The sequence below is a fragment of the Rana temporaria genome, chromosome 1 (genome assembly GCF_905171775.1).
Source record: "Rana temporaria chromosome 1, aRanTem1.1, whole genome shotgun sequence".
Classification (NCBI taxonomy): Eukaryota; Metazoa; Chordata; class Amphibia; order Anura; family Ranidae; genus Rana; species Rana temporaria.
The window spans coordinates 391838916-392127273 of record NC_053489.1 but is presented as its reverse complement, the minus strand read 5'-3'; the positions used below and the strand labels follow the sequence as shown (position 1 = coordinate 392127273).

General features: G+C 44.4%; 1 protein-coding gene across 6 annotated transcripts; it reads left to right on the top strand.

The window, feature by feature from the left end:
- Positions 1 to 140239: 140239 nt before the first annotated feature.
- On the top strand, positions 140240 to 277862 carry TCF3 (transcription factor 3). Of its 6 annotated transcripts, none has more exons than XM_040322629.1 (20): positions 140240 to 140488; positions 165396 to 165496; positions 193344 to 193413; positions 206143 to 206216; positions 206676 to 206772; positions 208507 to 208571; positions 209565 to 209694; positions 210693 to 210742; positions 220344 to 220446; positions 224050 to 224186; positions 224465 to 224579; positions 224984 to 225042; positions 225368 to 225446; positions 226228 to 226301; positions 226955 to 227137; positions 228371 to 228482; positions 239411 to 239567; positions 240206 to 240447; positions 254026 to 254163; positions 272195 to 277862. In XM_040322629.1, exons 2-19 carry the CDS (start codon positions 165419 to 165421, stop codon positions 254160 to 254162), a joined length of 1962 nt encoding a protein of 653 aa, XP_040178563.1. In that variant the 5' UTR covers positions 140240 to 140488; positions 165396 to 165418; the 3' UTR covers position 254163; positions 272195 to 277862. The 6 variants fall into 6 exon arrangements, with proteins under 6 accessions (XP_040178563.1, XP_040178564.1, XP_040178565.1 ...); XM_040322630.1 differs by lacking the exon at positions 140240 to 140488 and adding an exon at positions 140507 to 140964; XM_040322628.1 differs by lacking the exon at positions 140240 to 140488 and adding an exon at positions 140508 to 140937.
- The last annotated feature ends 10496 nt before the right edge of the window (positions 277863 to 288358 follow it).

Genomic DNA, 288358 nt, shown 5'->3' with positions numbered 1-288358 from the left:
CTGCACTGTGAGCCTCTGCCCATCACACCATCTAGCCTTGTACACACGAGCCGAATGCCGGGCAGCATTGGTCGGTTCAATAAAAACTGCCTGCCATTCGGCCCGTGTGTATGGCAGCCGGTCTGACAGAAGCCAGCCATTCGGCATGCTGGGGAAAAAAACTGGCTCCTAACTTTTTTAGCTGGCTCCTATATTCCAAGCAAATTTGTCAAGCACTGCACTAACGATTTTAAGTTTATTTTGCACCAACTTACAATAATGAATTTAGGTTTATTTTATGCCCACTGACATCAGTGGTTTTAGGTTTATTTTACACCCTCTGAACTGAGTTTTAAACACTTATTTCCTTGCACTGACTCTGAAAATCGGGCTTATTTTATGCCATTAAAACCAACAATTGGCAAATTTTTTAATACTGACACCAATAATTTGCAGTTTATTTTGCCACCACTGACACCAATGATACAGGCATTACTTTATCCCTCTGAAACAAATCAATATTACAGGGCCAAATTGATATCACTGAACCCAAGGATTGCACCTGCACTTGTACCAATGTGGGGCTTGTTTTACTCTGAGCTGAGGGATTCTGGGTACATACTCAGCAGAGGACATCAGGGAATGAATGCCCCTTGATGTCCACCCACTCGCCATCCTGACAATGTTTATGCCCCGTACACAGGATCGGAAATTCCGACAAGAAAACCGTGGATTTTTTCTGACGTAATGTTTTGCTCAAACTTGTCTTGCATACACACGGTCACACAAATCTTGTCTGAAATTCCGACCGTCAAGAACACAGTGATGTACAAGACGTACGACGAGCCGAGATCAATGAAGTTCAATAGGCAGTTCGGCTTTTCTGCTTGATTCTGAGCATGCATGTTTTTTTGCGTGTCGGAATTGCATACAGACGATAGGAATTCTTTACGTCAGAAAAATAGAGAACCAGCTCTCAATCTTTTGTTGGCGGAAATTCCAACAGCAAATGTCCGATGGAGCATACACACGGTCGGAATTTCCAACCAAAAGCTCACAGACTTTTCTTGTCGGAATTTCCGGTCGTGTGTATCATTGTAGTTCCAGGCTTCCAGGAGGAATGGGAAAGCCCAGAAATCACAGAGGATGGGGGGATTTGGCAAGGAGCACCCTGCAAGTCTTGCAAGATCACTTTAAAGAAAATAACACAGCCTGCTGAAAAAATATGAACTAGCTTGTTTTAACCTATTGAAAGCCAATATGATCCACATCTTGTTTAACAAAGTGGTTAACAACACACAGTTCTAACTTTGAGATAAGTGCTCCCCCTAGTGGTAATTTGTCTATATTCACACTAACATAAAATCTTATGTTAAAGGGTCTCTGGAGACACCAAACTATATTGTTAAGTAAAGCACACATGTTTAAGAAAGATACAAGATTATTCATATACGCTTATATGAACATAATGCATTTTTTTAAACTAAAATATATTATTTTATTTAAATAAAAAAGAAAACTGTGCTAAAGTGCTTCAACATCAAGATTAATATAAGACAACTGCTCTCAATATTATCTGGATACCAACAATAATAAAGATATGTAAACAAAAAACGTGTCATGCTGTCTTTTAAAATTTTCAGTACAAACCTGGTATAGCTATTAAATTCAGCGACTATGTGATCACCTTCTTTTTAATATATGTATACATGATATAGGGTCTGGGATTAACCCTTTCGATGCCAGAGCCATTTTTGCGGTTTTTTTGCATACGTGTTTAAAAAATCATTTTAGGGCTGGAGATTACACAAAACCCACCAATATAATACATTTTCTAAAAGCATACACCCTAGAGAATAAAATTGTGGTAGTTCCAGCAAGAAACTGAAACTACCACAATTTTATTCTCTCTGTACCCACACAAATTTTTTTTTTTTGTATTTTTGTATTTATGTATTATGTAATATGTATATGTCAATGTTTTATGTATGAAGAACTTATGAATTTTATAACAGTTGTTGATTTTAAAAAAACTTTAAGACAGTTTTTAAAGTTTTTTCTATGTGAAAAGAATAAAAATAATTCAAACATAAAAAGAAGGTGATCACATAGTCGCTGAATTTAATAGCTATACCACGTTTGTACTGAAAATTTTAAAAGACAGCATGACACGTTTTTTGGTTACATATCTTTATTATTGTTGGTATCCAGATAATATTGAGTGCAGTTGTCTTATATTAATCTTGATGTTGAAGCACTTTAGCACAGTTTTCTTTTTTATTTAAATAAAATAATATATTTCACACAATATTACCGCAAAGGTCTAGGAAAAGTAAAATTTATTTTAAAAACACACTAACATGAATTGTAGAGCAAACGCAATAAATTACCCATATATTTGGTAAAATATAAAAGACGATGTTGCACCAAGTAAATATATACCCAAACCTTAAGTTTTTGTGTGCCCGTGAAATGGCGTCAAACTTCAGTACCCTATATTTTCTATACTCGATTCTTCAAAAGCCCCCTATGGGTATCAGTTTAGTGTTACAGAGGAGGTCTTGTGTTAGAAATATTGTTCTCACTCCAGCGTTCACGTCGCCTAAGCATTGAGTGGGCGTAATTTACTTTGAAAATTCGACGTGATACTGAGCATGCGCGCGCATGCGCCGTTCGTTAAGAGCGTCATTTACGTGGGGTCACGAAACATTTACATACAACACGCCCCCTACCAGCCTAGTTTGAATTAGGTGGGCTTACGCCGGCCCATTTACACTACGCCGTCGTAACTTAGAGCGCAAGTTGTTTCTGAATACCGGACCTGCCGCTTTAAGTTACGGCGGCGTAGTGTATCTGAGATATGCTACGCCCGCCTAAAGATAGGCACATCTTTCTGAATCTGGCCCATTGAATGCATTGAATGAAGAATCACAGCAGAAGCAGCCTGCTGGTGGTGCGTGCGTGCCTCCTGCAGGCGGAAATGCAGAATCACTTATATATATATATATGTGATCCTGTGCACAGCCGCCACCCTGTAGCAGCAAAACTGCTATATGGTTGTCAGCAAGTGTTTAACTGGGCAACTATGTGGCAAATTAAGTTTAACCACTTGACCACTGGGCACTTAAATCCCCTTAATAACCAGACCAATTTTCAACTTTCGGTGCTCTCACATTTTGAATGACAATTACTCATACAACATTGTACCCTAATGAAATTTGTGTCCTTTTTCCCCACAAATGGAGCTTTATTTTGGTGGTATTTAATCACCGTTGGGTTTTTTATTTTTTGCGCTTTAAAAGAAAAAAGACTGTAAATTCTGTAAAAAAAAAAAAATTTTCTTTGTTTCTGTTATAAAATTTAGCAAATTTGTCATTTTTCTTCATAAAATTTGGCCAAAATGTATACTGCTACATATCTTTGGTAAAAATAAGTACAAATTGGTGAATATTATTTGGTCTTTGTGAAAGTTATAGCGTCCACAAGCTATGGTGCCAATATCTGAAAATTGTTCGGGGGTTTTGCAGAGTATTGTGCAGTGGGTATTGCAGAGTATTGTGCGGGGGTATTGCAGAGTATTGTGCAGGGGGTATTGCAGAGTATTGTGCGGTGGTATGGCAGAGTATTGTGCGGGGGTATTGCAGAGTATTGTGCAGGGGGTATTGCAGAGTATTGGCGCAGGGGGTATTGCAGAGTATTGCGCAGGGGGTATTGCAGAGTATTGTGTAGAGGGTATTGCAGAGTATTGCGCAGGGGGTATTGCAGAGTATTGTGCAGGGGGTATTGCAGAGTATTGTGCAGGGGGTATTGCAGAGTATTGTGCAGGGGGTATTGCAGAGTATTGTGCGGGGGTATTGCAGAGTATTGTGCGGGGGTATCGCAGAGTATTGCGCAGGGGGTATTGCAGAGTATTGCGCAGGGGGTATTGCAGAGTATTGTGCAGGGGGTATTGCAGAGTATTGTGCGGGGGTATTGCAGAGTATTGCGCAGGGGGTATTGCAGAGTATTGCGCAGGGGGTATTGCAGAGTATTGTGCGGGGGTATTGCAGAGTATTGTGCAGGGGGTATTGCAGAGTATTGTGCGGTGGTATGGCAGAGTATTGTGCAGGGGGTATTGCAGAGTATTGTGCAGGGGGTATTGCAGAGTATTGGCGCAGGGGGTATTGCAGAGTATTGCGCAGGGGGTATTGCAGAGTATTGTGTAGAGGGTATTGCAGAGTATTGCGCAGGGGGTATTGCAGAGTATTGTGCAGGGGGTATTGCAGAGTATTGTGCAGGGGGTATTGCAGAGTATTGTGCAGGGGGTATTGCAGAGTATTGTGCGGGGGTATTGCAGAGTATTGTGCGGGGGTATCGCAGAGTATTGCGCAGGGGGTATTGCAGAGTATTGCGCAGGGGGTATTGCAGAGTATTGTGCAGGGGGTATTGCAGAGTATTGTGCGGGGGTATTGCAGAGTATTGCGCAGGGGGTATTGCAGAGTATTGCGCAGGGGGTATTGCAGAGTATTGCGCAGGGGGTATTGCAGAGTATTGCAGGGGGTATTGCAGAGTATTGCGCAGGGTATTGCAGGGATGGCTGAGCAGGGATGGCTGGATTTGTGACTGCAATAGTCACAGATCCAGCCCACAGCGCTGCTGACACCCGCTCTCCTCTCACACTGTACCGATCGGGATCAGAGAGAGTAGGGAGGAACCGGCGTCATCAAATGACGCCGGTTTGTTTACATGTGATCGCTCCGTCATTGGACGGAGCCATCACGTGGTAAACAGCCGCTATCAGCGGCAATTTACCGCGATCCGTGATGTGCCGGGTCCTCTGGGCCCGGCGGTCACAGACATTCCTGTGTGCGCGCCCCAGGGGGCACGCGGGAGCGCGATTCTGGGAGGACGTCCATGGACGTCCTCCCAGAGTAAAGGAACCGCCTTGTAGACGTATTTTGTCTATGAGGCGGTGATTAACTGGTTAATGTTAATAAACGTAAAATTATGCATTTGGGGGCTAAGAATATGCATGCATCATACATACTAGGGGAGTAAAACTGGGGGAATCAATGGTGGAGAAGGATCTGGGTGTTTTGGTAGATCATAAATAATGGCATGCAATGCCAAGCTTCAGCTTCACAAGCGAGCAAAGTCTTTTCTTGTATTAAGAGAGGTATGGACTGCAGATATAATTTTGCCCCTGTACAAATCATTAGTAAGACCTCATCTGGAATATGCAGTTCGGTTTTGGGCCCCAGTTCTCAAAAAGGATATCGGGGAACTGAAGGAGATTAAAGTGATTGTAAAGTCTCAGTTTTTTAAAAATAGCAAAGCTCTCCTGGCCCCTCCCTCCTGTTGAGTACCTCCACAGCAAGCAGCTTGCTTCATTCTGTCTAGTTCAGTAGTTTGTTTTAAAACTGGCCTAGATATACGTAATATGGGCCAGATTCACAAAGACTTACGCCGACGTATCTCGAGATGCGCGGCGTAAGTGTAAATGTGCGCCGTCGTATCTATGCGCCGTACCCACAGAAGCAGATACGCCAGAAAATAGGCTTCATCCGACCAACTTTCCTATGCCGGCGTAACTTAGGCACATATTTAGGCTGGGCGCATCTTTCGTTCCCATTGATTTCCTATTCAAATATGCAAATGAGGGAGATATGCCGATTCTCAAAAGTACGTTTGCCTGGCGCAGGCTACGCGCGGTGCGCGTAAGCTGTACGCCCGGCCTAAAGTTACCCCTCATAAAAGCAGGGGTAACTTTGCAACAGACTTGCACAGGTCAGCTGGAGAGCAGCTACAGCAGCAGCGTTACAGACGAGCTGAGCAACCACACTTGCAGGACAACACATCTGTGTGCCAACATGCCAGGGGCAGCCGTGGTTATAGCACTACTGCGTCTACGGGCACGCAGGAGGGCACGGGAGAGGATATACCGAACGCGCATGAACATCTTTGGCATGGGGGATTCGGAGGTGTATCGCATCTTCAGATTCAACAGTGATGCCATCCTGGAAATAGCCAGAACCCTGCAGGATGACATCACCAGCCAGACACACCGCTCACATGCAGTGCAGCCACTGGTCAAGGTACTGGCAACACTGAATTTTCTCGCCAGTGGATCTTTTCAGCGTACAAGTGGAGCTGTGGCTGGTTTGTCACAATCCACCATTAGCAGATGCGGGCACCAGGTTGTCCCCGGAATCCTCAGACGCATGTCCCACCACATCATCAAACCCACCCATGAGCATCAGCGGAATAAGGCAATGGCAGATTTCTACAGAATTGCCAGATTTCCACGCACCGTGGGGGCCATTGATTGCACACATGTGGCACTACAGCCCCCCCCCGTGACACAGAGCACATATACCGTAATCGGAAGCACTGGCATTCCTTCAACGTACAGGTGATAGCCGATGCCCAATGCCTCATATGGCACGTCCGTGCCAAACACCCAGGATCCAGCTACATATTCCGTCAAAGCACCATCCCAACACAATTTGAACAGAACGTGTATGGGAACAGCTGGCTGGTTGGTGAGTGACATGGGTGTCAGGCATGACTGTCCGCCCCCATGATGCAGACATCACGAGGGGCACATGCACGACTAACATTCTCGTGTCTTTTCCCTTCCAGGTGACGCGGCATATGCACTTGGACCCCATCTCATGACTCCATTCCGGAATCCCCAAACTAGAGGAGAGAGAAGATACAATGAAGCACATGCACATACCCGTGGAGTGGTGGAACGCACCTTTGGCCTTCTGAAGTCCCGTTTCCGATTCCTGGATAAGTCTGGGGGTACCCTGTTGTATTCCCCAAACTGTGTGTGCCAGATCATCGGTGCATGTTGCATTCTGCACAACTTCACAGTGAGAAGGGGCCTGGAGATTGACATATGTGATGACCTGACCCCCAAACCACACAGTCCCCCCCTAACCGAGGGTACCCGGTCTGCTGAGGGAACAGCAGTCAGGAGATGCCTCACAGTAGGCATCTTTGCACGTTAAACAAACACATTCATCATGGCACAAGGAGAATGCACGCATGCCCACCACTGTGGTCCCTAGCACACACCCCACATCCTCATGAAATTGGATTAGCCCAAGTACACCGCACGGGACTTGGGAGCAGCAACGCCACGTCAAGGCTCCAATTATGTTGCTGTTTATTATTTCTACATAAAAAAAATAAGACTCCTAACATGAGTATCATAATAAAATAATAAGACTCATAACATGAGTATAATAAGCAAATAATATAACTGGCACTCATTTGCCCTGACGTGGGCTACGCCTAGAGCCAAGGCTCCTGATCCTCTGTTGCCTGGGGGCAGCCGCGGGGGGGGGGGGTGGTTCATCGGGAGGAGGATCATCCCCCGGTCTCTCCCTGGCTGACTGGCTTCCCTCCAAAGCCAGGGCTATGCGTGTGAGGACCAGTGGCGTCACTAGGGTTGGTGTCACCCGGTGCAGTAAAACATGGTGTCACCCCCCCCTCTGTCTAGGCTGCCCAGCACCAAGCAGGCAGTGCACGGGCACGGGGCGCACCCGAAACCAGTCCCTGTAAATGATAGTATAGGGCAGTATAGTGTCAGGTTAGGGTAGTATAGAGTGGTATAGTGGCAGGTTGGTGTAGTGGGGTGGTATAGGACAGGTTAAGGTGGTATAGGGCATGTTGGGGTGATATAGGGTAGTTTGGGGTGGTATAGGGCAAGTTAGGGTTGCATAGGGCAGGTTGGGGTGGTATAGGGCAAGTTAGGGTGGTACAGGGCAGGTTGGGGTGGTATAGTGCAAGTTAGGGTGGCATAGGGCAAGTTGGGATGGCATGGGAAAGGTTGGGGTGGTACAGGGCAAGTTAGGGTGGCATTGGGCAGGTTGGGGTGGTATAGGGCAAGTTATGGTGGCATAGGGCAGATTGGGGTGGTACAGGGTAAGTTAGGGTGGCACAGGCAAGTTGGGGTGGCATGGGAAAGTTTGGGGTGGTACAGGGCAGGCTGGGGTGGTACATGGCAGGCTGTGGTGGCACAGGGCAGGCTGGGTGGTACAGGGCAGGCTGGGGTGGTACAGGGCAGGCTGGGGTGGTACAGGGCTGTTTGGGGGGTACAGGGCAGGCTGGGGTGGTATAGGGTTGTTTGGGGTGGTACAGGGCAGGTTGGGGTGGTACAGGGCAGGCTGGGTGATACAGGGCAGGCTGGGGTGGTACAGGGCAGGCTGGGGTGGCACAGAGCAGGCTGGGGTGGTACAGGGCAGGCTGGGATTGCACAGGGCAGGCTGGGCATGTCAGCTAAAAAAACGGGATGGTGTCACCCCTCTAGTGGGTGTCACCCGGTGCGGACCGCACCCCCCGCACCCCCCTAGCAACGCCTCTGGTGAGTACCGCATTTGTTTGATTCCCCACCGCCTCAATGGCAGCTGTATTGGCCTGTATGGCCACTGCCAGGCTCCTGACCTCTGCCACAAGGCCGGAAGTTGTGGTATCCAGGTCCCCCAGGCAGGTCACTATTGCTGTGCTGTTTACACTAACCTCCTGCACACTTTCTGTGATGGCGGTAGTGTAAGCAGCCTGCTGGGAAAGGGCCTGCTGGACTGCCAGTGTGCAGGCAGCCTGGGTCTGGCCCAAGGAGGCCAGGCTGTCTGCCACCCGGCGCATGTCAGACGCAACAGAATCAACATGGTGGGTCTGCCTGGCCTGGTCCCTCGACAAAGTGGTTTCTAAGGCCTCTGGATCACCCCTCGTCTTCCTCGTAGCCATCCTGGGTGCAGGTGAGGCTTGGGGCCTTCTGTATGGGGATGCCCTTGAGGGTACTTCCCTTATGGAGGAGGAGGAGGGGCTTCCCATAATGGTGGAGGCCCTTAGGGGGCTTCCCATAATGGTGGAGGCCCTTGGGGGGCTATCCCCTATGGAGGTGGAGGTATGGGAGGGTCCTGGGATGGTGGTCTCGTCCCCAAGGTATATTCCTTCCTCCAGGTCAACGTGCTCCTCCTCTACTTCCTCTAAAGGAGATGTGTGGACACTGTCCTCATGGGATGGGGTAGGTTGCCCAGCAGCCGAGGATGGGCCCGCTTCCTCCTGGACATCTGTGGATGACACAAAACATTCACATGTTGGTGGACCCACACACTTGTCACATGTTCCCTTCCACCCCCTCACATGCTACACACCAGATAAGAGATAAAACACACTTACCTGTCCTCAAGGGCTGATCAACAGACTCGAAGCCCTCCAGGCCCTCCACCTGCTCCCTCTCCAGGCACCTGGCTATGACCTGCTCATCAGGAGTCAGCGAGATATTCAGGGCTGGCCCACCTCCGGTGCCCCTGCTGTGCCTCCTCATCTTGGCCACCTTCTCCTTCACGAGACGCCGTAGGTCGTTTATTTTCTTGCCAATCTTGTCTGGGGTCCGTTCCTCATGGCCAAGGGCATTGACCTGTGTTGCAATCTCAGCCAATATCTCATCCTTACGGACCTTGCTGGTCGTGCCACTCTCCGAACCATGGAGGTACTTGTTGTGCCTTGACATGGCATCAATTATTATAGCCTTCTCCTCTCTTGTAAAAATTTTCATCCTCCTGTACTTAGGCCTAGGCACTGGTTCAGACATGGCTCTGAAATAAGAACACAAAAGTAGCAACACCAAACCAACCAACGCTGCTGGTGTACTTTTGCACTCGACGGGCGCATGTCTGGGCGTATTTATGCCCTGGGCGTAAACGGTGGGCCAGCTTATCTCGGGGGATACGACAGGCGTAGTTGTGCGCATGCGCAGAGGGACGCGGGACATGCAATCACGTGACGGCGCATGCGTCGTTCGTTCGGCCCTTCATTTGCATGGGGTCACGCTTCATTTAAATGGATCACGCCCACTTCCTTCCCACTTTGAATTACGTTGGCTTACGCCGACTAATTTAAGTTACGCCGGCGCAACGCTGAGCGCATTTGCTCTCAGAATATGCTGCTTGCCTCTCGAAGTTTCGTCGATGTGCCACGCCGGCATAAAGATGCGCCGAGGTACGTGAATCTGGCTCTATAACTGGATACTCTAATCTATAGGTAAAGTTGATCCAGGGAATATCCAATTGTGTTTTGAAGGATCAAGAAGGATATTTTCCCCTGCTGGCTCCTTCCTCTGCATCAACTGTGGGTATAGGATTGTGTATATATGGTGGTATAATTCCCCCCCCCCCCTTCCATTGGTTAAACAGGGTGGACTTTTGTTAACCAGACTAACTATGTAAATAAAACAATATTTTTTTATAAAATACACTAAAACCATTATTAAATCATTTTTAAAGGCAAACATTTTCTTAATTAAAATATTAAACATGCTATACTCACCTGCTCTGTGCAATGGTTTTGCACATAGTGGCCCCAAACCTTCTCTTCTATGATCCCCTGCTGGCGCTCTGGGCTAATCCTCTTCTTAGTGCAGGGAGAAGACCTGTAGCTGAGTACAGTGCTGGATTCATTTAGGACTCATGGAGGAGAACAGCAAGTGGAAAAACATTTTTTACCTTTACCTTCATGCAGGGAATGCATTAGGGTAAAAAAAACAGGGTAGCTTTAGAACCACTATAATGCATACAAAAAACTCAAAATTAGAAATTCCTACCTAAAATATAAAATATTTGGACCACATTTATTTAATAAATAACAAGTACCATTAAATGTAAACAGTGAAAATGAAAGATATGCAATATTGTAAATAAATATCTTACACTATTTATTTATTTATTTACTTATTTATTTTGAATTATAATTTGTTTTAAAACTACAGGCAAAAAGCTAAAAGCACAGATTGAATACATCAAAGGGACCTGTTTTACCTGCCAATGGATTTGTATTTCTATGGCCCCGTACACACGACCAAACATGTATGCTGAAACTGGTCCGCGGGCCAGTTTCAGCATACATGTTCGGTCGTGTGTAGGCGCGAGCGGGCCGAATTCCAGCAAACATTTGCCCGCCGGGCCTTTTCCCAGCGGGCAAATATTCCTGGACGTGTTTTAAAACCGTCCGCTGGAATCCTGCCCGCTCGGACATGTACGGTCGTCAGTACAGACCTACCGTACATGTCCGAGCGCCCGCCGTCCCTCGCATGCGTCGAATGACTTTGACGCATGCGTGGAAGCCTTTAAATGGCAGGCCCGCCCACGTCGCCGCGTCATCGTCGCGGCGACGACGCGGACACACCCCGCGTAGTGTTTACGCGCGGACTTCTGTACGATGGTTAGTACAACCATCGTACAGAAGCCCTCTGGCAGGCATGTACGGTGAAAACGGTTCGACGGACCGGTTTCACCGTACATGTTTGCTCGTGAGTACCCGGCCTATCCAGTCATTTCTGAGATTCACACAACAAAGCCCTGTCTGGCAAGGCAGGAGACCTGATTTTTCTCTGCTGCAGATAAGTATACAGGTCCAAGTATAAGTATGTGACTATCAGGGCTGGTCTTAGGTGTTCAGGCGCCCTGTGCGAGCTAATCCTGTGCCCCCCCCTATCTTCACCCCTCGCCCCCTGGTCACCTAAACATACACAAAGAGGAAAAAATTTGTAACAAATAATTTGTTTTAATTTAACTTTACATTACACAGCACCCTGCATCTCTGGACCTCTTTACATTACACAGCACCCTGCGCCTCTGGACTCCTTTACATTGCACAGCACCCTGCACCTCTGGACCCCTTTACATTACACAGCACCCTGCGCCTCTGGACTCCTTTACATTGCACAGCACCCTGCACCTCTGGACCCCTTTACATTACACAGCACCCTGCATCTCTGGACCTCTTTACATTACACAGCACCCTGCGCCTCTGGACTCCTTTACATTGCACAGCACCCTGCACCTCTGGACCCCTTTACATTACACAGCACCCTGCATCTCTGGACCTCTTTACATTACACAGCACCCTGCATCTCTGGACCCCTTTACATTACACAGCACCCTGCATCTCTGGACCTCTTTACATTACACAGCACCCTGCGCCTCTGGACTCCTTTACATTGCACAGCACCCTGCACCTCTGGACCCCTTTACATTACACAGCACCCTGCATCTCTGGACCCCTTTACATTACACAGCACCCTGCATTTCTGGACCCCTTTACATTACACAGCACCCTGCACCTCTGGACCCCTTTACATTACACAGCACCCTGCATCTCTGGACCTCTTTACATTACACAGCACCCTGCACCTCTGGGCCCCTTTACATTACACAGCACCCTGCACCTCTGGACCCCTTTACATTACACAGCACCCTGCATCTCTGGACCCCTTTACATTACACAGCACCCTGCACCTCTGGACCCCTTTACATTACACAGCACCCTGCATCTCTGGACCTCTTTACATTACACAGCACCCTGCACCTCTGGGCCCCTTTACATTACACAGCACGCTGCACCTCTGGGCCCCTTTACATTACACATAACCCTGCATCACTGGACCCCTTTACATTACACAGCACCCTGCATCACTGGACCCCTTTACATTACACAGCACCCTGCAGCTCTGGACCCCCTGCATGTTACACAGACCCCCCTTCAGTGCAGACCCCCCTTCAGGGTATCCACCCCTTCAATGCAGACCCCCCGTTCAGTGCAGACCCCCCTTCAGTGTAGTCCCCCCTTCAGAGTAGCCCCCCCCCCCGTTCAGTGTCGCCTCCCCCCGTTCAGTGTAGCCCCCCTCATTCAGTGTAGCCCCCCTCATTCAGTGTAGCCCCCCTCATTCAGTGCAGCCACCCCCCGTTCAGTGCAGCCTCCCTCGTTCAGTGCAGCCCCCCTCGTTCAGTGCAGCCACCCCCCGTTCAGTGCAGCCACCCCCCCCTCATCGCAGCCTCCCCATTCAGTGTAGCCCCCCTCGTTCAGTGCAGCCCCCCTCGTTCAGTGCAGCCCCCCTTGTTCAGTGCAGCCCCCCTTGTTCAGTGCAACCCCCCTCGTTCAGTGCAGCCCCCCTCGTTCAGTGCAGCCCCCCTCAGTGTAGCCACCTTGTTCAGTGTAGCCCCCCCTTCAGTACCTCAGATCAGCACGGCGGCACATGCACAGCAGGTCCCCTCCCCCTGTTTACACATAAACAGAGATGAGGGGAGGCGGCTTTATCCGGAATCGCACAGGCAGCCCCTGGCCGCAAGAGGAGAGGATGGTAGGTGCAGCGGTGTCAACCTGCACCCCCCCGCACACACCCTCGCCACTGTAGCTAGCTCGCCTCTCCCTGTGCCAGTGTGCCGCTGCCTAAACCCGCGGCGCTGCCACTGCGGGTGTAATACAATCGCGGAGGGAGGTGCCGGTCTGACACCCCCCAGTGTGTGGTACCCGGGGGCAGCTCACCCCCCCCCCCTTAGTACGCCCCTCTCACGGTCTTTTTTGAAAAAAAAATGTAATGCAGAGCTGCATTAATACTGTATGCATACCCCCCCAATTGTCCCAGATTCCGGAGATTTCAAGTAAATCCCAGTGTCCCGTGAATCTGAGCTGAATCCCGTGGCAGAGCCCAGTCCTGGAACAAGTTCCAGCACTTGACTTTACTAAACCACATGTCAGGTGCACGCCACGCTGCAACTGGCAAGGCTGAGATTGACACGCTCAGTAAACACAGCAAACACAGTTTCCCCACCACACCACCCGCTCATCCACCCAATTTACATCCAATATGATGGGAAGAGGAGTGAGGCTAGGGCCCCGTACACACGAGAGGATCGATCCGCTGAAATTGATCCGCGGATCGGTTTCAGCGGATAGATCCGCTGGTGTGTACGATCCAGCGGATATATTTCGGGCCGACCGATTTCCAGCGGATAAAAATTTCTAATGCTAAGAAATCTAATGCTAAGAAATCTATCCGCTGGAATCGGCTCCATCGGATCGATCCGGTTGGTCTGTACTCACCGGATCGATCCGTCCAAACCCATCCCTCGCATGCGTCGTAATGATTCGACGCATGCGTGGAATTCCTTATATGACAGCATCGCGCACGTCGCCGCGTCATCATCGCGGCGACGGCGTGACACGTCATCGCGATGGGAATTCGGCGCGGATTTCGATCCGATGGTGTGTACACTCCATCGGATCAAATTCCTCAGAGGATTTATCCGCGGAAACGGTCCGGAGGACCGTATCCGCGGATAAATCCTATCGTGTGTACTAGGCATAGGTCTGCTCCACCTCCTTCCCATGTCCCCCTGTGTCCGCCCACAACCTCCAGTGTGCAACTAATGCTGTGCCTGTAAAGGGGTTGTGTAGGTGGGAATTTTAAAGCAGTGCTCCTCATGTGACAGAACTCACCCCTCTCTCTCTCTCTCTCTCTCTCTCTCTCTCTCTCTCTCTCTCTCTCTCTCTCTCTCTCTCTCTTCCTGTCATCTAATCCTTCCTTCCACATGATATAGAGATCCTTCCTGCCTTCCATGTAACATAGTGATCCTTTCTGCCTTCCATTTACCATAGTGATCCTTCCTTCCTGCCTTTCATGTGCCATGGTAAACCTGCCTTCCATGCGCCATAGTGATCCTTCCTGCCTTCCATATACCATAGTGATCATTTCTGCCTTCCATTTACCATAGTGATCCTTGCTTCCTGCCTTTCCTGTGCCATGATGAACCTGCCTTCCATGCGCCATAGTGATCCTTCCTGCCTTCCATGTACCATAGTGATCCTTTCTGCCTTCCATTTACCATAGTAAACCTTCCTTCCTGCCTTTCATGTGCCATGGTAAACCTGCCTTCCATGCGCCATAGTGATCCTTCCTGCCTTCCATGTACCATAGTAATCCATCCTGCCTCCCATTTACCAGAGTTATCCTTCCTGGCTTCCACATGCCATAGGGATCCTTCCTGCCTTCCATGTGTCATAGTGATCCTTTCTGCCTTCCATTCACCATAGTGCCCCTTCCTGCCTTCCATATACTATAGTGACCCTCCCTGCCTTCCATATGTGAGAGTGGTCCTTCCTGTCTTCCATTTGCCACAGTGATCCTTCCTGCCTTCCATATACCATAGTGATCATTCCTGCCTTCCATGTGCCATAGTGATCCTTCCTGCCTTCCATTTACCATAGTGATCCTTCCTGCCTTCCATATACCATAGTGATCATCCCTGCCTTCCATGTCCCATAGTGATCCTTCCTGCCTTCCATGTCCCATAGTGATCCCTTCTGTCTTACATTTACCATAGTGATCATTCCTGCCTTCCATATACCATAGTGATCATTCCTGCCTTCCATGTGCCATAGTGATCCTTCCTGCCTTCCATTTACCATAGTGATCCTTCCTGCCTTCCATATACCATAGTGATCATTCCTGCCTTCCATGTGCCATAGTGATCCTTCCTGCCTTCCATTTACCATAGTGATCCTTCCTGCCTTCCATATACCATAGTGATCATTCCTGCCTTCCATGTGCCATAGTGATCCTTCCTGCCTTCCATTTACCATAGTGATCCTTCCTGCCTTCCATATACCATAGTGATCATCCCTGCCTTCCATGTCCCATAGTGACCCTTCCTGGCTCCCACATGCCATAGTGATGCTTCCTGCCTTCCATGTGTCATAGTGATCCTTTCTGCCTTCCATTTACCTTAGTGACCCTTCCTGCCTTCCATATACCATAGTGATCCTTCCTGTCTTCCATGTACCACAGTGATTTTTCCTGCCATCCATTAACCAAAATCTAACCAATGGACCGCTGACCGATAGGTCCAAACCGATGGTTAGTACACAAAAGCATCGGTTCAAAACCTGCGCATTCTTAGAATCAAGTCGACGCATGCTTGGAAGCATTGAACTTTGTTTTTTTCAGCACGTCGTGTGTTTTACGTCACCGCGTTCTGACTCGATCGGATTTTGAACTGATGGTGTGTACGCACATCAGACCATCAGTCTGCTTCAGCGGTGAACCGATGAAAACGGTCCGTCGGACCATTCGCATCGGATAGATCGACCGTGTGTACAGGGCCTTACAGTTACTTACAGTTTTCTAAAATTCCTTCCTCCTAATACACTACTAGTCCTTGTTGACACCAACAAACAATTTCTACAGGTTAAAGGGGTTATAAAGGTACAATTTTTTTCCCCTAATTAGCTTTCTTTACCTTAGTGCAGTCCTCCTTCACTTACCTCATCCTTCGATTTTGCTTTTAAATGTCCTTATTTCTTCTGAGAAATCCTCACTTCCTGTTCTTCTGTCTGTAACTACACACAGTAATACGAGGCTTTCTCCCTGGTGTGGAGTGTTGTTCTCTCCCAGCTCCTTTATCTATCTACAACGTAGAGAGCATCCTGACTCTCCTGTAGTCCAAGGGAGGGAGCGAGCATGACACTCCATGCCTGGCATTACTGTGCGGAGTAACAGGCAGAAGAACAGGAAGTGAGGATTTCTCAGAAGAAATAAGGACATTTGAAAGCAAAATCAAAGGATGAGGTAAGTGAAAGAGGACTGCACTAAGGTAAAGGAAGCTATTTAGGGGAAAAAATGTACCTTTACAACCCCTTTAAGAACCTGTCAGAAACTGCCCCCAATATCTCCCCAAATCTTGGAGACTGGGGGCTAGATTCAGGTAGGGGCGCGCATACTTACGGTGGCGCAGCGTATCATATTTACGCTATTCCGCCGTAAGTTAGAGAGGCAAGTGCTGTATTCACAAAGCACTTGCCTCCTAGGTTACGGCGGCGTAGCGTAAATGGGGCCGGCGTAAGCGCGCGTAATTTAAATGAGGATGAGGGGGCATGTTTTATGTTAATTCTTGGTGACCCGACGTGATTGACGTTTTTCCCGAGCGGCGCATGCGCCGTCCGTGGAATTTCCCAGTGTGCATTGCTCCAAAGTACGCCGCAAGGACGTCATTGCTTTTGCCGTGAATGTAAATTACGTCCAGCTACATTCACGGACGAGTTACGCAAACAACGTAAATTTTTCAAATTTCGACGCGGGAACGACGGCCATACTTAACATTGCGTGCGCTTCCTAATAGCAGGAGTAACCTTACGCCGAAAAAGCCTAACGTAAACGACGTAAAAAATAGCGCCGGGCGTACGCAAATTTGTGAATCGGCGTATCTAGGTCATTTGCATATTCTACGCTGAAACTGACGGAAGCGCCACCTAGCGGCCAGCGTAAATATGCACCCTAAGATACGACGGCGTAGGAGACTTACGCCAGTCGCATCTTAGGCTAATGTCGGCGTATCTTGCTTTCTGAATACAGAAAGAAGATACGCCGGCGCAGATTTGAATTTACGCAGCGTATCTATAGATACGCCGGCGTAAATTCTCTCTGAATCTAGCCCTAAATGAACAAAAAACTGATGATATGTTGCAAAACATTTTGCACAAACTTATGAAGGATTCATTTCAAACTTGCTAGCTAGAAATGCGCTCCTTTGCCTTCACAATTTAAACAAACGTAATTCCACTATAAAGTTAAAACAAAATGCATACTACTTCTAAAGAAATATATTGACCCCTTTTTTAACAATAATTAACATTACAATTGAATCGTATGTAGATAAGTAGGAGTGTTTCACAGGCCACCTAACCAACAAATCTAAACAAAAAGCACTGATTGCTATTTCCAGCATTACAAAGGCAAATAAACAGGATAATGACAAGTACACACATGTGCAGTTCTATGTAAATTAGTCTGAGTGTTGCAAACCATGGAAACTCACACACATGCTTCACACTGCCATTACCTATGCTGCCAGGGTGATGAATGGTGGGATCCTTTGATCAGCTCCTACACACAGATGGCAGGAGAAGTGTCACTTTTCTCACCACAAACTGCAGCAGTGAAAAATAAATAACAGAGCAACAACGTACTAGTATTTCCCACAAGGCTCAAACTATACCATAAACATGAAACATTTCATTTTTTTACCTTGTTACTCCTACAGCAAATTCACCAATGTCAATTTTTTAATCTGTGAATATATACTTGTAAGTAATTTCTATGTTATATTTCATATAATGTAAGCATAAATCAAGGCAGAGGCTAGCATTTTTTTATTCTTTAATTCTGCACAGCAATTTGCTTTGTGCCTTGTATTATCAGGCAAAGAGGACCAAACACACCCTGGAGAAGTATCTGTATTGCATTGTAAAATGATTTCAGGATGCCTGCATGGACTATTGCACCAAAAGTGGAATTTGCCTGTTCCAATCCTAAACTGAGGTCTACTTTACAAAACCCTATTTTACATTGACACCCGCTTTCATCCCAATTTTCAATATTCCTACTACTATTCCTGCTGAACCTGACAAATTAGCAGCCTTTGCCTAGGTTCACACTGCTGCGAATTCAAAATCGCGGTAAAATGCGCGATTTTACCGCGATTTCGCGGCCGCGATTTTGCCGCGATTTTGCCGCGATTTGCCGCGATTTTGGCCGCAATTTTATGTAAATCGCGGCCCGAAATCGCAAAAAGTAGTACAGGAACTACTTTTTGAAATCGTAGATGCGGCGTCGCACTGATTAGGACAGTGCCATTGCCGACAATTGCCGCCGATTTGAGATGCGATTTGACATGTCAAATCGCATCTCAAATCGTTCCAAATCGTACCCAGTGTGAACCAGGGCTTACAGAATATTCAGGATATATTAATTGAGACCTCCAAAGAAGTTCAAGAAAATTAAAAGAACTGTGCTGATTGATATCACAGAACATTCTCTACCATTTATATACTGTATAGTAGATGGCATACAGTACTCTATCTGTGTACTTACAATCTTGCAGCCCAACCCCAGGCAAATATATACATATCGGGCCAGATTCACAGATATCTGCGGCGGCGTAACGCATTGTCTTTACGTTACACCGCCGCAAGTTTTCAGCGCAAGTGCCTGATTCACCAAGCACTTGCGTGTAAACTTACGGCGGTGTAACGTAAAGCCGTCCGGCGCAAGCCCGCCTAATTCAAATGGGGCGTGTACCATTTAAATTAGGCACGTTCCCGCGCCAAACGTTCTGCGCATGCTCCGTGTGAAAATTTCCCGACGTGCTTTGCGCGAAATTACGGCGCCCCGATGTATTTTTTGAACGGCGACGTGCGTTACGTCGTTTCGTATTCCCGGACGTCTTACGCAAAAAAAAAAAATTGAAATTCGACGCGGGAACGACGGCCATACTTTAACATGGCTGTTCTAAATGTAAGCCATGAAAAAGCAGGCTTATGTTTGCGACGGGAAAAAACGACTAGCGACGACGTAAGAGATTGCAACGAACGCGCGTATCTTCGTGGATCGCCGTAATCAGCTAATTTGCATACCCGACGCTGGAAAAAGAACGCGAACTCCACCCAGCGGCCGCCGGAGAATTACACCTATGATCCGAAGGCGTACGAAGCCGTACGCCTGTCGGATCTTAGCCAAAAGCTGTCGTATCTTTGTTTGTGAATTACAAATAAAGATACGACGCGGCAAATTTGAAAGTACGCCGGAGTATCAGCAGATACTCCGGCATACTTTTTCTGTGAATCTGGCCCATCTTTTTTTAACTAGGACCCTCCCTATCCTTCCCGGAAGAAAACAGGGTGGAAGGATTGGCTGGGTTTACACTTATGGAAATTGGATGCGCACAGAAGGGTCCTGTTGCGTCTTTGTCAGTTTCAGGTCTGAATTCCTGGAAAAAATTTTGACCTGATTTGCCCCTGAAAAGGTGAACAGGGATGCACCGGACCTCTGCTGCGAGCCACTCCACATATAGTGTGAACCCAGCCTGAAAGTCATGTGACAGCATGTTTAGGTTTATTAGGAGTTTGTTTTTTTTGCATTGCAACTATAATTGCCCCGTACACACGATCAGGCTTTTGCCCGGCCAAACTCACATCAGAATTCCGACGGAATTCCATCGGCGTAAAAGAGAACATGTTCTATATCTAAACTCCGATGGAATTCCTCGGAAAAAAGTCAGATGGGGCATACACACGGTCGGAATTTCTGATGGAAAAAGTCCATCTGATTTTTTTCCATCGAAAATTCCGATCGTGTGCACGGGGCTTTATAGGGTAGGTCCAGGGAGGCATAGAAGGGGATTGTTTGCTGCCTGGAGTTGGGCATTAAGGCTCCATGCACACTGGCTTAAAAATCACTACTTCTACAGGAGTTTTGCCTGTAGAAGAAGCTCAGTACTATCCTATGTGTTTATGCACATTAGGACGATTAGAAGCAATCCTTTTAGCGTAACGTTTAAAAAAAAAACTTCTGGTTTGCATTTCTGATTGGAGCTTTCTGGTAGACAAAAACGAAAAACTCTCTAAACTTTGTACAAAAAAATGCTCTATATTTTCTGCCACGGGAACTGCCAATTTTTAAGCCCAGTGTGTAGACATGTGAATGACGAAAAAAAGTTTCATTTCGTTTTGATTCGTTAATCTAGATATTTAGTTTTGTTAAATTGTGGTTGATTTGTTTATTTGTATTCAGGATTCGTATTCAGAAATTGTATTCAGAATTTTTTTTTTTTTTTAAACGTTCAAATCAATAAATTTTGAATCGGTCTAATCAAAAAACATTTGCATGGTGACTATGGAGACTATTAGCCAGATTCAGATAGACTGGCTTACTTTTGAGGCGGCATAGCGTATCGCATATACGCTACGCCGCCGTAAGTCAAGAGGCAAGTGCTGTATTCACAAAGCACTTGCCTCCTAAGTTACGGTGGCGTAGCGTGAATGGGCCGGCGTAAGCGCGCCTAATTCAAATGAGGATGAGGGGGGCATGTTTTATGTAAATTACTCGTGACCCAACGTGATTGACGTTTTTTACGAACGGCACATGCGCCGTCCGTGGACATATCCCAGTGTGCATTGCTCCAAAGTACACCACAAGGACGTATTGGTTTTGACATGAACGTAAATGATGTCCAGCCCCATTCACGGACGACTTACGCAAACAACGTACATTTTTCAAATTTTGACGCGGGAACGACGGCCATACTTAACATTGACTAGGCCAGCTATTTGTTCAACTAACTTTACGCCGGGAATCGCCTTACGTAAACGGCGTATCTTTACTGCGACGGGCAAGCGTACGTTCGTGAATCGGCGTATCTCGTTGATTTACGCTTTCTAGGCGTAAATCAGCGTTCACGCCCCTAGCGGCCGGCGGAACTAGACAGCTAAGATACGACGGCGCAGGCCGTCGTATCTTAGCTAGGTTTAAGTGTATCTCAGTTTGAGAATACACTTAAACATACGACGGCTTAGATTCCGAGTTACGACGGCGTATCTACTGATACGCCGGCGTAACTCTTTGTGAATCTGGCTATATAAGCGTTTTTTTTTTCTGCCAAGGGAACTGCCATTTTTTTAAGCCCAGTCTGGAGCCTAAGGCTGAAATTTAGGTACAGCGATTTCTTGCACAAGTAAACGGCCCATTCCCTTTCACTTAATAATGTGGATATGCCTATTCTTATATTTATCGCCATTCAGAAAAAAAAATCTAAAACATTTTAGCCTACTAAATTAAAATGGTTTTTAAGTACAAATAGCAAGGTAGTGTGATATTACGTGAAATTCAGCTGCATCTTGCCATGTAAATAACCAGCAGGTGGCAGCATCTAGTTAAAAACACTGAGCACATATTTTAGCTAAGACTAACTTGTGCAAAATATGAAATGGCAGGGGGCACATCAGGACTCCCGGTGACTACTACTCTGCAATTAATACAGCTTAATCATGCTATTCTGACAAATAACATTAGTCCTGCCAACTGATAACTAAGGGTTGCCATACACAGCAAGGCATTTTAATGTGACACAATGTAATTGTACTTTGGTTGTAATCAATGAGCCATTTTTGCATTAAAGCGGGATTCCACCGTGATTTTTTTTTTTAAAGTCAGCAGCTACTAACACTGTAGCTGCTGACTTTTAATAAGGACACTTACCTGTCCTAGTCATCTGCGATGTCGGTCCCCCGACGGCGATCGCTCAGTCCTGGCGCCTCCATCCTCACTTACGGCTTTGCTGCCCATTTCCTACTGCGAATGCGCGACTCGCGCAGCACTTTGTGAATGGGGGGCTGCCTCCCGGGATACACACAGTTCCCAGAAGGCAGCGCACCCCATTCACCAGAAGACACCGCAACAGAGGACGAGGCAGAAGATCCACTGCGGTGGAGCAAGAGGTAGAAGAGCTAGTTCCGCATAGCAACCGCCCTTTCTGGTGAGTATAAAAAAAATATCTTTTTTTGGGGGGGGTAAAAAAACAGGGTGGAATGTGGTCCACTTTAATCTCTGTGTAGAGATTCAGAATATGAGCGGAGCTTTTTTTTTTCATTACATGTGGATATTACCTGAAAATTTATGATACCCGGTACTTAAAGAACATTACTTTTACTACTGGTCAGATTTTACTACTGGAATTAACTTGTTTCTGGTCGGATAGTTTTCAAGAAGAATTGCCGCTGAAATTACAAAATAAATGATTAAAAAGGTACTTATTTATGAAATACCACAGTTTTTGCCTACCATTATAGAATTGTATTCAGATAATACTCAGCATACAAGATAAGACTTTTTTTTTTACACCAAAGCACCATTGCTCAGCCACCATCTTTGTGTTTCTCTAAAGAACATCTGTAGTACCTTTCTCATAGCTCCCAACTGTCCCTGATTTCGAGCGTCTGTCCCTGATTTGGAGCAATGTCCCTCTGTCCCTCATTCCTTCTCATTTGTCCCTTTTTTTTGGTCTGATCTATATATATATACTTTTTATCTATCAAAGAGTGTTTTCCAGCGCTAAACCTTTCATCTGATTTCAAAATTGCTGCATTTGTAAATTCCAAAAGCCAATATAAGGCCCCGTACACACGACCAAACATGTCCGCTGAAACTGGTCCGCGGACCAGTTTCAGCGGACATGTTCGATCGTGTGTACGGCCTATCGGACAGGTTTTCAGCGGACATTTGTCCAGCCGACCGTTTTCCAACGGACAAAAATTTCTGCTGGAAGCCTGTCCGTCGGACATGTTCGGTCGTCTGTATAGACTCACCGTACATGTCCGCTCGGCCAAAAGCCCTCGCATGCGTCAAAGTGATTTGACGCATGCGTGGAAGCATTGACCTTCCAGGGCCACGCACGTCGCCGCGTCATCCTCGCGGCGACGGCGCGGCCACGTCACCGTGTATCGTGTCCGCGCGGATTTCTGTCTGATGGTGTGTACAACCATCAGACGGAAATCTCCGAGCGGACATGTCCGCTGAAAACGGTCCGGCGGACCGTTTTCAGAGGACAGTCCGTCCGTGTGTACGAGGCCTTAAGGAATAGTAGTGGTAAAAAAGCACTTGTGGGTTTAACCAATCTTATTTTTTTGTACAATTATCCTTTAAGGGGACGTGGCAAGGGGTGTGTCCTATGCCTGCATACTTTTGCTGATAGGTGTCCCTCATTTTCATCTCAAAGAGTTGGGCGGTATGCCTTTCTAGAGATACTAGTTACAAATAGAGTTGAGCGATCTGCCTAGGTTGGTTTCATGGGGCATAGGGATGAGGATGGTTGGTGAATCCTGTCATAACTTCTTGACATTTTCAAGGCTAATAGGCAAGCTATTGTAAAGAAAGGGCGTGTGGAGTTGGGGGAAATTTCACAAAGCAAGAAAATGTTTTTAAAATACTGGAAATAACACATCCTTTAGGTTACAAGATGTCTTTATGCTGCACGTGGTGTTAAAGAAGAGTACAATTTTCACAGACAGCATCAGCAACACAAATTTTGTCATTTTGGATGTGTAATTTATTTTTTAACTTTTAATTTAGCTTGGCTTAAATACAACAGCAGCACCCCAATCTGATTCATGCCAACTTGAAATAAAAGAGTTTTTCTGCAGAACCCGATTTTTTGTTTTTTAATCAGTCTTTACCCGGCCTGATTGACTTTGTCTTGATATACAAGCGATGGCTTGATATAAGAGTAGCGTCATGTCACAACGGAGTATAAAAAAAGAAGAGAGGAGCCTCTAAGTAGGGGTGCAATGGATCGTGACCGATCCGTGATCCGAACGGGCCGACCTGTTCGGATCGGCACAGAAAACGATCCGCGGAGCGCACCGCCGCCTTAGGAAAGGCCGCGGCTTCGGCCTAGCTCCGGAGCGGTGGGCCATCTTGGTACACCCGGTGGCGGTGCGCGCTGACGTCATCACCCCTCCCTCTGCTTCTATAATGCATCTGCAAGAGCGCGTACTGTCTGCAAGGAGTGTGTGTGCGCGACACTTCACCCAAAGTGAAAAATAAATTACTGACACTCATTTGCTCTACTATTTAAAAAAATGTGAAAGTCAAAATTGCCATTCAAACAATTTTAGCTGCCAACACATATACCATACTATCTCATAAATGTGTCAAAACTTTAGAATCCAAAATGAAAGTCTAGTACTATTATCCTTGTGCCACAACATCACGCCACTTGTGTCAAAATTATAATCTTTCAAGATAAAGTGTCCAAATGCAATACATAGCCTCTCATATAATCTGCAATGCTTTAAATGCAGTGCACACTCCTATCCACCTCCTGTGCAGACACCCTCCACCAGTATTTCTCTGCCACTGACCACCAAAGTCAATAATACTGACACCAATGCTGGGGGAAAAGGGGGGGTTAACAATTGTGTCCACTGACACCGATGTTGGAGGATAATATTGCACCCACTGATACCAATACAGAGGGTTATTTTTGTGCCCACTGATATCAATGCTGGGGGTTATTTTTGCGTCCACTGGTACCAATGCTGGAAGTTAGTATTTCCTCCACTGATACTAATGCTGGGGGTTATTTTTGCATCCCCTGATGACGAGGGGGGGCAATGGTGGACATTACCATATAAAGCCATTGGCCCATAAAATCTTTTTCATAAATCTTTTTTTTTTTTTTTTTGCTGATCCGAAAATGATTCGATCAGTGACTCCTGATCCGAGGATCGATCCGATCCGTGAGTTTTTTGATCCGTTGCACCCCTACCTCTAAGTGTAGCAACATGGTTACATTTAATGAAGGTACAACATTTAGCAACTTATTGCTACACTTAGGGGTGCCTCTCTTCTCTTTTATACCCTGTAAAAAAATGATTTGATATACAAGTGCTTTGGATTACAAGCATGTTTCTGGAACTAATTATGCTCCCAAACCAAGGTTTTACTGTATAGTTTAGGTATGTATTTGGAAGATATTGGCTAACATCAGGACAGTACGAAATCACTTGAATAGGCTGCAAATAGAAAGAGACAAGGCAAGTTTGATCCTGCAATAAAAATAGAGATATTATCTGACAGACAATAGCCAAAAATATTGTACTGTGGCTGGAAAGTGTAGTTCCAGGTGGCAGCGTGCAAAATCTGGAGCAGTAAAAAAAAAAAAAATAGCCACACTATTATCACTTTCCAGTCAAGTAGTCTGAATTGTACTTTGTCTAAGCCTTTCTATATAATCTAGTTGCCTGAGCTGCCCCAGAGTGGCAAAATCCCACCCACACTTTTTTTTGTTTTTACTTATGTTATGCTATAATTATGTTTTTTTTTTGTTTTTTTCATATTTTTTTTTAAAAATCTGTATTTTTTTCTGTGTTTTTTTGTTGTTGATGTGGTGATTGGGTAGTACATTCAGCATCATCTTTCTTCCCCCAGGCACTTAGAAGCCAGATGCAATTTTTTATGTATTTAATTATTCAATTATAGTTAGGACCCTGGAGATCTAGCTGCAGGGAGAAAATCTATGGCCATAGGCTTCCAATTCTTTCACAAAGTGGGCGAAAGAAGGTAGCACCAAAGACAGGGGGCATGTTCACTCAATGGACAGAGGGAAAGGCAGACAGCAGGAACAAAATTAACATATAATTGTAGAATCATAATAGGCTGTCCGTCCTTCCCCAAATAAGGGCCATCAAAATAAATATTACAGGTAAGCCTAAAAGGAGAGTTGCCATATGGGGGTAGTAGAGCATTGCTAATCATCCCTGGTAAAAAAATACCAGCCATTTGGGTACCACATGCATGAGGAAACACATAGCTCTGCACCACAGAGTTTGATGGGAGCAGCATCTCAATAAGACAATTCTTCAGAAAAACACTTCTCGTCACCCTAATTTCTCATTTTATGCAACATCTGCGGCCTATGATGTCAGAGAGGGAAAGTCTCACAGGGGGTTTCAGAGGCACAAGATTTGCCAAGTCAAGAAGGGAAGAGGCTCATGGGCCATGCTGAGGAGAGTCAAGCAAAAGCTTGAATCTCTGTAAAATTCCGCTACACCCACCCCATCTTCTCCAGCAACATCCTTCCCAAGGCAGATGTCTCTTCCACAGCTGTTAGAACAGAAGAAAAAAATGTCCCCAAATAACCCCCCATGACCAGTGTCTTAATGCCAGCTTAACAAAACTGGTGGGTTTACAGCTGCTTCCAGTCCAACTACTGGAATCACCCCTTTTCATAAGTTTATGGTCTGTGCTACACCACAGTGATAAATACTCAGATCGAAGGCTGATACGGACACTCGTAGAAGTAAGGACCCTATGAACTATTGGTTGTTCAGGTTTGATCACGGACTCTAAGGGATTACTTGCTGCCTTTTGTGAATTTACTGCCTAAATAGACTCTTCCCGTAAAATGACTGCTTTGTATCTGCCTAAAGTACAGTCAATTTATGGGGCACTTAGAGAACTCTGTACATAAATGTGGATAAAGATGTCATTTGAGAACTGTTCCTGTGTTATCCTTTAATCTGCCTGGTTGGAAGTTTCTCTAAAGGGGTGCATGCATGGCAAATCAAAAGAAGAGGGCTAAGTTACAACAAGGAAACTGAAATTACAGAGAAGACACAGTATAGAGGTCTAAGGCTAATTTCACACTGAGGCGCTGGGTGCACTGGCGGTAGTGGCGTTTTACCGTTGTGTTTGCCACTATTTTCAGGGGCTGGCATTGCGGTTTTAACCCCCGCTAGCGGCCGAAAAAGGGTTAAAAACACTCGCAAAATTACCACTTTGCGGCGTTTTGCGGGCGGGTTGGAGGCGCGACCCTATTGTTTTCAATGGGCAGGGGCGCTATAGGAGTGGTATTTTTTCCACTCCTACCGCGCCTCAAAGACGCGGCTGGCAGGATTTTTTAGCTTCCCGCCAGCACAATGCTCCAGTATGAAAGCCCTCAGGCTTTCACACTGGATAGATAGGAGCGGCTCTTTCAGGGCGCATTGCAGGCGTTCTTTTTAGTGCAATAGCGCCTGCAAAGCGCCTCAGTGTGAAAACAGCCTAATGAGCAGAATGCTTTCCAGAGAAAGCTAGAGTGCCATTACTAATAACCACTGTATTTGTGTCACTTGGTAAAACAGCCAGAACCTCTTTTCACAGCATCGCTTCTTCCCTGCAGTGGACCGGAGGGTGTTCCAGGTCAACAAGGGATGCCTGCACTTCAGATCCCAGTGGCCTGCAACGTGGTGCGGCGGGCACCATTTCCCAGAGCCAGGATACAGGGAGAATTCCTGTTAGAATCTTCTCATCATCTGCATCGTTGCCAACTGTATCTGAGTTCCAGAGTGGTGAGCGGGCATAGCCCATTTTATTGTTAAAGACACTGCTTTCAGGCATCGTTCACACAGTTCAGCTGGTGGTACTTGTAGTTCTACTGAAGTCAGTTCTTATTTTGTAACGAACATTGAAAGCAGACATCTATGCCCAGTTCACATTATTGATTCTAGTAGCTATATTGGATAACACCATTAGAATCATATCAAAGGAAATTACAATACATGGATAACATAAAGTTCGGCCAAATTTGCTATAGCCTGTTATCAAGGATTACTTTAGTTACAACACAACAAGGCTAGCTGAAGACATCTGGATCTCAAGGAATACCTTTTTACTTTCATTATCATTTTCCCTCATCTGCTTTAATTGCATTGGACTTCATCTAAAATTCATCTAAATTTGAATATAATAGTCTGTATATTGTTTCTTTATACTGTGCAAGATTTAATGGCCTGTGAGTTGAGGAGGCAGAAGGGAGAAGCCTGACAAAGAAGATATAGTGCCAGTTCTCTACCCTTCTGTTAACCTGTTCACATAGGTTTCTGTGATTGGGTTAATATCTGTGTTCGTTTACAGTTAAAGGAACTTGTCACCATTATATTGCCTTTTTGATAAGTATAGATAAAATATCTTTTTGTAAGGGTGTTTTTTACTTTCTGACAGTGTTGAGATATACCTATTTTTGTGTTCTCACTAATACAATAAACATACTTGAACTGTTTATTTAATACTGTGTGAGTCTCTATTTACTAATACAGTTGGTAATATGTCTGAACCCAGGGTGCCAGAGGTAATGGAGGATTTGCAGAGCTGAGGTAATCAGTGGAGTACAGAGTCTATTAGCAGCCCTCACAGTGGTACTGCCAAACCCTGTATCCTGGCCTAGTCCAATAAGGCCCAGACCTAGGGCAGCACTTTGCAGGGGGGCAGCACGGAAAGAGTCCCTTATGGGGCAGACTGGGCTGAGAGGCAAATTAGTTTAGCGCCCCCACAAAGCGGCCATGACTGTGGGGGGGGAGCCGCTTCTAATTTTGACTGTCCTATCATTCTGGACCACAAACCTTCCTCACTGTGCTATGTGTTTTCTGCAGCACCACTGGCATAGTTATATCTTATTAGTCCGCTCCATAAAATTATCAGAAATTTGTAAAGTAGAACTATAGGCAACACTTTTTTTTAATTTTGGATAGAGTAAGGGAGGGTTATAGCCCCTATCAGTTTATTTTTTTCCATCCCTGTCCCATTGCAGAGATTTCCCTTCACATGGGCAGCCATAGCCAAACAGGAAATGAGAGGAAATCTATGCAAATTAAGGGAATCCATTGCCCCCCTCGGAACTAGTGTCCCCACTCGAAAATATCAGGGTGGGTCTTAAACAGAAAGAGGTGTGGCCTTGACAGGAAGGGGAGAATCATATTTAAATTAGGGGGTGCACGAGTTTAGTGAGGCCTAGGGCAGAAAAAAAACCTAAATACACTACTGGGTACTGCTACATACCTATTGATGTATCTGTCTCTGTTGGGAAGATATTCTCCAACTTCACTGGGGTGTCAGGATGATCTGGGTTGCAGTAGGAACACCTATGCATGTGCATGTATATGCAGACACAAAGCACATCCATGCTTTACAACATGTACATGGCCATGCATACATGCTCATTCTGAATAGTGTTGCCAAGTTAACTATAAGACCTATAATGCCTAGAACACACGATCATTTTTCCCGTTGGGAAAACTGCCATGTTTTCCTTTGGCCGGGAAAACCGGACGAGTGTATGCTCCTTAGCAGTTTTCCTGACAGGAGAACAGCGGTTTAAAAAATGAGAACATGTTCTCTTTTTTCTCGCTGCGAATCGCAACGTTTTTTTCCCCGCAGTTTTCCTATGGGAAACACTGTGAGTGAGCATACACATGGCTGGTTTTCCCGACCAAAATTCTCCTGGCAGTTTTCCTGCCTGTCCCTGACTACTTTCCTGACACATTGTTACTGTCTCATCTGGTCGCTGCTGACCCTAACTTGTTCTGCTTCTCCTCTCTTTGGTGACCTGCATCTTCTGTCACCTCCAGTTTCAAGATGAAAGCGCTCATGAGTTCCAGTGATATCATTGTATCACCATTCATCGGTAGGGATGAGCTTTGAGTTTGAGTCAAACTCATGTTCGCCTCGAACATTGCCTGTTCGCCGTTCGCCGAACAGCGAACAATTTGGGGTGTTCGTGGCAAAAAAAAAACACTTCCTTCCAAGAGGAAGGTTACTCTGGACCTGAAGGGTCTGGTATGGATATTTGTGGGGAACCCCCCGTCATTTTTTTTAAAAATTTGACGCAGGGTTCCCCTTAAAATCCATACCAGACCTGAAGGGCCTGGTAATTGAATTTTGGGGGACCCCCACACATTTTTTTTTTATCAATGACTTTCAATTACTTTTCTCTGTATTGCCGGGAGCAGACAATTCATTATAGCCGCGAGTACTTTTAAATGAATTTTTTTCCTTCAGAAATTACACTTTGTGCAGGGACAGTTCTAAGCACGGAAACATGCGCTACTTTACAGGCATAATACACACCCCCAGGTACGAAATTTAAAGGAATATTTCATTTTTGTCAAATAACTTTTTATTGAAAAGATAAGATTGCATACAGCATACAGGAACATAGGACACAGCATGATGAGAGACAAGAAAATAAGGCACACATCTGCCTGTGTTACAGGTATTCAAGTAGTAAGTAATGTGGGCCATCTGCATCAGAGGCGTGCGCACAGGGTGTGCCAGGTGTGCCCAGGCACACCTTAATCACCCTGTGCAGCATAGATTCCCCCTACTACCCTAGCCCCCCCTTCCTGCTGCACCCGCTGCTGGCTTCCCTCCTCTCCCAGCGGCTGATGCTGCGGGATGTTTTAGCATGAATTGGGGAAGGGGCCGCTAAATATGTAATTTACTGACCCCTTCCCTTTCTGAATAAACATAGTGAACAGTCGGTAGTGTGCGTTTGAGCTTTGGGGTGCACACCCTAATGCAATAGGCTGCGCACACCTATGATCTGCATGTTTCTAGGCAATAGCTGGCACGAAGCTGGTGTCAAGGATGCCATATCATATCAATACATATAAGTGCGCTTCAAGACGTTTAAACATAGGGGGAGTCACAAGGGTACTCACAATAGGAGGAAGAAGGAAAGAGGGGACAGAAAATAAATAAGATGAGGGGCAGAGAGGGAAGAAGAGGGAAGGGTCATCGAGTTGGCTCGTTTACCTGATCACGGCGGGTCCTCCCGAAGGCGCCAGGGCCCCCAGACCATGTCGTGGGCTTCTAGTCTGTCCTGTATGGAATATTTCATTGTTATTGTTTCACTTTAAGCATTATTAAAATCACTGCTCCTGAAAAAACTTCAGTTTTAAAAAAAAAAAATTGTCCCCCGGAGCAGGACCCAGGTCCCCAAACACTTTTTATGACAATAACTTGCATATAAGCCTTTAAAATTAGCACTGTAGATTTTTCATGTTCGTGTCCCATAGACTTTAACGGTGTTCGGATGTTCAAACAAATTTATTGCCTGTTCGCATGTTCTGATGCAAACCGAAATGGGGGGTGTTCGGCTCATCCCTATTCATCAGCAGTTGTACCTTTCCTGTGTCTCTTCAAGAACTGTCCAACAACATAGGGGTGTTTTAATTAAACCTCATCAGGCTGTTGTTGCTGCCAAGAGTTGTTGTTTTTTTTGTTCTAGCACCTGACTGCATTCTATAAAGGCCCTCTCCCAAAAAATGCAAAGACACTGTGCACTTAAAACACACTCTCACCCCAGGTTATTAAAATGCAGCTTCTCACCCACAAATTCACCCCTCCACAGTGAAGACCCTCTTTGATATGACACGTGCCGCAGGGAAGGCTAGTACTTCAAGCATATATTGGCCACCTCCAGCAAGTTCTGTCTTGGTCAATAGTTACAGTACCACATATATAATTCATACAGCACACAAAACTGTGCGTCATCAGTGTCTTGTTTCACCCATATTGATAAGCTGTATATGTTCACATGCTCAACAGAAGCCTGGATTGTTCGTGATAAAATCAGCAGCCACCATTTTGGTCGATTTTAAGCTACAGCTAAATTAGACTGACCATTAAAAACCTTACTTTATGTGGAAAAGGGGTATGGTGTTACATAGTTACATAGTCAGGTTGAAAACAAACACAAGTCCATTCAGTTCAACCATAAAAAAAAAAAAAAAATGAATAATATCATACAATCCCATATACCCAATCTACACACACAGTTGATCCAGAGGAAGGTGAAAAACCCCAGCAGAGAATGATCCAATTTGCTACAGCAGGGGAAAAAATATCTGCCTGATCCACGAGAGGCAATTCCTCAGTAGGAATCTACTGAGCTGGCCAGAACCACCTCTGCAGTGAGTCTATTCCACATGTTCACAGCTCTTACTGTGAAGAAACCTTTCCGTTTTTGGAGATGAAATCTCTTCCTCTGGATGTAAAAAGTGCCCCCTTGTCCTCAGTGTTGAAGTGAATAACTCAACACCAAGTTCACTATATGGACCCCTTATATATTTTTACATGTTGATCATATCCCCCCTTAATCTCCTCTTCCCTCATAGCTGAGCTCCTCCATGCCTCTTATCAGTTTGGTTGCCCTTCTCTGCACTTTCTCCAGTTCCCAAATATCCTTTTTGAGAACTGGTGCCAAAATGGAACTGGGGTACTCTGGTAGCAATTCAGGGGGGACTCCCCACAGTAGCAAGAGGGAATCAGAGGAACGTATCTTCTCTGAGAATGCCCAGGAACCCAGGGAGGTTTGGGAGATAGAGCATGTGCCTGCTTCTGAAAATGGTGAATAAATGGTCACTTTGCTAAACTCCATCCATTTGAGCTTGCTGTTCTTGGCAAGTGTGCAGAGCATTCATATTCATTTTGTACAAAGTGTACAGGGGCTCTCCTGAAGTTAGGCCTCTGGGAACACCTCAGTGATTTTGTTTCGGTTCCATCCTTCTAGATAACAGACAACAGATCAGGTGTGTCAGTAGATGATGGTTCAAAAGCCTCCACAGTGGGAGTATGGACCTGAGCTGGATGACAATTGGGCTTTGTAATATTGTCAGGATCCATGGCTTATCCTGGAAGTCTTTGAGATAATGCTGTCCATGTGGCCTCCTTCTGGACTATAGACTGTACAGTGAGAAAACTGACTTTTTAGGCACCAAGTATTAAAATAACAATTTTATTTAGATGAAATAAATCACATTGAAAACCATCTAAAAAAACATAGATAACAATTAGTAATCAGAACAAGCTACTATTATGGTCAAGTGGCCCAGACAAATCTCATGGAGGTATCTCTACACCAGCCGGAAGGCTTGAAGGCTGCTAGAATCCATACAGTCTGATATATGGAATTGTAAGACCTCTTTTTCAGTCTATATATAAATTATTGCAGTAGTTTGTCTTTCGCTGACTTGACCTTCTTTAATTTATAATACCTAACATTCACACTTCTTCTCTTTTGTTGGCATGTTATACTGGCCTTTCACATATGAGTGCTATATACGTATATGTCCCCACATTCACTAGATTACCTCCATTATCTCCATCTGCCCTGGTGTCCTGATCTCTGTGTACAGCCTAGAAAAGTAGGTTATGAATGTAATATTCTTACTATTATAATTAGTGTTATGATGAATATGAATTTATAATCTATTGCTGGAGATCTTTACTGTGTATTCTTATTTATTCAGAATATTTACTTGTGAAACATATTGAACTTTAACAAGCTACGCTGACCTATACCAATCCCCTTTGGATTCTAGCAGCCTTCAAGCCTACTGTCTGGTGTAAGGATCCCGCCATGGGATTGACCATATTAGTAGCTTGTCCTGATTACTCATTTTTATCTATGTTTTTTTTAGATGGTTTTCTATGTGATTTATATAATCTAAATACAATTGTTATTTTATTACTTGGTGTATAGTAAGGTGTGCAATCAGTGCAAAAATATCAAATAATACCCCCCTAAATGATGCAAGCTGAACACTGAAGATTATCACAAAAATCCAAACAAAATATTAAAAACAAAGAAGTGCAGTGCAAAATTAATAAATCAAAGTCCACAGAAACAGCGAACTAAAGTCCCAAAAGATGAATATCAAATCCACCGGTGAAGATTTACAGCAGCAGGTAATGTGGTGACAGATCCTCCACCTCAAATCTCTATCTACGCTCACCTCCCCAAATAGACTACTGAATTAACAGATAGTCATAAGAGTGAATCCCGCACAGCAGGTAAATCACTAAGGCAGCTTGTCCTCCAAAATGACTCTGTCAGTGGGAACAATAAACCGTGTGTGAAAAAAAGGGGAGGAGATCTTAGTGCTCTGCTCACTGTATGTTCAAGTTTCAGTTTATTAAAATCTAATTAAGAACTACTCACATATAGGTGTCCGTTTATGAAGCAGTCAGCAGCGGTGATCCCAAGGATCGTTGCTGATCAGTCCATAAACAATTTATGAAAGAGAGATAATCAGGGGGAGAAGTGTTTGAACTTGTTCTCCCACCGATTATCTCCACACACAGATAGCCAGATTCAGAGAGAGTTAGGCCGGCGTACCAGTAGATACGCCCACCTAACTCGGAATCTGCGCCGCCCTAAGTTTAAGTGTATGCTCAAACTGAGATACACTTAAACCTAGCTAAGATACGACGGCCTACGCCGTCGTATCTTAGGGTGCAATTTTTTCTTTGGCCGCTAGGTGGCGCTTCTGTTGAGTTCGGTTTAGAATATGTAAATGCCTAGATACGCCGATTCACGAACGTACGTGCGCCTGTCGCAGTAAAGATACGCCGTTTACATAAAATGGGATTTTCCGGCGTAAAGTTATTCCATCAAAAAGCTGGCCTAGTCAATGTTAAATATGGCCGTCGTTCCCGCGTCGAAATTTGAACATTTTTCATCATTTGCGTAAGTCGTTCGTGAATAGGGTTGGACGTAATTTACGTTCACGTCAAAACCAATACGTCCTTGCGGTGTACTTTGGAGCAATGCACACTGGGATATGTACACGGACGGCGCATGCGCCGTTCGTAAAAAACATCAATCACGTCGGGTCACAAGTAATATACATTAAACACGCCCCCCACATCCTCATTTGAATTGGGAGCGCTTACGCCGGCCAATTCACGCTACGCCGCCGTAACTTAGGAGGCAAGTGCTTTGTGAATACAGCACTTGCCTCTCTAACTTACGGCGGCGTAGTGTAAATGCCATACGCTACGCCGCCTTAAAGATGCACGCCCCTACCTAAATCCAGCTAAGAGAATCCTCATAGACTGACACAGTAACGGCCAGTTTATGAAGCTGTGATCTGAGCACTTCACTGGCGATCTGTGTCAGAGCTGGTGAATCGGGGAGTGAGGAGGAAATCCAGGGGGATCTGAGGAGGAAGGAGGAAGATTTTTAACTTCCTTCTACCTCGTTCAGACCCCCCAACACTGTAACTATGTCCCTCTGTAATATTTATGTGTATACATATATATATATATATATACACATACACATATTGTGACAGGAAGTCAGGTAAATCTGTGGGTGTTGTCACAGACGGGAGATACATTTCTGCCTTGTTTAGACAATATACCAATTGCAGAAGCAGCCAGAACGATTTAAGGGCGCTGGAAAACTTCAGCTGTTCAGAATGAGGCAATTAAGGCCTCTATAAGTAATCCAGAGGATTACTACTGATTGCTGCATCCTGAGGCTTTCTGAGTGAAGGAAAGCAGTGAACAGAAGAGGTGAGATGCTGTTGATTTTTCTGTGTGATAAAAATCAAAAAGAGACTATTGTTTTCTGCTGTAGGTCTGCCCAGCACTAGGCTGTGCAAGACTCCATAGATAGGTTCCTGTGTGGTGAAGGTAGACGCCCCAAGTGGCCAGGGTTTATTTTATGTTTGATTTTGTTTATGCTGTTTGGATGCTTGCACTTGTTTCCAGCAAGATGGAAGAATAAACCAAAATCTTTTCTTTCAACCGTCTTCGGCTGTTTCTCTGTATAAATCAGTGTGTAGTGAACCCATCCAGGGGGTCACACACCCCGCTACCAAGCTAATCCCTTACAATATATATATATATATATAATGTGTACATGTATATATATATATATATATATATATATATATATATATATATATATAATGTATGTGTGTATATACATGTATATATAATGTGTGTGTGTATGTGTGTATACATATATATATTATGAATGGGGACTCGTTATTTTAATTGCATTAACCACGCCGTCTGTCAGTGTACTGAGCGGTGATAATTTATCACTACTCAATAAACTGACATCTCTGTATTTCTGTGAATTTCTGGTACTGTAATCTCGTAAAATCTCACGAGATTCCAGTATCAGGGGCAAGTTCTACACTGTTTGAGGCGTTGGTAGCTCACTTCACTCCTCCAAAGGTGAAACGATCTTCTCGGCTTCATAAACTGGCACCCAGAGGAGAAAAATCTCCTCCGTAAATGCCGGAGAACGAAGCAGTGAATAGATTTCACTGCTTCATAAAAGGACACCATAACCAGATAAACAAGGCTCATATGATAACACTTGTGCAGTCGCTGTAGATCTGAGGGGGACATGCAAGGGGAAAAAACAGCATTTTTTGCTTGTACATGATTGGATGATAAAATCAGCAGAGCTTCCCCTAATTTCAGAGCTTCCCCTCAGATCTACAGCGATCTACAGCGACTGCACTTACAAGTGCACTTGCAGTACACTTGTAGTACAGAGTGGATTTCCCTTTAGTAAATCCACCCCATGGTCTACACATCCACTGTACCACCCCTTCTGGACAATGCCTTATAGGAGATTTTGAATGATGGAAAAGTGATGAACATAGTGGTAAAATGATAAAATCCAGCTGACCAATCCATTCTAGGAGCTCGATCTAATGTTTAAATGGATCACTTCTAGGGCTTACGCTTCAGCCCTTACTGGTGCAGCCAGGCCAATCACAGCATTTAAATGCAAGATAGTCCCAAAATGTGTCAGAAAACACAACTACATTGTCTAAGTAGATCAGAATGTTACGGAACCATGAACCAGACGTACAACAAGAGATACGTGAAAATAAGAAGGCTTTATTGAAAATCAAGCTGTAAAGCAAAAGTCCAAACGGATGGTAAAACCGAAGCAGAGTCTTGCGAAGCCAGAGGTCAGGAACCAGAAGGGTAGTCAGACGAAGCCAGGATCAGGAACCAGCAGGGAAGTCAGACGAAGCCAGGAACGGAACCAGAAGCAGCAGCAGTCTTAGAAGCATGTGAACACAGGAGGACCAAGCAAGGAACTGAAGCCACAGACCTCCTATATATATGAGCCAGGCATCCAGCTCCTCCCAGTGGGAAGGAGGAGCCGCAGGGTGGGAGGCTACAAGAGACCCAGAAACCAAGATGGCCGCCAGCACATGTCAAACGAAGGAGACAGGAGAGAGGTAAGACCATGACAGTACCTCCCCCTCAAGGGCCCCTCCTCCGCGGTGCAAAAAACGGTTTCTGAGGGAAGCGTGCGTGGAAGGCTCGGAGCAAGGCAGGAGCATGGACATCTGCGGAGGGAACCCAGGAACGCTCCTCTGGACCATAACCACGCCAGTGGACCAAAAACTGCACCCGACCGCGGACCAGGCGTGAGTCCAGGATATTGCTCACCTCATACTCCTCATGATTGCCCACTTGGACCGGACGAGGCAGAGGAACCGAGGAAGTGAAGCGATTGCACACCAGTGGTTTCAACAGGGAGACATGAAACACGTTGGAGATCCGCATGCAAGGAGGAAGCGCAAGGGCATAGGCTACCGGGTTTACCCTGCGAAGCACTCGGAAGGGACCAACAAAGCGAGGAGCCAGCTTGGGAGTGGGCACTCGAAGGTTGAGGTTGCGAGTGGACAACCATACACGGTCTCCGACCTGGTAGGAAGGAGCAGGCGCTCGTCTGCAATCAGCCTGGAGTCTCTGGCGCTGCGCAGAGACCTCAAGGGACTTCTGGATCTGTACCCAAGAGGCGCGTAGGACGGAAAGGTGATCCTCCACAGCCGGAATATTCTGGGGAGAGAATGCCTCCGGTAACACGGCAGGTTGGAACCCATAATTGGCCATGAAGGGAGACGTCCCAGAGGAAGAGTTCACCGCCGTGTTCCTGGCAAACTCAGCCCAAGGCAGGAGGTCAACCCAATTGTCCTGGTGATCGGAGACATAGCAACGAAGGAATTGCTCCAAGGCCTGATTGGATCGTTCTGCGGCCCCATTGGACTGAGGGTGGTAGGCCGAGGAGAAGGAGAGATGAATCCCCAACTGGGAGCAAAAGGCACGCCAGAACCTGGACACAAACTGACTCCCCCGATCCGACACTATCTCCTTGGGCAAACCGTGCAACCGGAAGACCTCCCAGGCAAAAATCGTGGCCAACTCTTGTGCAGAGGGTAACTTCTTGAGAGGAACACAGTGGCACATTTTGGAAAACCGATCCACAATCATGAGAATGACCGTATGGCCTCGGGATGCAGGGAGGTCCACAATGAAATCCATCCCCAGGTGTGACCATGGGCGCTCCCCGGTGGCTATGGGTTGCAGCAGGCCCAACGGAAGGTGCCGAGGGGACTTACTTTGGGCACAAACGGAGCATGCCGCTACATATGCGGCGATGTCGGAACGTAGGGAAGGCCACCAGAACAGACGTGAAACAGCCCAGGACAGCTGATTCTTACCAGGATGCCCCGCGGTCTTGGAGTTATGGTAGGTTCGCAACAACCGAGTGCGCAACTCCTCAGGCACAAAACATCTGCCGTTGGGTCTCCCAGAGGGAGCACCAGATTGAGCCGCCAAAATCTGCTCACCAAGGGGAGAGGTCAGGCTGGTGCGAATGGCGGCCAGGATCTGATTCAGAGGTATGACCGAAGTCGGTATAGATTCCTCCCTGGACAGCTCGGAGTACTGCCGTGATAAGGCATCCGCCCTGATGTTCTTGGAACCGGGTAGGTAGGAGACCACGTAATTAAAACGTGACAAGAACAGAGCCCATCTGGCCTGACGTGGTGTCAATCTCTTGGCCTCAGAAAGGTAGGTCAGATTCTTGTGGTCCGTCAGGATGAGAACCGGAACCACGGAGCCCTCGAGCAAGTGCCTCCACTCTTTGAGAGCCTGCACTATGGCCAATAACTCCCTGTCACCAATCTGATAGTTGCACTCCGCGGGTGACAGTTTCCGGGAGTAAAACCCACAAGGAAGCAGCGGACCCTCTGGTGTTCTACGCTGAGACAGAAGGGCGCCTACTCCCGTCTCAGATGCGTCCACCTCGAGGACAAAGGGCAACCCAGGGTTGGGATGAGACAGAATCGGAGCCGACACAAAGGCGGATTTTAGGGCCTCAAAAGCCCGGATGGCCTCGAGCGGCCAGACCTGGGAATTACTGCCCTTCCTGGTCAGATCCGTGAGAGGCTTGGCCAGCATGGAGAAGTCCCTGATGAACTTCCGATAATAATTGGCGAAGCCCAAAAAGCGCTGCAAGGAACGAAGACCACTGGGCTGAGGCCACTGTAAGACAGCCGAAACCTTCTCAGGGTCCATGGAGAACCCCTCAGCGGAAATGATGTAACCTAAGAAGGTTACCTGGGATCGGTGAAATTCGCATTTCTCAAGCTTACCGAACAGCTTGTTCTCTCGTAACCGTTGCAACACTCGCTTGACATCCAGAATGTGGGCCTCCATGGATTCAGAGTATACCAAGATGTCATCCAAATAGACCACCACACACTGCTGCAACAGGTCACGGAAAACATCGTTGATGAATTCCTGAAAGACTGCGGGCGCATTGCACAACCCAAAGGGCATAACCAAGGATTCATAATGACCAGTCCTGGTGTTAAACGCGGTCTTCCATTCATCGCCCGCCTTGATCCTTACCAGGTTATATGCCGCCCTCAGGTCGAGTTTGGTAAAGACCGTGGCCCCCTTAAGGCGATCGAACAGCTCGGAAATCAAGGGTATCGGGTAAGCGTTCTTGATCGTGATGCGATTAAGGCCCCTGTAATCGATGCAAGGCCTCAACTCACCGCCCCTCTTTTTCACAAAGAAAAATCCAGCCCCTGCCGGGGACGAGGATTTGCGAATGTGACCACGGGACAGCGCCTCCATCACGTACTCCTCCATGGCCTCATTCTCCGCAACCGACAGTGGATAGACCCTGCCGCGAGGAGGAACGGCACCAGGTTGTAACTCTATGGCACAATCGTATGGGCGGTGCGGAGGTAGGGCAACTGCGCGCACCTTATCGAATACATCCCGGTACTCCTCGTATTCAGGAGGCAACAGAGAGACCGAGGAAGTACACAGCAACTTGACAGGCCCATGGATGCAACTAGCCCCACACTGTGGTGACCATGAGAGGATCTCGGCCGATCTCCAGTCGAAAGTCGGATTATGCTTCTGGAGCCAGGTACCCCAAGACCACCGAGTAGTGTGGAGACGAAATAACCTGGAAGCAGACCGACTCTCTGTGAACGGCACCAATGGCTATCCCCACTGGAAGGGTCTCATGAGTCACGTGTGACGGCTGGAGGGGTCTGCCGTCTATCGCCTCTAGAGCCAGCGGGGAACCTCGAGCCTGCAGAGGAATGGAATTGGCGGCAGCAAACTCACTATCAATGAAAAAACCACCAGCACCAGAGTCCACCAACGCCTGGGTCGTCACCGAACCCCCGACCCAGGAGAGGACAACAGTGATCAGTGGTTTATCAACACGGGAAACCGGGGACGAGGAGACTCCACCCAAGATCTGCCCCGACAGGATCTTCTCACGTGCGAGCGTTTCCCGGACGGTTCGGACATGCCACCAACGCCTGGGTCGTCACCGAACCCCTGACCCAGGAGAGGACAACAGTGATCAGTGGTTTATCAACACGGGAAACCGGGGACGAGGAGACTCCACCCAAGATCTGCCCCCGACAGGATCTTCTCACGTGCGAGCGTTTCCCGGACGGTTCGGACACGCCAACCGAAAATGCCCACCGAGACCACAGTACATGCATCGGCCCTCGCGTCTCCGGAGTACCCTCTCCCCCTCGGGCAGGCGAGCAAACCCCAGCTGCATGGGTTCACCCCCAGACAAGTCAACCCCAGGAGGCGTGGGAGGAGAGGGAGGCACGGGTGGGACAGCAAACGTAGGCGCCAAACTGTTAGGAGGCCTCCGCAGGCTCTCCTTAAAGGAAGGTCTCTCCCTGAGTCTGGTGTCAATCAAAATCAGGAAAGAAATAAGAGCCTCGAGCTCCACTGGTAGGTCCTTAGCTGCAACCTCATCCTTCAAGGCATCCGAGAGACCATGAGAGAAAGCAGCGACCAGAGCCTCATTATTCCAGCCCACCTCTGCTGCCAGGGTACGAAACTCAATGGCGTATTCGGCTACGGATCGTGAACCCTGTCTGACGGACATAAGGAGCTTCGCAGCAGAGGCTGCGCGAGCCGGCACATCGAATACCTTCCGAAGAGAAGCAACAAAACCGGAAAACTCGGCAACCACCGGATTGTTGTTCTCCCATAAAGGGCTGGCGCAGGCCAAGGCCTTGTCCGAGAGCAGCGAGATCAAGAAGCCCACCTTTGATCTCTCAGTGGGAAAGGCATGTGGCAGCAACTCGAAATAAATGCCCACTTGGTTAAGGAAACCTCGGCACTGAGTTGGCTCTCCCCCAAATCGCTGTGGAAGGGGGGCAGAACCGGTCATACCCTGAAACACCGCAGGCGCAACAACAGGTGTCGGGGTAGACTCTGGCGCAACAACCGGAGCGGCAGTAGGAGCGGGCCCAGGAGCGACAACCGACCCATCGGCAACGGGAGCGAAATGAGCCGTGCGTTCAAGCAGGGTTTGCAACGCCACGGCGAACTGACCCAACAGGTAATCCTGCTGATCAAGTCTGGCAACCAGCGTGGGTAGCGAGGATGGCCCTGTACCGTCAAAATTCATGGCTTGGTCCTAATGTTACGGAACCATGAACCAGACGTACAACAAGAGATAAGTGAAAATAAGAAGGCTTTATTGAAAATCAAGCTGTAAAGCAAAAGTCCAAACGGATGGTGAAATCGAAGCAGAGTCTTGCGAAGCCAGAGGTCAGGAACCAGCAGGGAAGTCAGACGAAGCCAGGAACGGAACCAGAAGCAGCAGCAGTCTTAGAAGCATGTGAACACAGGAGGACCAAGCAAGGAACTGAAGCCACAGACCTCCTATATATATGAGCCAGGCATCCAGCTCCTCCCAGTGGGAAGGAGGAGCCGCAGGGTGGGAGGCTACAAGAGACCCAGAAACCAAGATGGCCGCCAGCACATGTCAAACGAAGGAGACAGGAGAGAGGTAAGACCATGACACAGAAAACTATCTATGTTCTTGTCTCCAAGGCCAGTTCTACTGTTCTCTGGAATGTGTTAGGTGCATTGTTCAGCCCAAAGGGACTGACACAACCCCACGGGAGTTAGTCTTTGACTGGTCTTTCTTGGCAGTGAGAATCTTCCAATACCCACTGGGTCCCCCGGTTGTGGTCCCCCTCTGAGAACATCTCTGAACACACTTTACATTGAGTGACGATGTATGAGAGCCCTACCATGTGCCGGGATTCCCTTTGGCTCTTGTAAATTAAAGCAGTTGAGCAGGTTAACATTTTTACTTTCCCCTCTAGGGCATTAGTGGCCAGTTCTTCCCCCTGAGGAGGCAGGATAACATATGGTCTGATCAGACCTGCAATTTCTAGACTCAATCACTCAAGTCCTGACATGGCCCTGTGTACTTGGGTAATTGTTGTAGCAGGAATTCTGCCAGGAATAAGCATGCCTTTATAGATTGCTTGCTTCCGTCTTTAGTAGTACTACCAGGAGCCACTGTTGTTCTGCTCCCATTATTATTGTCTAACATGGCTATTCCTGTTCTTAGACACCAAGTTTAATAGAATAAGTAATCAAACAAATAATAGGAATAGGGGTTACCAAAACATGCAGTTTAATAAACATGTGGGTGGGGACGACTTACCCGGTGCACATTGGGCCCTTTTTTCTCTCTCTCACCCTTTTCTCTGCACTCTTGATTCTTTGCACTCGCTAATGCCCAGTACCAGGTGGGGCATCAATGTTATAGCAGAATGTGACATTTTGAAGAAGACACCACATTGCATTGCTGTTTCACCAGTCCAGCTAGACTCCCCCACCCATCTCCAGTGACAAAGTGGGTCCTACGAGGAACCAGCGTGGACATCATGCGCGTGTATAATAAACTCCTTCATATCATACAGCTAAGCAATCTGTCATTTAAAGTGCGACAGCACTGAAAGTAGAAAATTGCAGAAAGTGTCCAGTAGGCAAGTGGTTAAGTAACTTCAGACCAGGCGTGACAACTTTTCAAAAGCTTTACTGAATTAGTGCAGCATGATGAGAAACACAACATAACAGTTCAAACTAAGTGCAGTCTTTTCCTAACATCCCTAGTCCCTAACTACAGGCTTGTGTCTTCCCCCCAGCATAACTGCCTAGGAAGGAGTCCACTCCTGAGTCCTGACATCTTTTGCAAGGACTGCAAGTCCCAGCAATCCCCCAGCATTCTGTGCATTGTGCCACTACAGGTCTCAGCAGCCCCGGGCATGTTGGTAAGCTCCTCAGGCAGGCAATCTCCAATGAGGACATATGAAAGAGAAGATAGCTGAAGCAGGGGTGAACAGAGCCCTCCTGGGCTGGTGGTGTTCTGGTGTTCCGGTTACATAGCAGCTGTCAGCCTGTCTTTGCTCCCGCTTGCTTGGAACTCCTCTGAGCACAGTTTCTTCCTGATTCATATGCACAGGGAAGGGAGGGCAGAGCCCTGCAGAAGCCCATGTAAAAAGACCAGGAAATATGTTGACCCTTGACTATGGTATAACAGATGACCCTCCTTTTACCAACCAACCACCTTATCCCCCAACCACACTCCAACCCTGTAACTTATTATTAACTGAGACCACACCGGAAGTTGGGGAAAACATAGGCCATAGCAGCCTTATTAAACAAAATTTTAAATCAACATAAATAATAAAACATCTGTTACTAGCTCCACCTAGTGTTGGTCTCTGCAGGAAAACCTCATATAAAATAATTATCAACTATAACTATCTATTGCCCTGCGGTCTCTCACTCAAACTGACAGGCCTCAAGCCGACCAGCTGGCTCAGAGATAACTCGTGACCGCAGGGCCCCGAAACCAATATTTTCCTTTAACCTCCTTTTCACTGAAATCCCAAAATCCGGACCCATACCACCGACAGGTCCTAAATTGTGTTTTCCAAGATACCATTCCTTACTCGCAGAGATCAAACACCCGCCACAGCGCCCAAGGGGAAAACCTTAACCTTGGGAGCCCCTCCACACCCCGAGAGCCCTCTGGATGCCACCCTGCAGCCCCAATGCCCACATGTCGATCCCCACCGCATTGAGGTGTACCCATCCCCCCTAAGGTAACGCCAAGTATCCACCTCCAAATCTAAGTGGCGCACCACCAGCCCACCATTACTTACCATAAACCTGGCCACATCCCTGTTAACCTTCCTCCTTGCCCGATTAATTCCCTCTAATGACCTAGCCAGTCGCCATGAGGTCCGAGCTATCATGTCGGACCACACGATGACTGTGTCCGGGAATGCCATCCGGAGCCGAAGGACATCAAACTTGATATCCTTCATAATGTCCAACATGGATCTAACCCCCAGGTCGTTACTGCCTACGTGTAGGACTAAAACGTCAGGCGGCCGGTCCAACCGCACAAATCTATGTACTTCAGGAACCACTTTGCTCCATAGCATCCCTGGCACCCCCAGCCAGCGAATGCAAGCCCCCTCCCTGGTAAAACCCAATTGCCGCCCCTCTGGCCTAACTTCCGCCCTTTTTGCCCCCCAGAACACATATGAGGGGCCCAGGATCCACACCAGGGCCTGCGTCGCATCTGAAAGAAAGAAAAAACAAGCACACCACCGTAACCACAGTAACCCCCAACACACCTTCAGACTACAAACACTCACCTCCCACTTATTCCAGACTCACCAACAAATGAGGATGGACATAACTGAGAAACCTCCTGGACTCCCACCGCCCGATGCGTTTTACCACCTCCGAATCCAACCTACACCGAGCGGCCTCTGTTGCCGCACCTATCCTGAAGGAATGGGAAGAAAAACTCATCTCATCCATCCCCAAAGAATGCAAACACTTCCGAAAAATCGCAACAAACTGGAACTTGGACAGTGGTGACCCGTCCTGATGGACCAGGAAAGACCCCCCAGCCGCGGGACGCCTCTCCAAGAAACCCATCACCGCACCTACTGGACACACAGGTAAAGCAAAAACCTGAACCTCCCTGCCCTTGCCGGCTTGATCTGTCTTCGACCTCCTGAGCCATACCGACACCCTGTCCCCCGGCAAGCAACCTCCTGACTCCCGAGGCCCCCGTGTACCCTCTTTGAAGGACTGACCAGCTCACTGATCCTGAAGGCCCCAAAAAAGGCCAACGCAAAAGCTGCCGCAAACAGCGACACCTCAAACTCTGAGGAACAAATCTCCAGCAACTTTGTCAAAAGACCCCCTAGAACCTCGAAGGACACCGGACGCCTAGCGTCCTTAGTCGGCCTAGCCTTCCTATAGCCCCTCAGCGCTTGACGCACCCAGAAGTCTTTAGTGAAGTCTGAACCACCCTGCAATTTAAACCAGAACGCCAGCACCGCCATTTTTTTATTCAAACCAGAAACCGACACCCCCATTTCCATGTTTCTGGACACAAAATACACCACAATCCATCCTACCTCTGAGCCAAACGAATCCTCCCCTACCAGCCGCACTAAAGACTCCCACTCCTGCCATACCTTGTTGTACGCCGCCCAGGTTGCCTCACTCACGACCTCCTGATCCAACCGGAGATCACGTCAACGCAATCCTCCACAGCCAGTCTGGACAGGTAACCCCCCGTTGCTCCGCTTCCGGCGCCAACATTCGGAACCTGTCCCACTGTAAGCGAGACAACGCATCAGCAATGACGTTTTCCACACCTGGCAGATGCACCGCATAAATAAATACATTCAGCTGTAAACATCTCAACACCAGGTGTTGCAGCAACCTAACCACCGGAGGAGATGAGGCCGATACCCTGTTAATTACCTGAACCACTCCCAGATTATCCCAGTGAAAACGCACCTTCCGATCCCGAAAGGCCTCCCCCCATAGTTCCACGGCCAGCACCACCGGAAACAACTCCAGCAGTACCAGATTTTTTGTGAAACCTGCTTCCACCCAACACTGAGGCCATGGACCTGCACTCCACTTGCCTTGGAAGAACGCACCAAAACCTGTGGAGCCGGCCGCATCCGTATAGAGTTCCATATCGAAGTTGCTGACCGGGCCTGACATCCATAGCGCCCTGCCATTGAATGACCCGAGAAAGAATGCCATACCCGCAAATCCTCCCTGTGCACCTTGCCCAGGTTGACAAAGTGCTTGGGCGACTGCACGCCTGCCGTACTTGCCAACAGCCGTCGGCAAAAAACCCGTCCCATCGGGCATAATGCGGCATGCAAAGTTCAGCTAGCCGAGCAAAGATTGCAGGGCCCGCAGCTGGACCTTGCGCATGCCCACCATACCCCTGATTTCCTCTTTCAGAGCCGCCAGCTTGTCCTCCGGCAGCCTACATTCCATAGCCTCCGAATCCAGCACGATACCCAGAAACGTAATGACCGTGCGCGGTCCCTCCGTCTTCTCCGGGGCCAACGGAACCCCAAAGCGTTCCGCGACATGCTCCAGCATAGCCAGAAGCACCACACAGGTCCTGGCTGACGCCGGACCCACGCAAAGAAAGTCGTCCAAGTAGTGGATGACCGAATTCACGCCCGATACATCCCGCACCACCCACTCCAGGAACAAGCTAAACTGCTCAAAGAGTGCGCACGATATGGAGCACCCCATCGGCAAACACTGGTCCACATAGAACACCCCCTGCCAATGACATCCCAAAAAACGGAAGCTATCCGGGTGTACGGGCAACAGCCGAAAGGCAGACTCAATGCCATCAAAGCCCCACGCCCATACCGTCTAACCCAGCACACTGCTGCGTCGAACGAGGTATAGCTCACCGCACAAGCCTCCGGATCGATGGCGTCATTCACTGACCCCCCCTTTGGAAAGAAGAGGAGGTGAATGAGCCCGAATTTGTTGGGCTCCTTTTTCGGGACCACCCCCAGCGGAGAGACCACCAGATCCTCCCAAGGCGCAGTCGGAAAAGGCCCACCCATACGGCCCAGCGACACCTCTTTTAGCAATTTCTCCGAAACCACGTCAGAGTGCAGTAGTGCTGATCGCAAGTTGCGCGACACCGGGGGGACCTCCTTCAAATTGCACAGAGTGTGAAAACCCACTGAAAAACCCCTCTCCAGAACCTGCGCCGACCCCCTGTCCGGATACCTACCGAGAAACGGCAACATCCTTTCCACCATCACCGGCGTCCTCCCTCCTACTAGCAAACTCGCCGGAACGACCCTTGGCTTGTTTGAAGCACCTAGACAGGGCATGTGAACCCCCACACCCGGAGCACTCGTGCTTGAAACGACAGGAGTTACCAAACTTGCATGTCCCTGAATTGTACTGCCAACAGACCCCTTTTGCCCTACAGGCCGGTTGTCCCTGGGAAGATGGTCTACCGGCCCCGCCCTTTAAAAAAATGACCCGTAGCCCTTGCAGCCGTCATCAAACGCTGCCAAAGATTCGTGTCTTTGTGATTCCATCGCAAATCCTGCCTAACCGCCATCCGCTGCCTGAACTGCTCGTCATATCGCGGCCACGCAGAACCCCCATATACCCTATGCGCCTCCCCTATCGCATTCTGGTAACCAAAAAGACCCGAGCAATATTCGGGCTTCTTCTCCCCCACCACACTCGCCAAAATCTCAAAGGCCTGAAGCCAATTCGCAAATGTCCGTGGGATAAGCCGATACGTTTCTCCTCCTCCTCCTTCTTGGATTCATCCGACTTGACCATGTCCAGGTTAAACTTTTCCAACGGGAGCAGCGAAAATATCTCCACATACTCACCCTTTACAATCTTCTCCCTGACGTCCGCCTTCAAATGCGCCCCAAGCGGCCCCTCAAAGCGAATGTACACCTCGCATTTTGTAGAGTCCGCTAAACGCACCACATCCTGTTTGACCGCCGCATCAGCCATGCCTGTCGCCTTATGCTGCACCCCCTGAACCGGAGCCGCGGCAATTGCAGCCACCGGCTGGGCTGCTACCGGCGGGGGGGCGGTGGCCGAGGCCACTGACAATGCCCCCCACAGGAGGGACCCACGCAGCCGCCGGGCTGGAAGACTCGCCACCAGACTTCTCAAACCTACCCACCAATTCCTTAATGCCCGCCAGAAAACCCGCGAAACCCCCATCACCAACCACTGACGGCACCACCCCTGCGCCACCACCGGACGAAGCGTCCCGTGACCCTCCCGGCCCCACAGTTATCCCATTTCTCACATCCATACCACTCCCACCAACATCCGCAACCAAACCCCCCACATGGGAAATAGAAGGTAAAGTGTAAATGGACTTACCGGGCTGCCTAGGCAAAGACCCACGAGCCGACCGTCCCGTCTCCACCGCTGCCGATCTCCTCCGCGTAACCTGCTCCTTCTCCGACAGCTCTCCCTCCGATCGCACCTCCACACGCTCTTCTTCCACTGATGAGTGCCCACCAGGGGAGGGATCCCTGGCTGCCAAGAGTCTGGCATCCGACCGCCCCCTGCACCGCTTGCCAGACCCTCTCACCGATTTCTGCGACGATTTGCAAGGTCCAGTTGCACTGTCCCCAGCCATGCTGGCACTCTAGCCAAACCCGAACATTTTAGCGGCCTGGGAAACCTTTGGGTGACCCAAGGAGGGTAGTAATGCAGTCCATATCGCCTGCCACAGCAAAACTTGGGTGTGTTCATATTGCTCTTGCTGACATCATCACCCCCCCCCAGTGATACCGAACCTGTCGCCCACAGCTCCTGGATGGCAACAGATTTATGTGTGACTATCTTGGTTACTTGGGGAGTCACAGCCCAGTCTGAATATTGTGTCCGGGGTTTCAGTCCGCCTGACACATGATTTAAAACCTGGACTGTCCGGGTGAATCCTGGACAGGTGGCAACCCTATGGCACTCTCCTCACCGCCCCTCCTCCTTCCTGCAGTACCCTCTAGTCTAGCAAGGTCCCCGGCAGCGGCAGTAGAAGGCCCGGTCACCGAATTCCCGGATCTCCCACGCTGAGGCACCGACCCCCCTGTAACCACCGTGTTATTACATTGCTCTGGGCTTTTCTTTCCCTTTCCTGCCGGACAGCAACTAACTAGAACTTTCCAGCCCTCTTATAAACAGGTGTAATGTTGGCAGCAAAAATGCCAAATAGGTTCAGGATGGCAGAGTAGTATGCATATACTGCAGAATAATATAAAACAGATGATGAAAGCTGTAAAAACATGGACTGTTCACAGCAACATCTCTGTGGTTCAGTCAGGGTAACATGTGACTGCATATCATAGTTGCTATAGGAACCACATAACAAAAGAGAGTCTATCTTAGATTCATTACTTCAGTAAAACAGTTCAGAATACAAACAGCTACTTACGCTTATCCTCATAAACAGCATTTCTCTTGATGAAGTCAAAGGTAGCCCTGGTAACACAAGTGCATAGCAGGAGGGGTGCAAGGCCCAAAGACAAAAGACAACTCCACTGGAATTGCAGTACTAAGGTAGAAATTGGAGTCGTGCTCCCCACAGTAGCTGGGTCTTCAAAAGATGCTGTGTGCTATTAGGCCCTGTACACACGACCGAACATGTCCGATGAAACTGGTCCGCGGACCAGTTTCATCGGACATGTTCGATCGTGTGTACGGCCTAGCGGACCGGTTTCCTGGCCTAGCGGACAGGTTTCCAGCGGACAAAAGTTTCTTAGCATGCTTAGAAACTTGTCCGCTGGAAACCTGTCCATCGGACATATCCGCTGGTTAGTACATCTAACCAGCGGACCGAAATCCTGTGCATGCGTCGAATTGATTCGACGCATGCGTGGAAGCATTGAACTTCCGTGTTTGAGAACGTCGGTGTCTTCTACGTCACCGCATTCTCTGTCCGCGGGGATTTTGGTCTGATGGTGTGTACACACATCAGACCAAAAGCTCCCAGGAGACATGTCCGATGAAAACAGTCCGCGGACCGTTTTCATCGGACATGTCTCCTCGTGTGTACAGGGCCTTAGGCTCATGTCTGGCTGTCCACACACCAGTTCTGATAATAGGGAGCTGCGCACTTGGCTGCAGATCACCTTCCCAGCTACATCTACCTTATCATACATAGCCTCTTTGAACTATTTAGGACTGAGGAAAGCAGAGGAACCTGGGCATGTCCAGAAACCGAGGGAGTTGTGAAAAATTAAGTTAAATGGGTCTGCAGCTGCATCTGGGCATGATAAATAACTGGACACTCTGCTACAGGCTTATTACAACTGTAAGTACCCCACCTATATCTGGAGTGTCCCTACTCTAATTCCTGGTACACAGGAGCCGAATATTGGCTGGTATCAGCCAGTCCAACAGAAACCGTCAGACATTTGTACAGAAGACAGCCAGCTTCTGTTGAACGGGCATGCTGGAAAACCAGCATCTGATCCGCATTTGACTGGTGTGTTCTGGCGAGGGGGCATTTATGTCCATGAGAGCTTAGGAGATGTTGCTGTCAGGTGTATATATCAAAGACACAGCAATACTCAGGCCTTTAAAGGAGAAGTATGGCCAAAGCTTTTTTTTTACTTATCATATGGATCTAACTGCATGCCTGTGACCCATTCTCAGATGACAGTGAGATAAAGCCCGCTGTTGGCTGATGTTACTCAGCTGGTCCAGGCTTGGGAAAAATCCCAACTATGTGGTTGGTATTCACCCATGTAGCGCTGGTCTCCCAACGAGTTGGGCGCTATTGTAAATTTAGGGGTGTCTGAGCTAACAGTTTGGCTCAGACTGTTAATTCTATTTAAATTAGCCTCTGTTCTTGCTATGGTTGTGCTCAGTAGAAGTTTTCCCTTGTTGCCTGTAGGTGGCGTTACCACTTCAGGCCCATGTTGTAACTCAGGCAAACCATAGAGTGTTGAGTGACCCTTCTCGGCAGCAGCCCAGTGGGAGTGGTGCCCCACTGTGCATGCTGGGAGGGGGTACTTAAGAGGCAGACAACGTTTTCTGGGGTCCTTCGCCTCGTGGCCCTCCTGGCGCGAGGTGGGTGTGCGTGATTTAAGTCTCGGGACCACGTTGGTCTGAGGCTGTGTTCCTATTAAGTAGGCCCGGCTATGCTGGCTAGGGCCTATGGTTCTACAAGGGATCCCAAGCTGTCCATCCAAGTGGAGGAAGCTCCTTAGCGAAGGAAACCGGGAGAGGACCTGCCCGGGAGGAGACAAGCAAGGCAAGCTGATGTCTCGGGATAGGCCTGGTAACCTTGTTAAGTAAAAGGGATCCACTACACAAATTGTCTTACAGTCCGCCGGATTGACTTAAAGGCTTTTTTGCTGTAAAGGCAGGAAGATCGGGACTTTTAATCCTGTGGCAGAGGATTCCTGACTATCCATTCTGTGTTCTCAGCTGTGGCAGAGACTGTTTCTATACTGTCCGTGCATCATTCTGGCTGCTAGGCCATGTGAGAGGGGTCTATCCGGGTGAGCAATACCCACTCAGGAGTGAGTGGTGAATACTGTAACTTTGAATACTTTTGTGCATTCTGTACCGCGTACCTGAACCTTCCCCTTCTCTCTATACTCTCTACTTCCTTCACAAGTTTATGCAGCAAAAATAAAGCCTACAGTTGAAGGTTTTACATCTTGTGTGGACATTGCAATTTCTACAGACTTCCTTCCTTAGACAACGTACTTAGAGGTACCCTGAAAAACCCAATCTAAACCAGCAGCTCCTTCTGGGTAGTGCTACACCCAGAAGCCTGGATTGGCACCTGACTCAGCTCCTCAGTAATCTGCTGAGAGCCTGAGCCAGCCCCCCCCGCTCCCTCAACAGTAGGGCTGCCAACTGTCAGTAAATTTACAGGGCTTTGCAAACTGTCATTGAATTTCATGATGGTTGGCAACCCTGCTCCACAGCCCAGTGCTTGTCCAATGCCGCTGTCTCCTATAGAGAGATCTGATGAAAACGGACAGCATGTCCGTTTTCATCAGATCTCACCCGATCCATGTCATGTCACTGCTGAGAGAAGAATGGAGCAGTCGTTTAGGTCCGCCGACAAAACTGACAGGCGGACCTGAACGGCCCATCCGTGTGAAAGGGTCCTTAAAGCGGGAGTTCACCCGAAAAACAATTTTTAACATTAGATTGAGGCTCATTTTGTGAAGGGGAATCAGGTGTTTTTTTTAAATCGAAGCAGTACTTACCGTTTTAGAGATAGATCTTCTCCGCCGCTTCCGGGTATGGTCTTCGGGACTGGGCGTTCCTATTTGATTGACAGGCTTCCGACGGTCGCATACATCGCGTCATGAGTAGCCGAAAGAAGCCGAATGTCGGTGCGGCTCTATATGGCGCCTGCGCACCGACGTTCGGCTACTTTCGGAAAATCGCGACGCGCTGTATGCGACCGTCGGAAGCCTGTCAATCAAATAGTCCCGCAGCCCATACCCGGAAGCAGCGGAGAAGATCTATCTCTAAAACGGTAAGTACTGCTTCGATTTAAAAAAAAACACTGATTCCCCTTCACAAAACGAGCCTCAATCTAATGTTAAAAATTGAGTTTTTGGGTGAACCTCCAATTTAAGGTATCTATGAAAACCTGTTTCCACTGGAAGGCTACAACTACAGTATCTAAGGCCCCCAATCACATTTTTTAAAGAATAATTTATTTGTCATTGGGAGGCTGCTATTGAATAATCTAAGGCCACCAAGCAGTTTCTCTTAAAGGGGTTGTAAAGGAAGAAAATGTTTTCCCTAAATAGCTTCCTTTACCTTAGTGCAGTCCTCCTTCACTTACCTCATCCTTCGATTTTGCTTTTAAATGTCCGTATTTCTTCTGAGAAACCCTCACTTCCTGTTCTTCTGTCTGTAACTCCACACAGTAATGCAAGGCTTTCTCCCTGGTGTGGAGAAAGCCTCTTGAGGGGGGAGGGGTCGAGCAGGCAAGTCAGGACACTCTCTACTTTGCAGATAGAGAAAGGAGCTGTGTGTTATTGGGCGTCCTGACACTCCTGCTCGCCCCCTTCCCCCCTCAAGAGGCTTTCTCCACACCACGGAGGAAGCCTTGCATTACGGTGGTGAGTTACAGACAGAAGAACAGGAAGTGAGCATTTAAAATCAAAATCGAAGGATTAGGTAAGTGAAGGAGGACTGCACTAAGGTAAAGGAAGCTATTTAGGGGAAACAAATTCCTTTACAACCCCTTTAAGGGATGCATTTGTAACTGGGAGGCTGTCACTGAATCATTAAATCTGCCAACATGTTTTGGGTGTTCAATTTAAATTGACTAGAAAGGAACTTGACATTCAATGGGATTTTTCTAGTGTTATTATCTGCACAGGTCAGCAGTTGGTTTAGCAACCATTAAAGGTCCAGTTCACTTTTTTTAATGCCCTGACCCTGACAAAGGGGTCAGTTTTATACCATGTTGCCTATTGTTTTTAATTGTCCCACTGACCTTTATTTGAATAAAGTCATATCTGGACCTATTTAGCAGTGGTGTGTCTCTTTGATTGATATTTTGATATAATACAGCTGGGGTATTCTGTACAGCTGGGGTATTCTGTACACCTAACCCTCTCTCTCTAGACAATTGTGCCAATAAAAATTCTAAAAGAAGTCTGCAAGCCTTGAAGCCTGTCTGATTGTTGTTACTGGAGGGTCTGTGAGAGTCTGTGCGGAGCCACAGAGCAGGTTAATAGTAGGGAAACAAATTAATTTTACTTTATATAGGGCATGATTTACCAAGTCTCCCCTTTAAGGACTGTACCGATATCCTGAAAATTAGATAAATCAGAAAGAGAGAACTTCTTCTGAAGGGAAATAGAGTTTTGAACACCAAATCTAAATAGCAATAAACTCGTAAATTGTTTTAAAGGGTATTCAAGTCGGCCACTGCAACTCTATCCACCAATTTATAGACCAAAGAGAGGGGGCAAGGACAAAAAATAGTCCCCTGAGGGAATAGGTATGTTAATATTTCTACTCCTGGATGTTATCTTTGTGTACATATCAGTCAAAGGGATTTGTGATGGTGAAAAAATTAACAAGGCTGTCCAATTAATTTAAATCCTAGAAGCCATATGGCACTGGTGTGCTCTTCTTTCTAAGTGATCCCGTTCTTGTCCCCTCTCCCCACCCCTTTATGCATTGGTGGATAGAGGAGCAGTAGCCAACTCAAATGCCATTTTAAAGATTTTAAGAGGTTGTTACTATTTCACTTTTGCTGCTCAAAACACCGTTGTGTCTCTCCAGAATAAGTGGGCTTGTTGCCTGAGAAATGCGTTGAGAGAAGTTTTTCATCAACCAAGTGAAAGGGTTGATATAATGTGCACTATGTTTTGCTATTGCTATTAGCAAACCTAGGTTGATGAATAAAGAACTACAGTATGTATCAGAGTATATGAGATATATAGAGCAAGAGTGCATATCTTATTTAAGAAGAAGCTTTTTTATGTGAAAGGCATCAACATATATAGAAAGTATATACGGTAGAACCTAAGGCTGGGTTCACGCTAGTGCAAAATGGATGTGGTTTTCCCCGCATCCAATTCGCATGTCAGGAGATTGTGACCGGCTCTTTATGGAGCCAGTTCACACATCTCCAGAGTGGCTCTGGTGCGATTTGCACAGGAGTACTGTACGTCTTCTGGTCCGTTTCAGGTCCAAATTCAACCAAAAATTCAGGCTGAAATCGGACCTGAAACTGTGAATAGAAAGGGCACCGGATCCCTGCTGTAAGATGCTCTGTGCTGCGATGTGAACCCAGCCTAAAAAAAGTTCCATGATCTTTTAGATAATTTTGTTTATGCCAATAAATATATATTTTGTATGTAAATGGAAGTAGCAGTCTCATTCCCTGTTTCGTTCTATATATGTATTTACAAGGATGTTTGTTGATCGCTAATCTGGTGATATTTTTCAGAATTGTCAGTATGTATACCAAAGGCTCTGAGTCTGAACCATCATATTGATTTTTGTATTTTTGGAAGTTATCTAAAAAAAGATCCCAATCTGGTGGGTGTTGTTCTCTTTTTCTGGCTCATTAGTATGATTTTTTGATATTTTTGCATTGTGTAATATTTCTATATTTTTGTAATAAATTGATATATTTTTTATAAATTTTGAAGTTCTATGTGTGTCCTATATAATCCCATTCCTTGAGGTTTTTTCGAATGCTTTCATTAGTATGGAAAGCAGGAGTACAATTTAAAAATTAGGCAGTTCTTTTGGGAGTCATTAGTAAACAATATATATATTTTTTTCAAATAACGCAGTCATCCTTTAATATGATAGGAGCATGTTTTTACTTACATGTGGACTAAACTGTTTATGTCATTCTCTACAAGCTCTTTCCTCTTGTGCATCCTCTAATATTTAATTTTTATTGACTTTACCCATTAATCCCCAGTTGCTTCAGTTGTTCCCCAAAAGTGTAACCATTCATTCCTTATGTCAAAGGACTGTAAATTATAGTTAATAAACCAGAAGGTGGAACTAGAGCACGATCGAAAAAAACAAAACAGCTTTAGTCTTTAATATGCAAATATGCAAATGAGTTAGTAATTAAGCTCCAGTTCCCAGGAGGATGCTCGCAGCATAACAAGTTCTATTATCAGAAAAACAGATGTAAAAAAAAAGCAAGAGAGTGAAATAGGGTGAGGACTAAATAAACACAGGGTAAGGAGGATGAAATAAAAAATAAACAGAGAAAAAATGTTTTAATGTTGGAAAAGACAAGTAGTAAACTGACTATTAACATTCTCAGTTGTTTAGGCAACATACGGTAAGTGAAAATATAGGTATTCTTATAGTTTTATGTGATTGCAATTGCCCTCGGGTGGCAATCACTCACCCACTAATAAACATGTGCCACATCCTTGAATGTATGGGATATAGAAAAAAAAACATATACAAAATGTATTTTCCAAAAAAAGATGGACTTTATAGGCACGTACAGATAAAATTTATAATTTTAATCATGCATGAATAGATACATGAATACATAACACAAAATAATTCATAATATACAAAAAAGGAACCAATATGGGTCACTCCAAGATATAGACTCGATAGCCTCAAAGCTTGTTGTACAGATATAGGTATTCTGTCATGTTCAGAAGAGCAAAAAAAAATTCATATGAAGATAATATGCAGAATAAGCATAATTAGGAAAGAAATTGAAGAAAATGCACCCAAACAGATAGATGTGTTCACTTAAGCCCTGTACACGATCGGATTTCTGATGGAATAAAATCCGATGGATTTTTTAGTCGGAATTCCGATGAAGCTGACTTTCATCAGTCTTGCATACACACTATCAGACTAAATTCCGAGCGTGCCAAAAACGCGATGATGTAAAACACTACGACGAGCCAAAAAAAAATTAAGTTCAATGCTTCCGAGCATGCGTCAACTTGATCCTTAGCATGCGTGGATTTTTCTCCGATGGAGTTCCACACAGACGATCGAATTTCCTATCGGTTTTTTAATCCATCGAAAAAATTGAAAACATGTTCTATTTTTTTTACACCGATGAAAAAAAGACCGATGGGGCCCACATACGATCGGCTTGTCCAATGAAAAAAGTCCATCGGACTGTTTTGATCGGAAAAAACAATCGTGTACACGACATTACAGCCATGTTATGTTTTCATTGTTTCCAAAGGAAACCTTCAAGTTGCAAGATTTAAGAGTTCTCTGTGTTACATTATCTGCCGGACTGTTGAGTGGACTAAAGAGTGCTGGGACAGAGGCATGATGTAAAAAAGCTCTGCATGTTTTGATGGTCGGCAAATCCTTGATAAGTTTGGTATCAATGGATGGACCATGTAAATAAGTGATAGTGACTGCGCTGTGTGGCTAAGGGGTGAAAAAGAGGGGCCCACCGGGTGGGTGGAATAGCCACTAGGGGCAATGGCCGTTATGGACAAAATAAAGCTATACAGTGTACCCAAAAAAATGTGACGGTGTGAATAAAATTGCAAAAAACAGAAAACTTATGACAGGGTAATATATATATAAAAGTGACACAAATATTAAACAAAAAAATCATTAAATAATAAACGTCCAGTAGGCCAACATCCGAATGAAGATATGACATGCAAATGAACAATAAAGTCTTTGTGAACAGTGATTAAGTAGAAAGCCAGACTCCAGTGTTGGGGGGACAAACTTCGGTGCAGACACCTCTAGTGGCTCAAAATGCTCACCTCAAGGCCATAGCACGGACAGCCTAGAACACCTTGGATGTATCCTAAAATAACAGCGAGGCTTATCTGTAGCTGGAGGGGGGCTCCACATCAAATGAACGTGATATACAAATAAATAAAAAAGCAAATGACATAATACTGTGGGAGTAATCTGGGAAATGATGGATCACATGCACATGCACTCACATGGAGGCCGTGGACAGTGGGCCTATCTCCAACGAACAGCGAGTTCGCAAGGTCCTGTCTGTAATCCTGGATTTCTGGATTTCCCTCTACTCAAACACTGGCAAATAAATCGCTCAGAGGGTGTGGATGGAAGAAAGGAGAAGGAGACACATAGTACAGTTCCGCATGGAAAACATTTAATGTAATAAAAGCATAAAACACTCACATTTGCAATGCACGGACAGTTCCAAACAAAAACGAGCAGCGGGCTCGTATCCCTGCCGTCAGAGCGTGTAGGATATAGTGCTTCCTGTCCCTACGCGTGTCGTCACACCACGTGACTTCATCAGGGGATGGCACTAGATAGGTACTATGTTCTTTAAATAGGCCGCTGGAATGTCTGCTGTGCTGGGCGTCCGTCAGCCATTTTGCCGGAGCCCGCTTTAGCTAATGCAACCGCCGCCATATTGCCTGTGTCTCCAATCTTGTATTAGATCCACTATAGGCATGGAAGAGAGCAAGGCTGGCGTGCGGACATACAGGGTGTACTTAGCCTGGACGAAAAAATGCAACAGCAGGGGCCAGCGTAATATGCTACGTCCAGCAACGGGGATAAGGGGACAACATACAAAATAAAATATAATAAAAAAAGGTTGCGGGGTAAACAATATAAATGCAAGTGGCACCTATGTCAGAGGCTGGGTGGCTAACCGGCCGGGACATATGCAGCCCTTTGCAATATATATACGGCCCTATGCAAATTATGAAGCCAAACAATATTTGATGATCAGAACATATAAAGGGACATCAGTAGACGTCTCATAGGTATCTTGAAATAAATATAATATATACCTTATTATATAAAAAATCCATATATGAACAGGGCAATACATATAAAATCGATAAAAATAGGTTAAAAATACTTGAACCAAGAACTCTGCAATGTAGAGGAGCTCTAGAGCAAACACTCCTGACATATATATAATACAAACATATGAGGTCTTAACAGCATGCTAGAGACATATAGAATCCTAATGGTAAGATACTGAGCATAAGGGCATGGTGGGGCATGGCCAGAAGGGCTTATAACCGAAGGAGAGAGCTGGTTTGTCCGCATATAGAGGCATGCTAAGAAAGGAAGAGTATTATTTATATAAAGTTAAAAATCATTAAGGAAACAGTTCAAATCAAAATCTATATTGAGACCCCTAGGAACAAAAGTGTCCATATTGATAATGTATTTGGATTCTAAGGCCCCGTACACACGAGAGGATCCATCCGCTGGAATTGATCCGCGGACCGGCTCCAGCGGATAGATCCCCTGGTGTGTACAATCCAGCGGATCTGTTTCCGCGGATTTTTATCCCCTGGGATGGATTTCAAGCGGATAAAAATTTGAAGACATGCTTTAAAATCTATCCGCTTGAATCCATCCCATGCGTCGTAATGATTCGACGCATGCGTGGAATTCCTTATATGACAGCGTCGCGCACGTCGCTGCGTCATCATCGCGGCGACGGCGCGACACGTCATCGCGATGGGATTTCGGCGCGGATTTTGATCCGATCCGATGGTGAGTACACTCCATCGGATCAAAATCCGCGGAAATCCTCGAGAGGATTTATCCGCGGATACGGTCCGGTGGACCGTATCCGCGGATAAATCCTCTCGTGTGTACTAGGCCTTACTGACTCAAAGACCTCACTTTGTGTCCACCTCTCCATAACCTATTGTAAGGGGCAATGCCCCAAAATTTCAAACGGGATGGGTCTCTATTGTGGACTGCATCGAAGTGTCTCGATACACTGTGCTTGTCAAATCCATTTTGAATATTTACTTCATGTTCTTTAATTCGTACTCTGAGGGGCCGTTTGGTGCGGCCCACATATTGTAGGCCGCAACTACATTCTAGAGCATATACGGCACGGGTAGGAACCTTTCCCCGTAAAGAAGGTAAATTGTTTTTTGGGTGGATCTATAACACTTTTGACTATAGTTGGTCTCGGAATGTGGGGGCTCGGTTGTAGATAAACTTTGGCTTCTCTGGCAGGACGTCTTTCAGTTTGCTATCTGCTTTCAGGATATGCCAGTGGCGAGTAATGATTTTTTCAATTTTCTTGTAATGGATGTTGTAGTCTAATATCATAGGGACTAGATCTGATCTGCTAGTTGCTTTCTGTTTTTCCCCAAGGAGATTGCTCCTAGGTATCTTGGTGGCCTCCTCTATTTTCTTTTGAATACATTTCTCCTTGTATCCCTTCTGTGAGACCACCAATAATTTTAGCTTGTGTCCGAAAGTCTTCTATGTTCGTGCAATTACGCCTGAGTGCCCCCTAGAGTTGTAGCACTGATAGCGCGAGAGCCTTTCTATTTCAATGGATGGACCATGCTTCTACAAAATAAATGAACACACTTCTGGAAAGCTTGTTTAGTCCTTCCTCTGGGTTGGAGCTCAAAGCCTAGAGGGCTTGGTCCTCAAGCAGACTGTGTGACTAGAATCCTGGGAAGTAAATTAACTCTTATATGCTGTGTGCCTGCAGAAACTATATCTGAAGCTGCATGTCACGTACCTGGTACAGAGCAGAGCCTGGCGTGCAGGGAATGGCAACTCTTGCTCCTCTGACTCCGGAACCCCTGGTAGAGCAGACAGGGAGCGCTAGAGTTCAGAGTCGCACAAGCGCCAGGTATGGTGCTGTGCAGGTCTGCGGTGGTCTCCTGAAGACTCCGAAGATGCTGTGCAGGAACTGCAGAGATGCTGGAGGGTAAGACAGCAGACAACAGGAGCTTGGTGCAGATGGCTGGAGCAGGCAGCAGGTGGGAGGTGTACTGTAGTTCAGATGCTGGCAGAGTCAGGCAGGCCGGGTCAAATACAGGCGGGCGGATCAGGTACAGAGGGGAAGCCAAAGCAGAGTCGTAGTTCAAGCCTGATCGGTAACAGGCGGGCCGCAGACCGTTTGGAAGGAGGAGACGGAAGCGAAGTCAGACAAGCCGGAGGTCAGGGCAGGCGGAGAACAGCAGGGTCAATGGTAAGCCAAGGTCACAGGAAACAGGAGCCAATCAGGTAACAGGCATCAGGTAGGGTAAACAGGAACGCTGTTGCCTGAGCAGCAAGAGGCTATGGGATGAGCCCCATTAAATAGCCTAAGTGGCGCCAAAATGGCGTCAGCACGTGCCCGCGCGCCGCTACCGCTATTGCGTGTGCCCGTGCGCGCCGCTGATGCTATTGCGCGCACCCGTGCGCGCCGCGAACGCGCGCTCCCGTGCGCGCTAATGCGCTATTGCCGCTATTGCGCGCCGGTGCGCGATTAGCGCCACCTAGTGGCCTACCAAGTCCATGACACTGCAGGTAAAGAAAGGAAATTAAAAGAATTTCATGTTTTCGTAATGAGTTACTCCAGTGGTAGCTGTGTGCTCTTGGAGTATTTTTGGGAATTCCACCTTCTAGATAGATAGATCGATAGATCGATAGATAGATAGATAGATAGATAGATAGATAGATAGATAGATAGATAGATAGATAGATAGAATGATAGATAGATAGATAGATAGATAGATAGATAGATAGATAGATAGATAGATAGATAGATAGATCTCGAGATACGCCGCGTAAGTGCACATATGCGCCATCGTATCTATGCGCCTGACTTTGAAAGCAAGATACGCCTGTAAAAAGGCTTCATCCGACCGACGTAAGTTTCCTACGCCATCGTATCGTGATTCGAATATGAAAATGAGTGAGATACGCCGATTCACGAACGTACTTGCGCCCGGCGCATTAATATACGTGGTTTACGTAAGTCGTACGTCCGGCGTAAAGTTATTCCCCATCTATGAGGCACAACTCATGCAAAGGTATGGACCAGGGAACAGCCGTCGTATTTCACGTAGTTTATGTAGTAGTACGTGAATAGGGCTGGGCGTAGGCAGTGATTCGACGTAGCTTAGGGAGTATTTTCGACGTGATTCTGAGCATGCGCACTGTGATGCGTCCACGGGATGGCGCATGCGCCGTTCGTTCGGTCCATCATTTGCATGGGGTCACGCTTCATTTAAATGGATCACGCCCACTTCCACCTACTTTGAATTAGGCTGGCTTACGCCTACGAATTTACGTTGCGCCGGCGCAAAGTTGGGAGCATTTGCTTTGTGAATTCCATGCTTGCCTCTCTGCGTTGCTTCGGCATAGCGTAAAAGAGATACGCTACGGCGGCATATATATGCGCCGATGTATGTGAATCCGGGCCTGTATACATACAATATTAAAAAAAGATAAAAATATTTATTTTTACATAGTCTAGTTGGAAAAAGTTACGAGTTCATCTAGTTTAACCAATAGAAAATAAATAAATTGTGTACATAAATAGAAGACCACCATATACAGATTCCTATACCCACTGTTGATCCAGAGAAAGGCAAAAAACCTTAAAGGCATGGTCCAATTTGCTTCAGTAGAGGAAAAATACATTCTTTCCTGATCTCCTGGAAGGCAATAGAATATGTCCTAGATCAACAATCCCTGGTGTTATTACCTATAAATGTTAGTATCTGGTTATGTTTTGTCCATTTTGGAATACATCCATCTCTCTTTCTAAAACAATCTACTCAGGTGGCCAGAACCCGTTCTTGAGCCTAGTTCTCATTTTCACAGCTCTTACTGTGAAGAAGCCTTTCCAAATATGGCGGTTTAATCTCTTTTCCTCCAGACGTAAAGAGTGCCCCCTTATTCTTTGTCATGTGTGACCCTAAAGTGAATAACTACACCAAAGTTGCTAAATGGACCACTCATGTATTCTTGATAGTTCCTCAATATCCTGTTTGTGTATTAGTGCCCAAACCTGTACTGCATATTTTAGATGCTTTGCAATGCTTTGTACAGGGGCAAAACGGTGTCTCTCTGTCTCTCTCTCTCTCTGGAGTATATACCTCTGTTATTAGATGAAAGTATTTAATTTGATTTAGAAACTGCAGCTTGGTACTGCGTGTTTTTAAAATAAACTATGCCCTCCTCTTCTGTACATCCAAAGATGCTACCATCTTGATCTCTGCTTGAGTTGCAGTTGCAATGTTGTCTGCACATGTCATCAGTTATGACACCAGCCATTTCATGGCTTGACAGTTTTGTTGAGAGCATAAGTAACTACAACAGTCTTAAATGTACCTGTTTTAGGGAGATGTTCCTTCTCTACCACTGACTTTCCTAGCTTTACATCTGATAGAATGTATGATGCATGCATGTTTTTAGCCCCCAAGGGCCAAATCCACAAAAGAGATACGCAGGCGGAACTGCTGTTCCGCCTGCGTATCTCTGTGCCTAACTTTGGGAGCGATCCTCAAAAGGATTTTTCCCAAGTTAGGCAGAAGATCCGACATCCGTAATTTAGTTACGCTGTTGAATCTTCGGATGCAGTACCGCATCCGCCGCTGGGGGCATTTCGAGTCGAAATCCCTCCTTGCGTATGCAAATTAGTAGTTACGGAGATCCACAAAGCTTTAGGCATTGTGTGATTTGCGTAAGTTACGAATTTGCTTGCGCAAAACTAAGGTTGGTTTTATATGGACTAACTTTAGTAGACCATGCAAAACCATACCTTTTTTTCAATCGCCGCGTTTTTTTTTTAAATTTGATTTTTTTTTTTCGTCGCGTAACTTTTTTTTTCCCGTCGCAACTTTACGAACCCGTCGCTATCCACAAAGCCCGACGTAAACTACGTATGCGCGATGCACGTCGGGAAAAATGACGTCACACGCATGCGCAGTCCGTCCGGCGCGGGAGCGCGCCCTAATTTAAATGGGAATCGCCCATTTTAATTAGGGATCGCTTAAGATGCAAGGAGATCAGCTACACTGGCGCAATTTTAGAGGTAAGTGCTCTGTGGATCGCTACCTAAAATACTAAAATTGCGCCAGTGTAACTTTTCTGCCTAAAACTAAGATCCGCAATTTCTTTGTGGATTTGGCCCCAAGTGTCTAACTTTACATTTATCAACACTAACCCTCATTTACCACATAGTTATCCAATTAAATAGTGCATTGAGGTCGGCTTGTAAATTGGAAACATCCTGTAAGAATGTTATTCCACTACACAGCTTGGTGTCATCTGCAAACACAGAAATTAAACATTTAATCTCAAACTCTATATAGTTTAGAAATAGGTTACAACAAGGTAAGGTTCTAACACTGTCCCTTGTGGTACATCACTAACAACCTTAGACCAATCAGAGTGTAAACCATAAACATGACTATTATCTGGAGATTGTATTTAAAGTGGTAGTAAACCCTCTGCTTTTATTCTTACCTACAGGTAAGCTTTTAATAAAGTTTTTTTCAACTACATCTTTAAAACGGCCTTGCCTACACACGATCGAGAAAAAAAATGCTCTAGCAAAGCGCGGTGACGTACAACACGTACGACGGCACTATAAAGGGGAAGTTCCATTCGGATGACATCACCCTTTAGCTGATTTCGTGTTAGTAAAAGACGATTCACGCTTTTTTGTCTGTTACAGCGTGATGAATGTGCTTACTCCATTACGAACGGTAGTTTTACCAGAACGAGCACTCTCGTCTCATAACTTGCTTCTGAGCATGCGTGGATTTTTCACGTTGTTAAAGCCCACACACGGCCATTTTTTACAATCCGAAAAACGACGGAAAAAAAATTGCCCGTTTTTCAGAACCCGAAAAATGCTTTGAAGCCCACACACGATCGTTTTAAATTACATTTTTAAAAAACGTAGTTTTTTACAACCCCGAAAAATGATCGTGTGTACGCGGCATAACTTACACATTAGCCGTGTGTGGGGAACTGTCATACACTTTTGTCCAAGTATATTATACAAAGTCTAAGTATACTACACCCACAGTCACTCCTTTATTCACGTTTTTGCTTACTTTCTCATAAACAGAATGCAGATTTGTTTGACAATTTTGGTCTTTTGTGAATCCATGCTGTCTATTGCTTAAAATATTGTTCTATAGCAAAAACTCTTCGATGTAGTCTTTTATCAAACTGTCAAGTATCTTTCCAACTACCAAAGTAAAACAAACTGATCTATAGTTACTTGGTAACGTCTATGATCCCTTTTTAAATATAGGCACCAGGTTGGCCTTGCACCAATCTAGTGGAACCAAGTCAGTCAATAAAAGGTCACTAAAAATTTAAATACGTGGCTCTGAAATAACATAGCTCAACTCATTAAAGGACACGCGGGTGTAAGCCATCTGGGCCAGGTGCTTTATTCACCTTTATTTTGTCCAAATACTTCTGAACCATATCAATTTTGAGCCACTGTTGATCATTTGGGGCTATCTAAATAATACCATTTTTCTTTGTATACATTGAGACGAAGAAGGTATTTAACAAATTTGTCTTCTTTTTGTTCCTATTCACCAACTTTAAATTATCTTGTAAAAGGCCTATATGTTCAGACCTGACCTTTTCACTATTAATATTAGGGTTGTCCCGATACCACTTTTTTAGGACCGAGTACAAGTACCGATACTTTTTTTCAAGTAGTCGCCGATACCGAATACCGATACTTTTTTTAAATGTGTCCCCAAATGCAGCCATGTCCCCCACATATGCAGCCATGTCCCTCTAGCCATGTCCCTCACATATGCAGCCATGTCCCTCTAGCCATGTCCCTCACATATGCAGCCATGTCCCTCACATATGCAGCTATGTCCCTCTAGCCATGTCCCTCACATATGCAGCCATGTCCCTCTAGCCATGTCCCTCACATATGCAGCAATGTCCCTCTAGCCATGTCCCTCACATATGCAGCAATGTCCCTCTAGCCATGTCCCTCACATATGCAGCAATGTCCCTCTAGCCATGTCCCTCACATATGCAGCCATGTCCCTCTAGCCATGTCCCTCACATATGCAGCCATGTCCCTCACATATGCAGCAATGTCCCTCTAGCCATGTCCCTCACATATGCAGCAATGTCCCTCTAGCCATGTCCCTCGATGCGGCGGCAGCGGCGGGGGGGGAAAGGGGGGGGGAAAGTATTCTATTTAGGTATCGGGGGTATTTGCGCGAGTACGAGTACTCCCGCAAATACTCGGTATCGGTCCCGATACCGATACTGGTATCGGTATCTGGACAACCCTAATTAATATATTTTAAGATTTTTAGGGAGTTTGTCCTACCTTGTTTTGCAAGCCAACATTTGATTTGAATTTTTTCAGCATTGATTTCCTTTTTACATATTCAGTTTTTTTTTTACATATATATATATATATATATATATATATATATATATATATATATATATATATATATATATATATATATATATATATGTACTGTTCTTCACTAATTGTTATATATGGACCAATTGGGCTAAAATGTGGAAAACAACAAACCAATTCATGAATGTATACAAAACAGCATCTTAAGCAATTAGTGATTTCCTGGATTGTGTCATCTCCTGCTGCAGCAAGATGATTGTTTCCTGATGATACCACAGTTGAATATTTGAATACCTCACAACTTTCTGCCATGGGAAAGAGATAGATTTAGCACACAGGTACACACCCCTACTTCAAAATAATAAATGCATCAATTTCACTGTAACTTTTTGTGCACCGAACTGAAATCTCAAACCTTGCTACCTTTTGTGAACTAAAGGGCACTGTGATCCCTTTTCCCTTCTACAGTATGTAATAGTTGAGGAGGAGGGGAAGTGTTTGTAGTGCAAATCAGAGCAGCAGTCTAGAATAAGAACACTGTTCCTTCATTGATACAGTACTACGAGTGAGCATTGTTACCCTAGGACAGGAAATTAGTTAATCAAGAGATGAAAATAGAGAAAAACAAATGATGAAAAAAGGAAACTAGTGTAACAGTCTAAGAACTGGTAAGCTGCAATATATATATATATATATATATATATATATATATATATATATATATATACATACATACACACACACATACATACACACACTGTGCTCAGCATAAATGATTACATCCCTTTTGAAAAGTAAGATTTTAAACAAAACTGAGTTATATGGAACATTTATAATCTTAAATAAATACAATAAATATAACAATAGTGTCCAACTATAACAAACAGTAGATAACCCCCAACTCATGAGGTTAAAAATAGTGAATCAACAGAAAAAATTAATAAATATTGTGCAAAAAGTCTATTAATAAAGTGCTGTTGCTTAGTGAAGCTTGTGCTAAGATTATATAGTTATTTATCATCTGCAGCGCCCCCTATCTTTCACTTTATCCAATATTGTTTCAGTTTACTGCAATTTGGGGTGCAGCTCAGTAATATTATTAATATTCACATTATTAATTACCTTTTTAGTTGGCGCAAGATTTTAACTCTCATATATGGAACATTTGTTTAGCTCCATTACCTGAAATTAAGGTTAATAATATAACTTTGATTTCAAAATCTTCAGTTTTTCTCAAATAAGTTCATGCAAAAATGAATACACCCCACAAAAAAAAAACTACTACATCTAGTATTTTGTATGGCCTCCATGAGTATTAAGGACAGGACCAAGTCTTCCAGACATGGCAAGTGGGCTCCATACTGCAACATCTATCTTTTTTCATTCTTCAAGAACGACCTCTTTTAGAACCTGGATGCTGTATTTAAATTTCTTTTTTTTTAGAAATTTGCTCTTATGGTACACACTGTGCTTTCAATCATATACAAAAATATACATTAAAAAACATTTAATTACATTTCCATAAAACATTTTTATTATCAACCGTGTAGCCTTTTGTGTATTATTTCTTTTTTTCTTTTTCCTTCTTCCCTTCCCTCCCCCCCCTCACTCCTTCTCCACCCCTCCCCCCCTCCTACCCACCCCCCTCCACCATCACCTTATTTGTACCCTATTGTGTCTAAGTTTCAGAACCTGGATGCTGGAAGGAGAGTGATGCTCAACTTTTTTCTTCAGAATTTCCGATTCCCGAATTGGTCGATTGGGTTCAGATCAAGAGACATACTAGGCTTCTGATTCACTTTCACCCTGTTCTTCTTCAGAAATGCAACAGTGGTCTTAGATGTGTGTCTGTCAGGGACGTGCTGCCCTCATTAGAAGACATGTGCATGTGCGAATCACAGGCATTGCGTGAATGTGCTCATGCGCGCACATTAGCCGCGCTTTGGCTCCTAGTGGCCTATAAATATGCTCCAGGGGCAGTAGGTCCTTGTGGTTTGATCTACATCTGTCCCCTGAAACCTGACGTTTTGCTTGTATCCTCCTCTAGTTTTTAACTTGGCTTTCTGACCATGCTACTATCCAGGCGTGTACTGGCCATCGGAACTACCGGGTGGGTCGATGGCTCAGTGGGCCGGTTTCAGGGGGCCACCTATTGCATCTGCGGTGCGGTCAATTCCCCCCCCCCCTGAGGTTGGCAGCGATTTACCTGTTAATCGTCGACAGCTGGCGCCTGACGGGTAGATCGAGATGCATGCAGAGTAGCACGGGAAGCATCTGTAATAAGTTCTCTCTCATGTCACACAGCGCTGCTCCCCGGGCGGCCCCTCCTCTCTTCTCTTCTATGCCTATTTGCTTGTGATATTATCTGGGATGGACGAGAAAAGAGGAGGGGCTGCTCGGGAGCAGCGCTGCGTGACATGAGAGAGAACTAATTACAGACGATTCCTGCACTAATCTGCATTTGAAGAAAAAGACAAGTAAACACTGTGCCCTGAATGTGCCCTGATGTGCCCTGAATGTGCCCTAATGTGCCCCATGTGCCTTAAGGTGCCCTGATTGTGCCCTGATGTGCCCCATGTGCTCTGATGTACAAAAAAAGAGGAAAGGACTGGTGTCCCCAGTGACACACTTCTATCCCTGTTACATGTAGTCAAAACAAAAGGATTCGCCCCGGGACTTTAAATGAAGTGGGTAACGTTTCCGCCAGTAAAGATAACATTAATTGTATATTATATAATTTATTCAAGTAAAATTGTTTAGATGCGTAAAGTAAAATTGTTACATACATATATAACACCAACAATTGCCAATTGAAACGATACATAAATAATAAATATTAGTACACAAGTATAATAGTGGACAGAGTACACGGGCATCGTACTACCCGACTAGCCTAGTTTCGCAAGATCCAGCTCGCTCTTCAGGGGTGTGTAACACTGTACCACTGAGCTTGACCATGGCTACAAGTGTGCGACCCCAAGACGGCAGCAGCAGGTGCCTCACACGGGAGCTGAGGGGGGCGGAGTCAGAAAGGGACCCCTCCAGGGGCCAAACGGAGAGCAGGCATGGCATAGGTATAGTGATGTATCCATAGAGACCTCATAGTTCATAAAAAGTATAGGCTGAGTATGGTGAATATCCCAAGTATAAAAGTAAGACACAGCAGGCAATCTCCACAGCTGTGTGTGTCCTCAGTGAAGAGTGAACATGTGCCCTGATGTGCCCCATGTAACCCGAGGTGCCCTGATGTACCCTAAAGTTCCCCACGTACACTGATGTGCCCCATGTGCTCCGATGTGTCCCATGTACCCCATGTGCTTTGATGTGCCCCATGTACCCTGATGTGCCCCCTGTGCTTTGATGTGCCCCATGGGCTTTGATGTGCCCCATGTACCCTCATGTGCCCCAATGTGCCCTGATGTGCCATGTACCCTTATGTGCCCCCATGTACCCTGATGTGCTGGGCTCTGTAAACTGATGTGCTGTTTCCTGATGTGCACTGTACCCTGATGTGCTGGGCTCTGTACCCTGATGTGCCCAGTACCCCGATGTGCTGTGCCCTGTACCCTAATGTACTGTACCCTGTGCCCTGTACCCTGATGTGCCATGTGCCCTGTCCTGATGTGCTGTGCTCTGATGTGCTGTGCTCTGATGTGCCATGTCCTGTACCCTGATGTGCCATGTGCCCTGTCCTGATATGCCCTGTCCTGATGTGCCCTGTCCTGATGTGCCCTGTCCTGATGTGCCGTGCCGTGCCGTGCCCTGTACCCTGATGTGGCCTTTTGTGCTGTACCCTGATGTGCTGTGCTCTGATGTGCTCCCATGTACCCTGATGTGCTGTGCTCTGATGTGATGTACTCTGATGTGCTGTGCCCTGTACCCTGATGAGATGTGCCCTGATGTGCTGTGCCCTGTACCCTGATGTGCGCTGTGCCCTGATGTGCTGTGCCCTGATGTGCTGTGTCCTGATGTGCTGTGCCCTGATGTGCTGGGCTCTGTACCCTGATGTGCTGTGCCCTGTTGTTCTGTACCCTGATGTGCTGGGCTCTGACTGTACCCTGATGTGCTGTGCTCTGATGTGCTGTACCCTGATGTGCTGGGCTCTGTACCCTGATCTGCTGTGCCCTGATGTGCACTGAACCCTGATGTGCTGTGCCCTGATGTTCTATAACCTGATGTGCTGTACCCTGATGTGCAGTGCCCTGTACCCTGATGTGCAGTGCCCTGATGTGCACTGTACCCTGATGTCCTGTGCCGTGGGTGGGTCTGGATAAAGTCCAGGACCACATTTTTGTCCCAGTTTAGCCCCGCTACTATCTCTAGTCCTGACCTTTGGCTTGTTTGACCATGCTTTCTCCTGTCTGCCAGCCTGATTACCTGTTGCCAAATCCAGCCTGGGTTCTGACTACTCTCTGCCTGCATCTACTGACCTGCATCCGCTGCCCTGCTCCAGCTTGTGGTCCTGCATCTGCTGCTCTGCATCCCCAGCATACCTGCATCTGCTGACCTGCTTCTGTTGCTCTGCATCCGCAGCATACCTGCATCTGCAGCATACCTGCATCTACTGACCTGAAACCGCTGCCCTGCATCTGCAGCATACCTGCACCTGCTGATCTGCATCCGCTGCCCTGCATCCGCAGCACTCCTGCACCAGCTGTTCTGGCTTCTCATCTGGCACCACCACTTCTAGCTAAGAGAACCCTGCAGGTACTCTTACTCCATCGTGCTCTTACTACCACTGTCTCAACTCCAGTGGCCTCCGAGCCGGGGTTGTACGAGAGGTCTCCCTCTACACGTCAGGCTCACACGTAAGGTACGCGACTGTGAGTACGTGAGTGTATTTTGGATCATTGTCATGTTGAAAAAGTGCACAGAGTGATGGCAGCATCTTCTCTTTCAATATAGAGCAGTACATCTGTGAATCCATGATACCATCAATGAAATGCAGCTCCCTGACACCAGCAGCACTCATGCAGCCCCACAGAAGGTCACTGCCACCACGTTTAACTGTAGGCACCATGCATTTTTCTTTTTACTCCTCATCTTTGCGACTCTATACAGTTTTGAAGCCATCAGTTCCAAAAACATTTTTCATCTTGGTTTCTTCACTCCAGAGAACATAGTCCCAGTAGTTTTCTTTTTCAGCATGGGTCCTGGCAAATTCCTTCTTAGACGACACCCATGCATGCCATTCCTCTGCGGTGTAGAAGAAACTCCTGTTGAGGTGGTAACTTCCGTGGATGGCCTGGACGTCTCTGTGAGACGTTGCAGTTCCATCTTTGTTACATTTTTATATCACTTTTGCTACAGTATTCTGACTGATAAGCAAAGCTTTGCTGATCTTCTTGTAGTCTTCACCTTTCTTGTGTAAAGAAATTATTTTCTTTCTCAGGCCTTGTGACATTTCTCTATGTGGTGCCATTGCTGACAGTATGAAATGGGAAGGGGGTTTCTTTAATAAAGGGGTTGTAAAGGTACATGTTTTTTCACCTTAATGCATTTAAAAAAAAAAAAACAGATGATTAGCGCCCCCCCCCGTTTACCTACCTGAGCCCTCGAAAGTCCTGCGTCGTGAACGCACTGGCTTCTCGGCTCTTCTCGGCTCATTTATTGGATGATTGATAGCAGCCATTGGCTCCCGCTGCTGTCAATCAAATCAATGATGCGGCGTGCTGGGGGGCTATGGCCGCCGACTGTATCACGGGAGCGCGCCTGCAAGCTAACCCCCTCGGGAGCGTGCTTCCCAGAAGGGGGTTAGCTCTTGCGGGGAGGAGACGAGAGAGCCGCCGAGGGACCCCAGATGATGAGATTTGGTGCCACTCTGTGCAAAACAAGCTGCACAGTAGAGGTAAGTATGATATGTTTGTTTACAACCCCTTTAAGTAACACCCTTTTATAATCAACCTACTGGACACCTGCTTAATGAATAATTTGACTCGCCTGTAGTTGAATTCTTGTTAATTGGGATTTTGTTGTCCAAATGTAGTTTTTCTTCTAAAACTTTCATTGTGGTGTATTAATTTTTGCAACATCGTCTTGAATGAATTTGTTAGAAAAAATACGTTTGTTGTGTGTGTAAATTAACTAATTTTGGTTGCACACAATGGCCCGCATTTGTGGGAGTATTTTTTAGTACAGTGTCCCATAGAAAATGTTGATTCCAAAAGGAAAGTAAAGGTTTTCTGAGAAATCTGTTGGGGTGTACTTATTTATGCTGAGCACTGTGTGTATGTATATATATATATATATATATATATATATATATATATATATATATATATATATATATATATATATAAAAATTAAAGGAACACTTTTGAATCAGAACTCCTTGGATATTGATCTGGTCAGTTAAGTAGCAGAAGGGGAGGCGTGTATACAGAGGGGGTTGTAAATCAGTTTCAGCTGCTTTGCTGTTAATTGAAATTAACAATAGGTGCACTAGATGGGCAACAATGAAACGACCTCCAAAACTGGAATGGTTTTTCAGGTGGAGGTGTCTGCCATTTTTTTCCCTACTCATCTTTCCTGACTGTTTTTCACTAGTTTTGCATTTGGCTAAGGTTAATGTCACTATTGGTAGCACAAGGCGATACTTGGACCCTATAAAGGTTGCACAGGCAGTCCAACTCCTCCAGGATGGCACATCAATATGTGTCATTGCCAGAAGGTTTGCTGTGTCTCCCAGCACAGTCTCAAGAGCATGGAGGAGATTCCAGGAGACAGGCAGTTACTCCAGAAGAGCTGTACAGAGCCGTAGAAGGTCCTTAACCTATCGGCTCCTTTGTGCAAGGAGGAACAGGATAAGCACTGCCAGAACCCTACAAAATGACCTCCAGCAGGCCACTGGTGTGAATGTTTCTGACCAAACAATCAGAAACAGACTTCATGGGGGTGGCCTGAGGGCCGGACGTCCTCTAGTGTGCTCTGTGCTCACTGCCGGACACTGTGGAGCTCGATTGGCATTTTCTATTGAACATCAAAATTGGCAGGTCCGCCACTGGTGCCCCATGCTTTTCACAGATGAGAGCAGGTTCACCCTGAGCATATGTGACTGACGTTAAAGGGTCTGGAGAAGCCGCAGAGAACTTTATGCTGCCTGTAACATCATTCAGCATGACCGGTTTGGTGGTGTGTCAGTGATGGTCTGGGGAGGCATATCCATGGAGGGACGCACAGATCTCTACAGCCTACACAATGGTACCCTGACTGCCATTAGGTATCGGGATGAAATCCTTGGACCCATTGTCAGACTCTACACTGGTGCAGTGGGTTTCTCCTGGTGCACGACAATGCCCGGCCTCATGTGGCGGGAGCATGCAACCAGTTCCTGGAGGATGAAGAAATTGATACCATTGAATGGCACCCACACTCACCTGACCTAAATCCAAAAGAACACCTCTGGGACATTTTTTTTCGGGCCAGGTTGCACCTCAGTCTGTTCAGGAGCTCAGTGATACCCTGGTCCAGATCTGGGAGGAAATACCCCAGGACACCATCCGTCGTCTCATTAGGAGCATGCCTTGATGTTGTCAGGCATACATACAATAACTTGGGGGCCATACAAACTACTGAGGGCCATTTTAAATTGTTACAATGAAGTTTCAGCAAAATGGACTAGCTTGCTGCTTAATTTTTTCACTTTGATTTTCGGGGTGTCATTGAATTCAGCCCTCTGTAGGTAGATAATTTTTCATTTCCATCAAATGATGCTTTCATTCCCAACACATTACCCAGTCCATATCAGTATAGATATGCAGCATGAGATTTTTGCCCGTTAAGATCTGATATGTTTTCAAAGTGTTCCTTTAATTTTTTTGAGCAGTGTATACATATATATACAGGGCCAGATTCTCAAAGGACTTACGACGGCGCAGCGCCATGTACGCCGTCGTAAGTCCTAATCTGACCCGTCGTATCTATGCGACTGATTCTTAGAATCAGTTACAAATAGATATCCATTACATCCGACAGACGTATTTTCTCTTACGCCGTCGGATCTAAACTGCAATTTTTTTTTTGCCCGCTAGGTGGCGCTTCCGTCGATTTCCGCGTTGAGTATGCAAATTAGCTAGATACGCGAATTCCCGAACGTACGCGCGGCCGACACAGTAAAGTTACGACGTTTACATTAGGCTTTTCCCGGCATAATGTTGCCCCTGCTATATGGTGGCATAAGTGCGGCGCAACCATTTTAAGTATGGCCGTCGTTCCCGCATCGAAATTTTAAAAAGTTACGTCGTTTGCGCAAGTCGTCCGTGAATGGGGCTGGACGTCATTTACGTTCACGTCGAAACCAATGACGTCCTTGCGACATCATTTAGAGCAATGCACACTGGGATATTTTACGGACGGCGCATGCGCAGTTTGTTCAGCGCGGGGACGCGCTTGATTTAAATTATACACGCCCCCTACCCGCCGAATTTGAATCCTGCCGGGTGATTTACGCTACGCCGCGGCAACTTACGGAGCAAGTGCTTTGAGAATACAGCACTTGCCCGTGTAAGTTGCAGAGGCGTAACCTAAATCAGATACGTTACGCCCGCACAATTTTGCGCGGCTGTACGTTAATCTGCCCCATACATTTTTGTTTTGGGGTTTAGCTATGCCTTAAAGCAGAGGTCCACCTAAAAAAATAAATATTAAAAGCCAGCAGCTACAAATACTGCAGCTGCTGACTTTTAATAAATGGACACTTACCTGTCATTGGTGCCCGCGATGTCGGCAGCCGAAAGCCGAGCAATCGCTCGTCTTTTGGCTGCCCCCACCACCATCCTCAGTGAAGGAATCAGGAAGTGAAGCATTGCGGCTTCACTGCCCGGTTCCCTACTGCGCATGCACGAGTCGCGTGGCACGTCCTCACTGGTCCCGCTGTGACCTGGGACCTGTGTGTTTCCCAGAACACAGCGGGGGGGGGGGGGGGTGACTCCCGTGGGAGTCTATTCCCGGAAGTGGGTGCAAATACCTGTATTATACAGGCATCTGCACCCCCCCCTCCCCCCTGAAAGGTGCCAAACGTATGTGACACCGGAGGGGGGAGGGTTCCGAAAAGCGGAGGTTCACTTTTTGTGTGGACCTCTGCTTTAAGACAGGACTGCTAATGTACTACAGTGCATTTATTATTAAGTACTATGCAATATATTTTACAAGACAGCTTACCACAGCATGAATGACACCATAACACACCACAGTTACTGTGAGCTGCAGTAATGCACAGTTTTTTGCAATGCACCAATCTCAATGAGCCCTCAAATTGAGCACAGATGCAAATTTATGCACCTCTGTGGATCAGTGATGCTCTGTATTGTTCAACAATAGACAGCTGAATTAAAGGGGTGTTCCAGCCTTTTTTTAAGTTTATTAAAAGTCAGCAGCTACAAAAAGTGTAGCTGCTGGCTTTTAATAAACAGACACTTACCTGCTCCACGGTTCCAGTGACGCGCAGGCCGGAGCTCCGCTCCCCCACCCCCCCCTCACCGGCCGGCGTCTTCATCCCTAGTGTGGGCACCCGGCAGTGACAGCTTTCGGCTTCACAGCCGGGCACCCACTGCGCATGCGCTAACGGCACTGCGCATGCGCGAGCGGCGCGGTGCCGTCCGATTGGACAGGCGCTCGTATACAGGGAGGGGCTGCAATAAGGCGATTAAGCTATTCACCTTACCAGCCCCTGGCGGAAGAAGTGGGACAAGAAGTCCCACTCCTCCTGACCCCCCCAAAAAAAATTACATGCCAAATGTGGCATGTAAGGGGGGAAGGAGTGGATTAAGCGGAAGTTCCATTTTTAGGTGGAACTCCGCTTTAAAGTAGGAAATAGGTGTCCCTTAGCAAAGTTGCATCTTTTAAAGCTTGAAATAAACAGACACTTTAGTGATTATCTACATAGCATGTATAAAATAAGGCCACTATAAAAAATATAATACATTTTGAGGCTAAAACGCCACCAAATGTATAAGGTGTAAAGTGAGCAAATATTTTTTTATAGTAAGAGTAGTTAAGCTGTGGAAAGCTCTATTACATGAGGTACTAATGGCATAATCAATATAGTAATTTCATTTAAAATTGATTGATTCTTATAACTAATGGTAGCTACAATTATAATTAATAAAGGATTATAAATTATTTTTTATTCAGGTAATTGACCTTACTGTAATTTGTTGGGGTCGGGAAAACATTTCCCTTATGAGGCGTTTTTTGCCCACAGTGGGGGCAATTAATAATTAAACAAGTAAATGCCCATGTTTTAATCAAACTTTGTTAAAATGTATGATTCAATCTGAAATGAAACCCTCCATTTCTTCTTTTTGAGTCATTCCTTAGTGAATTTGCTAGAGTGCTTCAGATAATTAAAAGATCAATTTCTGGAAAAAGGGCCTCACATACTCATTAAAGCTGAACTCGTGGATAAGCAAATATTGTCTAAACACTAGATGCATGTGTATTTTCACTTGACTCTTGGTGTGCTCTGTGCATTTCATCCAGATTTGCACAAGACTAATCTGAAACTTTTCCTATGTGCAGAAACTTTCTGTAATAAAGACCAGTCACTGCTGTGTCTGTGGTTTTTAACACTATAGAACAGCTATAGAAACCTTCATACATAACTACATATCTGTAGAGAATGCTGAGCAACGTCATCAGTGATGGTCAACCTTGGCACCCCAGATGTTTTGGAACTACATTTCCCATGATGCTCATGCACTCTGCAGTGTAGTAGAGCATCATGGAAAATGTTGTTCCAAAACATCTGGGGTGCCAAGGTTCACCATCACTGGCCTAGGCTGTCCTATTTAGCCCCAAAGAACCTTTTTCGTCATATGAATACATACTGTACAGTTGTGCTCAAAGGTTTGCATAACCTGGCAGGAATTGTGACATTTTGGCATTGATATTGCAAATATGACTGATCATGCAAAAAAATAAATAAAGAAACTGTGATCATATGAAGCAATTTATTATCACATCATGGTTTGGTTCTTTTTACATACCCTGGAATGTTTGGCCTTGATACAGACACACAAGGTGAAACACACAGGTTAAAATGGCAATTAAAGGTTAAGCTCCCACATCTGTGGCTTTTTAAATTGCAATTAGTGTCTGTGTATAAATAAACAATCTGGGCCAGATTCTCGTCCAGCGGCGTATCTTTGCGGCGGCGTAACGTATCCGATTTACGTTACGCCTCCGCAACTTAGACGGGCAAGTGCTGTATTCATAAAGCACTTGATCCGTAAGTTGCGGCGGCATAGCGTAAATCGGCCGGCGTAAGCCCGCCCAATTAAAATTTGGAACAGGGGGGCGTGTTTTATGTAACCCGACGTAATTGACGCTTTTCACGAACGGCGCATGCGCCGTCCGTGGAAATCTCCCAGTGTGCTTTGCTCCTAATAAGTTGCAAGGACGTATTTGTTTTGACGTGAACGTAAATTACGTCCAGCCCCATTTATGGACGAGTTACGCAAACAAAGTAAAATTTTCAAATTTCGTCGCGGGAACGACGGCCATACTTAACATTGGTACGCTGCACTTACGCCACCATATAGCAGGGGTAACTATACGCCGGGAAAAGCCTAACGTAAACGGCGTAACTTTACTGCGTCGGCCGGGCGAACGTTCGTGAATTCGCGTATCTAGCAGATTTACATATTTCGACGCGTAAATCAGCGTACACGCCCCTAGCGGCCAGCGTAAATATGCAGTTACGATCTGACGGCGTAAGAGACTTACGACTGTCGGATCTAATAGATATCTATGCGTAACTGATTTTAAGAATCAGGCGCATAGATACGACGGCACAACGCAGAGATACGACGGCGTATCTGGAGATACGCCGTCGTATCTCCACTGAGAATCTGGGCCTGAGTTTGTAAGCTCTCACTGGATGCACTGAGTAGGCTAGATACTGAGCCAAGTGGAGCAGAAAAGAACTACCAAAATACCTGCGTAACAAGGCAATGGAACTTTGTTCGGCTTGTGTATTACTATCAAGAAAATCTGTGGACTTTATATCACTTTAAAGAGGAAGTAAACCCTCTCTTAAAAAAAAAAAACTGCAAGACAAAGGCATAATGAGCTAGTATGCTATGCATTATGAATTACTTACCTGAGAACGAAGCTCCTGCAGCGGTGCCTGGACACCTCCTCCATCGCCGCCATGATACCCGGAGTGACTTCTGGGTATCACTGCTCCGGTGCTGTGACTGGCCGGACTAGCGATGATGTCACTCCCGCATGACGTAACGGCATGATGCCGTTAATAGCGACACGCTCAGTGAGCCTGCGCGCCGTTGTCTATGGCGCATGCGTCATAGACATCGGTGCTGTCTTTCTTGAAAATATCTTCTTAAAGTGGAGGTTCACCCTAAAAAAAAATTCTAACATTACATCCAGCATACTAACGACATGTAAAGTATGCTGGTATTTTTTTTTCTCCGTACATACCGTTTAATTGTTATTTTCTCCCAGGCTTCCGGGTTCTGATTCCCGCGGGACTGGGTGTTTCTATTGAAAGCTTAGCTGATTGACGTCTGGTGAAAATATTCCCATGGCGCATAAAGGGCGTCACCAGTTTTCTGTAAATAGCCGACCTGCGAGTCGGCGCTATACGGCGCCTGCGCCCGCCATGTAGAGCTGACTGCGCAGGCGCCATATAGCGCCGACTCGCAGGTCGGCTATTTACGGAAAACTGGTGACACGCTTTGTGCGCCATGGGAAGATTTTCACCAGAGGTCAATCAGCTAAGCTTTCAATAGGAACGCCCAGTCCCGCAGGAATCAGAACCCGGAAGCCTGGGCGAAAATAACAATTAAACGGTATGTACGGAGAAAAAAAAAATACCAGCATACTTTACATGTCATGTCACTGAGATGCCGATGCGCATGCCTGGCGGCCGCGATGTCTGCCAGGCACCCACGATTGCCGGTTACAGAGACAAGGACGTGGATCTGTGTGTGTAAACACACAGATCCACATCCTGTCAGGGAGAGAGGAGACCGATTTGTGTCCCTTGTACATAGGGACACAGATCGGTCATCTTCCCCAGTCAGTCCCCTTCCCCCACAGTTAGAAACACTATGCAGGGTACACATTTAACCCCTCCCTCGCCCCCTAGTGTTAACCCCTTCAATGCCAGTCACATTTATACAGTAATTAGTGCATATTTATAGCACTGATCGCAGTATAAATGTAAATGGTGCCAAAAATGTGTCAAAAGTGGGAGAGAGGGTTAAGGCCAGGACACCCTTAGGTAGTTGCAAGATTAATTGGCAGTCTCCAAGACTTCAACAGGACAGACATGCAGGAAAAAGGCATCTAGCAAGACACCACATCTGCATGTATAGGAATGCTGTCTCCTATGGCAACAGTTTTTTAATAGTTCCTAACACAAATTATAACAGTTCCTTCGCTTCCACTACAATCACTTCTTGTAGTTCTTCAGCCCGCTGAGCTCCCAGTCTCTCTCACTAGACTAGATGATTAATTGCCACTGAATCCCTTGAGCTCCTCCAATCTTCCTCAAGCGTCACCCCCGCCTCTCTGCTGGGTCCCTAGCTTGGCACTCAAGATATTTCTCAAGCTTAACCCCACTGGCCTACTGGGTCCCTGGCTTGAAACACAAGGCTGCTCTGCAAGCGTCACCTCTGTTGGCTGGGTCACTGGCTTGATACCCATTGAAGTTACCAGATTCCTCAACGTCCCCAGTTGGTGAGAATATTTCTCCGGTACTTGCTTCAGCTACTTACTGTGGTTCCTGGTAATAAGGTCCCTTAGTGGCGACAGCTTCCCCTCTACCTCACTTCTGGTTGGACTGCAAGCCGCAATCCCAACCCTGCACTGCTCTCTTCTGGATAGGCCCTCAGACAGCCTAGCAGCCAGATGTGCCCAGGATAGGCCCAAACTCTGGCCTAGCAGCCCGCGTCCACCCAGACAGCTGTCCAGGTGGCACAGAACACTGATCACCTGACTCCACCCAAATATATAGGTTCTCCCAGCAGGCCAAGGGAATAAAAAAAAAAAAACCTGCCTATTGGCTTGGATACCCAATATACCCATAATCTGACCTTGCATTACCTATCTCCTATCTAATGCCACCAAGTACCCAACCACCTAGCGGCAAAAGAGAGAAGTGCAGCAATTACAGACTACAGGCAATTAGCAAAGGCAGCTATACCTGGCAGGTAAATTTAGGAGAAACCCTGCCTAAAAACCAGGGTGCTACACACATTTGATTGGGTTGTTTTTGCCAGCAGGACTGCACTCTGAACACAACATAGTGTATAATTTTTGCTGCAGCCATGGAACAGAACGTTGCAGCTGTGAAATGTGTAGGACCTAGAGCAGCTGCATGTTATCTTTTAGGTGGGTGTTCAGGGGAGGTAAAACTGCAGCTCAACCGCTTGTTTTTACCATATCCTCACTGCACACGTGAACAATGCCTTAATAAATAAACTAACTGGAATCACTGAGCAGTAAAGACATTTTTGTGCTATAAGACAATCCAACTAGGCCTTCCTTTGGCTCACAGTTATGGGGTCTGTCTCTAGAGTCTAGACCTACCTCAGTCATAGCAAAAGGTACCCCCACCTGTTCCTTCTCAACTGTTAATATGTAATATGCACTACTTCACCATGGTCTTGGGTGCTTTCACTCAGGCTGCAGAGTGATGCCGCGTACACACCATGATTCTTCGGCATGAAAAAAAACGTTGTTCGTGTGTGGGCTGCACATCATTTTTCAGTTTCTGAAAAACGACAAAAAAAATAGAACTTCCCCTTTAGAGTGCCGTTGTACGTCACCGCGCTTTGTTCATCATTTTTTAAAAACGATGGTGTGTGGGCAATGTCGTTTTTAATGATGAAGTTGGAAAAACATCGTTTTTTGGACATGCTGAAAAACAAAGTTTTCTTTCATGCCGAAAAATGATCGTGTGTACGCGGCATTAGAGTTGCCTGCTGTGCCAGTGCAAGCTGTAAAACCTGGCCAGTTTAAAATACATTGTTGTACAGGAGAAATGTGTATAGTTGCATAGCTGTGAACCCACCTGGAAATCTCAGCAGATACCTGGTTAGAGGCTCCTTTCATTGGTATCCTGGCAATTAAAGCAAATCTAAAGGGTTTCAGGAAATGCTTTGCATCCTAAGAGACCCAGGACACTTGCATGTCAGGCTCCACTAGGTCTTATGCCGCGTACACACGATCGGACATTCCGACAACACAACCGTGGATTTTTTTCGATGAAATGTTGTCAAAAATTCCGAACGTCAAGAACGCGGTCACGTACAACACTACGACGAGCCAAGAAAAATTAAGTTCAATGAGCACCATTGAAAGGCTGGCGATCCAAAAGGGCCTCGACAAACCAAGATAGCCGGACACTGAAGGATTGATCCCCTGTCATGTCGGTACCTGGGCGACAAGTTGAAGGAGATCCAGGCGTAATTCATCTGAGGAGGATTACCTTCGTAAATATAATCCAGAAGAGGCCTGTGGCAGAGATGTCTTTCTGAGGCTCACCAAGGAGATTCTGTGTTAGAGACTCTTCCTCAAATTCAAGTTCACTAAGGAGGGTCTGTGGCAGAGTCTTTATCCTACAATTGTTCGAGTGATACTCCGGCTGCCATGTCAGTGAGAGAGGCCTGTCCGGGTACGCTAACCCACTCAGGCAGGAGCGGCGCAGAGAAGTGTTACGCTTGGGAGCAGGACTGTTTCCCTATCATCACGGCTGAATCTGCTGTTCTCTCTTCTTCCTCAACTTTACTCTCCTCACCACAAGTTTATTGTTTTTACCCGGCTGGGTAATAAAGAGCACAGCTAAGAACACCTGTTGCGGACATTCCTTTACTTCTACCAAATGCAATATGCATCATTCACCCCTAGGAATTCGGGGGAGCCATGAGGTAAATGTGCCACCCAAAACAACCAGCAGCTCCTCCAGGGGTAGTGCTACATACATTAAGGTGACCAGATTTTTTAAATGAAATCCGGGGACATATTTTTTTTTTTACTAGTAATGGCAACAACACTAGTCGCCGCTCGCCTCACAGCCTCTCAAGTCTTACTCTCCGGGCCCCGGCTCCTACTGGATGGGAAGTGGAGAAAAATCACTCCACCAGGGAAGGCAAGGAGATAGGCAGGTGGCTGGCCAGGATTTGAGCCAAGGCAGAAGAACATACGAGCGAAGATGAATGGGCATGCACCCGAAACTGAAGAAATATTCCCTCCGCTCCGACCAGCATATGATTATCAGAAAGGGGCACAGATAATGAAAAAAATACAACCCCTCTATGCTAGTAGGCACGGCAGAGCGGGGGTGTTTAATTCTATTTTTTTTATTTTAATTTTGCACTGACTGTCTTTGAAATTGCCCCTGCCCCCTATTAAATCCAATCTGGGGACAAAACCAGGGACAGACTTGGTCTGGGGACAGTGTCCTCAATCAGGGGACTGTCCCCTGAAACTGGGGATGTCTGGTCAATCTAACATACATATATACAATATTTATTTTTATACCTTAAAGGGGTTGTAAAAGTTTGTGTTTTTTTTAAAAATAAATACTGTTATAATTACCTCCTCTGTGCAATGGTTTTGCACAGAGTAGCCTCGATCCTCCTCTTCTGGGGTCCCCCAGTGTTGCATCTGACTCCTCCTCTTCTCGAGTGCCCCCACGGAGAGCCGCATTCCATGGGGGCACCCATGCATGCGGACTCCCAGTCCCGAGTCCTGCTGATGTGTCCATTGACACAGACATCAGGACTCGGCCCCACCCCCCAGCTCCCATGTCACGGATTTGATTGACAGCAGCGGTGGCCAATGGCTCCTGCTGCTATCAATCTATCCAATGAGGACTCTGGAGCTGCTGTGCTTGTCCCCATCACTGGAACGATCAGGATTAGGTAAGTAAAAGGGGGGCTCTAGGGGGCTGCTGCACTACAGAAGGTTTTTCACCTTAATGCATTGAGTGCTTAATGCTAGCAAAGGGCACACAGTTTGGAGACCCCTGAACTAGAGGAAAGAAAATTATTATTACTATTATTTATGTACTTATATAGTGCCGTCATTTTACGCAGCGCTTTACATATACAATGTACATTCACATCAGTCCCTACCCTCAAGGAGCTTAAAATCTAAGGTAGAAAATCAAAATAAGCATAAAGGAACAGACACTATTTTGTTGTAATGTGCTGCCATTTAAATGATATCAATGACACGGGGTACTTGCTTTTTGCAGCTATTTTGTTCAGCCTCCTGTAATCATTGCAAGGGCAGAGAGAGAGCCATCTTACTTGCCTTATGAAACAGTAAAATCAGTGTGTTCAGTTCCATTTTGATATTTTTGAACTGCACTGCTGCCCTTGTGTGGACTGTGGAGGGATCTTCCCAAAATGGCAGGCAGTATTTGTATGTTTTAGGAAACTTCAGTCTTATTAAATCTGATCTGGTATATTAAATGTTTGAAGTCTTAGCAAATATATTTTAAAGCAGTTCACAATTCAATAAATTAGTTGATATTGTTAAAAGAATCACCATGCAATATACAGTAAGTAAAACATACATATATAATTGCTTTATGAGTGATTTTAAATTAACTTTAAATTCAGCTTATTCAAATCTGAAGTGCCTTATTACAATGTAAAGTCTGAAATATGATTCAGTTACAATTCAATTGGAATTATGATTAAAAAAAGCACATTATTGGTGTTTTAGACTAGGTTCACATCTATGCGAATTCAGTTGATGCGGTTTTTAGCGCGTTTTGCGATGCGTTTTGTGTTTTTGAACACGTTGTTTTCATGCACCTTTACATAGGGTGACCAGACATCCCCGGTTTACATAGGGTGACCAAGTCTGTCCCCGGTTTTGTCCCCGGATTGGATTTGAACATGGGCTCGGGCAATTTCAAAGACAGTCAGTGCAGAATAAAAAAATTAAAAAATTCTGAATTACACAACCCTGCTCCGCCGCTCCTACTAGCTTAGGGGGTGTATTTTTTGTCCATTATCTGTGCCCCTTTCTGATGATCATGTGCTGGTTGGAGCGGAGGGAATATTTCTTCTCTTTCGGGTGCATGGCCATTCAGCTCTGCCTTGGCTCAAGTCCCGGCCAGCCGCCTGCCTGCTTATCTCCTTGCCTTCCCTGGCGGAGTGGCAGACCGATGGACTGTTTTCATCGGACAAACCGATCGTGTGTGGGCCCCATCAGTCTTTTTTCCATTGGTGTTAAAAAATAGAACATGTTTTTAATGTTTTAAATGTTTTCTATGGATAAAAAAACGATAGCTCAAGCTCTGTCTGATTGGATGGAGAGGATTTGTGAACAGCAATTTCTTGCCACAGATTCTCAATTGGATTTAGGTCTGAACTTTGACTGGGCCATTCTAACACATGAATATGCCTTGATCTAAATTATTCCATTGTAGCTTTGGCTATATCTTTAGGGTCGTTGTCCTGCTGAAAGATGAACCTCCACGCCAATCTCAAGTCTTTTGCAGACTCTACCACGTACACACGATCGGAATTTCCGATGAAAAAAGTCCTATGGAAAATTCCGATCGTGTGTGGGCCCCATCAGACTTTTTTCCGTGTTTAGAAATAGAACATGTTTTATTTTTTTCCGATGGAAAAAAAAAACGATAGTAAATTCCTATCGTCTGTGTGCAACTCCAACAGAGAAAAAACCCACGCATGCTCAGAATCAAGTCGACGCATGCTCGGAAGCATTGAACTTCATTTTTCTCAGCTCGTCGTAGTGTTTTACGTTACCGCGTTTTGGACGGTCGGAATTTAGTCTGACAGTGTGTATGCAAGACTGATGGAAGTCAGCTTCATTGGAATTCCGACAGATTTTATTCCATCGGAAATTCCGATCGTGTGTACGCGGCATTACAGGTTTATTTTTAAGATTGCCCTGTATTTGGCTCCATCCATCTTCCCATCAACTCTGACCAGCTTCCCTGTCCTTGCTGAAGAAAAGCATCTCCACAACATGATCCTGCCACCACCATGTCTTATGCCGCGTACAGACGGTCGTTTTTTGTGATGAAATAAAACGACGTTTTAAATCATGAAATAAAACGACGTTTTTGAAACCTCATTTTAAAAAACGACGTTGCCTACACACCATAGTTTTTTCAAAATGCTCTAGCAAAGCGCGGTTACGTTCAGCACTCTTTTCCATTGAAGCTAGCTTCATAACTTGCTTCTGAGCATGCGCGGGTTTAAAAATGTCGTTTTAAACGTCGTTTTGCCCACACACTATCATTTTAATTGACACAAAAAACGACGTTTTAAAAAATGACACAAAAAGTTCAAGCATGTTCGAATTTTTTTTTTGTCGTTTTTCAGAAGACATAAAACAACGTTTTCCCCACACACGATCATTTTAAATGACGTTTTTAAAAACTACGTTTTTTTTCATCACAAAAAACGACCGTCTGTACGCGGCATTACAGTGGGGATGGTGTGTTCAGGGTGACGTGCAGTATTAGTTTTTCACCACACATAGCTTCTCATCTGACCAGAGCACCTTCTTCCCCGTTTGCTGTGTCCCCCACATGGCTTCTCGCAAACTGTAATGGGACTTCTTCAATAATGGCTTTTTTCTTGCCACATTTCCATGAAGGCTAGTTATGTGGAGCGCACGACTAAATATTGTGCTGCGGACAGATTCTCCCACCTGAGCTGTGGATCTCTAAAGCTCCTTCAGAGTTACCATTGGCCTCTTGGCTGCTTCTCTGATTAAAGGGGTTGTAAAGGTTAGTTTTTTATTTTCTAAATAGGTTCCTTTAACTACTTGCCGACCAGCCGCCGCAGTTATATGGCGGCAGGCCGGCTCCCCTGCGCGAGGTCACATAGATCTACGTCACCTCGCGAAGCGGGTCTTAGGGGCGCGTGCGCGCCGCCGGAGGCGGGCGTGCGCGCCCCCCGTTCGCCCCTGATCCCGACGCGCGTACCCGCGATCGCTCGTTGTCAAAAGTGTCCGAAGTGTCCGCCACAATGTCGCAGTACCGATAAAAATCGATGATCGCCGCCATTACTAGTAAAAAAAAAATATTAATAAAAATGCCATAAAACTATCCCCTATTTTGTAAACGCTATAACTTTTGCGCAAACTAATCAATAAACGTTTATTGCGATTTTTTTTACGAAAAAAATGTAGAATACGTATCGGCCTAAACTGAGGAAAGACATTTTTTTTATATATATTTTTGGGGGATATTTATTATAGCAAAAAGTAAAAAATATTATTTTTTTTCAAAATTTATGCTCTATTTTTGTTTATAGCGCAAAAACTAAAAACCACAGAGGTGATCAAGTACCACCAAAAGAAAGCTCTATTTATGGGGAAAAAAAGGATGCCAATTTTGTTTGGGAGCCACGTCGCATGACCGCGCAATTGTCATTTAAAGCGACGCAGTGCCGAATCGCAAAAAGTGGCCCGGTCTTTGACCAGCAATATGGTCCGGGGCTGAAGTGGTTAAAGTGGATGTAAACCCGGGGAAAAAAAAATTAATGGCTGTCACAATGTACAGTATAAGATTTCCTATCATCCCTGCCCAGTCTTGCCACACAGAGTTAATCCAGCTCTGAGCAATCCTCGTTTATTGTTCAGTGAAATAAAACTGACTTACAGAAAAAAACCTTAGTCCGTTCCGCCCCCTTGCTGTGAGTGACAGGTTATTTACATAGCTTCAGACAGGCATTCTTTTTTAAATTCCCACCCCCACTCCTTTTCTGAAGTCATGTGGTTACTTTTCTGGATTTTGACTGTATGTTAGTGATCATAGCAGAATTTAGTGTAAGGCCCCATACACACGAGAGGATTTATCCGCAGATACGGTCCAGCGGACCGTATCCGCGGATAAATCCTCTCGAGGATTTCAGAAGATTTCTATGCGATGGCGTGTACACACCATCGCATTGAAATCCGCGCTGAAATCCTCTGCCGATGACGTGTCGCGCCGTCGCCGCTATTATGACGCGGCGACGGGCGCGACGCTGTCATATAAGGAATTCCACGCATGCGTCAAATCATTACGACGCGTGCGGGGAATCCCTTTGGACGGATGGATCCGGTAAGTCTGTACAGACGAGCGGATCCATCCGTTGGAATGGATTCCAGCAGATGGATTTGTTGAACATGTCAGCAAATATCCATCTGCTGGAAATCCATCCCAGGGGAGATTTATCCGCGGATAAATATCCGACGGAGTGTACACACCATAGGATCTATCCGCAGAAACCCATTTGATGGGATTTATCTGCGGATAGATTCTATGGTGTGTATGGGGCCTAAGGGGAGTGTAGAGGTGGGCGGGGAGTCTACTGACATCACGACTTCACCCACCAAAGTCCAGACAACAGATCCACCCACAGAATCTGGAGTTTTTCAGTTCTTATAACAGACAGAGGGGAGACATTTGACAGGTAAGGATACATGCAGGAGACATGTATATCCTTATAGATCAGCACTATGGCAGTAGTTTAGAAAGGATGACAGTGGGTTTACATTCACTTTAAGCTAGTGCATTGTTGGTTCACTTACCTTTTCCTTCTAAATGTTTTTTTTTTTGTCTGAATTTCTCACTTCCTGTTTCTCCTCAGCAGGGCCGCCATCAGGGGGGTACAGGCAGCACACCTGTAAGGGGCCCGGAGGTCCCCAGGGGCCCGGATGGTAACCCCCCCTTTTTTTTAGGGATCCGGAGGTTCCCAGGGGCCCGAATGGCAACCCCCTTTTTTTTTTAGGGGTCCGGAGGCCCACAGGGCCCCAGATGGCAACCCCCCTTTTTTTATTTATTTCTTATAAAACAAATATATATATTTTTTTTATATATTTTTATTTTATTTTTTATTAAAAGGGACAATTTTTTTTTTTAGGGGTCCGGAGGTTCCCAGGGGCCCGGATGGCAACCCCCCCTTGTTTTATTTATTTTTTATAAAAAAATATATACTTTTTTTTAATATATTTTATTTTATTTTTTATTAAAGGGCCAATTTTTTTTTTTAGGGGTCCAGAGGTCCCCAGGGGCCAGGAGATCCCCAGGGCCCCGGAGATCCCCAGAGCCTCGGATGACAACCCCCCTTTTTTTTATAAAAAAAATATCTTTTTTTTAATCTTTTTTTATTTCTTTTATTTTTTATTTTTATATATATTTATTTTTATAAATGTTTATTTTTTTCATATATATTTTTTATCAAAGGGCCCAGACGTTTCTTTCTTTATTAAAGGGCCCAGAGGTCCCCAGGGCCCCAGATGGCAACCCCCCTTTTAAAAATATATATATATATTTTTTTTTTATTTCTTTTTTTCTTTTTATTAAAGGGCCAGAGATCCCCAGGGCCCCGGATGGCTACCCCCCTTTTTTATATATATTTTTCTTTATTTCTTCTATTTTTCTTAAAAGTTCCCCCCCCCCCTTGGTTCTCTGCTTCAGGAGGGCCCATGCCTGAAGCTGTGTAAGGGGCCCCATAATTCCTGATGGCGGCTCCTCAGCAGTAAACATGACACCATCATCCGAGCAGTCAGAACAGCTTACTGAGGAACAGGAAGTGAGAAATTCAGACAAAGAAAACAAAGAAAAAAAACATTTAGAAGGAAAAGGTAAGTGAACCAACAATGCACTAGCCTAAAGGAACCTATTTAGAAAATACAAAACAAACCTTTAATGCTCTCCTGGCCTGTTAGTTTGGGTGGACGGCCATGTCTTGGTATGTTTGCAGTTGTGCCATACTCCTATTCCATTTTCTGATGATTGATTGCGCAGTGCTCCGTGTAATGTTCAATGCTTTTTATATTTGTTTTATAACTTACCCTGTTTTAAAATTCTCCACAACTTCCCTGACCTCTCTGGTTTGTTCCTTGGCCTTCATGGTGCTGTTTTTTTTACTAAGGTTCTCTAACAAACCTCTGGGGGCTTCAAAGAACAGTTGTATTTCTACTAAGATTAAATTACGCACAGGTGGACTCTATTTATTAATTAGGTGACATCTGAAGGCAATTGGTTCCACTAGATTTTAGTTAGGGGTATCAGAGTAAAGGGGGCTAAATACATTTGGAAAACCATTTATCATTTTCCTTCCACTTCACAATTATGTGCCACTTTGTGTTGGTCTATCACATAAAATTCCAATAAAATATATTTACGTTTTTGGTTGTAACATGACAAAATGTGCAAAATGTCAAGGGGTATGAATACTTTTTCAAGGCATGAATATCTGTTTATACTGACACATAACTGTATATATAGAAACCATATGGACTTGTGTACACTGCAGATCAAAGAAGCTGTTCCTACAGCAGTTGGAGCTCTTTTAAAGGGTCACTAAAGGAAAACATTTTTTTAGCTAAATAGCTTCCTTTACCATACTGCAGTCCTGGTTTCATGTCCTCATTGTTCATTTTTGCTCTGATGTGGCTGTAATTCCTCTCTGTTCTGGACACTTCCTGGTTGTCTGTTTCCTGATCACCATAGTACTGGGAGATTTCTCACTGTGGTGACTAATCAAGGAGGTGTGATTACTGTGTGTCAGCACCAATCCAGTTTCGTTTTACAAAGCATCACTGCCCTCTATTGGCTCTTTGTCTCTGTACATCAGAGAACCAGGAAACAACAGCAAATACGAAAAACTAAACTGTAGGTACATTATATGATTGTTTTTTTATCTATTTTTAATCATTTTTAAAAGGAATCAGATCCACGTAGATAGGCATATCTTTAAATGGGCGTAGCGTATCGTAGGAACGCTACGCCGCCGCAACTTTGAGAGGCAAGTGCTGTATTCACAAAGCACTTGCCTCTAAAGTTACAGCGGCGAATCGTAAATCTGCCGGCGTAAGCTCGCCTAAATCAAATGAGGAACAGGGGGGCGTGTTTTATGTGAAATAAGCATGACCCCACGTAAATGACGCTTTTTTCGTATGGCGCATGCGCGCGCATGCTCAGTATCACGTCGAATTTTCAAATTAAATTACCCCCCTCAATGCTTAGAAGACGTGAACGTAATTTACGCAAAGCCCTATTCGCGAACGTTTTACGCAAACGACGTAAACGCCGGAAAATTTGACGCTGGCCCGACGTCCATACTTAACATTGCGTACGCCTCATAGAGCAGGGGTAACTATATGCCGGAAAAAGCCTTACGCAAACGACATAAAAAAATGCGCCGGGCAGACGTACGTTCTGAGAATCGGCGTATTTAGCTAATTTGCATATTCTACACGGAAATCAACGGAAGCGCCACCTAGCGGCCAGCGTAAATATACACCTAAGATCCGACGTCGTACTAAGACGTACGCCAGTCCGATCTAGCCCCCATTCTGGCGTATCTTGTTTTGTGGATACAAAACAAAGATACGCCGGAGCATCCTAGAGGTTACGAGGCGTATCAATCGATACGCCGACGTAACTTCTTCGTGGATCTGGCCCTTTGTCTCTATACCCTGTAAACAGTCATTTCAGCAAAAAAAAAAAAAAAAATCCTTTAGTGACCCTTTAAGCTTTTACTTTTTTCTGCCTGTTAACTCCCCTCCATGTTAAACAAAAAGCGATAATGGGTCAAATTGAATAAAACCACCCCCTTACCAGTTATATGTTTGTTGATGTATGAGGGATGTGGCATTAGGGGTTACTAGGCTGATTATGGTTTGCTATATGACCAGTGTTTTTTTTGGGGAATGGTACCCCAAAATATTTTGTAATGAAAATTATATATTTTTTTTAAAAATGTTTCTTTGAGTTTATTCTGAGGGAGGTTTTCAGCAACGTTTAAAATCCCATTTACTCTTCCTTATGCTTGTTCCACTCCATGTCAGCCTACTGTATATGTCTGAGCACACTAAGGCCACTTTCACACCGAGGCGCTTTTCAGGTGTTTTAGTGCTAAAAATAGCGCCTGTAGAGCGCCTAAAAAGCGCCTCTCAAGTCACCCCAGTGTTAAAGCCCGGGCGCGTTTGCAGGATGGGAAAAAACTCCTGCAAGCAGCATCTTTGGAGCGGTGCGGTAGTGGTGTATACAGCACTCCTAAACCGCTCCTGCCATTGAAATCAATGGGCAGCGCTGCTGAAGCGCCTGCAAAGTGCTTCAGCAGCAGCTACGCTTTTAACCCCTTGGTAACCCCTTCTTTGGGGTTAAAAGTGTCCCTTTACCACCCGCACAGTGCCGGTAAAGCGCCCACAAAACCGATTTGCCGATAGCGCGGGGCAATGTGCATTGTGAAAGTGGACTATAGGTATTTTCAGGAGTTTAGACCCCATTCACAACTGAGCGTTTTGTAGCTTGAAGCCTGAAGCTACAAAACGCTGGAGGGGAAAAAATCTATTATTCTCTATGGAGATGGTTCACATCTCCACTACAAAACGCCTGAAGCCAGAAGTTCAAAAACGCCTGAAGCTCAAACAAGTTCTGGGACTTTTTTTTAGGCAGATTTGGGCGTTTTTAACATTGGTGACCCTAGACCTGTCCAAATTCGTGACAAAACGCAGTAAAAAACCCCGCAAAAATCGCGGCAAATCGCGGTAAAAAACACTGCAAATATCGCGGCAAAAAACGCCGCAAAATGCTACTCTCAGGTGTGAATGCAAATAGGCTGCATTCACACCTAGGCGTATTTACGCCCGACGCCCGACGCTCATGCTGCTGGAGGGGCGAATTTACATTGATGTCTATGAGATGGTTCACATCTCACGCCGAACACCGAAACGCCGTACGCCTGCCGCCTGAAAACAAGTCCTGGACCCTTTTTTCAGGCGGCTTTCGGCGTTCGGCATAGACATCAATGTAAATGTTTTGTAAAAAAAAGTTTACAAATCGTGGCAAAATACGCTGCGTACGCCGCGTTATAGTGTGAATGCAGCCTTAGTGGCAGGGGGATTTACAGGCACCAAAAAATAAAACACTTTTTTTTAACTCGCCCACTGTCAGAATCCACAGATCAGCGCTGCAGCTGCTGAACGTGCCCTTTTATCCGTCAATGTGGTTGATAGGGTTGCCACCTCATCCCTTTGAAGCCAAACACATATTAATTCCACAGGTTCTGTGACTGAATAAGGTGGTAATTAAACTTACTTGGTGCCTTATCTGCATTAAATTTGCCTCAGAACCTGTGTAATTAATATGTGTTCGGGTTTAAAGGGATGAGGTTGCATCCCTAGTGGTTGAACAGAAGTTGATCGGTAGATTAAAGGGGTTGTAAAGGCTCGCGTTTTTTCACCTTAATGCATCCTATGCATTAAGAAAACACCTGGCAGTGACCGGCCCCCCAGACCCCCTGTTTTACATACCTGAGCCCCTTCATCTCCTCGCCGGGGGCGAACCGTCCTTCTCTTCACAGGGTCCCCGCTCTTGATTGATAGACCGATAGCAGTGCAGCCATTGGTTCCCGCTGCTGTCAATCAAATCCAATGACGCGTGCGCCAGGGGCAGTGCCGAACCCTGCATTCGTGTCTATGGACGCGAATGCTGGACTCGGGAGCGCGCCCGTAAGGTAACCCCCCCTCAAGAGAACGCTTCTCCTATGGGGTTAACTAATGTGGGAAGGAGACACGAGAGCCGCTGAGGGACCCCACAACAGGATGTTGGGGGTCACTGTGCAAAACGAGCTGCACAGTGGAGGTAAGTATGACATGTTTGTTATTTAAAAAAAAAATTAAAAGCGATCCTTTACAATCACTTTAACTTCCGTTCAAATACAGTGACTACACATCGATCAGTCCCTGCTGAACCAGATGAATTTTGATCCATCTGTGCCACCTTAAGTGTCTCTGTATGCAAGCATCTCTATACTTTGAAGTTTCTGTAGAGATGTTTATCTTAAAGTCTTTGTAGCTCAGCATTCTTATTCCTAGGTGCTGATGAATCAACAGGCACTGGGACTGGAGCTGGGAATGTAAGGCCCTAAGCTATAACATTTCCCAAGGTCTTGTTGCTTTGGTTCAACTCTTTTAAGGTGGTATTGTGTTTTCCTACAGCTTGTTATGTGAAACAATATCACATTGTTAGAATGTTGTTGGCTGGAAACAAACGAGTTAATGGTGGGTGTTAAACTATCATCCCCCCTCTAATAGTATCCCCTGCTCACACATGTTTCAGTGACTCAGGTTTGGTGTCACTGGCTCTGTGACAGAATGGGACAGGTGCTGAGCTCTGTGTCAGGGTGGCTGGAAGGGGGGAAGGGGTGAATTTACCCACAAAGGAAGAACTGTTTCCAGCCTTCCTCAGAGTTTACTTGTAAAAGTGCTACTTGAGGTAAAGCATTTTTTCAAAGAAATATGCAATTACCAATGTTAATCTTCAACACCAATAAACAGTATAGACTGGGGCCCAGATTCTCGTACGAGTTACGCCGGCGTATCTCCAGATACGCCGTCGTAACTCTGAGTTTGAGGCGTCGTATCTATGCGCCTGATTCTTAGAATCAGTTACGCATAGATTTGTATTAGATCCAACCGGCGTAAGTCTCTTACGCAGTCGTATCTAAGTTGCATATTTACGCTGGCTGCTAGGGGCGTGTACGCTGATTTACGCCTAGAAATATGTAAATCAGCTAGATACGCCAATTTACGATCGTACGCCCGGCCGACGCAGTACAGATACGCCGTTTACGTTAGGCTTTTCCTGGTGTAAAGTTACCCCTGCTATATAAGGCGTAGATGAGGCGTACCAATGTTAAGTATGGACGTCGGAACAGCGTAGAATTTTTCACGTTTTACGTCGTTTGCGTAAGTCGTTCGCGAATAGGGCTGTGCGTCATTTACGTTCATGTCGAAAGCATTGGCTTCTTGCGGGTTAATTTGGAGCATGCGCACTGGAATACTTTCACGGACGGCGCATGCGCCGTTCGTAAAAAGCGTCATTTACGTGGGGTCACATTAAATTTACATAACACACGCCCACATCTTCCACATTTGAATTAAGCGGGCTTACGCCGGCCTATTTACGCTACGCTGCCGCAACTTTGGTTCGAGAATACTGCACTTGCCTGTCAAAGTTGCGGAGGCGTAACGTAAATAGGATATGTTACGTCCGCACAAAGATGCGCGCTTCTACGTGAATCCGGGCCTGGGAGTGTATTACTAATTGGTTCATATTTCTATTTGTAACAAAAGTTTGTGTCCCACTAGAGTAATACATTTTTTTTTTTTTTATTAGGTCGATTGATAATGAAGGCCAAGCTAGTACAGCTTGTAGTGTTTATTTTATTGTTTATTTATATTGTGCAAACATAACACCTAGAGCTTTGTGGCTGTACGCGGTTATGCGCCAGGGTTATGTAAGGCACATACACAGACTTATGTCCTGAGTACACACTATCTGCCTTTGGGGCATACGTCAGTGCATGTGTACCTTACAGAACCCCCAGTACAGAACTGCATACAGATGTATCTATAGGTGGCTATACAAAGCAGATGTGTATCCCCACAGAGTGTTTGCGCAGGCTCTGGATGCTGTACAGACATATGCGTGATCCCTTATATGCTGAGGTCATATGGTGGAAAGTCAGCTATACACATGTACTGAAAGTCGTCTGGTTCCTGCTAAACCTGTGGATTTTTGGCCTATGTGTACCAGGCTTAAAGTAGAACTATAGGCAAAACTTTTTATTTACATTTTGGATAGAGTAATGGAGGGTTATAACCCCTGTCAGATTTTCTTTGACCCTCTGTGTTCCATTGCAGAGATTTCCCTTCACTTCCTGTCCCATAGCCAAACAGCCAATCCCTGAAAATTAAGGACATTTCTCAGGGACCTCCAGGTCACCAGAACTAGTGTCCCCATTGGAAGATTTCCCCTCTATTACTCTTCTGGGGACAACCCAAAATTTTGGAGTTTTTTTTACTTTTTTTTTTTTCTCAAACAAAGGTTTTTATTGAACCGAAATGTAAAAAACAAGCAAAGAGCTCCAGAGCACAAGCATTTCACTCAGACAGTGTGGCGCAGCACACCAATAAAAAAAAAAAGTTTTTACATTTTCCCAAAACATGTCACCGCCCCCAAACCATGGTATAGTTCAGCTTACACTAGCCATTATGCAATTTATTAAAACCTAGAAATGCACCCTCTCCGTTCCACCTTAAAATAGACGATCATACACCCGATCTATCGGGGCCAGACCCGAAACATTCAGCCAAGGGGCCCATAATTTTTCAGATTTAGAGCTGGACCCTCTATGTTGATATACAACTTTTTCCAATCTAAGTGTAACTCCCATCTGTTTGATCCATTCCTGCACCGTGGGTGGTTCCGTGTCTTTCCAGTGCCTCAATATCATGAATCGGGCCTGAAATAGGGCTCTACCAATGGCCTGCCTAGAAATACCCTCTATCGGCAAGCTGTCACCTATCCCCAGCAAACAGGTTTTGGGGTCCAGAGGTATCTGAACCTGAAAAGCCCCATTAAGAGCATCAATGACCTTTGTCCAGTATAGGTGTAGTTTCGGGCACCGCCACACCATGATCTCTACAGCACCTAGCACAGGTCGGATCAACCCCCAGCCCCATTCGTGTTAGTCTGGCCGGGGTATAATGCACCCCTAGAAGGATATAGATGCAAAAATATGAAGGAAACTTGGACAGCCGCACTCCAAAAATGTTCTTTTAATTAAAATCGATCACAAAATAAACATGCCACAGCAAAAAAATTGGAACAAAAGCTAACGTTTCGCACTGTAGCTTCAGTGCTTAGTCATAGCTATGACCAGGAGTGCGGCTGTCCAAGTTTCCTTCGTATTTTTGCATCACTATTGCATTTCCGGCACCCATGGTTTGGTTCCAGTGAGGAGGTTCTTTGAAGACTACTGAGCGGTTATTTTCTCTCTCTAGAAGGATATAGAGCTGTGAAAGTCTGTGCGACACGTTCAGGGAGCACATGGGGACCGACTGCAAGGCTTCCTCCCACTGCCCATCCTCAAATGCTCCCACATCTTGTTCCCACCAGGACACTGCCCTCAAAGGGGCACCCGGTATGAAGAGATTCAGAAGCATGGCATAACAACATGATATAAAGCCCTTATATGTGTTCACCTCAAATAGGTAGTTGAAGACCGACGCCGAGTCCAAGGACCAAACATCTGCCTCACTCTGTGCGTCCACAGCATGTTTAAGTTGTAGGTAGTAAAAATGCATAGAATCCGGCAATCGGAAGTCTGCACTGAGCTCCTGGAAGGATCTAAGTCTGCCCGCCCTAATCACATGATTCATAAGGGAGATACCATATTGTTTCCACTTTAGGCCATAAGTTAATTTAGCCAGTTCCCGGTAGTATTGATTATCCCAGATAGGACTGTGTTTAGTGAACCCTGTCACCCCCCTGGAGCATCCTGACCTTATTCCAAATCTTCTGCATGAGCGCGTACGTGGGGAAGAGTTTATTGGACTTAGTGTACCTTAGGGCCTCCAATCCCTCTGCCACCTCCCCCCCAGTGGTGAAGCTGAGTTGCCGGACCGAAGAGTCCCGCAGATTCAGTTCCCGGTCCTGTCCAGGGCCTACAACTCTTGCAATATGTTGAATTTGGGAAGCCAGGTAGTACAGCCAAGGATTGGGCAATGCCAACCCACCAGCATCCTTCGACCGTTGTAGTTGTTTAAGCTTGACTCTAGGGAGCTTCGTGAGCCATATGAGTGAGCGAAAGATTGAATTAATAATTCTAAACTTTTTAAGGGGGGTGACCATCGGGGAGTTATGAAGTACATACAGCAGCTGTGGCATGAGGATCATCTTTATCAAGTTTACTCTACCCACCGGGGACAGCCTCAACCTACTCCACACCTTGACCCGATCGCGGCAGCGATTAATCAGGGGGGTGAGGTTGAGATTGACGTAATCCAACAAACATGCAGTAACCTGGATACCAAGATACCGAAATGACTTGGAGACAGGGATGTCCTGCATGGTCACTGGGGACATGGAAGGGTCACGGTCAAGTAATAGGAGGGAGGACTTGGTCCAGTTGATAACTAAACCAGAGTATTCTCCAAATCGCCGGACAACATTCATGGCCTCCGACAGTGAAGCAGAAGTATCACCGAGGAGCAGCATGGTGTCGTTGGCATACAACATGATCTTCTCATGAAGATCTCCGTGTTCGGATTATGGCAGCCAAGGGCTCTATGGCTAGGGCAAACAGGAGAGGGGACAGGGGGCATCCCTGTCGTGTACCCATCTGTAGGTTAAAAGTGTGTGAAATCCCCCCCCCCTCCCGTATAGCTGCCACCGGGGACGAGTACAAGAGCTGCACCCATGCAATAAATCCACTCCCAAATCCAAATCTGTGCATCACCGCCCAAAGAAACTCCCACTCGACACTATCAAACGCCTTATGGGCATCCAAGGATAGCAATGCTCTGTCTCCCACGTTGTCTGCCTGGGACTGGATATTTAAAAAAAGTCTCCGCAGGTTTATTGCTGTCGACTTTTGGGGCATGAACCCGGATTGGTCAGAGTGAATTATGGTGGAAATGGCACTATTCAATCCTACAGGTAGGACTTTGGCAAGGATCTTAACGTCATTTTGTAGTAGCAAAATTGGTCTGTAGGAACTAGTCCTTATCTGGCTTCAAGATTAAAACTATATTGGCTCTGGACATAGATTGTGGTAGGGTGCCGGCCTCTTTTGCGTCATTAAACACCCTCAGAAGGTGCGGGAGTATTGTTTCCCCATACTGCTTGTATACCTCCACTGGGAGTCCATCATCCCCGGGGGCCTTCAAATTAGGAAACAAACCGGTCGCCGCCTGCAACTCTTTGAGGGTCAGGGGGGCGTCAAGCATCTCCCTATTGGAGGCTGACAGGACTGGTAGTTGGACCGGGTCCAAGTATTCAGCCAGAGACTCAAGCGAATATGTTTGGTTGGATTCGTAGAGTGAGAAGTAATAACTCACAAGCTCAGACAGAATATGGTCTGGAGAGCTAGTCACCCCGCCAGCGCGAGTGCGCAGTGCCCCAATGGAAGGGGACATCTGTTGGGAGTGGGCAATAGTTGCCAGCATGCAACCAGTGTGTTCACCCTCCTCATAAAATGCCCCCCTCTGAAAAAAAGTTTCCTCTCCGCCCCCGAGGCCGTCACTCGATACAGTGCATCCTGCGCCGAGAGCCACGCCTCCCCGTTAGTCTCGGACGGGTCTGCAATAAAAGTGTCTTCTAACTTCACGGCCGTCAGTTTCATTCCCTCCCTCTGAGCATTTGTCTGCCTTTTAATGGCTTGGATCTCTGTGATAAATAGGCCTCGCAGGACAGCCTTAAAGGCCTCCCAAGTCACAGCTATGTTTTCGGAGGCAGCATGAATACGCCAAAAGTCTGAAATGCAGGATTCTATATGCTCATGGGAAGGGAAGAGATTCAGCCAAAAGGCGTTCATCTTCCACGGGGCCCTGGCCACCGCAGAAGGGGGACGCACCTCCAAGGAGGCAACCAGCGGAGAGTGATCCGACACACTTCTCGGAGCATACGCCACGCCCGAGACGTATCGCTCAGCCGCATACTAGCAGAGACATAAATCAATCCTAGACAAAGAGGAGTAACTCTTGTAGAAACAGGAAAATTGCTTCACACCTGGGTTCCTAGCTCTCCACGGGTCCCTCCACCCCACCTCTTCCATAAATTTCCTTAGGGCAGTGCGGCATACCCCCCTCCCCCTGGTGGGTGCTTGTCCAACAAAGGGTCCGTGTAACAGTTGAATTCCCCGAAGGCGTACAATGGCACCTCCGGGAACCGCACCTGGAACTCCACCAAAGCCCTCAGTACCTGGTTATTATATGGGGGTGGTACATACACAAAAGCAAGAATACATTTGAAAGCAAACAGCCTACACAACAGAAACACATATCTTCCATCAGCATCAATCTCAGAACTAAGCTCCTCGTAATCTATGGATCTATGTATCAGCACACTCACACCCCTGGAATATGAAGTGTGAGTGGAGTGATACCCCCTGCCCACCCACCGATAGTTCAAACAGTACTCAGAGTCAGCAGTGAGATGGGTGTCCTGTAGGGCACAAATGGCCGGCAGACGTTTCCTCAGTAGGGATGACACCATAGTGCTTTTCAGAGGGTCTTGCAGCCCCCTAACATTCCACGACAATATCGTAACCGATGCCATCAGGGGGGGTCAAACTCATATCCAACATGGGGAAAAACCACCACCCTCATACCCACCCTCCTCCCTCCATGTGGTAGAGCATGCATTGGCAAACTGGGGTGTGGACAGGCATAGTTCGGTCAACTGGGTAGTACAGAGAACTGAGTCCCCAAACATCAGGTAAGAAGAAGTAACCACTCTGGAACAAACTGTCACATAATAGCAACTCAGATCGCACAACAGTGCGTCGAATGAACATGCAGATCTCATCCGTTGTGGGATAACTGCCTGTTTAGGCTGGGCACCCATCTGCATATAAACCTTTTGTCGCTCCAAACTCTGGGGAGCCAACGGGCATTCCCAACATGCCTGGGACAAGCGGTCCCTCAAGCCATCAACAGGGCCATCTGGTGTGGCAACATAGTCACCGGTCAACTTCATTAGAAGCATTGGCAGAAATAGTTACATTTCCGAACTCGCATTTTGTGTAGAGAGTCATTGTATGTTTCCGGCAGCTTCCTCAGCCAAGGAAGACTCAAGGCAGCACAGCTAGTAGTCATCAGATATTTCAATCTTCAACCTCAGGAGGTCTCTGAGCCTGGCGCAGCGTGCACACATTGGCATCCAGCCAGTCCGAGGCTTCAGCAGGGTGTTCAAAAAAGTGGGCCTGGCCCCTCAATATGACTATGAGTCTCGCCGTGTACAGCATTGCATACGGCGCCTGTAGTTCCTGCAGGCATTTTTTAATTTCAGTAAATCGTGCCCGGCTCTTCTGAACCGCAGCAGAGAAGTCAGGGTAAAACGAGACCCGCGTGCCATTAAACTGCATATTCCTCTTCTCCCTAGCCAGCCTCAGTATGATTTCTCTGTCCCTGTAGTTTAACAGTCGGGCCAGCATCGGACGGGGGGCATTACCTGTGGGGAGAGGCCTAGATGGTACTCTGTGAGCCCTCTCAACTGCATATAGGTGTGTAAAAGCGTCTTTGCCAAACAAGTCAGCAATCCATTGTTCCACAAACTGCGTGGGGTCACGGCCCTCCACCTTTTCTGGCAACCCCACTATACGCACATTATTGCGCCTGAGGCGATTCTCAAAATCTTCCGCCCTCATATCCACGGCCCTAGCCAGCCGTGCAGATGACTGTGTATCTCTGATCAGCGGGGGGAGCTCATCTTCTATGTCACCTATCCTGCTTTCCGCTGCAGTGGTTCTCTCCCTTATTTTCTGAATGTCTTGCCTGATCAAACAGACCTCTTCTTCCAGGCTCCCAAAACGTGCCTGCAGGCTGTTCACAGAGGCTGTACATTTATTTACTGCTCTCAGTATGGCAGCAAGCGTAGGTTGCTCTCCCCCCTCAACTCCAGGGTCCTCATCCTCCCCCGGCAGGTCAGAGCTGCCTTCATTCTGCTCAATCATGGCCCCCGCTCCCTGCACATTCTCCCCTTCCTCCATGTCTTTGTCACTGGGGGCAGCACAGTCATCCAGGGGCTGCGTGTCTGCCATGCCCGTTTACCCTGCCATTTTCAGGGCATAGTACCTCATATCCTTAGGGGAGAGTCAGGACGCCCACTAACACACAGCTCTTTTCTCTAGCTGCAATGTAGAGAGCGTCCTGACTCTCCTGTAGTCCAGGGGAGGAGGCGAGCACGACACTCCACACCAGGGAGAAAGCCTTGCATTTTTGTGCGGAGTTACAGACAGAAGAACAGGAAGTGAGGATTTCTCAGAAGAAATAAGGACATTTAAAAGTAAAATCGAAGGATGAGGTAAGTAAAGGAGGACTGCACTAAGGTAAAGGAAGCTATTTAAGAAAACAAAATTGTACCTTTACAACCCCTTTAATTTTCAATGATAATGGTAAACAGGACAAATAGAGAGGGTGACTCTCCTTAACAGGGGCACAGACTTCAATAAAAACTATCAGGGGTTCTAATTCATCTCCACTCTATCCAAAATAAAAATAAAAAGTTTTGCCTTTAGTTCTACTTTAACTTAGATTTATACATTTATTGGATACTCCGCGAAACAGGTAACTTGCATTTTTAAGACCACAGCAAAATCAGCCTTCATGTTACAGGTTTTTTCTTTAAAGCGGTGGTTCACCCTAAAAAAAAAAACAATTTTTTGTCTACCATGCCATCCAGCATACTAGCGTGAGCTACAGTATGCCTTTATTTTTATTTTTTTAACTGTACTCACAGTTTAATCCGTTAGTTACTTTTCAGACTCCCCGCTGGCAGTAGGCGTTCCTATAAAGAGGGGAACATGATTGACGGCCGGCTATGGCGCGTCACGCTTCCCGAAAATAGCCGAAATAGGACTTGGCTCTTCACGGCGCCTGCGCAGTCAGCTCCTAGTCTGTGCGCAGGCGCCGTATAGCACCGTGAAGAGCCGAGTCCTACTCCGGCTATTTTCGGGAAGCGTGACGCGCCATAGCCGGCCGTCAATCATGTTCCCCTCTTCATAGGAACGCCTACTCCCCGCGCGGAGTCTGAAATGAAACTAATGGATTAAACTGTGAGTACAGCGCAAAAAAAATAAATAAAGGCATACTGTAGCTCACGCTAGTATGCTGAATGGCATGGTACAAAGTTGTATTTTAGGGTGAACCCCCGCTTTAATCACTCTCATGAATTGCTAGGAAAGGTCAGAAAAGGTTGCACAAAAACTAGGAAAAGGCTATGGACAAATAAGGACAGCGATATGCCTAAATGAACAGGCTACATGAATAAATCCAGACATATTTAAGATATTTCCAAGTTAAAACATGGTAAGTCATCCAAATATGGAGACAATCCCATGCTATCTGTATTATTCTTCTACAGTGAATACCTATTACATATATATAAACATAAAGCTAATGATGAGTAACTATAAACAAATATTTTGTTTTCCCACAATGTATAAAAGTGAATAAATCAAGAAATTCTTGTTGCATCTACCTCAAAAAAAATCCCTTTAAAGCGTTCATCATAATAAACCACAGTGATAAATCATCTAAATACATTGCAGTCAATACATAAAATACACAAAACAGTATTACAACTAATGTGAAAAAGTAAGAATGTGAAAATAACCAATACAGTAAAGGTGACCAACTCAGTGTCTGCAATTATTCTGTTTTATAATTATATTGTGACTCCCAATTCATCACTTCCAATCATCTTCTTCTAATAAATGGTGCTGTTTTTTCCCACCACCAACACACTCATGTGCTCACCTCCAGATATAGACTCGTTAATAACTAGGTCAGGCTCTCGGGGTGAAGTAAAGTGTGTCTACTTTACCTCACCCCGATGTGTGAGGTAAAGTCAGGTGTATGGCCCTCACAGTTCTCCATGCAACCAAATCGGCTGTTCTGCGGCTCTTCCAATCAGCACCAAAAGCTCCAAACCTGACTCAGCACACAGCTACCAAGTTTTACTATAAAGTCACCCAAAGTGGCGGTGCAATTGATCAGCTGTCTGTCCCAAAAGTCTTTGAGTAAATTTATGATCCACATACATACACTGCGCCCGGCGCAGATGTAATATGCGCTACGCCGCTGTAACCTACCTGGCTTTGGTTTGAATCCTCAACAAATTTGCGCCGTAAGTTACAGCGGCGTAGTGTATCTCTCGCGGCAGAATTCAAATTGGGCGGGTAGGGGGCATGTTTCATTTAAATGAAGCGCGTCCCCGCGCCGAACGAACTGCGCATCCGTAAAAACTCCCAGGGTTCATTGCTCCAAATGACGTCGCAAGGACGTGATTGTTTTCAACGTGAACAGAAATGCGTCCAGCCCCATTCACGGACGACGTACGCAAACGACGTTAATTTTTTAAAATTAGACGCGGGAACGACGGCCATACTTAACATTGAGTACGCCACCATATAGCAGCTTTAATTATACGCCGGAAAAAGCAGAACGGAAACGACATAAAAAATGCGACGGCCGGTCATACGTTTGGGGATCGTCGGAAATAGCTAATTTGCATACTCGACGCGGATTACGACGTAAACGCCACCTAGCGGACGCCGAAAAATTGCATCTAAGATCCAACGGCATACGAAGACGTACGCCTGTCGGATCTAACACAGATGCTGTCGTATCTTGTTTTGTGGATACCAAAACAAAGATACGACGCGCAAAATTCGAAATTACGCGGCGTATCAAGAGATACGTTGCATAATTTCTTTGAGGATCTGACCCAATGTGTCTTCTGCAATAAAATAAACCTATCTCAAAGGGATTTTATCCTTACTCTACAAACCCTTACTTGGGAGTGACATTTCTGAATGCCCAGTTTACATTCAACAATGGGAAACCGATTCATGACTTCTCACATTTCTCTGGTCTTTGCCTTCCAGGAAGCAAATTATAAACTTCTCCTCTGTTTTCTGGCCTACCTGGCACTTTGATACATGTGTGTTTTTGGACAAGAGTATACCAAGTAGTTTATACGGTCTTGGGTAGCAGAATCCACAAAAAACCCTATGAGGCCTTGTTGATCCTCAAGCCTTTTTCATGTATCTCTAATCAATTCAAACCTTGTTTCCTTTACCTTCACTGCTGCAAGACAGACCACGGCAAAGGCATGGAATTTTGAAGTTCCAAACATTGCCCAGGTAAAGCAAAAAAGTTTTTAACATTTGTTTAATGAAAATGCTATCCTGCATGATAAATTCAAAAGGTTTAAAGACATTTGGAAACCATTGGAAAACTATTTGTGGAGAGATTTTGAGGACTCCTTTTGGTCACTGATGTTTGTCTATTCAAGGTTTGGTCTATACACGGGATCCTATTCTGGCTCAGTTCTAATCTTTCACCTTCTCTCTTTATTTCACAGGTGATACTTTATATTAGATGTGCTTCCATACCATAACACAACAAACTACAAACTTCATTCTCACACTGGACATGGGGGTGTCGACCTCCCTAATTTTGCAAATTTGTTACTACTATGCTTTGTTATGGGTTAGTTCATTCTTTAAAACAGCTTAGTCAATGGAATTACTATTCTACAGTGTTTGCTGTATTATCACTCACGCTGTATTGTTCCAGCCTTCCATCATATTGCTTGTATACCTAATTTCTATGTTAACTTAGATGCATACTTTTGTCAATTTTGAACACGTAGGGGTAGATTCATAAAGAAGTTACGCTGGCCTATCTATTGATACGCCGTGTAACTTCTAGGTTGCTTCGGCGTATCTTTTTTTCTGTATTCAGAAAACAAGATACGCCGGAATTTGGATAAGGTCCGACTGGCGTAAGTCTCTTACGCCGTTGTATCTTAGTTGCATATTTACGCTGGCCGCTAGGTGGCGCTTCCGTCGATTTACACAAGGAATATGCAAATTAGGTAGATACGCCGATTCAGAAACGTACGTCCGCCCGGCGCATTTTTTTACGTTGTTTACGCTAGGCTTTTTCCGGCGTAAAGTTACCCCTGCTATATGAGGCGTATCCTATGTTAAATATGGACGTCGCTCCTGCATTGAATTTTGAAAATTTTACGTCGTTTGCGTAAGGCCTCGTACACACGAGGGGACATGTCCGATGAAAACGGTCCGCGGACCGTTTTCATCAGACATGTCCCCACGTAGATTTTGGTAGATTTTGGTCTGATGGTTGTACGACGTGAAGGCGTTGTGATGGCGAAGATGACGCGGCGACGTGCGCGAACCCGGAAGTTAAATGCTTCCACGCATGCGTCGAATCACTTCGACGTCATGCGCGGGTTCTCGGGCCAGCGGACATGTCCGATCGGTCATACTGACCATCGGACATGTCCGGCGGACATCGTTCCATGCTAAGAAATTTTTGTCCGCCGGGAAATGGTCGGCTGGACAAATGTCAGCTGGAAAACAGTCCGGTCGGCCGTACAGACGACCGAACATGTCCGCGGAAACTGGTCAGCGGACATGTTCGGTCGTGTGTACGAAGCCTTAGTCGTCCGTGAATGGGGCTGTGCGTAATTTACATTCACGTCAAAAGCATTGGCTTTTTGCGGGTTAATTTGGAGCATGCGCACTGGGTTACTTTCACGGACGGCGCATGCACCGTTAGTCAAAAACATCATTTACGTGGGGTCATGTTTTATTTGCATAAAACACGCCCACCTCTTCACAATTTGAATTAGGTGCGCTTACGCCGGCAGATTTACGCTACGCCGCCGTAACTTAGGGCGCAGGTTCTTGGTGAATACAGAACCTGCCTCACTAAGTTACGGCGGCGTAGCGTATCTGATATACGCTACGTCCGCAGAAATTTACGCCATTCTACCTGAATCTACCCCGTAATGTTTTTTGTGATTTTGCTTTCTCTTATGATTCCTCAATAAATTATTGAAACTGAAAACAGGCACAGAGCTTGATCAAGAGAGAGATAAGTATTTTGGGGGGGGGGATAAACTTACTGGAACATTTTTTACCTTAATGCAGGGATTGCATTTTTGACTTTAGAACTACTTTTATTTACAATGATACATTCTGAATTCATATTTTCTCTATGATGTTCTCTTATTTTATCACAACTAATGTGAGGCCTTTCCAAAATGATTAATTTAACTTATTACCTACATAAACTTTGGTATATTTAAAGGGGACTATACAATCAGACTGCAACATATCTGACCATCTTGATGTAACTAATCCCGGGGTACCCAGTGATAAGCAGAAATCTGCCTACTTGGGCAACAGGAAGCTGGATAGAGATGGGCAAAGATCTCTAAAATATCTCTCTAATGCCGCATACACACAACCATTTTTAATGGTCTAGAAAAAACGATGTTTTTTCAACACAATTATTGTTAAACCGGCCTTCCCTATACACGATCGTGGAAAAAAAATGCTCTAGCAAAGCGCGGTGACCTACAACACGTACGACGGCACTATAAAGGGGGAACTTCCATTCGGATGGCGCCACCCTTTGGGCTGCTTTTGCTGATTTCATGTTAGTAAAAGACGATTTGCGCTTTTCAGTCTTACAGCGTGATGAATGTGCTTACTCCATTACGAACGCTAGTTTTACCAGAACGAGCGCTCCTGTCTCATAACTTGCTTCTGAGCATGCGCGTTTTTTTGATGCCCATTTTTTCGAAATTTTTAATGCCCATTTTTTACGTCGTGAAAAATGCTCTGGAGCCCACACACAATAGACAATTAATGACATAAAAAAAAAACATTTTTTACATCCCAAAAAACGGTCGTGTACGCGGCATAAGAACAACAGAAAAGGAGATATTTGCCTGTTCTCATACCATTTAAATCAAGGTTGAAACTTAACATGACTCTCGTCTGACACGAGTGATACTTAAAGTGTATCCAAAAGGAGAAAACATTTTATATCTAGCTTCAGGTAGAGTGAGAAATGGACTGAACCATTGTTTTTTTTTATTTATTTTTTATGCATGTGACCCTACTAGAGAGATTCTCCCTCTCTATTTGCTCTGGTTACCCCAGTTCTAAAACTGTAAGTGAAGAAAAAAATTAAAATTTTGAGCTCACCAGAACAGCAACAAAGCAAATCTTCCAATAAGGACATTTTTAAAATGTATTTGATGAAAAATAAAACATGCATCATAAATAGAAACAAATTAGTCAAAGAGGAGTTCCAGTCTGTAAAAAGAAAAATGTATTCTACAGAAAAACAAATACTGTAGCTGCTGACTTTTAATATACAGTGCCTTGAAAAAGTATTCATACTCCTTGACATTTTGCACATTTTGTCATGTTACAACCAAACACGTAAATGTATTTTATTGGGATTTTATGCGATAGACCAACACAAAGAAGTGGCACATAATTGTGAAATGGAATGAAAATGATAAATGGTTTTCCAAACTTTTTAAAAATACTTTGTAGAGCAGGGATCCTCAAACTACGGCCCTCCAGCTGGAACTACACATCCCATGAGGCATTGTAAAACTCTGACATTTACAGACATGACTAGGCATTATGGGAATTGTAGTTCCTGAACAACTGGAGGGCCATAGTTTGAAGACCCATGTTGTAGAGCCACCTTTTGCTGCAATTACAGCTGCAAGTCTTTTTGGGTATGTCCCTATCAGCTTTGCTTTGAAATTTGTGTCCATTTTCTCTTGCTCTGGCAGAGTTCTATATAGGTCCAAGGCAGCGAGACTCTATACAGAGAGGACCCAGTCCTTGAAGGTCTGTCATGACACGGCCCGCAGTGATGGGTGAAGATTGAGTCTGTCTGTGGTATTCCAACAGCCCTGCGGCAGGGACTGGTAAGTGTAAGAAGATCCTAAAATTTACTTATGGACTTCTTGTATGAGTAAGAATGTTGGCATGTCTGTTTTTTACCACTAGAGGGTGCAATCCTAGTATCAACATACCATGCTTCTCCAGGCTCAGTGTCAGCATTGCTTGTGGACAGCTTTGCTTAGCTCCACTCCTCTCAGTCCTTCAATAAGGGATTCGGGGGACCCCTGCCTGCTGAGCACCGGGCGTACTCCTGGTGTGGGCTCTCTCCCCCCTGATCCCCCCCTACCCGGTCCCATCCTGGGGATCGCCGCACGCGTGTAGGAAAGGCTCTTTTAAAAAGAAAAGAAAGAAAGAGGGGTGGCGTGCTACGTCACAGGAGGCGTGGCTTAGCACGGCCAATGCGCACGATATACACGGCGCATGCGTGAGGCGGCTGCCTTTAAAACACTCACTCTGTAGTGAGTCGGACTGAGGGAGAGACACAACAGCATATCTGGGCACGAAAGCAGTATATGGGTGTTGTATACAGGCATTATCAAGGTACATCTACTCAGCATCAGCCTGGGCACTGATAGCAGCATATAAAACATTGCTTGACTAAAGCTCAGCAGCAGATGCATCTTGTTAGTACCTCTGCTTTGTGCTTAGGAGTATGTATTCCCAAAGAAGGAATGTAAAAACAATAAGGAGGAGCGCAGAGGCGCTGCGGTCAGGGTCTGAGGATCCTAGTCTCCCTTCCACAGTATCATCCTCCCCTGAAAGACCTGAAATGGCTGATCAGGCTGAGCCATTGTTTACGTCAGGCATTGTAGCTACTTCCAACACTCCAGCCTCTGCATACGTCACTAAGGACGATTTGGCTGCAGCATTTGCTGGTTTGCAGGGGAAGATAGCTGGTATGTTTGCTTTCTCCCAGGCTGGAAGAAAGCGTGATAGGTCCCCCTCTCCTGCCCCAGGTCCCTCAGGGGAGCAGGAATGGGCAGAAGATGTTGAGTCATTTTTGGGGGACCAGGTAGAGAGGGAAGAAGGCTCCTCTTTTGGAGGTTCAGCCTCAGAAGAACCCTCCTCAGTCTTGCAATCCCAAAGAATGCTAATTCAATCCCTTATGGAGTCGGTCCATTTGGGATACAAGATGTCCCTAGCAGAGACGGCTGAAGTTCCCTTTTTGGGTTCTGTAAATCCTCCTCAGGGTTCACATGATTTCCATATGCACCCATTACTGGAGCAACGTATATATGAGGACTAGGATCACCCAGACAGGCATTTTATTCCTCCTAATATGGATGAGCCGAACGACCCCCCCCCCCCCTCGTTCGGCTCGCAGCAGAACCTTCCAACGGACCGATCGTTCACGCGAACATTAGAACCCCATTGAAGTCTATGGGACTCAAACGTTCGACATCAAAAGAGTTCATTTTAAAGGCTAATATGCAAGTTATTGTCATAAAACGGATTTGGGGACCCGGGTCTTGCCCCAGGGAACATGTATCAATGGAAAAAAAGGTTTTAAAAACTGACGTTTTTTCGGGACCAGTGATTTTAATGATGCTTAAAGTGAACAAAAAAATAAAAATTCCTTTAAATATCGTACCTGCTGGGTGTCTATAGTATGCCTGTGAAGTGGCACATGTTTAGAACTGTCCCTGCACAAAATGACATTACTATAAGAAAAAAGTCATTTAAAGGAGTTGTAAAGAAAAAAAATGTTTCAACCTAATGCAATCTATGCATTAAGGTGAAAAAACATCTGATGATGCCGCCCCCCCCCCCCCCCAAACCCCTGTTTTACTTACCTGACCCCTCGAAAGTCCCGCGCTCGGTCCCGAGATCCTCTTCGCCGCTCAGATTGGCTAGAGCGGATGGATTGAGAGCAGCGCAGCCATTGGCTGGCGCTGCTGTCAATCACATCCAGTGACGCGGCGCGTCTAGGGGCGGGGCCAAGTGATACAGTGAGCGGCTATGGCCACTCGCTGTATCACAGGAGCGCGCCCGCAAGGACTCACCACCATGCAAGCTCTCTCGCATGACTGTGGTGAGTTCTTGCGGGGAAGACCAGAGACAGCCGACGAGGGACCCCAGAAGACCAGGATTGGGGCCACTCTGTGCAAAACGAACTGCACAGTGGAGGTAAGTATAACATGTTTGTTATTTTAAAGATTTTTTTTTTCCTATAGTAACCCTTTAAAACTGCTTGCGGCTTTAATGTAATGTCTGGTCCCTGCAATATGGATGAAAATCATTGAGAAAAATAGCATAAGTTTCCCCCCCTCCCCCCAGGTCGTTACCAGCCCCTTTGGCCCTATATACTTTGAACAGCAGTATACAGGCGGTGCAAACAAGACAGGGACTGTAGGTTTGTTGTAAAGTAGAATCTGTTTGTAATTTTGAACTGGTACTTTTTTAACCTCCCTGGCGGTATGATTATGTCTGGAATTTTGTACCAAAAGCGGTACAATTATTTTGCATGGAAATTTGGCGTTTTATACTGTAGGCCTGCAATTCTTAGGAATAACTCACTTAAATCTGTCCAAACAAGAGTCTAGTAGACATCCCGGGTATGAAAAAGTTTGAAACACAAAATCATAAATTATAATATAATAAATAACTATAGGTAATTATAACAAATGATAATGTAATTATAATAAAAATTATTCAATAACGTAATCAAATCAAAAACACTGAAATTTGCTCAGTTGCAGAATTGTCGCTATCATTACTTTTATTTTTTTATGACGAATTTCCCCACAAATCGCTATCGCTCAATTCTGCAAGTGATTCTAATCTATTATCAATGTTTTCTAGCTGCTCTAAAATCACTTTTGACATAAAGGGACACTTTTTGGTTGCTATTGACAATCTACAGTTTGCAGGCAGAAAGAACAGTTTTTATTTTATAAAAGTACATGTAGGGCACTGGGCAGACCACTAGGGACAAAGGATGTGTGTATTTTTTACATACAGTACTGTAATCTATAAGATACTGTATGTAATGTGTTTGTTTACTTTTTTGAATTTGGCGCCGTTCTCGGCCCCCGCGCGTCATATGGAATGGAGATCGGCAGCACACAGGCACTGTGTGAATTGAGCGAGCACCTGCTCGCTCACACCATGGGGATACATCGCTGGATCCAGGGACAAGGTAAGTAACTTACCAGGAGAAGGTAAGCCGTGCCGCTGCAGGCTCTGCACATCTACCCTGAGCGTGACTCGGGGTTGCCGATAATAGCATGGAAAAACCCCCCCGAGTCACGCTCAGGAACACCGCTAAGCAGGTTAAAGTGTAGCTCCAGCCAAAAAATCAATTTTTAAGCTTTTTGGAAAACATAGAGAAGGGTTATCACCCCTGTAACATTTGTTTTGCTGTCTGTGCGCATCTGTTCAGAAGACCACACCCCACTTTCTGTCCCAATGACAAATGTTTTTTTGAAAATTTGGGTTTTTTAGTGAAACAAGGATTGGTGATAAAGCATCAGTGGACAGGAGACACCTCTTACAGAAGAGAACTTCCCTTCCTAGTGGTAGATTTCCTCTCACTTGCTGTTGTCTCCTTCCCTTTGCAAGTAGGAGTCGTTTGTAAGTTGGATGTTTGAAAGTAGGGGCCTGCCGTATATACTCTGCAGAAATTTGGGCCCTAGGTGTTGCCACAACACTGTAAGACCTCACAGTTAGTCTTGATGGGCGCTGGAACGCCCTGCTGTGAACTATTATATTAAGAAATGTAATTACATGCCATTGTTGAACAGTGGTAGAAAAATTGGGCCTTTGGTGCTGGTGCTGGTGCCACAACACTGTAAGTCCTCACAGTTACTCTTGGTGGGCGCAGGAATGGGCCCTGCTGTTAAATATTAGATCAAGAATTGTAATTACATGCCCCTGTTAAACAGGGGCAGAAAAATTGGGCCTTAGACACTGGTGTTGGTGCCACAACACTGCAACCCCTCACAGGTACTCTAGTTGGAGCGCAGAAATAAGCCCCCTGCTGCAAAGTATTGCATCAAAAATTGTAATTACATGCCCCTGTTAAACAGGGGCAGGAAAATTGGGCCTTAACCACTGGTGGCGGTGCCCAGAACCAAAAATGTTCTTACAAGCTATCAGCATGATCATTGAGGAGGAAAAATGTAGTCACTCAGCATAACGGGATAGTCACTCAGTGTCAGCATAGGCAGTCTTGAAGGGATCTGACATTTAAACAAAAAAATATTCAGTTACATCAGCATCAGGTGCTTGGTAGCTGGTGGTGATCCAAGCCTGATTCATTTTTATGAAGGTCAGTCGATCGACCGAGTCGGTGGAGAGGCGCACCCTGTGATCAGTTACAAAGCCTTCAGAAGCACTGTTGCCTACATTAGAAGCACTTTCCCCAATATTGCTTCAGTTCACTTAATTTTGGGGAGCAGCTCATTAACATTTGTATTCAATAAATTAATTGTTATTCACTTTAATAATATTAATTTACTTTATTCACATATATCTAGTTGGCGCGAGATTCTCACCTCTCATTTGATCACCTCTGCGGTTTTTTTTTGCGCTATTAACAAAAAATTAAAAAAAATAATATTTTTAACTTTTTGCTGTAATAAATATCCCCCAAAAATATATAAAAAAACATTTTTTTTCCTCAGTTTAGGCCGATACGTATTCTTCTACATATTTTTCGTAAAAAAAAATCGCAATAAGCGTTTATTGATTGGTTTGCGCAAAAGTTATAGTGTCTACAAAATAGGGGATAGTTTTATGGCATTTTTATTAATATTTTTTTTTTACTAGTAATGGCGGCGATCAGCGATTTTTATCGGTACTGCGACCTTATGGCGGACACTTTGGACACTTTTGACACATTTTTATAGCGATCAGTGCTATAAAAATGCATTGATTACTGCTGAAATGTCACTGGCAGGGAAGGGGTTAACACTAGGGGGCATGGAAGGGGTTAATTATGTTCCCTAGGTGTGTTTTAACTGAAGGGGGGTGGGACTGACTAGGGGAAATGACAGATCGCTGTTCATACATTGTATGAACAGACGAACAGTCATTTCTCCCCCTGACAGGACCGTGAGCTGTGTGTTTATACACACAGCTCCCGGTTCTCGCTCTGTAATGAGCGATCTCGGGTGCCCGGCAGTGATCTCGCCCGCCGGGCACGCGCATCGGCACCAGGGGCGAGCAGGGGGCACGCGCGCATCGGCACCAGGGGCGAGCCGGGGGCACGCGCACCTCCGGTGCTGCGTGCACGCCCCTAGTGGCTGAAATGCAAAATTATTTATACCTACGTGTTTTCGTGCAGCTGGTCGGCTAGTGGTTAAGGATTCTTTTCACCACGCGTCACATCTCATTGTTGGTGCAAATGCGTAGAATTCTAAGAGCATTGGTCAGAGTTACCATGCAAAAAGCTATTGGCCGGTTTCTCCTTTCATGGGGAACGGTTGTTCGGTGGTGATTTGGATAAATATGTCCAAAAGATTTCAGGTGGTAAGAGTACCCTTCTGCCAGTTAAGAAAATGAGTAGACGTCCTTCATTCAAAACGTTCTGCCTCTCCAACGTCAGGGCCAACAGCCTCTAGGCAGTCGTGATGGCCTCTGCCATCAGGCTCAAGAGCTAAGCCTCAAGGTCAAACCCAGGTCCTGAAGGCAGAAGTCTACAAAGCAGAATCCCAAGGCCTCCCTGTGAAGGGGCGCCCCGCTTGATCGAGTGGAGGGAATGCTCCTGCAAGATGCAGGGGCTTGGCAGGGAGAGATCCAGGACAATTGGGTCATCTCCACAGTATCTCTGGGGTACAAAACTAGAGTTGCGAGAGTTTCCACCATTTCAATTCCTAAGATCGAACGTTCCCAAGGACCCAGTGAAAAGAGGATCTTTAATCCCGGCACTGGACCGATTGATGTCTCAGGGTGTAATCATAGAGATCCCCCCAGGGGTCAGATCTCTGCCTTATCTGTATTTTTCCAAAGGCCACTTGCTTCACATTCTCTGGTCCAGGCTTTTATACAAGGAGTAACGCATATAAATCCACCAGTTAGGTCACCCTTGTGCCAGTGGGATTTGAATCTAGTGTTGTCCGCTTTACAAGGACAGCCTTTTTGAGCCGATGCGCCATATTCCCTTGATCCTTTTTGACACGAAATTGGTGTTCTTGGTTTTGGTAACCGCAAGAAGAGTTTCAGAGTTGGCAGCCTTCTCTTGTAAAGTGCCATACTTCATTATTTATAAGGATAGGGTGGTCTTGCGGCCTCACCCAACCTTTTGCCTAAGGTAGATTCAAGTTTTCATCTGAATCAAGATATTTTCCTACCTTCTTTTTTTCCAGAACCACGTTCTCCAGAGGTTGAATTATTGCACTCTCTAGATGTAGTAAGAGCAGTTAAGATCTATCTAAGAGTGACAGCTCAGATACGAAAGACTGACACTTTGTGCTGCCGGAGGGCCCCAGGAAGGGGCAGGCAGCTTCAAAGTCGACTATTTCAAAGTGGATTTGTAAGGTTATTATTCAGGCTTATGGTTTGAAAGGAAAGGTTCTGCCTTTTCAAGTTAGAGCGCACTCTACCAGGGCAGTAAGTGCTTCATGGGCAGTGCATCACCAAACTTCTATGACTCAGATTTGCAAGGCCGCAACTTGGTTATCAGTGCATACATTCACTCGATTCTAGAAAGTGGATATAAGACGGCAAGAGGATGCCGCATTTGGGCAGTGTACTGCAGGCAGCATTATAGGTCCTCGCGTTTGATGGTGGCCTGCTTTGATTTGTTTCTCCCTCCCCCCAAAAGGCATTGCTCTGGGACCTCCCACATAGTAATTAGTATGGCTGCTCTGTGTCCCGTGATGTACGATAAAGAAAATAGGATTTTTAGAACAGCTTACCTGTAAAATCCTTTTCTTGGAGTACATCATGGGACATAGAGGTCCCGCCTTCTTAATGCAATATACAAATATTGCTTTGCTACAAAACTGAGGTACTTCCTGTATGGGAGGGGTTATATAGAGGGGAACTTCCTGTCTTTGATTATGTCAGTGTGCAATCACCTGAAGGTGCCTATAACCACATAGTAATTACTATGGCTGCTCTGGGTCCCATGATGTACTCCAAGAAAAGGATTTTTACAGGTAAGCGGTTATAAAAATAATATTTTCCATTTCAATTTGCAGTGAAATTCCATACAACATGGCAACATGGAGGTGTTCCACACACCATTTGTGTACAAAACACCCCTAAGAAATTTAATTTTCTACTTGTGTGATTGCCTCACTGATTATTGCACAGGCGTCTGCACTAAAATACCTTGGGTTCCACGTCAAAGGTATGCCTTTTTGTCCACAATTCTTCCATGAAAACCACTTCTGGCCAGACTTCTCCTGGCAGTAGATGGGTGTATCTGGGTCCCACTAGTTTCTGCCAGTTCTGTGCTGATGGCATTGCTGGACATTTTCAGATGTCAAAAGGAAGTAAGCATGAAGTGTCTTTCATCTGCTGCATTAGGTTTCCTTGGCTGACCACTGTGTTCACGGTCTTTAACATTGCCCAATCAATGGTGTCCCCAATGCTGATAATTACAAGCAGATACTTATCTATCATGCCATACCATCGGGGAGGTGTGTGATTGGTTCTAAATTTATTCTGCAGTAGGACAACAATCCCAAACATACAGCCAATGTGATTAAGAACTATCTTCAGTGTAAAGAAAAACGAGGAGTCCTGGAAGTGATAGTTTGGCCCCCACAGAGCCCTGATCTCAACATCATTGAGTCTGTCTAGGATTTAATTTAAGAGAGAAGGATTTGAGGCAGTCTACATCCATTACATACAAGATTTGTTGTTAGTTCTTCAAGATGTTTGGAACAACCTACCTGCAGAGTTCCTTCAAAATGCAAATGTACCTGGAAGGATTGATGCTGGTTTGAAGTCAATGTGTAGTCACACCAAATATTGATGTAATGTAAGCATTCTTACTTTTCAACATTTCTTCACACCTGCCTAAAACTTTTGCACAGTACTGTATGAAACATAAATGGCAGTTGATGGTTGCAAGTGAGGTTAACCCTGGAGTGTACCAATGATGTTATATCAAATCAACCATTCTTCCTTTTGACACTTTTGTCACACCATATGACATAGCGACTAGGTAAGGCAAAAAAGACCTGGGCCCAAAAGACTGTCAGCATGCTTCCTAACTAGGACTCTTAACACTTCTGAGGGTGAACACCTTGCAGGAACTTTGTTCAACTGTAGAGGCAGATAATAAAGTTCCACAAGAATCTCCAAGTATATAATTCTATTTGTATTTGACATGTAGTGGTGGTGCTATTTTGAGCTGATCATTTGCAGACTGTGATAGTCCGAGCAGCCTGTTGGTCTGTCCGGTTGGGCCCCCTTCACCCCTGGAGTTCCTCTGAGAGACAGTAACACACCTCCACTTTGTTTTTTTACCTGCAGCTAAATACATTCCTATATCCAACACAGTCTGCTCAGTAACCTTGTTACATTTACAGTATGTTGCATTTAATCATGCATGGATATATATGAGACGTAAGCCCTGTACACAGCCCTGTTCGTCTACGAAGTCTTTTTTCTTTTTTCTCTTGGATTGCTTATTAGTCCAGAATAGACCAGCGGACCTCCTTCCAGCGCTTAGACACACCCTTCAGGGTGTATGTGGCGCTGTAAAGAAATATTAAAATCAATCAATCAATCAATCACACACGATCGGTTTGTCTGATGAAAACAGACTGATGGACCGTTTTCATCAGACAAACCGATCGTGTGTGGGCCCCATCGGTTTGTTTTGCATTGGTGAAATAAAATAGAACATGTTTTAAAATGTTCCTATAGATACAAAACCGATAGAAAAAAACGATTGTCTGTGTGGAAGTCCATCGGTCAAAAATCCATGCATGCTCAGAATCAAGTCGACGCATGCTCGAAAGCATTGAACTTCATTTTTCTCAGCACGTCGTAGTGTTTTACGTCACCGCGTTTTAGACTGATGGTGTGTAGGCAAGACTGATGAAAGTCAGCTTCATCAGATATCCGACGAAAAAATCCATCGGATTAGATTCCATCAGATATCCGATCGTGTGTACAGGGCTTTAATGTTGTTTTTGTATAACAGAATACCCTTGTATCTATACATGAGCATCCCTGAAGAAGAACAAAAATAATAGTCCCTTGGTCCTATTTGGAGGGTATTTCATTTTGCAAGAATCCCCAAGGAACAATCATGATGAATGATGTCACACTGCAAGCCTCCTGTAAATGTTAACTTATTCCCCCATGACCAGTTTACAGGCTTCTGTGAAGACAACTAAATCAGTGACTTAAGTGCCAGCTTGAAAGGTGGCCCACCTTTATTACAGCCTTGCGAAAAGCAATTGTATAGGCTGTGAGGAGTGCTTTGGTCAACGTAGCGTTGATCTACAAAAAACATCAACTTGACATCAGCTTTTAGTTCATCTGAGAGATGTGCCAAATGTGGAAATTGTATTTTCGCTCTGGATGCAGTTATCTGTCTCTTCTGGGTCAATGGTGGTCTCCTACATGAGTGCACCTATGAAATAGAAAGGAGGCAGGGCTACTACTACCTGGCCCAGTTGTCTCAAAGTCAGAATAGCTGAGGTATGCCCACCGATTTCAGAAACAGTTAGTATAGCGTAGTGTGACAACAGTAGTCTACTAATAGCAAGAAACCATGTTAAGCCTTCTGATTTTTGACAATGGGGCTCTAAGGATGGCAGGGAATCTTTCAGCTCTCGGGTGCTTTTGATCCTTTAGAAATTCAGTGGCTCAGGAAAGTTATTTATCCTGACACTACTGCAACTTTGAAGGAGAGACCTTGTATATATCTTCATATGGATGGATTAGCAGATCAGAAATCAGCAAAGCAATGGTCATTTTAGGACAGCTTTGAATAGCAGAGGGGTGAGCAAGACTATGGGCCAAATGACTTATAGTGCTCTACAAACAGTTTTCTGAGTTAACAAGCTAGCAACAAGTTACTATTATGTTGTAAGAGAAGTTTCCAGGGCTTTTTTTCAGATGGAACTTGGTGGAACTCAGTTCCACCACCTCTGACTCACACCCTTTGGTGCCTGCTCACCACAATCACTTGTAAACAGAGAAGTCTGGTTTCTGTGTTTACAAGTGACAACTCTGCACGCTGTATGTAATGCAATCCTGGTATTTAATGCCCCTTTAAGCCTATTGTTTGTGAAATCTGACCACACCCTCTATTTGATGTGATTTGGAGGGTGTGTGTGGGGGCATGGGTTTTTGGTGGGGGGGGGGGGGGTCGTGGTTGAGTTCCAGCACCTATTGTTTGAGAAAAAAAGCCCTGAAGAGAACACATCCTTCTGGTGCTTGCCATCTCTGCAGAATATTGTCTGGGAAAAGAGTGCAAAATGGGCTACCCGTTAGTTGAGTAATTCTCTACTTTGTCCAGCAGAAATGGGGGTGCTACAAGTCAATTTGCCTTCAGTCCTGCTCCTCCCTTCTACTGTTAAATGCATTGAGACCCCTGCAAAATGCTCATGACAACTACAATTATAGAAGGTACAGGATTTATCCTGTGATGTATGCTCCAACTGGCACATGACAGGGAAAGATAAACTTTAAGTGTTGGACAAAGCAAAAAGGCTTTGTCAAGGAACAGGGGTTTCTTAAATATTAGCTCTCAAATGACTGGCCATCTATTTTGGTGGCACTCTTGGAGGAATTCCAGGACTTCTTCCGATTGAAACACTTCCCAGAGATATTTCCAATACATGCCAATGTGCCCACAAAATAGTAGCAGATGTCAGGCAGTCTAACTGCAGTCCAAAAATGACCATCGATTCGTAAAATTGCAATCTGCTGCAGATCAACATGTTACCTACTTTTAGGCTAACTGTCAGTGAGTGTATCTGAAGGCATCAGTTAAGGTGCAGTAAATCAAAGCACAAATAGTAGTTTAATATACGTATAGCTATAGCACTCGCTGAATCCCAGACACCTGGGACTACTTAATAAAACACAGCTGCAGGTCACATTACTGCTTGTCCGAGACAACTATAGAGGTTAGAAATTACCCAACCTCACTTTTAGCAACTAGGTTAGTTAAAAACAAAAGTGAAGAAAAATAAAGGGACACTAAACTCAAATTTTTTGTAAAATAAATCAAGTGTGTTTAAATATAAGTAAAATGTACTTTTTATCTCTCTTTTGCTTAGTTTTGTCTCTCAAATAAGAGTTTCTGTTCTGCTATTCTCCGACTCACTGTTCTAGGGTGGCTACGTTTGTTCTCCATGTCCCTCTTGTGTATGGGAACATAGCCGCCACCTCCTGCTTGCTCCCAAGAAGGACTACACAATTGCATGCAGACACATTCAACTCTATGGGCATAGTGACCAGAAATAGAGCTCGCTCTACACTAGTAGCAGTGAGGCAGTGGCATATCATCTATGTGTGCAGGGTGTGCAGTGCACATGGGCCCCGAGGGAAAAGGAAAGGAAGGAAAAAATGGTAAGTAGTTAATATGCCCCTGTGCCCTGTACTTTAATTAGAGGGGTTCAAAATAATGTAGCAGCCATGGAGGTGGAGAAGATCGCTGCCACATTTTCAGACAGTGTGTCAGGTCACCTGTGACCAGATGACAAGTGCACCCCATTGGATTTAGGGGTGCACTGCAAGGGAGTGAACCCTATAGCAGACTGCTATGGATGGACTACAGAGAGGATGTGGAGGAGAGGTTCACTGGGGCACAAACAGGGACCCTACAGGAAGCTTAAGCCCAAGATTCCCCAGGGCGCGGAATCTAAGATCCAGCTGGTATTCACCAGAGCCTCTAGTGGTGAGGATGGCCTTCGCTGCAACTGGATCCAGGTCGCGGCCCCTGGAGTCCCCTAGGTCACGCTCTGTAGGGAGAGAGGGGAAGCAGCTACTCAGGACACAGAGAAAGTGAGGGATAAGCCGAGGTCGGGGCAACAGGCAGACGAGGATAACCAAGGAACAGGCCAAGGGTCAGGGTCACAGGCAAACAGGAGTAGTCGGAGACAAGCTAAATTCGGTACACAGAAATAATGTAGCACACGGCAAGCAGGAACACAATGCTAACAAACAACGTTGATCAGCAAAGCAGACCTGCAGTGAACTGGTTAATATAGTTCCTGGGATGGCCTGGAGTGGGGCCATACAGGGAGGAGAGATGATAAAGGCAGCCAGATAAGAGAGTCTGGCCTCTAATTAACACATGGAGAGAAAGGTAAGCTGCCAGACATACTACATATCCATGACAGTACCCTCCCTCTTACGAGGCCTCCCCTTTCCCCGCCTGGGCCCGGGTTTAGAGGGGAACTTTAGATGAAACTTTTTTAACAGACGAGGTGCAAAGACCTCAGATGCAGTGACCAAGACCTCTCCTCCGGGCCGAACCCTTTCCAATGAACAAGGTACTGAAGAGCGCCTCTACAGAGTCAGGAATCCAGAATTTGACTGACCTCGTACTACTGATTATCCTCAGAGACCGGCGCCATGGTAGGGAGGGGACGAGAGAACTTATTGAGGACTAAAGGCTTCAGAAGAGCAACATGGAAGGAGTTAGCGATTTTGAGGCTTTTGGGGATCTGGAGTTTGAAACAAACCGGATTCAGTTTAGAAATGATAGTGTATGGACCAATGAATCTTGGAGCAAACTTCAGAGAAGGAACTCGGAGCTTGATGTTCCTGGTGGAGAGCCAGACTTTGTCCCCTGGCTGAGAAGAAGGCGGTTTATGCCTGCGCGGCGGTCAGCAAAGCCTTTGAATTTGTCGGCAGCTGCCCGGAGGGAATCATGAACGTCACTCCAGATAGAATTGAAGGACTCCCGAGCTGAGGCCAAAGCTGGAATATCTGGAGAACAGGTCATGGGAAGAGGAAGTTGAGGATGTCTTCCATAAACTGAGAAAAAGGGTGTTCTCTGCGAACTGGTATTTACATAAATTCCGCCCCCAGAAGTAGAGAGGACCAATCATCATGATGAGCAGAGACTAAGGTGCAAAGAAAAACCACTAACTCCTGATTAACCCTCTCAGTCTGTCCATTGGATTGAGGATGGTAAGAAGAGGAAAAATCCAAGACAATATTGAGGGATTTGCAAAAGGCTCTCCAGAAGCGAGACGTAAATTGAACACCCCTGTCGGAAACAATATGAGAAGGAACCCCATGGAGGCGGAAAATTTCTCTAATAAAAATGGGAACCAAGGCAGGGGCAGAAGGAAGGCCAGGAAGAGGAACGAAATGAACTACCGTATTACCCTCAGACAGTGGGAGATCGGTGATAAAATCCATGGCAATATGAGCCCAGGGCTCCTTAGGAATGGGCAAGGGCATGCAGAAGCTTGTGTGGAGGATTTAGACTGAGCACAAACATGACAAGCCTTGACATAGTCTTTGACATCCGAGCGGAGATTAGGCCACCAGTAGTGACGACTGATGAGTAAGAAGGACCGGAGGAATCCAGTGTGGCCCGCCACCTTGGAATCATGTCCCCAATGAAGGATCTTATCTCTTAGTTCAGTGGGGACAAAGGTCTTACGAGGAGAAATTTTAGAGTCCAGGGTGGTAGAATGGGCAACAATGCATGAGGTTGGGATGATTGGCTCAGGTTCAGGAGTGGACTCCTCGTCCAAAGTGTCTAAGGACCTAGAGAGCGCATCAGCCCGACCGTTGCAGGAACCAGGTTTGTACGTAATCGTGAAATTGAAACAGGAAAATAAGAGACTCCACCTGGCCTGTCTGGGATTCAGACGTTTAGCATTCTGTAGGTACTGTAAATTCTTGTGATCGGTGAAGATCGTTATGGAGTGAGGGGAACCCTCCAAAAGATGATGCCACTCTTCTAACGCCAGTTTGATTGCGAGAAGTTCCCGGTCGCCGATGGCATAATTTCTCTCTGCTTGGGAAAATTTCATGGAAAAGAACGCACATGGTTAACGTCTCTTCTCAAAGAGTTGAAGAAGCACAGCTCGCACCCCTATTGAAGAAGCGTCCACTTCAATAAAGAATGCATCCCCAGGATTGGGTCTCCTCAAGAGAGGTCCAGAAACAAAGGCCTGTTTCAGGTCGTGAAATGCAGAGACAGCTTCGGGAGGCCAGTCTTTGGCATTAGCACCCTTCTTGGTCAAAGCGATAATAGGCGTGGCAATGGAAGAGTAATTCCTTATGAACTGCCTATAATAATTTGTGAAGCCAAGAAAGCGCTGTGTGGCCTTGAGACTAGCAGAAGGAGGCCAGTTAGTAATGGCCAAGACCTGCCCAGGATCCATACGAAGACCCAAACTTGAGACAAAGCATCCCAGAAATAGGACCTCAGAACATTCAAAGGAACATTTCTCTAGCTTGGCATAGAGATTATTCTCTCTAAGGCGCTAAAGAACAGTGCGGACATGGTTTCTGTGGACGAGCAGATTTTCCGAAAAGATAAGAATGTCATCCAGATAGATGACAACAAACTGGTACAGCAGGTCCCTGAAGATTTAATTAACAAAGTTTTGAAACACAGCTGGGGCATTACACAACCGCAAAGGCATAACCAGGTATTCGTAATGGCCGTCTCGAGTGTTAAATGCAGTCTTCCATTTGTCACCCTCTCGTATTCTAATGAGGTTGTACGCGCCCCTGAGATCCAACTTGGTATAAATGGAGGCACCCTTCAACCTATCGAATAGCTCAGATATTAAGGGTGAGGGGTATCAATTTTTAATCGTAACAGCGTTTAAACCTTGATATTCGATGCAGGGTCTCAAGGTACCATCCTTTTTGGCAACGAAAAAGAACCCTGCTTCCGCAGGCGATGAGGATTTCTGGATGAAACCTCTCAAGATTCTCTGCGACATACTCCGACATGGCCTGGGTCTCTGGGATGGACAAAGGGTAGGTACGACCCCTGGGCAGAGTTGCTCCGGGGACAATGTCAATGGCACAGTCAAAAGACCTCAGCTGATTTCTTACAGAACACATTCCAGTAATCACTGTATGCAGCAGGAAGATCAGAAGATACAGATGTGGTAGCAACCGGAAGTCTCTCCTTGGGAACCACCTTCTAAATGTATTAGACCCGAGTGTTTCCCGGGCGAAGCAAGCAAAAGTCACGAAAGTGACCCTTGCCTCCACAATAGAGACACAAGCCCAGAGTTCTGCGCCTAGCACGTTCTTCGGGGGTTAGTCTGGTCCGGCCCAGCTGCATAGGTTCCTCAGCAGGCAGAGGATGCTCCACGAGATGAAGTGAGGGGAGCTCAGACTGGCTAGGGCCTAGGGAGTGTTGGCGTCTTTTTTCTATGGACCTCTCCTGAAAACGAATATCGATCTGATTGCACAAGGAAATTACTTTGTCCAGACCGGCGGGGATGGTTCTTCCCGCTAATTCGTCTTTCACTCGGTCAGAGAGGCCATGTAAAAAGGGCCTCATTGTTCCAGCTCAATTCAGCTAAGAGGATATGGAACTGAAGAGCATATTGTCCCACAGAACGAGATTCTTGGCGGAGACGTAAAACAGCACTACCTGCTGAAGAAACCCGAGCCGGCTCCTCGAAGATGTTACGAAAGAGCTTCAGGAAGTCGGTCAGGCTGGAAACCACCGGATCATTTTTCTCCCACAGGGGGGCAGCCCAGACTAAAGCTTCACCTGGAAAGGAGGGAAATGATAAATACTACCTTTGCCTGATCAGACAGGAAGTTTTGAGGCTGAAGCTCAAAATGAATGGTGCATTGGCTAAGAAACCCCCTGCAGGCCTTGAAATCCCCAGAAAAACGGAATGGAGGTGGTAGTTTTAGTGAATGCGACTCTGCGACTGGTGCAATAGGCGCAGCCGCTGGTTGTACTTGAGGTTGCTGATTCGGGGTTCCCAAAGAGGTCTGGAGTTGCTCGAAGAGGGAAGCCAGATCCTGAAGGAATTGCATCACTTGAGTCTGATTTGATTCTTGAGTCTCAAGTCTGCAGACTATGCCCTGCAATGGATCGTCTGCGGGAAGCGGCACGTCGGCCGGGTTCATTGCTGATCAAACTGTCAGGTCACCTGTGGCCAGATGACAAGTGCACCCTGTTGGAGTCAGGGGTTCACCACAAGGTAGTGAACCCTATAGCAGACTGCTGTGGATGGACCACAGAGAGGATGTGGAGGAGAGGTTCACTGGGGCACAACGGGGACCCTACAGGAAGCTTGAGCCCATGATTCCCCAGGGTGCGGAATCTAAGATCCAGCTGGTATTCACCAAAGCCTCTAGTGGTGAGGATGGTCTTCGCTGCAACTGGATCCAGGTTGCGGCCCCCGGAGTCCACTAGGTCACGCTCCATAGGGAGAGAGGGGAAGCAGCCACTCAGGACACAGATAAAGTGATAAGGGATAAGCCGAGGTCGGGGCAACAGGCAGACAAGGATAACCAAGGGACAGGCCAAGGGTCAGGGTCACAGGCAAACAGGAGTAGTCGGAGACAAGCCAAATTCGGTACACAGAAATAATGTAGCACACGGCAAGCAGGAACACAATGCTAACAAACAACGTTGATCAGCAAAGCAGTGAACTGGTTAATATAGAGTTCATGGGATGGCCTGGGGTGGAGCCATACAGGGAGGAGAGATGATAAAGGCAGCCAGATAAGAGAGTCTGGCCTCTAATTAACACATGGAGAGAAAGGTAAGCTACCAGACATACTACATAACCATGACACAGTGAGATTTTAGCTCTGAGTCTGAGGCCCCGTACACACGGCCGAGGAACTCGACGTGCCAAGCACGTCGAGTTCCTCATCGAGTTCTGGGATGAAGCCGCCGAGGAGCTCGGCGGGCCGCCTTTTTCCATAGAACAATGAGAAAATAGAGAACATGTTCTCTATTTCCTCGTCGAGCTCCTCGGCGGCTCCATCGAGCCAAAACTGTACAGACGACAGAGTTTCTCGGCAGAATCCGGGTTTTGACCGAGTTTCTCGGTGAATTCTGCCGAGAAACTCTGTCGTGTGTATGGGGCCTCACAGTCACAGCCGACAGCCTGGCGGAATGCAATATTTGGAGGAATGAAAGCCAGCTAGCTCGGGATTCCAGCTACATCTGCTCCATCACCCGCCCTGTCCCCCTGTCAGCAGTGACCTCTTAGCCTATCCCTCACTTTGCCACCTGTCTAATCGGACACTCCGCCTCCCATAGGTGTCTGTCCAACCCCACCCATGATCCATCCCCCTGCATGCAATGCACGCACTGTACTGTGGGCAGCTGGATGGCAAATTTGAAACAAAAGTTGCTAGCTGTCACAGCCTTAGCCAACACGTAGGAGACCAGCCTGATGACGATTGTCACACGACAAAACCCATTTGGCTCAGGGCCAAATTTGGTCCTTGCATTTCTTTGGTGCAACAAACTTGCATAGGGCAACTTATTCAAATGAATAGGCTGCCCAATGTGTTACACATGGCACATGTAAGTCACATAAAAATGTTGCGAGCATGGGTGCACTACGTGAAATATTCATATTTCATATATTCATGCCGCCTAACAAATTCAGCAAATGTGTTCGCTTTATAAACTGCTAAGTCAGGCATGTCCAAAGTCCGGCCCATGGGCCAATAGCGGCCCGCGGCCCGGTTTTGAATGGCCTGCCTGGTTATCTAAACATATATATCTTTTGTGGCCCCTGACGATCTCCCAGCGCCAGGGCCACAAAAGATATATAGGCTGGCTGCCTCGGAAGGAGGAGGCGGGACGAGTACTGTGCACACAGGAGGAGTATTTTCTGTTTACATAGCAGCCTCTGTAATAGAAAGTCCCGTCTCCGGCGCTGCCATTGGACGACTGTTCTGTCCATCAAAAGAGGCAGGACTTTCTCTTAAAGAGGCCTCTGTGTAAACAGGAGATTCTCCTGTAGGATATCTTTGGTGCTAGTCCTGCCCCCTCCATGTCCCCTCCAAGGCTGCACTGATGGCAATGGTGAGTGCCTTCCTGGCAATGGTCGGAGCTGCGTTCCTGACAATGGTGGGTGCATTCCTGGCAATGGTGGGTTCTGCATTCCTGGCAATGGTGAGTGCAACCCTGGCAATGGTGGGTGCATTCCTGGAAAAATGGTGGGTGCTGCGTTCCTGGCAATGGTGGGTGCATTCCTAGCAATGGTGGGTGCTGCATTCCTGGCAATAGTGAGTGCATCCATGGCAATGGTGGGTGCATTCCTGGCAATGGTGGGTGCTGCATTCCTGGCAATGGTGGGTGCTGCATTCCTGGCAATTGGGGGTGCTGCATTCATGGCAATTGGGGGTCTGCAGATGGGCACTGACCCTTATTTTGCTTCACTGTTCTTTATTTAAAATGTTAAGGGTTTTTTCCTGAAACTTCCCCCTTAAAGTGAAGGTGCGTGTTATACGCCAATAAATACGGTATATCCAAATAATACGCCTGAGCTCATCTCTTTACTCACACACAGCCACATAGGCAAGAGAATTCTTGTTGTGCGGTGTATTAGTTCTTATGCCGCGTACAGACGAGCATACATGTACGATGAAACCGGTCCGCCGGACTGTTTTCACCATACATGTATGCCCGGGGATTTCTGTATGGTGGCTGTACTCACCATCATACAGAAATCCGCGCGTAAACAATACGCGGGGCGTGTTCGCGCCGCGACGATGACGCGGCGACCTGGGCGGCCCTGCCAGTTAAATGCTTCCACGCATGCGTCAAAGTCATTCGACGCATGCGAGGGATGGCGGGCGCTCGGACATGTACGGTAGGTCTGTACAGACGACCGAACATGTCCGAGGGGACAGGATTCCAGCGGGCTGTTTTAAAACAAGTCCGGAAATATTTGCCCGCTGGGAAAAGGCCCGGCGGGCAAATGTTTGCTGGAATCCTGCCTGCTCGGGCCTACACACGACCGAACATGTCTGCTGAAACTGGTCCGCGGACCAGTTTCAGCAGACATGTTCGGTCGTCTGTACGGGGCCTGAGACGAACACACTTAGACCGAATTTTAATGGTTCAAAGAATGTCAGGCAAAATGGTTGGCCATCAGCTTTTTATTTGCTAAAATAAGAAGTTCATTGCCTTAAAGCCTAACTACAGGTTTGACTAAACTATAAATACCAAGCTGGTCAAAAAAACGATTTCCTTCACTAACACATGCAGCGGCTCTGTGTGCTGAAAAAACTGTATGTATCATTAGCTACATACAGCATACAGTGCTGTATTGTGGCAGTGGTATGAGAACTTCCCAGAACAAAATTGAGTTTGGCTAAGCACTGCTCCATCATTCACATAAGGCTTTGTATTGTTATGACTGAATACAATGCTTCCTCTAAATTGGCTAATGTGGAGAGGTGGGCGGATGATGTCACAATCTCCTCCTCAACCAGAGCAAGCCTTGTATTAATTTTTAAAATACACAGCCTACTGTGAATGGCTGAGCAGTGCTCAGTCCAACATAAATTTGTTCCAGGAAGTTCCCCAACCACTGACGGAACGTAAATCTTTATACTGTATGTAGCTGATTCTACATATAGATTATACAGCACACACAACCGCTGCATGTGTTAGAGAAGGAAATTGTTTTTTGGACCAGCTTGGTCCAAACAAACTATTTATAGTTCACTAAAACCTGTAGTTAGGCTTTAAGGCAATGTACTTCTTATTTTAGCAATCGAAGGCTGATGATGACACCCAAGTGGCATACCCACTGCTACAAATCAGCAATGCCAACATTTAGCAGTGATTTGAAGCTATTGATTTAATCACTAGAGTCATTGGCGATTTGCTACAGTATTGGGTTGTGCTCTGCTACAAATCTCTATCCTTTAGTGATTTGTAGCAAAGCATAATGATTCCTGCAACATTCCACAGAAAATCATTAATCAATAAATCATTAAGACACATGGGCGATTTTCTTGCAGTGATTACCACTCCTCCCCCTGTGTTTTGTTACAGCAATTTGAAGATCATAATTATTTTCTATGGGATCGTAAAGAGTGGCATTTTTAAAGCGATTTGTTGCTCAGTGATTGAGGTTCAGTGGGAAGATCTCTAGCAACAATTGTTCTCAATGCTTTTCTAAAAAAATGTTGCAGTATGCTTAGCTACAAGAAAACTGCATGTGTGACCTCAGCCTAATGGTGACCATAAACTCTTTAATGTTATCATCTGTGAGATTTTCCTTATCTTTTATTTTATCAAAAGAGGAAAAAACATACAAAACGGAATAAATAATAATTAAAATTCATAGTCCATCAGCTTCAGATGTATACACATATATATATATATATATATATATATATATATATATATATATATATATATATATATATATATATATATATATATATATATATATATATATATATATATATATATATATATATATATATATATATATATATATATATACAATTATGCCTATTCCCCCGATAACAATCAGTAAGGTCAGCACAATCAATCACCATATCTGTGCCTTTTATACACCCCTAAAATTCCATTTGTATCTTTCTTTCCTCTTTGCCATGAAACTTTGCCTTAAACAAAAACTCCCCCCTCCCAAACCCCCCCCCCCCCTCTCCAAGATGTAGGGATCACAAAACGATATGATCCCATGTGCAGATACGCAACTCCAATTGGGCTTACATTACTCCTCTTGTCACTCTTCTAGCATTCTCTTCCCTTCCTCTGAACAGATAAATAAATTCCATCCTGTCCAGGTTTCATTATATTGTTCTCTCTTATTTTGTGCCGAGAGGACCAAGTCTTCCATTGCTCCTATCTGCCGGACCCTATTAAGCCATCCTGCGATGGAGGGAGGTCTAAAATCCCTCCACCGCAGGGTCACCCCGGCTTTTGCCGCATTGTTTAGGAGGCACATTACTGATTTTTTGTAAATCTGGACCGGGATCTGTGAGCAATGAAGCAAAAAGAAGGCAGGATCATCTGGTATCAGGTATTCTGTAAATTTCTGAGATATTCTCCGAACCTCCATCCAGTATTGTCTCATTTTTTCACAGGACCAAAATATATGCAACAGAGTTCCTCGCTCTACCCCACATCTCCAGCAACATTCCGAGGTTTACCTACCAAATTTATGGAGCCTTACTGGAGTATAATACCATTGTGTGTGTCTTTACTAATAAGGCTACCAATACTGACCTCAATTCACAAAATGTTTTCTACCACTTTAAGATCAGCAGTAAAACAGCTCAGTGTTCTCTTAAAAATGTTTTGCAATTCACTAAACAAAACGACTAAAATGCTGCATGCACTATTTCTTGAAGTGACGTGGTATCTTAGTAATGAAAACGTGTTGTGTGATACTTGCAGCTCCAGCACGCCTTACAGGCCCAGGGTCAGATTTCCGTGCTCCGTTTGTCTAGTCATCGTTTGATAGGTGATATATTTTTCAGCAAGGACAGAAAAGGCCTAATTTCCCATGTATATTCTACCCTTCTATCGACTATACAAGACTCAGCGACTTTACCATGTAGGAGAGGATGGACGGAGAACCTGGGTGATATTAACGGGGAAACATGGGACATGTGTTTACAGGCAGGACCTCTTACATCAGTTTCGCATTCTCACAGTCTGTCTCACCTGTTCCTGTTACATAGGGCATATCCCACGCCTATTCAATTGTTCCGCTGGGGAAGAAGGGATTCTTCTTTGTGTCCCAGAAAATGTGGGAAGAGGGTTCACTTATCCATCTGATGTGGTGTTGTCCCAAGCTGCACCGGTTCTGGGGTAATGTTACAGAGATTTTTTCCTCCACTTTTCAAGTTGGGGTTCCTTTGGACCCCCTAATATGTATACTAGGTGCAGTAGATAAAGGGGTTTACCCTCATCCAGTCAATATTGCAGTGATCAGACTTCTGTTCATAGCGAGAAAACTCATAGCTAGATTTTGGTTGTCCCCGCATGCCTTGACCAAGAAACAATGGATTGAACAAGTTAATTTTATACTTATAAGAGAGCACTATACCTATCAGCATAGAAATGCAGCCCGGAAATGTAATTCCATTTGGCAGCCCTGGATGGAGACCGTGGGATTAGCACCCCCGAGACTAGTTATGTCTTGACTGTTGCAGATGTGAGAAACATCTCTAATCCAGAGGTAAATGCGGGCTTTGTTAAATTTGTGTGTTACATAAGAACTTTATTTTAGGCCCTATACTTTGATTACTGGAGGGAATTGGTTTTGAATATGTGGGCAGACTGTGGGTTGCAAGGTTTTAGTTGTGGCCCGTTGGCCTCATGAGTGGTTGTGTTGGGGGGTGGGGCTGTTTCTGCCTGCCCAGCACGGTTTAAACTTTGTCAATGTCATTATGTGTCTTGTATACAATTTTGGTGCCTCCAATGCATTATATGGAATGTGTATGTGTAATCCTGTTATTTTCTGACTTTCTGTATGTGGGTCTGTATGTTGTATTTTATTTTATTGGCACAATAAACCATTTTTCTGATTTAAAAAAAAAAGAAAACGTGTTTTATTTAAATACCGGTGTCCTTAACAATCAGTGAATAGCTGGTTGTTACAGCGGGAGTTCACCCGAAAAACAATTTTTAACATTGGATTGAGGCTCATTTTGTCAAGGGGAATTGGGTGTTTTTTTTTAAATCGAAGCAGTACTTACCGTTTTAGAGATAGAACTTCTCCGGCGCTTCCGGGTATGGTCTTTGGGACTGGGCGTTCCTATTTGATTGACAGGCTTCCGACAGGCTTCCGACGGTCGCATACATCGCGTCACGAGTAGCCGAAAGAAGCCGAACGTTGGTGCGGCTCTATACGGCGCCTGCGCACCGACGTTCGGCTACTTTCGGAAAATCGTGACGCGATGTATGCGACCGTCGGAAGCCTGTCGGAAGCCTGTCAATCAAATAGGAACGCCCAGTCCCGCAGCCCATACCCGGAAGCGGCGGAGAAGATCTATCTCTAAAACGGTAAGTACTGTAAGAACCTCCACTTTAAGAAACGGCACCTGCTGTCTCCTTAACAACCATGGCTCATGTGCTGTCAGTGGGGAATCTTGCTGACAGTAGATGACTCATGGTCGTTAAGGATGCAGCGGGTGCCAACTTCTTAAGAACCAGATATTCACTGGCTGTTAACCACTTAAGCCGAATTATGCAGCTAAAGGACCAGGCCCATTTTTGCGATTCGGCACTGCGTTGTTTTAACTGACAATTGCGCGGTCGTGCGACGTGGCTCCCAAACAAAATTGACGTCCTTTTTTTCCCACAAATAGAGCTTTCTTTTGGTGGAATTTGATGATATAAACCAAAATAGAGCGACAATTTTGAAAAAAAAATATTTTTTTAACTTTTTGCTATAATAAACATCCCCCAAAAATATATAGAAAAACGTTTTTTTCCCTCAGTTTAGACCGATACGTATTCTTCTACATATTTTTGGTAAAAAAAATCGCAATAAGCGTTTATTAATTGGTTTGCGCAAAAGTTTTAGGGCCAGATTCTCAAAGGCGTTACGACGGCGCAACACCATTAGCGCCGTCGTAACTCCTCATCTGGCCCCGGGTATCTATGCGACTGATTCTTAGAATCAGTTGCGCATAGATACCCATTAGATCTGACATGCGTAAGGCTGTTACGCTGTCAGATCTTAAAAGTAATTTTTTTTCCCGCCGCTAGGTGTCGCATCGTCGTTTTCCCCGTCGTCTATGCAAATGAGGCAAGTACGCGAGATTCCCGAACCTACGCGCGTCCGACGCTGAGAATTTACGCCGTTTCCGTAGCGTACGCGACGCGTAAGGTTGCCCCTGCTATTAGCAGGGGCAACCAATGTTAACTATGGCCGTCGTTCCCGCGTCGAAGTTTAAAAAAAATAAGTCGTTTGCGTAAGACGTCCGTGAATGGCGCTGGACGCCATTTACGTAAACGTCTAAGCAAATGACGTCGGGGCGACGTCATTTAGCGCAATGCACGTCGGGTAATTTACCCGACGGAGCATGCGCAGTACGCGAATTAACGATACACCGCCGCAAGTTTACAGGTAAGTGTTCTGAGAATCAGGATGTAAACCTGTAAACCTGCGGCGGTGTAGCGTACAGCATATACGTTACGCTGCCCTAATGTATGAGAATCTGGCCCATAGCGTCTACAAAATAGGGGATAGTTTTATGACATTTTTATTAATATTTTTTTTTTTACTACTAATGGCGGTGATTTTTATCATGACTGTGACATTATGGTGGACACATCGGACACTTTTGACACAATTTTTGGGATCATTGTCATTTTTACAGCGATCAGTGCTATAAAAATGCACTGGTTACTGTGAAAATAACAATGGCAGTGAAGTGGTTAACCTCTAGGGGGCGCTGTAGGGGTTAAGTGTGCCCTAGTGTGTGATTCTTACTGTAGGGGGGCGTGGCTGGACGTGTGATGTCACTGATCGTCATACCCTATGACAGGGAACAGACGATCAGTGAAAAGCCACGGAGAAGAACGGGGAAAGGTTTGTTTACACTCACCTCTCCCTGTTCTTCAGCTCTGTGACCCGATCGTGGGACACCGTCGGCGATCGGGTACGCGAGTCCCGGGGGCACGGTCACCGAGCTTTGGACCGGGTCGTGAGCGCGCCGATGCGTTTGTGACCCACGGCTGGGTTCTTAAAGGGGATGTACATGTACGCCCTTGTGCCCAGCTGCGCCATTCTGTCAACGTATATCGTCGTGCGATGGTCCACAAGCGGTTAAAAACGCCGGTGAGCGGCAGCGCCAGCTGAAAATTTAAACATTCCATAACCACTTGAGCACTGGATTATTTTACCCCCTTCATGACCAGGCCATTGTTTGCTATTCGCATTGGGCTACATTAAGTGGCGGTTGCGTGGTCATGCAAGGCTGTACCCATATAAATTTATATAATTTTTTTTTCACACAAATAGAGCACAAATACCACCAAGTATTTGATCAGCCGGAAATCTGGGGGGAGATTCTTCCCTTGCAGGTGACCTCCGTCATTTCCTCAAGGCACAAGGTGATCCAGACCAAACTATTGTATAGATCATATTTTACACCATATTTGTTATATAAATTAAAGAGATTATCCACTCCTTTATGCACTCGATGTGGAATGGCCGATGGAACATTCTTCCATCTGATGTGGGAATGTGCTCCGATAAGGAAGTTCTGGTCGGATGTTACTGCTTTCATCAGCTCTGTAGCTGAGATTCCTAATATTTGCAATCCTCTAATGCCTCGTACACACGGGCAAACATGTACAATGAAAACGGTCCGCCGGACCGTTTTCAGCGGACATGCCCGCCCGGAGATTTCTGTATGATGGCTGTACACACCATCATACAGAAATGAGAGACAATCCGCGTGGACAGACATCGCGGTGACGTGTTCGCGCCATCGCCGCGACGATGACACGGCCACGTGCGCGACGCTGAAAGGTCAATGCTTCCACGCATGTGTCAAAGTCATTCGACGCATGCGAGGGATGGTGGCCGCTCGGACATGTACGGTAAGTCTGTACAGACGACCAAACATGTCCGACGGACAGGATTCCAGCGGGCATGTTTCTAAGCAAGTTTAGAAACATTTGCCCGCTCGAAAACGGTCTGGCGGGCAAATGTACGCTGGAATCCTGTCCGATCGGCTGTACACACGACCGAACATGTCTGCTGAAACTGGTCCGTGGACCAGTTTCAGCAGACATGTTCGGTCGTGTGTACGGGGCCTTAGATGTTTACTGGGATACATTGATGATGAAAACTTATCCAAAAATGCACAATTCTTCATACGCATCGTGCTATTTTATGCTAAAAAAACGATTACCATGCACTGGAAATCTCAGTCCACACCAAATATAAAGCTTTGGCTTACCGTTGTCAACCAAGCGATACCATTATATAAGTTAACATACGAAGCTAGAGGATGCCCAAAAAAATTCTCCAAAATATGGGACTCCTGGGTTAACTCAGAGAGTACCATACCACCTGCCCCCTAGGGTACAGCTCTTAATAGGGATACTATGCTTCCAGAACTGCCAGTGCCTAGGCCCTGACTAGGGTAGATTGTGCTATGTGATGATATTTTCTGTATGCTGTTTCATAATGTTTACCTGTATACCCGAGTATTGTATTGCACTTTGACTGAAGCGATGTTCGCTAGGATAATACACATGTGTAGTGTTTGTTTGTTATGTTTTTTTAGAAACAATAAAAAAAAAGTTAACCTTTAAAAAAAAAAGTATTTGATCAGCACTGGGTTTTTGTGATATAAACAAAATAAGACCGAAAATGTTGAAAAAAAAAACAATAGTTTTTACTTTCTGATATAAAACCTATGCAAAAAAATTGAAATTAAATTGAATTTCTTTATAAATTGTGACCAAAATGTATTCTTCTACATGTGTTTGATAAAAAAAAAAATAATAATAAAAAAAAATGGTATATTGATTGCTTTTCATGAAAGTTATAGCATCTACAAACTATGGTATACAGTGAATTTGCTTTTCCCACATTTTGTTATGTTACAGCCTTATTCCAAAATAGATTAAATAATTTTTTTTCCTTAAAAATCTACAAACAATACCCCATAACGAAGAAGGTGGTTTAAAAACTTTGCAAATTTAATAAAAAAAAAAAAACAATAAAAATCACTTGTACAATATAAGTATTGTAAAGCGTGCATAATCCGCGCTACCCCCCCTGTGCCAAAACAGGCGTTTTTTTTGCGGAAAGTGCCACAAAGTGCAAAATACTCTTAAGATGAATATTAGTGCAAAAAAGAAATTCTCCTAAAAGAGAAAATATATACACAAAGAGATTCAATCTATCAATATGACCGGTGCTGCATTAACAATTTAGCTGGAATAAACAGCCAAAGGGAAAGTGTAAAAAATATATGTAAAAATGCGCAACCTTTAGAATGCAAATAAAGTGCAAGTGAATAAACTAATTGGCTTGAATAAATCAGTGTGGTATAAACCAAGGACACAAACACACAACAAAGTCCAATTTAGGCCCCTTTCAGACTGAGGCAGGAGCTGCGGTTGCGGTATAACGCCGCTAAATATAGCGGCGCTATACCGCCGGGATTACCACGGGATTCGGCCGCTAGCGGTGCGGTATTAACCCCCGCTAGCGGCCGATAAAGAGTTAATATCGCCCGCAATGCGCCTCTATAGAGGCGCATTGCGGGCGGTATTGCCGCGGTTCCCATTGTTTTCAATGGGAAGGAGCGGTGAAGGAGCGGTATACATGCCGCTCCTCTCACCGCTCCAAAGATGCTGCTGACAGGAGATTTTTTTGTCTCCCGCCAGCGCATCGCCTCAGTGTGAAAGCCCTCGGGCTTTCACATTGAGTCTGCAGTGCAGGAGTTTTTCAGGCGGGATAGCAGCGCTATTTTTAGCGCTTTACCGCCTGAAAAACTCCTCAATGTGAAAGGGGCCTTAAGGTGGCTGAAACACAGCTTGCTGTAATCAGAGGTACATGAAAGATAATCTTCATCTAGAGTTTTCAGCCAAACAGACGTAAAATGGTGTATAGAGGGGACGCTTACCAAATCTGGTGGATCCCTATTACAGAGACCGTGAGAGCTCAGCAAATATCCATAGGACTCCACAGCAGCCGATCGTTTTCTCCGATCCAATCCTTCTCCTCCACTAGTATCCATGGGCTGCTGTTATGTCTCCAGAGGCCCCAGGTGGAGGAGAACGATTGGATCGGAGAAAACGATCGGCTGCTGTGGAGTCCTATGGATATTTGCTGAGCTCTCACGGTCTCTGTAATAGGGATCCACCAGATTTGGTAAGCGTCCCCTCTATACACCATTTTTCGTCTGTTTGGCTGAAAACTCTAGATGAAGATTATCTTTCATGTACCTCTGATTACAGCAAGCTGTGTTTCAGCCACCTTAAATTGGACTTGGTTTATACCACACTGATTTATTCAAGCCAATTCGTTTATTCACTCGCACTTTGTTTGCATACTAAAGGTTGCGCATTTTTACATATATTTGACAATATAAGTATTCACAGCCTTTGCTCAATACTTTGTTGAAGCACCTTTGGCACCAATTACAGCCTCAGGTCTCTTTGAGTATGATGCTACAAGCTTGGCACACCTATTTTTGGGCAGTTTCTCCCATTCTTCTTTGCAGGACCTCTTAAGCTTGTTGTCTTGTTGGAAGATGAACCTTTGCCCCAGCCTGAGGCCCAGAGCGCTCTGGAGCAGGTTTTCATTAAGGATGTCTCTGTACATTGCTGCATTCATCTTTCCCTCAATCCTGACTAGTCTCCAACTTCCCGCTGCTGAAAAACATCCCCACAGCATGATGCTACCACCACCATGCTTCACTGTAGGGATGGTATTGGCCAGGCATTGAGTGGTGCATGGTTTCCTCTAGACATGATGCTTGCCATTCAGGCCAAAAAGTTTAATCTTTGTTCCATCAGACTAGAGAATTTTATTTCTCAAAGTCAGAGAGTCCGGGTGCCTTTTGGCAAACTCCAGGCAGGCTGTCATGTGCATTTTACTGAGGAGTGGATTCTGTATGGCCACTCTACCATATAGGCCTGATTGGTGGAATGCTGCAGAGATGGTTGTTCTTCTGAAAGTTTCTCCTCTCTCCACAGAGAAACGCTGGAGCTCTGTCAGAGTGACCATCGGGTTCTTGGTCACCTCCCTGATTAAGGCCCTTCTCCCACGATCACTCAGTTTGGCCGTGTGGCCTGCTCTAAGAAGAGTCCTGGTGGTTCCAAACTTCTTCCAATTATGGATGATGGAGGCCACTGTGCTCATTGGGACCTCCCATACTGCAGAACTTTTTCTGTACCCTTCCACAGATTTATGCCTTGAAACAATCCTATCTCGGAGGTCTACAGATAATTCTCTGGACTTAATGGCTTGGTTTGTGCTCTGACATGCACTGTTAACTGTGGCAGTGGTCATCAACCCTATCCTCGGGGCCCACTAACAGACCAGGTTTTATGTATTACCTTGGGGAGATGCAGACTAGAATACTGCAATCACTGAGCAGCAAATGATATCACCTGTGATGTATTTCAGTTACCTTGCAAACCTGGCCTGTTAGTGGGCCCTGAAGACAGGGTTGATGACCACTGAACTGTGGGACCCTATATAGACAGGTCTGTGCCTTTCCAATCCAAGGGTCCAATCATCTGAATTTACCACAGGTGGACTCCAATCAAGTTGTAGAAACGTCTCAAGGATGATCAGTGGAAACAGGATGCACTTGAGCTTAATTTTGAGTGTCTTGGCAAAGGCTGTGAATACTTATGTACATCATTTATTTTTAATAAATTTGCAAAGATTTCAAACAAAATTATTTCACTTTGTCAATATGGGGCATTGTTTGTAGAATTTTGAGGAAAATAATGAATTTAATCAATTTTGGAATAAGGCTTTAACATGCCAAAATGTGGAAAAAAGTAAAGCTCTGTGAATACTTTCTGGATGCACTGTAAATACTGAAATGTTTCTTTTTTTTCTACTACTAATGGCGGTGATCCACAACTTATAATGGTACTATTGCTCGGGGGGAAAACTAACTACAGTAATCAGTACTAAGGCTGCATTCACACCTGAGCGTTTTGTCGCCTGAAGCGCGACGCCCCAAAACGCTAGAGGGGAAAAAATACATTATTCTCTATGGAGATGGTTCACATCTCCATTACAAAACGCCAGACGCCGAACGCCTGAAACCCAAACAAGTTCTGGACCCTTTTTTGTCGCTCGAATTTGGGCGTTTTACATTGGTGACCCTAGACCTGTAAAAAATTGCGGTAAAAAACGCTGCGTTTTGTCGCGGCAAATCGCGGTAAAAAGTGCTGCGTTTTGTCACGGCAAATCGCGGTAAAAAACGCCGCAAAACGCTACGCTCAGGTGTGAATGCAACCTAAGGGATGAGAAACACAGAGATTGTTCCCATAGGGCCAGATTCACGTAGATGAGCGGCGGCGTAACGTATCGTAGATACGTTACACCGCCGCAATTTTTCATCGCAAGTGCCTGATTCACCAAGCACTTGCGATGAAAACCTACGCCGGCCGCCTCCGGCGCAAGGCAGGCCAATTTAAATGGGCGTGTGCCATTTAAGTTAGGCGCGCTCCCGCGCCGGACCTACCGTGCATGCTCCGTTTCCGAACTCCCGCCGTGCTTTGCGCGAAGTGACGTCATTTTTTCGAACGGCGACGCGCGTAGCGTAATTCCATATTCCCGGACGGCTTACGCAAACAACGTTATTTTTTAAATTTCAACGCGGGAACGACGGCCATACTTTATACAGCAATACGATTGCTGTGTAAAGTTAAGGCACCAAAAAAAATGACTAACTTTGCGACGGGAAACTAGACTAGCGGCGACGTAGCAAACGCGAAAAAACATCGGGAATCGCCGTAACCCCTAATTTGCATACCCGACGCAAACTCCCCCCAGCGGCGGCCGCGGTATTGCATCTTAAGATCCGACAGTGTAAAACAATTACACCTGTCGATTCTTATGGCTATCTATGCGTAACTGATTCTATGAATCAGTCGCATAGATAGAACAACAGATACGACGGCGTATCAGGAGATACGCTGTCGTATCTGCTCTGTGAATCTGGCCCTAAGTTCTCTAAGCCAAGACTGCCTGTTACACTCTTTTTCACACTGCCCAAAGCCAGCACTAACAGTTACCCCAACCCCCCACATTGCCAGGAGAGGAGAGAGGGCTCGATCTGCTCCTCTTTCCCCTACCCCACTGTGTCTACCCACACTCCAATCCTGGCACTGTGCCTCAGAAAAGGAAAGTGGGGGTGGGAAATTTGAAGCCCAGCAGCCGCAGATACATCTGGATGAGAGGTGCTGACTGTCAAGGGATGAGTAAGCTCACCATCCATCCCTGTCTGTGATGGAAGCCCCCCCCCTTCTCTCTCTCCTGCTTCTTAGTGAGTACACTAAGGTGAATCAGGGTTCTCAGAGCACCCCTTACATCAGAGTCCTCTCTGTACATCAGATTTCTCAGTGTTCCCAGAGCATCCTTTATGTCAGAGTCCCCAGAGTTCTCCCTTACAGCAGAGTCTGAAGAGTCAACCCCCTGCCAGTTCAAGGGAATGCTGTGGATTCAAATATAAAAGGGGAACTTTGTGGATTCAGGTTTAAGGCCCCTTTCACACGGGGTGGATCCGCTGGACAGACTCCGCTAGCTCAGCTGGGAATCGCTCCGTTGATCCCCCCTGTGCAGGCGGATGACAGGTCCATCTCTGCTTGCTGTTCAGGGATAGACCTGTCAGAGCCCCGCTATCCTCTATGTAGAGATCAGATGAAAACGGACAGCCTGTTCGTTTTCATCCGATCCGCTGGACGGATGGCGAACGTATTGCCATACGTCTGTTTTGAGCGGATCTTGTCGCATTGGATGTCAGGCGGGTGTCAGTGGACACATCTCCCCTGACATCCGCCTGCCCATAGAAGTCAACAGGTGGCCTGCTCGTATCCACCTGAAAAACGAACAGGTAGATCAGAGCCGGCCGATCGTGTGAAAGGGGCCTAAAGGGGGAACTCTGCGAATTCAGGTGTAAACGGAACTCTGCGGATTCTGGTGTAAACGGGGAAATCTTTGCATTCAGGTGTAAACGGGGAACTCTGCAAATTCAGGTGTAAACGGAACTCTTTGGATTCTGGTGTAAACGGGGAACTTTTTGGATTCAGGTGTAAACGGGGAACTCTTTGGATTCAGGTGTAAACGGGGAACTCTTTGGATTCAGGTGTAAACGGGGAACTCTTTGGATTCAGGTGTAAACGGGAAACTCTTTGGATTCAGGTGTAAACGGGAAACTCTTTGGATTCAGGTGTAAACGGGGAACTCTTTGGATTCAGGTGTAAACGGGGAACTTTGCGGATTCAGGTATAAACAGGAAACTCTGCGGATTCAGGTGTAAAAGGGGAACTCTTTGGATTCAGGTGTAAACGTGAAACTCTTTGGATTCAGGTGTAAACGGGGAACTCTTTGGATTCAGGTGTAAACGGGGAACTTTGCGGATTCAGGTACAAACGGGAAACTCTGCGGATTCAGGTGTAAACGGGAAACTCTTTGGATTCAGGTGTAAACGGGGAACTCTTTGGATTCAGGTGTAAACGGGGAACTTTGCGGATTCAGGTACAAACGGGAAACTCTGCGGATTCAGGTGTAAAAGGGGAACTCTTTGGATTCAGGTGTAAACGTGGAACTCTGCGGATTCAGGGGTAAACGGGGAACTCTGCGGATTCAGGTGTAAACGGGGAACTCTTCTGATTCTGGTGTAAAAGGGGAACTCTGTGGATTCAGGTGTAAACGGGGGAACTCTGCAGGTTCAGGTGAAAACGGGGAACTCTGCAGGTTCAGGTGTAAACGGGGAACTCTTTGGTTTTCAGGTGTAAAAGGGGAACTCTGCGGATTCAGTTGTAAACGGGGAACTCTTCTGATTCTGGTGTAAACGGGGAACTCTTCGGATTCAGGTGTAAAAGGGGAACTCTTCAGATTCAGGTGTAAAAAGGGAACTCTTCGGATTCAGGTGTAAACGGGGAACTCTTCGGATTCAGGTGTAAAAGGGGAACTCATCAGATTCAGGTGTAAACAGGGAACTCTTCTGATTCTGGTGTAAACGGGGAACTCTTCGGATTCAGGTGTAAACGGGGAACTCTTCGGATTCAGGTGTAAAAGGGGAACTCATCAGATTCAGGTGTAAACAGGGAACTCTTCTGATTCTGGTGTAAACGGGGAACTCTTCGGATTCAGGTGTAAACGGGGAACTCTTCGGATTCTGGTGTAAACGGGGAACTCTTCGGATTCAGGTGTAAAAGGGAACTCTTCGGATTCTGGTGTAAAAGGGGAACTCTTCGTATTCAGGTGTAAACAGGGAACTCTTCGGATTCAGGTGTAAACTGGGAACTCTGTGGATTCAGATGTAAAAGGGAACTCTGCGGATTCAGGTGTAAACGGGGAACTTTGCGGATTCTGGTGTAAAAGGGGAACTCTGTGGATACAGGTGTAAACAGGGAACTCTTCAGATTCTGGTGTAAAAGAGGAACACTGTGGATTGAGGTGTAAACGGGAAACTCTGATGTAAAGGGGGACTCTTGTGATTAACTTTATATGATTAAAATTTGTATTTAATAGCAGAATATATGTATATTTTATGCTATTAAAAAAAATGCTGTGCTCCGCAAAAGTGTTTGGGTTTGCCTTGAAGAAAAGGCGGCAACCCTACTTATTTGACACATTTATTTATTTCCTTTAGTGAATTGACTTAGACGCTATTTTATGTGGTATTTACCAAATGTGTTTTCTCTTTTTGAGGTAAATATCGTATAAAGTCACAGTGAATTGATGATATTTGGGGAAAATGTGTCACATGACCCAAATGTGAATTGAGCCCATTGTATCCTATTACCTCCCACTCTTTTTTTTCTCGTCCCTCCATTTTTCCTATGCTAATGCCGGGGCCTGTGAAATCAAAGTGCACATTCACCCGGCTGTGCTGTGTTTACCAATACCTCCCCTCTAATAGAAGCCGTAAACCCCCCCGCTGTTCCAGCCATTGTATGTGCAGAGCTGGCATCTCTGCGGCCCATAGACGGTGTGAGAGAACAAACATGGTTGCACGCTCTCACGTCATGTAACACCGGAAGTCAGCACACACACATTATCCCCCAGCCCTCGTAGCGTTGTGGATTCACAAGCTCGCCGGAGCAGGACAATTGGCGGAGAGCGGCTGAGCTCCCTTCAGCCATTGGTCAGCACAGCGGGCAGCCAACGCTCATCTCTCCAGGATTTGTTTATTCTAGGAGGGCGGTAGTAAGGCGACGTCACTTCGCCTCTCCGGTTCCTTGTATCCCTCCGCGCGGAGAGAAGGGGGGAGAAAGAGAGAGAGAGAGAGAGGAAAAGAGTCCCTGGCTTTCTCCTTCACGTACCTGGAAAGCCCTATAGGGTGAGGTGTTGACCTAGTACCTTTGTGTAGCGATAGAGCGAGCAAAACGTGTGTAGAGCGCGCTCATTGACTGTGGGGAGCACACAGGGAAGCTTGTGTAGGGTTTACCTCAGTGTGTAGCCGAGGGACTGGAAATAGTGAAAAGTGTAAAGAGGGGAGGAGGATGGGGGAGGGGGACGCTTTCTAGATGGGGGGAGGTGTGGATTTCTTCCTTTTCCCCTCCCTCCCCCTCTCTCTCTCGATACATTGTAGCACTGGAACTAGTTACAGTTGCTGATTCTCCAGAAGAACACAGACCTCTGCACCCCACCATAGAGGAGGAGAAAAACAAAGTGTGTGTGGGGGGGGCGGGGGAACCCCCAAAATACTGCTTCTGCACCTTTTGTTCGCTCTAGTCTCTGACTGGCTGGGAATTTATTTACTGACGACTCCATGAAATCCTCCTGGAGGTAGGTGGACTTTCTGAAAAACCCCAGGTAGATGTTGTGCTTTTTGTTTTGTCATCCTCTCTGAGATCTCAAAGTCGGGAGGACCAAATGATTCGATCAGCCAGGCCTCTGTGATTATTGTTGTGTGTGTGTGTGTGTGTTTTTATGGTGACTTGGGTGCAAGGCTTTCTTTAGCTTTCAGACAAAGTAATCCTTCCTAGCATTGAATTCTAGTTTTCTAAATCCCATTTTTATTATCTTCTGCATAGTTTAGAAAAAGTTAAAGCTCCCCCTTTTTTTTTTAAGGTCCATCTACAGATTTGTTTGTTTGCCTAGCCGTGTTAAATAAAGTTTTTAAGTTTTGTAGTCCTGTGGCAATAATGGCTTTTGTTTTTTTCATGTGCTCCATGGCTCCCCCCGGACCCCCCCTCCCCCTTCTCCTCTTCCTTGTTCGGAGTTGGCCATGTTTTTGGATGTCGGCTGGTGTTGGCCTGAGGAAGCATGGTAGGGGTGTAATGGTGGATGAGAACCTTTTGTCCATAAGGAATTGGTTCTTCCTGTGAGTTTGGCAGGCTCAGTTTGTTGAAGGAGTGGAGGGATAAGAGGGAGGTGGTGGATGTGGAGAGGAGGAGGGGAAGAGGGGGGGGGGGTGTCTTTCTGTGAGCTACAGAAACATCTGCTATGTGTTAAATGGGTAGGAGTGGGACTGGAGCATTCATCAGAGGAGGAAGAAGGGGGGGGAAAAAAAAACTTCTGTGAATGATTTAAAAACCTTTGCTTGAAAGGGATCTTTAAAGGACTTTAAATTCCTAGTTAGTTGTACATACCAGGTTAGAGCGGATCTAAAGCCAGGGACAAAGATTGATCGAATTGTAGCTTACAGGACATTAGAGGTGGTGGCTGCTTTACTTTTCACATGTGCCGTCCTTTTATTTTATCCTGGTAACTCACTTCCTGTGCTAGGGTGACAACTGATCAGCATTGTCACCTTAGGTGACAACTACATAGCACTGTTTAGGACTATGTAAACTCTTCCTCCCGCCTTCATAACAGGGGAGGTGTTTTGTAGATTGCAGGCAACATTGCTTACTGATGTTGGCCCAGAGGCAGAGAGAACAGAAAGTTATCGGCTCACAAGATTTCTGACTGGATCAACAGCTACTTTATTATTGGTACTTGTGTAGCGCTGTCAATTCACACAGTGCTTTACATATATATTGCACATTCGCACCAATCCATGCCCTCAAGGGGCTTATAATCGAAGGTCCGTTACTCGCATTCATGCATGCACATACTAGGGCCAGTTTCGACAGGAGACAATTCACCTACTAGCATGTCTTTGGAGTGTACTTATTATTTATTTTTATGCACTTCTGGAAGCTTGTGATATATTTAACAGGCCAAAAAGAGCAAATTAGATTGTTCAAGTTTACATAAACTTAAAGTATAGCTAAGGGAAAAAAGAAAAATATTTTGTTTTTGGAAGTAGTGATGTACTATCAACTTTTTATTGCTGTCTGTTAGCCCTGGTTTGGCTTTGGACGCATGCTACTTCAGCACAATTTCAAAGCCGCAGATCAGTGTGATTTGCACCTCCAATTTCATTGCGACTTCATTTAACAGAAGTCTATGCAAGTCGCAGTGAAATCGTAAAAAAGTAGTGCATGAACTTTCTTCAAAGTCTCTGCGACATGGGTGGCGGTGATATGAAGTGTTCCATGGCCGGCAATGGGGTGCGATTTGGAACTGTCAAATCGCATGACAAGTTGCACCCCATTGCCAGCAATGGAACCCTTCAAAACACCGCTACCCATGTCGCAGAGACTTTGAAAAAGGTTCTTGCATGACTTTTGTCAACTAGCGCGTTATAGGGAGATTTGACCACTTTGCTTTTTTTTTTTTTTTTTCTTCTTTCACCGAGTTTAAGAAAATGCCAAATTTCGGGTTGTCGCCAAAACAGGAATACAATGGAAATCTTCCAATGCAGACATTGGTTCACTGTTGACTTCGGTGTTTCGGGTGGCGAATTTCCTCTCAAGCCAATAGTGGTGATGGCTCTGGGAATTTCCCTCTTGGGACACTATTGGCAAAAAAAAAAAAAGTTTTTAATTCAGTTCTACTGTAATAACTTTTTTTTTTTTTTTTTATTCTATTGAATTGATTGGTCTTTTTCAACCTAAGGCCTCATGTACACTGGGTTATTGTAAAATGCTGTTTCTCCTGACAAACGAAAATTCGGCTATAAGCGCAAATGATAGTGCCATCATGTAATGACCGATAAATCGTTCGGACAGGAAACGCATTAACCTTTCAATTTATCGTTCATTCGGCAGAAAATTTCCAAACTAGTCCTTCGTTTTTTCCTGCTCAAAATCGTCCAAATGGTTATCGCTTTTGTGCCCATTAACTGGCCAAAAAATGAACGAACTGTCTAAATGACCGAATTTCAGCCGCTTTTTTATTTTTTTTCGTATAGTGTATGGCCGGCATAAGGTGTGTGTGTGTGTGTGTGTGTGTGTGTGTGTGTGTGTGTGTGTGTGTGTGTGTGTGTGTTTTTTTATTTCTTCCCACAAACCAGTTTAGCGTTTGGACGTTTATTTTATTGGCCAGAATTGTAATCTATTCTGGCCAACGAGATGACTAAATCCTGAGCTAGCACTTTAGCGTGTTTTTATTTTTAATGCCCAAAAGCTCCCCTTCTGAACGTGATGCTTCTGTATTTAGGAGAATGAGCTTTGACTGCCTCTAAACTCCTCTAAAAGCCTGTGTGTGCGCCCCAGTTCCATTTACTTTGCTTTTAAAAAAAAAAGAAGAGGTCCGCCAACCCCACGAAAAATTTAAAAGTCAGCAGCCACAAGTCACAAATACTGCAGCTGCTGACTTTTAATATTGGGACACTTGCCTTTCCAGGGAGCCCACGATGTCTGCACCGCAGCCGTTCTTTGGTTAAGCTGTTAGGTGCAGCCATTGCTGGTAAGGGAACCTGGCAGTGAAGCCTCAGCTTCACAGCTGGCTCCCTACTGCGCTTTTTTAATTGGCCCAATGGCGAGGAAGCCGAACATCCGGGGACGTGGCTCGTCTCCCGGAAGGGGACTTGTCAAAAACAGGCCCGCTTCTGAAAGGTGCCAAATGTGGCACCAGAGGGGGAGGAGTTGAACAAATGTAAGTTCCACTTTTGGGGGGAACTCCACTTTAAACAAACTGAAGTTAGAATCTGATTGGCTATCATGAACAGCTGCACCAGATTTTTTACTCTCCAGTTTTAGGCTCCGTTAACACTTGTTTGACTTTTATACTCTGGCACTCAAGTCCCCTCAAAGCAGCATCAAAGTAGTGCAGAAACCTTTTCAAAGGTGCTGTGAATTTAAGTTGCATAGCTTTGGTTGGGTTCCATTGAAATCAATGGGCTGTGACTTGTCATGCATCTGTGTCCACAACTGTGAACGGAGACTCCGTAAATCAACCCCATAGGCTTTTATCAAGGTGCGTTCAGGGGCTTGGGCAAAAAAAGGTCAGAAGCCCCAAAAAATTCAGTTTAAGAGCAGCAGTGTGCATGAGGCCTACCATGTAATTTTAGTTCACTTTCCTTGAGTGCTGCTTCCCATGCTCTAACCAAAGTCTGTTAGAAAAACCCCAGGGAAATGCACACGTATTTACCTTATTGGGCCTTATGAAAACATGTATTACATGTTTGTTTTGATTTTTATTCCCTATTATTTTGAATGTTTGCTTACAAAAGCAGTCTCCCTTTTTAAGATAAGACTTTCAGAAAATGTTTATGCATCTCAAAATATTTTGCAGCCAATCAAGCAATTTGGGTTTAATTCTGCTCACCAATTTGCGGTTTGTAGGCCTCTTTCATACAGGCTTAGAAATGTGACAAAAACAAGCATGTTAGGCTTCACGCATGCTAGCATCAAAAACAAAGTGTTTGGGTCCGCAAAACAGCCCTTCTTAAATAGATCTGGGTACATCTTTGGTTTTCTATATACATTTGTACACATTGTTTAGAAGTCTTTTCAAGCTCAGCATTTAGCTGCATGTACCGAATCAAGATAAATTTGCATTTGTGGCCTTTTCTTATGTTGGTTTTGAGGAATTGAATGTAGCTGAACGGAGGTAAACGTGTCTAAACCTGCTTTAAAACAGAAACCTTTTAAATGCAAGAAAGTCATCTAGGTGTTATAGAAAGTTGTTTAAGCTTCCCAGATGACAACTTCTGCATATAGCAAAGCAAAATGCAGGGGGCGGGCTTTAGCCATATTTTTAATGCTCCCAAATCGCCTGCCCAGATGCTAGGCAACTATACCATTAACGGGCAGACGTAACTGTGTACGCCAATACATTGGAGTGGCTTCCATTTGCATTGATTCGAGAATTGTAAGGCATTTCCTAGGCCAGTGTTTCCCAACTCCAGTCCTCAAGGCACACCAACAGGTCATGTTTTCAGGCTTTCCATTATTTTGCACAGGTGATTTGATCAGTTTCACTACCTTAGTAATTACCACAGCAGTTTCATCTGAGGGAAATCCTGAAAACATGACCTGTTGGTGTGCCTTGAGGACTGGAGTTGGGAAACGTTGCTCTAGGCTGTGCTGCAACCCGCTTCCCTCAGATTCCATTGCAGCATGTTTAAGGCTAGAGAATTCTTTGATGCTTGCAGAGTTTGTTTTTGAAGCATTCATGTTCTCTTGTGAAAAACTTGAGAACCAGAAGTGCCAGTGTTTAATAGTGTGCAGTTAAGAGTGTGAAACACATCTTGAGCTCCAGTTAACATGTTTGATTTACCTGCATTTGTCATGTTGTCGCATCATTAAGCCCATGACGGTAAGAGAAACTTGTGCTAAAAGTAGTGGTCTAGCATCAGGTTGGTATGGGTTACAATGCTTTACCTGATCACTACTCTTTTGCGCTTCATTCACATGGAGCGTGTCGGTGCTGTTCCCAAAATGGCATCAGTGCATGTCTCTGAACTCGCTCTGTGTTTAGGGATGTGCACCACATGCATGCCAATTGACTTCAATAGAATTGGATGCACGGAACACCTATGCATGTACCATATGTACTCGAATATAAGCCGAGGCCCTAATTTTACCACAAAAAATGGGAAAACATATTGACTCGAGTAAGCCTAGGGTGAGAATGCAGCAGCTACTGTAAGCGGAAGAGGGTCAACTGTGCCCATTGTAGCCTAAGAGCCGGTTCACACTGGGGCGACACGACTTCCAGCACGACTTTCAGAGGCGACTCCGACACGACTTGAACCACAGGGCGATCTGGGGCGATTTACAACACGACTTGAAGTCGTCTCCAGGACAGGAGACTTTCCAGTGGCCAATAAAACAACAATCAGCTCTGGGAGAGGGAGGGAGGGGGAGGGAGGGGGGCAGGAGAGGTTTGCCTGAGAAATGTATGTTATCTTCCTGGAAAGTAGCTTCAGATAAGACAGTGATCCGACTTCTGAGGCGACTTCCATTGAAATCAATGGGTACAAATCGCCTACAAGTCGGATTGAAGTAGTACAGGAACCTTTTCTGAAGTCGGATCGCCTTGAGTCGTGTGTATTAACACCGCTCCCATTCACTTCCATTGTTTTTCTCTACAGCGCGACTTGGGACGACTTGAGGCGACATGAAGTCGGATCGCAAGTCGCCCCAGTGTGAACCGGCTCTTACTGTGCCCATTCTCACTGTGGCCATTGCAGCCTCAGTGTATCTTTATTCTTGACAGGCTGCGGGCATCCATTTTTCAAAAGTCGCAGCTTCCTCCTGGTCCCATTCATTACGTGATACCTGTCTGGTCGCAGGTGTCCATTTTTTAAAAGTCGCGACTTCCTCCTGGTCCGTGATAGGCGGTAGCTGAACAGTGTCAAACTCCTATCACGGAGGTCCTCTCATCCTTGGACTCTGAACACAGTGTCTGCTGGGAAACAGTGTTCCGCCAATCACGGACCTTCTTTCATCCTCGGACAAGATGACGTCCATGATAGGCTGAACACAGTGTCTGCTGGGAAAGTCTGAGAATGAAAGGACCTCCGTGATAGGCATTTGACCAAGGGTTCAACGCTGTTCTGTGCTTGGATGCCACAATGTGGCTTTTAGCCCTGGTTCACACTGGTGCGTTTTGACATGCGATTTGGCATGTCAAATCGCATGTCAAAATGGCGGTATTTGACGCAAATTGCCGGCAATGGCACCGTCCTAATCGGTGCGGCGCTGCACCGATTTCAAAAAGTAGTTTCTGTACTACTTTTTGCGATTTCGGCCTGCGATTTACATTGACATCTGTGCAGAAACCTGCACAGATGTCTCTAATCGTGGCTAAAATCGGGACTGCCAGCGGGAGTGAAGCCGTGCGAGTTCAACTGAACCTGGGCTTAGAGTGAAATTATTTTTACACTGTATCAAAAATCAAGCAGCTGGCAGGCTATCATTCTGTCTCACCTGTGGTGAAAAATTGCAATGCACATTCTGATCATTGTGTTTTTTTTTTTGTTTTTTTTTCTTATGTTTTAAGGTGTGTTGCTAATGCGTTCAAAATTAAAGCTGTCTTACTATACCAGTATTGTGTTGCATTAGGCTGGGTTCACACTACTACACTACTTTCATCCTGCTTTGCTCTGCTACATTGGTCCTACATTTATCCTACATTGGTCCTACATCCATCCTACTTTCATGAACAGGATACTACTTTAGTCCGACTTCAATGATATTCAATGGGCCTGAAGTAGGATCAATGTAGGACCAAAAGTAGTACACAGGGAGCATTTTCAAAGTCGGACCGACTTGTGTAGGACGCTACAAGACGCTCTCATAGGGAAACATTGAACACAGAGCAAAGTAGGATGAAAGTAGTGTAGTAGTGTGAACCCAGCCTTAGTGCACGTGCATTACCAAAGCACATATTGTCAATGGGCCCTTAATGCTGAGACATGATGCTTAGTTTTTGGTGTATGAGTATGTAGTCCGATTGGTATTGTGTGAATATTATATACTATATTATGGCCAGCCATGGATGAGTCGAAAACGGAACTTTAGATTGCGTCTGGCACGTTAATGGTTCAAAAAGCAAACTGATTGACAAAAATTTACGTTTAATCAAAAAACAATCTATGGCTGGCTTTAGCGTCCATGCAGAAAAGCTTTAGTTTACAAGAGTACAGTCACCTAAAGGCTTTCACTTGAATTGCAGGCACTTGCAGCTCCCTGGGCAAGGAAAAGCGGCAGCAAATTTACAGTTGGCCTATATAGCATCCCTACCGGCATCCATGTACATGAACCCTAACTGTGCACCTGGAATTTTCTAGATGTACCATTTGTAATATCATAAAGTAGGGTTGTCCCGATACCACTTTTTTAGGACCGAGTACAAGTACCGATACTTTTTTTCATGTAGTCGCCGATACCGAATACCGATACTTTTTTTAAATGTCATGTGACAGTTTTCAAACCACAATACAGACTAAGGATATTTTCTTTAGAATTATGAAGAACTCTAACTCAAGACATTATAAAAGAATAAAAATGAGTAAAAATGAATAAAAATGTTTTATTTGCTTGTCACGCAGTAGTAAAAAACTCAAAGAATTTTCATAGAACATGTTGATAAATACAAAAAAAGTATTCTATTTAGGTATCGGGAGCATTTGCACGAGTACTCCCGCAAATACTCGGTATCGGTCCCGATACCGATACTAGTATCGGTATCTGGACAACCCTATCATAAAGGTATCAGTTCTTCCATCTATAGGCTTTTGTCACCTGAGAGTTTTCTTTCCGTGCTGAGGTTTTCATAACAAAGTTGCAGCTTGGTGACTTTTGTGCTGAGCTCCTATAGATTTTAATGGCAATGGCTTCCTTTTACACGGGTATGGTGGCGGAAAATCATATTCCCCCAAATGCTAAAAGAGGCGTATCTAGTGAAAATAGCGCATATGGCAAGCACTGAAACTGCGCCCCTGTCGAAACATTTGAAGCCCATCTTTCAGATAGCCGTTTTTTTTATAAGGTTAACAAAACTAGTGATATTTATCATCCCTTGTGATACCTTGGGTAGTGACATATCCTCTTTATGGAGAAATCTGGGGTTTATTAGACCCCTGATCCCTCCTCTGCCCTCCAAGGCCAGGTAAATGCAGAACCAATACCGGAAGTGATGAAATCTTCATCACTTAAGGCCTCAGTTTTCACAGAGGAGAGGGAGAAACTGATGTTCCTCCTTCTTCTTTGTGCGCTGCCAATCCGACCAGATGGAATGGGAGAGCCTGGGAGAACAGGGGAGTGCTGTGGCTGAACGCAGCAGGGATAGCACTGCCATTGTCCATTAGCAAAGGTGCTGAAAAGGAGATCCTGCCTATGCTCTTGAGGAGGGAAGAAGAGACCCTCAGACCCTGGTAACTGCCTTGCTGCCCAGCCACTCAACAGCGCCCCCTTCATATGGCACCCATGGCACTTGCCATACCCTAGATACGCCACTGCACACCACCAAACCAGAGGGATGAGGAGGCAACCACCTAGTATGAGGCATAATTCACATTTCATGGTGGGATGATCTGTGGCTTCTACCATTGGTAATGCCTAGCAACCCCAGGAAAGGTTGAAAGTCATGTGACTTGTTGGGGCCACAAGTGATGCAGGCAGTCCATTTTGCCTATCAATGTGATCAAAGGTCCTCCCATGAGCTAGTTAACATTTATCTGGTCCTGTAATAACAGAAGTTTGTGCATGCAGTGTGAGTGAGATGGGGTCTGGCACTGACACAGATAAGAATGTGTTAGTATCCTTGTATACACACGATCTGTGTATATAACTTTTTTTCTCAAATTGAAGAAAAAAGTCCTATGAGTTTTGCAGTGCCATCTGCCCTACTGATATTGTCTCATTATGCAAAAAAATGAATTTCACATGGGCATAAGTCTTTGGCACTGTAGCACTGTGGTCCCCCGATCAGGTTGGAGTAGATGCTTCAAGATAGATGGCAGAATATATAGTGGTACTGTGGCCTCTAACCTGAGGAAGAGGGGGAGGTAAGTATTTCATGCATAGACAAGGTATTTTAAATTCTAAACAACAAAAAAAAAAAAACTTGGTTATCCTGGGAACAGAAGTTACACTTGTTGGTCTGTAGTCCACTAGGTGAAGACCTTGAACCTTCCCTGATGATCACTAAGTTTAAGGTTGCTTGACATTAAGGACCCACCCCCAGACTTCATATGACAGTGCTTGGGCCTGAAGATTGGCCTCTTGGGCACTCTGCACTGCATGATGTGAGTGCCATGCTCATCTCTCTGCTTAGGAGTTCTGTTTTCTGGCACACTAAGGAATTGAAGCACAAGCACCCTGAGTGGGCAAAGCACATATTTGCCTTTAGTCCAGGGCTCGACAAATCCCAGTCGCCATAGCGTTTATAAACTTCACCCTGGCGCCTGGGCTTTAATCAGTGACAGGTGCCTCTGCTACAGGGCGAGTTGCGGGGTCTTGGCCAGGAACGTGATTAGCGGGGATGGAGCAGGAGGAGAGCAGCACAGCAGCGGCTGTCAGGGCGGGAGGAACGTGGGGCCAGCAGAGTGAAGTCCAGCTGGGGATCCTCGGCGGGCTGTCATCCCCAGTGCTGCTGTCGCCTGCCCCAGGGTTTTTGCGGGAAGCGGCTCAAGTACATCGGGGATCCGGAGTCGGTGGTTTTCCAGCACCAGAGCGCCCTGCTCCTCTGGCTGAATGAGAGGGGCTGAGCACAGGAGAAGAGGTTCTTCTCAGTGGCGTTGCCAGGCGGGGGTGCGGGCCGCGCCGAGTGACACCTGTGGGCAGCGGCACAGCTTGCTAACACTGCACACCGCAAAATTCTCACCTCTACACAGCGCACAACAGAGCGGACCGAAGCTGCCTCCCTCTCCTCTCTGTTTACAGAGGAGGAGGGAGACCGAGGGACACATTCCGCTTTGCCTATCCTGCGCTGTTCTGAGGTCCTGTAAAAAATTTTTTTTTATGTAATCCAAATAGACATGTGCTTGGGGGGGGGGGCACTATGGGAGGGAAGGGGGGGGTCTGCACTGATGGAGTGGCATGGTCTGCACTGATGGAGGGGGGTCTGCAATGATGGGGGGCATCTACATTGATAGATGGGGGTCTGTACTTGGTGAGCGGATCTATACTATAGGAGGGGGATATATACTTGGTGAGGGGATCTATACTACGAAAGCGGGGTCTGTACTTGGTAGGGGGGGTCTGTACTCGGTGAGAGGCATCTTTTTACTGCGGGAGCAGGGTCTGTATTTAGTGAAGGCGATCTATACAGCGGAAGGGGGGTCTGTAGTTGGTGGACGGGGGTGATACCAACCCTAGTAACGACACTGGGGCTCATCACTGAGTCATACCAAAAATGGCGCCTAACTTTTTTAGCTGGCTCCTAGATTCAAAGCAAATTTGTCAAGCCCTGCTTTAGTCTTTGCTATTTTAGCAAAGCACATCTTCCATTGGGATCTTTAAAGAGATTCTAGAATATGTAAAGTAGGGATCATAAAGAGAACATAAGTGCTTGTTGCAAATGAAATGGCATTTATGAATGCTGTTGCAAAGCAACTGCATCAAGCCCTTGTAACCTACAACGTAAGCACAAATGGAAACGGACAGATTTCTTGGACCCTGTCATAGTTCCATACTGGGCAGGAAATGAAAGGAAATCTCTGCAGTAGATTGCAAAATTGGTTTAAAACTAAAAAAATACTGTATGGGGGGAGAGAAATTGATTCTGAGCCACAGTGGGGTTCAATATACAAGGCCAACAAGATGTAGAGGGTAACTGAGGACTAACACAAGTGCTATAGGGAGGAGTACACATACAGTGCCTTGAAAAAGTATTCATACCTGTTGACATTTTCCACAGTGGGGTTCAATATACAAGGCCAACAAGATGTAGAGGGTAACTGAGGACTAACACAAGTGCTATAGGGAGGAGTACACATACAGTGCCTTGAAAAAGTATTCATACCTGTTGACATTTTCCACATTTTTTGTCATGTTACAACACCAATTGTATTGGGATTGTATGTGATAGACCAACACAAAGTGGAACATAATTGTGAAGTTGAAGGAGAATGGAACACACCAGACAGGTCAGGGATAAAGTTGTGGAGAAGCTTAAAGCAGGGTTGGGTTATAAAAAATATTCCAAGCTTTGAACAAGCTGTTCAATCCATCATCTGAAAAAAGATAGCATGGCACAACTGCAGACCTACCAAGGCATGGCCATCCATCTAAACTGAGAAGCCGGACAAGTAGCGCATGAAGAAACCAACTGGCCTATGGTAACTCTGCAGGAGCTGCAGTGATCCACAGCTCAGGTGGGAGAAGCTGTCCTCGGGACAACTAGAATTTGTGAACTCCACAAATCTGGCCTTTATGGACGAGTGGTAAGCCAAAGCCATAAGAAGTCCCGTTTGCAAGAAGCCATGTGGGGGAAACGGCAAACCTCTGGAAGAAGGTGCTCTGGTCAGATGAGACCAAAATTGAACTTTCTGGCCTAAAAGCAGGAAACGAGCACTGCACTTCACCCTGAACACACCATCCCCACTGTGAAACATGGTGGTGGCAGCATCATGTTGTGGGGATGCAAAAATGTCACTCTCTAGATCAGTGTTTCTCAACTCCAGTCCTCAAGGTGCTCCAACAGGTCATGTTTTCAGGCTTTCCGTTATTTTGTGCAGGTGATATGATCCGTTTCACTGCCTTGGTAATTACCACAGCAATTTCATCTGAAGCCAATCCTTAAAACATGACCTGTTGGGGTGCCTTGAGGACTGGAGTTGAGGAACACTGCTCTAGATGTGCAAAGCTGGTCGAGACATACCCAAAAAGACTTGCAGCAAAAGGTGGTTCTACAGAGTACTGAATACAAATGCACGCCACATTTATTTGAAAACCATTTATCATTTTCCTTCCACTTCACAATCCATGTGCCACTTTGTGTTGGTCTATCACAGGGGTCTCCAAACTTTCTAAACATAGGGCCAAGTTACTGTCCTTCAGTCTTTAGGCGGGCTGGACTGTAGCCAGTGGGAGTAGATAATGCCTTCGGGTTGGTGGGAGTGAAAAATTCTAGTGGCCCTGTGCTCAGTAAAGGAGGAATATTTCCTCATCATTGGTATTAGTTGGAGGAATTGCATCCCATCGTTGGTGTCAGAGTAAGAAATAGTGCTGGAAGGAATAGTACCATATCATTGGTATCAGTGGGGAGAATAGTTTCCCATCGTTGGTCTCGGTGTGGGGAATGGAGCCCCATTGTGGTGTCAGAGGAAGAAGTTATGCCCCATCAGAAGAAGAATGCTAAAACATTGTTGATGCCTGTCCTTTTTAAGGGTGTGTTTGCCCCCCCCCCCCCCCCTCCCCAGATATTCCTATTCTGTGCCTGTGCAGATTAAGGTATTGCATTATTGCTTCAGATGTGGTTAATCTGGAAAGTGTTGCTTGAAAGGCTTGGCTCGTTTCAGTGGGATTCAGCAGTTGAGATGGGTAGTTATTTTGGAGAGTAGTGGTAGACTTTCATGCTCTCATACTTCATTCACCACCTGTTGTTATTACTAAGTGTGCTACGATTGTCTCAAAACTAAAGGTGGCAGAACACACCGAGCTGTGTTCTAAAGCTAATGGGTTTTATTTTGTGTTTTAACCTAGGTTCACGCTAACATTGATTTCATACCCGCATGTCTGTCCAGCTTCGGGGGCCGATTTCAGACATCTGTGCGGGTTGCTGCACAGATGTCTATACAAATCGCACCCTAAAGTCGCCAAGAGTAGTATAGAAACTGCTTTTGGGAATGTGTCATTGCAGGCAATAGCTGCTGATTTGACATGTCAAATCGCATCAATGTTGAACCTAGGCTCAGTGTTACTAAACCCAAGACCCTACATTCACTATATTTGGTCTCCCACAGTACACAGAACATGGAAATGCAATCATTTTGGTAAATATAAACTGCTAAATACCTTTTCTCATTAGCAGTCTTGTGAGTTCTATTAGTGCCTGGTTAAAGCTTGTATGAGGAGTTTTCATACTGCACTGGCTGTCCTAGGATGCAGGACCCCTGACCCTCTGTTTGAGCAGTGCTGGTTTGCCCTCTGCACTCATCCAAGGAAAAAAAACCTCTCGCAATGCACACCAAACTGAGCATTTACTCTTAACATGTTTTGGGGGCAATGCAAGGAAAGGATCTGTACATACAAGATCAAAGGGCCTTTTTACACAATGCGGAGGAATTGCACTTTTAGATTCCACAGTGAGCTTAACAAGCATGCTTTACTGCATATACAGACTGATTTTACTGTTTTGGGTTTAGAAAAACTTTAAGTGCCTGTAGTGAGATTATGAAGATGATCATATTGCAGGCTTAATCTTTTGAAAATTCAAGGTGCCTGTCATGTCTTTAAACCTGCGCCTGGAATATGTAGAGATTTCTGAGGTATTCTGACAACTAATGATCTTAGGGGGTCTGGAATGACGGCATTGGTTTTCATATTGTTTTCCTCAGGTTTCATTCAAATGTAGCTTTTGTGTTTTCTACTGCTGACAAAGTTTCAGATTCAGAAAATATTACACGGATCGCCTTGCTTTTATGCTAATGCTCTGGCTTTAACACCTTGAAATTCAAATCTCTAATGAATATAGAGATAAATGATGCAGAATTCATAGAAATTCCATAGTGCTAAAGGAGAGCACGGCATGAGGTGCTTGCTTTCAGACTGTCTCTGACCTAGAACTTTTTTTATGAGAGCAGGCAGGGAAAATGGGTAGGGTGACAGATTGGTCACCACTCCAACTTTTTGCCATTTGTGTGTTAATTTGTGGCTTAGTGATTTGGCATTTCTGCCTTGCGGGAACGGGTTCCCTGGTTTGAACCCAGTAAGCACATCATGTGGGGGTGCCTGCGCGGGTTTCCGCCAACACTCCAAAAACGTGCTGATAGGATAACTGTCTCCTGTGAAAGCTAGCCCCGGTATGAGTGTAAGATAGGGACCTTGGATACACTGAAGTATGAAAACACTTTCGTCCTTCTATCCACCCTTCTTTTTTTTTTTTTTTTTTATCCTATCCTATAGAGCAGGGGTTTCAAACTCCATTTCATTGCGGGCTGCATCAGCATTATGGTTGCCCTCAAAGGGCCGGTTGTATCTGTAAGATTGGATGCCAAGAGCCCCCACCATCAGAAGTAGAGTCCTCCCCACCTTGCCTTACATAAGTGTACCCCCCCCCCCCCCCCATGGCTGCGCTGCTTTCAATCAACCAATGAATGAGCCGAGAAGCCAGCGTGCTCGCGGTGCAGGACTTTCAAAGGGGTCAGTTAAGTAAACGGGGGCTTGGGGGGCGCTAATGCTCTGTTTTTTTACCTTGATGCATAGAATGCATTAAGGTAAAAAAAACATGTAACATGTACCTTTACAATCCCTTTTAACCACTTGACCACTGGGCACGAAAACCCCCTTAATCACCAGACCAATTTTCAGCTTTCGGTGCTCTCACAATTTGAATGACAATTACTCAGTCATACAACATTGTACCCATCTGAAATTTTTGTCCTTTTTTTCACACAAATAGAGCTTTCTTTTGGTGGCATTTGATCACCTCTGCGGTTTTTATTTTTTGCACTATAAAAGAAAAAAGACTGAAAATTCTGTAAAAATAAAAAAAAAATTCTAGTTTCTGTCATATTAGCAGGTTATTTCTCACACACATCATATGCATACTACAAATTACACCCCAAAACACATTCTGCTATTCCTCCCGAGTATGGCGATACCACATGTGTGAGACTTTTACACAGCGTGGCCACATACGGAGGCCCAACGTGCAGGGAGCACCATCAGGCGTTCTGGAGCACCCAGGCCAATTTTGACATTTCTCTCCTACATGGAAAAATCATCATTTATTTGCTAAAAAATTACATAGAACCCCAAAACATTATATATGTTTTTTTTTCAAATACCCTAGAGAATACAATGGCGGTTGTTGCAACTTTTTATCTTGCACGGTATTTTCGCAGCAATTTTTTTGAACGCGTGTTTTTAAAAAAAAAACTTTTGTGCTTAAAAAAAAAAAACTGTAAAGTTAGCCCAATATTTTTGCATAATATGAAAGATGAAGTCACCCTTCAAAATTGCACACGCTCGTGAAATTGCGCCAAACGTTGCTACTTAAAAATCCCCATAGGCGACGTATTGCAAGGTATTTCAGAGTATGGGGGTGGTATTTCAGAGTATGGGGGTGGTATTTCAGAGTATGGGGGTGGTGTGGTATTGCAGAGTATTGCACTTTACTTTACTTTAGCGCTTATCATTTTTTTTTTTATTGCAGAGTATTGCGCAGGGATGGCTGGATCTGTGACTGCAATTGTCACAGATCCAGCCCACAGTGCGGCGGCTGCTGCTGCCGCCCGATCCCCCCCCCCCCCTCTCCTCTCACACTGTACCGAACGGTACAGAGAGGAGAGGGAGGAACCGGCGTCATTACATGACGCCGGTTTGTTTACAAGTGATCGCGCCGTCATGTGGTAAGGAGCCGCTTCCATTGGCTCCTTACCGCGATCCGTGTTGCTGCGGGTCCCGTTGACCCAGCGAGCGCCGGTGATCGCGTGTGCGCGCCCGCTCGGGCGCGCAATTCTGACTCTCTGGGAGGACGTATATTGACGCCCTCCTAGAGTTAGGGAACCGCCTTGTAGCCGTATTTCGGCTATAGGGCGGTTACCAAGTAGTTAAGAAAGGGATTTGGTTAAAGACACAGTGCCTACAAATGAGCAAGAGTTGGAAGCTATGAGATTACCAGTCAGTCGTCACACCACCAATGTGTATGTTCCAAAGTACATTCACAATGTATGTGTGTGTGTGTATATATATATATATATAATTTTTTTTTTTTTTTCCGGTTGTAAACTAGCTTTGAATTCTCCTAACAAAGGGTTAAAGATTTTAGACGCTAGACTTCTTGCATTGCATGTTGGAGAAGACAGTCTGTCCTTAGGAAAGATTACCCTTGATATTGTTAAAAAAAAATCCTTGCAGTCGGCCCTCGGCCTTAAAGCATAACTACAGCTTTAAATGGTTTGTTTGTGCCAAGCTTGCTTTATAAAAAAAAAAAAAAAAAAACAAACTTTTGCTTTTAGTAATGCTGTGTGTGTGTGTGTGTGTGCAGTAAAACTTTGGAGTGCGAGCATAATTCGTTCCAGAAGCATGCTTGTAATTTAAAGCGCTTGTATATCAAAGCAAGTCTCCCCATAAAAAATGGAAACTCGGATGATTCGTTTCACAACCATTTTTCATAGGTCCTTCAGTTTTATAGTCCATATTAAAAAGATTATAGCAATGCTGTGTAACCATAAAATGTCCATCCACAAGGGGATTAGAAGCAAAATCCAGAAGGAGCTACAGAGTATAGAAGAGGGGCACCTCTAAGTGTAGCAATATGTCGCTAAATGTTGTACCTTCATTAAATGTAACCATATTGCTACACTTAGAGTCTACTCTCTTCTCTTTTATACTCTGTTGTGACATGACGCTACTCTTATATCAAGACATTGCTTGTATATCAAAGCAAAATGTATTAAAACATTTTGCTTGTCTTGCAAAACACTCAAACCAAGTTACTCTTAAATCAAGGTTTTACTGTATATGATCGGCCTTGTATTGCACTGTTGAGACGGTAGTACAGGGAAGAGGTAATGGAACAAAGCTAAGTAGGCTCAGCACTACGCAGCCATCCACAGGAAGCCTTGTATTTTATCAATGATGTCATCTGCCTGCCTCTCCAACATGGCCAATCAGACAAAGTCTTGTATTCATTCATAAAAATACAAGGTTTCCTGTGCAGTGCTTAGCCTGACTTAATTCTGTAACGCTGCCAGAACACAGCGCTGGATACTTTATGTAGCTAATGCAACATACATTTAATACAGTGCTGACAGCGTTTGTATGTATTAATAAAGGGAATTGGAAGAAATCCTTCCTTTTCTTTCTGACCAGTGTCTGCTCCTGCTTTAGTTTGGTCAGTGCTAATAGGAAAGGAGAGACTGGCAGGAACAACAGGGATTTCACAAAAAGGAAACCTAACAAACGCTACAAGTTACATAGATGGGAGGTATGGAATTTGGCTAGACACAAAGTTTGCAGTTTAATGTTTTACATAGAAAATCAATTGTAACTTTGTTTAGATACTCTTGTGATTGACACCTCTATGCCACACAGATATGTTTAAGTGTTTATTCACTTTGCTTGTCATTTCATATAACACTAGGCATATATGACTTTTTATATAACAGTGTCTGTATAAAAGACATATATTTCCAGTGCATGCACTCTGAAGGAACGGCCCATGTGTGCCTTTTCCTTCCGAGCCCGTGCCGTAAATGACATCATTGCCGCTCCAGCAGATCACGGCATCGGAGTCCACTGATGTCGGCCGTGGAAGCGGGGATCGCTGCAACAGCTTTTTCTTTTTAAAGTTAGTATTTCATAATGAGCTAGTTTTCGATGCATACTAGCTCATGCCCTTTTTGTCTAAAACGTTTTTGAGCGTTTTTATTTGGAGGTTTACAACCTATATAGAGGTTGTGTGTGGGTTTTTTTTTCCCCTCACAATCCCTTCTAGTTATGCATCCTACATATCGTACATGACAATTATTGCTATTTTACAAATTGTTTAATGGGATATATTTTATCTATAGATGCAAATCTAATCTCGCCATGATGTCAAACACCTTTCTCCCTTTTTTTTTTTTTTTTTTTATACTTTTTGTGGACAGCCAATGGGTTTCTTTTCTCCATTGCATACATAACAAACTGGGTAACGACATTTTAACCAAAAATAGGTACATTCCTGACAACACTTTACTTCCTCCCCTAATTTTTCTATAACTAGGAGCACTATATAAAATGGGTATGTATGTATTCATAATGTTTCTAATTTCGTTTTATATTTGGAACTCTGTCTTGTTGAAAAATGTATTTCTTGTCGCTCACACCGCATCTTTTAATAACTTTTTCTGTTTCTCATCAATTGATTTTTATCTCTGCTCCTTGCATGTATACTGCTGTAATCATGTTCCTTATTTTCTTAAATCTAAAGTCCCTAAATTCCGTCTCAAAAGTTGCTATATCGGAACAATTTTTTTTTCTTGCTCTAATGTCCTGTCCATTGGGAATGGAAACTATCTGCATGCAACAATGAATTTCTTTTACTGTAGCAGCCAGGAATTTGCAAACTTGCAGTAAGCTGTTGGCTTTCTTGTGGAAAGCTGTTCGTTTTTAGTTTAACGTGTAATGTGCCATCCCACAAAAGAGCTTATCGGCCTCCCGCCCCTATGTACATGTAAACGCAAACATGTGCATGGAAACTAACAATTTGCACAACACATTATGTATTGCTGTGATCACTATACTGAGAATAATAATTCTAAGGCCATCATTCACGTAAAGCAAAACATCAATGCATCTGAGCACCACAAACAAAATGCTTTTTAATCCATTTCAAAGCAATATCTGTGATTCCTAGTGGCCGTTGTAGCTGCTAACCATTAATGGCGGTGTCCTCCCCACAGGGTTGGCGGCTTCCCCCGCTGAAAGAACCCAATGTGGCTCCGTGGGAGGGATTCCCCTGTCTGTGGGATTCAGTGGTTGCAGGAAAGAAATGCACTGTCTATGGCCGACCTTATTGATGAGCTGTAAAGGCTTTTAAAGCATGGCCTTTGGACAGTTTTTGGTACAAGTCCTTTGTATTCAAATAAGTGACAAAATCTTGCACGTGCAAATTTGAATCGACAACTAAATTAGGTCTACAGTATATACCTATAATTGGACCTAGCAGGTTATAAACCCTTATAGGTTAGTAAAAGTGGGCACACAGTTTACACAAAAGCACATCTCTGGAGGTAGAAAGTACCATCGAACAAAAAATAGTTGTGTTAATAGAAACTAACTTTAATAATCTTCACATCTTGGCTATTTATAAAGTGATCTAAATGGTACTTTAGAGCTTCCAGGCCTAAATCGCGTAGGATTGAAGAATAAATGGCAGACACCTCACATTCAATCCATTTCATATCCTTGTGCTGTTCTAGTTGCATAGTTTGGTTGACTATTAGACACAAGTCCATCCAGTTCAAGCTTTTGTAAGGTGAAGGTAAGGGGGCAATCTTTGTTCCAGGGATTATATCTAGTAGGAGTTGCTCACATTCAACTGGACTTGTTCTGTAATGTAGAAGTCGCCACTTCTTCAGTTCTTGATGCTTGTTTGGCAAAATACCTCTGCATTTATATCCATGATTCCGTTATCATGAAAAGGCAGATGTTCTTGTCTAAGGCCTGTTCTAGTTACGTAATCCCATCCTTTGTGTCGGGAAGGCTTCATAAATGTTAATCCTTTTCTTTACATGGCTGAAGGTGTGAATTGTTGTTAAAATGCTGGGTGTAGAGATGTTAAAACCACATTATATGTGGAAGACAGATGGTGTTGAAGGGCCCCCCACCCACCCCGTTCTATGATTGTTCCAGTTGATTGCCTTTTTCACGCCTCCTGCAAACCAGTTGTCAACGGTGTCCAAAATGCGCACTGAACTGTCCTGAAAAGAATGTGTTTGTTTTTTGTTTTTCCTTTCCTTAAAGTGTAAGTTCATCTTTACAGAAAATTACATTGGACACCCCCCCCACAGTCCTGCTATACCCGAGTCCTGCGATCACCCGCTGTGAGACATTGGGTCGCTGCCTTACTGGTCCAGGAAATTTACATCCCTTGGCGTTCTCTCCTCTTCTCCAATTAGAATGCCTCCTAAACGTACCTTTTTACAAGGTACGTTTAGGAGATTAAGCCGCTGAAGTTTGAAATCCCTGGACCGGTGAAGCTGCGACTAAATGTGTCACAGCGGGTGATCGTGTGACTGAGGGGGATGGGGAGAGGGAGAGGGTACAGTGTAAGTTCACCTTACAGATTTTTCTTTAAAGGCTAACTCCATCTTTAGCAACATGTTGCACCAGTATTTAGGTGTAACATGTTGCTAAGCAACCAGCCTCAGAGCACCCACATAGCCACATCAGTCATTCTCCAGGATCTATCAATGAATGAACTGCAAAGTGTTTGTGCCTCCACTTGCAGGCAGGCACATTCATGTCAATTGTGATGCAGCTCTTGCATGGACACAACTGCTGCTCCCATTTTGACATTTGTGCGTGTCCCCGAATGCAGACAAGTGAGTTCAGGGACATGCACCCACACAAATGTCAAATTGGAAGCCATATTTGTGTCCATGCAGCTGCTGCATCCCAAATGAAATGAATGGGACTGCCCATGAATGGCCAGAACACTTGTGCTGGCAAACACAGCCTTACACTTAAAGCGGAGTTCCACCCAAAAATGGATTTTCCGCTTTTTGGAACATTTGGCACCTTTTTAGGGGGGAGCAGATACCTGTGTAATACAGGTATTTTGCTCCCACTTCTGGGCATAGATACCAGAGCCACCCGCGGGTATCTAAGCCACTTCCAGCGCCTTCTCCGTCCCCCCCTGCTGTTTTCTGGGAGATGCAGAGGTCCCAGAAGACAGCAGGGGCCAGTTGGGTCGCACAGCGTGAGTCGCGCATGCTCAGTAGGGAACCAGGAAGTGAAGCCGCAAGACTTCACTTCCTGATTCCCTTTCCTGAAGATGGCAGCGGCAGCACCTGAGAACTGAGCGATAGATCGCTATGAATACGGCCCATCACAAATATAAACTTGCTTGTTTTGGGTGTTTTTTAAAATAAATCTTTTGTAAAAATAAGTTTACACGTGGCGAACACATGTGACAGCTCTGTACTCTAATTTTGCAGCCATATTTCTTGGGGAAGGGGATTGTCATGCCACTGAGATGAATGCATAGGCTAGGACATGGGTCTTCAAACTATGGCCCTTCAGTTGTTTAGGAACTACAATTCCCATCATGCCTAGTCATGTCTGTGAATGTCAGTGTGTTACAATGCCTCATGGGATGTGTAGTTCTACAACAGCTGGAGGGCCGTAGTTTGAGGATCCCTGGGCTAGGATTTCTGGTTTTATAAGTCTCTGCTATCCTTTCTCGCTGTTTTTGGTGTGGTACTCTGCCTGATGGTGCTTCTGCAACATGTCCAGTGTCCAAATTGTGCCGCTCTTTCCAGGGATACCGACATGGTTGTCAAAGCATTAATTTAGTGGGTTGTGAATAAGTGGCATTAACTTCATTCATAGTGTTGGACCTTTTATTTTACTTGGCTAATTTTAACAAGCTGAATAGTAAGCATTGCTGGATGCCATGTAATGAATACCCAAGTTCTTCCTCACCTTCTCTTTTTACAACCTAAAAAGAAATTGCTCTTATTAGCAAGAGTTGAAAATCGGTTACCCAGTAGTCCTTCGCTCTGCTTAACGTTTTGGCAGGACAAAAAAATAGTATTAGATCTTTGTAATCATGCACATTTTCCAGACCCCACATGTACCGAAAATACCCAATGAACTTGTCCGAAATGCACTTGGCTTGTAATCTTCCACTGGGCCTGACAACAATGTGCCCTACTGAAATGTCAAGTATAAGCCCTGATCTATAGAATACCCCTCCCCCTAGGTTTCTACAGTCTAGGGTGGGGGTCAGCAACCAGTAGATCTCAAACAGGTAGGTCAGTCTGGGCTTGCTGACCTGCCATTCAAGAGCTCAATTCCAAGGCCCCAAAAAATTGCCTAGTCTAGCAGAAAACCTCATTGGCGCCCCCCCCCCACTTCATACTCGGAACACTAATTCCCCCCCCCCCCAATTTTCTCTTTTTAGCATAAATTCCCCCAATCATCCCTATTAACGCAAATTCCCTCAAGAGAAAAATTCCCTCTCCCCCATCACCTTTTTCTAGCACAAATCCCCATGCAACTAAGGGCTCATTTACAAGTGCAGCAGGTACTGCTGCTCTCCTAAAAAGTGATCTGAGTGTGTTTGACAGGTGGCGATATGTTGCCTCCCCGCCGCCTGATTTAAACACGATTGCCGTGCAATGCATGCAAATTGGTAGTACAGTAAGTAGATGATTAAATTGAGTGTGAGGAGGAGACACTGCCCAGTGATCTTTGACTTCGCCCATGTTGTACAGGTAGATCTCTACCTTCTCTTTTTTTTTATATATATATATATATATATATATATATATATATATATATATATATATATATATATATATATATATATATATATATATATATATATATATATATATATATATAATGTATGTATTTAAAGTAGAACTGCAGGCAAAACTTTTTTTTTTTTAATTTATTATTTTGGACAGCATTAGGGAGGGTTATAATCCCTGTCCGTTTCTTTCCCCATCTGTAGCCAATTTAGGAGATTCCACTTCCTGTCCCATAGCCAAAGGGGAAGTGAGAGGAAATCCCTGCAAATTAAGGAAATTCCCCCAGGTCACCGGAACTAGTGTCCCCATTGAAATCTTTCCCCTCCTATATTACTTTTCTGGGGACAACCCAACATTGGGGATATTCTTTACTTTTCATTTTTAATGGTAAAGGGGGGGAATCTAGAACTGACAGGGAGCAAAAATTTGAAATTCATTGTTGGAGCTTATGTACACTTTAATATTTTACAAATGCCTTTCAACACAGGCAAGCTAAGTAGTTCTGAACATTTCTTTGCCTCCCTCTCTCGGATGTTTCACATTTATAAAATAAATTAGAAGATGTGTATGCCCCGGGTAAATGCAGATGGAAAGAGGCATCAATGTTTACAAAGAGTGCGGTCACATATAGTCTCTCACTTTTGGCAGGCTGTATATGAGCAGCAGCTCATAAGTTTATGCTAGGGGCATATAATCGCTACAAATAGCCTTGTGTGGAAACCCCAATGGGGATAAAAGTGGACCATGCCTTTGGTGTGTGTGTGTGTGTGTAATAAAAATTGTGTAAAGGTGACCAGATTTTCAAAATGAAATCTGGGGACACCCTACTGAAAATGCCCACAAAGTTGGTGTGTGGGGTGTTTTTTTATTTTTTATTTTTTAAACCTTAATTTCAGTCAATACTTTAATAGTATAAAGAATGTGTAAACCTATACCATACCAATAATGGTAATCTGACTGGAGTTCTGTCAGAATAGGTAAAGGAAGTGTCATTCCGTCACCACCATCTTGGTACACTCGGCCGAAGTAAGCCTGCGGTGGACATCTTTACACCCACTGAAGTCTTGCATTTCACACTTATTTTTACTAGTAAGCTTTGCTTTTTTTATAGTGAAGTACAGTATTTTGAAATCCGCGACACTGTTTTAATGAATTTTAAAACATCAAGAGTCTGACGGATTTCCAAATGTTTTTTTATTTATATAAGCTCAGTTTACTAGTAAAAATAAGTGTGAGATGCAAGACTTTGGTGGGTGTATAAAGATGTCCTTTGCATGGTTACTGCGGCCAAGTGTGGGGTGTACCAATATGGTAGTGGTATTCTGATCGAACACTGGCTTTACAAAATATGAGTGTGTTTACAATTATTAAATAGCTTGGGTACCCTGGATAGAGTTAAGTTTGTTAAAGTGAATTTAAGGGCTCTTAAAATCATCCTTTTTGCATAACGCCAGCGATACAGCTGTTCTAAACGCCATTTTTTTTCCCCACATTTAGCCCAGTTTTTACATCAATGTTTTTGAGCTTTTTTTTGGAAAACGTACAATGTAAAAAAGTTAGACGTGTTTTTTTATTTTTTTGCCCTTTTCTTATTTTCTCCTGCCACTAAATGTTTGTTCGCATTGACACATAGGCTAACATGGAGGGGCTTTTAGATGCAGTTAAAGTCCAATGCCCCTAACAGCAGCTGTAAAAACATCCTGTGTGCATAATCCCTAAGTGAGATTGCACTTAACAGTGGGAGGGGCTTGAAGGAGTATGGTAAATAAAACCTAAGCCGAACCTGCTCTGGGCCAGGAGTGTGTAATGCACAGCTGCCAGAGCAGTATAAAGTTACAAGTGTACATAGACAATCTCACAGTCCTAAGATCTGTAGATACAGCATTTCTCCTAGTGCTTTGTGATCATCTGGGCCTGGAAGGTATGGCAATCTACATGCAAGTAGATTCTAGAACGGTACATAAAGAGTGCAAATGACATTAGACCAAAACTATTATTCAGATTTCACCGTACAACAATTGTATTGTTGGTTGCTTCTGGTTACGGTAATAACTTCAATAGACCTCTGTGTGGGAGACGTCACAAAACCTCAGCATCTTATCACACGCCTTCATGATATGTAGGCACAAAACGGACTTTGACCCTCGGAAAGGTACAGTGATTGCCTCCCACCATAACATTGTATGTATATACTTCTATACTGGTTGCCTGCTGAATCTTTGCTTTCTAGACCCATTTGTTTCTACGTCTGAATTTTTAATTGGTGTGTGTGCTTTTTTTTTTAATTTTGCTTTTTGTTTTTTTTGTTTTTTTCCCCCAACTTTAGGATATCATACTTTTAAAGTTGGGATGAGTATGAATCCACAGCAGAGAATGGCCGCAGTGGGCACTGACAAAGAATTAAGTGATCTTTTGGATTTTAGCATGGTAAGCAACATGGTTTTGTTTCAAAGTTTACAAACCAAAAATATTAAGCAATGTTTACACAGTTTCAACTTATAAGGCTCCATGCACACTGAAGCTGATAAACTGCAGTTTATTGGCGTTTTGGCTTTTTTTTAGAAGCCCATAAACTGAACTCTGTTAGCCTATGTGCCCATGCCCTGGGTGTTTTTTAGGGTTGATGAGCTTTGGAGTTTATTGGCTTTTTTCTGAACGCCCAAAATTAGCGTTCAAAGTGCAGTTTTTCGGCGGGAAACAATCCAAAAGCCGAAAAACGCTCAAACGCTGGCACCAGTGTTTTTTAGCGTTTTTTTTTTTTTTTTTTTTTTTTTTAGCTTCAGTATGCATGGAGCCTAAATTCTAGGCATAGGAGCAGTGTGTGGAAGTTTCATCTTCCCAAACTGCAGTTGAAGAATGCTTTTGTAGACTTCAAGAAAATGCTGCTTATACATGCACTTTTTTCTTGAAACCCTATGCATCCATGCACATGTGAGCATTTATAGGTTGAAAAATAAACCATCACAAGTGTGTTTTGTGAGCAGAGGGGAATGTTTGGGGGGGGGGGGGGGGGGTTATAAATGCAAACACGCATAAATGCGTTTTGCAATACAGGTCGTTATGCATGTTGTTTTATTTTTTTCTGCCAGAAGTTTTAGCATTTGTTTAGGCACATAGTGTGCATGAAGCCTCAGGGTTTATTACAGGGGCAGACTTGTGCTTTTGTCCTGTGTAAATTGTTGTGCTGGATGACCTGTGTTAATTTCAGGGAAGCTTTAGTGTAAAGTAAATGTCATCACAGCTGTTGGTGCACACTGGGGATTAGCTTTTTGTGCATGCATAGCAAAGAACTTGGTGGTAGCACCTTAGTGTGTACTGTGATCATGTTTTGTGGTACTGTTTCATAGGTCTTTAAATGTGGGGCAAATCTGTGAGAGGTAATGCGGGAACCTTAAATGCTAGCTGGGTATTGGGCTTTTCATAAGGAAACTATGTGAGGCTGTAATTCACAAAGAGCATAGTCATTGGAACAGCACATCCTCGATGCAAGACAGAAATTCCAAACCTGAGCAGATGCACTTTGTGCTGACTCACACTTGGTATATTGCAGTCTATGTAGGCTTGAGACACTGACAAACTTGCTCATGACTGGCAGAAGAGTCTTTTGTCACGATGCATCTGTACTACCAGTGGGCTTAAATGGCACCTATACAAATGTGTGTATTAAAGATATATTGCGTACACACTGGGGTTTATTTACTAAAGGCACATCCACTTTGCACTGCAAGTGCACTTGGAAGTGCAGTTGCTGTAGATCTGAGGGGGACATGCAAGTAAAATAAAAAAACAGCATTTTTGCTTGTACATGATTTGATAAAATCATTTCTGATCTTTCCCTCAGGTTTTCAGCGACTGCACTTCCCAAGTGCACTTGTAGTGCAGAGTGGATTTGCCTTTAGTACAGTGCCTTGTGAAAGTATTCGGCCCCCTTGAACTTTGCGACCTTTTGCCACATTTCAGGCTTCAAAGATATAAAACTGTCATTTTTTTTGGAAGAATCAACAAGTGGGACACAATCATGAAGTGGAACGAAATTTATTGGATATTTCAAACTTTTTTAACAAATAAAAAACTGAAAAATTGGGCGTGCAAAATTATTCAGCCCCCTTAAGTTAATGCTTTGTAGCGCCACCTTTTGCTGCGATTACAGCTGTAAGTCGCTTGGGGTATGTCTCTATCAGTTTTGCACATCGAGAGACTGACATTTTTTTCCTCCTTGCAAAACCGCTCAAGCTCAGTGAGGTTGGATGGGGAGCGTTTGTGAACAGCAGTTTTCAGTTCTTTCCACAGATTCTCGATTGGATTCAGGTCTGGACTTTGACTTGGCCATTCTAACACCTGGATTTGTTTATTTGTGAATCATTCCATTGTAGATTTTGCTTTATGTTTTGGATCATTGTCTTGTTGGAAGACAAATCTCCGTCCCAGTCTCAGGTCTTTTGCAGACTCCATCAGGTTTTCTTCCAGAATGGTCCTGTATTTGGCTCCATCCATCTTCCCATCAATTTTAACCATCTTCCCTGTCCCTGCTGAAGAAAAGCAGGCCCAAACCATGATGCTGCCACCACCATGTTTCACAGTGGGGATGGTGTGTTCAGGGTGATGAGCTGTGTTGCTTTTATGCCAATCATAACGTTTTGCATTGTTGCCAAAAAGTTAGATTTTGGTTTCATCTGACCAGAGCACCTTCTTCCACATGTTTGGTGTGTCTCCCAGGTGGCTTGTGGCAAACTTTAAACAACACTTTTTATGGATATCTTTAAGAAATGTCTGTCTTCTTGCCACTCTTCCATAAAGGCCAGATTTGTGCAGTATACGACTGATTGTTGTCCTATGGACAAAGTCTCCCACCTCAGCTGTAGATCTCTGCAGTTCATCCAGAGTGATCATGGGCCTCTTGGCTGCATCTCTGATCAGTCTTCTCCTTGTATGAGCTGAAAGTTTAGAGGGACGGCCAGGTCTTCGTAGATTTGCAGTGGTCTGATACTTCCATTTCAATATTATCGCTTGCACAGTGCTCCTTGGAATGTTTAAAGCTTGGGAAATCTTTTTGTATCCAAATCCGGCTTTAAACTTCTCCAACAGTATCTCGGACCTGCCTGGTGTGTTCCTTGTTCTTCATGATGCTCTCTGCGCTTTAAACGGACCTCTGAGACTATCACAGTGCAGGTGCATTTATACGGAGACTTGATTACACACAGGTGGATTCTATTTATCATCATTAGTCATTTAGGTCAACATTGGATCATTCAGAGATCCTCACTGAACTTCTGGAGAGAGTTTGCTGCACTGAAAGTAAAGGGGCTGAATAATTTTGCACGCCCAATTTTTCAGTTTTTTATTTGTTAAAGTTTGAAATATCCAATAAATTTCGTTCCACTTCATGATTGTGTCCCACTTGTTGATTCTTCAAAAAAAATTACAGTTTTATATCTTTGTTTTGAAGCCTGAAATGTGGCAAAAGGTCGCAAAGTTCAAGGGGGCCAAATACTTTCGCAAGGCACTGTAAATCAACCCCATTGTGTAATTGTTTTAGGTGCTCTTTAACCACTTCAGCTCTGGCAGGTGTTGCCCCCTTCATGACCAGGCTATTTTTTGCCATTTAGTGCTGCGCGACTTTAGCTAGTAATTGCGTGGTCATGCAACACAGTACCCAAACACTTTTTTATATATCACAATTTTGTGTGTGTTATAAAGCCAATAAAAAAAGTCTTCATAAATTTTGGCCTAAATGTATTCTGCTACATGATTCCCCCCCCCCCCCCCAATAAGTGTGTATTGGGTTGTATAAGTTATACATCTACAAACTTGTGTGTGTGTATATGTGTGTGTGTGTGTGTGTGTGTGTGTGTGTGTGTATATATATATATATATATATATATATATATATATATATATATATATATATATATATATATATATATATATATATATATACACACACACAAACACACACTTTTTTTGTGTATGTAAAAATTTGAATATCGTGCAAAAGTTCAGTTATTTCACGAATGCAACTTAAAGTGGTTGTAAACCCTTTTTTGTGACGACTTCTACCTATAGGTAAGCCTAGCATATCTCCTAAACGTGCGCCGTTGATGTTAATGGCGCATGCGCTGGGAAGAAACAAAACTTTGTGCCGTTTCTTCCCCAGCCTGTGCCATTAATGGCGGCTCCCGTGTGCATGCGCGGGAGTGACGTCGCGCAGCTCCGGCGAATCAGAGCCGGAGTCCCTGGCCCGGAAGGAAAAGGGGCTAGAATATGGATGCAGCCTTCACAGGGGACATCGCTGTATTCTTTCGCAGGCAAGTGTGACATAATGGGCTAGTATGTAATGCATACTAGCCCATTATGCTTTTCATTTGCAGGGAGCAAAAGAGGAAGTAAAATCATTCAAAACTGTTTAATATATATTATATTACTTTCACTGTTCCACAGTAAAAAAAAATGATATACAGTATTGTATGTTCTTTTTGTACTATAAAGGGCCCCCCCCCCTTTTTTTTTTTTTAACCCCAAGATGACGGGTGATACAAAAAAAAGCATGCTGCTACTAAACACTTTAGGCCTGGTTCACACCTATGTTTTTTTTTTTTTTTTTTTTCTTGGTGCTTTTTGCAGAAACGCACTACATTTCATCTAACATGATTTCCTATGGGACATGTTCACATTTTTTTTCAGCTGCTGCGTATTTGGAAAGGGTCTGACTTTTTTTCAATGCTTTTTTTGGTTCAATATACATCAATGGAGAAGCTGCAGAAATGCCTGTAATGCGTTTTTCAATTTGCCAGCAATAAATTGGCCAAAGAAAAATGGATAAAAAAAATGCAAAAACTCAAATCGCAGCAAAATCACATGCGCAAAAAGCACTGCAGAAACAGAAAATTGCATAGGTGTTCACCATGCCTTATGCTGACCACACACACAGATCAATGTTCAGACGAGAATATTCGTACAAAAAATCTTTGTACATTCCCTGAATGAAAGAATGTTTGAAATTTTTCATTTGCTTTTTAACATTCGGTTTTAAAATAAATGTCATTTTTGAACGAAAACCACATGCTGTCTAAAAAATTCCACTGACCAAGAAGTTATCTATTTAAAAAATTTACCGTCGCTCTGGTTCAAAACGAACATCGATTTGACCCCCCCCAAACGATCGGTAGATCAAACGCAAACACGTTCTTAAAATGTATTTATTTATTTTTTATATATTTTTTACGTTGTTAACCGATTAATCAAAACAATCGGCCAACTAATCGATTATGGAAATTGTTTGTGTGTGTAATATATATTACAGACCAAAAGTTTGGACACACCTTCTCATTCAAAGAGTTTTCTGTATTTTCATGACTATGAAAATTGTAGATTCACACTGAGGGCATCAAATCTATGAATTAACACATGTGGAATTATACATAACAAAAAAGTGTGAAACAACTGAAAATATATTTCATATTCTAGGTTCTTCAAAGTAGCCACCCTTTGCTTTGATTACTGCTTGGCACACTCTTGGAATTCTCTTGATGAGCTTCAAGAGGTAGTCACCTGGCGCAGCACCCCATCACTCTCCTTGGTCAAATAGCCCGTACACAGCCTGGAGGTGTGTTTGGGGTCATTGTCCTGTTGAAAAATAAATGATGGTCCAACTAAACGCAAACCGGATGGAATAGCATGCCGCTGCAAGATGCTGTGGTAGCCACGCTGGTTCAGTATGCCTTCAATTTTGAATAAATCCCCAACAGTGTCACCAGCAAAGCACCCCCACACCATCACACCTCCTCCTCCATGCTTCACGGTGGGAACCAGGCATGTAGAGTCCATCCGTTCACCTTTTCTGCGTCGCACAAAGACACGGGGGTTGGAACCAAAGATCTCAAGTTTGTACTCATCAGACCAAAGCACAGATTTCCACTGGTCTAATGTCCATTCCTTGTGTTCTTTAGCCCAAACAAGTCTCTTCTGCTTGTTGCCTTTCTTTAGCAGTGGTTTCCTAGCAGATATTCTACCATGAAGGCCTGATTCACACAGTCTCCTCTTAACAGTTCTAGAGATGTGTCTGCTGCAAAAGGTGGCTACTTTGAAGAACCTAGAATATGAAATAGATTTTCAGTTGTTTCACACTTTTTTGTTATGTATAATTCCACATGTGTTAATTCATAGTTTTGATACCTTCTGTGTGTGTGTGTGCGTGTGTGTGTGTGCATACATGCATGCATGCATACATACATGCATGCATACATGCATACATGCATACATGCATGCATACATGCATACATCTTGTCTTTATTTTTTTATACGGCTGTGATCGGCAACTTTTTGTGGGATTGAGAGAGCAATCTGACGCTGGGGGGACTGACTGACATCACAAGTCAGTGATGATACTATACACCCTCACTATACTAATGACACTGGCAGAGGAGGCCCTGGACGGGGGGGGGGGGGGGGCTGCAGTGGTGGTGCTGGAGTGGGTACCTGGGCAAGTATGATTCACAAATAAAATTCCCATACTTCTCTCACCTGACATCTCCTCTTTCCTGCTATCTGGCCCACATGACAATTACACCTCATTCACATGTAGCACATGTGAGTGATGACCATGGGGATGCATGGTGTTCTGTGCAGGCAGTCCAGTCAGTCAATTGGGATGCAGCAGCTGCAATGACAGTCGAATGTCTAAATTTGGACAGGAAGGGATGCATGTATGTAAGTGTCTGCATTCGGATCTGTGCACCCACTTCTATAGGTGAAGCTCTCTGAATACAGGTGCAGCAAAAAGTGGCACAGCATACAGGGCCTGTCTCGGCACCTGTTTGAATGAGCCCTAATCGGCTCATAGCTTTGTTTTTGTTTTTTTTGTTTTTTTTAAGCTGAAGATGGAAGCTGTCGCAAATTCTGACTGCACAAGTTTTGATAAATTCTCTTCACTGTGTTTTACATTTCTTACTGACTACTGCATTTAAATTAAAGCCCATTCTTTGTTAAAGTGGTTGTAAAGGCACAAGATTTTTACTCTTTATGCATTCTACGTATGAATGTAAAAAAGCATATGGCCCTTTAGGTTTCTCCCAACGTTGGCGCAATCAATCTGACCACACCCACAGTTTTGGTGTGGCGCCGCTATATTACCACATACCATTTTTCTTAGGGGGGGGTGCAAAAATTACCAGCTCCGGGTGCCAGCTGTGCTAGCTACGCCACTGAGTCAGTGTATCGCTTATGTTGTCGCGTGGTGAAATAAGGGAACTTTGGAAACAAGATTGAGTGCAATTTGCTTAATTTTTCCATTTGACATGCATTTATCTGGACGTGTTTTGTCACAAGAGACCATTATTAAGAGCTCATTCGTTTATGGTCTATGATTTTTATTTTTTTTGGCAGTTGAATGTGTTATTCTAAAACTTGGTGTCCAACCTGCTTATTTTATATAGCGGCAAATGGTTACGGCCACTGGTGACCTGTCAGTATAGTGAATAGGGCAAGCGGTCACATCTGGCCTCCCAGAGCCGCAGCAGGAATCTCATTTTCAAGCCACTACAATTCGCAATGGCCTAAATCACCTGTACGGATGTAGCCTAACTGGGACAAAAAAAAGATTAAAAACCCCACACTGCCCTCAGTGCTTTTCTGTCCCTATCAGAAAGGATGTGAGAAGATTAAACTTGTCAGCCCTGTTTACTTTTTGTACTGAGCTTCTCTTGGAGTTGCAGGTTTTTTAGATTTTGAAGGCTTACTTAGCCAGTATATTCATCAGTATACTCAAAACAGTAAAGGTGCATAGATTTTGGCGTTGGGGGCCCTAAAAGTGTACCCTTCGTAGAGGAGACGGTGCCTCCATCTTGGACACGGCGCAGGATTTAACTGGCCAAACAAATGCAACTTCCAGATGCTTGAAACAAACACCCAGAAGGGATGTCATTTTCATCACTTTGCTTCAGATGATGCTGGTATAGGTGGAAGTGATATCATAGCGAACCTGCGTTCAAAAAACAGAACCTGCAAGGGCGCTGGACATTTTATTTTCAAATAGTCCTTATTGGAGATCAATACTCTGCAGGAGTTGTGTGGCAGAGCAATGCCAATGGCTGCTCATACCCAGCTTATTGGCAAGTAGCTTGCAAAGTTCACTTTTTATGCAAAACGATTAATGACTGGAATTTCTCTGACACTGGTGTATTTGGTTTGGTCTGATGAGCAGGATATGCAGCCTCCAAATTTTGGGTCCAAAATCCTATTTAGGTTCTAAACCCTTGGAAGCCAGTATTAACCACTTGCCTACCTCTATTCATCTTTAAATGGCAACGTGGTGGATGCATGGCCGCCTGCTGTGCCTGTTAATGATTATGAATCAAGCCATCCTCGGACGGCTGGGTTTACAGACGCTCTGGGGAATTAATATGCTTCCTGTACCATTATAATGGTGCAAAAAAAAAAACGGTCATAAGTAGGTTGCCCCACGTTAACACTGCTAATGGACCCTTTCCAGGGTTATCTGTGCCAATTTCTATTTCCGTGTGAAAGAAACTAGCACAGGGCTGCACCAAGTTAACATGGTGAATATGGCAGAAAACTTATGCAGATTCCCACCAGGAGCAACCTTGACATAAAGGCATGTGTGCTCACATCCCCATTCTGCCCGTGCAGTGATCTCCCAGCACGAGCAGAGACTGCACAAGGTTAACACCCCCCCTCCATGCTAAGTGGGGGGGCTGAAATGGCCTTTTTTCAATTGGAGCATGCAGCTTCAGCTTTCCATTCTTTATCCTGTGTACTATGCATATCAACCTTTAAGAGAACCAAATTAACTAAAGGGCTTGCACCCCATTTGTTAGATGCAGCATCTGATCCATGTTCTAAATTTAGAAAAGTTGTGCAAGCTTGTGCTTGCGCAACTCTTTAATCGCTCCCCCCCCCCCACTGTACTGTACAGAACCAATCCAAGTCGTAGTACCTTGTGATCACAGTAATGACAACCACAGTGATCATCAGTAGTCCACAGCCTCAGTTACACAGACCACAAAGATCTTATATGAAGAAAATGATTTGCCAAACCACACAAGTCTTCTTAATTTTGCTTTTTTTTATATTTGGCCTTCAAAATCACAAATGCGGTAATGTAGAGGTTGTATAAAAAGTTTAGTGCCACATAAAAATTTTGGCAGTAAAATATTTTGTATAAAGATGTGCATGCAAGACGAAAATGTGGACAGCTGAGGTTGAACGTGAGACAAAGGGATTCGGTCAAAAGAGGGAAATTCCCTCCAAATAGGGACAGTTGGGAGCCATTTGCTCCTCTCCTTTTTTTTTTTTTTTTAGATCTCCAGATTATCTCTGCAGTAACCTGTGTATCCCTTCACCACCCTTGTCTACACACCTGTGCACGAACCATTTCATCTCTATCCTGCCACTCTTTATATGACCTGTACAATAACCCATTTACCACCTCCTGTGTATGGCCTGTGCATTTTATGGTCCATGCATGCAGGGCTTGAAGAGGTAATTTTATATGCCTAGCATATTTCTCGCCATTTACCTATGCATGCGTGTTCAGCGTATTTTCCCAAACGTGAAAGTTCTGCAATCGAAAAATGCATTAAAACAACAATGTGCGGGTAAATGGTGATGCAAAAAAAATAAAAAAATCCATCAGAGCTTGCAAGAGCATGGACTTGTATAGCCTTTCACTTGTATGGTAGACTATGCCTGACCGTGTGGCTCCCTGAGTGTGAGAACGCACTGGGAAAATTACACGAGGCATATAAAATGGCTGGTAAAGAAGCCATGAACCATTTATGTATCTAGTACACTGTCACCAACCTTGTTCTAACACCCTCAAAATAAGCAGGTCTTTTCATTGCCAGAAAATTGTGGCAAAACATGAGATCACCAAGGGGCCGTCTACTTTTCAAAAATAGATCCTTTTTGTTTTTTGGTGTCCTGGTGGTTTTTGTTTGCTGTTTTTAAGCATAGGTTGGACTTGTGTCTTCTCTTATATTATTTATTTATTTTTCTAACCTCACCTACTATGTAACACGTGGAAACTTTCATTTGGGTCCAGTGCTGAAGGACCAAGTAATTGTCGGTAAAAATGTCATAAAAATTGAAAAATGGCCTGGTAAAGGAGTATAGCAGGCTAGTATCTGGTTCAACTGAAGCTGAAGACTGACGCTTATTCATCAAAATTTGTGTTTTGCCCCTTTTATTGATATATTTTGGAGCATTGGGAGCTTGTTCAGATGTGTTGACAGGGGTCGAAAAAAGACGGTTGAGCCACAGTTTTGCCACCTACCTAAGCAAAGATCTGCAGCTGTACATATTGACTGTACAAAAACAAATCCCGCCATCACATTTTGCAGGCAGTATCTCTGCCGAATGCAACTCAATAAATTCAGTGGGGTTGAAACCCTGTGGCTTGGTCTTTAAGGGTTAAAGCGGGTGGAGAGGAGATGACCTATCTCCTCCCAGCTGCTGTTATCCTCCCTCTAAAAATCGAGCCACCACAGAATGTTTTTCGAGATTTGCTACTTAAGAGAAACCAGCCTTAAGGCCCCTTTCACACTAGAGGTCTGATCGGGTCTTCCTGAAAAGGACAGATGGACCCGATTGGACCACCCACTGTTCTCTGTGGGGCTGCAGGATATCAGCAGACTGCCAGTCCATTTCCATCCGACTGCCCTATAGAGAACAGTGGGCATGCAGAGCGGACACGGACCTGTCACCCGCCTGCATCTGGAGGGATGCCCCCTGCCGAGCAGGTGGATCCACTTGGATGGATTCTGCTCTGTTTGAAAGGGGCCTAGGCTGGGTTCACATCTCCGTACCGAATGTCTCACAGCAGGGGTCCAGTGCGTCCATGAACCCAGCCTAATGCCCCATACACATGATCCGAAAATCGGACGAAAAATACCGCTTTTGACGTGATTGTACGATAATTGGAACGTTGGTACAGAGCTTTTGAGAGTCGATCATGACAGTTCATCCGCCCTTCCTTCCTTTGCCCTCCGAAAGGTTTAATTCCCTTACACCCCCCCCCCCCCCCATGACCAGGCCACTTTTTACATTCTGGCACTGCGTTAATTTATCTGACAATTGTGCAGTGGTGCAACACTGTACCCAAATAAAATGTATTTTTTTGTTTTGTTTTTCCACAAATAGAGCTTTCTTTTGTCGGTATTTGATCACCTTGGTTTATTTTTTGTGCTATATACAAAAAAGCCAATTTTGAAAAAAAATATATTTCTCGCAATAAAACATATCCAGTAAAAAAAATCAAGTTTCTTCATCAATTTTAAGCCAATATATATTCTGCTACCTGTTTTTGATGATAAAAAAAAATCTTAGCGTACATTGGTTTGGGCAAAACGTATAGTCTACAAACTGAGAAAAAAAAAAAAAAAAAAAAATATACACATATACAATATATATACACATTTTTTAATACACTAGTAAGGGCAGCGATATTGGACACTAAGTGACAATTTTTGGGGACCAGTGACATGCGCACTGATCAGTGCTAAAAATATGCACTGTCAGTGTACTAATGACACTGGCAGGGAACATCGGGGGCGATCAAAGTGTGTGCTTAGGGAGTGCTTGCTAACTGTGTGAGGTACTTATTCAATGGCAAGGCAGAGTTCTGCTTTTTAGAAACCTAGGATCACAACCTTCCCTTCTCACAGAATGGTGGTCTGCCTTGTTTACATGGGCAGACCGCTGTTCTGCCTGTGTCCTGAACGATCGGCAGACATCCCATCCACCAGACCCACTGTCCTGTGTGCACCCTGGGCCCAGAAGTGCAGGATCACGTACAGGTACGTGTTCCTGCCCAAGGAAGCTGCCTTGCCGCTGTATATTTACAGTACACGGTTGACAAGCGGTTAAAGACTTATGTTAAGCTCCGTGATTAGAGGCAGAAGAAAAACCCACCTGGATTGAGTTTTTGATTGGAGCTTTCTGACAGAACAAATGCTAAATACTCCTAAACTTTCTTTTTTGCAAAAAGACATTTGGAGCTAACCAGATGTCTGTGTGTGAGAACTAAAGGTGCAAAAAAATCTCTGGCCAGCAGCTGAATGGAGCTGAGGAAGAATCATTTGGTTGTTTTGATGCTACCAACTTCATGGCAACAAGGTCGTTTTGTGCAGGAAGCTGTTAAATGCATTGGTGTTTCTGTACACCAAATCAGTTGGTCTAAATTGCCACCAATTTTCTGCGAACGGCTGATAATTTATTTTTTTGGAATTGCGCCCATTGTGACAGATTCTAAAAGGTGACGGTAGTAAAACCTACCCGAGAGAGGTGCACGTGTCAGAAAGCGTTGTGAAACTGTTAAAAAGTATTTCTAATTTGGGCGCAGAGTTTTAAAGAGCCATACTGCCAATAATGTGTTGGAACCTCTATATTGAATTTCTCCATTGATGGGAAGCGGTTTCATATGATCGCTCACTGAGTGCTGGTGGGAGGACCTGAGAAGAGGCTGCTCTGTGCAAAGCCATTGCACAGAGCAGGCAAGTAGAACATGTTTATTAAAAAAAAAAGTACCCTCTTCAATCACTTTAAAATGCATGCATTATTTTTGCTATTCCTGGATATGTACAGAGTAACATCAATACAGCTTTATATGTTACTGCATTGTACGTAAAGTATCCCTTTTTTTTTTTCTTTTTTTTTTTCTTGTGGGAAAGTAACACTGTAACGTGTGATGTGTTAATTTCATACATAAATGGTTTTGAAAATGCATAGATTTTTTATTTTTTTCAGGCTGAAAAAATAAAATAAAAAAATCCTCCATCCACGCTGTAGCTATTGTATTTTGACAACTGGCGCCGGCAGCTATCAAACTCCTCGAACAGTGCCTGCATCTGATTGGATGCAGCTGTTAAACCGACTGTTTTCTACCCAGCCCTTTTGATCAGGAAGCCGTTGAAATTCACTCTGTATGGCCAACTTTAGTCATCACTTAGATCTCTGACATTACATATAGCTGTAAATGAATATGTCCACATTACATTTCAGGGTGCATATTTTAACACTTTGTAGCTATACAAATATTTCTGCTCTTTTCTAATGCATTTTAGACGCCACATGGTGGCACAGCTTTTCAGCTTGCCTTAAAAAGTATGTAGGAGGGCCTAGAAATTGTGTGCTTTGGATATCCTTGGATGGTTTCATTCTAATATCTGCTCCTGCAGATATTGGAGCAAAGACAACATATTGACAGATTCTGAAGCAGCCAACATACATTGTCAGGTATCCAAACAGACAGTTTGAGCTGAAAGATACTAGATATAGGTCTGATACCAAACAGACGGAATAGGTCAGTTCAGTATGCAGTTTTCTCTAAGACCCCATTCACACCTTCGCGTTTTGTCGCATGTAGCGCGACGCGAACAAACGCCAGAGGGACGAAAAGCAATGAAAGTCAATGGGGATGGTTCACATCTGAACGCTGATGCGCCTGACGCGCATCGCCTGTAGTCAAAAGAAGTTCTGGACCCTTTTCTGTCGCGCAATACGCGCGATATGCGCGTATTTGAGCGTTTTTGGTTTTCCATTGAAATCAATGTAAAACGCCAGATACGCGCGTATTGCGCAACAACAAGCGTTTGCTACGGGCGTTTTGTCAATAGAACTTGTCGCCCATGCAGAAGATTTAAAAAATCTACCAACATAGCAACAAGTGATGAAAAGATGATAGTTTTTCCTATTGGCTAAAAAAAAAACGTCTAAGTACAAAAACGTCGGACAACGCTGTATGCAAACGCGCATATTAGCATGAATACGCGCGAAAAAAACGCCTAAAAAAACGCCGGAAAACGACGCTATTGCCTACGCCTAGGTGTGAATGCAGCCTAAGAATGATTTGGGGGTGGGTGGCGGGTCTTGATGATGATAAAAAAAAAAAAAATAGCAGAAGTATACTTCAATTGGCCATACTGTTTTCTAACATATTCAAGTTTTCATCAGTGTTGTATTTTATGACACGGTCCTTGCACACGACAGGGAATGTCCAAACACCAGATTCTTAAAGGCCAGGCTGTGTGCCCTGTTTCAGTTTATTTTTCATAAAATGTATATTTTAGCTCTGTGTGCTTTAGTGTTTAAGTGGCCATTAATATCTAATGCAATTAAATGTTGTTCACGCCTAAATTTGTGCCTGACTTGAGGATCTTAATACAATAACTGCATAGTGTAAGCTGGTCATACAGTTAACCTATTTAATTTTTTTTTTTGTTCAGCTAGCAGTCTCTAAATGAAAATGGATTCCTCCATCCTCAGGAATCGCACTGCTGTGAGAATACTCTACTCTGATCAGCTGCTGCAGTTGGTGATCAATGTAAAATTCTCCATGTTCCTTTTGACAGAAATCAATTAAAGTTGGGTACACCCTATAAGAAAATCGGGCAAATGATCATTCAATTTTCCTTGTTTCACAGCAAATCGAAACCGATGAATGAAAATTTGTACGAAAATTCTCATACGACACTTTTTTTTTTTTTTTTTTTCGTCTTACGGTTTACGAGCCTTTAGGCTAGGTTCACACATGTCTGGTGCGACACGAGCGAGCAGCAAAACTTAACATAATTATTTTTTTTTTTTTTGTGACCAATGCTACAGGATTTATTGTGTATACAATTATTTTGGTATTCAGCTGCTTGGCAAACAAGCAGCTGAATAGTGATATGCCTTCAAGGCCAGTTTTACTGTGCTACCCTCTTGAATACCGATCTTTGCTGTTATGTAGTTCTGAACATCCTATATGAATTAACCAGTCAGAACCTGGGTACTTTAAACTGAATGTACTGCTCTTTTGGCATGCAGTTTATGCTAGAAAAAACTTCTTGCATTTGTTGTACTCGGATATAGGCAGCCAAAGTTCTATGCCAACTTTGACTATCGGGCCTTGTTCACACAGGCTTCAGCTTGTATAGGAGCAGTGTGTTCAGCAAGTTTTTACAAGGCACTTACAGGGCTTTTGGCAAGTTTTTTTTTTTTTGTTGAAGTCTGTAAAGTACCATTAAAGTGTCTGCCCCCCCAACATTTACATTTCCTGTCTGTTGTACTGTGTACTTATTTTTAAACGTGTCCTGTTCTTTGGATTTCTTCCTTTGCAAAAAGTACCTGTTGATCCCGCCAGTCCCTGCTTTCCAGTTTGGTCTGGCCAGCTATGTGGGAGCACTGCTTGCCTGTCCTCCAGTGGTCAGACTTGTGCTGACACAACCCTTTACTGGAAAGATCATTGTACTGCTGTTTCTCGGCCTCTTGTTGCCCACTGCAGACTACCCCATCTCTCCATGTCCCTTACGCAAGAACCAAAATTGTGATCCCTTATTTTTAAAGTCCTGTAATTTTTATTCACTTTGCAAGGACATGTTTTCCAGGACTTGGAGAAGTCCAGCCTGAGCTTTTTAGGCTGGGCTTTTTCTCTGGGTCACGAGTGACATTTTTGTTTTGCACTCCTGTGACCCGTTTTCAGCGGAGAGCGGTCTGAAGTCCACTCTCCGCTGACGTCGCTGCCATCAGTCGAGGCAGCGCGTCATCCCGACTTCCGCTGAGACGGAAGCTCCCCGCCCCTGCACAGCTCGCCTCTCCAATGAGCGTGGAGAAGTAGAGTAGAAGCGATGGTGACTGACAGTCGGCATCGCTCTGCTCGGGATGGAGTGAGCCCATCGGCGGTGTTCAGTGGCTCGGTTCTCTGTGAAGAGACACTGGGGGACAGATGCAGCATCGGTCTGATACTGCATCCACCGAGGTAAGTATGACTAGCAAAGACGGAACCCATCCTTCTCTTTTAATGAATGAGGTGAATCTCTGACTGGCATCTTACAATAACATGCCAGCAAAATTGCATTTTTTTTCCCTTCCTTACACATGATTGGGTTTTTGCAAGTTGCAAGGACATTTTCCCCAGAGTTCAGTAAGTGTGGTGAAATTTCAAAGTGAACAATCTCCTCCTTGCCTTTAGTAAATCGATCCTATTGTCTCTGGCAAAGTCTTCACAGGCTATGCTATATGGCTGTGAGTGAACAGGTGCTGCGCTTATAGTGTATTGTTGGGTATTCGTGTTAGGAAGCAAGTTGTTAGTTATTTGGGGCATATTCCCAATACCTATTAAATTTAGTGGGTACGATACCCAGCGGGTGTGGAGATATGACTTGGTGTACATCTTGCGTTCCTTGATCATGCAATCGAGGGCGAGAACTGCTGCGCATTTTAAATAAGCGCGTTATTTCCCTGGAAGCCCAGGTTCTGAATCTAGGGAAGCAACTGTCTGTCAACACTAAGACTCTCCACACTAAGAGTTGGGATCATACACAGCAGGGGCCAGCACAGAGGCGGGTGGAGCCAAAGTAGTGCAGGCACCAGAGTAGATGGGTGACAGGAAGGATAGAGGGGAAAGAGTCGGGGCTTAAACATCCCAATAAGTACACCCCTGATATTGTGCAAACTAGTCAGGGACCAGTATTGCTGGAGCTGAATGACTCTCCTAGCTGCCAGGGAAAAACTCCAGTGAGGGCAGGGGGAAGTCGAGGGAAAGGCAAGACAGATTACCGGGCGCTCAGGTTCAGCACATCACGGATCTGTTTGACAGATTACTGGGAGGAGCTGGGGGAAGACCCAGCTGTCATGATGCACGTTGGCACCAATGTCCGAGGAAGATGGAATGTCCTAAACGATTGAGCCAAATTGAGAAATAGGACCTCCAAGGTTGTAGTCCTTGGTCAGATGGTAGATGCACCAACAAACAATGCGTTACTAGACCTACTGATCACCAAAAATACAGACCTGATCACAGGTGTGGAAATACGGGGCAACCTAGGAAACGGTGACCACAGGTCAATTTGTTACAGTATAAATAGCACAAATGGGAAACATAGGTGGAATACAAAGACACTGAATTTCGAAAGAGCCAACTTCGATAAACTACATTTCTTGTTGGAAGATATTAAATGGGATAAAATCCTAGGAACAAAGAACACGGAGGAAAATGGTGTGCTTTTAAGAGCATATTAAATAAGAGTACTGGCCAGTGCATCCCAATGGGTAATAAATTGAAAAGCGCTAATAAAAAAAAATCCTGGCTGGCCTAACTCCCAACGTAAAAATGCATATAAAAGCAAAGGAGAAGGCCTACAAAAAAATACAAGGCTGAGGGGTCATCAGCATTCCAACTGTACAAAGAATGCAATAAGAAATGTAAGGGTGCAATCAGGGCGGTTAGGATAGAACACACAAGGCACGATCCCAAGTACATAAATTGTCAGTACAGCTCATATTGACCCTATAAAGAATGATGAAGGGAATCCTGGTTACAAAGGATGAAGAGATGGCAAAGGTACTGAATTTTATTCTTTTCCTCAGTCTTCATGAAGGAAACGGGGGGGGCTTCAGTAACAACCAAAACTGCAAGGAAGCACCCTTCTCTATTAACCTTCTATGAGGAGGTGAGTTGCCATCTAGATAAAGGAAGGCCCGTAGATGTGGTGTATCTGGATTTTGCAAAGGCATGCAATACAGTTCCCCATAACCGTTTACTGTACAAAATAAGGTCTGTCGGCATGGACCAAAGGGTGAGCGTTTGGATTGAAAACTGGCTACAGGGGAGCGTATGTATGTATGTATGTATGTATGTATGGGGGTCCTAAGTAATTTTCAAGCAAAAAAATTTTTTCCTTGTAAACAAATCTCAAAACGAGGCTTGGGGCTGAAGTGGTTAATAAAATCTACCTTACACTGCAACAGTTGGCTTTGTTTTGGTTTGCACTTCTTGGATATGCCAAGCTTGACTTTTGCCTAGTCCAAAGATTTTCTATATCTTTCAGCTGCCTATGGGTGTGTTTATAACATTTTGACAAGTGATTATCTAGAAAGGGTGCTCTGCTCTCCTCTGTAAGCACTTGCATAGAACTCACACTTCTGGACATACAGTTTATAAAGTGGTGAATGTGCCTTTCACCAAACATTCACTGCTGTTGAATCAATTCATATTAACCACTTGCTTATTGGGCACTTAAACCCCCCCTCCTGCCCAGACCAATTTTCATTTTTCGGCACTCACTTTAAATGACAACACTGTACCCAAATGACATTTTTATAATTTTCTCTAGTGATGTACGCTGAAGGGGCGGCATTGGTGGGTGGCACTGGTGGGTATTGATGGGTGGCACTGAGAATTGGCACAATAGGTGGCAGTGATAGGGGGCACTGAGAATTGGCGCTAATAGGTGGCAGTGATAGGGGGCATTGAAAGGTGGCACTGATTTGCACCACTGGTGGGCATTGATAGGTGGCATTGATAAATGGCACTGTTTTGCACTGGCAGGGGGCACTGGCAAGCAGTACTGGTGGGCACTGATTAGGCAGATGTGCCTTTTCCACTGGGGACCAATGTCCCTTGCACAAAAGCCAGTGACTGGCTTTTTTTTCCTCCTTGCGCTGATCAGTGTGAGGAGAAAAAAAAAATTGGAGCTTTTTGTTTACATCACGTGATCAGCTGCCATTGGCTGACAGCTAATCACGTGGTAAGGGGCTGGGGCTGGTCCCTTACTCGGATCTTTAATCACCCGAGTCTCAGTAAATCTTGATCACAGCGTGCGCCCTGCAAGGGGCACGCGGGGAGTGTGCAAAGGTGAGGATGTCTATTCACGGCCTCCCGGAAATTCAGGTCCGCGCTGTAGCCGTCATTCGTTGTAATGACACTACAAACTGTAGTTACTTTTGACAATAGTTTTTTTCCATCCATAACTTCCTGGACTCCTAGCATGATTTGCAGCTTCTCCTGTTTAATTTCTATTTTTTAAGGACTACATATCTCAAAGTGTGTGTGTATACATACATTTAATTTTTTTATATTTGTTCTTGGGGGTGAGCACAGTGATTCCTGTACTGACTAAGGTGTCCGTTTTTATGACGCGGTGATCCCAAGGATCGCTGCTGATCAGTCCATAAACAGTTTATGAAACAGATAATCGGGGGAGAAGTGTTCTCCCACCGATCTCTGCACATAGAGAAGTCTCATTTAATGGCACAGTAACAGCCAGTTTATGAAGCTGCGATCTCGGCACTTTACTGGTGATCTGTGTCAGAATTCACACTCCCTGATTCACCAGAGAATTGGGGAGAGAAGAGGGAATCCCAGGGGATCTGAGGAGGAAGATTTTAACTTCCCCAAGACTGTAAACAATGTCCCCCTGTTATATATAAAACTGTATGTGTGTGTGTGTGTATATGTGTGTAGATAGAGAGAGAGATAGATATATATCTCTATCTATCTCTATCTATCTATCTCTAATTTTTTTTTTTAGGGGGATGAGTTAATTTATTAACATTAACCACGCCGTCCTCAGTGTACTGAGCGGTGATTATTTATCACTGCTTAATAAACTGACATCTCAGCATTTCTGTGAATTTCTGGTACTGTAATATCGTAAAGTCCCACAAGATTCCAGTATCAGGGGCCGTTCTCCAGTGTTGGAAGCGTCTGTAGAACACTTAACTCCAAAGGTGAAGTGATTTACAAATCGTCATTAACCAGCACACAGAGGAGAAAGATCTGTGAATGCCGGAGAATGAAGCAGTGAATATATGTCTCTGCTTCATAAACGAACACCTGTGTCTCCTGTAGTTCAGAAGGTTGGTTTTCTGAAATGGGTAATACATATTAAGGGCATCGGGAATCTGTCATAAAACAACCCTAACCATAGGGAGCTATTGTAAGCATATTGCACTTTTAAAACCAACAAAGCCTGCCTTCCCGATTTGACTGTCCAAAATACATGGGCATTTCAGTAGAGCAAAGAGGCAAATTTCACTTATCCCTTCTATACACACATCTATTCATCTTTATACAGGTCAGCGCAATTTTAAACATATACACTCTCAACTCCTTCAAAAATGTAAAATGTATTTTTTAAAAGTCTCTCATATCTTCCAGTTAGTACGCACGGTCTTTTCCAGATGTTCCAGCACTGTGTATTAAAATGGCACCAGTGCAAAACTGTTAACAAAAACTGCTCACCTAAAGAATTGGACCACACTTGAGGATAATTCGCCTCACCACCACTCCTTCCGCCTTCAGATTCCAATTAAGGCATTCTGAGTATCTCCTTTTATACTCGTTCCTCATCTGTTTGTACATATCATGGTATATAAAGGGAAGGACCCTAGTGCTCTCTGTATGTAAATGTTTATTATACAAATTTACTGTTCTGCATTTAGTATTCCCAGCTCACTGCTGATACTCGGATAGGTATTATATGACCTCACGGGCTTGGCTCCTCCCACCCATACACGTTACACCCTTCTGGTGGGCTTTTTCAGTAGGTCTACTGTGGTGGAGAGGCGACTTATACTCTGTAGTGGTCTGAATCTTGAGGGGAGCAGGCATTTCACTCTGGGGTAGTTTCACAGGACGCTTTTTGTGAAGAGTTTTCCACCGGTACTATTTTTAATACAGTGGTGGAACATCCGGAAAATACCATATGTAGAGGTGAGAGACTCTTAAAAATAAATTTAAATTTTTTGTATGATTTAAGAGTGTATATGTTTAAAATTGTGCTGCACTGTATAGAGCTATAAGTCTTTTGGATAGACTTCCCAGAAGTGTAGCTGCAAAGGGTGGGCCAACTGAATATTGAACCCTACAGACTAAGACTCGTGTAAAGGCAGGCGCCCCAATACTTTGGGTAATATAGTGTATATGAGAGGTTCTGTACTCTCATGAATGTAATCGGTTGTGCAGTAAGGACATAAGCAGGTCTATGAAACTCCAACAATTTTGCCCCCAATAGCCTGCATTGACATGGCTCACATCAAAGCCATCTCAGTTGTGTCCTGGACATTTCTCTCACATCCCCATTTGCTATCCTTTTAGGAAAACTAAGCTTCTCACTTCCCTGACAGTCATAAATGAGATGAGATTTTTTTTCAGGGTTGATGAACAGTTGCCTTCTCACACCAGTGAAAGGGAAATGGAGTGTCTCCACCTCTTTTTCACAACCTCTTTCACCTGTTGTAGGAAGCTGATAGTTACACAGTAGTGGGGGATTTGTTTCATTATGCGATCTTTCTTGTGTGTAGGAGTTTGTGTACAGGGTAAACTCTTTTTTTCTTTTAACCAAACGACCCTCCTTTGTATATTCTTATGGCGAGGCCCCCCCCCCCCCCAAAACAAAATGCATATATTGCAGCTTGCTAGTCCTTAGATGTGGTGGCTTTCTTGGGGTTTTCCCCGAGCTTTTTTTTTTTTTTTTTCCTTTTTTAGTTTTTACATGACAGTGCTGCAAATTTACACACTATCAAAAGCAAAGCAGGAACTGGTCATGATTCGAACCATGTATGGGAAGGCTGATTGTACCAAAGTTTATCAATGAACTTCGGTAAAAGCAACCCGCTGGATTTTACAAGCAATTTATTACTAGTGGCTATTATAACTGCTACCAGTAATCACTGTGTTCTTCCTGTGAGGGAAGCCGCCTAGAGAACACAATGGCTCAGTTTTGACAGGGGGAATCTAGCATTTTTCTTTCCAGAAACCTGTGATTGCTCCCGATCAAGGGGTTAAGCGTGTCCTAGGGAAGCTGTTTTCTAACACTGGGGGGGGGGGAACGACAGACTGGAGGAAAAGAGATCTCTCCTTTCCTGACAGATTAGCGGTTTGCCTTGTTTACATAGGCACACTGCTGATCAGTCTCTTCACAGAATGATCGGAACACCAGGCCTGCTGATTGGTTCCCGCTGTGTCCAATCACAGCAGGAGCAGCGCTCCAGCGGCACATGCCTGCCCCTTACACCGCATGCACAAAATCACATACAGGTACATGATTTTGCGCATCCGGGCCACCCTGTCGCAGTATATGTACATGAGGCGGTCCGGAAAGTGGTTAAAAAATGTCGAGGATTAACCCCTTAGGTTCCACAGTGAATAACGAGCATGCTTTTACTGCATATACGGACTGATTTTTACGGTTTGTGTTTTGGCAACACTAAGTTGTAGGTAGCTACAAGGACACAAACTAAACGGTCTCCCATTCAAGAGTTCAATTAACCACCAGAGTGACAGTGCTCTCTGTGTTACTGAATCTCTGTAGGAGCAGTGCTGTCTCCTTTTGAACAGGAAGTAATTTAGGACTACAGATCACCTCCACCCTTCTTCCTTGGTACATGGGCAATTGGCATGTTCTGCAGTCAACAGAGTAAACTGAACAATGCTATCTGATGGTTTTCTGTGCTCACTGCCTTATCAGCTTACAACAGGGGTGCCCAACCTTTTGGAGAGAGGGCTGCTTAGGCAACTTGGTAACCAGTCACAGGCCACAATGAGAAGAGCCCACTCTACTTTCCTGCAGGCTATCTGCACTTTGCCACGGACTTCTATTATATCCTGTAGGTGTAGTGCACTTTCAGAAAGCGCACCAAACTCGCAGGTAATAGAAGTCTATGGCTCTGCACCTGCGGATCAGTTTGAAAGCCCAGTAACCACTGCAGAACAGATATATATATATATATATATATATATATATATATATAATTTCTGTGATTTTAGTAATAAACGTACCTTTTAATAACAGTATTCTGTCGCGGGACACATCAGAGGGCACCACAGGCTACTGGTTGGGCACCCCTGGCTTACAATGTTTCTTGTTGAGCAACAGTGATTTTTTTTTTTTTTTTTTTTTATTTAATTTTTTTAGGCTTTTCAGCAGGCCAAGGGGAACATTGTTTATTATTAAGGTTTACTTGCACTTTAAGGATTCCTTTTTCTATAGTGTCGCTCATTTCTATACTTTAGCAAAATTGTGTCCACTGAACAGCAAAAATGTAGAAATTATTTAAAAAAGAAAACCTTTATTGTGGAGGGCGGGGGCAAAGTGCCTTTTTGTTGTCATGGCAGCATTCTGGTCTGTAGTTTTGAGACTATTATCTAGTGATGAGCATGGGACTAGGAGAGGATCCCATTTGCCCTGCTTGTCCCCAGCATATTGATCTTGTGCTTACCATGTCCCTGATCAGTTTCATCAGAATGTCCCAAGTAGAATGGGGGGTTTTCAAATGATCTTGCTATGCTGCTCAACACAGCATGAAACCATTATTTACGCAGATGTATTTTACAACTCCTGAAATTGTGCTAGTGAATAATATGCAGATAAGACGTTATCTTCACTTCTTGATTACAGAAATGGCTATTTTGCTATTAGGCTCCATGTACACTTGCTTAAAGGTAGCTTTTACAGGAGTTTTGTGGTCTGCCTATAGAAGCTACTCAATGTTCTAATGTGCATGGACACAAAGGAGGATTACAGGCATATTTTAATCTGTTAGCCAGCTCAAAACATCTGAGGTTTTTTTTTTTTTTTTTTTTTTGTTTATGGTGTAAATGATTGAGTGCTTTCAAACTGAAATCGTTTGGGTGTCGGTGGTAAAGCGCTGCTGTTTTAGCGGCACTTTACCGTTGTTTTTGCGGTGATTTTCACCAACAGGGCACTTTTAACCCCCACTAGCAGCCGAAAAACGGGTTAAAAGATCAATGGATCAACTTGCGTACAATCAGCCTACCCAAGTCAATCCATGGATAGACTTGAATACAATCAGCTTGCCCATAGATTGCTTGAATCTCAGTCCCTGCTAAATCGGCCAAGATTTAATCCATCTATGGCTGGCTGGTAAACTGAAATATTTACAAATTTTGTTCTTGGGTTTTGGTTAAAGAATCTAGTATTCTCTGCACAACTGTATATTCTATTGTGTTCAAAGCAAACCACCATTAGTCTGTAGACACACTGGGCACTGTACACTAACAATTTCAAAACATTCCAAATGAATTATGTTGCTATTGGACTAGGTCTGTATTTAGCTAAAATTAAAAATTTCAGTTCAAGCGTTTTTCAATAAAAAAATAATCGGTTACTTTACAGCTGTGTGTGTGTGTGTGTGTGTGTGTGTGTGGTTGCAATCCCATGTGGGCAAAACCAGTTCTCTGGTGTGTAGCATATCACAATGAGTGTACTATATATGTAGAGAATCCCATGTGGACAGAGTGTCCCTGACAGTGTGCTTTCTGTGTTTGGTATGTCCTTAATGGCCTCTTTGGCAAAGTTCTCTGTGCTTAGCATGTTCTTGGTAGAGTGCCCAATGTAATCACATTGCCATTGTTTTTGTGTCCTTGTCTTGACTATATCCCTTGTTCACATTGTAGCTGCTCCTAGTGGCTATCCATGCTGGGCATTCTCTATCTTCACAGAATATATTGATGCAAGTCTAAAATGAGCACAGCATGGACAATGTAAAATGAGCACCAAGTTAAAAGTTAGAACCTTAGATCATGGGACAGCAGGGAACTGCCATGGGGGACATGTACTATTGCAAAAATGTAAAAAAAAGTACACCTGGGAGGGGAATTTTTTCATACAGCTTCAAGGGAAATATTATCACAAATTTAGTTTTAGGGACAGCAGCAACACATGCTTTTTCATCAAGTAGTTATAGGCCTAATTTGGCTAGATAAACTTGACTAGTTGTTTGCTCCTGTTCTTGCTGATGCAAAATTGTCCTGTTCCTGGCCAGTTTCTATCAAACTGTTAAGATACAGCACTGTAAAATCCCAGCAGCCAGACATTTTTTTGTCCCTATTCACACTGTCACATCACATGTGATTCGCACAGGAATTGCACTGCATTCTTGTGCAAATTACATGCGATTTGAACCCACTCATTTGAATGGCTCAAATCGCAATACATCTGCATTAAAAAGGCACGCATCTTTTTGTTCACTCTAACTGGATTGCATGGGTGTTAATACCCATGCGATCCAGTTCAGGAAAACATGCCGTGTTTTGAAAGCTGCTTTTGAGGTGTCCACAGCAGTTTGCATAAACACAGTACAATGGTTTTGCCGTGTGGGAAACGCACTGGAATCTCTGCTTTTCCCACAACGCATCATTGTGAACTAAGGCTTAATGGTGAAGATTTGTCAGGAATGTGCTAGTGACAAAGTACAGTTAAGTATTTTACTATGAGGGATTGCAGTCGCTTGAATACAGGGATTGGCAGCAGTCTGTACAAATCAATGTCGGCCTGCGGGGGAACTTTTACATGCATAAATGGGATGGATGAATGGCCCTGGACCCAAAGAGTCTGCATCCCGTATGCATTTAAATGCTCAAATGTGCAGTTACCAGTGTACAGCCAAAGCTTGTCATTCGTCTGTAGGTACTATAAAGGGCCGGAGTGGGACTCATTTTCAGCCCTGGAGTTTCATGCCTTAGACTAGCCCACTTTAGTTCACGACTATTAAAATAATGTAATTAAAACCTCAAAATATAAGTTTGCAATGGCGCCTAGTTAAGCCTCTAGTGAGCAGCCGACAGTGTGCTGATTGGTTCAGCTCCAGTAACATTCATTGGCGTGGATCGGGGGCCTCGCCCGGCGCATGCGCAGTTGCATGGTCGGCTCGCCGCGACCATCTTTTTTACGGGCACCCGATGCCCATAACGGACCTTACGTACACCCCAAAAAGGGGGTTAAATATACGTGCTGTCCATAAATTACCGGACGCTTGGCAACACAGCGCAGGCAAGGCGGGTGCAAGGATTTTTTCCAACTAAGGCGAAGGTGCATTTTGCCGCCCCCCCCCCCCCGGCACGCACGCGCACACACACGCCATACATTATATCTGTGCTCCATTAACCTTTAAAGGTTATGATGCTTAAAGTGATCGTTTAACTTATTAATCTTTTACAGAGAAAGATAGCATAGATGGCGTTATTCTGCATTGTGTTGTATATAATGTACTATTGCTGGGATTTTTAGTTCTCTATAGCTGGTGGTATCCTCCATTGCGTTGTATAATGATTATACTGCGCACTGCAGGTTACCACTGACCAGTTATAGAGGAACTACAAATCCCAGCAATAATACATTATACTGCGCAATGCAGAATACCAGCAGCTATAGAGAAAAAACAAATCCCAGCAATAAATTATGTAAAACACAATGCAGAATACCAGCAGTTGGAGGACTACAAATCCCAGCAATAATACATTATACAGGCTGCTTAATATATTATTGCAGGGATTTGGTGTGTTTTTATTTTTTATTTTTTTAAACAGGAAACTTTAAAACTGGTCCCCCCTACCTGTTTCTGAAGCCTTGCAAGTCGCGACGGCGGCACTGCGGGCATGTGTCCGGCCTGTGTGGTGAGCGCGGCGTGGTCTGGACTCGTCCTTCAGATGCCGCCCGCAGCGGCAGCCCACACACACTGCTGCCCCCCAGGACAAACCACCCCCCCCTCCATTAGTACAGACCCCCCTCAGGACAAACCTCCCGCTTTAATTAGTACAGACCCCCCATTAGTAGAGACCCCCCCCCCCCATCCATTAGTACAGATCCCCGGACAAACCACCCCCTCCATTTGTACAGACCCCCACCACAAGCCATCCCCCACAATTGGTACAGAACCCCCCACAAGCCATCCCCCACAATTAGTACAGAGCCCCCCCACAACTTGGCCATCCACCACAATTAGTACAAAGCCCCCCCCCCCCCCACAACTTAGCCATCCACCACAATTAGTACAGAGCCCACCACAATTAGTACAGAGCCCCCCACAACTTAGCCATCCACCACAATTAGTACAGCACCGCCCCCTCCATTAGTACCTCCAGACCCCCCCTCAGGACAAACCCCACCCGGGCGGCAGCTAGAGAGGACAGTGTGCAGCTGCGCCGCCGGGGTGGATAAGATGAAGTTTGTGACAGGACTCGAGAGAGGAGAGAAAACACTGCGGCGGTGGGGAGCGCGGGCTCAGGGAAGGAGAGAAGGAGGGAGAGGCGCACTCTGGCGCTTAAGCACCATCACCTCTGTGGCGCCATCGTGAGCTGCACCCCGCGCCGGGCACTCAGTCTCGGCCGCAAGCGCAGGACGGAGGCATATTTCACCGGCCCACAACCCCGACCAGCCCACCGGGAATTATCCCTGTTCTCCCGATTGGCCAATCTGGGCCAGGTACTATAGGTATACAAACACCTGGGTGCAGAAATACTTGTTTTTTATTTAATGGGCTTTAACCTTTTGCTGCCCCCTCACACAGTTCTATGTGGGCGGCAGCTCCAGACTGGGTAACGTACATGTATGCTGCAGCCTTTCACCCGACTTGTGCTGTGATTGGACAAGACATGAGTTTGGCAACAAGGTTGCCTGCCACACTATCCTATTCCCCCTTTAAGTCCCTGATCACCGCCATAACCAGTAAAGCTGCGTAAATTTGTGTGTGTGTATATATACCATAGTTTGTAGATGCTATAACTTTTGCACAAGACGGTTAATATGCCTATATTGGGATTTTTTTATTTCTATTAAATGTTTTATAAGGTGTGTGTGTGTGTGTGTGTGTGTGCGTGCTGATACCACTACCACCAAAAGAAGTTCCATTTGTGTGAAAAAAAGATATCAATTTTAATTTACATTCAGTGTTGCATGACTGCACGATCGCCAGTAAAAATAGCAGAAACTGACCTGGTCATGAAGGGGGTAAAACCTTTTGGAGCTCGATGGCTAAGAATTAAGAGACTGCAAATGTTATAGCAGTGTAAAATTGGCCAGCAGCAGGACCGTTTTTTAATAAGCGAGGCTGGGTCCACATTCACTAGAGAAGAGGAGCACAGGCTGGGTTTTTTTTTTCTTTCTTTTTTTTGTAAGAATAAAGATGCTACAGAGAATACAGCAACATTAAATTTGGCCTGCAACAAAAACAAAATGCACATAACAGCAGCCAATTGACTGACTGACCTCGGATCAACCAGTAAAAAACAAATTGAAATCCAAGACCCTCAATATTCATAACAATGTTGTTGACCGTCCAAAGAGCTAGCAATCCAAATTAAAGTTTTTTCACCGATCCTTATGTCTCCCTTTATAGTTTGATAGCTTTCCCTACTGCAGCTTCCAATACATCGACACTATGGTTGTTCTGTGCCCCCATTTTATAGTGTGGGGTTGACTTGTCCAAAAGCCCTCGTTTTGGCCTTTCTAAACCCGCTGACTGTTCAAATGCCATGCATTGCATTATGGTTGAAAAAGAGAAATTCCAGACAAATTTGCACATTGTTTGCAGAAATGCAAGTATTGACAAATATACCGTATATTTATGCTTTGATACCAGTGTCTGTAATGTAACATTCTGAATTCTTTTTATTTTATGCAAAGGTTTTTTTTAATTCTGTAATGCTCAGTAACTTGGTTGATATGTTCATGGGCCATGTCCACATTTTATTTTCCAGATGTTCCCTTTACCTGTGAATAATGGAAAGAGCAGACCAACAACACTTGCCAGCCAATTTGGTGCATCAGGTAAATATACATTTTACATATATTGGAGAAGTGCAGGATTTAAAAAAACAAACAAGCATGCCCCCTTATGTGATCAGTTCTCGGTCTTCACTGAGCAGAAACAGATTACTGTTGGTTATCAGCTCTCTGCTCTGCCCGTCCAGCGCTTACAGGAGCACCGGACTTGTGGAGGGGGCAGGAAGAGCGGGTTCAGGCGGCTGATTTTGGGTAACGGGAGTGCAGAAATAAGTGCACTCCTGTGACCCAGAAGAAAAGCATGGCCTTGATTTGGTCATGCTTCCTTAATATTTGGAAAGTGGAAAATCAATAGATGATATCAAATACAAATGAAGGTAAAACGGTGTACAAAGAAATAATCTGTTTTTTAATTTCTCAAGAAAATCCAATATATGCATTCCGATCACTTGATTGTGAAACTACGAATGTTCCCATAATGAAGTTGTGTATCTGAAGCCATGTTTACATGAGAGAGCCATGAAGCAAGAAGTGAAAACATTTTGCACTCTGTGGAAGAATGGTGTTCACATGAATGATCTTCAAAGGATCAGAAGAAAAAAAAACTTTTGTATTGTTTTCCCCCATAGCTTCACATCTGCCCAGGGTATTTCTTGCATAGAAACCAAACTTTCCCATGAGCAGGTTGCATTTGTTTTCATATTTTTGAGTATGAAGAGACTGGGTAAAGACCTAAATTCATACTGCACATATAAAAGCTGTCCGTTCCTTTTATTCATTGCTATGAAGGGTCCTGTATACACCAACTCTCAGAACAATATCCAGCAATGAATTATTTACAGATCCAATGATTTCATTTGTTTGTAGTTTCCAGACACCTGGCCTCCAATGTTAAAGACCTAAGCTGGCCATACACTGAACAATTTCGTTACGTTTTTTGATTTGATTTTTTTAATAGTGGGGCCAAATCGAGATTGATTTTTCTTGCTACTACAGTCAAATGAAAAACGGGATGAAAAAAATTGTTCTTAAACAAATTGTTTGTTTTTTTTTTTTATGTATTTTTTCCTTTTTTTGAGCAATTACACCAATTCCAAAATTTTGAAGTACTTCAAATGAAATTTGGCAAGTCATTGAATGTACTACGAATTTTTGTATGAATGTTCGTTTGAAAATCTACCAGTGTTATGGCCTACCTAATGCTTGTGCTGAAACGCCATTGGTTGAACATGAAGTGGCAAGAAAAAGTATGGAATTAACTGGTTTTCTGCAGTAATTTGCCATAAAATGTGATCTCATCCTCCATCTAAGGCACAATAATAAACAAATATAATGTGTTTAAGCTGATAAAATGCAAACCATTCTAATATCTCCGGTCTTAATTGAGGCACATTAAGGCCCCTCTAACACTGGGGCAGCGGTAAAGCCGTAATTTTTAGACGCTCTTTACCGTCAATTTTGTGACGCTATTCAGTCGCTAGCGGGGTGGTTTTTACCCCCACTAGCAGCCGAGAAAGGGTTAAAAACCACCACAAAGCATCTCTGCGAAGGCGCTTTACCGGCGATATAGCCGCAGTGCCCAATTGATTTCAATGGGCAGGAGCGGTATAAACACTGCTCCAAATTTTAACCGTCCTGCTAGCGCACTGCTCCTAGTGAACGCATAACGGGATGTCACACTGGAGAGACAGCAGCGGCTGTTTCAGGTCAGTTTGCAGGTGCTTTTGTTAGCATTGTAGCGCCTGCAAACCGACCCAGTGTGAAAGGAGTCTTAATGAAAGCTTATTGGAGTCAGTAGTTTGCACACATGGAGTCCAGTTAATGAAATTAGTTTGGAGGTGTGGTTTAGAGTTATGTTGAGACATTCAGGCTGGGTTCACACTACTACACTACTTTCATCCTACTTTGCTCTGCTACATTGGTCCTACATCCATCCTACTTTCATGAACCGGATACTACTTTGGTCCGACTTCAATGATATTCAATGGGTTGAAGTAGAATCAATGTAGGACCAAAAGTAGTACAGGGAGCATTTTCAAAGTCGGACCAACTTGTGTAGGACCAGTTAAGACAGCTCTCATAGGGAAACATTGATTTTCACACGTCATGCTACATGAGGCTCCCAATGTAGGACCGTTTGTCGGACAAGTGTGAACCCAGCCTCAAACATTTTAAGATTGCTGTTCATAAGAAGCATCAGCTGAAGTGAACCATAGCTCATAAGGAGCTCTCTGAAGACATACAATCAAGAGTAGTTGATCTGTATAAGGCTGGAAAGGGATACAAAGCCATCTCAAAGTGTTTAAGCATCCATCAGTCAGCAGACAAATTGTCTGTCCTATAAATGGAGACAGTTTAGTACTGTTGCTACTCTTCCTAAAAGGGGGCCCCAGCCAAGTTGACTTCCAAGGTACAATGCAGATTTTTTTTTTTTTTTTTTAAACTAAACCATGAGCAACAGCTAAAGGATTGACAACGTCACTGGGACAGGCAAACATCCCTGAGTCTGCCATATGCAAGTCTTTAAACGGGCAGGTGTGCATGTTTAAGGCAGGTGTACACCAGGGGGGAAGCTCCAAAATAAACATTGCTGCATGCCTGAAGAGTACCTCGGAAAACTGCAACGCTACTGGAAAAATGGTTTTTGGAACATTGAATTTTTTTTTTAATTGTTTGGAACAAATACTCTGCGCTATGTATGGCTCAAAAAGGGCACAGCTTGCCAATATCAAAGCATCATTGCAATGGTCCAGTATGATGATGGAGGGAACATCATGGTTTGGGCTTGCTTGACTGCCCCAGGGCCTGAACCACTTGCAATCATTAAGGGGAAAATAATTCCAAAGTTTACCAAAATATCCTGCAATAATGTCAGGATGGCTGTCTACCAGCTAAAGCTTGGTAGAAGTTGGTTGATGCAGGGGAGCATGACCATAAACATTGAAGTAAATCCACTACAGACTGCCTTCAGAAAACCAAAAATGCAGCTTTTGGAACGGCCATGCCAGAGCCCAGACCTTAACCCTATAGAGGTGCTATAGAATGAATTTTGAGAGCCATTCACAACAGACATCCTACCAATGTGTCTGAGCTGAAGCGGTTTTGTAAAGAGGAATTCCTCCTGAACGTTGTACAGGTCTGATCCAGAGCTACCAAAGTGCTTGCCTGAAGTCATTACTGCCAAAGGAGGATCTATTAACACCAAGAGTTCATTTACTTTTTCCTCCAGCACGGTGAATGTTTAATGGTGTGGTCAGAAAAGACACAAGAAATTTGAATAATTTGTGTGTCATCAGTTTAAGCACATTGTTTGCCTATTGTGACTTAGATGGGAGTCCGATCATTTTATGGCAAATGTCTTCAGAAAGCCAGTTAAAGTGTTACTTAGACCAGTGGTCCCCAACCTTTTTGGCACCGGGGACCGGTTGGGTGGAAGAAAATGTTGCCAAGGCCCGGTTGGGGGGAGTTTAAAGATGGCATGCAGGGGGTAAGCGATTTTTCGCGGGCAATTTGTCAGCGCATTATTTCTATTATTACATTGTAGTAATAAATAAAAAAGTTAAACCCACCATAATGCAGAATCAGTGGGAGCTTTGAGCGTGTCACTTGCCATGTTGCCTGCCACCAGATGTGGTAAGGCCCCAACAGATGAAGGCAGTGCCCCCCTCCGCAGATGAAGGCAGTGCCCCCCTCCGCAGATGAAGGCAGTGCCCCCCTCCGCAGATGAAGGCAGTGCCCCCCTCCGCAGATGAAGGCAGTGCCCCCCTCCACAGATGAAGGTATAGCCCCCCTCCACAGATGAAAGTAGTGTCCCCACTAGGCAATGGGGGGGGGGCAATGTGATAATTTTTTGGGAGAGAGTTGGAACATTGGTGCTAAGTGGGAGAGGGGGGTAATGGTGCTAAGTGGGCGGATGTTTGGGACATGTTTGGGGAGAGAGGGGCTACTTGGGATGAGTGGGGGATATTTGGGATACATGAGAGGAGAGGAGAAACATTTGGGATACGTGGAGGGACATTGGGGATAAGTGAAAAGCATTGTGGATAAGTGGGGGGGGGGGGGGGAGAGAGGAGAGACATTAGAGATAAGTGGGGGGACATTGGTGTGACAGGAGGAACATTGAGGACTTTAAGTGGGGGAGACATTGATGCTCTGTGTATGTGTATGTACATCCGTTTCACATACCGCAGTTCACTTGGTCAATCAGCTGCAGATCCATATCCCTGGAGAAGTCTTTTCATAGCATGTGGGGACCGGGATAGAGCTGGCGCCGCAGCACCAGTGCCAGAGTGGCTGCCACAACCTGGGGGAAATCATCCAATCCAGAGAGGAGGAAGAGAAGACGGCGGCGGTGGTTCACACAGCAAGGCGGAGGCGGGACTCCTGGAGCAATCCAGCCCTGCCAGCGCATGTGACCTCCGTTTGTCCAATCTCTGAATGGAGCCTGGTGGCCGAAGCCCAGAGCACAGCCAGTCACGCAGCAGCAGCCCTGAGCCCAGCCCACCACAGGCACACACACTACGTCGGCGAGCGGCGAGTCCTCCCGCGGCGCCTCCTCCTCGGCCAATGGCGTGGGGTTTGCCTTTCGGCCAATCAGGAAGCGGGGAGGACCCACAGTGAAAATATTTAAAAGTTCCTCGGGCGGCCCGGTACCGTTTGATCCACGGACCGGTACCGGTCCGCGGCCCGGGGGTTGGGGAACACTGACTTAGACCACAACCGTAAAATCAGTCTGTGCAGTAAAACATGCTTGTTATACCCACTGTGGAACCTAAGGGGTTAATCCTAAGCATTATGTAAAAAGACTGTTTTAATCCTGTATGCAGAGATCCTCCCCTCCCTACACTGTCCCCTGGACAAGTCTGGATAAGATGGAGCCTTTGGAGTCAGGCTGCACATGCTCAGTTTAGTGTTTTTTGTGATAATTTTTTTCTTGGGCGAGTGCATGTGATCAGCACAGGGGCAATCGGCACTGTCCAGACAGGATCAGGCCTGCTGTCTCATAGGACATCTTGGTGCAGTATGAAAACTGCTACAGGCTTCACCAGGGACTTGTAGAAATCACAAGACTGCTGACGAGAAAAGGTATTTTAGCATTTTCTAGTTACTAACATATTTGCATTTCCATGTTCTGTGGACGACCAGATGGTAAATGTAGGTTCTGGGTTTAGTATCACTTTCATTTCACGGGTTCACATACTTTTTCTTGTCACTGTAGATGATGCTCAGAATTTGTGTCATATAGTTTACAGAAGCACCCTTTTTAAAAATGAAAAAGTTTGATATGTTTTTGGGGGAAGAAAATGGCACTTGCTAAGAATTCCACTTCTGATTTGTTTTTGTATAGTACATGGCCATTACAATTGGTGAAGTACATATTCTGTTGAAGCTGTGTGTATGTGAATATGCTGAAAGTGTGTATGCACAGAATATACACAGCTTATTTTTGTGTTTAAAAAATGGATTCACACATTCATGTTAATCTAAAGCTATATTATAGCTGTATTGCAATCTTTATAGATTGGACTGAGGGAAGTATTTATGTGCCATACCTGTGGGATCCCCATGGAAGCTGGAAATTGCTCTAAGCACCGTGACTACAGTGATCTCCACTAGATTCCAGGTCCCACAGGTATGGCACATATACTTACATTGGGAACAATGCAAGTATGTACAAATTAAATTGCCATACCAGAAATTCTGCTTTGACCATGTTGTTTAGATAGTAAGTTAAAGGAAAACTAAAATATTTGCTTTGCTGGTTGTAGATCCTGGCATGTAGATGACCAGTTGCTAGGCTTTCGTGTGTGAAGGCCTAGCACTAGGGAATCGGCTAAATGTAACTGATTATCCCTCCTCAGAAAAATTCATATGACTAAAGTATGCAGACTTTCCCATGTGTCTAAGTTTTATAACATAGTTTTGTCTGTTTCCGAGTATAGGTCCTCTTTAAATATACATTTTATTTTTTTGTAAATTTTTTTATTTTTTGCAATCTCTATTTTTCAAAAAATTTGGTACAATACAACAGGAAAGCTACACATTGTAACATGAATCTGAGCGTTTTTTGACTTGTATAAACTGCTACAAGGAAGAAAACTAACACCTTTCTCAGACTTTCTGATGTGGTTCATCACAATGTTGTATATAGTTATTGATGCTAAACCTGGGACCCTGCACGGTTTAGATGTCCCCTGTCCCCTGCATGTACCAATGTCACCGACACATGCGTACTGGGGCAAACTGAAGCAATGGCACCTATGTGCCGTTGCTTCAGTCTGCGTGCCGTTACGAGCATGCGCAGGAGTGACGTCATTGTGGCTCTGGCCAATCACAATGCGGGAGCCGCAATACCCAGAAGTAACTCCGAGGCGACATGTCAGCGGCCGGAGGATGAGACGTGGACCGCTATAGGGGCTTCGATCTGAGCTAAGTAATACATAATGAGCTAGTATGCTTTTTTTTTTTTTTTTTTTTTTTTATATTTAACAAGGGTTTACTTCCTCTTTTAAAGCCTAAATGTTGCTAAAATAAAAACCTAAAAGCCATCACGAAGGACATAACTTGGTGTTACTAAGCCTAGTACCCTGTATTCACTATATCTGGTCTCTCAGTACATGTAAATGCAATTTATGTTTGTAAATATAAGCTGCTAAATACCCTTTTCTCATCAGCAGTATATAGCAGTCTTGTGACTTCTGTTGGTGTCCAGCTAAGCACTGATTAATGCTTGTAGAAGGATTTTTCATTCTCCTCTGACCCTTCTATGAGGCTGCATAACCCCTGACTTTGTCTGGTCAGGGCTGATTGGCCCTGTGCCAATCACATGCACCCTCCCAAAAAAACGCTCTACCAATACACACCAAACTAAGCATGTGCAGAGTGCCCCCAAAGGCTCTGTACGATCAGTAGATGGATTGGGGAAAGTAAAAGTAGGGGAGGATCAGGGATTAGAGAAGACGGGATGAAACAGCATTTTTACACAATGCAGAGGATTAACCCCTTAAGTTCCACAGTAAGTATAACCTGTGTGCTTCACTGCATATACAGAATGATTTTACTGTTGTGGGTTTAGTAACATTTTAACAGTTAAGATTTTCAACTAATGCCTAGTACACACTATAAAAAAATTGGACGCAAAATACCACTTTCGAAAGCTGGTCAGGACAGTTGATGCAAAAAATATCCGAAGGGACAAGTGTGAAAAATATTCTTGTATAATGGAGTGCCTTATTTTCAAAAAAAAATTTGTATGGTATTTGTAAGAAAAGAGTGACAAAGACCACGCATGCACAAATGATACTTTACTTTACTTTTGAAGTTGTATTCTGTCGGACAAGAATTTTCATAGCTTTAGTAACCTATTTGTATTTGATATGGGACTAGCCTGCAATGTGTGTTTTTATATATTTTTGGGGGATATTTATTATAGCAAAAAGTAAAAAATATTGCATTTTTTTTTTTTTTAAATTGTCGCTCAATTTTTTGTTTATAGCGCAAAAAATAACCGCAGAGGTGATCAAATACCACCAAAAGAAAGCTCTATTTGTGGGGGAAAAAAGGACGCCAATTTTGTTTGGGAGCCACGTCGCACGACCGCGCAATTGTCGGTTAAAGCGACGCAGTCCCGATTTGCAAAAAGGGGCCTGGTCCTTTAGCTGCATTTTGGTCCGAGGCTTAAGTGGTTAAGCTAGTGCATTGTTGGTTCACTTACCTTTTCCTTCCATTTCCCTTCTAAATGTTGTTTTTTTTTTTTGCTTTCTTTGTCTGAATTTCTCACTTCCTGTCCCTCCTCAGTAAGGTGTTCGAAGTTACTTTCCACCGCTCCGATGATGGTGGAAAGCTTACTGAGGAGAAACAAAGTGAGAAATTCAAACAAAGAAAAAAACAATTTAGAAGGGAAATGGAAGGAAAAGGTAAGTGAACGAACAATGCACTAGCTTATAGGAACCTATTTAGAAAATAAAAAACAAACCTTTACAAACCCTTTAAGGACTAGACAAGTTGCTTTTTGCATTTAATTTAATATTTTTTTTTTTTTTTTTTTAATGGCTCAGGAATGAACCGAACACCATAGAGCAGTGGTCATCAACCCTATCCTCGGGGCCCACTAACAGGCCAGATTTTATGTATTACCCTGGGGAGATGCAGACTAGAATACTGCAATCACTGAGCAGCAACTTATATCCCCTGTGATGTATTTAATTTATCTTGAAAACCTGGCCTGTTAGTGGGCCCTGAGGACAGGGTTGATGACCACTGCCATAGAGGGACAAGGTTGGGAACCACAACAGTGTCGTGTTAGAATTTTATTTTATTGCAGATGGGTTTCCTTCAAAGTTTTGACAGCATTGGGATGATCTGTAAATGCCACAGCTTTTGCTCTATTGCCGTAAACATAAGATGCTCAAGTGACTAGATCTTTCCTGTTTAGCGGAGAAACTGTTATATGGGGCATCTAGAATTTTTAATTGTGCTTATGATGTACACTAAAATATTTGCCCCTTTTGGTCTTTAATTCCTATTAAAAATAGCAGAACAGTTCCTGGTATATGTAAGGGTACCTAGGCACTCCTGTGCCTTCAGTCTCGGCTGTATTTGTGTAGTGCAAGATCATTTTGGGCTCTGTTACCTCTGACCGATAGTCTCGGGGTATTGGTGTGAGATTTGGTAACGTCACAACTATGTTGCTCACTGTTGTCTTTGCTAAAGGCTCTAACATGTGGAAGTTCAAACCTTGTTAAGATGCCATCTGAAAAAACAATTTAGGGTAGGCATAAAAAAGTGAGTTTTTGACTTCATGGGCACTTACCAACTCAAGTGTAAAATCCCAGTGCTTTCCTGCGCCCTGGGAGCCACATGTGTTTACCAATGGCTGTATGTGGGAATGCTTGGGTAGATGCCATTGGCTTCTGCATCAGCATCTACCTGTGCATGTACAGTGCTTCTCCCTGGATGCTACACGTTGCATCAAGCATGTATGTCTAAATGAAGAAGCCACCAGCATTTATCTGGTCATGGCCACATACAGCAATTGGCTTGTATTGGCAGCTGTATGCAGCTTGCTGGGTACGGGAAGCACCAGGGATTTCACACCTCATCACACAGTAGCTGGCAAGAGCCTGTGTGCCTAAGACTACTTTTTTTTTTATTGGTTTTCAATGAAACAAGCATTTTGATAGTCGTAAATCCGCATTAAGTTTTTATTGCACATGTTCAATAAAAACAAATGAATAAAAATGTTCATTTAAAATTAATATTTAATATATGCATATAAACAAATCTGAAGGAATGACTTTGTGGAAGTTAACCCGGCCCTCAGAATCCACATTCATCATTGCATCAACCTATGTAAACCTTACAAAGCACACTGCAATGTCCATTCTCCTGTTCATGTAATTTTTTTCATGTAAATTTTCTTTGCGTTCATTTTCTGTCCCCTGGCTGCAGCCTGCGCCATGTCAGCTTTTGGTATCTCGTTCCAGTGCAGTGTGCTTTTCCATCCCTTCTGCAGATATATGGCTGTAATATTGCTTCTGACAAGGTCCAATGTTTACACCAGCCGGGGCCAGAGCTTTTGTGTTATTTCTAATTGGTGCTCCAATTTTTTTATTTTTTTTTAAACGAATGGAAATTCTGAACAATCCTGAAAAAAATGAATCAATTGCAGCCTCACTGTGCCCCCATCATATGCAGCCTCTGAACCCCCCGGCCCCGCCCCATTCGCTGTCTGACCGGCACACACTTGCCCCATCCTGGTGGCAGCGAGCTGTGGGACACGCAGCAGGTGACTGCAGCAAGCTCCTGTGTCCTCCATGGCTCTGCCCTCCCGTTCTTCCATTCAGTTAGGTGTCCAATCAGGTAGTGGGTATTGGATCCATGACTCCTGATTGGCTGAGAGGCAGTTCAGTGTTGGCAAAGCAAATTATTAATTTACTTTGCTAACCCACCTGGGTGAACTGCGAGCACAATGCTCTGCGCTTGCAGTTCACCTTTTTTGAAGCCTATTTGAGCCTATGGTTCTAATCCGGTGCTTCAAAAATAAAATAATCTGCCGCTGGAAATCAGGTGCCCAGCGTCCGAAAAGGGACCAGACTCCTGAATAGGGGGTGTTAGCAGGGGCATTGGATACATTCATGTAATTCATGAAGTGATCTATTTCATGGAGAGGGGGCGGCGCCTGTGGGCCCTTAATGCATACGACACCTTTTGTGAAGGATTTGACGGCACACTGAGCATGCAGGCAGAAAGGCGCAATGCGAAAATGTCACTGCAGGGAACAGCAACAAAGGTTTGGGAAATGTAAGGTAATACGTTATGGTTTGGATGTGGAAAAGTACTATAGGAGAGTTTACTACCACTTCAAGAGGTAAGGGGAATAAGTTTTGAGGTGATTAGGGGGAATTAAAGCCTCGTACACCCGATCGGATTTTCCACAGACAAAGCCTTGGACTTTTGTCTGAAGGGCATTGGCCAGGAACTAGTTTTGTTTATAAACGGCACACAATTGTGGACCAACAAACACGAACGTAGTTACGTACTACATAGTTTTTCAGCTCTTTAGCACCACCCTTTGGGCACCTTCTGCTAATGTTGTTGTGTTTTGGTGAGCATTGCTTTCGAGTATGCGTGTTTGTCCGACGGACTTGTGTACACACGCTCAGAAAATCCGACAACAGACTGTTGTCTGCAGAAAATTTTCAAGCCTGCCATCCAACATTTGTCCGGAAAATCCAACAATTGTCCTGCGTATAAACGATTGCATTTTCTGCCAATAGCCTGTCATCACACAATTCCTGTCGGAAAATCCGATCGTTATGTATGAGGCTTTAGAATGAATGTTACTTTTTGTATTTATGAATCCTGCTTCTGATGAATGTTTATAAACACTGTGCAGAAGGTTTATCTTTAACGGCTTAATTAGTTGCTGTATTACACAGCATGCTTTGGTGATTTCACCCCCAAGTTACAGACTGAGTTGGAAAGGGATAGATCTTCTGTCATGATCTGGGGTCCCCATGGGGAGATTTTCTTTCTTCCTGTCTGGACACAAAGTAATGATGGTAAATCTCCCTAATGGGGACACAGACTGCAATGGAATCCTTTTTTTCCAAAAATCCCTGTGGTTATCTGTTAGTCCCAATGACAACTACTCCCCTTATTGTGTGTAGTGTATAGGCTGTGGCAGGAGCAGTAAATGAGGTGAAATGTCACTAACCAGCTCAAGGCAGCAATAAAAACCTGGCAAAATGATTCATTCTTCTCGAGCAATGTTTTCATACCAGGCTGGTAAAGCCAAAGCTGCCATAACCAAGGTTTACATCGGCAGCTTATTGGACTGAATAAAAAATGTCCATTAACACATCTATTCTATTTCTGTACTGATTCTTGTCCGGTGGGTTTCCTCTTTTTGGGCTTTAGAACTTCTCTGGCAAGTATATTGTGAGCTGTCACATCCTGTACCCTGACCTCTGTGCAGCCATGTGACCCACCAAGTCAAAGGTCCCCTACCCACCTGCTGCATTCTCTGAAAGTGTTGGCTAGTGAAGGGGAGAGAGAGCTGACGACAAGCTACAGGATGTAATTCCTCTGCAGCGCTTGGAGAACACAGCGGGGAAAGATTGCCCTGGCTGTGTGCACATGCGTAGTATGGTTTCTTTCAGTATGCTTTTATACAGACCAGCTTACAAACACTATGGATATCCTTTTCTGTATTTTTATGTGCGGTCTCTAAAAACATAGATGGCTTGCAACCTAGGGATGGGATAATATCATAGGCTCATGCCATGTGCATATCTGGAAGGGCTCTGAGCAGTACTACATTGATGAAAAGTGTCACTAGCATTAAGAGCAGTTTTTTTTTTTTTTTCTGTACCAGGCCAAGCTGACTTCATATCACTTGATATAGGGGTCTAAATGGGCTTCTTGCAACCACCCCTCTCTTGAAGTGATAGCTGTTGGAATCCATAATCTATTCCTTGATGAGAAATCTATGCAATGATAATATCCTGTTCTGTAAAAAATAAATGTTAACGCGTGCGCAGCGCACCCACATTGCGGAGTGTCTTGGTGATTTGGCAGTGCAGTCACAGACAAGCATATGTCTCACCGCCTGTCATTCTCCAAAAGGATTCTGGTCACCTGCCCATCTATGGCTAGCCTGACTCTCTACCGTTTGTATGTAGTACCTGCCACCCCTTTTGCATTTTAGTGTTTCTCTCAGCATATTCCAATGTATTTTTATGTGTCTATCTGAAAAAGTATTTGGTTTTCTGTCTATCACTTTCCCTCTACCTTCTTTCTCTCCCTTTCCTTCCCTCCTATCATAAAACACAATTCATCAAGGGAATTTGATGAATATTCATGACCTGCAGAAATTAATATGCATAATTATGTAAATTATATAACAGTTAAGCAACCAGATCTCTAGAGTGGCAGAAAAAGGAGGCAGTAGTGCGAGCACAATAGAACCAATAATTAGAAGGTATCATTTTGGCTCTATTTTGTTGCTTATTCAAGCAGCACAAAATGGTAATATGGTGTCTGTGTTCAAATTTACTGTGTGCTGTACAAGCATGGAACTTGGAGAGATATGACCTACAGAAAAGCAGGATTGAATGTTTATCATTTTTAAATATCTAAATATTTTTTTTTTATAACCATTGGAACAGCTTGATGTCTGAGTGCTGCTGAAGATTGAAGGTTACACCATTCTATGTACATATAGGCACCCATACATTGATTTTTATATATATATATTTTTTTCTGTTTAAGGTATGGAGGAAAGAACTGCATCTGGTGCCTGGGGAGCTGGTGATCACAATGGTTCCTCATATGATCAAGGAAGAGTAAGTTGAAGGAAAAATAAATAAAAACGTGATGGCAGTCCAGGAAAGTTTATAAACCGGACAAAGGATTTGTAATTCTGCTTATCCAGTCTTATAATGTAAACACCCCTGTCAGCAAACCCCTCTGCATTTTAAGCAATATACCCGGTTTAAGACCACAAACCTGCTGATTGGACAAAGTAGAAGCAGCTTACAATTATGAAGTCATCGTGCTCTCCCTTCCTGTAGGCATGTTCACAAGTGCTAGACTGCTAGCACAGTACAAGACTATAAAACCATAAATGGCTTAGTGTTAAGCCTCCCTCTCTCAGTATGAGTACTGCTGTGCAGGGATTTACGAGACTCCCATCAAGTACATTTGATGGTTGTATGTAAAGTCCATATCATGGGAGTCCCAAAAAATGTAAAATGTCATTTTTATTTTCTGTTTTCACCTTTTGCTTGTACTTCTTTTTTCAGGGATATGGTGATTCCTCCCATTATGGTGAACCCAGGGATCATCCTTCACATGAAGGCAGTTTGTCATCTACTCCTTTCTTAACAACTGGACTTGTAGGTGAGACACAAGTGAATGTAGATTCAAAGGTGCAGACCTTGTCCATATGCAGTGTTCATCAGATATGCTGTAAATATTAGTTGTGGTCAGGGCTTTTTTTCAGGGGGAACTTGGGGGAACTCAGTTCCACCACCTTTGGCTCCGACCCTTTGGTGCCTTCTCACCACAATCACTTGTAAACACAGAAGTCTGGTTTCTGTGTTTACAAGTGACAGCTCTGCCCTGTGTGTAACCCCCCTGAACTCTGCACTCTGTATGTATGGCAAACCTGGTATTTAATGCCCCTTTAAGACCCTTCTACTGTTTGTGAAATTTGAACAGGGTCGTGGTTGAGTTCCTGCACCTATTTTCTGAGAAAAAAAGCTCTGGATGTGGTTAATCTGCTCCAGGTCTGAATTAACTGGATGTTTCACAGATTTACTAGTACAAACGAGTTGCCATTGATTTACAGATCTTAACCACTTAAGGACCGCCTCCTACACATTTACGTCGGCAGAATGGCACCGCTGGGCACAATCCCGTACGTGATTGTATAAAGCCCAGCGGTGGGTCGCGGGCGCGCGAAGCTCCGGGACCGTGGGACTCGTGGACCCGATCGCCGCTGGAGTCCCACGATCGGTCCCCGGAGCTGACGAATGAGGATAGCCGTGTGTAAACTGACTAAACTGAATAAAAAAGTATTTTTTATGTTTTTGGGGGATATTTATTATAGCAAAAAGTAAAAAATATTGCATTTATTTTTTTTAAAAATTGTCGCTCTATTTTTGTTTATAGCGCAAAAAATAAAAACCGCAGAGGTGATCAAATACCACCAAAAGAAAGCCATTTGTGGGAAAAAAAGGACGCCAATTTTGTTTGGGAGCCACGTCACACGTCCACAATTGTCAGTTAAAGCGACGCAGTGCCGAATCGCAAAAAGGGGCCTGGTCCTTTACCTGCATTTTGGTCCGGGTCTTAAGTGGTTAAAGTCTAGCGCACACAAAAAATTATTATTTTTTTTTTTTTTTTCAACCCAGCGGGCTGAACGTAACAAAACTGAAGAGCTTGGGAGGAGCCAGTGTACTTGCTATGCAATGTTAGTACAGCAATCTCCCCCGCTAATGTATTCCGACGGGGGCGGCTGTCAGAACACACAGATTTGCACTCAGATGCCGATGCTGATCAGATGCCAATCGGCAGAACTTTTTCGGTTATGCCCCTTCGACATAAGCCTCATAAGCCCCTTCTCCACACACACGCCTCCTGCCCATGAACTGTTTCCACTCTACTTTATCAGAACCCCTGTTGCTCTTCCGCCACCTCTATCCTTCAACTACCCCACCCATATCTCTGTATATGGTCAACCACCATTCTACATCTTTCTTTTTTTATGGTCAATGATCAGCTCTTGCTCTGCTTCCTATGCTCCCCTCGACTGGACAGATCAGCTTACAATCTGTATCTCCCTTATTAAATTTAGTGAGATGTTACGCACAATATTTCTGTTCAGCTAAAATATTGTCTGAGCAGTAATGCATACCAGTGCATTGACTCGCCAGAGGCCACAAACCTTTTTAGCCTTCACAAACGCATTCATGAGCAGGCACACATTTGCTAATATTTAAGCGTACAGTACATTTAACATATAGATAATACAATTCATATTCAATTATTTTTTTTATAAGATCTGTTTTATTTAAACGTAACACACTTGTGCCTTATTTTAATTTCTGTCCACTGGGTAATTTATTTTAGGGAAGAATGAGCGACCGTCTTATTCAGCATTTGTACGAGATCCTGGAATGCCTCCAATTAATCAGGTACCGTATAAATGTTATTGTATGCACGTGTGGGTATGTCTGTATATACATGTGATAGGAAAAAAGAAATGGGACTTGAAAGCTGCCAAAAACTGAATTTTGGATGTATAGAAATATCAAATCGTAGTAATACAAAAATGTATAAAACCAACAGGATGTCGTCATACAATAAGCAGTACTTACCTGAAGTCTCCTGAGGAAGCCATTGTTTTTGACGAAAAATGTAGAGCAAGAAGTTACTGCTGATTACTCAATATATGGTTATTGTATGATGACATCCTGTTGGTTTTATACATTTTTTGTATTAATAATTTGATATTTTTATATATCTATTTGCAAATTTTTTGTGGCACCTTTTTTTAAAGTCCCATTTCTCTTTTCCGATCATATGTATATATAGGGATGTGTTGCCTTTGACTATTCAACCTCCAGCAAATCATAATATGTCTGTCTGTGTATGTATACCGTGTTTCCCCGAAAATGAGACCTAGCAGTATTTTCCAGGAGGGCTGCAATATAAGCCCTAGTTTAAAATGCTTGTAAAATCCTATAATACTCTATTATAGTAGTATATAATGTACAATGTGTGTGTTCCCGTAATTTAATTGCGCCGAAGAGAGCTCCGGCGGGTCACAGAAGCGCAGAGCAGTGCTATACCGAAAGTATTTGGCACAATTGTATTAAAGAAACACACATTGTACATTATATACTACTGTAATAGAGTGGATTATAGATTTTACAAGCATTTTAACTCGGTTCACACTGTAAATTCCCATCAAGCAGGGAGAGAAGACAGCACGTTACATGGTAAGACTTGCCCCAAAAATAAGCCCTACCATGTCTTTTGCCAAAATTAATATAAGACCTGGGCTTATGATCGGGCAAACACGTGTGTGTGTGTGTGTGTGTGTGTGTGTGTGTGTGTGTATGTATATATAAAATATATTTCTATAAGTCTCTCCTCGATTTGAGATATTCATGATTATTTTCCAGCCTGGATTTATGCCAGGGGATATGGGGATAAACAATTCCAGTGCCCTCTCGCCCACCACTGGAAAAGGAAGCTCACAATTTTACCCTTACACAAACAATACACGGCGGCGTCCCGGAGATGCTAATCTAGGTAAGAGAATGTGTGAAGTTGTGTTTTTATTTTTTTGTTTGTTTTTTTCTTCAAAATATTGGAATTAATGGGCAGCGCTTTGGAAGCGCCACAACACTGACACTTTTAACCCCTTCGGCTGCTGGCAGGGGTTGCTTTACCGCTGTTTAAGCTGGGCTTTTGGGTCGCTAACAGACCCGCCGCCCCAGTGTGAAAGCAGCCGAAGTAATCTTAACGGCAATGCAATAATTTCAGTTAATATAAACTGCTAAATATCTTTTCTCATCAGCAGTATATAGCAGTCTTGTGACTTCTATCAGTGTCAAGCCGAGCACTGGTTAAAGCTTGTAGAAGGGGGTTTTCATTCTCCTCTGACTGTCTTTTGAGGCTGCATGGACCCCCATACCCTCTTCTGGACAGTGCTGGTTGGCCCTGTGCTGATCATATGCACCCCCCCCCCCCCCCATCAAACATTGAGGTGGAAACAAAGGGACGATGGATGGAGCCATGTACCATCAAATCTTTGGTGAGAGCCTCCTTCCTTCAACCAGAGCATTAAAAATGGGTCATGGATGGTTATTCTAGCATGACAATGACCCAAAACACACAGCCAAGACAACTAAGGAGTGGCTCAAGAAGGTCCTGGAGTGGCCTAGCCAGTCTCCAGACCTTCATCCCATAGAAAATATGTGGAGAGAGCTGAAGGTTTGAGTTATCAAATGTCAGCCTTGAAAACCTCAATGAATTGGAGAGAATCTGCAAAGAGGAGTGGGACAAAATCCCTCCCGAGATGTGTGCAAACCTGGTGGCAAACTACAAAAAATTTCTGCGCTCTGATTGCCAACAAAGGTGTGTCCTCACTGTAAGAGAGTTTAATTTCACTTAAGTTAGGACTCCTTAGTTTTGCTAATTTGGAGCTGAATTTTTTTTTTTTTTTTCTACATAAGCCCAGTTGTGACTAGTTGGTTTAATGCAGGGGTTACTAACCATGTGTTTTTGTTATCGTTTTCATCATGCAGATCCCCAGCCTAAAAAAGTGCGCAAAATACCCCCAGGACTCCCTTCATCTGTAAGTAGTGTGTGCATATGAAAATATAAATAATGAAATATTGTTTTTAAAGGGTGGTTTGTATCCTTTTTGTCTTTTTTACTGCATTTTCTTTGTAAAGAACACAAATTTGCTATATTGATTAATCCAAGAAGAAATCCATCGAGAATAGAATTCTATTGGTGCTTTCTGCTGCATTGTTCCTCTGCCACTGCCACCAACAGTTTGCACACTATTCAATGCCTCCATAGCAAATTAGATCAAGTGCAACAACATCATTACCAAGCCAGAGCACACAACATCATAAAATCAAATTGTATCACAATGGAAAAAAAATATCAAGCTGTGACAGCACATAATACCACATAAAGTCTGTCGCAGTCTGCATCTTATCGAATTACAGAAGCAAACTGTTGAATGCAGCAGCATATTTCAGGGAACAATTGGATTAAACTAGGGAATGGCTTAGAATGTCACCCATTTTTACTCCCACACTTTTTTAATGCCCCTCAGCAGAAATACTCATCCCTTTTCACATCAATCTGACACTCGGCAGGATAATTTTCACCCCACTTGGGGTATAGCAGCTAATTGGCTCATCGGATTTGTCCAGCTTTGATCCTTAAGGCTTTTTTGAAAATGTTGTTTATAAATTTGAATCTACTATTGACTTTAGTTGAAATAAACATGTTTGAACATTTCAGCTTTGAGCAAGTTCAAAGGGCCGTTTCACACAGGCTCCGCTTAGCTCAGTGGCAATCACCCCGTCGATCCCCGCTGAGCAGGCAGATGACAGGTCTGTCTTTGCACACTGTGCAGGGACCGACCTGTCAAATCGCCGCTCTCCCCTATGGGGGATCGGATGACGATGGACCGTAGAGTCAACGCTGAAATCCGTGGCTCCATAGAGCTGCACGGACCACCCGTTCAGGTCTGCCTAAAAAACGGACGGGTCCGCCCGTGTGAAAGGACCCTTAAATTTACTTTCTTTCATGAACATGCATTGGAAGTTTGTGTTTCCTCAGGTTTTTTGTTTTGTGTTGTGCAATATGAAACAGCTTCTGCTATCCTTTGCCTTTAATGGTGGGCTTTGCTGGTCTGGTCGTTTTTTTTTTTTTTTTTTATCTTTGAGCCCAAAAAAATATATTCATGACTCGTTCTAAAGGTAATTTTTGTTTTTCCTTTTTTTCAAAACATGAGCAGCCCCATTCCTCTTCTGTTTGGGTCCCCTGCAGGCTCACTCCTGAGTCAAGCTCCTGTGATTGGACATTGTCCATTTACGTATGGAGTGCGGCTTGGCCCTGCCCCCACTCTTCTCATTGGCTCACTGCCTGTGGATTGACAGCAGCCGGAGCCAATGACTCCTGCTTCTTTGTGAGCCAATGAGGACACGGGCCACATGATAGCCACTGCTCTCATGCACATTGCTGGATCGAGATGGGGCTCAAGTATGTATAAGGGGGGCTTTTTATTCAATTTTATTCAAGTTGGAACAGGTACTCTCCTTTCCCTTCCTAGTAGATTTCTTCTCACTTTCTGTTGTCTCCCTCGAAGTATCAGTTGGATGTATGTAACTTGGGGACTGCCTGTATAGCTTTCCATCTCCATGGTTTTTAAAACTCTACCAGAGTTTATCAGCCAATTTTTAGATCTGAGACTTGGAATGGAGTCTACAACCAGAAGTCTTCACATTAATTTTGAATAAGCAAGGGCATTCTATTCCCTGAATCCATTTTACCGATAAATATTCGTATCAAAGCTTGCAGTGTGGTAAAACTGCACCTTGTTTGGGTGACATTGAAAAGGCATGGCACCTGAACAGTTGTGCTGCGTTTTGCCAGCATTGCAGTGTGATTTGTATTTGCGGGCGATTCCGCCCATGATCCCAGACTGCTAGATATGGACGGGGCCTAAAAGTCTATAGAGCAGTTGACTTTTCTCCGTTAAATGTGTTATCCAAGTATGTCTTTGCAATATCCTTTACATTATTTGTGAGTTCATTAGTAAAAGAAAACCCTGTTGGAAGCTCAGGATGCGGGAATGGCTAATCTATTGAAAATACTAGTAGCCTGGCTGCCTCCTGTTTCAGTATAGTCTAAATCAGACCCAGAGTTCCAGACCTGAATACTACTTTAGGGCTGGTGATTTAGAAAACATTGAATCCAGAGGATAACCATTTCATTTTACATGCATTTTTCTCTTGTTTCTAAAGTCTGCCTACATTGCACTCGAGTGAAGTCTCTTCTGTAATGGTCAAATTCAACTGCCATGGAATAGAAAACATTTACGTTCACCGGCTACTTTATTAGGTACACCTGTTCAATTGCCTGGTAACACAAATTGCTAATCAGCCAACCACATGGCAGCAACCCAATGCATCTAGACATGGTGAAGACTACTTGCTGAAGTTCAAACCAAGCATCAGAATGGGCAAGAAAGGGGATTTAAGTGACTTTGAATGTCGCATGGTTGTTGGTGCCAGACAGGCTGATCGGAGTATTTCAAAAACTGCTGATCTACTGGGATTTTCGCACACAACCATCTCTAGGGTTTACAGAGAATGGTCCAAAAAAGAGAAAATATCCAGCGAGTGGCAGTTGTGGAGTCAGAGGAGAATGGCAGACTGGTTTGAGATGATAGAAGGCAATAGTAACTCAAATAACTGCTCCTTACAACCAAGGTATGCAGAATATGAATCTCCTGAATGCACAACACTTCGAACCTTGAAGCGGAAGGCCACACCGGGTGCTATTCCTGTCAGCTTAGAGGCTACAGTTCACACAGGCTCACCAAAATTGGACAATAGAAGATTAGAAGATTGAATAAACATTGCCTGGTCTGATGAGTCTCGATTTCAGCTGCGACACTAGATGGTAGCGCCAGAATTTGGTGTAAACATGAAAGCATGGATCCATCCTGCCTTGTATCAACGGTTCAGGTTTGTGGTGTAATGGTTTGGGGATATTTTCTTGGCACACTTTGGACCCTTTAGTATCACTTGACACCATATAAATGCTAACCGAGTATTGTTTCTGCCCATGTCCATCCCTTTATCACTACAGTGTACCCATCTTCTGATGGCTACTTCCAGCAGGATAATGCACCATGTCACAAGGCTCAGATCATCTCACCACTGGTTTCTTGAACATGACAATGAGTTCACTGTACTCCAATGGCCTCCACTGTCACCAGATCTCAATCCAGTAGAGCACCTTTGGGATGTGTTGGCATGGGAAATTTGCATCATGCATGTGCAGCCGACAAATCTGCAGCAACTGCGTGATGCCATCATGTCACTATGGCCCAAAATCTGAGGAATGTTTCCAACACCTTGTTGAATGAAGAATTAAGGCAGTTCTGAAGGCAAAAGGGGGTCCAACTCTAGCAAAGTATACCTAAATAAAGTGGCCTGTGAGTGTACATCTACCATATAAAATCAGGAGTTCCCCTGTAGTGCTTTTTTCTTTTCAGAGAAGCTTTTTTGCATATTTATTTTATTTTTTCTCTAGGGAGTATTGATAGAGCCAACTTACTACTTTGTACTTCATCTATGACCATCCATTTGATTTAGTTTCAGCACAGAAGGTTTTCGAGAAGGTTCAAATAAACTCCTATGTGGCTCTTAAACACAGTTGACCTTATTTGTTTGTTCATTTTTGCTCTAATTGTTAGATGCATTACAAGTTGTTGCTTAAATATATTGTTGTGGCTGTGTTTGCGTTTTGATCCTGGATAATGGAGAAACCAGTGTTTGCATTGTATTCTGGCAGTAACTTTTTAAAGCTAAGCTCCAGGAATAAGCTGTTTTTGACATTTGCTGGGTCCAGCTTGCTTACCTCCAGTTGTATGCCGTTAGAGGGTTGCTGGGGATGCTGAAAAGCTTGTATTATGCTGCATAACACTGTTGGCTTTCTTTTTTTCTGTCTTAACAAAAAAGTGTGTGGCCAGATTTGGGGCCCTTTCACACAGTTTCTCTGAAATAAATGCGGAAATAACGCATGCGTTTTTGTGCCTTCTCTGTATTCCTCACGCCCAGCCTGCACCTGTGAAACTTGGACATGTGACCCCAAAAAGCACCAAAAACACCATGGGTGTGTTAATGCGTTTTTCCATTTATTTCAATGGGTAAGTGCGTTTTGGTGCGCTCTTTAAACATGCACCAAATTGCAGCATGCAGGACTTTGGAAAAAAAGACTGTATCCGCAGTGCATTGGTGTGTAGAGTTCCAGAAGATTTTAAAGGGATAAATTATTCATGCGTTTTCTTCCACTTTTTAAATGCCAAAAACGCATCAAAACAGATCAGTGTAAAAGGTCTGTTCATACAGTAATGATGGGGGTTTGCTCACTCTTCAACTCCAAAAGTAACTAGTATTCTTTTCACTGGATATAAGGATTTCTTTGAAGGGACTTTGAAAGCGAGCCTTTTATTTTATTTTGTGATGATATTAACAGACAATATCTGCATCGATGAGTTGAAGAGCGATACCCCCCCCCCCATCACTATATGAGAAGAGAAACTATTAGCAGATGAACAGGAAAATCAAAGCCAGCAGTGGTATGCAGTTTAATGCATTTAAGATTTTAGCATCCCCAGCAACCCTCTGGATGTAGCATACCAACAATTGGAGGTAACAAAGCTAAACTCCCAGAAAATAAATATTTTTTTACACTTGTGTCCAGGTTAAGGATAGCATTGCACAAGATGCAATTTAATTTAAAAACTGAACTTTATCAATAATGTGTTTTCAAAGACCTCATTAATTCTGTTGTGTGCAAACTTTTGAAAATGTATTAGTCAATTGGGGGGTTGGTATCTGATTATGATGTTTTAACGAGACCTGTAATCCACTGCACAGCAGTACTAGGAGTCAATCAGATGGAGGACAGAGCAGGGATAACTTCATCAGTCAGCTCAGTGATGGGGGCGAGTGTACACCTAAACAACTGCAGTTGGGAAAAGTAAGCTTGGCAATCTAGTTGGGTTTTTGTCCCATCTCGGCTGAAATATTGCCAAAGTAAGTGTCCATCCAGTCCTGTGTATTAAGCCGATTGCATGGAGTTGAGCTTAAATCTTCTATATCTATATTTTAAAAACTTGTGTTTGCTATAAAAACATTTAAATAAAAAACAATCTTTTATCTAGAAATACAGTTTATATCGAACTGTTGTGTAAGTTTAAGGATCTTGTCCTAAAATGTAGGTGCTATGTATGTTGAAGAGCACAGTAAAACAAACTAATGTGTCAGGCTTGCTGCTACTCACCACTCCCCTGGTGCTTTAACACCCCCTCACCCCACTTTCCAGCCAGACAGTGAAGAGGAAATTACTTCATTCTCCTGGAGGGGGGAGCAAGCCCCCAGCCTTTTCTAACACTTACAGGGGGCTGAGAAAGGGCGGAGGAGATTTTGTCTGATTTACTGCTTCCTGAGTAGCGATTAACTCCTTCAGCTCCCGCCTGTAATCTAGGGATGTTTTGGTTTTTATAGTGAAAAACGCGGAGGCACATGTGCCTAAAATATATATATTAGGAGTATACAATTCTGTTTTTTGGAGTGGTTTTTGCAGATTTGCAGTCCAGAATTAACCCGGTGTTTGAAGATATTGGTGTCCTGTGAACCATTGTTACCTATGCGATTTATATATATTTAAGATTCTAAAAAAAATTTGGGCCTACGGTAAATTGAGAAGAGTAAGCTGCAACTGTTTTATTATTCATGTGGCAAGCTGGTTGAATTTTGATGGTCTCATAGAGGTGGAAAAAACGTCCAAGTAACCCTCTGGTTTTACCTTTTTTTACAGAAGGGTTAATTTGGCTCCAGTGAAATCTGAGCCTCTAGTCTGGGAAAAGCTCTGGAGATCTCTTGGGAGGGGGAGTGGAATTCCTCAGTGCTTTATACATGCATCACTGTATGGGATAGAGGACGTTCCTATTTCTTTAAGTCATCATTCACTGCTGTCTTTGTGTTTTATGTACATATTAGTGATCCTATTTTGTTTTATATTTAAATATGTAAGGAAGCAGCAGCTCTTGCTTAGATAGTGTAAAGCTTTCAGCTTTGTCTTCTCGCTCGGTTTTTATGTTTGTGTTTTTTTTTTTTTTTTTTTTTTTTTTTCACCTCTGGCTGTGCATATGCCATCTGCTGGTTTACATAGAATATTTCAGTGCAGGCACCTCCTAGCATGTTTGTGACATCATCCAATGTAATATTTAAAGCTAAATTCTGGCATAGAAAAGGCATGTGTATTCTTCCTTGAATCCTCACTAAAACAGGAGCCACCTACCCCTCTATATACACACAGACCAGTAAAACTGTCCTGTCAGTGGCAGCCGAATGCCCACACGTATCGCGGAACAACCCACACAGGCACAGCTATAACACAACAAGCATGACAACCAGATTTAAAGAACTACATACATGCATAATGAGTATTGAGGAAAAATCTAACTGGAAAAATGGACTTTATAGGCACCACTGATAAAATGTAATACATTTTATTAAACGCACCACATAAATATAAAATCTGAATTTAAGACTAATTGAGAAAACACACACACACACACACACACAAACACACACAGTAGTATACTGGTGACAACCCCAACTATTGCCACGACGGCTAGTACAAAGTATGAATTACGGTAAGTTCGACATGTTTTGCAGGGAACCACTTCTTCAGGAGCTTGTATACAATTTCTCCGACATGGCTATGTAGGATCAAATGGATAGTCCGTAAAGGTGTGAACAGAACCTCCTCACAGATAAGTCCACCATATATAGTGGATCACTCTTCAGTGTTATATAGGAGTGTCCACAGACTAAACGTCCGTTAATGGCATACGCTTTTGCGGTTGTGTATAAACACTCTAAGGTGTATGGCAACTCCCCTCAAGCCAGACTGCAGGAGCACACTTGGAGAGAGGTAATGTCTTTTTTAAATTTGTTTTTATATTTATGTGGTGTGTTTAATTAAGTAATACATTTTTATTAAACACACCACATAAATTGCCACACACCTTAGAGTGTTTTATACACAAACACAAAAGTGTATGCTCTTAATGGACATTTAGTCTTTTTTAGTCTTTTAGACATCTTTGCGGCCCTGAAGTGCTTCTCAAATACTAGCTTGAGGTTCCGTTCACACCTTTACAGACTATCCATTTAACAATATTTTGAATACTGTGGGGGAGCTAAGCCGACTTGGTTTGATCCTTCATAACCATGTCAGAGAAATTGTATATAATCTCCTGAAGAAGTGGTTCCCTATGAAACATGTCGAACCTCCTGTAATTCATACTTTGTACTAGCCGACGTGACAATAGTTGGGGTTGTCACCAGTACACTACTGTGTGTGTTTTCTCAATTAGTCTTTAAAATCTGATTTTATATTTATATGGTGTGTTTAATAAAATGTATTACTTTTTTTTATCAGTGGTGCCTATAAAGTAAATTTTTCCAGTTATATTTTTCCTCAATTTCTACGTACGTTCGTGTAACCAAAAATATACTTGTCCAAACAAAAAACGCAAATGTCTGTTGCTAACTCCTGTATTTGACAGTCATCTTGGAATCTGGTTCTAAACGGCTTCTATGGAAATGGTTTAAAGCTTAACAAATCATTAAGCCCGGGTGGGTGGTAGCTCATGGATCGTTTATCCATTTGGCCTCTTTATAGGAGTCTTTCATTAAACTCTTCATCTCTCGGGTTCTTGTACACGCTATCCAAAGCGACAAACCTAATTTCTGATCTTGTAGTATAGTTGTGACTAAATCCTACATTCCTGCCAAGCTGTTTGTAAAAAAAAAAAAAAAGTTTTTATATATTGAAATGTGTGTTCCCTTTTTGGGAAGTCTTTTATTTCTGGCAGCTTGTGCACAAAGTGATAATGTCATGGCTACTCTTGCAAGGTAATATCTGGGTTTTCAAAAACATTTGGTGCTCATAAGGTGGCTTTAGATCCATTATTGTAAAAGCTTTTATGCCCAGACTTTGAGTGCAGTAGGATGGTGCCCAAGCAAAACATTCTGACTGGACCTTGCTTACATTGCTATCTGACTTATGTCAGAATTTCAGTTATCTATTATGCTGCCATTTCTGTTTCTTGTTCGTGATTTGGAGTATCATGCAGCAAAACAGAAGCCGTATTGCAGTGGTCTTGTGTAAAGAATGTGCAGACTGGGAGAGCAAAATCTTCACCGTTTGATACAAAGGGTGCACACCAATCCATGATAAAATGCTAACATGATGTGTCGGAATAATGTGTTTGCTTATTTTTTACTTGGGCTGTCCCTGTTGTCTTTTGATTTTAGATGCCTCTTCTCTGTATCCACCTGCCCTGAGTGTTGGCACAGTGCCATGATGGAGCAGATGGCACAGTGGTAGTTTGCTTCCCTTCCCCCATAAATAAATTGAGAGATTCGGCAGAATCGGCCTGATCATCCCAGTATGAAAGAGTTTGATTACACTGCTGATGATCTTTGCGCTTTACTACTTTTGAGCTTTCTAAATGCTTTGTCTCCGTTCCCAGTCTCTGAAAACAGCTTGACGGCACACTGCAAGATTTGATATTGAACCTCCCACTTTAAGATGGCCATACACAGTAATTTTTTTATATATTGGCAATAAAAGGTCCTGATTGTATAGCCTGACAATCTACCACAATGGAGGTTATTTAAAAGGATTGTTTGGGTTAGTGTTTTTCAACCAGGGTGCCGTTTTGTTCAGGGATGCCCTGGCAAAAATGCTTAAAAATTGCCCCAAAATTGAATACAAGCCAGCATTTGGATGAAGCCTGCCTTTTAGTTGCACAAAGCCACAGGTCTTTATTGTGCACCATTATGGCCTTCCAACCACCAGCGTCCTAACAACCAATGATGTCATCAGTTGATGAGAAAGATGTCGGTCGCCTGCACAGCATTCTTGTCTGCCCGTCCCCTGCCCCTCTCCATCAGCACGGGGGGGGGGGGGGGTCACATTAGCTGAGTGAGGGAGACGAGAAACCTTGAAAAACTAGGCAGTACCAGTGTGCAAAAGTTATTTTGCTTTGGGTGAATAAATCGCCTCCTAACATTAGGTGTCCTACATATGTTGTGTTATGGAAAACTATTTGACATTTTAGAATGGGGTGCCTTGAGATTGTGCATAATTGTAAAGGGTGACTTGACCAAAAAAAGGTTAAACACTGGTTTAGGTAGACCTTCATACTAGATTTTATTTTGTTGATCTGCAGAGGAATGTGAAAGTATGGTATGACAGGTGTAGTCCCACCCACATCGCTGCAATGTGTGCCACGCTGAAGATATGTTAATGTCCCATTTGCAGAACTAGTTCTGTGATACGGTTATGTCCGACAGTGGCCACTATCCAAAACGGCAAATGTAATCCAATCACCCATGATCCCAGGAAATGGGAAGTGGTGTTCTTCAAAGGAGAGTAGGAAGGGGAGTGATCAGTGAGAGCGTGATGGGACATGCTCACTGAACGTATACAACTTTATTTTACAAAGCAATATAGCTGTATGAGGCACTTAACCAAATCTTTGAACAGAAGTGTCAAAAGAATACCGATATATAACTTTTCTTCTTTAATATTTTAACTTTGTAACTCGTGTCATTCTACAGGTTTACCCTTCCAACTCAGGTGAAGAATATAGTGGAGACCGTGGAAGTTATACCTCTAAACCACCTAATTCTCTTTACCCTGGCGGAGGATTCTACGTGGCTGGTGAGTATATGCCACCTAAAGTGCAACTAAACTACTATAGCTGCCATTTTCTGGTATTGTTTGGATCATTTTTGTAGTGTGTGTGTGTGTGTGTGTGTGTGTGTGTGTGTGTGTGTGTGTTTGTTTGAATACAAGGCTATGCAAGCGTTGTCAATGAGATATATAATTAGAGCAGTGTTTCTCAATTCCAGTCCTCAGGCCCCCCCAACAGGTCAGGTTTTCAGGATTTCCCTCAGATGAAAAGGCTGTGGTGATTACTAAGGCAGTGAAACTGATCAAATCACCTGTGCAAAATAATGGAAATCCTGAAAACCTGACCTGTTGGGGGGGCCTGAGGACTGGAATTGAGAAACACTGAATTAGAGGAACAAAAGTAGAAAAAAAATACACGCAAACCTCCAAATCGCATAGAGACATCTATAAAGTCTGGAAAGTCAGAGTTCAGCATATTGGAGAACAGTTTAATATATTAACTGGCATCTTGACAAACTTGAGTTCGTCAAAAGGGAAAATAAAAAAATTAAATTAATAAAAAAATAAACCGGAAACCAGAAGTATAAGGATAGGGGAGGGGACACTGTGTATCGGTAGATTATGGGATCGAAGAGCTATGCATTATAACAGTAATTGAACATAAACTATCTATCATTCAGGGAGGGACATTTCTGGACAGTAGTTGGAGTCATCCCAGACTTCCCAATTTTGATTGAACCATAATGGGGAATCTTCAATAGACTGTCAGATGTTCCATCCTACAAGTTTCAGCTATATAAGATGGCTTTCATCCTCTCCCCCTACCAGTTCTCAGCTGCTAACAACCTGGAATTGCTTTTGTAGCTGCTAAGAGTATAAAATCCATCAGTTTGTGTGCTGATTTAGAAATACCCGGGAGAGGAAGTCCCAACAGGCAGTGTAGAGGGTTTAAGGGTATATCCATGTGTAGAAGGTCTTGTAAAAGGGTTTGAACATAAGTCCAGATGGGTTTGATGAGGGGACATTCCCCAAAAATATAGTAATGGGAGCCTATCTCCTTGACGCATCTCCAGCACTTTTGGGATGCCTGTGGATTCCTGGCATGTGAAATATCAGGAGTCCTGTACCAGAACATTATGATTTTGTAGGCCATCTCCTTCTGCTCCATGCAGTGAGAGACCTTCGAGGAAGATTCCCAAATTTTACCCCAGTCTGACAAGGAGATGGTTTGTTGGAGGATACAAGCTCATGTAAGAGTGACTCGATTCTGTCAAAGTGGGAGCCTCTTGGAGGATTTTGTGTATAGTCAATATTAAGTGGGGTTCGTAATGGTGAGTGCATAGGAGTTTAAAGCTTTATCTAGAGAGAGGCCAGGGAATCTAACAGAGAATAAATGTTTGACTTGTAGATAGGAGTAGAAGAGGGATTTCGGGATCTGAAGTTTAGACTGTAAATCTGAGAGACCAAAATACACGGATAACTGTGTACCAAATGGCGCAATTGAAAAACTCCAGTCTGAGTCCGGTGGAGCATATGGGTGTAGGAAAGGCTGTCCGGATTAAATGGTACATTCAATAGTGGGGGAGGGAGAGGCCAGGAGTGCCAATGAGGGACGCATAAAGAGGATCTGGGCTGCTCCTTGCAAATCCACTGCACAGAGCAGGGAAGTATGGCATGTTATTTTTAAATGATAAAATACTAAAGTCTTGTATCACTTCTAGAAAAGGGGGGGAAAAGTAAAATCTCATTCATCAAGATATTTTTTTTTTTTCTTTTTCTAATTGAAGTTCTTTTTTATATATGAATTATAATTCTATATGTATGTCATGATGGGTCTATTTGCTCATTACATGTGTAATTTTATGCTTTTTTTCCTATTGGTGGTGCACAGTAATGGTTTTTTTTTCTGTTTCTCTTAATGCAAAATAATGCTTGCTGTGTGTGCCTAAGATTTTATTTCAACAGTTTGTCAGGGCAGTTTTTCTTTTTTTTTTCTTTTTTTTTTTCCAACCTTAAAGTGGATGTAAACCCACTCTCATCCTTTTTAAACTACTGCCATAGTGGTGATCTATAAGGATATACATGCCTCCTGCATGTATCCTTACCCATCAAATGTCTCTCCCCTCTTTCTGTCATAAGAACTGAAAAGCTGCAGATTCTGTGTGGGTGGGTTTGTTTTCTGGAGCTCTGTGGGTGGAGTAGTGATGTCAGACTCCCCGCCCTCCTCTACACTCCCCTTGTCAACATGCATTTTTTTCCTGTGTATTCCTTACACTAAATTCTGCTATGATCACTAACATCCAGTCAAAATCCAGAAAAGTAACCACATGACTTCAGAAAAGAAGTGGGGGTGGGAATTAAATAATGCCTGTCTCCAGGCTAGTGCATGATATATGTAAATAACCTGTCACTCACAGCAAGGGGGCGGAACAGACTACATTTTTTTTTCTCTAAGACCGTTTTATTTCACTGAACAATAAGAGGATTGCTCAGAGCTGGATTAACTCTGTGTTGCCAGACTGGGCACAGATGATAGGAAATCTTATACTCTACATTGTGACATAAAAACCAAAAAAAAAAACAAATTCGGGTTTACATCCACGTTAATGCATTCTTTGCATTAAGATAAAAACTGTGTGCAGCCGCCCCCCTAATACTTACCTGAGCCCCATCTCGATCCAGCAATTTGCACGAGAGTCTCAACTGTCTGGGCACTCTCCTTCCTCATTGGCTGAGACCGCAGCAGGAGCCCTTGGCAACCGCTGCTGTCAATCCAAGTCAGTGAGCCAATGAGGGGGAGAGGGGGTGGAACAGCTGTGTGTCTGAATGGACGCACAGTGCAGCGGCTCAGAATGCCCCCATAGCCAGCTGCCTGCTGTGGTGACACTACGCAGGACCTGGGGAGAGGATCTGGGCTTCTCTGTGCAAAGCCATTGCACAAAGCAGTATGTACAACAACTTTTTTTATTTTAAAAATGCAAAAACAAGACTTTAATATCACTTTAACTAAAATGTATAGTCTTTTTTTCTTGTTTCTAGAAAACATGTTTACACTGAACTAGCCATTTTGGTCCAAAGGGAATCTGAGGTGGCTTATAGCCATAAGTCGGCAGTTTGATCATCTTGTAAATTGTTGTAGTTGCAAATGTTTCCTTTCCCAAATAAGTGTGCCACTGTTACCCAGTAGCACAGGTGACTATGTGCCATTTTGCTACATGGTGATTTACCCAAGTAGTATAATTGATCAAATGGCTTACTAAAATGTTGTGTTAGAATGGTTGGAGAGGTTGGAGAGGTTTTAGATCAGATGCCCCTACCGTTATACAAAGTCCTCATTCACATGCCCCTACCCAAAACCTCATGTAAGTGACTATAAATGTGATGGTTGCTGATACCATGTATTGAAATAAGCCACTCCTACAATGTCTTATTTGTAATGCAAAGGCCCACCAGAAACGGTTACTACTTTGCTCATTTTAATAGTCACCCCTAACTATACAGGTACTTGCAGTTTTGTTTGAAAAATATTAACGTGTGTGTGTTTTAATATAGGATTTTTGTCAGGTGTAACACGTAAATGTTTACATCAATAAAATGTATATAACATTTTTTCTTTATCCTTATTCTTAGATGGACTTAATTCCTCTGATATCTGGACCTCCTCTGGAGGTATTGGACAAGGCAGTTATGGCTCCATTCTCAGCAGCGCTCAGGCTTCTCTTTCCCAGCCCTCAGGTTTCAGTGGTCTGCATGCACATGAACGAATAGTAAGCACTGACCAAACGGCACTTGTTTGTAAAGCCAGACGTATTTATGAGTAATTATGTTGGTATTTGCTCCCAAATATGGGCTACATATGTGATATTTAATTGGGATATAACATAATGTGTGAACAGTCCCAATATTTAAAGGGGTTCCAATGATGGAAGAACATGTTTATATGATACAGTATTTTGCTAAAACGTAATAATTGATGATTTTAGATGTATAACATTAAATGTTTGTGTTTTTTATATGCGTTGGCATTATCATTCTTCTCTTCTAGGGGTTTCCAGTGCATTCCAGTGAGGTGAACCCTGCCGTATCAAGTTTCCCTTCTGGTGCACAGTATGGCGTTTCTACGCATACACCCCCCATTAGTACTGGGGAGACAATGATAGGTATGCAGTAGCATGTTGGTAATCCCATTATGTATAAACCAGCACAATTTTTAAAGCTCTAGTAGCTGCTTTTGCACTGTGTGTGTGTGTGTGTGTGTGTGTGTGTGTGTGTGTGTGTTTTTTTTATTTATTTGTACTACCTTGGAGAACTGTAAGTAAAGCTTTGAAATGCACATTGCTCTCTTATGGGAGTGGGTTGCAAAATGATGGCAAGTAAATACTGTCTTGCCATCATTTTGAAACCCACTCCCAGAAGAGGGCAAGGGTTTTGCATCAAAAAGAAAGTAACTGGAAGAAATTAACTTTTTGTTCCATTTATAATGAAGTCTGGTTGGTACCCCACGTGATTGTACTAAGCTGATTGGGGGCATAAAGACATTTCTTTTCTTTTTTTTTCCCTGTAGGAAGCAGAGGGAATACCACTGGCAGCTCAGGAGACGCACTTGGAAAAGCTTTAGCTTCTGTAAGACCCTTTACCTTTTTATTGTATGTACAGCTAAATTTGTATCCAGTTAATGTAAAAGATGTTTATAGAGATGAGACTGCAATTATTAATGTTGGGGAAAACCAATATAAAGTAAAAAAAGCAATTGGCTAGCTCAATCTTAAATGACCACAAAGGATCATAATCCACAATGTTATTTCAGAAGAGCAGCGCTTTCTGTGGTAAAATGTTTACAGGGTCCCTATACCTCTAATAGCAAATGTATAGGAATACATGCAAAAGCTTTTCTGCCATGTTTCTCGTGGACATAACACTTAAACCTTTTTAATTGTTTTCTTTGTAGATTTATTCTCCAGATCATTCCAGCACAAACTTTTCGTCTAGCCCTTCAACACCTGTGGGGTCACCTCAGGGAATAACAGGTCTGAGATTTTGATGTTTTTTCCATGTGTTTGTATTTAGTATCAGAACTATTTTTTCATTACACACCTATTTGAAATCACTATAATTCTTTATGGTTTCACAGTTAAGGGTACATTCGCACCAGCTGCTGTGTCTTGGGATGCTGATAAGAACCCTCCAGGTAGAAGTCAAGGCATTTTGTCTTGTGGTGGGATTGCGCTTGAATAGCCACCAAACTCACCTGGTGTGAATCTGCCCTAAGCATTTTAGTATTTGAAACGGGCCCTAATGCTTTTGTTACTGGGGTACCAGATGTTTAAACAAACACATCTCCAAATACGGAAAGGTTTTTTCACAGTAAAAGCTGTGAACATGTGGAACAGACTCCCTCCAGACGTGGTTCTGGCCAGCTCAGTAGATTGCTTTAAGAAAGGCCTGGATTATTTCCTAAATGTACAGAATACTAAGATTTGTAGGTAAAGTTGATCCAGGGTAAATCCGATTTGCCTCTCGGGGGATCAAGAAGGAATTTTTTCCCCTGCTGTAGCAAATTGGATCATGTTCTGCTGGGTTTTTTTTGCCTTCCTCTGGATCAACTGTGGGTATGGAGTTGGGTGTATGGGATTGTACTGCGTTTTTTATTTTGTTTATTTTTTTGTGGTTGAACTGGATGGACTTGTGTCTTTTTTCAACCTGACTAATTATGTAACTATATGTAACTATGTAAGCTGTGGGAAAATGTAAAATTCAGTCATCAGTTTGCATTCCCCGTATTAATGTCTGGATTTATTTTTTGCTTAGGAACGGGGCAGTGGCCCAGAGCAAATGTGCCAGGCGCCCTGTCTCCCAGTTACGAGGGTACATTACACACATTGGTATGTATCATAAAAAATAATTCGGTGTTTAAAGTGCAACTCCACTTTTGTTGAGAGAAAAAAAAAATCATTCCCCTCTGGGTGAGCAATGTACATGGTAGTGATTTTTAACAAACTTTTATTGCAGATTCCTGAAGTAATAGCGGTTTGTTCTTGTGAAAAGTGAATCTAATGGGCATGATTTTATAATTGTCAATCAGGTGCTGCACTTGCAGGGCTCAGAAGAAAATTGCAGGGTCTGCATTCTTTAGACGTGATTTCCCTTTAAGGGTATCATCAAAAATTACATATTTGTCGCAGGGGATGCCCAAAATCTGACTTGTATTGAAGGGCAGACTTTTGGGAAAATCGGTGAGCTGAAAATTACCTTTCTGGGGGGGGGGGCGTTCTGTACACCATCTGTGTACAGAACGTCTCCAGGTAGCTGCATTGCATTTTATAGAAAATTACAGTGGCTGTAGCTTGGAAACTAAAGGTAATTTTTTTAATAACATTCAATTACAATATGACTTGTGTAGCTATTGTATATGCTATATTTTGTTTTGCATTTTTTTTTTCCTTATGAAAGTGGAGTTGCCCCTTACCCTAAGGTTTAAAAATGTTAGACGATATTGACAAATGAAATAACTGTATTTTTTCTTTGGCTTTTAAAGCAGAACAAGATGGAGGATCGCCTAGATGAAGCCATCCATGTTTTGAGGAGTCACGCTGTGGGACAGACGGGTTCTCTTTCTGGGGGCCATGACGATATCCACGCGCTTTTAGGAGGAGCAGCAGCGGTGCTTGGCGCAAACTTTTCCAGTGCAGTACTCTCAATGGCAAATCGGCACGCCATGGTTAGGATTTATTGGCATTATATATACACACACATTCCTCATTCCCGGTACAGACAGCCAATTGGGGAAAGATATATAAAAAAAGATGTATATACCCTAGCGGGTGTGTGAAATGCTTTTGTAAACCCTGTGGCAAATGTGCAGGCCTTGGAATTCAAGATCTGGTTTTCAGAGCCCTGGAACAGTAAGGTGGTTCTACTCTTTAGTATCTACTGTACCAGAGCAGGAATGCCTTTTTTGGAGCCACCGACTCTTTAATTCATTATATATATATATATATATATATATATATATATATATGTGTGTGTGTTACGTAACATTTTAACCAGACCCTTCTGACGCTGCATGCCAATCTGATAATATCTCAGTGGTTTATCAGGTGTTGACTACACTCTCTGGTCTTCTAAAGGTCCATGCACACTGGGCTTAAAGGAGATAAAAAAATACTGTTCTTTTGGCAGAAAAAACGCTCTCATTGAGAGCATTTTTACAAGCGTTTTTAAGAGCGCGTTTTTCTGCCAGAAAATGTCTTTTCAAAACACAATCCAGAAGGCTTTTTTTTTTTTTCCTGCCTCTAAATGCTGACTTTAAAATGTGCCTCTAAACATCCTAATGTGCATGGACACATAGGATAACCTTGAGCTGTTTCTACAAGCAAAGCACACTTTTTTTTTTCTTGTTGCCAGTGTGCAGCATAGACCCTCAATTTTCAATTGTATTACCAGAAGAAATGTAATTGAACTCTTAACTTTTTTGTAATTCTTGGAGGAACTGTAGTCTGCTCACATAATTTGTAAAAATAAAATCTTTGCCATTATGAAGCTTCAATCCAACCACTTCGCATATTACTTCATATATACTGTGATTCTGTACTTGCCAAATATGCTGCAGAAATCTCTGTTCACTGAGTCTGGCTGCATCCATTTTTAACTGTGGGCATCTGAAGCTGCTGCCTGTTCACTTGCTGGATTTACAGAGGCACACCTGCAGCTCTCATTGGCCCTCTTATGACTCACCCACCCTCCTGGCAAACTCCCCATAGATTAAGAAAGAGAGCTGTGCGTGTCATAAGCCTAGGCTAATGACCAGACAAGAATCAGGAAGTGGGCTGTATAAGGTATTTACTGGCAGAAATTTTGTTTTTACCATCCAAAATGAAAGGGTTGAAGATTTAATAGCTGGAAAGATGAAAATATGACTGAAGGTCTGCTTTAACCAGCCTTGTTGTTTTAGGCTACAAGTCAATCAGAAGATGGGATATCAAATGCATCCAGTATGCTTCACAACTCAATCCTACAAGGATCTCTGTCAGATCTTACAAGACAAACAGACAGTGCCTACAGCGGTAAGCATAAAGCTAATTTATGAATTAGTCTAACAAAAATAACCTATTAAGTATCCTTTCTGTAGAAATTGGTCTCAAATTAGATTGGTTCTATTAATTTTATTCATAGTATAACCTAAAAAACAAGAGTTTGGGCTACAGAATAAACAAAGCTAGAGGTTGATCTCCCATCTATAGATCTTATCCTACACAATGTTCATTCAATGAGATACCTACCCATGGACATTTAGATAATCGGCCCTATTGGTCATCCAGCAAGATTTCTGCCCTAATGCTAGATATATAGATGTATCCATCCATAGCCAAAATGCATATGCCCATACTGATGACCTTTCTCCCCTCTGAATGCTGGAATGGCAGCTATCAGTGTCTGGAAAGGAACTGGGTAAAAATGAACCTGGCAACTTTATGAATGATAGAAGCTCTGCCTAAAGTTGAAAGTCGGAGTTCATAAGGCACTTTATGATGCTGGTGGTAAGTTATGCAGATCACTACTCCAGAAGATTGAGCCTGTAGTAGTAACAGAACATTTACTTTGACTTGCTACAGCTGTTCTGAAAGGAAGGCTGTAAAAGAAAGATGCAATAATGTTTTTAACATATACAAAGTACTGAACCTAAAACATACCTAGTTGGGTATAGGAATCCGAGATATAGCAAGATGTAAACCCACATCTACAGGCCATATTCCTGCCCCTTAGTGCTGCTGCAAACACCCACAGCAACCAGAACCCAAAGAGGATATCCTCCTAAGGGTAACCACTTTGTGGCCATCTACCAAAATTAAAGCAGGTGTCATGGTGGAACCAGAGTACATGGTGTAGCTTTTCAAATCAGATGAAGTCTGCTGTAATACTCCTGGGAGTTTGAGGTCCACCAACTGCTTCTCTGAATGTGCTCCCTGGCATGAGGCAATACTCTCAAAACTCCCTTATAGCTGTCCATTTGGGGGGGGGGGGTCTGCAGCATAGCAGGCTGCATACTGTCCTGGCTTACCAACCTAGTTTACCTGCCTCGGCAGACATGTACCCCTCCCCCCATCTGGGAGGTAGTCACTGACAGCCTACAGGTTAGGTACTCTGACTATGGCTGCTTCACCTCATTAATCAGTAGCAAACATTGCATGCGGAACGTAAGGGATTTGATCCTCTGCTGAATGAAGGCTCGGCAGCAAAAAAAAACATGAGCCTTCGCTGTATGTATGCAAAAGACAAAATACCCTGGTAAGGTCTCTGCGACCAGAGATTTTCTTCTCTAAGACATTTACACACCTGCTGTCTATGAACATTAATGCACTAAGGCTGAGTTCACACCTGTGCGGTGCAAATTCCAGCTCGCTCTTCACTGCAAAGATAAAACAGAGCTGTTCATCGGTTCGTCTGCATTGTGGCTGCGGATTTGCTGACCTGGGGGAGGGAGGTGCAGGGAGAGAATTCCTGTTCACAACGGAACACATCTGCGAATCAGATGCGCTCCCATAGAAGATGTGCAGACAATTCGCACTGCAATGTCCAGAAAACGCACACGTTTTTTGGGCAATGCGCAGTGCGAATGCATCACACATGTGAACCAGCCTCACTAAAATCGGTAAAATGTTATGCGAATTGGATGCGTTGTAAGCCACAACCAGGTGTGAACAGGGCCTAAGACAGGTAAAGGTCAGGTAAAAGCCTCCCAATTCATACAGCCACATACGCATGGAGGTTACGCTCAGGAGAGCTGTACACTTTAGGCCCCTTTCATCCGCTGACACCCGCAATCTCATAGGGACCAATGTATGTCCCTTTTTCATCCGCAAACGGATGGATGAAAAAGTGGACATACGGACACCCGATCTCATCTGCCTCCGCAAAGATCCGATTTTTGCAGACGGAAGAAACCCGGATCGGATGAACACGGACATACGGCGGTCCGTGTTTATCTGATCTCCCCATAGGGGACCGCCCTGTCATCCGCCAGCTCAGCGGGGATCAACGGAGCGATCCCCGCTGAGCAAACGGAGCATACGAAGGCGGATCATTACTGAGCCGCCCAGTGTGAAAAGGGCCTAACTGTTGGGGCCTCTGCCTCTAAATGACCACATTAATGGTGGACAGGAACACAAAGCGCATTCACCCTGTGTTTTTGTAGGAGGTACAGGATGTCAGCCAGTAACGGAGGATATGGTGTTTAAATAAACGTGAGTAAGTGAGGGTTTCTCTTGAGCCTCGGCACTCCTGAGGATGGCTGCTTCTCCGGCGGAAAGAGTTTGTCATTTTATTTTCCCAATGCTCTTTAGGAATCCCTTAACCTGGACTCCCCTTTAAAAAACATTGCAGTGCTAGAGCTTGTATCCAGGTAGTGGATAACTTGTACTTGCAGGCTGTGCATCTGTCCCTTAGGTGGCTCCCCTTTTGCTCCCATCCTCTGTCCTAGAGGAAGAGGACACAAGGTGGAATGAGCCTTTTACCAGGAGAGATAAGGTGCAGATGAACAAAAGACACCAAATGTATTTTTTTTTTTTTTTCATAGCTTGGTATAACATTTAGCAGACGGGTAACTTTTCTCCTTCATTGATGTGTGCTGAGGCGGCACTGGTGGACACAGATGAGGCGACGGTGGCTCTGTGTGAGGGACCGATGTCCCTCTGACAGTAGCCGGTGATCCATCCTTGTTTTTTTTTTCTTTTTCTTCTTCTGCTGTGAGCGTGAGGAGAAAAAATAGCTGATTACCAGCCCTGACAGCTGATTGCGTGGCATGGGGTCGCTGATCGGAGCACGGCGCGTGAGCATGGGGGGGGTGTTTTAGGGGGGAGATGTACATGGACGCCCTCCTGGCAATTTAGGCATGTATTTCGGCTATATCGAGGGAAAGGAGGTTAAAATGAGCATCTTCACATGGATGAACTCCTTGTGTGTGTATATATATATATATTAGTATATATATATATATATATATATATATATATATATATATATATATATATATATATATATATATATATATATATATATATATATATATATATATATACATATATACACATATACACATATACACACACACACACACTTAAAGTGCCGGAAATGCTAGCTGTCAAATTTGCTTGTGCTCTCAACCAAACTGTCAAATCATCAAATGGCTGGTTTCATAACTGATCACATGTGCAGCATCATGGCAGTTGCAGAATAAACAGAGGCAAAGATGGCAGCTTCTTTGGCTAAAAACGATAGTTGGGTTTACTTACACTTTAACTTATAGTTTATTAATTTATATATATATATATATATATATATATATATATATATATATATATATATATATATATATATATATATATATATATATATATTTTTCTCACCGTTCTGGGTTTGTCAGATGACTGGCCTCTTGCTGCACTGTGTGGTTCCTTCCACCTGCCTCTGACACTACTGTGTCCTGCATAGGATAAGTAAATATAAATGGGTTGGGTAAATGTAGAGTGATTCCCCTGCTCCGTGGCTGCAACACCAATGATGAGGGGATTTTTTATTTTTTTACCTCCCACTGATTGACATAGGGGTATTTATTACCCCTGACTGCCCATAGCATAGGGACTTTTTTTTAGTAGTAGCAAATCTTGCTACTCCTGGTCACCGAACAGTCTGATGGACTGGGACCTGGCCTTTTATATAAAAAGTTTGTGGACCCCTGCTTTAATTATCTTAACATTGATCTACTGCTATCTGTCAATAGGCTGACTTGTGTTTTATTTTGTGTAAATAACATTTAATTTTTTTATAATGATAAAAAATGCTTAAAAGGGTTGGTTGTAAAGGTACATCCCCCCCCCCCCCCCCCCCTAAATAGCTTCCTTTACCTTAGCGCAGTCCTCCTTCACTTACCTCATCCTTCGATTTTGCTTTTAAATGTCCGTATTTCTTCTAAGAAATCCTCACTTCCTGTTCTTCTATCTGTAACTACACACAGTAATGCAACACTTTCTCCCTGGTGTGGCGAAAGCCTCGTTCCCTTTAAGAGGCTTTTTCCACACCAGGGAGAAAGCCTCGCATTACTGTGTGGAGTTAGACAGAAGAACAGGAAGTGAAGATTTCTCAGAAGAAATACGGACATTTAAAAGCAAAATCGAAGGATGAGGTAAGTGAAGGAGGACTGCACTAAGGTAAAGGAAGCTATTTAGGGAAAACATTTTTTACCTTTACAACCCCTTAAGTACAGCTTATAATCAAGGATGTCAGTAGCAACACACAAGGTGTACGCTGTCGCCGGGTGTCTTAAGTTGTACCTCAGGCAGGCGGTGCCTTCCAGGGTCCTGACACTTGCAATCCGTTTAAAAAAAAAAAAAAAAAACGACACGGCCAGGGTGCTGGAGGCCATAGCCGTTTGCCAAACTACCCTCACCTCCAGGATTGAGGAGGTGAAGGTCGACATATCCCACATCCGTCAGGATATGCACAAGCTGCGGGAGCAGGTGTCCAAGGCTGAGCGCCGTGTGGGCCACGTGGAGGAGGGCCTGCATCCACTCCAAGTCACTACCGAACAGCTACAACATCAGCTTAACACTGTCCTCTACAAGCAGGACGACATGGAGAACCACCTTCGACGGTGCAACCTGTGCTTCGTGGGACTCCTTGAAAGATCCGAGGGAGCGGACCCCCCCCACGTACCTCGAAAATAAGCTGGTCAAGACATTTGGCAGGGAGGCCCTCTCCTCAACTTTCGTGGTGGAGCGAACCCACCGCCTCACTGCAAAACCCCCGCCTGCTGGAGCCCAGCTGAGAACTTTCATAGCCAAGTTTCTAAACTACTGCAATCGAGATGCCATCCTTCGACTTACCCGCGAGAAAGGCAACATCCCCATTGGCAACACCACCGTGGCGGTGTTTCCGGACTTCTCGGCCGAGGTTCAGAAGAGGAGAGCACGCTTCAGAGGCTAAGCGGCAGCTCCGTGTGCATCACCTGCCATACGCGATGCTCTTCCCTCCGCAGCTCCGGGTGGTAAGTGACGGGAAGGCGCAGTTCTTTGAGGATCCCCAGGCTGTCCTCTCCTGGCTGGAGTGCCGCGGTGAAGCCGGTCCAGCGCACGCCTATGTTCCTGATATCTGTTTGCCGCCTGCCCGGAGCCAGATGACTGCCACTCTGTCTACCGTCTCCTTCCCATTTCTCCTGGAACCGTGAGTTGGCAGTATCTGTATTGCACCCCCCTCTCCTCCTCACTGCCCTTGGCTGAGGCCCGCTCCTCCCCCTTTGCCCCTGACATTATGTGTACTTTTGTAAGTCTCGGGCGGCTCACCCACACCCATAGCCCCCAAGACTGGATATCCCCCCTGCACAACTATGTGCTCTCCAGTTTTGTCGTCCCCCTGACCTTGGTGGCCATCCCGGGCATCGGGCATACATGCCACCCCTGACTGCCATCAATATACCAAAGTTTCCCTGGCTAGCCTCTGCCCCTCTGCTTGCAGTAGTAGGCGGTGTGTTTCATCTGCTATGCTGGTCCAGTGTTTTGCAGACTGTTTGTTTTCTGTTGTTTTTATTGTGCATTCTCCTTTCTTTATTATTTTTCAAACCCCTGCTGATGTACTGCATGGAATGTGTTGCTCATGTTGCGATGCTACTGATATTATGGTGCGAGACCCACCCAGCCAGGCGGGCCTCGCCTCCTTCGGGTGTGAGCCTTCTCTGGGCTCTCTGTGGGGGTGCGACGCCTTCCTGGTGCCTTTTGGCTGGTCCCCGGTGGTTGATATGTGCGCTTGTCCCACCAGGTTGTATATGAATATGTACCAAGTGCTGTGTGCTGCCTCTTGGGGGCGCGGCGGCGCTCGCTTTTTTCTTTCTCCCCACCATGGCCTCCTTTAAAAATAGTGACTTGGAATGTCCGGGGTCTGGACGATCGGCAGTCCTCTCCCACCTTAAGTCCCAGCGGGCGGATATTTCAATTCTTGAGACCCACCTTGCGGGCCAGAAACAGCTGTGCCTTAAAAAACCCTGGGTGGGTATACCAGGCCCCACATCCCTCCAACTCCTGTGGGGTCGCGATCCTCATCGCCAGGTCGATGCAGTTCCAACTTCACACAATACAGTCAGACCCCCAGGGATGTTTTCTGTTTCTGCATGCTACTGTCGGGGGCTTGGAGATTCTTCTCCTGGCCTTCTACATCCCCCCCCCCCGTTCCAATTCGCTATGTTGCAGCGGGGGGTGGCCTTTATGGCCCTGCACCCCTCGGTACCTGCCGTTTGGGCAGGTGACTTTAATATGGTTATTGCCCCGAACCTAGACAGACCGAGTAAAATTCCTAGTAAAATTTGCCCTCACTGACAAATGGCGATACAAACACCCGACGCAATCGGGCTTCTCCTGCTAAACCCCCTCACGTGCAGCAATGTCCCGAATAGATCTTATCCTTATCGCCCCCTCCCACACCTCCTAGATGTAGGCTTTGACTCCAGTCCGAATGGGAACAATATTTCCGCACGAACGACGGTTCTGCCCCGGTGGGGCCTGTGTGGGAGGCCTTCAAAATCCACGCCCGCATGATCCTCTCCACACGTATCAATAGACCTAATGTCTCCTCCAAGTTACTGATCCGCCAGGCAGAAGAGTGTTTAAACACCCTTGACCAGACGTTCCAGACTGACCCGACAGCTGCTAACGCATCTCAGCTGCGACTGCAGACCAGGCTCACGCATCGTTGCACTTCGAGAAGGCGCCGCAGGGCATTTTCTTTAGCAAACAGCGCACCTATGAACACGGCGAACGAGCAGGCAAGCTCCTCGCCTATATGGCCCACCTAGACCACCAGCCCCCGGTGGTGGTGGCTCTCCAGGCGGCTTCCGGGACTATGCTCACGGACCCTGACCTGGTAGCCGAGGAGTTCAGGTCCTTCTATTCGGGGCTCTACTCCTCCACCGCTCACCATTCCCAGGACAAGCTTTCTGTTTTCCTGCGGGATGTCACTTTCCCCACGCTCTCCCCGGGCCAAGAAAACCCTACTTGAAGCACCCATCACCACGGACTGCATAGCGGAGGCCCTGTCGCGCCTCCCTACATCCAAGGCGCCGGGCTCCCCCTCTAATTCTATAAACAGTTCAGCGAGACCCTTGTCCCCCGACTCTGTGGGCTGTATACGTACATCTTCGACACAAACACGCTCCCGGCATCCATGGGCGAAGCCCTTATTGTTTTGATACCCAAGCCAGGCAAGGACCCACCATTTCCCGAATCCTACCGGCCCATCTCCCTTCTCCAACTAGACGTGAAGATTCTAGCTAAGATCCTGGCTTTGCGCCTTAACAAAGTAATTCTCAGTTTAGTGCACCCCAAACAGACCGGATTCATGCCCGACAAAAACACAGCCTTTAACCTCAGGCGGTTACACATGAACCTCCAGGCCCGACACTCAGCATGGGGTCCAGGGTGGTGGTTAGCCTTGACACCACTAAGGCGTTCGACTCCGTGGAATGGAGCGATCTGTGGGAGTGCCTCTGCAGATTTGGCTTCGGTCCAAACTTTATAAAGTGGCTTCAACTCCTATACCAGGCCCCCACGGCGCATATCCAAGTCAACGGCAGGATCTCACCCCCCTTCCCACTTTCCCGTGGCACGCGACAGGGCTGCCCCATATCGCCCCTACTGTATGCCCTAACTGTAGAACCCCTTGCCCTTAGGGGCTATCCAGGAATCAGAGGATTGCGTTGTGGTCAAACCACCGAGGTGGTCAGCCTCTACGCGGATGATATGCTCCTCTACCTTGCGGATGCTGGCCCCTCGCTCCAGACAGCCCTACAAATCATAACAGCCTTTGGAGCATTCTCAGGGTTGCAGATAAACTGGTCCAAATCCCATATCCTCCCCCTAGACCTGGGCGCCCCCACTGCTGACCAAGCTGCACTCCCTCTTGTCAGGACAAATGCCATCAAATACCTAGGTATTCACGTCTCCAGATCCCCCCCCCCCCCCCCAGACTACATCACCCTCCAACATTGAGCCCCTATTCAAACCAAAACGCAAATATGGTCTTGTCTCCCCCTTGGGGTCATGGGCCGAATCAATCTAGTCAAGATGATCCTCCTTCCAAAGCTGCTCTACGCCTTCTGGCAGGCACCGCTCTATATCCCCCTTCATATATTCAAAGCCATGGAGTCTATTCTTAACTCGTTTGTTTGGGGCTCCTCCCGACACAAACTGTCGTGGCGAGTTCTGAAATGCCCATCCAGCCTGGGTGGCACCTCGGTCCCTGACCTTTCCCTTTACTACATAGCGTCCCAGCTTTCCCACTTCTACTATTTTAACTACTCAGAAAGAGAACACTCTTTGGCCCTGGTGTGTTCCCAGACCCCCGGCCCGTCACACCCCTTCTAGCTTCTGTTCTGTGGACCCCGCGGTTCACCCCAGATGGGCGAAAGGAGATGCATGCTGTTTCACCACTGCAAAATCCCCGCAGTTGCACACGCCCCTCTGGGGCAACTGCCTGAGCTGGCCACGGTCCCCGATCATGGCATATGGGTCAATAAGGATGTCATATATTTGACATAAGTTTTAGCCCATGGAGCGGTCAGGCTTTTCAGTCCCTAAAAGACACCCTCGCCCTGCCCAACCATATGTTCTTCCGCTACCTCCAGCTCCGACACGCACTCAACACAGTTTGGGGATGCCTTTCTTGTTCTCGCGATTCTGCACCCAGTGGACATTGTCCTGGGCAGGGACCCCAAGAAGCTGATCTCCCAGTTCTACGCCTATCTTTTGGCGCCCTGTGCCCTCGGGCTTCTTTCACTCCCTGAAGCCGAAAAGTACTTGAATATATTTTTACAGGAAACATTATTCCTCGCTAGGCTTCAGATATGCAGATATTCCTCACTGCAGCAGTGGTTCAGAGCTGTTAACACTCTAACCTTCAAAAAGCTACTCTATGTCCATAGGGGATGCCCGGACAAGTACCACAAGGTTTGGGATAGATAGATGGCTGTGGGATGCCTCTACCTGTGATTTGCCTGACTAGTCGTTCTCCTCCTTGGCGGCCCTAGTGGACCCCCCGCCCTGCTGTCCCTGCACCGCTCTGCCCCCTTCTATGCTATAATATGTATGCACATGTAATGTTACTTTTTGCCATGCCTGTATGTACATCAATGGGTTTTATCTGTAATTGTAGTGCTTGTTGCACTAGATACTCGTTTGTTTGTATATTTTTTTTCTATGCTCAATAAACGTTGTTTTGTTCAAAAAAAACTAACAAATACTAGGTCCATGTAGCCCTCTGCTTAGATTTATTGTGTAAATCTGATTCACAAGTTAATGAATATCAAAAACAAAAGCCTTGACCTGTTTCACACAATGCTTATTCATAAGGGTGGTCCTTTGAAGAGCCTTCAGAAGGAGAGCTGTTGCTAGTTACACACAACACCAAAGGGCCAGGAGGTTGTTTTTGTGGATAGTTGGAGTACAGGGAAGAGACAGGAAGAAAGCTTAGGAGGGAAAATGAGAGATGGGAAAGATAATAGAACACATGGCAAAACAAAGTGTAAAAGTCTCCTATTTTAAAATGCTATTAAAGGGGTTGCAAAGGTTTGTTTTTTATTTTCTAAATGGGTTCCTTTTAAGCTAGTGCATTTTTGGTTCACTTACCTTTTTTCTTTCGAATTCCCTTCTAAATTTTTTTTTCTCACTTCCTGTTCCTCAGTAAGCTTGCCCCATCAATCGAGCTGTTCAGCTGGGGGTTAGTCAGCACGCCCGCCCCTTCCTTGGGGCTACATCCCTGTGGGGAGACGCGTCTGTTTCTTTGTGTAAGGGACCTTTGTCCCCAGTGGAAGAGGCACATCCGCCTCATCGGTGCCACCTATCAAATGCTCACTAGTGGTGCCAATAAGTGCCACCTAGCAGTGCTGCCTATCGGTCTCATCTACCAGTGCTGATCAGTGCCCATCACTGCCACCTATCGGTGCCCATTCTCAGTGCCTACCAGTGCCGCCTCATCAGCATACATCAATGAAGGAGAAAATTGCCCGTTTTGCAACATTTTATAACAAAATATAAAACTTTTTTATTTTTATTTTCTTTAAAAAAAAAAAAATACCAAAAAATTAATTTCATTTGGGTACAGTGTTGTATGACCGCGCAATTGTCATTCAAAGAGTGAGTGCTGAAAATTGGTCTGGGCAGGAGGGGGTTTAAGTGCCCAGTAAGCAAGTGGTTAATAGATGCCTTGAAAATTCAGGGGTGTATTTACTACCTGGAAAGTTATGTTTGGATACTAAAATTACAAAGGACAGTAGGTTATAAATGTTGACTAATTCAACTTTAAATAATATCATGGCTTTCTTCCATGTCATTTTTAAACTTGGGCCTATATTTCAAGTCTTTCATGTAGGATTCTTGCAGATGTATGATGGGGGGCTTCCTTAGCCCTGGTTCACACTGAATGCGACTTTGAAATCATTGTACTTGAAGTAGCACTAGTTCAAAGCCGAAGGTCAGTGCGGTTTCAGGTGCGACTTGTGACTTAATGCACAGATGTCTAGGCAAGCCGCAACAGAAATCGCAATAAATGGTGCAGGATCCTTTTTTCAAATTGGTGCAGCACGGTTTGAACAGTTCCATTGCCGACGATAGGGTGCGACTTGTTATGGGATTTGGAACTGTCAACTCGCATGACAAGTTGCACCAATGTGAATGGGGGGCTAAGTAAATTTGTGTGTGTGTGTGTGACCAGGTTGATGATGCAAATAAGTGAGCTGTGTTTATTGAAAAGTTAATCAGGGATTGCATACTCGCATAAGCTGTTTGGTCAGTCTCAAGAAAATATTATGACTAATATTATAGATTAACAGCTGATGTTTTGGTCTAGGAGAGTGGACATATATTAAAGCTTTGAATATCTTTAATTAGTTTTACTGTATGGTGGTAAAGAAACATGAATGTAATCTATTTATTTTTTTTTTTTCCCCCCACCTCAGGTCTCCCAGCTGTGGTTAGGGCGGTTGTCTCATCTGTAGTATCGGACATTAAAAGGGAAAGTAAAGAAGATGAAGAGAACCGGTCACTGGCTGATTTGTCAGACGACGATAAAGATTCTAAGACACAGAGAAGCCGGACACGCTGCTCCGTGAACAGGTCTCATTAAGTGGGAGGGAAGCATGCACTCCAGGGTTAATGGCTACTATAAATGGGCATTATTTATTTATTTTTTTACCTAGCAGGGGGTGGCTTAAAGAGACTACTTGTTTGAAAAAGGAAAAATTGTAAACAGTATTTTAGGTCATGTATATAATACTTGCCTATGCCACCTCTGTTGCACCCAATCTTTGCTCTCTTGCTGATCTAGAAGTGCCTATAAATATTTTGGCATCATCTCACTCCACCAATGCTGAAATATCGCTAGTGTCCCTTCAGAGCTACTAGTTATATAGTGACCATCGTCGGGGAGGAGAGGCATAGGCGCCTAGAAATGTCAGCTGAACGTTCTGTCAGCACTTCTATTTGAATACAGAGCAAACATTGGCTACAACAGAAGTTGTTTTGGTAATAAAATGTTTTACAATTTTTTTTTTTTTTTTTAAAGTTGCATAGTTTAATAGCAGTAGATAGTGATAATCTATAGGGTAGGTCAGACCACCACTAATGCATAGTATATTTGGCTTGCCAACAGATTTTTTTCCCTTTAGCGCCCCATCTCCACCCCAAACATCTAATGTTCCATACATGTACCTAATATATATACTTATCCTCTGAACTCCACCTCCCCTCCACAGTCAAGATGAAGATGATGAGGATGATGATAACCTTCCTCCAGAACAAAAAGCTGAGCGTGAGAAAGAGAGGCGAGTGGCAAACAATGCCAGGGAACGACTTCGAGTCAGAGATATCAACGAAGCATTTAAAGAGCTGGGGCGGATGTGCCAGCTGCATCTTAACAGTGAGAAGCCACAGACCAAGCTCCTAATACTGCACCAGGCCGTCTCTGTCATCTTGAGCCTGGAGCAGCAAGTGCGAGGTGAGCGGGACCTGCTGTGAAGTGGTGGGGCATGGATCTGTCTGTCTATTCCTCCCTCCTCCTCTGCCCTCCACAAATGAGATATACATGCAGAGTACCCCTTCTAACTTGGTCTCCTGCTTTGGGGCATTGCATGTATACTCTCTTCTCCCATCCTTGCTTGCTAGTGTATTGCATTCCCTTTCTTTATCCAGAAGGGGCCCATTTAGTTAATGTGTGGGTTAAAACACCACTGGTCTTGAGGGAAAAAAATTGGCTTTCTCCTATTTGCTATTTGAGGCAGCAGGTTTGCCTTTAGCGTATGAGAGAGATGTCATTTAAAGTTTACAAATTTTATTGTAAGAGGGAAGTTTATCAAGGCTACCTAAAATCCCTAATCCAATACTTTTATACCCAATACAGTACAAATCCTTAGGTGTATGTAAATGGGTTATACTAACCTTTTGCAGCTCTGATATGATGATTCAGTAAATGTTATTGTCAGAGAAGAGTTTATCATGGCTAGGCTACCTGAAATATCTTACCCAAAAATTTATACCTGACCATACAGACCCTTAGATGGATGAAAATTATTTATACTGACCTCTTACAACTCTGATGTGAGGATCGAGCAGAGTACTTTCCCGCCATAAACTCTGTCAGCAGTGTGAGCAGTAAGGGAGCAAAGTCACTAAAGACAGAGCTGAGCCCCATATATAGGGGTTACATGGGTAAGTATAATTTTACACATTGGCCTTCTGATGTGTTCCACTTGAAGCAAAATGAATAGTTTTGGATAAGGCTCTTCTTTAAGGTAGCGTGAGTGTGTAAAAAGTAGATGTTTTAACACGTGTTTGTAACTGGCTGTGCATGCTAAATCTACTCATTCTCAAAATAATGCATCCATTTCTGTGCAAACCCTTTCATCCATATCTAAATATCATTGGTGAGGTTTATGGATATCACCTCTGCTGTTCCAACTGCCCATATAAAATGTAGTGGGTTCAGTTCTGTGCTTTGCTCTTCTTGCATCGGTTCTTTTACATGTGTCTTTACAAGGCTTCTTCATATTTCCTTTTCTGTGTCATCTTCTTACTCCCCATGCTACCATCTTTTCTTTTCCACAGACAGTTCTCCAAACCCTACCTCCTCCAGTCCTTGCCTCCTCTCCCCCTCCCACACACTGCCCAATTGGCTTTGCACTTGCTGCTCATTTAAAGTGGCAGCTGAGGGACCTGTGGATCTGGTAGTGCTTCTGATACATGCTGCACCAGCTCTCTGTACTCAAGTGTATGCAGTATAGTTTTAGGTGTACTTTGACGTAATTGGCCTTTTTTTGCTCAGAATATATATTTTAATTATTAAGGATAATTTCTAAATGTTCATACTTGACAGGGATAGGCATACAAGGCAAACCTCTTCTCTTGTAATCACAAAGCTACTTTTTGTTACTCCATGGTTCATTCTAATATGGAGAACAAAATCTGATTTATATTAGATTAATCATATTAGTTAAAAATATTTTTGAATTTTTCAGACTGAGAATCCTCATCGTAATGCTAAACTTTTTGTTGGGATGGTGTGTGTTTGTGTGTGTGTGAGTGTACGTTAAATTAAAACTAGATTGAAATCCTTCATATAAAATTACTTTGGACAGTGACAGAAGCATTTAGTTTCTCCTACAGTGATTCACTATATTCCCTGCCGCTTGCTTTATATTTTGACTTCTATCCTTTTTGCCAAAGAAAAGACACTACCGCTCTAGAAACTGACCAGTATCCATATCGGAGTAAAGTTCCTTTACACAGGACTTTCCCATCGGGGGGAAAAAGATACAAGCATTATATACTGGCTGCTTAGTTTTTTAGAAACATTTTGCGGTTTTAAATTGTTGTGGTGTTGCTCTGAAATGTCAGATTTGCATCTTCTAAACCAGCAGCTATTTACCTAAAGTCTTAAACTTCTCCAGCTTGCAGGAACTCTGTGTACTGTTGAATAACTGTCTTGCCCAATACAATCGGACATTTAGATGTCTATGTATAAAAAGTTTGCTTAAAGTGACGTTAAATTCTCATACATGCTGTTCATACTCAGTCACTATGATATTCGTTCACTGTATTCTAAAAAAAAAAACCTGGTTGATCCTGCTGCTTTCTATGTCCACGTTCTGTTCATGTCCCCAATTCAGCTAGGGATTTTGCAGCTGCGGTGACAACTCTGCACATGCTCCGTTTTTAGTGAGTTTATATGCTAAGCATTTCCTACCCATCACATCTGAGCAGCCCATGTGACTATAGAGATGTGAGTGTATACACAGTGGTAAATGACAGCCCACTCCCTCCCTCTGTGTCCACTCACAAGCTAAACACAATGGAGGTGAGATATTGCATATAGATTGTAGATGTGACTGGCAGAAATTCACACCAGGTTATTGCAAATTTATTTGATGTAAAAATCTATATTTTTATGACCATTTAATATTGATATTTAATTTTACTCTGTATTCCAAAGGCTTTTTTTATGAACATGTGACCAGCAGCAGAGGGCTAGAAGCTCCTCCTGCATGTTTCCCTCCAGACAGGCTGGGAAAGGGCTGGAACATGTGACATCTGTATATCGATTAGGAAAAAGGTACTTGGATGTTGTGTGTTTTTTTTCTTTCTATTAAAATTACAGTTCCATTGTCAACCTACAGAAATGGAAGGGACAATGTACATTAAACTGTGTTTTGAAGTATCACTTTAACGAATGTGACACATCAGCTCAGCTCCAACGAAAATTAGCTGTATTCAGTGTTGTTTGATTGTAACTGCCATCTAGTGGCCGAAATGTGGCATTTGTTTTTAAAAGACCCCATTCAGAAAAAAATACAAATTTGGCCACTAGATGGAGCTTTTGATCGTGCAAGATGGATAACAAAATATGGACATTTGTTTCTGGACCTGTGTCCCATTCATTCAGCAAACTTTTTATACATGGACTCCTTTATTGTCTCACCTTGTTTCTTAACAACTGGTGCCCTCCTACTCTCTGTCTAGAAATGTCTTAGTTTGGGGAATGAAAGAAAATTAATGAAGGCTTGCACTTTAATTACACAAGGCCTTAATTAAAAATCCCCCCCCCCCCCCCACCAATATCACCCACTCCACAAAGGAGCTGTACATGTTTGAATTCATTTAACTACAGAATACCTACCTTTGTGTTTTTGACCCTGTGAAAGGGATGTGACCATTTTCCAAATGCCTAATGTGTTTGGGAATGTTTTATTACATTCTGCAATTTCCAGCAACCTTAATCAAAACTTTTCAGTCCTTGAATATTTTTTTATTGCAGTATTGTGCATCTATTCTGGCTTGCACTTAGTAGCAAACTATTAGTTGGATGGCTCTCAACAATATAGTTTCCCCAGAGCCTTTTTAAAATAAGAATGTATACAAATGCTTCTTGGCCATATTGGAAAGCTACTGGTAAAATTTAGGTTTTAAATTTTTTAATTTTTTTTACATGATGCATTGCAGAATGGTAGGTAGTTTGCAGCTATATAAATGGTTCAGAAATGCTATTTTCTAAAATGTCTAGATTAGGCCTAAAATTCTCACATTTTATATAGAAAAAAGTATGTTCAAAGGCAGAGGTATTGGGTTCTATTTATATTCAGGCAAAACGGAAGTCCTTCTGCAATTAAAAATCTATTTAAAAAAAAAAATTGTAACCTGGGACATGGCTTTCACAAGAAAGTGTTCTTCACAAATTTTTAGGTGGAGAAATATTTAGAGATTGAGCCACAGAAATATCCATGGACTAGTGTGTCCTTACAAAAGTAAACTTTAACACTGTATATTTGCACAATGTTCAAGTTGCAGATTGGCAATACATTGGTTAATATTTATTGCAAGCACGAATCAATGTAGACAAATAGAATTAAAGTCTATGTGCTAAACTTCAACTGTTTTGTAAAATGGCTTGCCTTCCTAATTTCTTACAATACAAGCCCCTTTTTGTTTTTCCCCTACAACTTGCCCTTTTCTTTGATATAGTAGATCTCTGAACTCTTTTTAATTGACTGATTTTATAATGATATAATCTTTACTATAGTCCCTAAAGTCCACTGTAGTAGAAGTGTATGTTTGAGACCCAAAAGACATGTATACATTATTTTATATAGGCAGGGACGACTTTAATAATTGAATTGGAAACCCTTAGTTTTCTTGCCTGCATATAGAAAGAATATCAACTGCCTGCCTGCCTGGGTGTGTGTGTGTGTGTGTGTGTGTGTGTGTGTGTGTGTGTGTGTGTGTGTCATTTGGCACCCCTGGTAATGAAAGGTTTATTGGGGCCCTGAGCTAACCCCTCCCCCCTTTAACCATTCACTTTCCTGGGGTCCAACAGCGGAGGAAGCATTAAGGATGAATCCCCCGTGGAGGACAAGGACAATCGAGATCGTGAGAGGAGGATGTCAAACAACGCGCGAGAGAGAGTGCGTGTCCGTGATATCAATGAGGCTTTCAAGGAGTTGGGCCGCATGGTGCAGATGCATTTAAAAGCAGACAAAGCCCAGACCAAGCTCATCATCCTACAACAGGCCGTGCAGGTCATTATGACCCTGGAGCAGCAAGTGCGAGGTATCCTCCACTAAAATCCACAACTTCTATACTCCCAGCTAATTTTTCTTTCTTTCTTATTCTGAATCCATTTAACCTAGTCACTTTTCCACTTGACCCATCTTTCATCGTTGCTGAATTACAGTAAAGAACCATACTTTACTACCTGTCCTACTAAAACGTATTCTACTTATTTCAAAACACATCTTATAATTGAAAAACTAGCATCAGATGCAGGTCTTTACACCAGTTTAAAAAATAAAAAATCATTATTTTTTTCATTGTGGGACACAGGAATGTAGAAATTCTTACATTTTGGGTTATATGCTGCAGCCTACAGGTGCTTTGGACACTGGCAAATAGAGAAATTGAAGGCCTGCCCCCATTTCTCCATATAACCCAGTCTCATTTCACCCCGCCTCCTATCATTGAACCCCCGGTAGGTGGGGCAAAATGCACCAGGGTGTGTTTCGGTGGAGGCATGTAGGCTGAGGCCGCTCTTTATGGTTCATTCACCTGGGCTGGTCGGGACTAGCGGCAATCCTTTCCTCTTTACATTTACTAACCCCCTGGTATTGGGACAAGTCTGCACCCCATGTTCTGGGACACCGGTATATACTTTCACCTCTACTTTGAGCAGTGCCAAAAGCAATCAAACAAGCCACCTCTGCTGAGAATGTCTAGCTATATTTTTGCTAGTTTTCATTATATATTTTTTTTTTTTCCTTCACTCAAGATACTGTTAGACCATTGATATTTTTCCTTTTCATTACCTTCAAAGGTATTTGCTCTCCTCCTGAGGGAAATTCTGTATCCTCGGATAATGCTTAAACTCGGTATTCCCTCTGGCCTTTTGTATTGGTCTTCTGGGAACAGTGTCCACTGCTCCCTCCCTTACCACGGTCCTAACCCCCTCTGTATCTTCCAAAGGCACCTGTTGACTGTGGACTGGACTTTATGCCCTAGTGTTTTCTTTTGGCATCCCAAATTTGGGACACCTAGGCAACCTTCCTTAAACTCCACTTATATAGCGTATACAAATGTGTATTGTAATATTGCAATTAAAAATGACCCGTTCTTTTCAATTTGCAGATGTAATTTTCTGTAAAATGCAATATGGCAGGCTGAAGGTGTTCTGTACACAGATGGTGTACAGAACGCCCTCCAAAAAATGTCTGTTCCTGCTTGTGTGATTGGCGTACTGGTTTTCCCAAATGTCTACACGAAAATACAAGTCAGATTTGGGGATTCACCTGCAACAAAATGTTTTTATTTTTATGAGATGCTCCCAAATTGAAATTGCATTACAGGGATGCAGACCCTGCAATTTTCCTCACTAGAAACCTGCAAGTGCAGCAGTTGACTTATAATTATGAAACTCCCATTAGATTTGCATTGCACATGGAAAGACAAACATATTTCTTCAGGATAACAAAAGGTAGGAATCTGCAAAAATTTATTAAAATCCATGCAATGTACATAATCAAGTTGAGCTTGGATATTCTGTGTGTTTTTTGACATGCGTTAGTCACAGCAAGGAGCCCTGGAAAGGGCTATCAGTCATAGGTAGGGACAGTGACAGTTGTTTTTGTAATGTACATAGCTCACCCAGAGGCAAAATAAGTTGAAAGTCGGTTTTCTAGGCTCTGATATCCAGAATTTTCTCAAATAGCCCTGTTCCTGCATGTTTCCAGGTGGTATAGGAGCCTCAAAAATGGTATAGTGCTGGTAAATATTGATCACCGGCAAGTGATACTGACTAGCTTAAATCCTCTCTAAAGCAGTGGCATCTTCCCTAGCAGTCAGGGTAACTTCCCCCTGCCATTTAAGAGCCAGTGGGGTACTAGGAAACCTGTCCTTGTTTAACTTTTGGCCACATGTCTCTCCACTCCAAGCCCCCCCCCCCCCTGTACCAGAGTATGTGGGAGTCTGAACTTGAGGTGGAATGTACAGGTGGTCCCTGTTGCTCTATTGGTTCCAGACATAAACCCTCCACTAAACGATATGCATTTAAATATACTCCACATTTTTTAAAATCTCCAAATGAGTTTGTCACGTGGCAATACATTTCTGCATTCCCCACTTGTATGACAATTTTGAGTGTGGTATGTTGAGAGTATGGAAAAACAAAATTTTGCCTCTTGGAAATTTAGATAAATTGGAAGATTATCATACAGAAAACCTTGTCTGACCACCCCATTGGTTTAAGTTTTCACATTGAAAGGTGAGTGCATTACCATTGGGGTGAGGATAGTAAATCAAATGTGGACACAGGAACACATTACCTGGGCTGATTATAAATGAGGACTAGATTGGCACATTTGAAAGTCTAATTTTTATATGGAGAGAGAAAGAGAATTTAATTATTGAATGTATTTGCATTTATGGATTTGTGCACATAGGGGAATTTATTGCATGTAGAGTGGGGATCGAAAGTTTGGGCACCCCAGGTAAAAATTATTATTAATATGCATAACGAAGCCAAGGAAAGATGGAAAAATCTCCAAAAGGCATCAAATTACAGATTAGACATACTTATAATATGTCAAAAAAGTTAGATTTTATTTCCATCATTTACACTTTCAAAATTACAGAAAACAAAAAAATGGTGTCTGCAAAAGTTTGGGCACCCTGCAGAGTTAATATCTTGTACTGCCCCCTTTGGCAAGTATCGCAGGTTGTAAACGCTTTTTGTAGCCAGCCAAGAGTCTCAATTCTTTGAGGTATCTTTGCCAATTCTTCCTTACAAAAGTCTTCCAGTTCTTAGAGGTTTCTGGGCTGTCTGTCCTACACTGCTCTTTTAAGGTCTATCCATAGATTTTCAATTATGTTGAGGTCAGGAGATTGTGAAGGCCATGGCAAAACCTTCAGTTTACGCCTCTTGATGTAATCCCCTGTGGATTTTGAGGTGTGTTTAGGATCATTATCCATTTGTAGAAGCCCTCCTCTCTTTAACTTTAACTTTTTCACAGATGGCATCAAGTTACCATCCAAAATTTGCTGACATTTTATTGAATCAATTTTTCCTTCTACTCGTGAAATGTTCCCTGTGCCACTGGCTGCAATACAACCCCAAAGCATGATTGATCCACCCCATGCTTAACAGTTGGACAGAGGTTCTTTTCATTAAATTCTGTGCCCTTTCTTCTCCAAACGTACCTTTGCTCATTCCGGCCAAAAAGTTCTATTTTAACCTCATCGGTCCACAGAACTTGTTTCCAAAATGCATCAGGCTTGTCTATATGTTCATTTGCAAAGTTCAAACGCTGATTTTTGTGGTGAGGACGTAGAACAGGTTTTCTTCTGATGACTCTTCCATGAAGACCATATTTGTACAAGTATCTCTTTATAGTGGAATAGTGTACCACAACTCCAGTGTCTGCCAGATCTTTCTGGAGGGATCGTACAGTCAAACGTGGGTTTTGAATTGCTTTTCTCACAATCCTGCGAGCTGTTCTGTCTGATATTTTTCTTGGTCTTCCAGATCTTGCTTTAACTTCCACTGTTCCTGATGATTGCCATTTCTTAATTACATTCCGAACAGAGGATATTGACATCTGAAAACGCTTTGCTACCTTCTTATAGCCTTCTCCAGCTTTGTGAGCGTCAACTATTTTCAGTTTTCTAGACAAATGCGTAGAAGAACCCATGGTGCTGATTGTTGGGGCAAGGTCAGATGAGTCTGGGCATTTAAAACCTTTGAGATTGACATCACTTGGTCTTCCCAGACGATGATTGAGAACAATCCATGACACTGGCAGGTCTCAGCTTTGCAAAGGGGGCAGTGCATGCTATAAATTCTGCAGGGTGCCCAAACTTTTGCAGAAGGCATTTTTTTGTTTTCTGTAATTTTGAAAGTGTAAATGATGGAAATAAAATCTAACTTTTTTTGACATATTCTAAGAATGTCTAATCTGTAATTTGATGCCTTTTGGAGATTTTTCTATCTTTCCTTGGCTTTGTCATGCACATTAATACAAAATTTTACCTGGGGTGCCCAAACTTTCGATCCCCACTGTATGTTAACGTGGATGTAAACCTGGGGTGGCCAACCAGTGGCCCGCGGAGCCCTCTGATGTGGCCCGCGACCTCCTGCTCTGGACTGGTGGGTTGGCAAGCCCAGATCGCAGGTTGCCGACCCGCCATACCGCTGCATCAGTGTTGTGAATGAAGCTGGTGGTAGAGGAAGAACGCAGCTGCGGAGCAGAGCCCCATAAGCTGATGCGTCCTCCACAGCGCCAGCTTTTGCCCCAAGCGAAGTCTATGGCAAGGTTCAGCTAACCCGTAGGATAGACACAGGTGAACTACGCTTCACCCGCAGTGTGGGTAAACCACAGCACATCAGTGTGAAAGCAGTCTTGCGCCCTTTTCACACGATCAGCCTGACCAAATGGGACCCTCAATTCACCTCTATAGCGACAGATGTCCGTTTACGCCGCCTACCTCCAATCCAAACAAAAGGGAATTTGTCCCCTTCCATCTGGGTGCATCAGAGGGCCTATAGAGTAGCCATGACCTGTCATCCACCCGCTCTGCTCATTGTGGCCCGCGACTGGTTACCAAGTTGCTTAAGTGGCCCTTGCTCTTCAAAAGGTTGGTCACCCCTGATGTAAACCCTCACATATACCCAGTGAAGTGAACAGTCTCAGATCGTACACTGAGATAAAACGCATCCTCCTACATAGGTTTTACTTTTTATTTGCAGTCTTCTCTTCCCTACACCCCTTCAAGAGGGCAGATGAGTGTTAAAAACCTTTTCTTCATTTGTCAGCACAAAGGAGGCAGCAGAGAGGCTGCAGTAAGAGTGTGAGAGAGCTGATTGGAGGAAAGGCATGCACACTCCCCTCCACACAACAGAAGAACTGTGTTCTGAATAAACAAGCTGTGTGCTGCGCTCTCCCCCCCCCCCGACCTTTATCTCATGTGTTGGGAAAAGTCAGTTCCTCATGCTGATAACAGAGCACCCTAGCCGCACTTTCAAGCTTTGGAGAGAGATACTACGGATATGTGCTTTGATCTGATTCCGTGACTGAGGTTTACAACCACTTTAAAATTTGCATGCTTTTTGTGTAGTATATTGCACACTTTTTTTTCATATTTTGTGCACTTTTGTATTTATAGCCATGTTCAGATTTTTGTATATCAGATATTTGTACAGCTGCTGTCTGGGTAGGTTTTTTGTCATTAGGTATATTGTTCTAGCACAGATTTTCTTTGGTTTATAACAGCTTGGCACTGTAAACACTTCACCACTAAGAAAGCTTTGTGAGTTTGCCCAGTGATAGGGCGAGTACCTTGGTCTTTTTGTTACTTTGTTGAGGATGATGTTCTCAACATCCGGGTTCTCTTTGGAGGCTCCATTTTTCATTTGGGGCAATTCTCTCCATTCTGGCATCAAAGGTTTGTGCACCTGGGTGTGCTTTTTCCTGCTTGGTAGGATGAAATTATTCACTAAAAGGCTTGGTGTCGTTTTGAGGCCCTCCAACTAGTGCCTTGAAATATTTCTTCCCTTCACCTGTATTCTTAGCATTTTTATTTAAAGTTCCTCCCTTTCACAGCTGTTGACTCTTCACTGAGTTGGAGGGGGCCAGAGGAGGACTACCAGGTCTCGGGTATGCAGGCAAAACTTTCTTTTGCTCTGTCAGCTTCTAGTAACGCCATCCGCCTACTGTCCTTGTGGACTGTTCCATTTGCCCTTCTGTCTTGTGGTGTTTCTGCACCAGTGGGTGGTTAGCTTTCCACTATCTAATTTGGTAGTTGAAACTTTTTGCCCTCTTGAGTTTGAAGTGTGAGGCTTGGATCTTTTATCATCCCTGGACCAGCTGGTCCTCCCTTGGGGGGGGGGGGGGGGCCTGTTGTCCAGTTATTTCCTTAAGGATCTATTTTAAAACTGGAAATCCTACCAGTGTTTCCCTTGACAAATTTTTGTTAGTATGTGCTCCCTGTTCAGGTAGTTAAATGTTTGGCGGCCGTTGCTTTGGCTTATAGGATTGTTCTGATGCGCAGATTTGGACCAGAATCGCCATATACCAGTAAACACTGTGACCTCCCCTGGGTCATTAACAGTTCCCCTGTCTTGTAGGGAACTCCACTTCCACTGGTTTAGGTTGAAGCCTTGGCTCACCTGGTTGTTGCGGACAACTCCTGCTGGACCGCTTTTGGACTTTCCCGATGCCTAAGAATTTCTGCATTCCTCTGTCATTCAATAGGCAACAAAGAAAATAAGATTTTTGTACTTTATTTATTTTTTAAACCTCCTGTAAGCGGCAGCATATAACCCAAATGTCCAAGAACTTGTACATCCCAGTGTCCTTCGAAGGACTCAAGATAAAGATTTTACAGTAAGTACAAACTACTTTATTTTGCACTCCAAAGAGGATTCTGATGTGAGGGCAGTGGTGTCAGCTTATTCATTGTTAGACTTAAAAAAAAAAAAATTGTACTAAATATGGTTCAATGAAAAGTAGAGCTATAGAATTCGCAACTATATATATATATATATATATATATATATATATATATAGCAGCATTACAGTAAACTTGTCAAGAACAATAAGAAAAAAAATCCTAAGCAGAATTTACCCTAAACTCTGTGTATAGCTTATATTGGTTTCATATTGGGACAAGACTCAACAGGAAGTGAGAGGAAATCTATACAAATTTGAGGGTAAACCCCCCCCCCCCCTGTCGGTCAGACAGTTGTCACTTAAACATGTGTTCCCCCTTTGAAGGATTTGCTCACTTTCAGTGACGACTGTAAAATTTTACATTTTTCATCACTTTCTGTAACACAGTTCTCAAGAGCAAAAGGTGAATCTATGCAGTGGGGACACACAGCAATGAATGTATAGCCAAATGGCTTTTGTTTTGGATACAACGTTTGAACTGCTCTTCGTTGTATCCAAAACAAAAACTATTTGGCTATACATTCATTGAAAGCTACATGTTAAAATGAATTTGTGCATCCAGAGCTACAGGCAGTTGAAATATGCAAACCTGGGCTCCCTCACTTACCAGTACAGGGGTTTGGGAGAGCATTAACGAGGTATCAAGCTTTATGTTCTGTATTTATTTATTTTTCCCCACTATGGTGCTGTGGTCAGGTCCTCGGTTAATATTATTGATATTCTGTAATCCAGAGTATAAACCATCCCACAAAATCACATTGCTTGGCTTTCACATTCACTTATCCTACCAATAGTCCAAGTATTTTACCTTTATTTCTTTTTTTCATTCTTCCACCAGTAACCTTTTAAACTCCGGGGCCAATTAATACTAAAATACAAGGTGTGCTGCTGATATATTTGCAGGGGCCATTGCATGCTAGGAAAAGTCTGATTGCAATTTCCTAAACAGAACCAAAATCGGTATTTGTGTAGTTTATATACATACTATACTCGTACTCTGGTACATGTGGGCCACCTCAAGCACATTCCAATGTATTTACAAAATTTTGTTTAAAGTCTCCTTTATAGCAGCTAACTTGTATTTTAGATTTGATGGTCTGGTTAATCTTCTATCACTTATGTCTTGCAAAGCATTGCTTTTTCTGTCCATACTTTTTTTGTTGCTTTTTTCATTCTATAAAACATTCTACTGCTGATTTTCTTTCATCTTGGTACCCAACTGACTAATTATTACTGACCTAAGTGTGTGTGTCTGTTACATTGTCATATTTTGCCAGTTGAATTTGCTGCTTAAATCTGACAAATGCTTGTAAGGCAGTGTTTTTTTTTTTTTATCATTTTAACAAGGATGTAGAAGAGGTAATGAATTCGGTGGATTACATCTGGCTTGTGTAGTCATTTGTCAAAGTTGATTTAGAAACCCTTTTTTTTTTTTTTTTTTTTTTTTGCTTTTAGCCCCCTGTTTACTGTGACAAAATTCAGAGTAACCACTTAAGCCCCGGACCAATATGCAGCCTAAAGACCCAAGGGGTTTTTACAGTTCGGGACTGCGTCGCTTTAACAGACAATTGCGCGGTCGTGCGACGTGGCTCCCAAACAAAATTGGCGTCCTTTTTTCCCCACAAATAGAGCTTTCTTTTGGTGGTATTTGATCACATCTGCGGTTTTTAGTTTTTGCGCTATAAACAAAAATAGAGCAACAATTTTGAAAAAAAAGCAATATTTTTTACTTTTTGCTGTAATAAATATCCCCCAAAAACATATATAAAAACATTTTTTTTCCTCAGTTTAGGCCGATACGTATTCTTCTACCTATTTTTAGTAAAAAAAATCGCAATAAGCGTTTATCGATTGGTTTGCGCAAAATTTATAGTGTTTACAAAATAGGGGATAGTTTTATTGCATTTTTATTTTTTTTAATTTTTTTACTACTAATGGCGGCGATCAGCAATTTTTTTCGTGACTGCGACATTATGGCGGACACTTCGGACAATTTTGACACATTTTTGGGACCATTGTCATTTTCACAGCAAAAAATGCATTTAAATTGCATTCTTTATTGTGAAAATGACAGTTGCAGTTTGGGAGTTAACCACAGGCGGCGCTGTAGGAGTTAGGGTGCACCTAGTATGTGTTTACAACTGTTTGGGGGTGTGGCTGTAGGAATGACGTCATCGATCGTGTCTTCCCTATAAAGGGAATGACGCGATCGATGCGCCGCCATAGTGAAGGACGGGGAAGCCGTGTTTACACACGGCTCTCCTCGTTCTTCAGCTCCGGGGAGCGATCGCGACGGAGCGGCTATAAACAAATAGCCGCGCCGTGGTCCCGGATCGCTCCCCGAGCGGACCCGACCTCCGCATGTAGCGGGGGGGGTCCCGATCGGACCCCCCACCCGCTAATAGGCGAGGACGTACCCATACGCCCATGTGCCTGTACGTGCCATATTGTGGACGTATATGTACATGGGCTGGTCCTTAAGTGGTTAAAGATTTCACATGAAAGCTGATTTCTAGTTTCTTTGGCTGTTTGTTATGATTGTGGTTCTAGAAGAATAGTACCTTTTTAATATAATCTATCTTGTTCCATAGAACGGAACCTAAATCCAAAGGCAGCCTGTCTGAAAAGGCGTGAAGAGGAAAAAGTATCAGGTGTGGACCCACAAATTAGCCTTGCTGGAGGACTTTCAGGTCTTGGGGACTCTCATAATTCAGTGGGACACATGTGAAGTGAGTATGATTTTTGTACATGTTTCTTTATACATATTTATAGTTTTCTTTTTGGACTTTTTTATATAGATATATATCTATCATTACAAGACACAATTTGATATACTGCTTTAAATGCAATTTAAATTGAAATAACCTTTTTCATGTACTGAACAATAATTCAGTGCACATATAAACAAAACAAAGGTTTATTAGGCATTTTTTATACAGGTGGTTAGGGGGGGTGGCAAAAACATGATGGTGCGAGTCCAATGACACTCCAGTTTAAAAATAAGTAATTTCTTTATAAAATGTTTAAAAGGTGTGTTTTTGCCACACCCTTTATTAAAGCACACTTGCCAGATTCTGTTGACCATTCATAAGTGCTTATCCAAGGTGCCACAAGCTGGATCCAATTGTCCCATAATAGCATTCCACATATGAACAGTGAAGTGGAAAACTGCATCGTTTGTTCTGAATCTGAAGACAGTCTTTATTTTCTGACAAAACTGTTAAGAGTCCTTTTTTTTTTTTTTCGCCGATTCTGACATCCGTCAAGGAAAAAGGGAATACCATCATTGATCAGTGTGACAATACCTGATGCTTTTGGTCACTAGCAGGGGAAAAAAAAGACTTTAGTGGGATTAAAAATGCTCTTCATCAGTAATATGGAAAGAATTGTCTCCTTTTATTTTAACTAATCAATAGACAGTAATGCACTATAAAGAAACATCAATAAGTGTACAAAAAAATCAATACATCGATGGTGCAAAAACCCAAAATGCTTGTGCCTTCCTCCACCTTTCTCACAGGCTGCTCGCCTCTGAAAAGCACAAGCATTTTGGATTTTTGCACTGTTGATGATGTATTGATTTTAATTCCATTCAATCAGTCACATATACTAATATATGAACTTTCAGCAATATATGTTTATTGATCACTGTAGCGGAGTACAATATTAAAATCCACGATCTCCGCTGGTAACCAGGGTAAATCCACAGTCAGCGCTGAAAAGTAAGGCAATGTCCCAAATCCCCCCCCCCCCCAGTAACCGGACGAAACGCAGCTCTGGGAGTCAACTGACTTTTTATTCACAGGCTTCCATATTTATATAATTCCCCATGCAAGGGGTTTCCAAACAGCCAAACAGATTTAGCAGGGGTAATACAGTGAGGACCACATGGGGAACTTAATATTTTGGATAATTCTCCCATCAGGCATTGCTGCACGAGGGAACAGTCGGTTGATAGCTGGGGTCTGGGGGTTATGTGTTTTAAGAGTTTGGTTTAAAATTGCCGAACACCGATTGGGCAACATAAAACGAAGTACTTGAATGCTAGTGGCTTACGGCTGCTAGCATACGAATTGCCATGCCCACATAAGACCCAGCAGAATACATAGCATATAATACAGACAACCCTTTGACATGTAACGTCCAGTGTTCCAGAAGTGGCTAGGTTTGCCACAATCACCATTTTTAGTTACAATTTTTTTTTTTTTTTTTTTTTACAGAGCAGCACTGTCTAATTGATTATTTGCAACTTTTTAGGTGAAGTGAGAACACTTGTTAGTGATAGCAGCTAATAATAATTCAAAATTTGTTTCCACCACTTTATTTCATGAGATTGTGCAGGTTGATATTTACTTTATTCTCTTTTATTTTAACATTCAGAACTCAATCACTCCCGTGACTGTTTTGCTTACATTGTGGTGTTGATTGGTCCACAGCTATTGCATAGTACCTTGTACCATGCAATTGGCTGTAGTCAATCACAGATCACAAGCTGTCATGAATGAGCCATTCATGACAGTTAAAACTGTTTTGGTTTGGTTAAAAAAATAAAAATCCCTGTATCCGCCCAACCCCCCCGATGGTAGTACATTGTCACTAGGATGACACTGAACTGCTCTGTTGACAGGATGTAACAAAACATTACTTGGGGGGGGGGGGGAATCTTAAAACGATATATTTTTTAAACTGTAACCCAATCCTGAACTGCTAGATCGGTCAAATGATGCTGTACTGCACTGATGACAATGTGTGAAGAGGGGGGGGGGGGGAGATTTAAACACACCGTGTCTCTTACTAAATCCCTTGAACTGTTTACTTTCTAAAAAAGAGTTATTTTGTACTGTCCTGGCATTTTAGGGCCTCAAGCAATAAGATGTCAGATGAGCTATCAGAATTGATCAATTTTCAAATGTATAAACCCTAGTTTTGTAGACTTTATAACTTTCACACAAACTAATTGGGCTCACTAGGAAGGTACAAAACTGGGCCATTGGGGCATACCCCAGCCAATTGGTGCACATATGTGCATAACAGCGTATAACTCACCGTGTATCTTAAAACTAAACATATCCAACTATAACTAAAGAACCAAAACCACATTGTCGGTACCCATGTTTCAGATGGTAGGAGATATATTTTCCCATAGGACTTCTCGTCCCTCTCATCTGTCTGAGCCGAACGGTACAAGAATAATTAGGATTAATTGTGATAACTTGACCTCTGGACTAATGCCACACTCGCTTGTCTGGGGCATGGTCCTTGGCAATCACAGGTAATTGAGGGTATCCAACCAGGGCAATCACCCATGGGCTGATCATCTGTCGTAGACCGAGTCGACCCACAAGTTGCAGATTTTTTTTGGGGGGGGGGGGCATCCACGGGACAAATATGCTGCTTTTTATAGAGGGTCATTTGTATAATTTTGTTCCATGATGACAGGGTAGGGGGATTGGCTGACTTTCGTCTTGGTAATATGGCTTTCCTTGCGTAAAATAGGATACTTATTAGAGTGTGGGCTGCTTAAGCCAACGCCAATTGTTTCACAAGGCCAAGGGGACAGACACTGATTGTCAGAGGAATAGGTATGGTAGTTAACCCATGGATAAATTGAGTTGCCTCCCTCCAATAATCTTCAACCTGTGAGCAATCCCAGAATATATGTAGGAAGCCTGCAGGGGTACCAGAGCACCTCCAGCAAGCGGCTAATGAGGTTTGGTATGTGCGGTGAGGGCGTTGGGGCGTATAGTATAATCTGTGCAGGATTTTGAATTGGATTAACTTGTCCCTAGTTACTAGTGGCTAAAGCGGGGAATACCACATGTCTTCAGTTTTCAATGTCCAGCTCCTCCGCCCACCACAGATCATGCAGCTCATCCGATCCAACATTAATGGATGGCATCAGTGCTCGGTATATTTGAGATTATGGCTTTGAGAGTTCAGCATCGTTTAGCAGAGTTTTGAGATCGTCATGCTCCATTCGGAGCTGGACTGATTTTTTTAATTGTGAGTCATGACTGAGCTGCAGGAACCTGAAGAAGAGAAAATTCAGAAGTTGGAGATAGTTTTTTAATCTCTCAAATGTGAACAACCCAGAACCATCGCAAATATCCTTCAAGTATTATTTAATGCCCCTGCCGACCCAAAGTCTGGGGTCTTGTAGAGAGTAAAATTCCCTCCGCCTGGGATTACACCAGAGTGGTGTACTAAGGGACTATATGGCTTTCTCTAGGTTAGGTTTTATTACCAACGTGTGCCAAGCCCTGATGGCTGCTTTCATAGCCCATGTTAAAAGTATCGGAGAATCCCTCCCATCTCCCTATAAAGGGCATTACGAAGAGCCTCATAATATCCCACATGTGCCACTTCTAGGACTACTGATGCAGTGGTATCGTTCGAGACCAACCTATTGTGGGCATGAGTGAGCATTGCTGCCAAGTAGTACGTGTGGAAGTTGATCCCTAGGTATCTAATGGTACTTGCCCATTGCAGAGGTAAATTGGGATTACTCAGCTGCTTCACCCCTGGATCTATGGGAAGAATGAGTGACTTGCTCCAGTTGGTGTGGATGCCAGAAATTTGTGAAGGGATTCAGAATCTGGAGCTCCGTGGAAAGTGATGGGTCTTGCAAAAAGAGGATTAAGTTCTCGACTTCCGCAGGGCCTTCGCCAAAGGCTCCATCACCAAGGCAAACGGTGCAGGGGAGAGAGGCCACCCCTGCCTTGTCCCCCTCCTAATTAAGGAGTGCGAAAGTTTGCCGTTCAATTTAATATAGGCCATAAGGGACTTTTGGGTAAACAATCCATTTCTGGAGGGTTGGGGTCAAAGCTGAAACCCTTGAATCCATCAAATATTACCATCCAACTGTGTCAAAGGCCTTCTGTATGTCGAGGTCTACCAGGACCGGAGAGGAGCTCTCCTTGGTTGGGAGCTGTAGACTTGTTTAAGATTTATGTTTGTAGACATGCAAGGCATAAAGCCGTTCTGGTCTATATTGACAACGGGGACGTTAACACCTGCATAATCCTATTGGCTAGCACCTTGGTTACTATCTTAAGGTCGTAATTCAGTAATGATATGGGCCTATAGGATGAACAACAAAGTGGGTCCTTTCCTGGTTTGGGTAGCAGTACAGTGTGTGCCTGGTACATGCTGTCTGGCAACCTCCCGGTTTCCAGGCACTCTGCAAAGGGTTGAGTTAGCCTGGGCACCAGTAGAGTCATGTGGGTTTTAGACCATTCCCTGGGTAGTCCATCCAGACATGGGGATTTGTTGTTGGGTAAGGAGTAGATTGCATTTTCCATCTCTTGGCATGTTAAGGGCCATCTCTTGGCACGTTAAGGGCTTATCTAGTGTGTCCCTGTCCTCCAGGAAAAAAAGGCAAGGTTATTTCCCCAAATTCCTCAAGTATGGCTTCAACCAGGGTAGGGTTCGGTTTTTCATATAATTTTACTATAGAAAAAGAAAAAATTTCCATGGAAGTCTCGATCCTAGGAATCACTGTTTGGAGTGAGGGTTCTGCCACCGATTTTTTTTTTTTTTTTTTTACCAAAAATAGGTAGAATACGTATCGGCCTAAACTGAGTAAAACAAATATTTTTCTCTTTCGTTCATAGACGGACACAGCCTTCATTGACCTTAGGGTTATGCTTCTTCCTACCAGGAGATTTAGGCAGAATTCTACAGCACTTAAGGTGTTAAAAACTTTCCTTCATGCTGCTCCTCCCAGGGGGCGTGGCTCCCCCAGGCATAACCCACACCCTGCTCTAGCAGCCTCGGTTTGTTTTCTGCCTAACCGACAGGAGAGTCAGGCTCTCTGGATTCCTGGACCTAGGAGTTTTCTTGCGATTTTTCTTGCGATTTTTCTTGCTTTTTATTATTATTTTGTTCCTGCATTTTTGAATCCTGCGATTTTTCTATCAACAGCCGACTGGGTGACAGGCTGGGTCCTCGACCCTTGTAGTCCCCCCAGGTTCGGTCTTCGAGCGTGTGTCGGGGAACTTCGGTTCTAGGGCACGCATATGACCGGTCTTTTATGGCTTTGTCAGTGTGTCTGGCCTACAGCCATGCCGTTCGCGGACGTTGGTTCTGTCTGGGATACCTCCAGCTGGGTAGTTGCAGGACGGGTAAGTAGTGGCCCCTTACTCAGGTAAGTGGTCTGGCTGGAATTTTCCCTTGGGAGGTCGACTGAGGGTTTTTCCCTGCTTTCCTCTCTCCCTTATTCCTCTCCCTCCTTCCCCCTTTGGGTGACGGCTGTATGGGAGGGGGTTTTCTCTGGGGCTCATTTTCACTGGTCCATGGTATGGCGGGGACTGTTTTGTGTCACTGCAGGGTACTGTGGTGGACATTCTGGACGTTTTTCTGTGTGCTGTATTTTGTGTGCTGACAGTTTGGGTACACTGTCTTTTTAAATCTGCGCCACGGCGGCCATTTTGCCGGAGCCGCGATTGCATTGTTCGGCAGCCATTTTCTTGTGGCCAGCGATGTTTTCAGCTCTAGTTCGGCCTCTGGTGGCCGTTTTGGCGAGGGGAAAAAAGACCGCGAATCCTCTGAGGGACGCAGCGCTGCAGCTTCCTCTCAGCACACACTTGTCCTTCACAGACCGCGCTGTACCAAGGGGGGTGGTGAGTCCCAGGGACCCCATACTGTTTTTCTAGCGGCCGGGAGGTGACCTGTGGGGGACTTTTTTCCTGCCCTTGGTAGTGGGGGTGACACGGCAGCTACACTATGGAGCCTGAATCAGGCCCCTCATTCCTCACGATGCCGGAGTTAACCCTTAACGCCCCTTCCACATCTGTTGAGGCGGTGTCTGCTGTCCTGGAGTCCTTTCTCACCAGGTTTGAAGCAGCCAGTGCTCGGTTGGGGGGTAAAAAGCGCCCCCCCCCTGAACCTGCTTCTGGGGACATATCTGACGCAGAATCTGACAATGCTATTGCTGCTTCTGGTTCTGTCATGTCAGAGGATGCGGGCTTAACCCACATGGACAGCGAGGATGACTCTGCTGCGGAGTCGGCTGACAAGGAATTTGTTGGAGCTCTTATTACTGTGGTGCGTACGACTATAAAATTAGAGGATGTGGCGGAGTCACCGGCGGTGTCGGTCCCTTTTGGATTCCGCAGAACACCGCGTACCGCTAAAGTATTCCCCTGTGTTCCTTATTTGGACAATATGTTGTATAAGGAATGGGATACACCGCAAAAAGTTTTTACTGTTCCTAAAAGCTTTGCTACCCGTGCTTCCGAGTCCTCTAGGGACCTGGCTGAAGTTGTTCAGGGTCAAAAGTTTCTCTGCGAGGCGGCCATGGATTCGATACCTTTGCTTTCCAGGGCTTCCGTCTACACAGTGGTTCTGCGCCGCCTTGTGTGGCTGAAATGCTGGTCGGCTGACCAGTCCTCAAAAAAGGCCTTGGTGGATTTGCCCTTTAAAGCGGATGTGCCATGGGAACAAAATATTAAAAGTCAGCAGCTACAAATACTGCAGCTGCTGACTTTTAATATTAGGACACTTACCTGTCCTGGAGTCCAGCGCCGATCGCAGCAGAGCACGAGCGATCGCTCGTCACTCTGCTGCTCCCCCCGCCATCCACGCTGAGGGAACCAGGAAGTGAAGCGCTGCGGCTTCACTGCCCGGTTCCCTACGGCGCATGCGCGAGTCGCGCTGCGCCCGCCGATTGGCTCACACGCTGTGTGCTGGGAGCCGAGTGTTCCCAGCACACAACGGGCGACAGACGGGATGTGACGGAATGCCCGTCTTTCGCCCGTATCGTGTGGCCGGAAGTGGGTGCAAATACCTGTCTTTAGACAGGTGTCTGCACCCCCCTCCCCCCTGAAAGGTGTCAAATGTGACACCGGAGGGGGGGAGGGTTCCGATCAGCGGGACTCCACTTTAGGGTGGAGGACCGCTTTAAGGGCGAACGGCTTTTTGGGGCGTCCCTGGATGACATTATTAAGGATGCCACGGGTGGTAAGAGCACGTTGCTCCCACAGTCTGGGAAGGGTAAGGAACCTCGCCGCAAGCAAGGTCCTACTTTTACTCCCCCTAAGCGTTTTTTTCGTGCGCCCAGCGCGGCGGGAAAAGGTCCGCAAGGTGCTAAAGCCCCTGCTGCCGGGCGTAAGCGCCCCTGGTTCAACAAACCCAACAAGCCTGCAGACAAACCTGCTTCCGCATGAAGGTCTGCCCCCGCCCGGGTCTCGGGTGGGGGGACGACGTCACGAATTTGCGGATCGGTGGCATTCTCTTCTATCCGACCGTTGGGTTTGCGAGGTGGTTGCCTCGGGGTACAAGATAGTTTCTTTCTTGTCCCCCAAACAGATTTTTTTCCCTCCAGCTTCCTCCGAATCGTCGGCTAGCCCTGTCCGGGGCTGTCCAGGATTTTCTGGACAGGGGGGTGGTTGTGCCGGTTCCCTCGCAGGAACGGTTTCTGGGGTTCTACTCCAATCTGTTCGTGGTCCCCAAGAAGGGAGGGGTTCGCCCTATCCTGGACCTAAAGGCCCTCAACTCCTTTGTCAAAGTGCAAAGGTTCAGGATGGAGTCGGTCCGATCGATCATAGCGGCCCTCCACCAGGGGGACTTCATGGCGTCCTTGGACATCATGGACGCATACCTGCATGTTCCCATTTGCACAAGACACCAAAGGTATCTGCGTTTTGCGATCGGGGAGGACCACTATCAATTTGTGGCCCTCCCGTTCGGTCTGGCTTCGGCGCCACGGGTTTTCACCAAGGTGCTCGCCCCGATCCTGGCCTTGCTAAGACAGCGAGGGATCGCTATCGTGGGATACCTGGACGACCTTTTCCTGAGAGCTTCTTCAGGCTCAGAGTTCGAGGAGGACGTGTCCATCACGTGTCGGGCTCTCCAAGAGTTCGGCTGGATTCTGAATCTCAGAAAGTCAGTGTTGGTTCCATCCCAGAGACTAGAACACCTGGGTCTGGTTTTGGATTCGGGGGAGGCAAGAGTGTTCCTCCCTTCGGAAAAACTGGAGACCCTGCAATCTGCAGTGAGACAGTTGTCGACCCAGAAGTGGTCATCTCTTCGCTTCTGCATGAGGGTTCTGGGTCTGATGGTGGCCTCCTTCGAGGCGGTTCCGTATGCCCAATTCCACACCAGGGTACTACAGAAGGAGATTCTGTCACGTTGGAACAGGGTCCCATCTTCTCTGGATCGCCAGATTCGGTTGAGCCATCTGGCCAAGTCTTCCCTGGCGTGGTGGCTGACGTCTCCGGTGCTTCGGTCCGGGAAGTCTTTTCTTCCGTGCCGCTAGACAGTGGTCACGACGGATGCCAGTCTCTTCGGCTGGGGGGGCGACTGGGGCACCCAGTCAGCCCAGGGGCGCTGGACTCGGGAGGAGTCCCGCCTGCCGATCAATATCCTGGAGCTCCAAGCAATCAAGCTGTGCCTTGCCAGGTGGTCCCTGGAACTGCAGGGCCGTCCTGTCAGGATCCAGTCCGGCAACGCCACGGCCGTGGCGCACGTCAATCAGGGCGGCACAAGGAGCTCGGCTGCAGCGACGGAGGTCGCTTACATACTTTGGTGGGCCGAAAGGTCCGTTCCGGCTCTGTCGGCCGTATACATTCCGGGGGTTCAGAATTGGCAAGCCGACTTCCTAAGTCGCACGACTCTGGATCAAGGTGAGTGGTCTCTCCACCCGGAGGTGTTTCAGAGCCTGTGCCAAAAATGGGGCACTCCAGACGTGGACCTTCTGACGTCCCGTCTCAATTGGAAGGTGCCACGGTTCGTGGCCAGGTCAAAAGACCCGTGGGCGGACGCGTCAGACGCGTTGGTGGCTCCCTGGGGTCGCTATCACCTGATTTACGCCTTCCCTCCTCTAAGGCTCCTCCCTCGCCTGCTGCGCAGGGTGGATGCCGAAGGGATTCCAACAATCCTGATCGCCCCAGACTGGCCACGTCGCTCTTGGTACGCGGACCTGGTATGTCAGGTGGCAGACGCTCCCTGGCGTTTGCCTCTGAGGGAAGATCTCCTGTCTCAGGGTCCGATCTTCCATCCTGTTTTATGGTCACTGGCTTTAACGGCCTGGCTGTTGAGAGCCAGGTACTGAAGGACCAGGGCCTGTCGGGCCCGGTAATCTCTACCATGCTGCGTGCACGGAAGTCCATTTCTCGGAAAATTTACCATCGTACACCATCGTACATGTAAAGCATATATCTATCCATGTGTGAGGAGATGAAGTGGCACCCCCGTTCTTACGTGGTGTCCCGGATCCTGCTGTTCCTACAGCGGGGAGTGGACCAGGCTCTTGCCTTGAGCACGATCAAGAGCCAGATTTCTGCTCTGGCTGTTTATTTTCAGCGTCCCTTGGCAGCGCACTCTTTGGTTCGCACGTTTGTGCAGGGGGTCCGGCATGCGACCCCCCGGTGCGCCTTCCGCTGCCTTCTTGGGACTTGAATTTGGTCCTCTCGGCGCTTCAGCGTGCCCCCTTTGAGGACATTCGGGAGATCCCTTTGCTGACTTTGTCGCAGTAGGTGGTCTTTCTGGTAGCTATTACCTCTATCAGACGGGTGTCTGAACTGGCGGCCTTGTCTTGCAAGGCCCCCTACTTGGTCATCCATCAGGATAAGGCGATGCTGCGCCCGCAAACCCTCTTTTCTTTCGAAGGTCGTTTCGGCCTTTCACATTAACGAGGACATTGTTCTTCCATCCTTATGATCTCAGCCGAAAAAACAGAAGGAGGCCACTTTACATTCTCTGGATGTGGTTCGGGCCCTTCGAGTTTACTTGTCGGCGACAGCTCCGTTCCTGAAGTCGGACTCGCTGTTCGTGTCTGTGTCCGGTCCCAGTAAGGGCCTGGCAGTCTCGTCGGCCACCATTTCAAGGTGGAACCGACAGGTTGTGCTTCAGGCCTATGCCCTGAAGGGGCGGGCGCCTCCCTTTCGGGTCACGGCGCATTCGACCAGGGCGATCGGGGCCTCCTGGGCTTTCCGACATCAAGCCTCTGTGTTACAGGTGTGTAAGGCTGCGACCTGGTCGTCGGTCCACACTTTTTCAAAGTTTTATAAGGTGGATGTGAGTGCATCTTCTGATGCCTCCTTCGGCCGCAGGGTGTTACAGGCGGCAGTTTAAGGTTGGAGTTCCTCCGTTGAGTAACTCCGGTTTTGTTTGGGGTGTAACCTGTTTTTGCTGTGTTGTTTTCCCACCCCTCGAATTTCTTTGACACTGCTTGGGGACGTCCCTAAGGTCAATGAAGGCTGTGTCCGTCTATGAACGAAAGAGAAAAAAGGATTTTTGTACTCACCGTAAAATCCATTTCTCTGAGTTCATAGACGGACACAGCACCCACCCCTCCTTGGTTTGTACTGCTTGTTACGAACTGAAGCTGCTAGAGCAGGGTGTGGGTTATGCCACGCCCCACGCCCCCTGGGAGGAGCGGCATGAAGGAACGTTTTTAACACCTTTTTAGTGCTGTAGAATTCTGCCTAAATCTCAACCCTAAGGTCAATGAAGGCGGTGTCCGTCTATGAACTCAGAGAAATGGATTTTACGGTGAGTACAAAAATCCTTCTTTTTTTTATATATTTTTGGGGGATATTTTATTATAGCAAAAAGTAAATATTGTTTTTTTTTCAAAATTGTCGCTATATTTTTGTTTATAGCGCAAAAAATAAAAACCGCAGAGGTGATCAAATACCACCAAAAGAAAGCTCTATTTGTGGGGAAAAAAGGACGCCAATTTTGTTTGGGAGCCACGTCGCACGACCGCGCAATTGTCGGTTAAAGCGACGCAGTGCCGAATCGCAAAAAGGGGCAAGGTCCTTTTTTAGCTGCATTTTGATCCGGGTCTTAAGTGGTTAAAGATGTATGCAACTCCCTACTACCTGACATAATCCCGAAACTTGGTAGTAGTAAATGCCTACTTGAGGCTCAGAGTTCCAGGGGGATTGCCATCTCGTGTGCAACCTATAACAGTAGGCGAGGTGGGGTGGACCTGTATCCCATCATGGTAAGAGGGACTGGGCTATAATCTCTTTAGGTAAATGGAGAGCACCAGGTCTTCCACTTCTTAGAAAACAAACAAACTGTGGGGGTCAAGTTGGAATCTAGTGTCGCGGTACATTATTTTTTTTAATTTTTTTTTTGAGGCGGCTCTGGTGTGTACAGGGAATAGTGGGATACATCAGGCAAGGATGTGGGGAGATCCATGCATCAGGTAACTTTGTGGGAAGAGTCCTTTAGTGCAAGGTGATAAGCCAGTCGTCGGCATCCGCTGGGTAGTCAAATAACCAGATTGCTCCATCATGCTGGACCCAACGGCGGCTGGGGTAAAGCATGCTGTATTTTATGTTATCTCCGAACATCATTGAAGGGTTTTTCTCTTCCACTGCAAGTCGGCCGAAAAGTCAGAGAAAAGAAGAATGTGGGATATTGTGGCTTCAGAGAGAATCCTGTCCCCAGGACTTTTCTGGTCCAATTCCTTAACTATCAAAACAGGAAGGGTCCGTGGGATGGCATGGCCACCCAATGGGTCCTTTCAACCACTTGGGTAGGAGGGGCATCCGTAAGGCCCAGGATTTTTTTTTAAAGAACTCCTCTGCAAATTTCAGCCAAGTGATCCCCCTTCCTCTTTTTCAGGCAGCCCCAGGACTCTGATATTGTTGCGCCTGAGTTGGTTTTTAGCATCGTCTGACTTTGGGACAAGGGACTGTACTGTGTGCTGCAGATTAGCAATGGAGGTGGCTGTAAGATCTTCGGTGGCTGATACTCTGGACTCGGTTTTGGTCATTTTCCCCCTTATTTTGTCGAGGTATTTCCTTATCTTATCGCATCCTATTTATGGCAATGTAATGAAATGATCACACAACACAGAGCTGCAAAGGAAAGCTAGAAATCTGAGTCTCTGTGCTGGTCCGAGGTCTAATGAGGTCGTGGAGGATACAATATTTGCTATACAACATCAGGGACATAATTGGCCATACTGTCTGGAGGTAGTGGGGCTGACTCCCTCCTCAGGACCCATCTCCAATTCAGCCAGCAAGGCCCGGAGTCGTCCGACCAGTATGGGATCTGACTGCGGTGAAGGGGGCGGCGGAAGCCAGGGTGATGAGTTGCTCCTAGTGGCTTTGGAATTCCTCTTCCCCTTTTTTAAGATGGAGGACATTTGGTAAGTCTCCAGAGGGGATCCCTACAGAGGAAAGGCATTTATGCCCAGAACCGCGTCCAGGAGGCAGCTGGGGGTAACCCAAGATGGCAGCAGGTATTGACCCCCGGGAGATCAGTCTGGATAGACAGTCTGTAGTCGCCAGCAGCCCTCCACCTCTCAACAAACACCCAGACAGAGGCAATTCAGTGAGGATGGTAGGCTGGGAGTACGAAATTGGGGAAGGCCCAAAGCAGTGGGACAGAGGCAGAAGGATGGCTAAACACTCTAGGCCCTAGGACTCCATAGCCAGCCCATACAAGCAGTCTTTGTTGGACAGCACACCAGAATATGGCAGGGAGGTGGATGGATGATAAGGCCGGGGGGGAACAGCAAGGTATGAGCCTGGGCCAGGCCAACCGCGGCCCACACCCACAGGGCAGTGGCCCGTGAACGGCAGGCTTCACTTTGCCTTACCCGCCATGAGCCGGCCCTACTACCGGACCATGCCAGGCAGGATGGTGGATGGGAGTCCCTTACCTCGCAGCCAGGGCTTGCTCCAGCAAGATGGTGGCCCCAGGTGTGTAATGGCTATGGTGCCCTAGATCAGTGTTTCCCAACTCCAGTCCTCAAGGCACACCAACAGGTCATGTTTTCAGGATTTCCCTCAGATGAAACAGCTGTGGTAATTACTAAGGCAGTAAAACTGATCAAATCACCTGTGCAAAATAATGGAAAGCCTGAAAACATGACCTGTTGGTGTGCCTTGAGGACTGGAGTTGGGAAACACTGCCCTAGATGACCACGGGCAGAACCTCCGCTCAATATTGGCTCAGGATGCAGCAGGGGACAGAGAAACAGGCAGGCAGGTTAGCAAGCCCTTTTGGGTGTTTAGATTGATGGATGACAAAGGATTGGATTTAGGATTCCCGGAGCTCCTCTCAAACACGTATGCTGCCACTTGCATACGGATACACCCTGAAAAGAAAGCTTATGTACCAGAATTATGGACAGTTTTGTGTTTGCTGAAAAAAGCTGTTGTGTTTTGAGAGTACAATATAGACGTTTACAAATGGCTGGTTGGTGATCCCAGGCTCTCCATATATTACATTTACCTCTAAATGTGTCCCAATGTCTGGCTGGCTAACATGTAGTATAGACATTTTCTCCCCACTGCCACAGGGTTCTGTGATGATTTTTTGGAGCGCTGCTATGGTTAATATCGGCCACCCTGAATGTAAAAGTTGCGCCCCTTCCACCCATCTTCTCCATTTATAGAATGTGCACTATTTTCCAGATTTTAAATATGTTGATGGAGAACAGGCAGCTGAATGACCAGATCTGCTTTCTCCAATTAAAGAACATTTTTGGAACTAATACCATGGGGTTGATTTACTAAATGCAAATCGTCTGTGCGCTGCAAGTGCAGTTGCTCTAGAGCAGGGATCCTCAAACTACGGCCCTCCAGCTGTTGCAAAACTATACGTCCCATGAGGCATTGTAAAACTCTAAAATTCACAGACATGACTAGGCATGATGGGAATTGTAGTTCCTGAACAACTGGAGGGCCATAGTTTGAAGATCCCCCCCCCCCCCCCCGGCTCTAGAGCTTAAAAGAACTTGCAAGGGATTTTAGAAATCGGCAGAGTTTGTCGTAATTTCAGAGCTTCCCCCTCAGAACTACCACAATTGCAGTAGTGTACATTCTATTTGCCTTTAGTAAATCAACTCCTATGGGTTCTATGAATCGAAGGGGTGGGTAAGCGGCATTATTTGCACCCTTGCAGCGGCTTTTGTTAAAGCCGATCTTTACTGCATCTGAGAACCACAAACCAAAACCACTATTTAATTCATGTTTAATATTTAAAGCAAACTCCCCCATCCATCTGTGTCTCCCATGCTTTATTTTGTTGAGAAATCACTTTGAATAACAACCCTCTAGCATTTCTGGCCATGGCCATCTTGAAAAAGGGCAAATGATTCATGTGGCATGTACTCCCTAAAATCCATCTGCCCTTGGCTCTAGCTGAGAAAAGACTCCTAGGATATGACATTGTTTGCCTAGGCAAAAAAGAATTAGTGAATGAATAAATAGTTTAAAACAAGTAAATAGGATATATTTTCCTATCTATTTACTAATGCTAGCAGCATGAGGAGTAAAAAAAATATTGATTGGGAGAGTGAAGTTCCACTTTAACCCATGGATTGAGCACAATTCATTGGCAGTAAATTATGTCCCTGATGTTGTATAGCAAATATCGTATCCTCCACAACCTCATTAGACTTCGGACCAGCACAGAGACTCAGATTTCTAGCTTCCCTTGCAGCTCTGTTGTGTGATCATTTCATTACATTGCCATAAATAGGATGCGATAAAAGATTTCCCCACTGGCCTGTATGAGCATCATGCTTGGTGTTCTAAAACTGGTGTTGACATGAACGTTCCAGCGTCAGTTTGTGGGAGGAAGTTGAACTTGGTTTAACTACCAGGACATTTTGGGAGTTATGCCATAGTCCTGCTACCAAGGATAAAATAAATTAACCTCCCTGGCGGTATGGTCCTGGGTCCTGGGCCCCTTTTACTCTACTCTCCACTTCCCTGGCCATGAGGGACGCTCGGACGTAACTCCTTCCTCACACAACTCTAATCAATCAAAGAAAGGGGGGTCTACATCCAGTTGATTACATGGTTTGAATTACGATTTTCACTACTCTTCCTCCGTGGCCCCTGATGACGGTCGACAACCAGAAACGCGTCGGGCATACACACTTCATCCAGTAGGAGAGTGCTTTTTTGTCTATTTTGCCATCTGTTTGTGGCATATATATTGTTTTATCATTACTGGGTTTTTTTGTATTTGTCGCTTTTACATGCACCATGGGTGCGTGCTGTGTGCATTAATAAGTGCCAGTTTTTGTACCAATTAATTTTAAAGATCGCTTTTATACATTGAAACTTTGTGTGGCCTTTAAAGTCCCACCCAGGGGGAGATGCTCTTTTTGTTATTTACTTTTTTGAATTTGGCGCCGATCTCCGCCCCCGTGCGTCGTAACGTCGCAGGGAACAGATTTTGGCGGCACACAGGCACTGTGTGAATCGAGCGAGGACACCGCTCAATCACACAGCGGGGAGGCATCGCAGGATCCAGGGACAAGGTAAGTAACTCCCTGCCTGTGGATGCTGCAAGGCGATCCCGAGTCTGGCTCGGGGTTACTGCTTTTGGTTCTGAAATTCCACCCCGAGCCAGACTCTGGAATACCGCCAAGGGGGTTAAATTGTCATTGCATGTGGTTTCTGGCATACAGAATATAAACACTTTGTCAAAGCCTACCTTTAAAGATGGGCTTTTTTAAACCCAGAAAGTGTAGGGGCAAACACCATGGTCAGAATTATTGTAGGTGTGCATTACATAAAGTGCATGCATCAGAATTTTATATGTAGCACAATATGGTGTACACTGGTTGATGGGCAGTAGTTATTTAACCCCTTGTCGACCAGCGCACGACGATGTACATCGGCATGGCTGGGCAAATGGGCGTACCTGTACGTCCCCTTTAAATCGCAGGTTAGTGGGCACGCGTACTCTGTTGTGAGCGTGCCCGTGGGTCCTGTAGACTCGGTCTGCCGGGGGCCCGCCATCAAGATCACTGAGCGTCAGAACAGGCAGATTCCTATGTAAACACAGCATTTCCCTGTTCTGCCTAGCAACATGACAGGGATCTACTGCTCCCAGTGATCGGGAGCAGGTGATCTGTCATGTTGTAGTGAGCCCATCTCCCCCTTAGTTATAACAGTTAACCCCTTGATCGCCCCCTAGTGTTTAACCCCTTCCCTGCCAGTGTCATTTACACAGCATTCGGTGTGTGTGTTTTTTTTTTTTTTGTTTTTTTTTTTTATAGCACTGATTGCTGTATAAATGTCACTGGTTCCAAAATGGTGTCAAGTGTCCACTGTGTCTGCCGCAATGTCGCAGTCACAATAAAAATCGCAGATCACCGCCATAAATCTATCCCTATTTTGTAGACACTAACTTTTGCACAAACCAATCAACATATGCTTTATTGCATTTTTTTTTTACCAAAAATATGTAGAATACATATCGGCCTAAACTGCAAAATTCTTTTTTTTTTTATAAATTTTTGGGGGGATATTTGAGCAAAAAAGTAAAAAATATAGCTTTTTTCAAAATTGGCTTTTTTTTTTTTTTTTTTTTTATAGCGCAAACAAATTAAAACCGCAGAGGTGATCAAATATCACCAAAAGAAAGCTTTATTTGTGGGGAAAAAGGACGTCAAGCAATTAATTGCCATATGACTAGCTGGAGTATTGCATGCATGCTCCTTTTCACACTTTTCAGCATGAGGTAGCGTCTTCCCACGGATGCTCCTATTCGCAAGAAACATGCGGTTCCACTTCAGTTAGTCCTTGTTGCTTCCTACAGTGATCCAGCTATTTGAGCCTATCCAGCAGCCTGTTTTTAGGAGTACCCAAGTTTTTTTTGTTTTTTTTTTACCTGGTGTTCTCTGTTAAGATGTCTCTCTTAAGCATTGCAACATGTAGAATCCCAAGTGCAAGGGGAGCAGTCCCTCTGCTCTCCTTTTTAAACGTAGTTGGTTATTTTACAAGGGTGCGCTTGGTGATAATTTAATCAAGGCTTGTCCATATTTGATAGTGTCCAATGCTCAATGCAAGCCGCTAAATGCACAGAAAAACTACATGTATGTGTAGACTGTTGCCACTAAAATGTTCCTAAATCTCCAACACATTTTGTGATTCAGGCATCCTTTCAGGACAGCCCAGCCAGATCTTCGAACTCCTTTGCAGAAGTAGTACAGCTTGGTTAGAAAACGCAAAATATACCCCTGCCGTCACGCTGCTGTTAAAAATCACATGGCCCCCGTGCAGCCTACCAGACAGGGTCCACCTCTCTGAAAATATCAAATGTAATTTTTGCTACCCCCATTGAACAGGACCTATTCAAGTGAATGGCGCTGCTCTGCATTCACCTTGCAACTGCATGCAAAGCACATGGTTGCAGTGCATTAGTACAAGGTTAAAGAAGCCTGTGAGGCGGCAATGTGCCTCCTCACTGCCTGTCAAATGCTTTCTGAAACGCAATCTAAATGCTGACGGCATTTCTTATTTACTTATTTTGCTTTTTACATTTAACTGCCCTGTTGGGGGGCATTTGGTGAAATATCGGGTCTAAGCAGACTCACATTTGAGACAAACAGACCGAGGACATAGATTCAGTAGTCCCTTTCTCTGTAGCTGAGGCTTCACTTGACTGTTGAATGAATGAGAAGCGCTCTAAAGATTACTGTTCATTCACAAACTGAAGCATAGTAAACAGTTTACTACGCTTCAGTGATGTATGGACACAATGAGTAATTGGTACAGATCGCTTACGGTTTTCATTCGGGAAAGAAAGGGGGTGGTGAATTAAATTTTTTCCCGACCTCCTCACCACCAGCTCACCCAGAGGCTGACATCTCCCCACTTTGTTTAATATTAAATAAAATGATTTGGTTGGACTTTGGCTTTGAAGTCCTGTTACAAGGTTATTGATATGTAAGTATTTTTTTATTATTATTATAGCTGCAATGTTGTATACATTTTGTGCTATATACATTTTTCAGAGTAACTGTTCAATCTTTTTTTTTTTCCTCAACAGGTTCATTGTACTTTGTGGAAATTGATCAGTTTTTCTCTTTTTTATATATAATTATAAATTCAAGATGTGTTTTACATTTTTATTGTTTGGACAAATTTTAAAAACATGGATGTTTTTGTGGCCTTGATTACAATTTTCTGAGAAGCGGACATACAACATTTCCAGTGCAGGACAAAAGAAAATATAAAGAAAAATTAATCAGATTGACATCTCATCTTTGGATTGCTGCTTAAGGAACAAGAAGAGAAGTCAAGAGCAACTTGCCTTAACAAAAAGAAACACATGAACTTATTTAATATTGGTGGAAATTGTAGAATGTCACCCGGAAGCTGACTAATCGTTCAGCTCTGGGGGGTGAAATGTTTCTTTTTCATGTGCCTATACTAAAAAAAAAGTGACTTCTTATCCTGCTGTGTGTGGGAAACTGAAATGTATACATAAAGAAAAAGTAGTGCATTCATGTTCATGAAGACTTTTTTTTTTTTTTTTTTCCAACTTAGAACAAAGTATTTTTTTTAGTTTTTTTTTTTTTTCTCTTTTTTAATAAAATTGAGAACAAAATGTTTCTACAAAAAGAACCACAACCCTCTTGCATTTATCCTTGTCTGTAACTTCCCTGTAATGTAATTGCTGCCCAGCCTAAGTTTGGGACTCAATTTGGCTTTTCAAGAACCCTTTAGTAATGTCTTTGACGTTGTACATATATTTCTAATCTTCTGTTCCTTTGATTCTTCAGTGTTTCGATCAGCCGGAAGTTATCAATTTACTGAATTTGGTCAATGGCATTTATTACCTAATTTGTGAGGTCTGTAAAAGCTTTTGGAATATGCATTGTGGTCTACTGACAATGTTTACATAGTGCTTGATGCCATTGGACTCCTTCTGCCAGAGCATGTTCATAGTTATATTTTTATTTATTTTTCCCCCTTGCATCTAATTGAATATTCTTTAGTAAGGGAAGCTTCAATACGTTCAGAGGAAAATGAATGCAACCTTACTTGCAAAGTTAAGTCGATTTTGCCTTTAGTAACTCAACCCATAAAGTCTATATATCCCCACTTTATAATTTTTTTTTTTTTAACATTCTTGAGATGGTATGGTTTGAACTTCCCAGACCCTGTAGAAGAATAATGGAGGGGATAATGAATACATATTGCAAAGTTGTTTAGTAGTTATGGTTTATGAAGGTGGAATTTCTGTCTTCATAGAGATTTTTGGTGCTTGCAAAATTCCAGTGTTTTCCACATCCATATGTTGCATTTCTTGTCTTAATTCATAGAGGGACTAGTGACACTCATTCACCCCTCTCCCACCCAATTTTCCATACAACACAAAGAGCCTGCACGCCCCTTCATGTACATTAACCTTTACTTCAGTTTAAACATTTAATGACCTAATCCCTGCCCAATAGCAGCCACAATAAGATGACTGTTATATAGCACTATTTGCCATTCTGCTGTCTAATACAATTGCCTTGGCGTTGTGTAAGGCTAGCTATACACATGTAGATTTTTCCCACCTGGCTGAACCATAGAAATCAAAGGATTTGCCCATTTATGTTTAACAGCATGAATGTAGGAATCTCCCGTGCCAACTATTGTATTCAGATAGTCCAGCACCCCCATGGCTGCCTGAATACTCAATGACTGCATCTGATAGGATAGTCACTGTTCAGCTGATGATTTTCCACCATGCTCAGTCAGTTTTTTAACCTGACCTTTATCAAACCAGGTGGTGCTGACAGGTTCACCTATGGCTTGAATTTCAGCCAAATGAGCAGGAATTGGCTGAAATTGGAGCTATTTAGGCCTAGCATTGAGGATGTTGGCATTTGACAGAGTTTAGCCATGAGATGAGGGAAAGTCGGTTTGCAGTAATGAGTGAAATTCAATGGGGGGGCGTGCAAAGTAAAAGCTTTCCTGGCTAATTGCTGTTATTTCCTTAACCTTGTGAGGTCTGTTCTTAGACTGTACTTTTACAGGTAAAATTACACATGATGTTATAGGTTCACTGGTAAACGTTGGTGACCAGAAATTTTAGCTGTGCAATATTCAGGAAAGTATTTTTCCTCTGTGTGCAGAACCTGCTAATAGTTTGTGGCTCATTTGAAATAACTCTGATGTTCCTTTTTCATTCTGTTTTTCTTTTTTTTGCAAGTGCATTGTTACAAACTGAAGAAAAAGGGTTGTGAAAATGTAAGTTTGTAAGATCATTTCATGAGTTGGCTTTTTTACAGACTTTTCCTATGATCTGTTATTCTGCTTATTGTAGACCACTACATTGTTTGTAACTTGATATAGTTTTATCTGATAAACATCCCAGTTTGTGCAACATGCCACTGTAATGTTGTTGAAGTTTGCATATATCGGCAGCCTCCACAGTTTTCTAAGCTGCAAGGTGGCTTCTAAAAACCCTTGGTTTGATTGGTAGCCTCCTCAAGCATAAACATACTTTTGAAGAGGCCCCTTCTTAACTACCCATAGGTGAAGGATAGGTTGGTTGCCCAAATTCCATCCAGCCTCATGGGCCCAGAATTATTCATGCTCACTTTGCATCTGGGGTAGTTTCACTGTAAACCACATTGTATGCCATTTAAATGAAAGCCATACTAGAGATCATTAGGTTGCATGATGTGGCTGCTTTATAAAGAGAATATTATATGCAACCTGAAGGTTGTTTTCGTTTTAGGAATCTTTCTTGGTGTTCTCTTACCCAGAATTGTAGAAAATGTAGCACTGCATTGAAATCCCTTTATATTTTGTAGATACATTTTGGAGGAAGGAGTGCATATGGCATTTTGGAATATGTTTGATCTCTGGAAAACTGCTTTGAGGGCCAGTTCACACCATAAATCGCACAGGAACATATTTGTGAGCTTCTGTGCAATTCATATGCGATCCGGGTGCAGAGTGATTTCGGCCTATTCACTTGAATGGGCTGAAATTGCGCCAGATTGCACCAAAAGTAGTGGGTGCACTACTTTACAAAACGCACAGCAACCGAATTGTATGGTACTACCGTACCATGCAATCTTGGGCAAGCAAACATACTGCGTTTAAGGTATTGGCACTGACACCTGCTGCAGATCGCAAGTGCAGTGAATTTTGAACGTGGTGTAGGAAACGTGGATGAAACGCGGGTTTCCTGCACCGTGTTTTTGTGTGCAGTGGCCCTCAACTATTCATAAGTGTTTATAAATATATATAAATATATATATTTAGACAGAAATGTGTTTGTTTACTGTAAATTAATTTACACATGGGGGTATAGAGACATTTGAGCAGCATTGCTGAATATTTAAACAGAACACGCTTTGGAGTAGGCTAAAGTTTAAAGCTAAATTACAGGAATTATTGGTATTGCATACTTATGCTGCTACAGTGACCGCCACAATCTTCCAGGTCATGCGAGAGTGGCTGCCCCACTGCATACTGATCACAGTAATGCTGCCATTTAAAGAACATTTTGAAATCTATTTTTTAACCCCCTAGGCGCAGACCGCACACATGCAGTCGCTCGGTGGGTGGGCCCTAATGCAGAGTGCTCACTAATATTGTCCGAAAGCGCACACCCAGCATGTACCGTAAAGCTCCCGATGCATACTAGCGCTTGGGAGCTTTGTGATCATGTGACCACTGTGACAGCCAATCGCATCAGTCACATGGCCCGAATGCCTGCCTCTTTCTGTCGGCTTTTATAACCCTTTAAAAGAAATATGGGATTATTATTATTATTTTTTTATCCTACTTGCCTTACAATACCAGTCCCCTGCAGGATCTGTCCCCACCAGCTTTAACATGGAGAACAGAGTGCTCAAACACCACCGATCGCTCGGTTCTCAGAGCTCCCTGAGCAGAGAGCTGGCGACTCAGTTACTGCTCTCTGCTCGACTCGGGCTGAGCTGGATGCCGGTCCAGGCACATCGGTCGACAGTGGGCTTCTGTCTGCACTCCTGTGATTCATAGAAGTACAGCCAAATGAGCTTTGACTGTACTTCTCCTTTTTAAAGGGCTGGGAGGCAGGAAGGAGGTTAATGAACACAAGGCATTCTCTGATTGTACAAGATGGAGAGAAGGGGTGGTGGCTTAACCATCTCCTCCTTGTTCAGTCAGAGCACCTTGCATTAATTGGAAGAAAATACGTTGCACTATGAATGGCGGTGGTGCTGATCAAGTGACCCTTTATGGGTCAGTGTGCAATGGGGCAGCCCCTTGAATAGAAGAAGATTCTGAAGAATTCAGCTGTTGCAGTAGTGCAGTGATTTCCAGATTTTCTAGCTGCCCATCACTTATGAAATGTATGAATGCTTACATTGTGTCAAGCTGGACCAATGTAAATGTATTATAAAATACAGATAATTCCTGAAGTTGTGCTTTAACTGTAATCCTAAAGCTTTGTTAACGTTCTTGTGGGTGTGCCTAAAGAGTAACAGAATTCATTAACCAGAAATCCTAGACAAAGCTGCCACTTCGTGCTGGTTGTCTGACCCAAAAGCCTAGACCTCTTAATGTGATCTACAGCTATTCTGAACACTGACTTTCTGCTTTAAAGTGCACCTGTTAGAGAATTATGCATGCTACTTCTGACCTCACCCATTGGGATTGTTAGTTGCTTGTCTCCCATGCTGAAGCATCGGCTTTAATGCTGGTCTAGAACAAGTATGTAGTGATGAGGAGTTCTGATACTTTTCTGAAATTCGTTCACAGCATACATATTTCAGGTCTGTGACTTTAAAAAAGTTCTGAATGCAGATACATCTAGCCAAAGAGCATTTTTAAAACAAGACCAACAATGACTGACCCCCACCCCCAATATTTCTCTCATAAAGGATATGCTGTAAAGTAAATTAACCATGAAAATGTGAGGGCCAGCATTGCTGTCCTAATCTACAAACCTCATCAATACCAGTTGAGCTAGAGGATCAGTGTGACAGAAACTTTCATGTGAGATTTCCTTTAAGCTGATAACATGATCAACTGCCTAGGCTTTTGGGGTACATGACTGGCAAAAGATATGGAGCAGGGATTTCATCAGGATCACTAAACCTTTCCTCCCTGCTGTAAAAGCTGCTATAAAACAGCTCCGTTGCTGGTAACTTCCAGTTATGTTGTCCCTACCCAGGTAGTCATTGGTTTTAGGAAAGGGATGTTGCAGTCCCAGTATAGATGGAACAATGGGATTTTCTTATGAAGGAAATCACATTAAAGACTTCAGATAATTTTTTAATATCTCACCATTCCATATCAGTTAATCAAGAAATGTGAAAAAGTATGACTCTTTAAAAAAAAAAAAACACCCAGAAATTAAAGGAGCATTTCAAATCCTACAACAAGAAATGTGAGCCTAACATGGCCTGTGTTGGAGTGCCTCAAATATTTCTTAATGGTTTTTCATTTTTTTTTTTCTAAATATAATTTTATACAAGTGTCAAACTCAGCTGGCTGGAATATTTGGAATTTATAAGATTAATGAAAACCATAATCCCAACCTTTTTAATAGATTTTCTTTCTTTTTTTTTTTGCGAACTGTCCTGTATATACCTGTGTTGTAGCAATACATGTAAGCTTTTATAACTATATAACTTCTTGAGTCTTTCAGATGTTGTATACTGATGAAAGAGTAAAAAAAATAAAAATAAAGTTTGTAATAAAGTTTTACACTTTTCTGACATGTAGAAATTGCTTCCATTTCTAATACGGAAAATGTTAATTTGTAATCTTTCACATGAAAAAATATACAGGAGGCTACTTGCAAAAAAAAGTGTTAAATTGTTCATGGTGACTAGTTCTGGAGAATTTAAGGTAAAATATTTGTTTATCATGAGTAATATTTCCTGTTATCACTTTCACTTTTTTTTTTTTATCTAGACCCCTAAATAAGTTTTACACTGTGCGTTACACATTTAAAAAAAAAAAGGTGGCTGATATCAAGGGTCAGTGCAGCATAGTAGATATTTCAGCCTTATGGTAGATGCTGGAGAATTAAAGTAATATGTTCAAAACTTTTCTAGTTTTGAATGGAGTCGGGAAGGGATAAAACTGAGTGGGTTTTACAGTTTTTGGGGCTCTGAAGAGATTTACCTCCCCTTCCTATCTAGGTAACATTGGTTTTGAGAGTTCTAGCCTTCCCCCTGTCTGTTGCTGTTGGAAAATGTCCTTGCTTCCTGTTTGCTGAAAAGTCGGCAGCAAGTAATGCTAAGTCTCCAGCAGAGCACTGGATAGCAGTAAAATCCTGACAAGTATCCTAAAGTAAACTAAATGTTTTTTGCCCAATATCGAACGTCTCTGACTTTGTTTCTGGTGCTAATAGACTGCCTCATGGGGAAGGTAGACCAAGAACATACCTCTAAGCAACCACATTTTTACAGATGGTACAAAAGTTCTGCAATAAATCTGCCAGGTTGGTTATGGCCCCCCTCCTTTTTGCTGTAGGCGCTTAGTATTACCAATTTGTCATCCAGTTGGCTTGCCCATGCCCTCCTGGGTTTTCCAATTAGGTGCTTGCCTTTGTCCTAGCTCTGCTCTGTTCTCAAAGTACATGTTGTTGGATACCTGAATGATCCCCTGCTAAAAGATCAGTTCTCTCCATTCGTGTTGCCCAATGTCCAGCAGAATTTGCAGAAATTCAGTTAAAACCTCAACCTTTGGAAGTAGTTGAAACCGTCCTGCCAATTGGAGTAACTTGGCTTGACATTGCCTACATCTCTGTCCATGAGCTTTGTTCTCTTCTGTCGTACCCTAGCTGTTCTGTGCCAGGGTCAGCCTTCGATTTGTGCCCGAATGAGGGTCTTGAGTCTGATAGTAGCCTTGAAGGCAGTAAACCGTTTCACTGTAGTCTTTTGCAACTTAAAGCTCTCACCACATGGAACAAACCAACTTTGTCCTTGGAACTGTCCCATGCATTTGACTTGTGAGGCCAGACTCTCTGGTGCAGTGAATTTCCAACCTGGCACTTGAGTCGGGCCTTTCCCCAAGCCCCCAAGGCATGTAAAGTTTCCACAACAAATACCAGACTATTTTGGGAGGGGTTGTCCTAGATGCTTTTAATGCAGTTTATTTTGTCATCAGAGGAAACCCATCTGCTCAACAGCATCCTGGAACTTGGGATTCAGTCCTCCCTTTTTATGCTGGACCCCTCAGTGTGAAGTCAACATGAAAAGGATCCATTTGGACAATGCAATGTATGTGACCTACATCAAGGCACCAGAAAGCGTGCTGATCAAGTGGAACGGACTTAATCCACTCTAAGGCCCATACACACGATCAGCCTTTCCGACAACGGTCCGGACGTGTTTTATCAGACAATCCGACGGTTTGTATGATCCATTAAACAATTGCATGCTCTCAAACTTTCCGACAACAAATGTGTTGCGTCGGATCATTCGATCGTGTGTACACACAGAACCAATGCTAAACATCAAACAACAATAGCAGAAGTTGTCCAAAGGGTGGTGGTAAAAACGTGTGATTTGGTAAATGTTGGCTAAAAATGTTCTGTCATGTATGCATACAAAGTTCACGGCCAATACCCCTTCAGACAAAAATCCACGGAAAAGTCAGATGGAAGTCCGATCGTGTGTATGAAGCTTTAGATTGGACTGCACATTCTGGCCCTGTCCCATATCCCAGGTGTGATATTTTTTCCAAATCTATTGCCTCAGATGGGGGATGTCGAAGAGGAATCTCTTGGTGCCCAGATTCAAACACAAACTGACCAGGTTTGTCGCCAGATTCAAGGCCTCGGGCCTTGGCAGCAGACACTCGGGTAACTCCATGGGATCAATTCCACCGGATCTACACCTTTCCAGCTTCTCCCTTGGATTGAGTTGGGGCATGTTTAAGTGGTTCTCATTGCATTTATATAGCCCAGGAAGACCTGGTATAAGGCAGTGGTCTCAAAAACTTTCTAAACGGTCCAGTTTACCATCAATCAGACTTTAAAGGTGCCGGACTGTGGCCAATGGGAGTAGAAAATGCCCTGTCAGAAAACCGCGTTTAATCATTGGTGTCGGTGGAAGGAACAGTGCTCCAAGGGCTGCATCTGGCCCCCAGGCCAGTGTTTGGAGACCACTGGTATAAGGGCATGCTCAAACTCCTAGTAGACTTCCTGTGGACCCGTCCAGATTGTCTGGACCTTCTGTCCCAAAAGCTGTCCCTTTTTATCCTGCTGCTAGGTTGTTTGCTTCAGCAGCATAGCTGTTTAAGCCTAGGCCCAAATGAACCGGGGCCTGTTTTGGATTCAATCATCGCTACACTATTAAAGTCTAGATCAGCCTTTCTCAACCCTTTTACCCCAGAGGAACCCTTGCAATCATGTTCATGTCTCAGGGGAACCCTTGCTTAAAAAAAAAAAAAAAAACTTTAGTTTATGGTCAGTGAGGAAAAAAAGATTCTTACATTGATGGCCAGTAGGAAGAATGCAACCCCTACAGCCAGCTAAAGGGTCCTTGGCTTCATGCAGCTGTGTTTTAGCAAATGGTGTTGACCCTGGGACTATGCAGGGACCATCAAATGGTAGGCCAATCAGCCACAGCTGCAGGAACCCTGCTTGAGAATGGCTGGTCTAAATGGTCAATTTGCAAAGTCTTTCAGTGCACCTGGAAAGCTTATATTGCCTGGTGCAAGACCAGAAAATACTCTGTGGGACATGTCCTGTCCTTCCTCCAGTGTAGTCTGGATCAGCATCTGTCCTTGAGTACCACCAAGGAGCACATCTCTGCCTTGGCAGGCATTTGTGTGTGGTGTTTCCCACATTTCTATCCCTGTACATTCTGAGACTTCATGGGACCTTAACCTGCATTGTTTGGCCTTTCACAGGCCTCCCTTGAACCCTTGTCTGACCTCATTTGCAAGGTTTCCTTTTTCTTTTTTTTCTCTTCTACATTGGGGGGTCCTCACAATTGGCAGCCTTATACTGTAAAGAGCCATGCCCAGTGTTTCTAAAGGACAAGATTGTCATGAGGCCTAGATCCTTTATGGTGATTTACTCCTTCCACCTCGGCACAAATGTCCTCTGTTCTTAGTTCCTGCTGTAAACCTCCCAAGGAAATTGCTCTTCACTGTCTTGACATGGTACATGCTGTGAGACTGCCCCTCGACTACAGACTCTTTTCAGCAATTGGATACATTCGTTGTCCTTCCCAAATGATCCTGCAGGGGGATGCCATTACTAGGTGGATTTGACAAGTCATTTAAGCCTGTGATCTTAATCAGGGATCTCCAAACTATGGCCCTCCAGCTGTTGAACTACACTCCCCATGAGGCAATTTTAAAACTGACAGACATTCAGACATGACTAGGCATGATGGGAATTGTAGTTCCTGGACAACTGGAGGGCCATAGTTTGGAGACCACTGATCTAAATGATAGAGATCCTCCCTTCTGTGTTTAATGTACACCCTACCAGATCCATTAGTGTTTTATGGCTTTTGTTCTTCTGTTCACATGTTTTTTGTTTTACCTGATTCAGGCCTGCTCTTATGCCAGTTTGTAAGGTGCTATAGGTGGTTTTCTGTCCAGCCTTTCGTTACCCAATTGTCACATGGACCTGTTGACCTTTTGTGTATTGTGTTGTCCACCCCTCAGTTGTCTACTGTACAACTAAGTTAATTGGATTACTTACCAGTAAAATCCCTGTGGCCTTTGTCCTTAAAGTGGATGTCCGCTGAAAGAAAAAAATATTAGGACACTTACCTGTCCTGGAGTCCTGCGCTGTCCGCAGCAGAGGACGAGCGATCGCTCGTCACTCTGCTGCCCCCCGCCATCCTCGGTGAGGGAACCAGGAAGTTAAGCGCTCTGGCTTCACTGCCCGGTTCCCTACGGCGCATGCGCGAGTCGCGCTACGCCTGCCGATTGGCTCCCGCTTTGTTCTGGGAGCCGAGTGTTCCCAGAACACAAAGTGGGGGGCTGGGAGGTGACCTCATGCCCGCAGTTTACCTGAGACTGTGTGACCAGAAGTGGGTGCAAATACCTGTCTTTAGACAGGTATCTGCACCCCCCTCCCCCTGAAAGGTGTCAAATGTGACACCGGAGGGGGGGGGAGGGTTCCGATCAGCGGTAGTTCCACTTTAGGGTGGAGCTCCGCTTTAATTGCTTTTTGACCGTCGCACGCACTTTTTCGTCTGCAGAATGGCATGGCTGCGCAAAGGGACGTACCTGTACGAATTTGCTGCCGCGTGGGCGCGTGCGCCCCTGCCGCGAGCTCCGTGACTGTGGGACCCGCGGACTCTGTCTGCTGGTGTTCTGCAATCGTGTCACGGAGCTGCAGAACAGTGGGATGCCTGTGTAAACGCTGATCTGCTCCCTGTCAGCAGGAGCAGTGATCAATGTCGTGTTACTGGTAGCCCAGACCCCCTACAGTGAGAATCGCTTCCTAGGACACACTTAACCCCTTCCTTGCCCCCTAGTGGTTAACCGCTTCCCTGCCAGTGTCATTTACACAGTAGTCACTGCATTTTCATAGCACTGATCACTGTATAAATGACAATGGTCTGATCGCCGCCATTACTAGTAAAACAAAAAAAAATTTATAAAAATGCCATAAAACTATCCCCTATTTTGTAGACGCTATAACTTTTGCACAAACCAAACAAACGCTTATTACATTTTTCGTTTTGTTTTTTTACCAAAAATATGTAGAAGCATACGTATTAACTGAGGAAAACCTTTTTCTCTCTTTGTCCATGGACGGACACAGCCTCTGTAAATCTTGACTTGTGGGTTATGTTCCTGTTCTATAGGAGAGGACTAGGCAGAACATGTTCGATATTTAAATACATGTTACTTTGAACAGCCCCGCCCAGGGGGCGGTCCCTCCAGACATAACCCTTCGCCCTGCAGTCAGCAGCTCGTTTTTTTTCCTGCCTAGTAGAGGAAGAGGACCTGGCTCCCTTTGGACTCGGGGGTCCTGAGTAAATTTTTTTGTATTTGTTATGATTTTATTTTTAAGCATCTTCTATCGGGTGACAGGCTGGAAAATAGCGTGAGCAGGCCTTAGCTACGCGCTGGATGGGCTACGACATGCCCCATGGCTCCAGTGGTGGCCGGTGAGCTATATATATGCTCCAGGGTTCACATATGACCGGGCTGCTTGCTGTCTCAGTAACGGTGGACCGGGCCGACAGCTACCCCGTACTACTCTGTTAAAGGTCTGTCAGGAACGCACCAGCAGGTCCTTGCGGGGATGGGTAAGTACAGTTTCTCCTGCCTTGGCATGATGGAACAGCTGGGCATTCCCGGGAAGGGGGTTCTCCTGTCCTCCCCTTCCTCTCCCTCTGTCACCCTTTTTACCTCCTTCCCTTGCGGGACTCTCTGAAACCGGGGTATACCTTTTGGGGGGGGGGTCTCCAGGTCCCGGTTATGGCCTGTGGGGGCGTCCAGGCCCGCTCTTTGTGGGGGGTAGCCTTTTTTGTGGGAAGCCTCCACCTCTGCCTTCTTGTCCACCTCGCCGTATTTGGGCGCCATTTTGGTAGCGCCGGTGCCATTTTTCTGTGTCCTGTGCTTACTATTGTATTTCCCATTGGTCATTTGGCCGTGACCGCGCTGTGACGCAGGTCGGCATTGCGGGCCGCCATTTTCCTGTGGTCCGCGCCCTTTTTTCTGAATTGTGTCTTTCTTTGATAAGTTCATAGATAAGGAATGGGAACAGCCGCAGAGGTCTTTTGTGGTCCCTTAGCGCATGGCAGTCCGTTATCCTTTTGAGGAGAGCCTTTTGAAAAATGGGCTTCTCCTCCGATTGTTGACCCCCTGGTCGCTTGGTTAACCATACGTCGGCATAAGGGCACAGCTGGGCACAAGCATGTACCTGTACTTCCTCTTTAAGAGCCCAGCCGTGGGGTCGCGAGCACGCCGCCGGCGGCACGCTCGCGACCCGGTCCGAAGCTCCGTGACCGCTACCCGGCGATCGGTCTCAGGAGCTGAAGAACGGGGAGAGGGGGCTGTGTGTGTGTGTGTGTGTGTGTGTGTGTGTAAACACACCTTCCCCGTTCATTGTGGCAATGTCAGTGATCGTCTGTTCCCTGATATAGGGAAAGACCATCACTGAGGTCACACGTCCAGCCCCGCCCCCTACAGTTAGAAACACATATGAGGTCTCGCTTAACCCCTTCAGCGCCCCCTAATGGTTAACTCCTAAACTGCAATTGTAATTTTCACAGTAATCGGTGCATTTTTATAGCACTTTTCGCTGTGAAAAAAACTGGTCCCAAAAAGTGTCAAATTGTTCGATGTGTCTCTGCCGTAATGTCGCAGTCACGAAAAAAATCACTGATCGCTATTAGTAAAAAAAAAAATTATAAAAATGCCATAACTATCCCCTATTTTTGTAAACGCTATAACTTTTGCGCAAACCAATCGATAAACGCTTATTGCGATTTTTTTTTTTTTTTTTTTTATTTACCAAAAATATAAACCTAAACTGAGGAAGAAAAACATTTTTTTTTATATCTTTTTGGGGATATGTATTATAGCAAAAAGTGAAAAATATTGCGTTTGTTTTTTTTCTTTTTAATTGTTGCTCGATTTATAGCGCAAAAAATAAAAACCGCAGAGGTGATCAAATACCACCAAAAGAAGGCTCTATTTGTGGGTAAAAAAGGACGCCAATTTTGTTTTGGGAGCCACGTCGCACGACTGCGCAATTGTCCGTTAAAGCGACGCAGTGCCGAATCGCAAAAAGGGGCAAGGTCCTTAACCACTTGCTTACTGGGCACATAAACCCCCTTCGTTCCCAGGCGAAATCTCAGCGTCCGGCACTGCGTCGCTTTAACTGACAATTGCGCGTTCGTGCGACGTGGCTCCCCAACAAAATTGGCGTCCTTTTTTCCCCACAAATAGAGCTTTCTTTTGGTGGTATTTGATCACCTCTGCGGTTTTTATTTTTTGCGGTATAAACAAAAAAGAGCAACAATTTAAAAAAAATATATATTTTTTTTACTTGTTGCTATAATAAATATCCCAATTTTTTTTTAAAAAACTATTTTTTTTCTCAGTTAAGGCCGATACGTATTTTTCGACGTATTTTTGTAAAAAAAAAAAAAAAAAAATCGCAATAAGCGACTGGTTTGCGCAGAAGTTATAGCGCCTACAAAATGGGGAACAGAATTATGATTTTTTTTATTATTTTTTTTTTTTACTAGTAATGGCGGCGATCTGCGATTTTTATTGGGACTGGGATATTGCGGCGGACGTATCGGACACTTTTGACACAAATTTGGCGCCATTCACATTTATACGGCGATCAGTGCTATAAAAATGCACGAATTACTGTATAAATGTGACTGGCAGTGAAGGGGTTAACACTAGGGGGTGAGGAAGGGGTTAAATGTGTAGCCTGGGTGTGTTATAACTGTGTGGGGGGAGGGGGGTGACTGGGGGAGGGGACCGATGCTGTGCCTCTATGTACAAGAGACACAGATCGGTCTCCTCTCCTCTGAACAGCACGTGGAGCTCTGTGTTTACACACAGAGCTCCGCGTCCCTGCTGTTACCGGCTGTGTCACCGACGATCGCGTGTACCCGGCGGACATCGCGGCCGCCAGGTACACGCATCGGGTCTTCGGCGATGCGTCGGGACAGTTTTTACCCGCCGCGCGCCACCCAGTGGCGCGCGCGGGTAATGCACATAAAGGCCGTTTTTAAACGGCCACTTGGCACTTGAGAGCCGCGCTGCGGACGTATTTCGTCTATAGCGCGGATCTCAAGTGGTTAACCTGCATAATGGTCCAGGTCTTAAGTGGTTAAACAAAGTAACCACTCTCCCGGTAGAATGGACCCCTGTGTTTAAGGACCCTACTGATAGGAGGTCCGAAGCAGTGAGCTGTTCCATGTTCACCATGCTGGGGTCAGCGTAGCTGCCTATCTTGGCTGCAACTTTGGGGTCTCAGACACTCACTGAATGGGCAAAGATTTTGCAACAGACAGGAGCATCAGCTTCCTCCTGAGTGCGTAAGGCTGGCTGACCAATTGGTACAGGGCCTTGTGTATGTCTGTAATGCCACTCTGGATGCGGCCCCCTTGATCTCCAGAGCCTCTATCTGTAGTGGTATTGCACCGCCTGATTTGGTCCACTGACCAAGCATCCAAAAAAGCTCTGGCAGATTTGCCCTTCAAAGGTGGGAGGCTTTTTGGTACCTCGCTGGACGACATTATTAAGGATGTCACTGGTGGTAAGAGCAAACTTCTCCCTCAGTCCTCTAAGGGGCCTTCCTTTTCAATGCTGAAGCTGTATTTTCGTCAGTCAGGGCCCGCGGGCAGATCCTCCCAGACTGACAAAGGTCCAACTGGGAGACAAAAGCGTCCCTGGGTGCGCAAGCCAAACAAGCCTACTACCGCCTGAAGTTTTGCCCCCGCCCGACTCATGGGTGGGGGGGCAGCTTCACGGGTTTGCAGATCTGTGGACCTCCCTGCTTTCCGACCAGTGGGTCTGCGAGGTGGTCACTTCAGGGTACAAGATGGTTTCTTTCCTAACCACCAAACAGATTCTTTCCCTCAAATCTTCCTCTTCTTCCGACTCGTCGGTCTGCCTTAATGAGGGGCAGTACAAGACTTGCTTAGGTGTGGGGTAATTTTACCGGTGCCACTATGAGAGGTTTCAGGGATTCTAATCGAATCTGTTTGATCCCAAAGAATGACGGCGTCCGTCCAATCTTGGATCTCAAGGCCCTCAATGCCTTTGTAAAGGTTTGAAAGTTCCGGATGGAATAAATTTGTTCGGTGGTTGCTGCGCTCCATCCGGGGGATTTTCTGGCATCCTTGGACATCAAGGACGCATACTTGCATGTCCCCATCTGCGCCGGGCATCAGATTTCTGCGCTTTACGATAGGCGAAGACCGCTATCAATTTGTGGCTCTTCCCTTTGGCCTAGCGTCAGCACCAAGGGTCTTCCCCCAAGGTGCTTGCCCCGATTCTGGCATTGCTGAGACAGCGAGTCATTTCTATCGTAGGCTACCTGGATAATATTCTTCTGAGAGCTGCTTCTGGCTCAGAATTAGAGGACGTGTCTATAGCCAGTCCAGACCCTCCGGGAATTTGGTTGGGTGATAAACATTCACAAGTCAGTCTTGGTACCCACTCAGCGTCTGGAGTACCTAGGATTGATTCTGGACTCCTCAGAGGCGAAAGTCTTCCTTCCTTTGGAGAAGTTGCAGACACTCCAGTCGGCGGTGAAATTGTTAGCATCCCGAAAATGGTAGTCTCCGTTTTTTGCATGCGAGTTCTGGGCCTAATGGTAGCCTCGTTCCAGGCAGCACTGTATGTCCAATTCCACACGAGTTTTGCAGAAGGAGTTCCTGTCCGAAATGGAGCAAATCTCCGTTGTCTCTGGATCATCGGATTCAGGCAAGTCACCTGGTCAGGGCTTCTCTGAGTTGGGACTGTGATCACGACAGACGCCAGCCTCACAGGTTGGGGGGGGGGGTGTCTGGGAGGTCCAGTCGGCCCAGGGTCGCTGGACTCAAGACGAATCCCGCCTGCCGATCAATGTACTAGAACTTTGATCAGGCTGTGCCTCTGCTCATGGTTGCAGAGACTACAAGAACATTCAATCAGGATTTAGTCGGACAACACCACAGCGGTGGCTTATGTCAACCATCAGGGGGAGAACTCTGAGCTCGGCTGCAGTGTCGGAGGTCACTCGCATCCTGCGGTGGGTGGAAAGGAGCGTTCCGGCTCTGTCAGCCGTTTATTTACCGGGCGTAGAAAACTGGCAGGCGGACTACCTAAGTCGCCAGATGCTGGATCAAGGGGAATCGTCGTTGCATCTGGAGGTGTTTCAACTCCTTTGCCAGAGGTGGATCTCCTGGCTTCTCGACTTAATCGCAAGGTGTCGATGTTCATATCCAGGTCCAGAGATCCCTGGGCAGATGCGTTGGTGGCTCCGTGGAGTCGGTATCTGCTAATTTATGCCTTTCCCCCACTCAAGTTGCTTCCTCGTCTGCTCCCCAGAGTAGAGACCGAGGGGAATCCTGGTGATTCTAATCGCTCCAGATTGGCCCCGGCATCCCTGGTATGGCGGATGCACCCTGGCGGCTGCCAATGTGGGAGGACCTTCTGTCTCGAGGTCCCATACTTCATCCTGCTTTAGTTACTGGCTTTAACAGCACGGCTATTGAAAGATAGGTGCTAAAGGACCGAGGTCTGTCGGATTCGGTCATCTCAACCATGCTGA

Coding starts and splice junctions, on each gene's coding strand:
- TCF3 (XM_040322629.1), top strand. CDS start 165,419: ATGAGTATGAATCCACAGCAGAGAATGGCCGCAGTGGGCACTGACAAA. Junction 220,447..224,049: donor CGGAGGATTCTACGTGGCTG/GTGAGTATATGC, acceptor CCTTATTCTTAG/ATGGACTTAATTCCTCTGAT. Junction 225,043..225,367: donor TTGGAAAAGCTTTAGCTTCT/GTAAGACCCTTT, acceptor TTTTCTTTGTAG/ATTTATTCTCCAGATCATTC.